Source organism: Pavona decussata, unplaced genomic scaffold, assembly GCF_977016875.1.
Source record: "Pavona decussata unplaced genomic scaffold, jaPavDecu1.1 SCAFFOLD_23, whole genome shotgun sequence".
Lineage (NCBI taxonomy): Eukaryota > Metazoa > Cnidaria > Anthozoa > Scleractinia > Agariciidae > Pavona > Pavona decussata.
In genome coordinates, this window is record NW_028145446.1 from 81,075 (window position 1) to 312,373 (window position 231,299).

Sequence of the window (231,299 nt, forward strand, 5' to 3'; positions counted from 1 at the left end):
TATTATTATTATTATTATTATTACTATTATTATTATTACAATCGTTTCCCTCGGTGATTGAATCCTGCTGTACTTTATGAAGAAAAAGAAGAAGATGATAATAGTTTATTAAAACAACCGTTGGCAGCTAATAGGCTGAATAACGATAATGTACAAATCTGGCAAAGTAAAAAGGGAATCGAAAAAAGGAGGCTTAAGATAAAATACTATAAATATAAAAATGTAATTAAACGGCTAAGCATTTTATTTCTCTTGCTCAGAAGATGAAGACGAGGAAGAACAGCAAGATTATCCTGAAGACGATGAAACCACTGAACAGGATGCCGACGCCACGGCTGAAGAAGACAACCCAGGTATTAGCATTTTCCTTTCAATGAAGCTCAAAGCTTCAGACATACACTGGCCTTGAGTTTTGTAAACGATAGGGAACAATATTAGTGTACTTCACACCTTTTGCCAAGAATATTTTTAAGAAAGACCTACAATACTTGCCACTGATCAAACTGTGCCAATATTTCATGTTTTTGTATGCTATTATTGATGATTATCGTGGAAAGAAAAATGTATAATACACTCAAGCAGAACATAGTGTAATGTCATGTGTTATGAACAGAACTGATTGGGCTTCATTTAACCTTGCGTAAAAATAGTTTTCGTTTATCTGGTCATAACAGGAAAGTCTACCCACCACTGTGAGCCACCTGAGTACGTTTTTCAATATTCTACAACAGATCAACAAAACTATGTATCAGAGTGGCACCGCCCACCATTTGAGATATGTGGAAACTGCCTTCATCAAACTGGATTCAGTAGTTTTTGGTTTATTGTGTTCCTTGCAACTCTTAAGATAAAACATACTGAAATGTTACAAGCCAGTAACTTAAATTCTCTTACCATTTTTTGTTCAGACTCAGACCAAAAAGGCGACGACAATTCACTAGAAAATAGCCCAGAAGAAGCTGTTCCATTGCGCTGTGGCTCAAGCAGATATAACCCATTGATACAAAGGTGCTGTTATGGACGTGTTGTCTCCAGGAAACGTCCATGTCCGCTACCCAGATGTGGAGTCAGGTTGTACAACCCACACATTCACAGGTGTTGTTATGGAAGAGTCATCTTGAAGACTGCAAAATGCTTGGCTAGATGTGGTATTAGAAGTTACAATCCATATTTTCAAAGGTGCTGTAATGGAAAAGTCATCCCGAGGAGTCGACCATGCCTGCGCAGATGTGGTCGTGTGAGTTACAACCCACGTCTACTAAGGTGCTGCCATGGAAGGGTCATCCCGAGGAGACGTATATGCCTGCCCAGATGTGGTCGTGTGAGTTACAACCCACGTCTTCTAAGGTGCTGCTATGGAAAGGTCATCCCGAGGAGTCGTATATGCCTGCCCAGATGTGGTCGTGTGAGTTACAACCCACGTGTTCTAAGGTGCTGCTATGGAAGGGTCATCCCGAGGAGTCGTACATGCCTGCCCAGGTGTGGTCGTGTGAGTTACAACCCACGTGTTCTAAGGTGCTGCTATGGAAGGGTCATCCCGAGGAGTCGACCATGCCTACCCAGATGTGGTCGTGTGAGTTATAACCCACGTCTTCTAAGGTGCTGCTATGGAAAGGTTATCCCGAGGAGTCGACCATGCCTGCCCAGATGTGGTCGTGTGAGTTACAACCCACGTCTTCTAAGGTGCTGCTATGGAAAGGTCATCCCGAGGAGTCGGATATGCCTGCCCAGATGTGGTCTTGTGCGTTACAACCCACGTATTCTAAGGTGCTGCAATGGAAAGGTCATTCCGAGGAGTCGTATATGCCTGCCCAGATGTGGTCTTGTGAGTTACAACCCACGTCTTCTAAGGTGCTGCTATGGAAAGGTCATCCCGAGGAGTCGTACATGCTTGCCCAGATGCGGTCGTACGAGCTACAACCCTCGCTTTCAGCGGTGCTGTTATGGACGTGTCATCTTGAAATATGCACCATGCCGCCTACGTGGTTAGAGAGCTAACTGGGAACAGCCAATTACCGCCACAAAAGAACTGAACGGCAGTAAAGTGTACGGAAGCAATTCAACAGGCTTACTTTAATTTCATCTTGACTGCTTTAAATAGTTAGCAAGTTTTAACTCGAAACTTAATTCTTAATACTTAAAGTATTTACAACATTTTAAGAAATAAAACTACCTTCTTAATCCGTCTTCTGTTTCTTTTAAAATGCTTAACAAAGCACAAGTTACGATATTTATACTCTGTAAGCTTTACCTAATGATGTTAATAAAGTTGAGAGCCCCATAAACATTGTTGTTGAGTTATTTGAAGGGACTCGAATAGCCAGTTAAGACCAGGGAAATGCCGAAAGATTCATTAAGAGCAGAAATGTTCCCGTTAACTTAAAAATGTAGTGTTGAAGATCCATTCATTTACCCTGGGTGCCAGCCAACGTCCGTATGTGTTTTGATATATAGCTGTGGTTTTATAGTTCATGGACTGGATCGAGTTTTTGTGAACACCATTACATTCAAAGCGGAAATAACATCGTGCAAACTTTGTACATGGTACTTAACCAGCTTTGTTCAGCTAAGTTCTGCTTTAATTATGTAACTGCTGTTACCACTAGGCATGGCAATAACTGATAAAATAAACTCATTTTTGAAAGCAAATTTTGCGAGCGATTATGTGGCAAATTTAATTTACTTTTATTTTAATACGTTACAATAATGATCAACAACTTACTGGAGTACAATAAGTTAAAACACAATATGGCGAAGAACTTGCAACTGCGCAAGCCAATTACTGCAGACAGGAAAGGAAAAGTTAAAACTATAAGCAGCAGGAGATGGGGCAAGCGATATCCGCGGCACTTGTTGCACTTGAAGGGTCCTTAGGGTATACAGCGGATCAACGTCCGTGGATGCTTTGATATATAGCTGTGGTTTTATCGTTTAATCAGTGGATCGTAGCTCCTTCGCGGACACAGTGAACAATTTTTTACATAACATTTTTTGAAATAGTACATAGTAGTAAACAATAACGTTTACTTCGCAGAAATCACCTTAAACAATGAATCTGTGAACTGATAAGACGCATTTAGGCACTGAAAATTAAACTTAAGCATTACGCTGGTCATCCCATTTATTTCAAGAGATAAAACATGACGATTCTCTTGCAGTCTACACATACCGGTTTGCTTTAGCAAGTGTTTCACGTGACAGTCAATGAAATCTGATGAGAGAAGATAACAACTAGTTTACTTATTAATAAATGGCAGGGGAAGACAGTAAACACCCGCATATAAGAACCTATTATTTCGGGTTTCAGGCATATCAAGTTCTTATTTACCGGGTGCTTAGTGAGAAATTAGCCTAAATTAGATCCACTTGTTCTTGTATGCGGGCGTTTACAGTATTCCTCGGTTTTACAGTCAATCCGAGTCACGCGTGACCCGTATTTCCGAGAATGAAATTCCTCTTTGTAATGTCCGGCATTTTAATGGATGATAATGGTATTATATACTGCATGTTCTATATACATATTCAAATGTGGCTTACATTACTCAAAGCAAGGGTGAGATCGGACATCAGCATGAATGAATCTTGAACATTTCTGATGAAATCTTTGCGAAAAAGACGCATTAACTGAAAAAAAAATCAAAATACTTGGGAAACAATTGTTATTCTTGAAATTCTGAATGCTGTTATGTTAAGAAAAAATCATAGCTTGATACTGTCAATAAACTTGGGAAATTTCTACGGGAACTCTGAAATCTCGTCGGCGATGTTCAAAATTGACATGTTAATTTCAAAACGCCGTTCATATTTCAAAAATACCGGTCACGCGGGCCCTTACTTTTTACATCATCTTTTACATGAAAATTTGAGTTAGATAAATGCTAAATTTTTCTATTGGTCAACTTAACATAAAACACTTTGAGGAAAAGAACCCCTAATTTGAAAACGTAAACGTAATTTGTTAACCCAGGGAGCACCAAAGAGGTCTTCACCGAGAAACTCGATTTGAAGATGTCCTTGCGTTCCGGGTCTAATTGAAATGTTTTAGTGAAAATTCATTCTGAAGGTGGTTCTGATTGTTGCCAAAGAAGGAAGAATCGTTTGCAAGCAAGAAAGGAATATCGATCATCATTGTTTGTGTTGAACAGTAAGCGCGCCAGAGAAGGGTTTCTACGGCTCGGAACTGGCAAAAAAACACCGCGCGTGACTCAATCAACATTTCCTTGAAACTTTATATCAACATAAAGGTAAAAGGTAAAAAAGGTAAAAATTTCAATCGATCGTGTCGCGTGAATATAAAGTCTCAAGTTGCAAACAGTCGTCACACCACACAAACAGAGGGTGGTCCGCCTGTGATTACGGGAATGCATTATGTATAAGCAATTAAACAATTAAATTACACACGCACTCTGATTCCTTGCGATATGACGCAAAGGTTGACACGGCGTTCTTTTGGTGGTTTTGGCTGGTTGCCAATCTACAAAAAAGCGTCCAGTTTTTCTTTCAAGAACCACTGCATTCTTTTCTGCGTTCAAGCGACGGCTCCCGTCGCGTTTCATAACATTGGAAGAAGCTCTCAATCTTGCTAAAGTTGCCATTTTGGCATTTTGGCATTTTGGCAAGTGAACGTAAATATAGAAATTCACCAAGTGTTTGCGATGATTGTCGCTATGCATTATGCATCAGTCAATTTCAACAGCGCCTATTCCCCCCCCTCCCCCAAGGGAATTAAGATTTTTTAAAAATAAACTGGCAAATGCCCCACCTCCGGGACAAAATAGTTGTTCAAATCCCCCGGGGTGGTAGCTCAAACATGTCAAAAAAGTTTTATTTCCTTCGTTTCTCGTCTTACTTTCGGTAAAATCTAAGCTAATTCAGGCCAAATTAAGTCCTAGCTGGGTCTTGTTTCCCACAATTAGCGCAAAAGTAAGTCATTCTACAGCTCTAGCGTCCCATTTTATGTCCTATCTAGACGTATTCAATAAGAAACTTACTGTATTTGCCGATGAATTTGTCATTTAGGAAGCGACACTGCTGTAGGGTGAAAAAAGTGAGATGGTCAAATGCCCTGGGGTAATTGGGTGGAAGGCCAATGCCCGACCCCCGGGATGGACAGTGTGGGAAAATGTGGAATGGACCCCGAATGAAATTTATTGTGGAGCTGAAGTTTTACTCTTAGCCTTTCACCCACGGAATTGCCTTGAATCTTTAAAGTTAATTGAATGTTTTTTTATTTTGTTTTTGCATGTCTCTATTTGTAAGTTCTTGTTAGTTTCTAAAGTGTTCCAGTATTCGTCTTGTCCACCTCGATTATTTTTTGTAACTATTTGCGGGACAAACCGTTCATTCTGTTCAGGAGTTTTATAAATAAATTGTTTTTGTTGTTGTTGTTGCATTTTCCGTATTGAAAACAACAACAGCAACAACAACAACAACAACCGTAAAATAGCGTTCTCTATTCCAGTATTTAAAAATGCATGTGGAGCGCTTTGGTTTATAAATCGTTCAAGAACTTGTGCAGTTCATCATTTCAAACTCCTCAAAATCCTTTTTTCCCGCTGTCGAGTGATCTTTGGACTATTTTATTTAATTTTGAACTTCAAAACCCTGTATTTTAACTGAAGGTGGAGAGAGAGAGAACCGTGCAAACTCGCCAAATTTGCCAAACGTTGACGACATACTGAGAGAGCGATCGATCGAGCGAGCGAGTGAATTCGCCTCACATCACGATAACTCGTTCATTTCACGACAAAGCACAGAAGCTACCACTGATCCGCCCGTGATCGCCATTGGAAGAACCTAAGCAAATCTAAACTTCAGCCAAGGAAAACGTTTTGGTGAATCCTCTGGAATATTATTCAATTAATAACATCCATTTTGAAATCACTGGTGATCCTTGGAATCTGATTGGTCCAAAATGGTGAAATTTATTCCCAAATTGCACCATTTTTTGCTCTAAATCGCATCCTTTCTTTAGCCCATCAAAATGGAAATGAAGTAACAAATAGAATATTAATATTGACGATTATACTCTGTGATTTCATAATGGATGTAATTAAGAGGTAATTGAACTGAGTGGAGTGCAATTTGGTCCGAAATCATACACGTGATTTCAAAATCAAACGAGCGCGTAGCGCGAGTTTGATTTGAAATCACAAGTATGATTTCAGACCAAAATTGCACGACACGAAGTTCAATATAAATCCAAAATTATTTATATTCAATATAAATCCAAAATCTAAACGAATTTGTTTACAAAACCGACAATCCTTGAACTTGTTCTGACCCCCTCCCCCCTTATGTTTTATATTTGTTTCATCCCCCCAAATGACACATCAACATAGTATAGCTGCATTTTACTTTATTACTACTAAAATAATAGACCAAATGATGCAAAAAGATCCTTATAACACTCTAAACTATCCCTTGCAACGTCACACCCTACAATAACATCAAGTGTTACTTAATTAAACCAAAGGGAAAGGTGGCTTAAAAAATCTTCAGAGCGTCCGTGGTAAAATATAATCCAGGATCAGAAAATACAAAGTCCGTTTATAGTTCACACTTCCTCCCACATCACGAAAACGTATCTTGTATGCAATCGACAAAAAATTAACGATGATCATTAAAATAAGGAAAAAATGTTAAGTCTAATCAGTTCTATTTAGTTCTGGCAGCTATCTTGTTTTGGCAGTTTCTCTCGTCTTTGCAGTTATCCGCGTGGACAGGAGGAACATTTGGAGACAACACTGGTAGGGTTTCCAGGACAGCACTTCTGAGAGTATATGTTGTAGACTCTGTTACCACAGCACCTCTGGGTCGGTGGAACGTAGCGATAAGGGCCACATAGTGGAAGGCACCGCGAAGAACTGCTAGTGAGACTTCCATAGCAACACTGGCGGCTCAACCTGCTGTACACCGTGTACCTTCGGGTTCGGCTATTGTAGCAGCACCCTTGAGTGACTGGGTTGTAAGGAGTTACACCACCACAACGTGGGAGGCACCGCGAAGAGCTGCTGATGAGACTTCCAGAGCAACACTGGTGGCTCGACCTGCTGTACACCGTGTAAGTACGCGTTCTGCTATTGTAGCAACACCCTTGAGTGACTGGGTTGTAGGTACGTGCACCACAACGTCCTATGAGGCACCGCGAGTAAGCGCTAATGAGACTTCCAGAGCAACACTGTCGACTTGAGGTGTAGTACACCACGTACCTACGGGTTACGCTATTGTAGCAACACCCTTGAGTGAGTGGGTTGTAAGGAGTTACACCACCACAACGGGCGCACCGCGAAGAAATGCTAATGATACTTCCATAGCAACACTGACGGCTCAACCTGCTGTACACCGAGTACCTACGGGTTTGGCTATTGTAGCAGCACCCTTGAGTAACTGGGTTGTAAGGAGTTACACCACCACAACGTGGAAGGCACCGCGAACAACTGCTGATGAGACTTCCAGAGCAACACTGGTGACTTGACCTGTCGTACACCTGGTACCTACGCGTTCTGCTATTGTAGCAACACCCTTGGTTGAGTACGTTGTAGGTTACTACACCACAACGTCCTGTGAGGCACCGCGAGTAAGCGCTAATGAGACTTCCAGAGCAACACTGTTGCCCTGACGTGTAGTACGCCGTGTACGTACGGGTTTTGCTATTGTAGCAACACCCTTGAGTGACTGGGTTGTAAGGAGTTACACCACCACAACGTGGGAGGCACTGTGAATAACTGCTAATGATACTTCCATGGCAACACTGGCGGCTCAACCTGCTGTACACCGTGTACCTACGGGTTTGCCTATTGTAGCAACACCCTTGGGTAACTGGGTTGTAAGGAGTTACACCACCACAACGTTGGGGGCACCGCGAAGAACTGCTAATGAGACTTCCAGAACAACACTGTTGCCTCGACCTGTAGTACACCGTGTAATTACGCGTTCTGCTATTGTAGCAACACCCTTGAGTGAGTGAGTTGTAAGCGGTTACACCACAATGTCTTAGAAGGCACCGCGAGGAACTGCTAATGAGAGTTCCAGAGCAACACTGTCTAGAAAACCTGGAGTACACTGTGAACTTACGGGTTTGCCTATTGTAGCAACACCCTTGAGTAACTGGGTTGTAAGGAGTTACACCACAACGAGGGAGGCACTGCGAAGAACTGCTAATGAGACTTCCATAGCAACACTGTTGTCTCGACCTGTAGTACACCGTGAAATTACGCGTGCTGCTATTGTAGCAACAGCCTTGAGTGAGTATGTTGTAGACTACGGTCCTACAACGTCTTAGGAGGCACTGCGAGTAAGCGCTGATGACATTTCCATCGCAACACTGTTGTGTTCTCCTGCTGTACACCCGGTACGTACGCGTTCTGCTATTGTAGCAACACCCTTGAGTGTATGGGTTGTATTTCTGCTGTGCACCACAACTTACTGGACTAGGCGTCACCGGGACACATCGGCCAACCGACCGCAAGAAGATGTCTTTGCCTGAAAGCAAAGAAAGGAAAATAAAAATAGATGCACGCCCTTCCTCACCAGCCTTTAACTGGTGGTATCTACTAATAGTATCAAATAGTTGTTAGCGTTTTTAGGTGATGGCATTATTAAATGCCATTAAAAAAGCCTTTGTAAAAAAAAAAAAAAAAAAACAAACAAAACAAAATGAACTTAACTGTCAAAACAAAATCTGGGACTGGTTAAGCTACATGTATGAAGGAAGCTATGCAACGAAATGTATAACATTAAAAGACAGCGGAGCTGATAACAAGAAAACACGAAAATAACATAATCTAACCTGTTCAAAAACTCATTAATAATTTATAAGCCCATTGACCTGTCAAATGGTTGATAAAACACTATGTGCAGTGGTTTTAAAACCCGATAAAACCTCCTCCTTTTTAGTATGCGGTGTTTAATGTTTTTTCTCGTATGCTAATTTCCAACGTTTACAAAAACATCACTGTTGTGAATTCTCTTGACACACGCTTTTCCAGGAATGTTTTTAACGCCGTTCAAAAAACTCGCAGCACGTGTTTTATCGGGTCTTAAACCACTCGGCTCTTCTCGTGGTTTTAGATCCTGATAAAACACTGCTGCTTGTGTTTTAAACATTATCTACAGCCTTGCTTAAACCAACCCCACTCTCTATCGACAAGAATTTAACCTTTTATCATAATTTTTTAAACCAGAGATTCTTTCAGTTCTTGGCTTCATTTATAACTTAGAGACGAGCTTTCTGGATTCTGAGTGCATTTAAGGAACACAATGTGTTTCTTGTAACAGTTTTCCAAGTGACCAGTTTAAGCTGAACTTGATTTGTTTCTACCTTTTGGATTAAAGATTTTGCAGTTCCATAGACGCTTTCATGAAACGTTTAAAAAATTATCTGCTTAACATGGCTCTAAAAAGCGATTTTTGTGTTAGAATGTTTTTTTTTTTTATAGATAATTCTAGTTTTTAACTTAATTTTCTAATCCTTCGTGTTATCATTATTCATTGTAAAGCGCCATGAGCAAGTATTGATTTGGCGCTGTATAAGTATATATTATTATTGTTATGGTGTAAGTGGATGGGGATCATATTTCCTTGGGTGATGATGTTGATGAAGATGACAGTTTGTTTACTTTAAGTACATTATATAAGGAAAATGAAATGCAACTACCTTGGGAGTTTTCGTCAACATCTTCAGTGTTTTCTCCCTCAACGAAGTCGTCTTCACTGGGAAAATCTTGTTAAAAAAGAACAAAAAAGTTTTTGTTAATGTTATTAAAAAAAAGAAATAAAGACTGATCAGTAAACAACAAAAAAATTATTTGGTTCAACTGCAATATGTGACAGCTGTTATTAAAAAAATGACCACGCGCTAACTGGAGACGGTGTTTGGAGAGATGAGTTTGCCTGGGGCTTTGTTGTTATACCAAGAGGTGAACATATAAACCTGACAATTTCTTCCACAGGTTAGGATAACACTGGTGGAGGCATGCAACTGCCTCGAAGGTACAAATTTCAGGTAATTATTTAGTTGAAAAGAAACATAAACAAACCAAGCAACATACTTGTCAAGTAGAAAAAAAACTCTTGATCTTATTTCCTTAAATGATCAGAATGATGCAGCAACTTAATAAGTAATTTATGAGGAAAATAAAATGCAACTTCAAATTTCAGGTAGTTATTTAGTTGAAAAAAATATGAACAAACCAAGTAACATACTTGTCAAGTAGAAGAAAAAAAAAACCTTGATCATATTTCCTTGAATGATCACGAAGATGCAGAAACTTAATAAGTACTTTATGTAAGGATGATGAAATGCAACTACCTTGAGAGTTTTCGTCAACATCTTTAGTGTTTTTTCCCTTTACAAAGTCGTCTTCACTGGGAAAATCTTGTTAAAAAAGAGCAAAAAAGGTTTTGTTAGTGGTTTTTACAAAAAAGAAGAGACTGATCAGTAAACAACAAAATAATGATTTGTTTAAACGAGCAATATTTGACAGTTGTCATAAAAAATGACTGTATGCTTACTGGAGACAGTGTTTGGAGAGACGAGTTTGCCTGGGGCTTTGTTGTTATAGGAAGAGGTGAACATATAAACCGTCAATTTCTTTTGCAGGTTAGGATAACACTCGTGGACGCATGCGACAGCCTCGACGGATAAAATTTCAGGTAATTATTTAGTTGAAAAGAAATATGAACAAATCAAGCAACATACTTGTCAAGTAGTAGATAAAACTCTTTATCATATTTTTGTGCATGATCAGGATGATGCAGTAACTTTATAAGACCTTCATGTAAGAAAAATGAAATGCAACTACCTTTGAAGTTTTCGTCAACATCTTTAGTGTTTTCACCATTGACGAAGTCATCCTCACTGGGAAAATCTTGTTAAAAAATGGGCAAAAAAGCTTTTGTTAGTGTTTTTTTTTTAAAAAAAAAAGGAAAGATTAATCAGTAAACAGTAAAATAATTATTTGGTTTAACGTGCAATATTTGACAGTTGTAATAAAAAATAATGACCGTACGCTAACTGGAGACACTGTTTGGAGAGATGAGTTTGCCTGGGGCTTTGTTGTTATACCAAGAGGTGAGCATATAAACCGACAATTTTTTCTCAGGTTAGGATAACACTCATGGCAGGATGCAACTGCCCCGACGGTACAAATTTCAGGTAATTATTTAGTTGAAAAGAAATATGAATAAACCAAGAAACAAGCTTGTCTAATAGAAGGAAAATGTTAATCATATTTCCTTGAATGATCTTGATGATGCAGTAACTTTATGTAAGGAAAATGAAATGCAACTACCTTGGGAGTTTTCGTCAACATCTTCAGTGTTTTCTCCCTCAACGAAGTCGTCATCGCTGGGAAAATCTTGTTAAAAAAGAACAAAAAAGTTTTTGTCAGTGTTACTGAAAAAAAAGGAAAGACTGATCAGTAAACAACAAAATAATGATTCGGTTCCGACTGCAAAATGTAACAGCTGTTATATTGAAAAAAAAAAAAAAAGAAACAACTATGACCGTGCGCTATTTGAACTGGAGACACTATTTGGAGAGACGAGTTTGCCTGAGCATTTGTTGTTATAGCAAGAGGTGAACATATAACCCAACAATTTCTTCTACAGGTTAGGATAACACTCGTGGAGGCATGCAACTCTAGTGCCTCGAAGGTACAAATTTCAGGTAATTATTAAGTTAAAAAGAAACATAAACAAACCAAGCAACATACTTGTCTAATAGTAAGAAGATGTTGGTCATATTTCCTTGAATGATCACGATGATGCAGAAACTTAATAAGTACTTTATGTAAGGAAAATAAAATTCAACTACCTTGGGAGTTTTCGTGAAAGTCTTCAGTATTTTCTCCCTTGACCAAGTCGTCTTCACTGTGAAAATCTTGTTAAAAAAGAACAAAAACGTTTTTCTCCGTGTTATTAAAAACTAAAGAAAGACTGTGACCGTTGTTATTAAAAATTGACCTCGCTTTTAAGTGAAATTTTCGTGGCGTCCACGTCTAAAGAAAATCTTGTTTTTAAAACTAAAATGCTTTTGATTTAATCAAGTGTCGCAGTACTTAAGTGCAGCGCTAACTGAAGACAGCCGTTTGCAGTGACTGAACGAAACGTTCGTGACTAAGTGAACGTAAGTGATTCTTAGAAACTGACCCAATCGTGAACTTAAGCGAACCAGCTTCTGGGAGCTAATTAACACAGCGTAACTGAAGGGTTGAACTCGCAACTACTGTATGTCTTTGTTAACCACCCATAAACAAAGTGGCAAAATACCAGAGACCTCAATATAAAAAGTAGCGCCACTACAAACCAGAAACCAGTCAACTTGCCCTCGACTTCATGTCTTTTCACCTCTTCGAAGTTCTGTGTCAAGAAAAGTCTTAACAGATCGATAGGACGTGAAATGAACCACGTATGCACGAATTCACGCGCCGACAAACTGGTCGGAGGCGCGCAACAAAATAATATGACTCCACGGGAACTCGAAGAGCCCGAGAGGTTGGAAATTGTATTCTTTGAGGTCCTCGAACAAAGATATGTACACGACATCGATGGGAAAATTTTGTCAAATGTTTTGAACTGCGCTCAGTTATCTTGGTTCCGGCATTCTTTAGACTTCTCGATTTCTCCTCAGAAATAACCAAAACTAACATGATGATGATAAAACGCGATGATGATACATGGTAATTCACAATCATTTACTCGAGTAGAGGTGGATATGTGTGAATCCCGTGAGTCAGATATCAAGAACCACTTAGTCACGTTTTCTGACAAACTATCGAAAATATTTACAGCTCATTAGTGGTGAAAAGCCAATACTATCAGTCATAGTTTGAGTATGATGTAAAATCGCGCAAAACATACTACTGATCCGACTGGTTTGGAATATGCCAATGAAAGTTAATCCTTATTTCTGCGAGAGTTTAAAACTAACGAGTGGAGCAGCCGAGTGAGGTTGAATTCGACGGGTAAATACATGAGTTTGCCTGGGGCTTTGTCTTTATAGCAAGAGATGAACATATAAACCGACAATTTCTTCTCAGGTTAGGATAACACTCGTGGCTGCATACAACTGTCTCGAAGATACAAATTTCAGGTAATTATTTAGTTGAGAAGAAATATAAACAAATTAAGCAACATACTTGTCTAATAGAAGGGAAAATGTTTGTCATATTTCCTTGAACGATCACGATGATGCAGTAACTTTATTAGTACCTTATGCAAGAAAAATGAAATGCAACTACCTTGGGAGTTTTCGTGAAAGTCTTCAGGGTTTCCTCTCTCAACGAAGGCGTCTTCACTGGAAAGATCTTTTTAAAAAAAAAAAAAAAAAAAACGTTTTTGTCAGTGTTATAAAAAACGAAAGATAGACTGATCAGTAAACAAAAAAATATTATGATTTGGTTTAACTGCAATATGTGACGGTTGTAAAAAAAAAAATGACCGCACGCTAACTGGAGACAGTGTTTGGAGAGACGAGTTTGCCTGGGGCTTTGTTGTTATAGCAAGAGGTGAACATATATACCGACAATTTCTTCTGCAGGTTAGGATAACACTCATGGAGGCATGCAACTGTCTCGAAAGTACAAATTTCAGGTAATTATTTAGTTGAAAAGAAATATGAACAAACCAAGAAACATGCTTGTCAAGTAGAAGAAAAAAATCTTGATCATTGATGATGCAGTAACTTACTAAATACTTTGTGTAAGGAAAACTAATCAAATGCAACTACAAATTTCAGATAATTATTTAGCTGAGAAGAAATGTAAATAAACTAAGCAACATACTTGTTTCGTAGAAGAAAAAATCTTAATAATATTTCCTTGAATGATCACAATGTTGCAGTAACTTTATAAGTATTTTATGTAAGGAAAATGAAATACAACTACCTTGGGAGTTTTCGTCAACATCTTCAGTGTTGTCACCGTCAAAGAAGTCGCCTTCACTGGGAAAATCTTGTTAAAAAATGAGCAAAAACGTTTTTGCTAGTGTTCAGTTAAAAACTAAAGAAAGACTGAGAGACTAAAAGAAAGACCAGGTAAACAAAAAATCAAAATAGTAAAAGCTACTTTTTTAACATTAAACCTATTATGCTACATGCTTAACGTTATTCTAAAAACATGACAGGGTAGGTTTCTAATCTCTACGGGGGGAAGAGGGAGGGGGGGGTGGGGAGGCACTATTTATGGATCCCAGCAAACCCCAGTTAGTACTTGATTTAATGACTCGAATAGTGTCCTGTTACACACCAATGACTAAAGTGAAAAAATACAATGCAGAGACTTCAAGATAACAAGAAGCGCCACTACGAACCAGAAACAAGTCAGCTCGCCCTCTACTTCGTGTTTTTTTCTCCTCTTCGAAGTTCTGTTTCAAGAAAAGTCTAAGTGGATCACTAGGACGTGAAATGAACCACGTGTGCACGAATTCACGCGCGGAGAAACTGGTCGGAGGCGCACAATAGAATAATGTAAATTAGAGTTACAATCTTTATTATACAGAATATTGAGACTGCACGGAAACTCGAAGGGCCCGAGAGATTGGAAATATTCACCCAAAGAAACGCGAAGCACGCGCGCTTCTCGATCGAACATTATAGAGCAAAACCAACTGCAGCTACTCGCATTCTGTCGTCAGCAGGACAGCGGTTGTTTAAGCTTTTGTTTACAGTTTCTTTCGTCTTGGTTTACCTACCAGCTGCACAGAATTCAGGGTAGTTATAAGAAATTAATTTAATTCGTCATTAGCAAAATTTGAAATAAAAAAAAATCTTAGACATGGCTACAAAAATAATAGCCTGTCACTAGTGGCTGTTACGCAGCCGCCTTGAAAGGCCGGCTAGATATCAACTTTTAAAGGGAGGGGTTCACGGTTCTGCGCATGTCCTTGAATCAAAATAGTTTTTCGCCTTTGCTCGCTATGAGCCAAGCCTGTTTAATTTAATTCGATGTTTTTGAACCATTCGGAAGGGAACAGGTAACTCGGGTGGTAATTTTTTATATGATTGCGTTATTTTGCATTCAATAACTGTAAACACATCAACCGTGGAATAAATCCTACGGGTCAACGCTTAATTCAATATCGACAATATGAGTACAATCCACTTGCATTTTCTGTGAATTTTGGTCATCAGATCAGTCATTTTGCTTGGACTAATTATAGAATGTGATTACTGAAGTACATGTAAGTGGGATTTTTAAGACCATAAAGTTGATAAGAAAGAGAAAAAAAACATTTAGATTCATACACATGCGCTGAAATGTGAACCCCTCCCTTTAATGGTATTTCACAAAAATTATTTTAACTGCCTACCTTTGCCAGTTTCAACGTCGCTGGGTGTATCCTTGGAAAAGTCTCCCTCACTTGCAGAATCGTGAGCTAATTCTTCTGGATAAGCTGTCTCGTCAAGTTTGCTCTGAGTCTCAGGGGATTCACCAGAATCCAGTGACTCTGCATTCAGCACGGCGGCAACAACAAGCAAGGCAGCGAGGCTGACAGCACGCATGATTCTTGTTCCTGGATCAATCTACCTGAGTTTGTAGTTTGTTCACGGCGTTTAATGTTTTTAGAAGTAAATATAGCCGTTTAAATACCTTCAAACAGGAAAAAAAACATACTATTTGCAATATAATGACGTCAATTCTAATGATTGTAACTAAGGGCTAATTGTTCAGTGTCAATGAGTTTTTTTTCGTTAAAGGAAACCCCGCGACCTTAGGGTTAAACACTTATACAGGAATGTAATTTTTGAAATGGAAGCGGAAAAAAAAGTGTGGAAAACAAAGTGACGACGCAAATTTTAATATGAAAAGCTGCAATTTTAACCAGAAATCTTGAGACACCCTAGTTAGAAATTGTTAAACCGACAATTTTTTTCACCAAAAACGAGCGTAATAACGCAACGCGCCGTCAAGGCAACATGTAGTCAAAGTAATGCACTAATCATAACCACAGGGACACCCGAAGCTTCATTTCGGTGGACTATTCGGAAGGCCTTTATCGCCTCAGAAATTCGAATTTAGGTTTAAAGAAAATCTTTAATTTTCTTCACAAAATGTCAGCTCAAAATTTGGTTACAATGGAAAACTATTTCCTTTGGTTTTCGGCCGGATGGGCAAAGTAAGGTGAGCTGATACTGCAACAGCTTGTAAATATTGGACTAAATGATTCCGTTTCCTAACACTTAATGCCACTAACATTTTCAGCTTAAGCACGCGAACAGTTCATACTGTATTGCTTACGCAGACTTGCCTTGGCAACAAACCGATCTGGGAACGCCGCCGCAGACAATATTTTAATGGTTTTGCTTTAATGTTCCGTTAGGTGCCCCTGATATTAAAGCGGAAGGGAAAACCGGAATTAATCACTCTGTCACCTTGCCTCTGTTTCAGTTAAAAAAACAAAATACGAGTTATTTGAAATGCTTCCAGCTCAGCTAGTTTTCTTTATGATTCTAGCCAGCAATAGGTTATTCTTTTAGAAGTGTATGCGAGAACGTTTACGTGAAGTGACAATTGCATCGACCGGTGTTTGCGTGCTGTAAACAGCGTAGGAGGTTAAAGTTCGGAATTCAAAACAAGCTTCAAAAATGTGGTAAAAAGATTTAACAGCGAGAAGTTCGATGTTCTTTTTCATAGAAAATCATTCAAAACAAAAAGCCAGAACTATTCAAGAGCAAATTATACGCAGGAAATAGGGAAAATATATATATTAAAACCTTTGTTTTCTTTATTCTAAATAGAACAATATTCGAAACCAAGGCGCAGATTGGTGACGGAAAATCTCTCATGCATGGCTTTGTAAAACGTGGCTTTGAATAATTTAAAAGTGTGTTATCGTTTGTCGCACGTTCTCGAAATAACTTTGAGTATTTAGTAAAGAAGGTTATAAATTGTATAATAGGGATATCCAGGGAGAAGATTTAATAAAAAAATACTGGAATCCTATTTCCTTTTTTTTTTTCGCGAGATCATTTTATGCCCTAGCATTTTTCACGTAAGCTGGCTGATCTCTTCGGATGCTTAAGTTTAAAATTTAAGACGCAGAATTTCTTAGGGAAGGGATTCTTATTCCCTGATTTTCCGAGCTGCTGTTGGCTTTCAGAAAAAGTTAGTAGGGCTCATTCTTCACTTTCAACATGGATATCGGTTACTCCTCCAAAAACTAAAGGGATTCGGTTCTGCAGTGTTACGGCTGCCGCAGTTTGAGGTGCCATTCCACTAAACTGAGCAAATTTACTCAGTTATTATTATTTTTTTTATTAAAATTGAATCCTAATTTTGAGGGTTGTTTAAGCCTTCTGAACAGAGGTTCACCGAAACACCCTTTGAGTGCCCCCGATAAGATGGCCGATGTTCCGGCTTCAGTTCGATCACCTTGGGACAGGCTTCAGCTGATGTTTGTAACTATGGTGCAAGGTCGTTAAGTTTATTGGCTTTGTAGCACGGTGACCTTTGTGACAGGGCCACAAAACTATTTTGTTTGAAGTTTTCCCTTGCCTTAAATCTGGATTGGAAGGCTGTTCTTGGCTGAATTTCTTTTTTGTCTTCGTCCCAACTAGAACCTACCGGCGACATTTTTTTTAGGTAAACTAAAAATTACACATACTGGCGTTTGCGTTCTATAAGCGACGGAAGTTTCAAGAAGTTTTCAAAACAAGCTACCAAAAAATGCGGTAAAAAGGAGTTAATAATTAGGGCCTGTGTATTCGAATAATTTATTGCATTCATAGGCAACCAGTTCAAAACAAAAATCCAGAACAAAAGGTCTAGGAGTACCTATTCATGAGGTAACAACGGAAATGTTGAGTTTACGTATGCCCGAGATGAATACGGAATTTTTAGACCTAGACATTCGATGCAGCGCAAAAGCAAGATGCCGACTGTCTGATAGCTGGAAATATGTTAAAAGGCTTTTTAACGATATAAAATGAATTTTGAGGATTTAGTGAGGAATGATACACTTAAAGTATGCGAGGAAAAGTGTGTTAGGTGTTCTTTAGTTACACCCGACCACAGAACTTCTTCGAGGTTTGTTGCTATGGCGCGCGGTTGATTGGTTACGCTCTGCTGGTAGCCCGTTGAGCTTTTTGGCAGAGCCATGAGAAACCGAAATTGAGCATGAAGAAATAACATATCATAGCTATTAACATGTACGCAGCCGACGCAGTTGCGAAACGAAAGCCTGAAAAAGATCCGGCTTGAACGGTGCAGTGCTCTAACAACTGGGCTATCAAGTTAATTGGCAGCTGGATTAGGGTCTATGGTCTAAGTTTTTCAGTTAAATCTGGGGTGACATTCTCTATCTTTGGCTTATTTTCATTTTTGTCCACAAACAGGAATTAAAGGTCATATGAATGGCCTTGTAAAGTATCTATCAGTCGGTAATCACAACCTATTTAACTTCGATCAGTGGAGCAACTGTTTACTTTTTTACCACGAAAAATTTAAAGTGTGATTATTCAAATAAAAGCTATTGAAATGCCCTTTCCTTTTGGTATTGTGTATTATACCACAAAGGCGGTTGCACGTGCGCGCATGACTACTTTACTGTGCCGCCATTATCATGTTGAGACCTTTAATTCATGTGGTGCTGTTAATCGGTAGAGTGTGGATGAAATCCTAAAGAAGTATTGAAAAGTATCTTTGTGACACTGTTTGTTGAAAATCACATCAATAAAAACAACTAATATACTATTAAAGGAAGAAATCAGGATTTTTTAAATTTATATTTTAATCGCTCATTGAAGTGAAGTCAGGTTGTTAAACACAAAAGATCAACACAACTACTGAATGATTCAGACGTGTATCACGGCACGGTCATCATCAGCGTGCTTCAGTGAAACGAGTTCATGTTGACACCATGCAAACTTATTATGGAAACCGCAAAATCAGTTTTCATCGCTCGTTTCAGTCACGTTTGTTTTCTGATTATAGCGATATTACCTCAGTTAAGTTCAACAATGCGCTCCACTCCTATTAAAGGACTTAAGTGTTCTCCAACTCGTCTATTTCCTTCCCTCCACATGATGAGTATCACTCAGCTTTATTTCCTTTAAAATACGAGACTACAGTTTGACTGCATTGTTTCGATATAACAGCTAATTTTTAGCAAATGTGGACTGAAAAGATACATTTTACATTGAAGCGGAACATTACACGCCATGAATTCTAATTTACTACGTTTTTAAAAAACAAAGAGGCATGGCTGATGACGATAGTGAAAGTGACGACTTGAAGCTTACAAGACCTAAAAAGGAAAAACTTCAGTAAAGTATGAAGCCTATCAAATTTAAGTAATAAGAAGTTTCGCAAATCTAAAGTGATCCAAAAACGGCAACGCTTACCTATTGTTACCATTAGCCGTAACTTGCCAAGCTAATTACCCTCCTTTTCACAAACGGCCCCCCCTAAAAACGACTGTGTGACATGAGACCGTTATACCATAAAAGCAAACTGAACTCCTCAGGGACAGTCTCAACGGTTCACTTTGGCGGATATCTGTTTGGTAGGTCTTCTGTAATGGCCTCGAAAATTTGGGTTTAGTTGCAGGGAAAATATATAGTTTTCTTCGAGTCTCAAACTCATTAATAATGAGAAAACAAAGAAAATCACTACTGTGACCGTGGTTTGGATATGTGTTCCTAATTACCATAAACTTTTGCCAACTTTCTAAGAATTATTGATCATTTGAGATGCCATCAGTCAAACACTCGAAAGTGTGTTTCATCAGATATCCAAACACCTCGAAGTCGTTTATAAAAACTCGGCTGCACATCGTTTTCCAAACACGCTATCTCGTTTTTGATATGAGTTACGTAAAAATAATTTCAACTCAAAATTTCGTAACAATGGACTCGAAACTAATTCCGTTGTTTTCAGAGGGGCAAATATCTAGTAATATAAAATGAAATGATGTCAACTAGTATTTTCGTAAAGCCAATAACAGCTCGTAACTTGGGAAATAAGATTCCATTTCTTAAAACTTTCGGAGACTTTTTTGAGCTAAGGCATCCGAAACAGATCATACTGTATAAGCTGACGCAAATATGGCTTTAAAAGGAAACTAAACGATCTAGGAACAGTCTGGAGACATTATTTTAAGTATTTTGCTTTAATAGAGTGTTTTCACATGACGTCACAACAGCCATGTTGGTGTCCCAAAACAAAGAAATGGCGGCCATGTTGGTGTCCCAAACTAAACCTTTGGGAATTGAACTGTATTTTTATGGAAATACTTTCTTTTGTTTTAGTAAACCAATATGGGCACTAGTCACGTGTACGTCAATGAAAACGCTCTATACTCTCGTTGGGTGCCCCTGAACTGAAGAAGTTCTGTTCGGCAACAACATGATTCTTAAACAGCGGCTAAATAACGAAAAACCCAACTTCTTAACAAATCTTGGGTATACTTCTGGCTGCATTCTAGAATTGTGTTGCTTTTTCAGAGAGGAAGTTATTTTGTTGATATTGTGTTTTTTTCCGGGCTCGTAGTCATGACGCAAACAATTAAAAGTCGTTAAGGCTATAAAAAAATCTTAACTCATGTCACAAATTTCCGAGAGCATTTTTTGCGAGAAACTAATATCAATCGTCTGCCAGATATGAAAAAAATGTTAGTCACGTATTGAGGTACAGTGGACGCTTTGCTTGGCCAGTTCATACACCAAAACATATTCTTTTGGACCAATTTCTGTGGTACTGTATTTATAATTTAATAATGCTACACAATGTAGATTTTAAACGTTTGATTATACACTCGTGAACGATGAGACCCAATGGCTTTATGAGTATAAGTGTAGTAAATTTATTTGCATGATATTCTAGTCTCGTGCGACGGTTGACTGGACCAAGATTAGTTGCACGTGGTGAATGATGGAAACTGTCCAAGCTTCCTTAAAGTGTCCAAGTTGGTCAACAAGGGCCAATTGGAGTGATATCGCGATTTGCCTAAGTTCAACTCAGTCAATGATCTTATGCAATATTTGGTAGAAAATTATTCGGAAGAATTAAGTCAGCACTGTATTCTTTCTTGCAAAGAATAAGAATGGAAAATTGTTGAATATGGAAATGAGGTTATTGTTTCAACACTACCCACAAATCCTTTGGGTCTCATCATTCCCGGTTTATGCTTTTTAGGTGTCAACGTTTTCGCAATCGAGTGTAGGTCAATCAAAATTCTGAAGTGTTGTTTGCGTGCTGTAAGCGTGGGATGTTAAAGGCCGGAATTCAAAACAAGCTTTAAAAGAAAATGCGGCAAAAAGAGTCAATATTAAGGGTGTCTTCGAATAATTTATTGCGTTCAAAGGCAGTCAGTCCAATATAATAAGCGGCAGAACAGAAGCTGGAAGAGAATCTATTCAGGAGCTTACGCCGAAAAACAAGGAAAGTGTATATTAAAACCTGATTGTTTTGTTTACTTCACAGTCAAAAAAGACATACAAATTACTTGCAAAGGAAGATGCCGAATATTTGAAAGTGGAAAATCTGTCAAGGCTTCAGTTAAACGTAACTTTGAGTATAATTTAAGTAAAAATGATGCTGGGTATATGTGAATAAAGTATTCAAGCGTGACCATTCAAACGTAAACTTCTGCACAGTACTTTTACGAGACACTGTACCGAGTCATTTCTGAATATTCCGTGTAAAATGTACTTTAACGGAACGCGAAGATTGAGTCCGGCGGTGAACGAAATTCTAAGGGGCGGCCATTCGAATGAAACTTTGTCACCAACTATTGCTTTCCAGTGGTATTAAATTAGTTAATTATGAGACGTATGAAACGTTGTAAAATTAATAAAAATAGGAATAACTCCACTTGTAGAATTCAAGGCACAAGTGTGTCAACCTGAATGTTCACTTGCAACCGGGTTTCGACATATGTTTTACTAAATCGGTGACATATCGCCGTGCTAGGATTGTTTTTCAGATGGAAAATTTGCTGATTGTAGTCCAGTTGAAGTCGTGGTCATCTTCCGCGGGAAAATAAAGATATGATGATGATAATCTTCGACTCCGAAGGACAAAATTTAATTTGAGGTCCTTTGCGGGAGACAGAACGGAAAACTCGGTCAGGTTTTAAACTCCGTGAGTGGCTTGTGATTTTGGATCCCTTTCAAACAGAAAAACTCGAGCTAATCGTGACCTCGATGTTAATATACGTCAATTATTTTACAGATCGGTAAGATGCCATTTTCATTTACGTTCAAGAAGTAACTTTGACAGAATTTGTCTTGGTAGCAACTCAGCAGGGCACGGCAACGAAGACGAGCGCTTTTATCTTTAAATTTTTCACATTCCTTGGCTCGTCAAGAAGTTGCTTGTTGTTACCAATAGATAAATCCATTTCTGGTCTGCAAGTTCCATAGCAAAAGAAATAAATAAAGTAATAAATAATAGTGATTCGCAGACATTTTTGCTGTGTCGTACGTTTTAATCCACTAATTCTCATTCAGGAACTGGCCGATCGTGTTTGAGAACTATTTGCGTAAGCCTGTAGGAATGGAAACGTCAAAACCATAATGAGTCAAAGGAATCCACTCATGGAAATTTTGAGCACCGCCAGGTCTTTGCAGTGGGAGTGTAAAGAACTCAATTTTAAATGCATTGGAATGACAACCATTCCTCATCTTTCCTCAGGGAACGAACGATCCACAAGCGGCTGACCCACTAGGAAAAATTGCGCGCGCGGAAACTCGTTGCACGGTGTTGATCGTCTGACAAACGCTTCTTTAAAGCACAACTGAAGAGTGAGAAAATGTTTCCAACAGATAAATTCTTTTCTGGGATGCGGAAAAATAAATTTATTGACAATCGCACTTCAGCAGAGAACGAATTTGTTTTTTTCAAACCGTTGTGGGATCTTTAAGGACGTTCTTAAAAAAGTGCCACCCGTTCTAATTTAAAAACGACCGCGGTGTTGGGACAGGTGAGACATTGTAGAACGGAAAACGGAAAAATATGATTTGTAATATCGTTTAAGTCTGGAAGCTTGTTTAATAAACCCGCGCCTTGATAACCGTGTTCGTGTTGAAATCATATTGTTCGACGCTCGAGTATTAGCGCCGTTGATTCCTAGTAAGAGAGCAAGTACTTCACCGATTTTTCTTAACCTAAACAACTAAACACTCAAATGGTTGTATTTCTAAAGCTATCTGCCTCTCCAAAAATCATTCGTGTTTTCAGTTTTCATCTTTCCTTAGCTGCCAGCTAATCCCTTACCCTCTCGGTTTGAAAACACATCCGGCTACGAATGCTATCATCTTGCAAAACAAACATTTTATATACGTTTTGTGAGCGGCAAGCGAAAGCAACGAGCGTGAATCATACTCGAGGCGTGTTCTGTCGCACTTTGTAATTAGAGGAAAAAAACCATAAATTTGGGGATGAGATATAGCGAACTGACTTTTAATCCTTGTTTTCATACCAATTTTTTCCACTATCTGGTTGATCCCTTATCGGACTATAAATCCAGGTTGCTGCTATAATAATTTTGAGGGCTGTCCCTTTCCCATTGCCCCCTTTTTACAACACTGACCGATGCATAAAAACTAAATTTACTTTGCCAGGGAATCCATTCCCTCTTAATATATAACAACGACAAACTTTTAATTTCCTTCCCCTTTATTGCTTTCCTTAGCTTGGGAATTTTGTTTGCACCACAGTAGCCTATTATGTGCCAGCCATCATCAAAATAGACATCAAATTTGATGGCATTTTTGTCTTCTATATTATTATATATTATATTATATTCCGCTTGGCCCAGCCACTTAGCTCGGTTAGCTTGCTATTTCTAAGTGGCTGTGCCCTCTTCCTTAGTAATTTTTCTTTCTTGAATTAATGTAACACAGTATAATTTCTGGGCACGAATAATAAAGATTGTTGTTGTTGTTGTTTGGTTCGAATTCCACCCGTACGGGAACTGCTTGAAATTGCCGCAGTTGCATTCTGCTTGAGCGAGGTCAACAGAATGACAAAATACATCGATCACACTGGCTTCCTGAATGGTCGAAGCCTGCACCACAGCCGCAGAACAATTTCGACGCAAAATTTCAAAATCCCAAATCAAAGCTCCAGTTGATTCTTGAGTTTTGTCCTCAGGATTGACACCTAAATAGCTTTGCGATCATCGCAACCAACTTACTGAATACTCAAAAATCATCTTTTTCAGTTTCTGATGGAAAGCGACAGGAAGTGTTTAAGCCACCGAATGGAACAAGTTTGTCTCAAAAGCGTAAGATGACTGACTGTGTGCGACAACTTGATTTTACAGAGTGTGACAGCTATTTTATCACAAAGTGCGACAAGTGTTATAACAAAGTGCGACAGGTATTATACAAATTATGTACAACAAATGCACAGTTGAACGACTTGAACCTCCTGCCTACAGACCCCATGAGGGCCACATATCAGTGTCTGTTTTATTTCAGGAGAAGCCAAGCGTCTGCTTCCTAGAGGCATCCCCTTGTGGAGGTTTGATTTAATAATGTAGTGTTTGTGTGGAACCTCGAGTGGCCGCTTAAAAGGGTCATACTCCTACAGAAGGCATGCATTAGAGGAGGTTTGACTGAATACCCTGTCTGAATACTGATGCAGTCAAATCTCCGCTAACAGACCCCCTCTTGGCAGCTGCCTCTTGTAAGTCACATGTAGGCACATAACCTCCCATAAGTAGACACCTCTCATAAGAGGCACTCAGCTGTGGTCGCAGTCACACATGAGGAATTCTAAAAAAATGTTTAGGAAGTATGGGACCGTTTATTTACTTTGATCAAGACTGAGACTCTAGACAATTTTTGAATGTTTATTTTTATTTTTAACATTGGATTCCCACATCAGCACTGTAGATTGCACTATGCTTGGCTGCAATAATCTTCAGGTTATAACAGCTGTCAGTACTATCTGGAGAAAATTACAGTCATGTATGAATATACCACATATGCCATTAAACATGTAACATTAGGAATATTTAAGTCCACAGGGTATAATGAATAATATACTACATAACTTTCTGACGTGCCATTACGCTTTCAATAATTTTCCTTATTTCAATACCATGAAAGGACAATAAATATTGTTTTAATTTAACAATTTCAGTGTTTGTTATTTTACTTGACATTTACATATTTTGATGTCCTAAACTGTGTTTTTCCTAGTCCCTTCTCAATCTAATTTTTTCTGAATTATTGGTTCTATGCACAAAGTGAGGAGCCAAATTATGGCCTGATTACATGAGCCGCACTATGTATTAGCAATGTCAGCTATGTCTGTGATGTCTGAGAGGCAGATCAGTTTCTTGATAAATTGTGGCAAATTAGAGACACCTCCTGCCAGACCCTGGAATATGGCACCTTTCAAATCTGATGGCACATTTAAACAAGGAATCTCATTTGGAGGTACTGCTGCAGGTGTCTGCTGGTCTGGAGTGCTCCTGTTAGCCTGCCTTGGTTGTGGCGCCAAGGTCAGCTCCTCCAGACAACCACTGAGTGTGAGGTTGTAGGCTTCCTCTGCTGCCTCCACGGTTTCAAACTTTCTTTTAAAATAGGTACATCAGGTACATACTCTGCCTCTGACCCTGGTGTATGAGAAAGAAACAACCAGAGTATATTTATCCATCTGCCATATCTTGACACAATACAAAAATGTTGTTACGGTTTGAAATTTGGCTTTAAATATAATTTGAGAAGTCAGTTTTGCTCGAGGGTGAATAGAAAAGAACACTAATTTTGGAGATTGAATAGCTAATCAGAGTGTGCATAATAATAATAATAATAATAATAATAATAATAATAATAATAATAATAATAAGATAAGAATAATGTTTATTTGTGCTTTTTTTCTTTTTACATGTTGATTATTACAATCTTTTAGTGGTGTTATATAAATTAAATTAATTATTAAATTAATGTGCAAAGCAAGGAAGCTAAATAAACCATTAGGTTGTCTTGTTAGCTCCCTGGCTAATTTAGGTTCTAGATAGCAGGCAAAATAGAAAGAAAGAAAAAAAATGAAAAAGCAAAAGGAAGGAAGAACTTATCAATTGTAAAAAGTTAACGTATGTTACGAGGTCAGCATAAAAGAAAATTAGTTCATTTGTTGTTCTGACAGTAAATAATGTATAATTTGTTTCGGAAAAGCAGACACACTTTGTATGAGTTTTTTTAAAGGAGTTGGAAGGTCTTTCCAAATATCGGTTGCCATGAAGGAGATTAATTGTTTACCTACATTAGTTCTTACGTTCGCCTTATAAAGATTATGCTTAGCTGAATATCTTGTGTTGTAGCCATGTATATTACTAGCATATTGAAACATGTTGTCGAACACTTCAGGCAGGAGGCCTTTATGCCATGAATGCAAGAATTCCAACACTTGTAGGCGATAAATATTATTAACTGTCAGAAGGCCTAGTAGATTTAGCAAAGGTTTGGCTTTCTCTGTTTCGCTGCCAAATGATTTGGCAAAAAATATTAATCTTACAATATGATTTTGTTTCACTTAAATTTTTCTTATATGTGTTTTGTATACACTTCCCCAAGCTAATATGCCATAAGAAATATATGGATAGATTAGATTATAGTATATTTGTCTTAGTTGTTTAATTGAGAGGCAATACCTTAATTTCGATATTATTCCAGTGTTTCGAAATATGCGACAACAGACAAAAGAAATGTGGTGTTTCCAGCTCAAAGACTCATCAATCATAAGGCACCATTTCAGGGTCTCCGAAAGCAAAAAAAATACTCAGCTAGATTGAGATTCCTTAAGTTGGTTCATTAGTTTAGTGGAGGGGGAAAATTAAAGTGTTAGAGTGAGGTGGTACCCAAAATTTATCATCAAAAATGGCAAGGTTAATTTTGATGAACGTATCAATCTTTACTCATCTTTATGCGTAAAGTGTAAGCCAATTGAAAAGGAACAATAATACTCATTTGGAAAATGATTGCAGCTGAAACTATCTTTATTACTAATACAATGGTAGTTTGTACAGCATTTACACAATGAATATTTTGAAATTTGAATAAGGAACATACTTGTGAGAAGAACATTCGCTGATGTACTTGTCTTGATATGGGAAGCCGCATCTGCCCAAAAATCACTAATGTCTCTAAAAGAAGGTCATTCTGTAACTATCTCTCCATACTTTGGGTCTGTTCTCCCAATTCCAATAAACTCCACAAGAGCCCTCTCTTCTTCATATGTCCACTTGTGTCTTTTCACCGGTGACTTCCGTAAGGGGCTCACAATGGAACATTTTGCCTTTGTAAGAATATGTTTGGCCACCTATGGAAAATATTCATTGCTTTAAATGAAACGGGACAGTGGTATAAACAACATAAATTTTAATTTGTCACTCACCTTTCGATTTAGGCTTTTGGATGATTGCTTATCTGATGTCACTGGTGATGCGCACTTGCTTGAAAATAATGTTTTACGTGTGGCCGGCGACGATGTATTACGAACTCGCTTTTTCTCAGGCTTTGATGGTGTCGTACCCGAGGGAACATGAGTGCGTTTGGCACTCAAATCTTTGTCTGGCGAATTTTCCATGATAAACCTAAAAAATAACACACAAAAGTTTCTTATTATGAGTTCTGTGAGACAAACTAAAACGATAACTTCACTCATAGTTCGCTAAAAAAGCGCAATTGAGAAACAAAAACACATTGAAAGTTCAATCTACATTAAACGCAGAATCGCCACGTTTGTTATCATGTGAGATCGGAAATCGGCGGTTTGGACCATTTTCGAAGGTTCAGAAATGCAAAAATCGTGGGTCACTAAGGGTCACTATGGGTCAAATAAGTCCAACTAACTTTGATGTTTTGAAATTTTAGCAGTATATATAAATCATTCAAGCATAAAGAGAATTGTGGATTAATTTATGGACCTCATTGAAGCGATCGTTACGGATGAATGTCAACATTGTTATGCAAATCAAAGCAAAAAACCTTTTCGGAACTATTAATTCCTATAGAAAACACTCTGATTGGTCTAAGACATCGTAAGGTTGTTGAAAAAGGTTTACTTACCTCAGAACAACGCTTTACCTCTGAAAACATCCACGTCCAAAACAGCCAAAATCTGCCACGTGTCGAAGGAAATCCGCCATTTTTATGAAACTGGACAATGCAAAGGATTGTGGGATACCTGTCGTTCTCCTGGTTCAGGAGGGACTTACAAAAGAGCACGTTGAAACCTCCCTAACTTACACAAGCATGAGCTGTTAGAAACGTTTGTTTTGCTTTACATAAATATTTTTTCTATCAACTCAATCGTATATAGTTACGAAATAACCTACGTGCAGTAACTATGGGAATGAATATAATATACTTCTTAAACGCGTTGTCAAGCAATATTTTAGAAGTTTAAAGGATCTTTTGACAGCCCATTAATGTGTGGTTATGATATTGCAAGCTGCGGGTGCAACACTTACCAAACTACATTAAAACTTCCCGTCGGCCGTAAGTCAACACTTAAGTACGCAGGAAACGACATCAACTGCACGCAGTTAAGATAAGAAAAAGTGAAAGCACGTATTCTATGGTCAGTCATCTCTAGCCACTGTTGGTTAAAAGAAAAGTTACTAAGAGTAATTGGTCCATTGTCCCTGTCATGGCAAAAGATTTTGACAAGCGTCTCAGTAAATAAATTTCGTCAACAAAAACTTGAAGTAAGTTTTGGCAGTAAGTTTGTATCAAATATTCAAAGGAAACACTTCACTGAAAAAAGCTGTTATCATTACGCGCACACAAGATACATACTCATAAACTATAGCTGCTTGTTGCATTTTGCAGCTTTTAGTGCATATTATATATCAATGTTGGAGATTAACGTCTTAAAAGATGAATATGTGACGAAATTTTTTTTTCAAAGTTCTGTCGGTTACCGGTCAACAATATTATGAATCAGAAGAAATTTGTTGCACTGTCACGTACAAATCGGGACGCTTCCGTCTGATCACTCATTATTGTCTTTGCGAAATTGAGCCAGCTAGGCCCGCTTTATCGGTATACGTGAAAATTAGCCTTAAAGAGGAGATCTCTACAAGACAATTTGGGGAAATTATTTCATAAGAATTTTTAATACTTAATAAATTATTATAGCATAGTTTAAGTATACCAGACAGCACCAAGTGGAGTGTAAGGGTCGGGTACGTTAATGTAAGTACTCAATTTATCCAAGCTCTAAGACATGTCTGCCATGTTCTTTTACCCATTGTGATTATTTTATTTGGGTCCAAATCTAGCCTTTCAGAAAGTCTGTTTTCGTGGGAGTAAGAGGACGACTCGACGCAAGTCTCAATAAGATCGTGCCGGACCGATAGCTTTAAAATATGTGAACAATGCCCAGTATCATACGGCCAGTTTACGTCACAGCAAAAAAGATGAAAATATAAGAATCGTAACTTGAGTGCCATTGAACTGAATGCGAGACTGTCGAGCGTAAAATTCAAGGAGCATTTTCTAACTCTTCACTTTCCATCACGAAACCTTGAAAGTTGAAATGAAAGAGTCAATGTAGATCATGTGAAAGTTGGTAATGCAGATATAGTCCCGCACTCACCAGTCAAAAATCTAGGAGTGTGGTTGGATTCGAATCTGTCTATGGTAGAGCACATTACTAAGGCTAGTTCCGCAGCGTTTTTTCATTTATGTAACATTCGTAGAATTAGAAAATATCTTTCCAAGGAAAACACGGAAACCCTGATTCATGCTTTTCTATCTAGCAGAATTGACTATTGTAACAGTCTACTGTATGGTGTGCCTAACTGCCACCTACATAAGTTGCAGCGGGTACAAAATGCAGCCGCGCGCCTTATTTTTAAAGAAAGCAAATATTGCCATGTAACGCCGCTTCTGAAATCATTGCACTGACTGCCCGTCAAATACAGAATCATCTTTAAAGTGCTTTTAATTACTTTTAAAGCTATTCACGGTCTGGCGCCCGTCTATATTAGCGAATTAATCTCAATCAAAGATGTATCATTAAGTAGATATTGCCTACGTTCAACGAAGTCTTTGACGTTAAACTGTCCTGCTTTGAAGTCTCGCAAGACTCTCGGAGACCGGTCCTTTTTCGTGGCCGCCCCCAAATCATGGAACAAGCTGCCTACTGAGATCAGGGACCTTAATTCAATGACAACTTCCATATCGGCAATCAAGACTTATCTTTTTAGACAAGCCTTTTTATAGCATTTATATATTTAAATTTGAATTTATATTTGTATTTTTATATATATATCTATATTTTTATTTTTGTTTCATGATCGTATTGTAATGCGCAATTGAAAATTTATATTGATACTTGCGCAATATAAATTAATAAAATTATTATTATTATTATTATTATTATTATTATGAAATTCAAGAACTGACAAAACTTTCAAGAACATATGCCTTTTGATTAAGCGATAATTACTTGTGTTCAGAAAGCTTTTAATAGATTTTAACCACGCGCGTTGTCATTTCCTAAATTAAGCTAGCAAATAAAAAATCGACTGGACAAACAAACTTATGTTAAAAGTAAAGTTGGAAATACTTTTTTACACAAGGGATTTGTTTTTTCAATGGTAAGTACAAACGAACTAGCAACTTTAGACAATAGACCTTTTTCAAAAATGGCGGCCGATTTATTATTCTTTTCAATATATGTTAATTAACCCTACTAACCTCATTTCAGAGTAAAAATTCTTTTGAATTTTGCACATGCTGACGAGGCTAGTAAGGCTAATTTTCATGAAAACAAAAGAATAATTTATCGGCCGCCATTTATGAAAAAGGTCTATAGTGTAACATTAGGGCCTTTCCCAAATGCGCCGTGCAACAACATTTCAATATAATCGTTCTGAAACGTTTTTTCTCACCCATTTTTATCAACGTACCCACACAAAATTACGAGTCAAATCAAAGAAACATTGAAACTGACTTCTAATCCAACACCTAGCAAAAACGCGCGCAAAACCCATAGGACACTATAAAAAAGGTGCGCGAATTTAGTGTTGTAAACATCTAGTTTGATGTATATTGTGTGATCAATTGCAATGTGGCAGAAAACCAAAATTTCCTTTTATTTCTGTGGATCGGGATTGAGGCCGTATATGAAACTCGTGATACGATTAATAAAGGTCTGTCTGAAAAGTTTCATCATTCCCGTTAATATTCTTTGGATATTGCCTTGAATGTTGAGACCCACGCTTTGATGAGGTCATTCAAAAGTACGAGGGTTTTTTTTTAAAGAGGTTTTACTGTAAAGTGTTTCAGCTAATTGAAACACTTAAAAGGTGTCTTTAATATACTCTTATTATATTAAATTTCAATTTTGTTGACATGCCATTGATTGGGAAGGGGGGGCAACAAGGAAGTAACAAGCAAGATTTCCTGAGCGAAAAAACTTCACATAAAACCTAAAGGCCAACCTACATCCTTATCTGACAAAGCAGCTTCTAAAAAGAGGACATTGTGTATATTTATCAAACATTTTGTCGACGAACATTCAAACCCCTGCCATGACTCTGAACATACCCGTCACCTGCGTTCACGAGAATCCGTCCTATTCTTTTAGTTGGCGAATATTTGAAGGCCTAATAATCCAACAATGGAGCCGCAATCTGAACAAACAACTGAAGTTCATTCTTACGTAGCGAAAATGGCCGTCAGTTTTATTCTACAGGATGCATTATCCGTCTGGACGAACTTGGGCAAACATTCGTTGTTTGTCTGGTTATTTGTCTCTAGTATAAAGACGGGCACAAGACGCATTATCCATCCGGACGAACTACCTTCCGTTGTGCGTCGTTCAAGACGGACAGAGGAAGAAAGTTCGTCCAGACGGATAATGCGTCCTCTAGTATAAAAAAAAGGCCATTGTGCCCATAGGGAATCAACTAAATCATATAAAAACTGCATATCGTGGCCGATATTTTACCCTGAAGATAACTTAATTAAGTGATCTAATTAAACATGCGGTTTCTTTTCCTTTTTTACTTTTTTAGCCTTGTAAATAGTATTTTAAGTCTTAAACGAATATTATGGACATTGTCGCAGTGATTAGCTGTAGCCGAGTGTTCAGTTCAATCTCCACTGTGAATGCAAAATCACATACTGCGAAAACTCCGAAGTAACATTACACAGCGTTTCAGCATGGTGAAACACGAAAAAATTAGTGGAACGAAGTTACCTCAATGGTGAATTAAAGAACTCTACATTAATACCTCAGTGATAATCTAAGTTTCCTTAAAGTGAGTTTCTAGTCGTATCATTCTCATCTCAGGAATAAATTTGGGGTTCTTTTAACTATCATCGGGAAGCAAAGCAAAGAATTCACAGCTGAATGATTAGTTACTGCATATCTTTTTTTCTAAAAATAAACTCCATTATAAAACTGTAAATTATGGTCATGGAAGAGAACGGTCATCGTTAAAGTAAATTTTAATACTGCCGGAGTTAGTCTTAAAAATTCTTCCATTACTCACTTGGCAATTGACCAAGAACTAATTTTTTAAAAAAGAGAAACATAGCACGCTTGTATTGCGTGCGCTAACTCCGGATGAATTGAAGTAACAGAACACGCAGGAAGTTCTTGAATAATTAGTCACCGTTCTGTTGAAAAAACTCTACGGACTCTAAACATTTTAGCAGCAAAAGGCACAATCAGCCACTTTTTGATTGAGTAACTCTTCTGCATGTGCGAAGCGATGCTGTCAAATTATTTCTCATGTAAAGGTAGCCAAACATTGTTGTTTCATCATAGGCTGTTATGAGACTTTATGAGGTATTCACCATCAGGACAAAAGTTGCCAGCAACCAAATTCTAGAGTTATATTGCTATATAGTCCTTTTCCGTCTGATATGCCACGAATCTCGTAATACAAAACCCCAACGGCTTTTGTTTTTGTCATTGTTGATGGTGACTATATTGGCAAGAAACGATGAAGAAAATGCGTGAAACACTAAACAAGTCTTTTCAAACATTGTCGTTTTTTCGATTTTTTTTCTTTTTGGGCGAAAAGAAATAAAATAAAAGTGTATTAGAGAAACGTTCTTGCTTCTTCCGCGTTCTTTCTTTACGTGTTGAATGTGCAAAGTGTGCCATTAATATTTTATACATTATTAATGTTTAAATATTCTTTGCTTGAATTTCTCTGGCCGGATATCTTCTTTTAACATCTCAAGTGGTTGTTAATTTTTGCCTTTCATCATTAAAACCAATGTCAATGCATTCTGTCAATTTTCCGTTTTACTGCATTATAAAAAGACGAATTCTTATCCCAGAGACAAACAGAATTCAGAGCAACCATGGCGCGTGTTCTTCGAGTTATCGTTGTCCTGTTCGCAGTTTTTACTGTTTTAAGTGCCAAGGCTTTGGAAGATAAACCTTCCTCTGATGAAAATGAGTTGAAAGGTCTCGATAAGGTAGCAAACCCAGAGGACTTAGCTAATAACCCTGCAAAAGAATACAACGACAACGCGGGCGCTTCTATTCAAGAGGAGGCTGAAGGTAGGAAGAACGCTGTGAAACATCTCTCCGTTAACTGAACTCCATGTTAGTTTCTCTGTTGCTTGTTTTTAGTTTCGTATTCTCAGTTTCTGTAGTCAAATCTTCATCCATTTAGCTTAAGGTAGCTAATAACGAATTATTCTTTTCATCTGTGAATTATTATATCTAGATTTAAAGATAGCGAACTATGAATTAAGTTTAAAATATCGCTAATTATCCCTAGTCCGGCTATGAGTTTCCGAGATACACTCACCGTTTAAACGCTTTAAAACACGTATCCCATCAATCAAAATCACATCGAAACCTTTAATAGACCCTATATATCTTACTAAAATCTGAGACCACACTAAAAATTCCATTTTCTTCGAGTAGTCGAAAACGAAAGCCAAGCAGATGGAGAAGACACCATACAAGAGGATACTGCTCAGGCCTCCGATGAGGATAATTTAGGTATGAAGTAGTATCGTCAAATAAATCGCTGACAGGCATATTTCTAAACACATAAAATGATCGATATTCCAGTCTGGTCTGCAAGGGGTTTTTTTTTTTTTCTTTGGTATTAAACAATCAGAACTACCTTAATATATTTCTTGAGCCACAAAACCTAACACTTCCAAATTCCAATTCGACCCTGAACTCATGGACACGTTTCAATAGAGTTTCTCAATGGGGAGCTCTTTGGTGTTTCGTGGGTCTAAAAAATTACTCCTTTGTTTCCACAAAGTGTGTTACGTTTAATTGTATGCCCAAATGACAACTTTCTTTGAAAATTAATTTGACGTAAAATCAGTTAAGCGAAATGTTAAACGCGTTTTGGCCAGTAAAGTATGTTTTCCGTATCTTAATTTTCCTTTTATATCTCTCTCAAGTAGAGGATGAAGAGAGAGACGAACAACAAGATGCTGCTGAAGATGGCGAGGCCGCTGAAGAAAATAACCCAGGTATAATGAACCTCCATTCTGAAGAACCATGCACACATACTACAATAACGTTAAATCGGGGCAATTAGTGTGAGTCATAATTTATCAACGTTAAATCAGAATTACTTCTCGCGATGTGAAAAGAGTTTTCTAAAAAGATAGACTACACTGTTCAAATGGTGCCAATATGCAAATATCCAAAGTTCTGTCATGTGAAAAAAATATGCACCAAACATTGGGGTTAAATTTCTAAAGAGCTTTTTCGAGATAAAAATCAAACCTGAATAATGATAATAATAATAATAATAATAATAATAATAATAATAATAATAATAATAATAATAATAATAATAATAATAATAATAAGAGGAAGAAGAAGAAGAAGAAGAAGAAGAAGATGAATTTATTTCTTATACTACTCAATTTTCTATGTAACAGATGATGCTGTGGGTAAGGGTCCTTGAGAGGGGAAGATTTAACTTATACAATATTAATGTAATCATTTAAAATTACGTTTTTTCCAGAACAAACCAGCAATGAAGACGAAGAGGACGAACAGCAACAAGATTCTCCTGAAGCCGTTGCCCGGGATGCTGATGCCGCTGCTGAAGGTGATTAATAGTTTTTAATGAATCTCCATTCAAAACAGTTAGAAGAGCATTGACATCTTTTCGGCTGCGTCTCAGAGCAGGTGACAACAAGCGTTCTCCATTCATGCCTATTCTTGTCCAAGCTCTCGATTTGCTCTGACCTCTATAGCTCGTCTCTGTCACCATACGTTGTTTTTTTGTGTGTGGGTGGTTGTGTTTGTGTGTATGACAGGTTGCAATACACAAGGCGTTTAAGGCGTTAGTCATGGTGGTGTTAGTTATTATTAAGCAAAACGAATCAAAAGTACTTCAGGCTTAGTTTTTATTTAAGGGTAATCTTAAACAAAGACAGATCAACCCGGTACTGGCTTTACTTTTCAAATTGTGCCAATATCCAAAGTTGCCCTATCATAGCTACCGGAAAATGCACCAGACTTATCCACTAAATAACAAATAGACTTCACCACCAGGCAAAAATCTGTCATCTGCTATCCACACCTCAGGGCTTCTGTTGGGTAATTATAAGGGGAGCAGGGAATAGTGATTTTGTAGAGTACTGTTGTAACCATAAAGAGTTGCATTTTGTTTTCTAGAAGACAACAAAGAAGACGAAGAGGAAGAAGAACAAGAAGACTATTCCGATCAAGATGACCCCAGTGACGAAGAGGAAACTTCTGACGATGAAAACGATTCAGGTATTAAAGCATTCATTTTTAAGAAGATGGTATCAATAATGCATATCCGATTGTTACCACGAGGCCGACAGTGCTTTAGATTGGGCATGCCAGAATCTCCCGTACAACTTCCCGTAGAGTTTCTCGGTTTTCGCCACATTCGTATACCAGAGAGCAACGAACAATGGTAAGTTTTCTTAGAAGGAGGCTAAAAAGCCCTGGAAAGAGCAGCTACGCTAAAGGCCTCCAAAAACGTTCCTTCAAAATTCTACTAGAAAACAAAACTATATAGTGTGATCAGCATTTTTATGCCGGGGAATTTGAGTTCGACATAATTTATATAACGTATGTTGCCTTGAATGTATAATACAAAGAAAAATACATTACAGTTCGAGTAAAAGTAAACGGCATTTAACACAGTGTACGGAGAATCACCTCTTGGATCCTGCAAGTCTGGGAATGGAACCTGGGTTCCAACTGGTGTGAAGCAATCGGAAAATACTCTTACCACTCACGGGCGCATCCTTCCTCCTCCAGAGAATATTTTTCCAATATAGACCTCAAACTGCAGGAAATGAAATCAAATGGCACTGACAGAGTCACTTTGATATTTGAGCAAATAATTTGCCTCTGCTTTCTGTATTTATATTCCCAAGTATAATATTCAAAAGTGTTCACAATTTGCAGTAGAGGTAACTTAGAACTTCCACTTCAGGATTAATTTCCTCACTGCTTTCACTTAGAATTCATCCACGAAAGAGATGATGATTCAGTGGAAGCAATCCCAGACGAAGCCGCTCCACTACGCTGTGGTTTTGCTCGTTGACCCAAAAGTGTTGCTATGGACGTGTTATGTCTAAGTACAGCGTATGTCTCCGACCCAGATGTGGCTTGGTGTATTACAACCCATTGACCCAAAAGTGCTGCTATGGACGTGTTATCTCTAAGTACAGCGTATGTCTCCGACCCAGATGTGGCTTGGTGTATTACAACCCATTGACCCAAAAGTGCTGCTATGGACGTGTTATCTCTAAGTACAGCGTATGTCGCCGATCCAGATGTGGCTTGGTGTATTACAACCCATTGACCCAAAAGTGCTGCTATGGACGTGTTATCTCTAAGTACAGCGTATGTCTCCGACCCAGATGTGGCTTGGTGTATTACAACCCATTGACCCAAAAGTGCTGCTATGAACGTGTTATCTCTAAGTACAGCGTATGTCGCCGACCCAGATGTGGCTTGGTGTATTACAACCCATTGACCCAAAAGTGCTGCTATGGACGTGTTATCTCTAAGTACAGCGTATGTCTCCGAGCCAGATGTGGCTTCGTGTACTACAACCCATTGACCCAAAAGTGCTGCTATAATCGTGTCATTTCCAAGTATGCTGTATGCCGCCTACAAGGCTAAAGCACCAACTAATGACACTCGAAAAAGGACACCGCCACAACTGATATTATAATAACTTCTAGGAAGATGAGCAAAAAAGGACACAAAATAGACTTAATTTAAAATCATTGACTTAGTTTGTTTTTAATTCAAATTGTTTATCAATAAAAGTTAATTGTTAGATTTCGCTTTTGCAATCGGTTTTAAGGTAGAGATTCGTGTTAACTAACATGGACAAACGTTAGCAGGTTAAATTGTTTATAAGCGACCGCGCCCCTTTCAATTAATTAATTTTACTGAACGTTGATGGAATACTTTAACAATGCTTAGCGACACCCATGCATGGTTTTGCGATATCTGTCAGTTTAAGAATTTTAATTTGAAGCATATCATGTCGACCTTGCTGAAAAAAGACCAATAAATTTTTAGGCAGTACTCAGTTGTGTGACTCCCCTTTTTCTGTATGTCTGGAAGACGCTCGGCTACTGTGTGGAAGTACAACTCATTCCTCACAGAAAACCATAGAGACAAGAATACGTTTCAGAAGGCACTGAATTCATATGGAGAATAATGACTTTATCTTGCTATTGTATGCCGTATACGCGGCGAAAACACCAACCAATATAATTAAACCTGAGAAGTTAAACTCGTAATAAAATAACTTGAGGCTATAAAACGAATCAAAACTAGAAAATATTTCAGCCATACAACTAGCGGTGGGAGAGCACGGAGCGATAGCAACAGAGAAAGTGAAGAATCAGCCTCCGTGCCGGAAAATTGATACGTTTTCTTGAACAGAAATTAGAAACGAAGGTCTTTGAGAAGGTCTATCTAGAGTATTAGTGCCTGAAAATGTAAACGGGGTGCCAGCAACAGTTTACATTTTGAGATTTTAAAGAACAGTTGGATGAGAATCGTACAGTTAACCAACAGCTCACTGAACGTATTGTAAAGTGTTAGGATAATATTTCGTTAAAAATTTGAAATTAAAGCAATAAACTAAAATGCAGCTATTCTTACAAGGCTTTATTCATCACCACCGGTTGTAAAACCAAGTGAGAGAGGAAGGAAAAAGGTGCAACTATATATTAACAAAATTTAGGCCATCCTGTTAAAGTTTTTCAGTTTCTATCGCCGGAAAGTGAGTCGGAAAAGCACTATCAATAGATTAACAAACCATATAATTTCGGATTCCGGATGCTTAGGAGCCTTGAATTTATCTTCCCTTTCGGGTGATTTGTCAACGAGCCTCTGTTACACGGCATGAAATCGCGAATTTACGTATCTTTAAAAACTTCGTAAAGATGCGTAAATTTGGGGTGTGTTCTTTACGCATAGATTCGCAATGCGTAACTGACGCGTAAAGAGAAGGATTGCATAAAGACTGCGTATATATCATTACAGATGCGTAAAGAACAAAAAAAAAATTCAATGATTATTGTTTGTGGAACAACGAGAAGAAGTAAATTTTAATGTCATATGAGATATTGTTGAATTCTTCGTCCTTCTTTAAAGAAAAAATATATTTTCTTTACGCATAGATTCGCAATGCGTAACTGACGCGTAAAGAGAAGGATCGCGTAAAGACTGCGTATATATCATTACAGATGCGTAAAGAACAAAAATGAAATTCACTGATTATCGGTGTGTGAAACTACGAAACAAAGTAGACTGTTAATGTCACATGTGAAATTATTAAATTCTTCGTCCTACTTGAAAGTAAAAAAATATATATTTTCTTTACGCACAGATTCCGCGATGCATAACTGTGCGTAAAGAAGTCAAGTCAAAGTACGCATAAAAACTGCGTACATCTCCTTACAGATGCGTAAAGCACAATGATCAAGATGGCTAAAACTAACTGTCTGTCATTTGCGGAACCAAGACAACTTTAGTATTAACGCCTAACTGACCCATCAGCAAATTCGGCGTGATGTTTTAAAAGGTTTTCCTAGTAAACGACTTTACGACTCTTTAACATTCTTTACGCGTCTTTACTTGCTGTTCTTTATAAAACTTTATCCTTGTTAACACGTAATCTTTACTCATTCTTGTTCTATTTTGGAATCTTTGCCGATTCAGATTATTCTTTCCGGACCCGTACAGATAGCTTTAAACGCAAATTTTTCGTCATTCGTCTCGTTCGGTAAGAGCCGACCATGTACGCAGGTATCCGAGTACGGTCGCTTCTATTACACCAGAAAGCTTAAGCAGCGTCTGCCTGTCACAATTTGCTGTTAATAGTTTGGAGTATAACTCCAACTCGTGTAGCATGATTTGTCTAAAGACTTTTCAAAGTACTGTAATGGCCTATCGAATGGTACGAACAGACATTTTATCACCTGATACATTTTTCTTTGCACTTTCCCCTAATTTCACGATCAGGTTTGTTTGTAAGTCGGAAACTCTTTTTTAACGATTAACCCCTTTCCTTCATTTCCCAGGAACCACTCATATGCTGTCGTCCACTTTATACATAGAGAACAGCGCGCTATTTTGTCACAGTGGAACGTTTTAAATTTAACAATAAATGAAAAACACTTTGTTGAGTACGAACACATGACATCTTTATTTGAAACCGAGGTACAACGTAAAATAGGCAAATGATGGCTGTAACGAGTTGAAGCTGTTCCACGTGACCAAATACAGGAACTGATGAATGCCTAAATTTGGGATTTCATGCAGTGTTACTCTTGTTTCAAATTTAAGACCTGGTTCAATCCACCGTGCATTTATTTTGGTACTTTTATCCACAATTCCTTAAGCGTACGAAAACCCTTTAAAACGCTGATTAAAGTGCTCAGTGCTAGTAAAGGTCTAAAACTTCAATCCTAGCATACACAATAGTGTTAGTACAGGGACGAATTTCGCAAAAACTTTGGCTTTCTTTGTGCCTATTGGCTGTGTTAGATCCGCAAGGTACTGTGTTAAAATGCACAGCCGCAATCTTTTTCCGTATGGTGGATTGGTTTCGTCAGAAGTTCGGGAAAAGACCGACTTTTGATTCACACGTCGAATTTAACAGAATTTTTTTTACACCAAGTAAAGATTGTCCTTTTTTACGGAAGTTGCTGACATCTCTTACATTTAGAGAGAGGAATTTACCCACTACAATGTGTAAGGATAAAGTACAAACAAAGGAAAAGTAAACCTATGACTACCAGGAGGGACGGATCGGGAATAAATTTTGTAGGCACGAAGTAAAGATATGTTAATGGTTGTAGGCTTACAATTAAAACTTTCGTTGTCAGACCAAACCAAAAGATTTAGTTTTCACAGAATTAATCTTAAGACTAAAGCGAATACTAAAAAACAGAGTAACAAAAATTTTCTAGAGCTTACAAAGTTTGCACCTGTGCCCTTTGGCACAGGCCGTCTGAACACAAGCGAATTTATCGCCAGGTATAAGCTGCAGAGAGTGCTGCCATTGTTGTGCTCCGAAGAGAGCAAATTTAATAACAGTTATTCAACAGGTACAGCCTTACCGTCTATGAAAAGCTTTCCTCTTGTAAATCTCACCTTCTTGCCGTTGTCGAAAGCCTTTTTCATGATTGGGAGTGCTTTTTCCGGATTTCAAAGTGATAAGGAGTGAATTCTTCCACACATCTAACTCCGTTCAGTGCTTCTTTGTTTTTCTGACTCTTTTTGGCACGAAAAAATTGCTCGCTTGAAAGGTCTGCTATAAAGTTAAACAATGATTTGTCTAGGTTTGTCATCGCGTTTTTGCCTAAACAGTGGACATTCTCTATTTCGCCAACGTCATCTTGAAGCCAGCAAGAGTAAAGTAATCCTGTATAATCGTTAAGCAGTTTTCACCATCCTATTCAAACACACCCAGGACCCGAAAATTAAACTCCCGTGAGTATCTTTCCAAGCGTTCCGCTCTTCTATTCAGCTCCCGGTTACATTCCTGAAAAAGCTTTTCTGTTTCACTTACGTTGTATTTACAGACTTCTTTAAGCCGCCAACATCTTCTTCGAGCTTCTCAACTTTCGGCTTCAACTGGTCAATTTCATCAATTTTTGAAATGAAGTTTTCAATTTTCGCAAGTCGGGCATCGGTGGTGTTTTTAAAAGTTGCTAGTTCGTCACTAATTTTTTGCATTTGTTTTTTTTAGGTCACTTCGAAGGGATTTGAGCTCTTGAAGAGTGGCGTCGTTCATGGCCGACTCTTCCTTTGTCACCTTTGGCTTTTCTTTTGTTTTCAGCTCTACAATTCCTGCTTTGCCTATTCTCTTTTCTGATCTAAGTCGTACACCAGACATACAGCGCGATTAATAACGAGTAAGACCCATTCTAAGTCGAAAACACGTTTGCTCGGCACGGAGCTCAACACGACACGTCTTTTGTTACATAGTGTCCAGCCCTGTCTGCAAATGTAAAGCTGCTTAAGAAGTAACTTCACTGTGCATCGTAACACTGTACAATACCTTCAGTGAGCTGTTGGTTGATTGGATACTCTTTTGATTATTGTTGTCCTTAAACCATGCATACACATAGAGGATAGACTGTTGTTCTTAGAAAAAAAGCGTTTTACGTACTTTATCATGGCTTGTTTGCAATTGAATGCTAGTGTGAATCAGAGAAGTCAACGCAGACTACGAGTAGACCCTTATCATTTTCCCTAGGGTCGCATCTCCTCGCGTGGGACAATTTTTGCGCGCGCTCGAGTATTTTACTCGCTTTGCTAAAAATTACTGGTACACCGTAATACTAACTTTTTCATTTTGGCGGTAATCTCATGAAGGCGACATGTGAAGGTCTTCCACCGCAGCATTTCTGGTGGGCTATGTTGTATACTCTGGTACCACGGCAACACTTTTCGGAGGCAACGGGAACGACTACTGATGATATATAAGGCCATAACAGCACTGCTGTGCTTGATAACCATAAGCCAACCTGTTGTCTGTTAGTCGGCAAAACCCTTACAAGAGCAGTGGATTGCCATTATAAAGTTTGTCACATATTGGAAGAAGGATGCTCCCGTAATTAGTGCACCTAGCCCCCCAATTTTTTTTTTCTTAAATTAATCTTTACATCTGTTCGAAACATATTGCACTATTTGACGACTTTTACAACCAAATCTTGACTTTTTATAGGCTGTAAAAGTTACAAAATCTAGCCATCATCTGTCCCATGACCGAGCAAAGTAAGGGGCATGGGTCTATTCCTTCCTTCACGTCACAAACTGATTTGCATTGTATTGTCTTTGTGAAAATGCATGCAAAGCAGTTTGTGACGTTATGTAAGGAATAGACCCATGCCCCTTACTAGCTCGGTCATGGGACAAATGATGGCTAGATTTTGTAACTTTTACAGCCTATAAAAAGTCAAGATTTGGTTGAAAAAAGGCGCAAAAAGGCTCAATGCGTTTCGAGCAGGTGCAAAGATTTATTTAAGCGGAAAAGAATTTGGGGGTTAGGTGCACTTTAAAAGTGCTTTGAGTTGTAGCGCCGGCCATTCCAGACATTACATCATTTGTAAATGTCACTTGATCTGCATGATTGGCGGGGCCATCGCTTTGAAATGTCTTCGCCTGGGAACTTTGCTCGAGGACAACAGCTTTTAAAGATGGCTGTCAGCGGTTTCTAGCATTTTTAAGATTAAAAAATTGGACGGATTAATACTACCAGTCTTTATCAGTTGATACAAATGCAACAATAATGCCATCATACAAATGCCTAATCATTGGTGAACAAGTTATAGTGGTCATCTCAACTTTATAAGCTACAATAAAAACAATATAACCTGTTAAAAACAGCCCTAAATTTACAACTCAAAAAACGAGCGCGATGCCTAAATTTAACATTAAGTGATTACTGACTCAAAAGTGAACTTGATGACCCGTCTTATCATTACTATCGAATTGACTTTGAAGGGAGGAGAGTTAAGAGGTACGAACACCGTTCGTTGTACCTTTTTAACAGTTCATAATAGTTGCTATGGTAACCTATTAGATCGAAAGAATGACCTGATGACTTGTTTACCAATGTTTAGACATTGTTTGGTACAATTATTGTAGTATCCATGGAAATTTTCTGGGAGCAATTTCACTTCGGGAATCTCGTTGACACACAACAAATTGCTTCCCTCTGGGCAAAAGCCGTTTACCCGAGGGAAAAAATGCTAGTGTAAAGGCAACTATTATTTAGAGATATGAGATGATACCAGGAATAGAATAAATACTTTATTAAAAACAATCAAGAAGTATTGCTAGATCTTTTTTATTTCGCTTTAATTGCAAGAACAACCAGAAGTCAATTTAGTGGTCTCTATTTAGCTCTAATCAGTGTAAAAAAAACTTGAATTGATATTTCAGTAAAACCAGTAACTGTGTTTGGAAGGACCACCGCGACAAAATAAAAGTACCGGATCCTGCAGTAAAGGATCTAATCAGCAACAAATTCTAGAACAAATAATCTAAAAAAGAGCAAGGCTTGACTTGACTTGACTAATGGTCTCAGAATATGTCGATAAAAATGCTAAAAAGCTAGCATTTTCGTAAAACGAACAACGGCTGGTAATTTCGGAGAATAAACCTGTTTCCTAGAATTTTCTCCAACTGAAATTTCCAGCTAAAGCATCCGAGCAGAACAATCTGTATTAAGCCCACGCAAATACGTCAGATTTGAGAATGATGTATTATTTAGTAATTGACACAGGGAAACTCAGAAAATGAAATTCCGAGTGCTTCTATCAGGAGTCTTGATAACTAGATCGGAAGCTCTGCCACTGAGCTACAGGAGACTTGTGAAAACTAAGGCCATTAAACTTTGTCATTAAAAGAGTATCTGGTGTGACACAGGTTCTTTTCATAAGCTTTAATATACAGCAGAACCTAATACAAAATTACAAAAATTAATCTTCAGAAAATACATGAAATTAAATACAAGGTTTGTACACAATGCTAGTGACTAAAACTAGAAACAGGAGACACGAAGGCTGCTCTGGATCCAATAATGTACTAAAGATAGACAAAATGTCATGGCACAAGAACCTTGTATAGTCATGAAGACAGAAACCGAATGCACAAAATGAAGCAATAAAGCAACAAAATAAGCTCACCCTGACGGTGGAACATCTTTGAGACAATAAAAGAAATGCGAACTATGTAAACTTATGGAAATTACAAATTAATTACATACGAAATCACAAAAGGAAACGATGACAAAAGGCGAAACTGAGGCGAAACGCTACAGTCACATGGCGCGAGTTCACGGCCACAGATGAACAAAACTGTATGAAATGGGACTAAAAATACTAAGAATGGCCACAAAAACCTATGCAAAAGAAAGTGTAATATCTAAACTAAATGATTATGGATGGATAACGAAATGATGGGTGAGACTTACCGATAAAAATACAAAAATACGACGAAAACAATGAAGACCCGTGAGTACATGCACACGACACATAACAACGGTGTGCGCATGCCCGCCCGTGTCGGCCAACAGTGTGCCCATGCATGCGCGAGTTACGCATTCTCACATTGGGAACACAGGAGACATGTTCTGGCTGGGAGCCCGAGTGGAACTCATTTTTTCCTGATCATTCAGTCTTTTATGATCACATTAAACATATTGATTGATTGATTGATTTTATTACTTTCGCTCGGGTTGTCGAAACGTCGTTTGCAATAAACGTCAGAAATGACCACGTGACCATGTTTATTCTTTATTTGCCGTTCGCTGTTTTCAGTTTCTCAGCAAAATTAAGTAGTTTTGTGTCAGCATGAAAGGCCAGAAATGTTTTGCACTATTCGCATCTGCTTACTATTTTTTTTTTCAAGAAAACGAAAACGCGAAATTATCGTTTCAGTGTTTGCTCTGTCGTTTTCTCTCTCTAATGTAACCTCAAACAGTCTTTCTTATGACTACACTCACCGAGATGGTTCAGTGTGCGTATGTAAATTATGATATGTGTCCTTCATCGGATAAAAAAAAAAATTCTGACTTTTCCTTACCCATAAGAAGTTTTCACTGAGAAACGAGCAACTTTGAGTAGAAAAAAAAAAATCCACCCGGGAGTCCTTTTAATATTGTACGCGAGCTGTCGTCATATGCCAGGCGGAATCATAACAAGAAACAAACACAACGTAAAGCAGTGTTATTTTACTCACACAGTCAGTCATTCCATGCGGTGGCTTAAAGGCTTTCTGTCGCTTTCCATCAGAAACTGAAAAAGATGACTTTTGAGTATTCAGTAAGTTGGTTGCGATGATCACAAAGCTATTTTTATATTTTTCCGGATTCTATTGGATGGTCTTAATAAAAGTTTGGGATATTAGTTCTTGTGTTTCGGTGTATTCGTTATGTTCAGGAACTTACAAAGAGCACATTGAAACCTCCCTAACTAACACAAACATTAGCTCTTGGAAACGTTTGTTTTGCTTTACATAATATTTTTTCTATAAACTCAATCGTATATACGAAATAACCTACCTGCAGTAACTATGGGAATGAATACCATATACTTCTTAAACGCGTTGTCAAGCAATATTTTAGAAGTTTAAAGGGTCTTTTGACAACCCATTAATGTGTTATTATGATATTGCAAGCTGCGGGTGCACCACTGACCAAACTACATTAAAACTTCCCGTCGGCCGTAAGTCAACACTTTAGTACGCAGGAAACGACATCAACTGCACGCGGTTAAGATAAGGAAAAGTGAAAGCACGTATTCTATGGTCAGTCATCTCTAGCGACTGTTGGTTAAAAGAAAAGTTACTAAGAGTATTTGGTCAATTGTCCCTGTCATGGCAAAAGATTTTGACAAGCGTCGTCTCAGTAAACAAATTTCGTCAACAAAAACTTGAAGTGAGTTTTGGCAGTTTTTGTATCAAATATTCAAAGGAAAAACTTTACTGAAAAAAGCGGTTATCATTACGCGCACACAAGATACATACTCATAAACTATAGCTGCTTCTTGCATTTTGCAGCTTTAGTGCATATAATGTAGCCTTTCAGAAAGTCCGTTTTCGTGGAAGTAAGAAGACGACTCGAGGCAAGTCTAAAAATGATCGTGCCGGACCGATAGCTATAAAATATGTGGACAATGCCCAGTATCATACGGCCAGTTTACGTCACAGCAAAAAAGGTCAAAATATAAGAATCATAACTTGAGTGCCATTGAAAAATGCGAGACTGTCGAGCGTAAAATTCTAAATATAAGCTCTCCCTCCCTTTCCCCAAATTTTGTTAGCACTTGCTGTTTAAGGCTGCTCAGCTAACTTTGCGCTCTGTTTTGAAGCCATTTTCATAATCCAACCCAACGAATTTTGAAACACAACTTGATTGGCCTCCAGTATAAAGCCTCTCCCACCCCTCCCCCACTAAAAATAAGCTTTCCTGGAAAAAAGCCTTGACCTCTAAAAGAATCCCTTGAACAAATATGCGCTCTCTTACTTATGAACATGTTTTATTTTAATGATTATATGAAGGAGACTTTAAAGAGCATTTTCTAGCTCTTCACTTTTCATCACGAAACCTTGAAAGTTGAAATGAAATTTAAGAACTGACAAAACTTTCAGAAAAACATATGCCTTTTGATTAAGGGATAATTACTTACGTTCAGAAAGCTTTTAATAGATTTTAACCGCGCGCGTTGTCATTACCTAAATTAAGCTAGTTTTGAATAGTTTTTATAAAGCAAATTTTGCCCATCAACAGCAAATAAAAAATCGACTGGACAAACAAACTTATGTTAAAAGTAAAGTTGAAAATACTTTTTTACACAAGGGATTTGTTTTTTCAATCGTAAGTACAAACGAGCTAGCAACTTTAGACAATAGTGTAACATTAGGGCCTTTCTCAAATGCGCCGTGCAACAATATGTCAATATAATCGTTCTCAAACGTTTTTTCTCACCCATTTTTATCAACGTACCCACACAAAATTACGAGTCAAATCAAAGAAACATTGAAACTGACTTCCAATCAAACACGTCGCAAAAACGCGCGCAAAACCCATAGCACACTGTAAAAAAGGTGCGCGAATTTAGTATTGTAAACATCTAGTTTGATGTATATTGTGTGATTAATTGCAATTTGGCAGAAAACCAAAATTTCCTTTTATTTCTGTGGATGGGGATTGTGGCCGTATATGAAACTTGTGAAACGATTAATAAAGGCCTGTCTGAAAAGTTTCAGCATTATCGTTAATATTCTTTGGATATTGCCTTGAATGTTGCGACCAACGCTTTGATGAGGTCATTCAAAAGTGCTAGGGTTTTTCTTAAAAAGGTTTCACTGTAAAGTGTTTCAGCTAATTGAAACACTTAATAGGTGTCTTCAACATACTCTTATTATATTAAATTTCAGTTTTGTTGACATGCCAACAGATAAAACTTTCCAGAATCTAACCATTGGGAAGGGGGGGGGGGAGGGATTTGGAAGTAAGATTTCATGAGCAAAAAATCTTCACATAAAACCAAAAGGCTAACCTACATACTTATCTGACAAAGCAGCTTCTAAAAAGAGGACATTGTGTATATTTATCCAACATTTTGTCGACGATCATTCAAACCCCTGCCATGACTATGAACATGCCCGTCACCTGCGTTCACGAGAATCCATCCTATTCTTTTAGTTGGCGCATATTTGAAGGCCTAATGATCCAACAGTGGAGCCGCAATCTGAACAAACAAGTTCATTCTTACGTAGTGAAATTGGCCGTTTTTTATACTACAGGACGCATTCGTTGTTCGTCTGGTTATTCGTCTCTAGTATAAAGACGGGCACAAGACGCATTATCCGTCAGGACGAACTATCTTCCGTTGTGCGTCGTTCAAGACGGACAACGGAAGACAGTAGGTCCAGACGGATAATGCGTCCTCCAGTATAAAAACGGCCACTGTTCCCATAGGAAATCACCTAAATCATATAAAAAATGTATATCGTGGCCGGTATTTTACCCTGAATTTAACTTAATTAAGTAATCTAATAAAAAACGCGGTTTATTTTTCCTTTTCACTTTTTTAGCTTTGTAAAATAGTATTTTAAGTCTTAAGCAAATATTATGGACATTGTCGTAGTGATTAGCTGTATTCAAGTGTTCAGTTCAATCTCCACTGTGAATGCAATATCGCATACTCCGAAATAACATTAAACAGCGTTTCAGCATGGTGAAACACGAAAAAATTAGTGGAACGAAGTTACGTCAATGGTGAACTAAAGACGTCTACATTAATACCTCAGTGATAATCTAAGTTTCCTTAAATTCAGTTTCTAGTCTTATTATTCTCATCTCAGGAATAAATTTGGGGTTCTTTTAACTATCATCGGGAAGCAAAGCAAAGAATTCACAGCTGAATGATTAGTTACTGCAAATCTTTTTTTTTTCTAAAAAAAAAATCCATTATAAAACTGTAAATTATGGTCATGGAAGAGAACGGTCATCGTTGAAGTAAATTTTAATACTGCCGGAGTTAGTCTTAAAAATTTTGCCGTTACTCACTTGACAATTGACCAAGAACTAATTCTTTAAAAAAGAGAAAGATAGCACGCTTGTATTGCGTGCGCTAACTCCGGATGAATTGAAGTAACAGAACACGCAGGAAGTTCTTGAATAATTAGTCACCGTTCTGTTGAAAAACCTCTACGGACTCTAAACATTTTAGCAGCAAAAGGCACAACCAGCCACTTTTTGATTGAGTAACTCTTCTGCATGTGCGAAACGATGCTGTCAAATTATTTCTCATGTAAAGGAAGCCAAACATTGTTGTTTCATCATAGGCTGTTATGAGACTTTATGAGGTATTCAGCAGAAGGACAAAAGTTGCCAGCAACCAAATTCTTGAGTTATATTGCTATATAGTCCTTTTACGTCTGATATGCCACGAATCTCGTAATACAAAACCCCAACGGCTTTTGTTTGTGTCATTGTTGATGGTGAACTTTACAACTATATTGGCAAGAAACGATAAAGAAAATGCGTGAAACACTAAACAAGTCTTTTCAAACATTGTCGTTTTTTCGTTTTTTTTTTTCTTTTTGGGCGAAAAGAAATAAAATAAAAGTGTATTAGAGAAACGTTCTTGCTTCTTTCGCGTTCTTTCTTTACGTGTTGAATGTGCAAAGTGTGCCATTAATATTTTATACATTATTAATTTTTTAATATTCTTTGCTTGAATTCAGTCTCTGGCCGGATATCTTCTTTTAACATCTCAAGTGGTTGTTAATTTTTGCCTTTCATCATTAAAACCAACGTCAATGCATTCTGTCAATTTTCCGTTTAACTGCATTATAAAAAGACGAATTCTTATTCCAGAGACAAACAGAATTCAGAGCAACCATGGCGCGTGTTCTTCGAGTTATCGTTGTCCTGTTCGCAGTTTTTACTGTTTTAAGTGCCAAGGCTTTGGAAGATAAACCTTCCTCTGATGAAAATGAGTTGAGAGGTCTCGACAAGGAAGCAAACCCAGAGGACTTAGCTAGTAACCCTGCAAAAGAATCCAACGACAACGAGGGCGCTTCTCTTCAAGAGGAGGCTGAAGGTAGGAAGAACGCTGTGAAACATCTCTCCGTTAACTGAACTCCATGTTAGTTTCTCTGTTGCTTGTTTTTTGTCAGTTCGTATTCTCAGTTTCTGTAGTCAAAAATTCATCCATTTAGCTTATTAGGTAGCTAATAACGAATTATTCTTTTCATCTGTGAATATCTAGATTTAAAGATAGCGAACTATGAATTAAGTTTAAAATATCGCTAATTATCCCTAGTCCAGCTCTGAGTTTCGGAGATACACTCACCGTTTAAACGCTTTAAAACACGTATCCCATCAATCAAAATCACATGGAAACCTTTAAAAGACCCTATATATCCTATTAAAATCTTAGACCACACTAAAAATTCTATTTTCTTCGAGTAGTCGAAAAAGAAATCAAAGCAGATGGAGAAGACACCATACACGAGGATACTGCTGACGCCTCCGATGAGGATAATTTAGATTTGAAGTAGTATCGTCAAATAAATCGCTGACAGGCGTATTTCTAAACACATAAAATGATCGATATTCCAGTCTGGTTTGCAAGGGTGTTTTTTTTTTTCTTTGGTATTAAACAATCAGAACCACCTTAATATATTTCTCAAGCCACCAACACTAACACTTCCAAATTCCAATTCGACCCTGAACTCATGGACACGTTTCAATAGAGTTTCTCAATGGCGAGCTCTTTGGTGTTTCGTGGGTCTAAAAAATTACTCTTTTGTTTCCACATAGTGTGTTACGTTTAATTGTATGCCCAAATGACAACTTTCTTTGAAAATTAATTTGACGTAAAATCAGTGAAGCGAAATTTTAAACGCGTTTTGCCCAGTAAAGTATGTTTTCCGTATCTTAATTTTCTTTTTTATATCTCTCTCAAGTAGAGGATGAAGAGAAAGACGAACAACAAGATGCTGCTGAAGATGGCGAAGCCGCTGAAGAAAATAACCCAGGTATAATGAACCTCCATTCTGAAGAACCATGCAGACATACTACAATAACGTTAAATCGGGGCTCGGACGGGGCAATTAGTGTCAGTCATAATTTATCAACGTTAAATCAGAACTACTTCTCGCGATGTAAAAAGAGTTTTCTAAAAAGATAGACTACACTGTTCAAATGGTGCCAATATGCAAATATCCAAAGTTCTGTCATGTGAAAAAATATGCACCAAACATTTGGGTTAAATTTCTAAAGAGCTTTGCGAGATAAAAATCAAACCTGAATAATAATAATAATAATAATAAGAAGAAGATGAATTTATTTCTTATACTTCTCAATTTTCTATGTAACAGATGATGCTGTGGGTAAGGATCCTTGAGAGGGGAAGATTTAACTTATACAATATTAATGTAATCATTTAAAATTACGTTTTTTCTAGAAGAAACCAGCGAAGAAGACGAAGAGGACGAAGAGCAACAAGATTCTCCTAAAGCCGTTGTCCGGGATGCTGATGCCGCTGCTGAAGGTGATTAATAGTTTTTAATGAATCTCCATCCAAAACAGCTAGAAGAGCATTGACATCGTTTCGGCTGCGTCTCAGAGCAGGTGACAACAAGCGTTCTCCATTCATGCCTATTCTTGTCCAAGCTCTCGATTTGCTCTGACCTCTATAGCCCGTCTCTGTCACCATACGTTTTTTTGTGTGTGGGTGGTTGTGTTTGTGTGTATGACAGGTTGCAATACACAAGGCGTTTAAGGCGTTAGTCATGGTGATGTTAGTTATTATTAAGTAAAACGAATCAAAAGTACTTCAGGCTTAGTTTTTTGTTGAGATTATTCTTAAACAAAGACAGATCAACCCGGTACTGGCTTTACTTTTCAAATTGTGCCAATATCCAAAGTTGCCCTGTCATAGCTACCGGAAAATGCACCAGACTTATCCACTAAATAACAAATAGACTTCACCACCAGGCAAAAATCTGTCATCTGCTTTCCACACCTCAGAGCTTCTGTTGGGTAATTATAAGGTGAGCAGGGAATAGTGATTTTATAGAGTACTGTTGTAACCATAAAGAGTTGCATTTTGTTTTCTAGAAGACAACAAAGAAGACGAAGAGGAAGAAGAACAAGAAGACTATTCCGATCAAGATGACCCCAGTGACGAAGAGGAAACTTCTGACGATGAAAACGATTCAGGTATTAAAGCATTCATTTTTAAGAAGATGGTATCAATAATGCATATCCGATTGTTACCACGAGACCGACAGTGCTTTAGATTGGGCATACCAGAATCTCCCGTACAATTCCCCGTAGAGTTTCTCGGTTTTCGCTACATTCGTATACCAGAGAGCAACGAACAATGGTAAGTTTTCTTAGAAGGAGGCTAAAAAGCCCTGGAAAAAGCAGCCACGCTGAAGGCCTCCCAAAAAATTCCTTCAAAATTCTACTAGGAAACAAAACTATATAGTGTGATCAGCATTTTTATGCCGGGGAATTTGAGTTCGCCATATATAAGGTATATTGCCTTGAATGTAAAATACAACGAAAATACATTACAGTTCGAGTAAAAGTAAACGGCATTTAACACAGTGTACGGAGAATCACCTCTTGGATCCTGCAAGTCTGGGAATGGAACCTGGATTCCAACTGGTGTGAAGCAACCGGAAAATACTCTGATCACTCACGGGCGCATCCTTCCTCCTCCAGACAATTTTTTACCTATATAGACCTAAAACTGCAGGAAATGAAATTACATGGGCACCGACAGGGTCACTTTGATATTGGAGCAAATAATTTGCCTCTGCTTTCTGTATTTATATTCCCAAGTAAAATATTTAAAAGTGTTCACAATTTGCAGTAGAGGTAACTTAGAACTTCCACTTCAGGATTAATTTCCTCACTGCTTTCACTTAGAATCCAACCACGAAGGAGATGATGATTCAGTGGAAGCAATCCCAGACGAAGCCGCTCCACTGCGATGTGGTTTTGCTCGTTACAACCCATTGACCCAAAAGTGCTGCTTCGGACGTGTCATCTCTAAGTACAGCGTATGCCGCCGACCCAGATGTGGCCGGGTGTATTACAACCCATTGAGCCAACAGTGCTGCTATGGACGTGTTATCTCTAAGTACAGCGTATGTCGCCGACCCAGATGTGGCCGGGTGTATTACAACCCATTGAGCCAAAAGTGCTGCTATGGACGTGTTATCTCTAAGTACAGCGCATGTCGCCAACCTAGATGTGGCCGGGTGTATTACAACCCACTGACCCAAAAGTGCTGCTATGGACGTGTCATCTCTAAGTACAGCGTATGTCGCCGACCCAGATGTGGCCGGGTGTATTACAACCCATTGACCCAAAAGTGTTGCTATGGACGTGTCATCTCTAAGTACAGCGTATGTCGCCGACCCAGATGTGGCCGGGTGTATTACAACCCACTGACCCAAAAGTGCTGCTATGGACGTGTCATCTCTAAGTACAGCGTATGTCTCCGACCCAGATGTGGCTTGGTGTACTACAACCCACTGACCCAAAAGTGTTGCTATGGACGTGTCATCTCTAAGTACAGCGTATGTCGCCGACCCAGATGTGGCCGGGTGTATTACAACCCACTGACCCAAAAGTGCTGCTACGGACGTGTCATCTCTAAGTACAGCGTATGTTTCCGACCCAGATGTGGCTTGGTGTACTACAACCCATTGACCCAAAAGTGCTGCTATAATCGTGTCATTTCCAAGTATGCTGTATGCCGCCTACGAGGCTAAACCACCAACTAATGACACTCGAAAAAGGACACCGCCACAACTGATATTATAATAACTTCCAGGAAGATGAGCAAAAAAGGACACAAAATAGGCTTAATTTAATATCATTGACTTAGTTTGTTTTTAATTCAAATTGTTTTTCAATGAAAGTTAATTGTTAGATTTCGCTTTTGCAATCGGTTTTAAGGTAGAGATTCGTGTTAACTAGCATGGACAAACGTTGACAGGTTAAATGATTTATAAGTGTGTTAGGAACTACAACCGCGCCCCTTTCACTTAATTAATTTTACTGAACATTGATGGAATACTTTAACAATGCTTAGCAACACCCACACATATTTTGGCGATATCTGTAAGTTTAAGAATTTTAATTTAAAGCATGTCATGTCCACGTTGCTGAAAAAAGACTAATAAATTTTTGGGCAGTACTCAGTTGTGTGACTCCCCTTTTTCTGTATGCCTGGAAAACGCTCGGCTACTATGTGGACTCGGTACAACGCATCCCTCACAGAAAACCATAGAGACAATAATTAGTTCAGATTCTCTACGTTTCAGAAAGCACTGAATTCATGTGGAGATTAATGACTTTATCTTGCTATTGTATGCCGTATACGCAGCTAAAACACCAACCAATAAAATTAAACCTAGGAAGTTAAACTCGTAATAAAATAACTTGAGGTAATAAAACGAGTCAAAAACTTGAAAATATTTCAGCCATACAACTAGCGCTTGGGAGAGCACGGAGCGATAGGAATAGAGAGAGTGAAGAATCAGCCTCCAGTCCCGGAAAATTGATAGCCGGTTTTCTTGAACAGAAATTAGAAACGAAGGTCTTTGAGAAGGTCTATCCAGATTATTAGTGCCTGAAAATGTAAACGGGGTGCCAGCAACAGTTTACATTTTGAGGTTTTAAAGAACAGTGGGATGAGAATCGTACAGTTAACCAACAGCTCACTGAAGGTATTGTAAAGTGTTACGATGCAAGATGAAGTTATCTCTTAAGCAGCTTTAAATTTATAATATTTTGTTAAACATTTGAAATTAAAGCAATAAACTAAAATGCAGCTATTCTTATAAAGCTGTATTCATCACCGCCAGTTGTAAGACAAAGTGAGAGAGGAAGGAAAAAGGTGCAACTATATATTAACAAAATTTAGGCTATCCTGTTAAAGGTTTTCAGTTTCTATCGCCGGAAAGTGAGTCGGAAAAGCACTATCAATAGATTAACAAATCATATAACTCCGGATCCGGATGCTTAGGAGACTCGAATTTATCTTCCCTTTGAGCTGATTTGTCAACGAGCCTCCGTCTTTTTTTGTTTCAAATTTTTTTAATTAACAGAATGTCTTTTACATCAAGTAAAGATTGTCCTACTTTTACGGAAGTTGCTAATGTCTCTTACATTTAGAGAGAGGAATTTACCCACTACAAATAAATGTGTAAGGATAAAGTACAAACAAAGGAAAAATAAACCTATGGACGGATCAAGAATACATTTTGTAGGCACGAAGTAAAGATATGTTAATGGCTGTAGGCTTACAATTAAAACTTTCGTTGTCAAACTAAACGAAAAGATTTAGTTTTCACAGAATTAATCTTAAAACTAAAGCGAATACTAAAAAAACAGAGTAACAAAAATTTTCTAGAGCTTACAGAGTTCGCGCCTGTGCCCTTTGGCACAGGCCGTCTGAACACAAGCGAATTCATGACAAAGAGCGCTGCCATTGTTGTGCTCCGAAGTGAGCAAATTTAATAACAGTTATTCAACAGGTACAGCCTTACCGTATATGAAAAGCTTTCCTCTTGTAAATCCCACCTTCTTGCCGTAGTCGAAAGCCTTTTTTATGATTGGCAGTGCTTTTTCCGGATTTCAAGGTGATAAGGAGTGAATTCTTGTCATCGCGTTTTTGCCAAAACAGTGGACATTCTCTATTTCGCTTACGTCATCTAGAAGTCAGCAAGAGTAAAGTAATCCTGTATAATCGTTAAGCAGTTTTCACCATCCTATTCAACCACACCCAGGACCCAAAATTATACTCTCGTGAGTATCTTTCCAAGCGTTCCACTCTTCTCTTCAACTCCACGTTACATTCCTGAAAAAGCTTTTCCGTTTCATTAACATTGTATTCACAGACTTCTTCAAGCCGCCAACATCTTCTTCGAGCTTCTCTACTTTCGGCCTATTCTAAGTCGAAAACACGTTTGCTCGGCACGGAGCTCAACACGACACGTCTTTATTACATAGTGTCCAGCCCTGTCCCCAAATGTAAAGCTGCTTAAGAAGTAACTTCACTGTGCATCGTAACACTGCACAATACCTTCAGTGAGCTGTTGATTGACCGGATACTCTGTTGATTATTGTTGCCCTTTAACCATGCATACACATAGAGGATAGACTGTTGTTCGGCTTGACAGAAAACCAATTTAAAATGCAAGTTAGAAAAAAAGCGTTTTACGTACTTCATCATCGCTTGTTTTCAATTGAATGCTAGTTTGAATCAGACAAGTCAACGCAGACTACGAGTAGACCCTTATCATTTTCCCTAGGGTCGCATCTCCTCGTGGGGGACAATTTTTGCGCGCGCTCGAGTATGTCGCTCGCTTTGCTATCTATTTTACTGGTGCACCGTAATACTATTTCCTTTTGGCGGTAATCTCATGAAGGCGACATGTGAAGGTCTTCCACCACAGCATTTCTGGTGGGGTATGTTGTATACTCTGGTACCACGGCAACACTTGTCAGAGGCAATGGGAACGACTACTGATGATCAGGCCATAACAGCACTGCTGTGCTTGATAACCATATACCAACCTGTTGTCTGTTAGTCGGCAAAACCCTTACACGGGGCAGTGGATTGTTATCATAAAATTTGTCACATATTGGAAGAAGGATGCTTCCATAACTAGTACACCTAACCCCCAAATTTTTTTTTCTCTTAAACAAATCTTTGCATCTGTTCGAAACATATTGCGCTATTTGGCGCCTTTTACAACCAAATCTTGACTTTTTATAGGCTGTAAAAGTTACAAAATCTAGCCATCATCTGTCCCATGACCGAGCTAGTAAGGGGCATGGGTCTATTCCTTACGTGACGTCACAAACTGATTTGCATTGTATTGTCTTTGTGAAAATGCATGCAAAGCAGTTTGTGACATCATGTAAGGAAGAGACCCATGCCCCTTACTAGCTCGGTCATGGGACAGATGATGGCTAGATCTCGTAACTTTTACAGCCTATAAAAAGTCAAGATTTGGTTGAAAAAAGGCGCAAAAAGGCTCAATGCGTTTCGAGCAGGTGCAAAGATTTATTTAAGCGGAAAAGAATTTGGGGGTTAGGTGCACTTTAAAAGTGCTTTGAGTTGTAGCGCCGGCCATTCCAGACGTTACATCATTTCCAAATGTCACTTGATCTGCATGATTGGCGGGGCCATCGCTTTGAAATGTCTTCGCCTGGGAACTTTGCTCGAGAGCAACAGCTTTTAAACATGGCTGTCAGCGGTTTCCAGCATCTTTAAGATTAAAAAATTGGACGGATTAATACTACCAGTCTTTATCAGTTGATACAAATGCAACAATAATGCCATCATACAAATGCCTAATCATTGGTGAACAAGTTATAGTGGTCATCTCAACTTTGTAGGCTACCATAAAAACAATATAATCTGTTAAAAACAGCCCTAAATTTACAACTCAAAAACGAGCGCGATGCCTAAATTTAGCATTAAGTGATTACTGACTCAAAAGTGAACTTGATGATCCGTCTTATCAAAGGGGAGGAGTCTTATTGAAGGGAGGAGTTTAGAGCTACGAACACCGTTCGTTGTACTTTTTTAACAGTTCATAATAGTTGCTATAGTAACCTATGAGATCGAAAGAATGACCTGTTGAATTGCTTACCAATGTCTAGACATTTGTTTAATACAATAGGACCCATGGAAATTTTCAGGGAGTAATTCCACTTCGGGAAGATCGTTGACACACAAAAAATTGCTTCCCTCTGGGCAAAAGCCGTTTACCCGAGGGAAAAATGCTAGTGTAATGGCAATTATGATATAGAGATATGAGATGATAGCAGGAATAGAATAATTATTTTATTCAAACAATCAAGAAATATTGCTAGATCTTTTTGATTATTTCGATTTAATTGCAGAACAACCAGAAGACAATTTAATGGTCTCTATCTAGCTATAAACAGTGTAAAATAAACTTGAATTGACTTCTCAGTAAAACCAGTAACTGTGTTTCACTTTGGAAGGACCACCGCGACAAAATAAAAGTACCGGATCCTGCAGTAAAAGATCTAATCAGCAACAAATTCAGGAAAAAAAAAAAGACCAAGACTTGACTTGACTTGACTGATGGTCTCAAAATATGTCGATAAAAAAGCCAAAAAAAATGTTAGCATTTTCATAAAACGAACAACGGCTGGTAATTTCGGAGATATTAAAACTGTTCCCTAGAATTTTCTCCAACAGAAATTTCCATCTAAAGCATTCTAGCAGATCAACCTGTGTTACGCCCACGCAAATACGTCAGATTTGAGAATGATGTGTTATTCAGTAGATGACACAGGCAAACTCAGAAAAAGAAATTCCGAGTGCTCCTATCAGGAGTCGAACCTAACACCTCCCGATTACTAGTTCGGATGCTCTACCACTGAGCTACAGGAGACTCGTGGGAGCTTAAAGGCCATTAAACTTTGTCATTAAAAGAGCATCTAGGAACACAGGAGACATGTTCTGGCTGGGAGCCCGAGTGGAATTCATTTTTTTCTGATCATTCAGTCTTTTATGACCACATTAAACATATTGATTGATTGATTGATTTTATTACTTTCGCTCGGGTTGTCGAAACGTCGTTTGCAATAAACGTCAGAAATGACCACGTGACCATGTTTATTCTTTATTTGCCGTTCGCTGTTTTCAGTTTCTCAGCAAAATTAAGTAGTTTTGTGTCAGCATGATTGGAAAAAAATGTTTTGTACTATTCTCATCTATGTACCCATCTTTTTTTTTTTTTTTTTTTTTCAAGAAAACGAAAACGCGAAATTGTAGTCTCAGTGTTTGCTCTGTCGTTTTCTCTCTCATTTGTCACCTCAAACAGTCCTTCTTATGACTACACTCACCGGGATGGTTCAGTGTACGTATGTAAATTATGATCAGGAGTGTCATTCATCGGATAAAAAAAAATTCTCTGACTTTTCCTTACACATAAATAATTTTTCACTGAGCAACAAGCAACTTTGAGTAGAAAAAAAAAAAATCCACCCAGGAGTCCTTTAATATTGTACGGGAGCTGTCGTCATATGCCAGGCTGAATCGTAACAAGAAACCGACCACAACGTAAAGCAGTGTCATTTTAGTCACACAGTCAGTCATTCCATGCGGTGGCTTAAAGACTTCCTGTCACTTTCCATCAGAAACTGAAAAAGACGATTTTCGACATGTGTCAATTATTCAGTAAGTTAGTAGCGATGATCGCAAAGCTATTTATATATTTTTTCCGGATTCTATTAGATGGTCTTAATTAATAAAAGTTTGGGGTATTTAATTTAGTTCTTGTGTTTCGGTGTATTCGTTATGTTCAGGAACTTACAAAGAGTACATTGAAACCTCCCTAACTTACACAAGCGTGAGCTGTTAGAAACGTTTGTTTTGCTTTACATAATATTTTTTCTGTCAACTCAATTGTATATACGAAATAACCTACGTGCAGTAACTATGGAAATGAATACCATATACTTCTTAAACGCGTTGTCAAGCAATATTTTAGAAGTTTAAAGGATCTTTTAACAGTCCATTAATGTGTGATTATGATATTGCAAGCTGCGGGTGCAACACTGACCAAACTACATTAAAACTTGCTGTCGGCCGTAAGTCAACACTTTAACTGCACGCGGTTAGGATAAGGAAAAGTGAAAGCACGTATTCCATGGTCAGTCATCTCTAGCGACCGATGGTTAAAAGAAAAGTTACTGCGAGTATTTGGTCCATTGTCCCTGTCATGGGAAAAGATTTTGACAAGCGTCTCAGTAAATAAATTTCCTCAACAAAAACTTGAAGTGAGTTTTGGCAGTAAGTTTGTATTAAATATTCAAAGGAAAAAGTTCACTGAAAAAAGCTGTTATCATTACGCGCACATAAGATACATACTCATAAACTATCGCTGCTTTTTGCATTTTGCAGTGCATATATTTTATTTGGGTCCAAATCTAGCCTTTCAGAAAGTCTGTTTTCGTGGAAGTAAGAAGACGACTCGAGGCAAGTCTAAAAATGATCGTGCCGGATCGATAGCTATAAAATATGTGGACAATGCACAGTATCATACGGCCAGTTTACGTCACAGCAGAAAAGGTCAAAATATAAGAATCGTAACTTGAGTGCCATTGAAAAATGCCAGACTGTCGAGCGTAAAATTCTAAATATAAGCTCTCCCTCCCTTTCCCCAAATTTCGTTAGCACTTGCTGTTGAAGGCTGCTCAGCTTACTTTGCGCTCTGTTTTGTAACTATTTTCATAATCAAACCCAGCGGATTTTGAAACATAACTTGAGTGGCCTCCAGTATTAAGCCTCTCCCACCCCTCCCCCACTAAAAATAAGCTTTCCTGGAAAAACGCCTTGACCTCTAAAAGAATGCCTTGAACGAATATGCGCCCTCTTACTTATGAACATGTCTTATTTTAATTATTATATGTGAGAGACTTTAAAGAGCATTTTCTAGCTCTTCACTTTCCATCACGAAACCTTGAAAGTTGAAATGAAATTCAAGAACTGACAAAACTTTCAAAAAAACATATGCCTTTTGATTAAGGGATAATTCCTTGCGTTCAGAAAGCTTTTAATAGATTTTAACCGCGCGCGTTGTCATAACCTAAATTAAGCTAGTTTTGAATAGTTTTTATAAAACAAATTTTGCCCATCAACAGCAAATAAAAAATCGGCTGGACAAACAAACTTATGTTAAAAGTAAAGTTGGAAATACTTTTTTACACAAGAGAGTTGTTTCTTTCAATCGTAAGTACAAACGAACTAGCAACTTTAGACAATAGGGCCTTTCTCAAATGCGCCGTACAACAATATTTCAATATAATCGTTCTGAAACGTTTTTTCTCACCCATTTCAAAGAAACATTGAAACTGACTTCCAATCCAACACTACGCAAAAACCCGCGCAAAACCCATAGGACACTGTAAAAAAAAGTGTGCGAATTTAGTATTGTAAACATCTAGTTTGATGTATATTGTGTGATTAATTGCAATTTGGCAGAAAACCAAAATTTCCCTTTATTTCTGTGGATGGGGATTGAGGCCGTATATGAAACTCGTGATGCGATTAATAAAGGCATGTCTGAAAAGTTTTATCATTCCCATTAATATTCTTTGGATATTGCCTTGAATGTTGAGACCCACGCTTTGATGAGGTCATTCAAAAGTACTACGGTTTTTTTTAAAGAGGTTTCATCGTAAAGGGTTTCAGCTAATTGAAACACTTAATAGGTGTATTCAACATACTCTTATTATGTTAAAGTTCAGTTTTGTTGACATGCCAACAGATAAAACTTTGCAGTATCTAACCATTGGGAGGGGAGGGGAGGGGGGACAATAAGGAAGTAACAAGCAAGATTTCATGAGCAAAAAATCTTCAGATAAAACCAAAAGGCTAACCTACATCCTTATTTGACACAGCAGCTTCTAAAAAGAGGACATTGTGTATATTTATCAAACATTTTGTCGACGAACATTCAAACCCCTGTCATGACTCTGAACATGCCCGTCACCTGCGTTCACGAGAATCCGTCCTATTCTTTTAGTTGGCGAATATTTGAGGGCCTAATGATCCAACAATGGAGCTGCAATCTGAACAAACAAGTTCATTCTTACGTAGCGAAATTGGCCATCAGTTTTATAATACAGGATGCATTATCCGTCTGGACGAGCTTGGGCAAACATTCGTTGTTCGTCTGGTTATTCGTCTCTAGTATAAAGACGGGCACAAGACGCATTATCCGTCGGACGAACTATCTTCCGTTGTGCGTCGTTCAAGACGGACAGTGGAAGACAGTTCGTCCAGACGGATAATGCCTCCTCTAGTATAAAAACGGCCATTGTTCCCATAGGGAATCACCTAAATCACATAAAAAATGCATATCGTGGCCGGTATTTTAATCTGAAGATAACTTAATTAGGTAATCTAATTAAACATGCGGTTTCTTTTTCTTTGAACTTTTTTAGCCTTGTAAAATAGTGTTTTAAGTCTTAAGCGAATATTATGGACATTGCCGCAGTGATTAGCTGTATTCAAGTGTTCAGTTCAATCTCCACTGTGAATGCAATATCACATACTCCGAAATAACATTACACAGCGTTTCAGCAAGATGAAACACGAAAAAATTAGTGGAACGAAGTTACCTCAATGGTGAATTAAAGAAGTCTACATTAATACCTCAGTGATAATCTAAGTTTCCTTAAAGTGAGTTTCTAGTCGTATCATTCTCATCTCAGGAATAAATTTGGGGTTCTTTTAACTATCATCGGGAAGCAAAGCAAAGAATTCACAGCTGAATGATTAGTTACTGCATATCTTTTGTTCTAAAAATAAACTCCATTATAAAACTGTAAATTATGGTCATGGACGAGAACGGTCATCGTTGAAGTAAATTTTAATACTGCCGGAGTTAGTCTTAAAAATTCTGCCGTTACTCACTTGACAATTGACCAAGAACTAATTCTTTAAAAAAGAGAAAGATAACACGCTTGTATTGCGTGCGCTAACTCCGGATGAATTGAAGTAACAGAACACGCAGGAAGTTCTTGAATAATTAGTCACCGTTCTGTTCAAAAACATCTATGGACTCTAAACATTTAAGCAGCAAAACACACAACCAGCCACTTTTTGATTGAGTAACTCTTCTGCATGTGCGAAGCGATGCTGTCAAATTACTTCTCGTGTAAAGAAAGCCAAACATTGTTGTTTCATTAGAGACTATTATGAGACTTTATGAGATATTCACCAGAAGGACAAAAGTTGCCAGCAACCAAATTCTTGAGTTATATTGCTATATAGTCCTTTTACGTCTGATATGCCACGAATCTCGTAGTACAAAACCCCAACGGGTTTTGTTTGTGTCATTGTTGATGGTGAACTTTACAACTATATTGGCAAGAAACGATAAAGAAAATGCGTGAAACACTAAACAAGTCTTTTCAAACATTGTCGTTTTTTCTTTTTTTTTTCTTTTTGGGCGAAAAGAAATAAAATAAAAGTGTATTAGAGAAACCTTCTTGCTTCTTCCGCGTTCTTTCTTTACGTGTTGAATGTGCAAAATGTTCCATTAATGATATTTCATACATTATTAATGTTGAAATATTCTTTGCTTGAATTCAGTCTCTGGCCGGATATTTTCTTTTAACATCTCAAGTGGTTGTTAATTTTTGCCTTTCATCATTAAACCAACGTCAATGCATTCTGTCAATTTTCCGTTTAACTGCATTATAAAAAGACGAATTCTTATCCCAGAGACACACAGAATTCAGAGCAACCATGGCGCTTGTTCTTCGAGTTATCGTTGTCCTGTTCGCAGTGTTTGCTGTTTTAAATGCCAAGGCTTTGGAAGATAAACCTTCCTCTGATGAAAATGAGTTGAATGGTCTCGACAAGGTAGCAAACCCAGAGGACTTAGCTAATAACCCTGCAAAAGAATCCAACGACAACGAGGGCGCTTCTCTTCAAGAGGAGGCTGAAGGTAGGAAGAACGCTGTGAAACATCTCTCCGTTAACTGAACTCCATGTTAGTTTCTCTGTTGCTTGTTTTTATTTTCGTATTCTCAGTTTCTGTAGTCAAAAATTCATCCATTTAGCTTAAGGTAGCAAATAACAAATTACTCTTTTCATCTGTGAATATCTAGACTTAAAGATAGCGAACTATGAATTAAGTTTAAAATATCGCTAATTATCCCTAGTCCGGCTCTGAGTTTCAAAGAAACACTCACCGTTTAAACGCTTTAAAACACGTATCCCATCAATCAAAATCACATCGAAACCTTTGATAGACCCTATCTATCCTATTAAAGTCTGAAGACACATTAAAAATTCCATTTTCTTCGAGTAGTCGAAAAAGAAAGCCAAGCAGATGAAGAAGACACCATACAAGAGGATACTGCTGACGACTCCTATGAGGATAATTTAGGTATGAAGTAGTATCGTCAAATAAATTGCTGACAGGCATATTTCGAAACACATAAAATGATCGATGTTCCAGTCTGGTTTGCAAGGGAGTTGTTTTTTCTTTGGTATTAAACAATCAGAACCTCCTTAATATATTTCTCGAGCCACAAACACTAACACTTCCAAATTCCAATTCGACCCTGAACTCATGGACACGTTTCAATAGAGTTTCTCAATGGCGAGCTCTTTGTTGTTCCGTGGGCCTAACAAGTTTCCACAAAGTGTGTTACGTTTAATTGTATGCCAAAATGACAATTTTCTTTGAAAATTAATTTGACGTAAAATCAGTGAAGCGAAATTTTAAACGCGTTTTGCCCAGTAAAGTATGTTTTCCGTATCTTAATTTTCTTTTTATATCTCTCTCAAGTAGAGGATGAAGAGAAAGACGAACAACAAGATGCTGCTGAAGATGGCGAGGCCGCTGAAGAAAATAACCCAGGTATAATGAACCTCCATTCTGAAGAACCATGCAGACATATACAATAACGGTAAATCGAGGCAATTAATGTCAGTCATTATTCATTAACGTTCAATCAGAACTACTCCTCGCGATGTGAAAAGAGTTTTCTAAAAAGATAGACTACACTGTTCAAATGGTGCCAATATGCAAATATCCAAAGTTCTGTCATGTGAGAAAAATATGTACCAAGCATTTGGGTTAAATTTCTAAAGAACTTTGCGAGATAAAAATCAAACCTGAATAATAATAACAATAATAATAAGAAGAAGAAGAAGAAGAAGAAGAAGAAGAAGAAGAAGAAGGAGAAGATGAATTTATTTCTTATACCAATTTTCTATGTAACAGATGATGCTGTGGGTAAGGGTCCTAGAGAGGAGAAGATTTAACTTATACAAAATGAATGTGATCATTAAAAATTACGTTTGTTTTCTAGAAGAAACCAGCGAAGAAGACGAAGAGGACGAAGAGCAACAAGATTTTCCTGAAGCCGTTGCCCAGGATGCTGATGCCGCTGCTGAAGGTGATTAATAGTTCTTAATGAACCTCCATTCAAAACAGCTAGACAAGCATTGGCATTCAAATTCAAATTGAATCTATTCGGCTGCGTCTCAGAGCAGATGACAACAAGCGTTCTCCATTCATACCTATTCTTGTCCAAGCTGTCGATTTGCTCTGACCTCTATAGCCCGTCTCTGTCCCCCTTTTTTTTGTGTGTGTGTGGGTGGTTGTGTGTGTGTGTACATGACAGGTTGCAATACACAAAGCGTTTAAGGCGTTAGTCATGGCGATGTTAGTTATTATTAAGCAAAACAGCAAAAGTACTTCATGCTTAGTTTTTTGTTAAGAGTATCCTTAAGACAGATCAACCATACTGGCTTTACTTTTCAAATTGTGCCAATATCCAAAATTGCCCTATAATAGCTAGCGTAAAATACACAAGACGTATCTACTAAATAACAAACAAACTTCACTACCAGCTTCACCACCAGGCGGGTAATTATAAGGGGAGCAGGGAACAGTGATTTTATAGACTACTGTTGTAACCATAAAGAATTGCATTTTTTTTTTCTAGAAGACAGCAAAGAAGACGAAGAAGAACAAGAACAAGAAGACTATTCTGATCAAGATGACCCCAGTGACGAAGAGGAAACTTCTGACGATGAAAACGATTCAGGTATTAAAGCATTCATTTTTAAGAAGATGGTATCAATAATGCATTTTCGATTGTTACCACGAGGCCGACAGTGCTTTAGATTGGGCATGCCAGAATCTCCCGTACAATTTCCCGTAGAAATTCTCGGTTTTCGCCACATTCCCGTATACCAGAGAGCACCGAACAATGGTAAGTTTTCTTAGCAGGACCCTCGAAATCCCTGGTGTGCTCAACATTTTTATGCCGGGGAATTTGAGTTCGCCATATATAACGTATATCGCCTTGAATGTATAATACAACGAAAGATACGTTTCAGTTCGAGTAAAAGTAAACTGCATTTAACACAGTGTACGGAGAATCACCTCTTGGATACTGCAAGTCTGGGAATAGAACCTGGGTTCCAACTGGTGTGAAGCAATCGGAAAATACTCTTACCACTCACGGGCGCATCCTTCCTCCTTCAGACAATATTTTTCCTATATAGACCTCAAACTGCAGGAAATGAAATCAAATGGGCACTGACAGAGTCACTTTGATATTTGAGCAAATAATTTGCCTCTGCTTTCTGTATTTATATTCCTAAGTATCATATTTAAAAGCTTTCAGAATTTACAGTAGAGGTAACTTAGAACGTCCACTTCAGGATTTAATTTCCTCACTGCTTTCACTTAGAATCCAACCACGAAAGAGATGATGATTCAGTGGAAGCAATCCCAGACGAAGCCGCTCCACTGCGCTGTGGTTTCGCTCGTTACAACCCATTGACCCAAAAGTGCTGCTATGGACGTGTTATCTCTAAGTACAGCGTATGTCGCCGACCCAGATGTGGGCGGGCGTACTACAACCCATTGACCCACAAGTGCTGCTATGGACGTGCCATCCCCAAGCGCTGGTCATGTCGCCTGCGACTCAAATGTGGCCGGGTGTACTACTATCCATTGACCCAGAAGTGCTGCTATGGACGTGTCATCCCCAAGCGCTGGTCATGTCGCCTGCGACTTAAATGTGGCCGGGTGTACTACAACCCATTGACCCAAAAGTGCTGCTCTGGACGTGTCATCTCTAAGTACAGCGTATGCCGCCCACTGAGATGTGGCCGGGTGTACTACAACCCATTGACCCAAAGGTGCTGCTATGGACGTGTTATCTCTAAGTACAGCGTATGCCGCCCACTGAGATGTGGCCGGGTCTACTACAACCCATTGACCCAAAAGTGCTGCTATGGACGTGTTATCTCTAAGTACAGCGTATGTCGCCGACCCAGATGTGGCTTGGTGTACTACAACCCATTGATCCAAAAGTGCTGCTATAATCGTGTCATTTCCAAGTATGCTGTATGCCGCCTACGAGGCTAAAGCACCAACTGATGATACTCTAAAAAGGACACCGCCACAACTGATATTATAATAACTTCCAGGAAGATGAGCAAAAAAGGACACAAAATAGATTAATTTAATATCATTGACTTAGTTTGTTTTTAGTTCAAATCGTTTTATAATGAAAGTTAATTGTTAGATTTCGCTTTTGCAAACGGTTTTAAGGTAGAGATTCGTGTTAACTAGCATGGACAAACGTTGGCAAGTTAAATGATTTATGAATGTGTTAGGAACTACAACCTCGCCCCATTCAATTAATTAATTTTACTGAACATTGACGGAATACTTTATTAGACAATGAACAGTGTAAATCTCGCGTTTTGATTGGTCTAGAGGAGTGTGTGATTAGAGTATAGACGCACGATTGACGTCATAGAGTGGTGTGACCAGCGCACGTGATCAGAGTCTAGAGTCCAGCCAGAGCGACTGGTCAACAAAGTTTTGCACACTGTTTTTGCGAGTAGCGGACAAACACAGGCAAATTTTCGCAGGGAAGGAAAACTACCCAATAAAAAATTGGACGAAGACCGGTAAGAGTGACATCAACCAGGATAGGAAAGCTTGAACTTTGTTGCGACGTGAAAAGGAAGCAAATATTTGTCGAAATATGTCGCTGATAGAAATCCGGTAAATCGGCGAGTAATCGAATGCAAATCGCAGTGAATCGACTTACATGCTGTGATATTTTGGGGTCAGGATTTCCTTCTGGAATAAAGGTTGGTTTTGAAAATATTGTCAGTGAAATTCTTTCGGATTATACTCTAATTTAGTAGATCACAATTGCATGTGTGTAGTAGTCTAAAACTGAGTTTGCTGGAACGTTTTTGACTCAGCTCAGGTAACGTGATGCTCGCTCACGAAACGTGTTGAAATGTTTGAAATGTCTTGGTTATTGTATAAAACAAATAGATTCCATTTTGCCGTGGGTCTGTACTCTGGTAACGCACAGCGGACGTCAAACCGTGGTGAGAACATCAGTCACGTTACTCGCCTGCGTCTCCGGCGTTAGGCGTACTTCTTTGTTCTCACCACGGTTTGACGTCATCTGTGCGTTATCAGAGTACAGACGCACGGCAAAATGGAATCTATTTGTTAAACAATGCTTAGCGACACCCATGCATGTTTTGGCGATGTCTGTAAGTTTTAGAATTTTAATTTGAAGCATATCATGTCTACCTTGCTGAAAAAAGACTAATAAATTATAGGCGGTACTCAGTTGTGTGACTCCCTTTTTTCTGTATGCCTGGAAGAAGCTCGGCTACTGTGTGGAAGTACAACCCATCCCTCACAGAAAACCACAGAGACAAGAATTAGTTCAGATTCTCTACTTTTCAGAAGGCACTGAATTCATATGCAGAATCATGACTTTCTCTTGCTATTGTATGCGGCTGCCTACGCGGCTAAAACACCAACCAATATAATAAAGCCTGAGAAGTTAAACTCGTAATAAAATAACTTGAGGCGATAAAACGAGTCAAAAACTGGAAAATATTTCAGCCATACAACTAGCGCTTGGGTGAGCACGGAGCGATAGCAACAGAGAGAGTGAAGAATCGGCCTCCGGTCCGGAAAACTGATACGTTTTCTTGGACATAAATTAGAAAGGAAGGTCTTTGAGAGGGTCTATCTAGATTATGAGTGCATGAAAATTTAAACAGGGTGCCAGCAACAGTTTGCATTTTGAGATGTTAAAGCCCTGAACAGTGGGATGAGAATCATACAGTATTCAACAGCTCGCTGAAGGCATTGTACCGAGTGTTACGATGCAAGATGAAGTTATTTCTTGAGCAGCTTTAAACTTATAATATTTCGTTAAACATTTGAAATTAAAGTAATAAATTAAAATGGAGATATTCATCAGTAAGTCTGTGTTTATCACAGCCCGTTGTAAAACAATAGTGAGAGAAGAAGGGAAAAGGTGCAACTATATATTAATTTTCCATCGCCGGAAAGTGGGTCGGTCAAAAACGAAACAAAGAAAAGCACTATCAATAGATTAACAAATCATATAATTCCGAATTTCGGATGCTTAGGAGCCTCGAATTTATCTTTCCTTTCTACTGATTTGGCAACGAGCAAGGCATTGTGTTGAAATATACAGCCGCCATCTTTTTCCGTAGGGTGGATTGGTTTCGTCAGAAGTTCGGCAAAAGACCGACTTTTGATTCAGACGTCGAATTTAACCGAATGAAGCTTTGGTCAGTTTCACAATGACTGACTTTAATTACAAAATTTTTCATTTGGACGAAAAATATTTTGAAGGAAAATTAACGATAAAAACGTCACACGACTTTTCGACAACTTGGTGTCATTATTATTAAGTGTGGAGAAATTAACAAAAGTAGCATATATATCCTTATTAGATGTAAAAATTGTCTGAAAACGTTTCCGTCTGAACAAAAACTAATCCAAACATTTTCGATTATGTATTCAATTCAGGTAAATGTGCAGATATCTGCAATTTTATTTTGAGAATTTTATAACCACAACCAGCAAGGCTAACTAACTGAATGCTGGACAGTCAGTAACTGAGGGGCACCCAACGACATCATTAAAGCAAATAGTTATTTTATTTGTTTATTTATTCTTTAGACGAAAATTCTAGGGAACGGTATCTTACTCCCCAAATTTACGAGCAGCTGTTGGCTTTCCGAAAACTATGATGCTTTAACGACGTTATTGCCCCTCCGAGAACAACAGGGATTTAGTTTTTTAGGACCAGTTTCAGTTGCGAATGTTTGAGGCGATCTTTCACTAAAGATGACATTAGTTTTGCTTCACAATTTAATCCGAATTTCTGGGGCGGAGGATGTCTTTCCGAACAGATATACCGCCGAAATGAACCGTTGGGTGACCCTAAGAATGTGACTCTATTCGCTAGAATGACATGTTTTAATTATCGTTATCCGTGACAATTGTTGGGGGCAACATCAAAAGTAAAATAGGGCACTCTTCACTATGGTCTGCTTTGTTCAAAGCACAATGCATACCCGGCAGATTTTTGTGTTCGATTTAAACTGTCTAAACAGAACAGTGTTCAATGAACTTAAAATTATTTACACGTTATATTCTCTAAGAGAGATAGGTCTGAAATTTTCAAAACAAGCTGATGTCCCAAAATACGGAGATTAAAACATCCACAAACTTTTGTTCTGAAGTTTATCGTTCAAAAACGTTAGTCCAAACGTCTTCGTAAGAAGGCGCCGTTTGTGACGTGCGACCCAACGCACACGTTGCTTTCGCTTGCCGCTCGCAAAACGGAAAAGATGTTAGTTTTGCACGTGGTAGGACAGTTTGTAGCTTGTGTATTCAAAACGAGAGGGATTAGCTGGGAACGCAGGAAAGACGAAAACTGAAAACGCGAATGATTTTTGGATGGATAGGTAGCTTTTGAAATATAAACATTTCACTGAGTGTTTACTTCAAGTTGTTTAGGATTAGAAAAATCAGTGAAATACAGTCTTGCGCTAATACTCGAACGTCGAACGATGATTTCAACACGAGAGTTATCAAGGGGCGAGTTTATTGAACAAGCTTCCAGACTTAAACGATATTACGAATTGTTTTTTTTTTTTTTTTGTCTTTCCGTTCTACATTATAATTCAAGACACTGCGGCCGTTTTTCACTAGAACGGATGGCTCTATGACCTCTATTGAAACACGTCCAAAATCTCACACCAATTTGACACAAAAAAATACCTCCGCTGATGAAGTGCGATTATTAATATACATTTCTTTTTCTTTTTCCGCATCCAGAATCGAAGAAAGGGAAGGATTTATTTGTTGGAAGCATTTTCTCATAAGAAGGGTTGCGTCAGACGGTAAACACGCTACGAGTTTCCACGCGCGCAATTTTTCCTCGGCCGCGGTTGTGCGTCAGCCGCTTGTCCGACCGTTCGTGCCAAGAGGAAAGATGAGGAATGGTTGCCAAGTTCAAATGCATTAAATGATTTACAATTCGTCTCTAAATTTTAATCTTTACACTTTCACACAGGGAGCAGAGGAGTTATGCTAGAAATGTCAATAAAAAAGTCTTACCTCTTAAAATTGCATTCTTGTATTTCTTTGCGTAGTTAAAACCTCATTTGCGAACCAAATATATGCATTCATTTACGATCGATCGTTTCGAACCGCCATTATTTTGAAAAGTGTCGACCGCTGTTTATTGGGACCGTGTATTCAGTTGGACGAAGTTCAACGAATGATTTTCGGAAAGCGAAGCTTTCCGAACGAGGCGGACATCTTTACCGCCCACAGTCAGTTGGCCCAATAAACAGCGGTCGGCACTTTTCAAAATAATGGCGGTTCGAAACGATCGCATTCGATCGCAAATGAATGCATTGAGGTTTTAACTACGCAAAGAAATACAAGAATGCAATTTTAAGAGGTAAGACGTTTTTTTTTTTTTTTTTATTCACATTTCTAGCATAACTCCTCTGCTCCCTGTGACTCCCACTGCTACGGACCTGGGTATTGGAGCGGTGCTCAAAATGTTCAAGGGCCGATTCCGTTACATGTAACACGTCATGGTTTTGACCGTTTGCATTCCTCCAGGCCGTACGCAAACAGCTCCTAAACACGATCGGTTCCTGAAGGAGAATTAATGGATTAATATCACACAGCAAAAATGTCTGCGAATTACTTTTGTTACTATCATGGAACTTGCAGACCAGAAATGGGTCATCTATTGGTAACAGCAAACAACTTCTTGCAATTGACGAACCAAGGAATGCGGAAAAGACTGAAACGCTCGGCTTCGTTGCCGTGGACTGCTATGTGTTTCTACCAAGACAAATTCTCTCAAAGTTACTTCTTGAACGTAAATCAAAATGGCATCTTACAATCTAGTTTCAAGGATCCAAAATCTCAAGCCACTCGCGGAGTTAAGAACCTGAGCGAGTTTTCTTCTGTCTCCCGCAAAGGACCTCGAATTAAATTGTAATGTTCGTCCTTCCGAGTCGAAGATGACCACAACTTCACAACTTAATTAGGACTGCAATCAGTGAATTTTCCATTTGAAAACCGATCTTAGCACGGCGATGTGTCACCGATTCAGTAAAACTTATGTCTAGGCCCGGTTACAAGTGAACATTTTTTGACAAACCTGTACCCTTAATTCTACAAGTGGAGTTATTCCTATTTTTATTAATTTTACAACTTTTCATACGTTTCATAATTATCTTATTTAATACCACTGGAAAGCAATAGTTGGTGACAAAGTTTCATTCGAACGGCCGCCCCTTAGATCTTCGCGTTGCGTAAAACTACAGTATAATACACGGAAAATTTAATATGTCAGCAACATGACTTGTACAGTGCCTCGTGAAAGTACTGTTCAGACGTTTTCGTTTGAATGGTCAATCTTGAGTACAGTTATATTCACATATACCCAGCACCGTTATTTTCGTGATACAAACGAAAACTTACTCAACTTATACTCAAAGTTACGTTTAACTGAAGCCTTGACATATTTTCCACTTTCACTGTTGGAATTGACTGATGCATAAATACAGCACCACTGAAATTTACTGCTTACCTGCCGGAACAGTTGCATTTCAGGAATTTATCCACAGCCTCAAAAGTTAGAGCCATCCTGTCCGGCAGGTTTCATTTGAATGGTCACACTGATATGATTCCATCCACAGAATTACAATGTAAAATTCTGAACCAATGTACACCATAATAAACAGCACCACAAGAAATCATCGCTAAGTCTTTCTCAGTATCTTGGCCAACGGCACTTTACGACTTGTCAGTAATTTATAAAGTATACTGAAAAATCTTATTTAGTTTAGTTTCGCAGCTAATTGAATTTACTTGTTACAAGTGGTTGATTTTGTAAATGTTATTTATTTACGTAATTTATCACTGCGGGCGGAAATGGACCTTATAAAAATGACAGTTGTTAATAATAATAAAGTGGAAAGTGTGTGTTTGTTTACAAGTTCGATGGAATCACTAAGTGTCTTAAGTCGCTTTGTCAGTAACGATCCGTAAATAGACATGTCTTTCCACTTTTAGCCTCTACAGAACAGATCAATCTAATTCATTAGTGAGAGAAAAAATCAGGATTGAACGGGATTTGAACCCATGGCCTCCTGCAGTGCGATACCAGGTGAAGTGTTCCGGCCGTGACTTAGCCTCCCACGCAGTCGTTTTTAGGGGACTCGAATTACGAGTCCCCTAAAAACGACTGCGTGGGAGGCTAGCCGTGACTGAGCTATTGATCACCTCACCTCACCTTCACTTAATTCACCTCAAATTCACAAAATAACCGGCCCCCAGTTGGTTTGGTAGTTCAATTGATAGTTTCTGAACAGCCTTCCTTGGAACTCAGTCAGGTGACCGCACTTCAAGAGGTTTGCGGATAACTGAATTCGTGTATTGAGTGTATGGCTTCTCATCATGTTATAAAACGAATGTCTAGTATTTGAACATGAGTTTAGCTTTAATTCTTACGTCCGCCTTGAGTTCAATATACTGATTAATGAACATTAAATTAGTTCAAACGAAACTGATCGAGGAACGTAATGTTCAATTTTTTTTTTTTAAATTTGGACTTGAAATTTCAAATAAGACTACAGAGTCAGTTTTGTCAACAAAAGCTCTCTATTTTTTTTTTCCGCATTGCGTTGGTCAAAACAATTGTTTGAAAGGGGCAGTTTTGAAATGCATTCCTAATGCTCCCAAAGGGTGTTTTGATGTATGAACCGGCAAAACAAAACGTCCACTATCATGGCCTCAAGAACTGACTAAAGCTAAACAGTAAAATTGTCTCGCAAAAAAAAAAGCTCTCGGAAATTTTTCGATTGGAATGATTTAAGGAATTTTTTGATAGCCTAAAGGTACTGACTTTTAATTGTTTGCGTCATTACAACAAGTCCGGAAATATTCACAATATCAACGTTATAACTTCCTCTCTGAAAAAACTCAGTACGAAAGTCTAAATGCGGACATAAGTATACCCGCAAGATTTGTTAAGAATGAGTTGGGTCTTTATCTAGCCGCTAGATCTTGAGTTGTTTTGCTGTTTGAGGATCATGTTGTTGCCGAACAAAACTACTTCAGTTCAGGGGCACAACTCAAGGAGAACATTAAAGCAAAATAATACTTAAAATGCAGTCTCGTGTGTTCCCAGATCGTTTATTTGCTTTTTAAAGCCATATTTCCGTCAGCCAATCCAGTATGATCTGTTTCGGATGCTTTAGCTGAAAATTTTGAGTCTCCGAAAGTTTTAGGAAACGAAATCTTATTTTCTCGAATCTACGAGCTGTTACTGGGTTTACAAAACTGCTAGTTGACTTATTTCGTATTTTAAACTAGATATTTGCCCCTCCGAAAACAAACAGAATTAGTTTCGAGACTGAGTGTTAAGAAATTTTTGAGGTGATCTTTTACCGAAGAAAACTACACATTTTCCCTGCAGTTAAATCCAAATTTTCGGGGCTATTTAGTCCTACCAAACAGATATCCACCGGAGTGAACCGTTGAGACTGTCCCTAAGGAGTTCAGTTTGTTTTTATGGTATAATGGTCTCATGTCACACAGTCGTTTTTAGAAGAGCCTTTTGTGGAAAGAAGGGTAATAAGTTTGGCAGGTTACAGCTTATGGTAACAATAGGTAAGCGTTGCCTTTTTTTGTATCACTCTTTAGATTTGCGAAACTTCTTATTACTGAAATTTGATGAGCTTCATACTTCACTGAAGTTTTTGCTTTATTTAAGCCTTGTAACTCCCTCAAGTCGTCATTTTCACAGTATCGTCATCAGCCATGCCTCTTTGTTTACTAAAAACGTAGTTAAATTAATATTCATGACGTGGAATGTTCCGCTTCAATGTAAAATGTATCTTTTCAGTCCAGATTTACTAAAAATTAGCTGTTATATCGAAACACAGTCAAACTGTAGTCTCGTATTTTAAAGGAAATAAAGCTGAGTGATACTTATCATGGGGAGGGAAGGAAATAGACGAGTTGAAGAACACATGAGTCCTTTAATAGGAGTGGAGCGCATTGTTTAACTTAACTGAGGTAATATCGCCATAATCAGAAAACCAACGTGACTGAAACGAGCAATGAAAACTGAAGAGAAATTAAGAGTGGCGAGAATCAGTATTCACCCCGGCTCTTCATTGAATCACTCAATAATTTAAGATTCTCACAGGATTTCACCCACACATACTTCAAGTAACAGCACCACATGCCACATAATTTTAAAAAGACCTTAGTTCTCAACTGAATGTTGACTAAGCTAAGTGCTCATCCACATACAACCGCTTTTATGGTATAATAAACAGTTCCAAAGGAAAGGGCTTCCCAGTAGCTTTTATTGGAATAATTCTGACTTTAGGTTTATCGTGGCACAAAAGAAAAAAAAAATTGCTCCACTGATGCCGATTACCGATGTTGGTAGACCCTACTTTACTAAGGCCATTCAGATCACCTTTAATTCCTGTTTGTGCCAAACGTGGACAAAAATGAAAAATGCCGAGGACAGAGACGGTCACTCCAGATTTAAGAAAAATCTTAGACCAGAGACCATAGTCCAGCTGCCATTTGGCTTGATATCTCAGTTCAGTAGAGCACTGCACCAGTGTAACAGAGATCATGGATTTGAGTCCCGTTCAATCCTGAATTTTTTCAGGCTTTCTTTTCGAAACTGCTTAATCGCATACATATTAACTACGATGGTATCTCATTTTTCGTGCTCAATTTTAGTTTCTCAATAACGATAAAATTAACTGATGCACGCTGTGGCTCTGCCAAAAGGCTCACCGGGGTGCAGACTGTAACCAATCGACCGCGCGCCATAGCTACAAGAAGTTCAGTGGTCGGGTCGAACTAAAGAACACCTAACAAACTTTTCCTCATATCATTTAAATGTATCATTCCTTACTAAATCCTCAAAATTGATTTCACGTCGTACGAAAAACGATAATATACTTATCTATTCAAACTTATGCTTTAAAAAGCCTTCACATATTTCCAGCCATCGAACAGTCGGCATCTTGCTTTTGCGCTGCATCGAATGTCTTGGTTGGAAATTCCGTCTTGTAATCTCATACGTTAACTCATCATTTCCGGCGTTAGCTCTTGAATAGGTACTCTTAGACCTTTTGTTCTGGCTTGTTGTTTTGAACTGGTTGCCTATGTATGCAATAATTATTAACGCCTTTTACCGCATTTTTGGTAGCTTGTTTGAAAACGTCTTAAAACTTCCTTCGCTTACAGCACGCAAACACCAGTATGTGTAATCTTTGGTTAAAATTTGCACACTTAAAGTGCTACTACGATCAAATTTTCGAATACCTTTTATTTGCGGTTGATTGGTAGTTTATGTCCTAAAGTACATGATCTCCAAGTTATATCCTCATAAGATGAAGGAAAGTGCGATTTTTTTGCGCTCAAACTCCACGAATTTTCATCCGCCATTGAACCGCCATGTTCCTGCGGCCTGGTTACCAAAGGCAGATGGTGTCCAATGACAACAGAGGCCGGGTCACCCGGGAAAAACAAGTGACGTCAGACTCTCAACTCGAAGCCCAGGCGAGCCCTACGAGGCTAACTTCTCATACGGTTTCGAACACGTTTTCGAAAAATGTTTCGTTCTTTCAATGGTGGGAAGTCGCTGTGTTGTTCAGTGGTATAACAACTGCTCTAATCGAGCGGCAGGAATTGCGCTGCATGCGAGTCCGGCCGACAGAACGAGAGATGTGTGGGTCCAGTTTGTTGTCTTGCACGTTTTGCTATTTTCTCGGTTTAGTTCGAGGGACACTTGGGCATTCCACCCAAGTCAGTGAACACAAATTAAACCTGATCTTTTGAAAAGGGTAAGCGATCAGGAGATCGTGAACCTGAAAAAAATTTCCGAAGGGGAAGGAGCGGCAAAAGGTAAGCTGATGTAAAGTGGGCGAAATGTGTGAATATTGTTTTTTATCTTTGGTGATTCCTCGATACCTTGTTCAGCACCCATACAAATAGCAGTCACAAATTTTTATACACATTTTATATTGCGTTTCTAAAGTACTAAACTTTGATTGAACGAGTAAATAATGTAAGTGCAACTAGCTCCCGGAACTAGCTTTTCCCTCCGAAGCATTTCCAAAACATCTCAGTGCGATAAGAGTAAGCTTGTGTTTACTTTGCTTGTGCAAAAGCTTGTGGCAAAAACTGTGCAAACAAACGCGAAGAAAACCACTTTAATTATCCATTTTCACTCAGCTTTCGATAAGGTGGTCTTTGGCGTTTACAAAAGGGTTCCTTCTTTCTTTTAAGTGGTTTTCTTGAAGAAATAGTTTGAATTTTTGATTTAAGAAAGGTTTTAAGAAAACCTCACATTCAGTTGTTTCTTATCAATTAGATTCAATTTTAAATTTTGATTTATTTTTCAGACGCTGAGTTGCAACAACGTCAAAACCCAGCTCTTACTATTAAATACAGGGCAAAACAAGCCTTGCAGAGCACAACACGTGAAAAATGTGGACAGCAAAGAAAAGGCCAGTGCTCCTCCTTAAACTAGCAGTTGAAGAGCACTGACCTTTCTCAAGGGCTTTTCTTGATGTTTTGTCATCAACCACCAGTTGACAAATAGAATCAATAAAAGAACTGTTTTTTCTTCATTCATCATGCCTTCTCTTTGTAACTCTTTCCATTACATAGGCTTCTGTTTTAGGGAATGGTCAGAAATTAGTGGGGACGTGGGGGGGGGGGGGGGGGAGTGAGGTGGAGATTTTAAATTGAGCAATGAAAATGATGTGACCCTCCATAGCGATGCAAATGAAATTTCATGACCCTCCCCCTGAACAGGTAATACAATGTAGCTCAAATACCAGAAAAAGAAAACAAGAATGGAGGCAAACTGTAAGTTACTTACTGGAACCATTTTGCCCCAACATAATTCAAATCATCTATAGAGCCCATTGGCATCATATAACTCCATTATGCTAAACATTTCCTTTACATTAATATTTTAATACTTAATACTTGTCTTGCTTTTGTTAAATAATGACTTAAATTAACAAATTTTATTTTGTCTTTTGTATATAACTTGCTCTCCCTGTCATACTATAAATTATGATTGCAAGAGCATAAATTTATGTGACCCTCTGTTTTCACTGCTTATTCTTTCATGACACTCCACCTCCCCCCCTCCCCACCCCCTGCTCCCTGCTAATAGGGAGCTGAAGCACAGACATTCCTGAGCCATGTATAGCAACCAGAACTCAAATGTTTTCTCTTTTGGTGTGGTTTTAAATAAATACTTAATTGAATATAAACAATATTAATATGGTAGCCATTTTGGAATAAGGTTTATGGTTCATTGTCTGCAGTACATTTTTTTATGTTCATTTGAAAAAGAGTGCCAGAATCTTGTTTCACCAATAAATTTGTTGTTGTACAAAATGAAATTGAATCTACATTTTCTAAGAATAAACACTGATCAAGAAGAACAACCTTGAGAAAAAAAATCAAAGGTGGCTCACAACAGTCTCAACTTTACTTCATTTTGGTAGCATGCATTTGCCCATCTCTCACTGCACCAAAAGTGAAAGTAACAAGAACTGTTACCACAGCAACAGTGTATCAAACTCATCAACACTTGCTTGGGGGTTTGCCCTTAGACATGTAGGACAAAGGATGTTTGTTGTTAGGTTGATTTGACCCTTCATTAGAATAAGCAAAAAAATTTCAATACCTGAATCACACACTTTAACTCCCAAGAATATTGTTTTCAATTTATATTTGCAAAATTCCTACTTTTCCTCCCCTCATTTGCCTAGGTGGATGCTTGTTACCAGAAAGCATGCCTTAATAAATTTTCATTTATAAAGCTAGTCATTTCTTCAGTGCGTTAATTAAATCATCCAGTGCAGTGGTGTTTAACCTGATGTGAGCCACCTTAAAAAAATATATATGTACACAGAAAAGACTGTTAATACTATTACATTGTTCATGATGGTGCAAGGGAAGAAAACAAATCATTGCAAATTGTTGTTGCCTTGCAAATTTATTTGTTTATTGATTACTGTACTTATTCAAATCTGGATACAATGATGTCCATGCAGCACCAGCACTCTCCAGGCTTGGTAAGTCGCTCAAGGGAGCAATTTGAACATTTGCACCTGAGAAAATATTGAACCAAGAGGAAACTTAGCATCAATTACAAGGGAACGATCAGCTTAAATTCAAGCCATTGCACAGAGCTTTTCACTACAATATATATTCTTTTTCCATGGTAAAAAAGTGCAAAAACAGTTAGCTTACTCGGAACCGAAACTTAACTGTGCACTCTAATTTAACACCAAGGCAAACTTTCGAAAGCAAAGCTAAAAACCTAAACTTGACTTCGATTTCAATTCAACTGAGTCTCCGGTAGCCTTCCTCCGGGGAATGAGCTGGCTAGTAGTCAAGAGAAATTGTTGAGGATTCTCAGGCACTACACTTTTAAAGCTTGCCTGTTTTGTTAATACAGCAAATAACACATCTAAATATCAATCTCTATCTCTAATATCTTACCCGAGAGATGAACGACTCAGCAAAGTCTGCTCTTCCTTCTCTTGTAGCAAAAGCGCTAGCTGCTGAACTTATTCGGCTGCCTCTTCTTCAGACGGAACTAGCTCTACAGAGTCAGGACTTCTTAATTTCCTTTGCCTATATCATGCAAAGACGATCCAGGAGAGCTTTCTGTGGCCAAAACAGCTCTGAAATTCGTCGCCAGAAGGAGGACTACAGTACTCGCTCGATCAGCGACTTGAGAGTATTACGTCACGACAAAAACACAATAGGTTTGAAAAAAAATACCGCAACTCCAGTCACTTTCATACCGCGGGCTCACTGGAACATAAATTCATAATGGCGGACTCGAAAACACCAGTTTTCAAGGCTCAATATTTTCAATTTACGGGGCCCAAACTTCATTTCAGTGACCAAGACAGGTACAGCCACATCGGATAAGCTGTAAAGAACGTATTTTTGTTTCATACGTGACATGAAGTTTTGATCGTAGTAGCACTTTAAATAAAAATCATTTCAGAATAAAATGAAACGATTGCTGAATGCAAGCATGGGGAAAATTCAGCTAAGGAAACAGCAAAATGAATGTTTTTTATTCCTATCGGATCTCATCCACAAACTCAAAAGTTAGAATCCCTTTTTGCAGTATAATACACAACACCTTACGAGATTACTTAGTGTTCAATTGAATGATCACACTTCATGCTGTCATCCACGAACTCAAAACATACAACCACATTATATACCGCATAATAAACATTACCGAAGGAAAGCACTACTCAATACTTGAATGATCACACTATATCTGTTTTTCGGTTGACAAATAAAAAAGCAGCTCCAGGTTTAATCTGACCGAAATTAAATGGTCAAGTAATTGCCGATGTCGCCGATAGGTTCTAACTAAGACGAAGACATTCCCTGTCAAGGCGGAAAAACTTTAAACAAACAAATTTTCAGTCCCTCGATAACGATAAATTAACTGATGTTCGATGTGGCCCTGCCACAAAGGCCACCGTGCTGACAGAACCTATGAGTTATCGACCGTGAGCCATAGCTACAAACATCACCGGTTCCAAGGTGATCGAAGTGAACCCGGAACACCTTAACATTTCCCCCTGTATCGGGGGCACTCAAAGGGTTGTTTCGGTAAACATCTGTTCAGAACGCATAACCGACCCTCAGAATTAAATTGTAAAAACTAATAAATTTTCTCAGGCTTCAAACTGCGGCAGCCGTAACACCGCAGAACTAATCCCGTTAGTTTTCGCGGGAGCAAATATATCGTTGAAAGTGAGAAATGAGTGAGAACTGAACCGAATACAGTCAACTTCCCTTATTGCAGACACCCTTGGGACCCCAACACCCTCGGGACCCCAAGTTAGTGTCCTGAATAGTGAGAGTCCGTCACTAGAGCGGGAATTTATTTCAGTCAAACGTCTTTAATTCATTTTTGCGGGGGATTTAGCTGCTGCTGTCGGTATTTTCGGGGTGTCCGCGAGGTGTCTGCAAGGCGAATTTGACTGTAGAGCACATTGAGTTAGCTTACATAAATAGGGCACAAAATGATCTCGCAAAAAAGGAAATAGGAATCCAGTATTTTTTATTAAATGTTCTCGCTGGATGCCCCCTTTACACAATTTATAACTTTCTTTACTAAATACTCAAAATTACTTCGAGAACGTGCGACAAACCAGAACACACTTTTAAATTATTCAAAGCCACGTCTTACAAAGCCATGCATCAGAAATTTTCCGTCAACTATCGGCGCCCTGTTTTCGAATAGTTTTATATTTAGAATAAAAGAAACAAAGGTTTTAATATATATATTTTTCCCATTTCCTGAGTGTCATTTGCTCTTGAATAGGTACTCTTAAGCTTTTTGTTCTGGCTTTTAGTTTTGAATGTTTTGCTATGATGAAAAAGAACATTGAACGTTCGCTGTTAGCTGTTTTTACCGCATTTTTGAAGCCTGTTTTGAATTGCGGACTTAACTTCCCGTGCTTACAGCACGCAATCACCCGGGTCAGTGCAATTGTCTCGTCACGTAAAAGTTCTCACACTTCTAATAGAATAACCTATTGCTGGCTACAATCATAGAGAAAACTAGCTGAGCCGAAAGCATTTCAAATAAGTCGTATTTTGTTGATTTAATTAACTGAATCCTAATTAAAACAGAGGCAAGGTCAGTGTGACTAATTCCCGTTTTCCCTTCCGCTTATCAGGGGCACCAAACGAGAACGTTAAAGTATTAAAACTGATGTTGTCTCCGGCGGCGTTCCCAGATCGTTTAATGCCAAGGCAAGTTTGCGTAAGCTTATACAGTATGATCTGTTCGGGTGTTTAAGCTGATAATATTAGTTGCAGAAAGTTTTAGGAATCATACAGTCCAGAATTAACAAGCTGTTTCAATATCAGCTGACCTTACTTTGCCCATCCGGCCAAAAACGAAAGGAAAAAGTTTTCCAGTCTTACCAAATTTTGAGCTGACAGTTTGCTGAAGAAAATTTAAGATTTCCTTTAAACCTAAATTCGAATTTCTGAGGCGATGAAGGCCTTCTGAATAGTCCACCGAAATGAAGCTTCGGGTGTCCCTGTGGTTATGATTAGTGCATCACTCTGACTAGATCTTGCCTTGAAGGCGCGTCGAGTTTATTACGCTCGTTTTTGGTGGAAAAAATTGTCGGTTTTACAATTTCTTTTTTTTTTTCTCCAAAATTGTAGCTTTTCATTTCAATATTGCAGTGTAACTTTGTTTTCCACACTTTTTTTTCCGCCGGCATTTCAAATAATTACATTCCTGTGTAATTGCTTAGCTCTAAGGTTGGGTTTCCTTTAAAAACAAACCTCTTACGTTCAAACTATTCATGTCCGGGTAATCAATGACACTGAACAATTAGCCTTTAGTTTCAATCATTTGAATTAACGTCATTGCGAATAGTATTTTTTTTCCTGTTTTAAGGTATTTAAACGGCTGTACTTACTTCTAAATACATAAAACGCCGTGAACAAACTACAAACTCAGGTAGATTGATCCAGAAACAAGAATCATGCGTGTTGTCAGTGTCGTTGCCCTGCTTGTTGTTGCAGCTGTGCTGAATGCAGAGTCCCTAGATTCTCGTGAATCCCCTGAGACTAAGAGCAAACTTGACAAAACAGCTTATCCAGAAGAGTTAGCTCACGATTCTGCAAGTGAGGAAGACTTTGTACAGGATACAGCCACCGATGTTGAAACTGGCAAAGGTAGGCGGTGAAAGCAATTTCTGTGAAAGACCATTAAAAGTTGATGTTTAGCTCGTTTCTAGCCGGCCACGTAAGAGCCACGAGTGACAGGCTATTCCGCAGTAAACTTTCTGTGGCAACCAATTATTCTTTTTATTTTTTTTTTAGCGATATTTAATAACGCTTTTTGCTTAGCTTTCAATTTTTTTGCTTATCTCTTCGACACTTGATTAAATCAAACGATTTAATTTTAAGAGCAAGATTCTTGTAAAGAACTGGACGCCAGCTATATTTTCACATAGTATGTTATAGATTGCTTTTACACTTTCACTAAAAAGCACGGTCAATTTTTTTAGATATATAACAACTGTCACATATTGCAGTTAAACCAAATTATTATTTTGTTGTTTACTGATCAGTCTTTCCTTCTTTTTTTAATAACACTGACAAAAACTTTTTTGTTCTTTTTTAACAAGATTTTCCCAGTGAAGACGACTTCGTTGAGGGAGAAAACACTGAAGACGATGACAAAAACTCCCAAGGTAGTTGCATTTCATTTTCCTTACCACATTAAGTACTTTTAAAGTACCTGCTTTATCATCATCGTCATCAAGGAAATATGAATTTTTTTTCTTCTACTTGACACCCCTATCATCTATTGTATGTATATATTTATATTTTCTGTTGTAATAATAATGAGGGGAAATAACGTATCGTTAATTGTTGTTGTTGTTGTTGTAGTATATTCACCTTAATGAAACAACCATTGACACAAATTAGTGGATATTTTTTGTAAATTAAATGGACAGCAAAAAGTGTTCACAACTTGCAGTAGAGGTAACTTAGAACTTCCACTTCAGGATTTAATTTCCTCACTGCTTTCACTTAGAGTCCAACCACGAAAGAGATGGTGACTCAGTGGAAGCAATCCCAGACGAAGCCCAACCGCGCCCCTTTCAATCAATTAATTTTACTTAACATTGATGGAATACTTTAACAATGCTTTGCGACAACTATCGTTAAGTTTAAGACTTTTAATTTGAAGCATGTCATGTCGACCTTGCTGGAAAAAGACTAATAAATTTCTAGGCGGTACTCAGTTGTGTGACTCCACTTTTTCTGGATGCCTGGTGCCAGATGTTCAAAGGGTGGATAACTTTATCCACTGGATAAGTCATTATCCAGCGGAGCACATGTACTCCAACTAACGCTTTTGGCAAGTTTTCCACGCAATCCGATACTTAAATTTGACATGTGCTTCTACTCTATCCACAAATTATAGGGCTATTGGGAAAATCTTGCAAACATTTCATCTGCCGGATAGCGACCTATCCAGTGGATAAAGTTATCCGCCCTTTGAACAACTGGGGCCTGGAAGACGCTCGACTACTGGGTGAAAGTACAACTCTTCCCTCACTGAAACTAACCGCAGAAACAAGGATTAGTTCATATTCTCTAAGTTTCAGTAGGCACTGAATTCATACGGAGAATACTGATTTTATCTTGCTATCTTAGGCCGCCTACGTGGCTAAAGCACCAACCAATATAATAAAGCCTGGGAAGTTAAACTCCTAATAAAAAATCACGGAGCGACAGCAACAGGGAGAATGAAGAATCAGTATCCGTGCCGGAAAATTGATACGTTTTCTTGAACAGAAATTAGAAACGAAGGTCTTTGAGAAGCTCTATCTAGATTATTATTACCTGAAAATGTAAACGGAGTGCCAGCAACAGTTTACATTTTGAGATTTTAAAGAACAGTGGTATGAGAATCGTACAGTTAACCAACAGCTCACTGAAGGTATATTGTACAGTGTTACGATGCAAGATGAAGTTATTTCTTTGAAAGCAGATTTAAATTCATAATATTTCATAAACATTTGAAACTAAAGCCAATAAATTAAAATGCAGCTATTCAGGATGTATTCATCACCGCCGGTTGTAAAACAAAGTGAGAGTAGCCGATGGAAAAGTTACAACTATATATTAACAAAATTTAGGCTGATCCTGTTAAAGTTTTTAATTTTCCATCGTCAGAAAGTGAGTTAGTCGAAAATGAAACCAAACCACTGTGTTAAGCGGCTCGCTAGTAAACTCACGACAAGGTAAAGTTTGCACGAATTATTGCTCGTACGGAACAATGGCGTGAAAAAGGCTAAATGGCTCAGTTTCAGGGGCTGTTTACATGGAGGGAGGAAATTCCTAGCAATGGGAAGACCCCAGAGGGCGGATCATCCTAGCGCCATATGTTTTCTGTATTCAGTTTACATGCAAAAAGTTGAACTTGGCCTTAGCGCTAGGATCTTCCGCTCAAGGCCGACAGTTATTCTTCTTTTCCTTCTCCACTTGGGAACCACTTCGGCTGAAATTTCTGCATGTAAAGAAAACGAAAAGCTTTTCCGCCTTCTCGGATCTTCCTAGTGCTAGGATCCCTCCATGTAAACAGCCCCTCAATTCCTATTACTACTACTACTACCACTAATTTATTACGGCTTTCTATGATAGCGGCGGTAGCTGGAATCCATTAGAGCTATTAACTTTTTTTTCACTGTTATATTCAACGTTCTATAATTGTAAGTTTAGAAAGCAAACCTTAGTTGTAAGTATTGTGTATGTGTTTGTGTTGGTAACAAAGAGCGACTGGTGAGGCGCGAATTTTGAAAAGCAATTCAAGGTAAAACGCATAATGGCTCAGTTTTTGTTTAGTTCATCGCAAAATAATTTTGGAGTCGTTCCAGTTTATTACGGCTTTCTACAGGTCCTAGCGCGGAAGGCATGATAGGACGTCAGCTCTTTTAGCGGCTTTTCTGTCCTGAGATGTTTACTTTTAAAATTTCTGAATTTGGGCCTAAAAGACTGTTGATTTTTAGAGATGACAATTTCACAAACACTCGGTTAGTTTGCATATTTAAAAATACCTGAACGAAAACTCTTGGAAGCCTTGACACATTTGCGCGACTGAAGCAACTCTTCACATCACAAATTCCCCAGCCCTCTCCTGTTAGATTACGTCTGCCTCGACAATTGGTTTCACACCCCACTACCCCAAAAAATGAGGCATTGTAACACTACAGTCGCTTACCAGGTTACCGCGTAGCATGAAAATTTTGCGGGTTCTAATTTTTGTGGATTTTTGCGGATTGACCTCGATCCGCAAAAATTAGCTCCCGCACAAAAAAAAAGACGCCGCAAAAATTAACTCCCTTCAGTCAAATTAAAAACTCCGCTTTTAATAGATTTGTGTCACTGGGGCAATATCACATTGGACTCAAATAAGAACATTAACATGATTTTCCGTTGGAGAAAGCAACCAGGGCTTAGATACATAACGGTAGTCTGTATCTAGTCTGTATTATTAAACCGTATTAATGAAACAGCGTTTTGTTGTGCATGGTAGTCCGGCACAGTTATCAAATTTGATAACCGGGACCAACACAAACTATTAGCCTATCAAACCGCAAGTTACAGTTCACGTGACATGTTATCATAGCAACCATCTTCTTTCAATATGGTGGCCATTTCAATATGAAAACATTTTGATGGGGCTCTAATTCAACATTCGATTTCGGTCGCACAGTGAATTGTACACAAGGAAAGGTTTAGAATAGGAATTCTGGCCTGACATCAGGAAAATGCGGTACAATCTTTGTCCATAATTAACTGACAAAGCTCATTTTAATATCTATCGAAAGCCTCATAGCGTCGTGGTGGACCGAGGAAACCTCGAGCGGCTTTGGCTGAAGCACAGAATTCCTGAGCGATAGCCGATCAAAAAGAAACACCAATCCCAAGAAAATAACTTCCATCAAAGATGCTTGTTTATTGCATAAACGTTAACATGATTTGAACTTCTTGTTGCCTTGCTCCTCTCCTTCTTGTCCTTCGTCAATCTGTATGAATGAAGAAATTTTGCGTTATAACTAACTTCAAAAATGGGACTTCAAATAAATTTTGTTTCTTTCTTGTACCAGGAATTTCGAAAGTGCAGGAGCCGATGATTCGATTGAGCAGCGACGTGTGTAGAGTCGCTTCGATCTGTCCTAGATAATTGAAGCGTACTGCAATAGAAGTGCAACGGACAAGTCCCGTTTAAATTGTTCTTGAAAGGGCGTATTGAGGTTGTTTGCTGTAGCTCAAAGCTCGAACTGTTATTATGAGGCTGGCATTACACGGGATTAAAACACCAAGCATAAATTTGTAAAGGATAATTACATTTTGGGAAAATCATAAAATCGCACTGTGAAGGCATACCTCAACATCCGGCATGTCACCTTCATCACTCTCTGTGGTTACTCGGTCGGCTGGCTGGCGGTGTATGACATTTGCAGACTGCAGACTGCAGACCGCAGACCGCAGACTGCAGACTGCAGACCGCAGACTGTAGACTGCAGACTGCAGACTGCAGACTGTTAATTGTAAAATAATACACATTGAAACATAAGAATAAAGGTGACGTCATCATCAATAAAGCAACGCGAAAAAAAATGGAAATCAGCCTTGGCCTGGGGCCCTGGGTACGAGGTTGATTTTTCCCGCGTAAAGTTACAACAGCCTCGTCCCCAAGTTGTCTTTGGCTGTAACGGTTATCGTTGTATGATAATTAACAATTATTCCACGAGCACGCGTTGGATATGAGATGATAGATAGCCAACGAGGCGCGTAGCGCCGAGTTGGCTATAATCATCTCATATCCAACAAGCGCAAGCGGAATAATTGTTTTATTAAAAACAATCAAGAAATATTGCTAGATCTTAATGATTTCGCTGTGCAAGAACAACCAGAAGACAATTTAATGGTCGCCATTTCTCGGCCATGGTATAATTGCTGATCCGCTCGATCCGCAATTAATAATATGAACACCGCCCGCAGAACCATTTCGTGTTAACACGCACCGAACCAATTTTTTTCGTGAAGGAAATAACATCATGTAAAGGCTTTAGTGGGTAGTTTTAGTATAATTCTTAAAGTGATGCTGGTTATTTAATGAGTAATGCGCGTATTTAGTGTGAGAACCAAAATCTTAGAGATTTATTAAGCTTATAATATCTCGCCCCTAAATAAATCATTGCGGTGGTCTGAGAATTTTCGAAAGTATACGGTGTTATGTATACACTTACCATAAAGAAATTACAACTGGTGAAAACAATTTACAGTTTGCAGTCTGCAGTCTGCAGTCTGCAGTCTGCAGTCTGCAGTCTGCAAATGTCATACACCGGCTGGTTGGTTATTTTCTAAAGACGAGAACAGAAATAAAAATATTACAGTCACGTAAATGTAAGCTTAAAGTGCCCATATCGGAAAATTTTTTATTTTCTTATCTGAATCTAAACATCACCCTAAGAACTTCAGTGAAAAAATTTTTCGATTTGCATAAAACGCGAATTTTTTATGAATTTTATAAGACGTTCAAATTTGCCGCCATTTTGGCCCAGGATTCGCATTAGTCTCCTCTCGGTTTAGCAAGAGCTGTGACGTAGATTCAGGAACACGTGACTTCAGCCTTTCTCTGGATCTCACTGAAAACAAGTCGCGGTATTTCTGCACGTTTCTCGAAAATGCCGGAAAGATGTGTTGCAGCGAGATGTGGAAACATCAAAGACGAAGCAAATGGAATAAGCACGCACAGGATTCCTTTCTTTGGCACTACATGCCCGCAAAGACTGAGGAGGCGAAAGAAATGGATCGATTTTATGCTGGAGCGGAGGAAGATGTGGACGCGCGCCTGGAAAGACCTCGTCCTTGTGCTCGATGCACTTCAATGACGAAGATTTCACAAGGCTGATGAATTCAGGTTTAAACTTAAAACGTGAACTGAAGTAGGATGACATCGCGTTTGTGTTTATCCTTTAAAACAGCTAAGCGAAAGGAAGACGAAGACCGAGAGACACCTTCGAAGAGGAGCAGGGAAAAGCGAATGGTAAGCTTTTGATGCTGAATATTCACACCCGCTTGTGACATCCTAAGCGTTGTAACCTTCTGAGGTTTATAGTTTGACCTCACTGTTAACTCAGTCGCAAGTTTTATAAAATATAGCGTAATTGTTTTGGTATATATTCTCATAGATCGTGAGATGCGCGAAGTTTCGTTGAGACCAAGCTCTCAAAAAATACTAGCACAAATGCTACCACTGATGTAAATAGATCGATGCGAGAACGGTCGCACTCGGCGGACACAGAAAACATTGTAAACCACGATGTAGATAAGGTAGATAAACTGCAGCAAGAATTCAACGAGCTCAAACAAATATTGTACACACATGTGTTGCAGAATTCTGCAAACAATAAAAATGTTGAAAAGTATAACAGCTTTATCTCTGAAAACCTAACCACCACAACGGGGGTTCAAAATAAAAAAGGGCACAAAACAAATAACAAGCGCAAAGAGCGCAGAAAAAAAATGGCAAAAAAATGGATTGAGATACTAAGAGAAAAACACGAGAAATTCATGAAGAATTTTTCAAACAAACAAGTTAGCGACAGCCTGTTAGCGTTATTTCTAAAGGGCTCAAATTTGTCCCGACACCGGTGACAGACACGAATTACATTAGACGCCAACGCTTGTTAGACTTCGAACATTTCGCAAGACGTATGCGCCTAAAAGATACAATGGATTTTGTAAACTGTGGGACAGTGACAAAAAGGAAATTAACCTGTTCATTGGACAAGCTAACAACTTCCATCCTACAATTAAATTTACGGCCGAAATTTCAGAGAACGAGACAAGCTATTATTATCACAGTTCAACACGTGTCCTTCCTGTAGTTCCGCGAGAACAATGTCGCTAGTCAGCGCTTCCCAATTGCCTTCGAGTTCCTTGCAGCAGTAGCACTCGCTGATATTTGCTAGCAGATCACGGCTACAGTTACCACAAGTACATCTACATGGAAAATAATTCGTTCGAATGTTTGTGAGTACTTGGCCATAGTTTTGACAGATGATAATGAAGAGCGCGTATGCAAAATGCAAGGTGAGAACTTTACCATCCACTAACACGCACTCTATTCTCCAAGCGTTTCGTTAAATCTTCCTCGAGTCGTCGCTTCTCCTCTTGTTCCTTGCGATATCTTTTTAGCCATTCTTCGTCTGCTATCGGCTCGTCCGCGTACGGTTCGAGTGTATCATCATCTTCACACGTATTACTTGTCTCGTGGACGCCATCTATCGCCTCGACTTCGACGCTTTCAAATTCGTCCTAGCTGCTTTCTTCAGCGGTTTGCTCACTTTCCGTGTCAGATAAGTTTTCTGCCATGGAATATACTTATTTGGAGCTAAGTTTTTCCTTCCTACCGGTGAATCTGACGATTTTCTTTCTGCCGCGAATGTACTTTACTGAAGGTCAAGTGAGTGCATAGACTCGAGAGTTCCCGAATGTACGTCACAGACCATGTCACGTGGCCCTATTGTGAGCCTGTCGGCATTCTCATCAGCGGGGCGGGTGGACTGCAATAAAATAGGATTTTAAAGATTTGTAAAATTCATAAAAAATTCGCGTTTTATGCAAATCGAAAAATTTTTTCACTGAAGTTCTTAGGGTGATGTTTAGATTCAGATAAGAAAATAAAAAATTTTCCGATATGGGCACTTTAAATGTACTACCTAGAAAAATACGAATTATTTCCGTTCGTATCCGGTCATATTAGTATTAAACGATACTGAACAAGACAAAGACATGTAATTGCGAAGGAGGCATTTCCGGAACAAAGCGTTCGATAGTTTTCGACTGAGTTGTTTATCAAAATCGTTCCTGGATAACTTATAAATTTTGAAATCCTACCCTTCATCACTAGACTTTCCCGTAGTCCACGAGCTCCTTTTTCTCTCTGTTAAGAAAGTATTATACTCGGCCTTTTTGCTTGCCAACAACATCTCTCAACGTACACGCTTTCTTGGCGCTCTTGGACATCAAGACAATGTTCGACAATTCCTCCCGTATTTCTTCCACCGAGGGCAACTCGCATTGTAAGTTGAAAAGGATCCCTCTGATCCCTGTTTCCAAAGGTTAAGTAGCTATTTTCTCTCGGTGGAAATCCATAATGCTGCCTTCATTTCTAGTCATCCTTGAAGCAAGAGTAATTAACGATGGCGGTCAGTAGAGGAATCAGACCGCAAATCAAAATACTTAAAAAGGCCATGTCCACACGTATCCGGAAATTTTTTTTTCCGCAAATATTTTTTTGCGGATGCAAAAATTTTCGCGTCCACACGCAGCGTATTCGAGTCGTTTTCAGCCGTCCACACGTATCCGATTGTATCCGGAAATTTTCTGATTTGCTCTAGTTCGCAGTTCTAAAATTCTCTCTCCATTCTTCTTCGAGCGTTGTGCCACTGATAAAATTGCCCCACTATGCGCTTTTCCTTCTTGGTCGAATCCAGAATAACAATCTCAAAACATCCTGTCGATCTCTGATGTATTGGTTGTGTAAATTTATCACAGCTGCATTTATCTGAACGCATGATATCAAACTAGAAATCAGAGCAACTAACAAAGAAGCTACAACCCGGCTTGCTGTACGCCATGTTTGTTTATAATGCTCGCCGTGAAGACTGGATCCAAGAGAATGACGAAAGCGTATTCAAAAATTTCCGGATACGACCGTCCACACGTATACGTATTCGTATCGGATAAAAAAATTTCCACTCTGGAGAGCGTTTTCAAAAATTTCCGGATACGGCCAGAAAATACGCTGGATACGTGTGGACGCAAGACGTATTCGTAAAAAAAAATTTGCGTTTTCACAAATTTCCGGATACGTGTGGACGACGCCTAAAAGTGCCCTCTTACAATTCTTCTTGCCCTCCGGCAAATAAGTGTTGAATCGAAAGATATATTAATGAAGATCGCGACATTTTTTCTTCGTGTACCACAAAAATCTACAACTACCTTAAAATTGATGGCAAAGACAATAAACATACCTGAAAGGGGGTGTCATTTCGTGCCACCTCCTCAAATCGCAAGGGAAGATCTCGCGTAATTTTTTCCCGATGGCCGCCATTTTTACAGGGCCTTGAAGTTTATTGTTCTATCGATCTTCACGACTGAAATTCTGGGTATGGAACGCGAACACAACCGAAAAATGATCGAAACAATTGAACGCTCTCCGAAAACTCACTGAACTCTGGGCTGGTGCCATGTTGTGACGTCACGCGCTTATCAAATTTGATAACTGTGCCGGACTGTGTTTTTGTTTTGTTTTGTTTTGTTGTTTTTCAGTCCCTTTGCATAGTAAGGTATTACAGTGATGTGTCTCTAATATGTAAGTAGAGTGAACTGTGACTCAACATACCGTACAATAAAAGTTGAAAATATTAAGGTTCCACTTAAATGTTCTGTTGCTTGAACAGAGAATCGCAAAAATTTGTTCCCAGCAGAAATTTCAGTCATCTCGAACCGCAAAAAATTTGTTCCCGCAAACCACACTGAAAAAATCGCCAATCCGCAAAATAAAACTCTCGCAAAAGTTTCGTGCAACACGGTATTTATCTGCATCAACGAAGACAGCTAGCTGAGATGGCTTCAAGAGCGTATCAGCTTGATGAGTAATTAACCTGAAAATCTGACGACGGAGCGGGTCACAACGTTCTGAATTCAGTTAAAAACTGAAGGAACCTTGACGGAATCGTAGGAACCATCAAAATTTATATCACTGGAGCTTTCTGTTTTTGACTCGTTTCTTCCGCTGAGTGTATCAGACACAGTGCGAACACCCGACGTTGGTGGCTAAAAGAAGCTGAGGGCTAAAATTTTTGTGGCCGCTTAACTGCATCACGTAGTTTTCGGGAAAACTGGCGTTAAGCAATCTACCGATGCTGGTTTTCCTCAATGAATGATTTAACAGTCATCTCTTGTCTGATTGAAAGCCAGCAGCAGAAACAGCGTCTGACAAAAACTTGCATCTTCCACCATCTTTGTTTTAAGTTGAAAGCGGGACACAACGCGGGATCATTCGGGACAATACCCGGTCCAATACTTGGAAAACATCAGACGGGCAATAGAGCGATCTGATTGGTTGATTTTAGTTATTGGCCCCGGGACTGCCTGAGTCGTGTAATAAAGTAAGTTACGGACCGAGTTTTTTCCCGTTGATTATGACCCAAGATAAATCGGCGGTTTCGTTGATATTAAACGTTCTTGAACGCTAAAGAAGCGAAATATTTGCTTGAGAAAACGGCATTCGACATTTACAAGATTGAAAGATCCGCCCGCTCTCGCAACCAAGCAGATTGCCGAATTCGTTGGATACTCTCTGCACGCACGATATGGCCATGGAAAAAAACAGTATTGATTTACGTTTTATCAGTTTATTAAAACTTCCGCGAAGTTTCCGAGATAATCGGAACCTGTGAAAAAAATGTCACATTTTCCCCGTTGGAACCGACATTCGAGTTCCAAATAGACAATTTGTGCTCCATTCACATCCTTAACACGATTGAATTCTAGGGCCATACCCTCATCTCTTTTGACTGGGCTAAAACCGAAACGTTCTTTCGTACATCAGCTTCAAAGTGGTCCGCTTTCAATTTAGTAAATTGCAATTTCCCGTAAAAAAAAATTCACAAATGTTTTCGCAATTAGGTTCGATTGCCTCCAACGAGGGGACTTCTTTGTTTCTGCCCAGCGTTGACAAAATTGAACATTAGCCTAAGGAAAAAGACTTTCCTCCAAATTTAATTTAAACGCTTACCTTTATTTAGTTTCCCTTTTTGTATTGACTATTAAAAGCTATCCCCCTCGCGCAAAGTTCCCAGGCAAGAGAACGTAACAAATTGCGAATGACCGCCACAGCCACAATATCTAAGCAGTGTTTTCTTCTCGGTATGTTGACATTGATAAAAAATAGGAACTGAAATTCGCGTCACTTGCAGATCAGAAAAATTAGATTTTAGGCGCCAGTTTTGAGGTGGCCAATTGGCGATTACGGTTGAACAAAACAAACTATACAAGATACAAGTTTGTAAAACTATAATAATTACCTCCTCTTAATTGGTGTCTTGGCTTAAAGAACATATAACAACATTTTCTTCTCAGGGTTAACTTTGCTCAAGTAATGTAGAAGTAAGCGGCGACGCATTGTTTTCAGGCCGATATTAAATTGATATTATCTTCTACCCAGGCTGAAGTCCAACAAGACACTGCTCAATCAGGTGGACCGACTGAAACTAACTTAAATATTTGAATTCGTGCCATATTCCAGGGCCTTTTTTCACTGTACCTGAATTACCTGGTAAGATGTTTGCCAACAGTCACACTCAGTCGCGCTTTGAACTGAAATGGTTTGTGATAACAAAAATTTTCATATTTTCCCTTTTTGCTATCCAGCTTCAGCGTGAAGACCGGTGTTAGACAAGGCTGTTGTATGTCTGCGATGCTCTTCAACTTAACAATCGACTGAGTGATGAGGCAGACAACAGCTAGCAGACCAAGCGCGAGGCATCAGATGGACCCTCTTGACACAACTTGAAGATTTGGACTTTGCTGACGATCTAGCACTCATGTCACATACCCACCAGCACATGCAGGAGAAGACGTCCCGTCTAAATACCTTTGCACAGCAAGTAGGCTTGAAGATCAGCCAGAAGAAGACGGAGGTAATGATGCTGAGCGTATCAAACCCATCACCTGTCACAGTAAATGGAGAAGATCTACCAACGACCGAAGAATTTACATACCTTGGGAGCACTGTCAGACATGACGGTGGGGCAAGCAGCGACATCAAGAACCGCCTCAGTAAGGCCAGAAATGCGTTTAGAATGATGAACAACGTTTGGAAGTCATCCCAGTACAGCACCAAGACCAAACTAAGACTGTACCAGAGCTGTGTAATCTCCACCCTATTGTGCGGCTCGGAATGTTGGAGGATGACAGAGAGCGACCTCAACAAGCTGTCCACCTTCCACACGAAAAACCTCAGAAGAATCCTACGTATATTCTGGCCTGAAACCATCTCCAACCAAGACTTCTTGCTCGCTGCAACCAGGACAGCATGGGAACCATCATTATGCGAAGACGATGGAAATGGATCGGACATGTCATGCGACGGGAGCAAGACAACATCACTCGCACAGCCCTTCACTGGACACCAGAGGGGAGACGCAGGCGAGGACGACCCAAGATCACCTGGCGTCGGACTGTGGAAGCAGAACTGAAGACCTTACATCATACCTGGGGAACCATTCAGAGGCTGGCCAGGGACAGACAGGAGTGGCTTAATTTTGTTGCTGCCCTACATGCCAAGCCGGCATATGGGCATGAGTGAGTGAGTGAGTGCTATCTTCTTCGATCTGTTGGTCAGTTAAAATTGCACGCATGTGAGGTACTTGGGATTTTATCATTAATTCTCGGCCACATTGAACAAGTGTCACCCCTCGACATCACTTAATTTGTTATGTGCCGAATCCTGCCACGCGGCTGATGAGGCCCTGACAAGGGTGTCCGCCCTTGCTAAAAACTCAGGCTCATTTAAAGTTTTTTTTCATGCGATGAAGGGGGAGCGCCACTCAGCAACATGGCCTTTAGTACCTATTCAGCAGTTAGAAGTTTCATACCAACGCACGGTTCAGAGCCACCCAAAACTGGTTCCTTTTCCTGGGATATCTGTTCGGAGAGGATTAACCGCCTCAGAAATTAGGATTAAATTGCGAAGAAAAGCAAGGCTTTTTCTTCAGCGAAAGGCCAACCTTTCGCAAAACTAAAAGCCTGATCCCTTAGTGCTTTCGGAGGGCCCAATACGTCGTTTTAACTTTAAAAAAAGGGCGAAAAATAAAAAGGACAATTAGCATTTTGTGAAAGCCAACAGCGACTCGTAAATTCGGTACATAAAATCTCGATTCCGTTCCTTAAAAATTTCGGCACTGATTTAAATTTTCAGCCAGTGAATCTGCACAGATCGCGCTGTGTGGTCATTAGCCTACATAAAGTCAGCAACATTATGTGGGAATGCAGGAAATAACGTCCATACTGCCTCGTCCCCAGGCGTCACTCCTTGATTGTGTGCTGTTCGTGTGGCGTTGTGGGATTGATTTAGCGCGGTGCGCGTGGCGTTGTGGGACTGATGCATTGACGAATTTCGCCTCCTTCCCATTAACCCCCGCGCTCACTTTTTTTTCTATTTTTGCTCGGCGCCTGGGGACGAGGCAGACGTCCACAATATTCGCTTGAGATTAACAATACTATTTACAACGCTAAAATGTTAAAAATATATTAAAAAACAAACGTTTACGACTGATCCGGCAAGTCATCCTCAGGGTAAAAGGGACTTAGGATGGCTTCAGATTAGACGAAAACGTTTGGTTTTTAATATAAAGTTGTTTAACTTTTTAGCCTGGTAAGTAGTACTGCAGGAAATAATGTTCTAACTGTTTCGCTTTGATATTCTCGTTGGGTGACACTGACGTTGGTGTGCTACTTGAGACTTTGTCATTGTAATCCACATCCAGAAGTGCTACACATGGTTGTGGTTATTTATTAGCTTTTGAGTAGGTGCCGGACTGGCCTTTTAAAGTGGTATATTGGTCGTAGCTCTCTAAGCCGCATAAGTTGCTTTTGAAGGGTCTTCGAACTTTTGTTTTTAACCTCTCGCTTACAGCACAAATCTCTGCAACTTGAATTTTCAGTTCACATAAAAAAATATTATACAGTACCATCTTAAGGGAAAATGAAAATAAGGATTGCTGAATTTCATGGTTAAAACTAGTTTAGACAAAAAATTTGGCTCATATTTTCCCAATTATTTGAATAAAAGGCAAACACACGGAAGACTTTTTTCTTCCGCCTTCCTCCAACCTCCGTCCCCCCTAAGGCTTGTCTTGAAAGACGCGATTCATGGTTAATAGGGAATTAGATTCAAATAACAGCTAAAAATAAAGCTTTATTAAAAGTGTCATGACCATTCTGTCCGAAATCGCATAAGGGAGCTGTTAATCTAAATATAATTGTATGGTCAAATTGTTTTGAATATCATCGATTTGTTTTCGTCCGTTAATTGCATTCTTGTTTAATTGCTTATCTTAAACGCCTCCTGTAAAAGAAAAGCACTTTAAACTATTTAGGTCGGCGGCTCTCAATGACATCAATTAGTTTTAAAGATGGCGCGTAATGTTCTCACTGTTCTGCTTGCAATTGCAGTTGTGGTTACAAATGCAGAGTCATTTGATGAAAAGCTTTCCTACGATAAAGACACCACTCAAGCCAAACTTGATCGAGAAGCTAATCCAGAAGAATCAATTGACGATTCTGCAACATATGAAGACTTAGTCAAGAACCGAGACGTCAATGCTGAAAGCGAGGGTAGGTAGCGGGCGTAATTTTTGTGAAAATGGAATGAAAATCTTTAAACTTGAAATTGGTGTTTGGTTCTCCTTTAGCTGTATTCTGTTTCGTTCTAGTTTTTTGTCCAACTAGTTTATATTAGTTTTTAGCGATACCAAGAGACCCTTGGCGATACTTAAAACAACTTTTTCCACTTTTGTTTGACACAACTGACTTTCGATTCAATCTTTAAATTTGTACTTCACAAGAAAATTGCTCCTGCATGACACATCTCTTACAAAGTACATGTGAACCGAGTTTCCTCGCGTGAATTTTATCCACTGTAGTTTGCTTTTCTACTATCGCGTGGAAAGTATTTCCCCGCCCTACCCTCCTTGTTTCCGCATTCGTTCAGTTTGTTATTCGATTCACATACAACAATCAACTTAAAAGTTTATTTTGTGTCTATTAAGTGCTAACACTTAAAACGTAGGGCTCTACCTTCAGAGACCGGCGCGTGAAAATTTAATTTAACGAGCCTGCTGTTTAATTCAGTTATAAATTAACTGTATTTGACGTTCTCTCCGACTCACGCTTCTCTCTGTAATCTCCTTTTCGCGTTTACACGAAAAGGATTTTTCCCAATCAGTTGAACGATATCAATGTCAATATTTTAATTTGTTAGAAGGCGAAGAGGAACAAGATTTCCATGAGGACGATGACTTCCCTGAAGGTGAAAGCAATGAACCCGCAGAAGAAAATTCTCAAGGTAGTTTTTTCTCTTTTAATAAATTATTTATTTGTTTATTTATTTATTTACTTACCTATTTATTCATTTAGACAAGTATTTTGATTTGTTAGAAAACGAAAAAGAACAAGATTTTCATGAGCACGATGACTTTCCTGAAGGTGAAAGCAATGAACCCGGGGAAGAAAATTCCCAAGGTAGTTTTAGTATTATTATTATTATTATTATTATTATTATTATTATTATTATTATTATTATTATTATTATTATTATTATTATTATTTATTTATTTATTTATTTATTTATTTATTTATTTAAACAAATATTTAAACAGGAAATGTCTAGATCAACAGCGCTGGTTTAAATGGAGTCCTGTATTTATGTTTTATTACAACTAATGCTTAAAATATAATTTACATTAATACTTCACTCATACTATTTAACATTTGCTTGCTGAAGAGGACTTTTTTGAGTTCTGAAGGGTTTACTAGTAATGTAACTGTCCGAGGGAGTATGTCCCTGATGTTTGCCTCATTATATTGAAAAGACCTATGAAACTTCTTAGCTCTCTCGAGAGGAAGTGGTCAACAGGTTCGTCATCATTATCCGTATTCATTTTAGTTTGTTAGTTATTTACACATGCCTTCATAAACACATGCACGTGCACAGCACATAGCTCGAGCACAGTTAATTAAAGGCAATGGTTATGAAACCTGACAAACTTCTTTGTTATATGTTTTTGTTTTGCCTTGTTGGCCTTGACCCTGCACAAACAACAATGGAATTTGGAATGTGTTGGAGCAACTGACCAATCGAAATGTATTTGTTAAGATATTCAACTGTCGATATACTAAGAAACCACACAACACTTTTTAAATTTAAAAACATGTTTCAACGGAAACTTCTGTCATCTTCAGTTTAAATTACTTTCTCTGTAATATTTTATATTGTCATGTTTCCTTTGTGCTTATAGTTAATTAGCATTTTGGTTTGCACTATATATTCAACTCTGTGCTTTGTAATTTAAACTGAAGATGACAGAAGTTTCTGTCGAAACATGTTTTTAAATTTAAAAAGTGTTGTGTGGTTTCTTAGGATATCGACATATCTGCTACTATCCAGACCATATTCAACTGTAGTGTGAACGTTAAAACAAAGGATTGTGCAGGGCGCTGTCCTTCCAACAAAAATTGCAGTACCATTGTTTTCATAGCAAGGTTTCCAGTCCTTCAAGTAACTATGGCTCGAGTTACAAACTTAAACGTTGACAAGTCGGTAAAGTAGTTATAACTCAATTGTTGCCGCAGTTGAATTGAAAAAATTCTTACTTTACTTTGAAAAGCTAGATGAAAATAAATAAATAACAAATAAAAGCTTTAAAAAAAATTAGGTACAAATTTTGCAGTAAAACTAAGTAGTAGGATTTCTTCTCCCAGCCTCATACATTCAAAACGAAATTGACCCGGGGATAAAACATCACATCAGTGTTTGTTTGTTTTGTTCTTAGACGAAGACACTTCAATGCGATTGCCCCGTCAATCATGCACACCAAGTGGCGTTTGGAGGTGCTGTAATGGCCGGCGCTATCTACAGGTGCTGTTACGGGCACGTCATGTATGTTCCACCATGTTACCTAAGATGTGTTCGGCCGATCATATGTGGTAACAAAGTTCTCAATCCACTGACCGGATATGCATGTTGCCGCTCTGGAAACCAGTATACGGTATATTACAGACCCTCACAACAGTGCTGTTATGGCCGGCTCATCAGCAGTCGTGAGCGGTGCCTCCCCAGATGTGGCAGACGTCCCTACTTCCCCCAACACAGCGTTGCTGTGGTACCAGAATATACTGGCCATCTGTCCAAAAGTGCTGTAATAGCAGATCTTCACAAATCGTCTACATATGTCGTTCGTGTCCACGTGGATAAGTCTAGGGATGAAAGATGGCGCACAAAAAATGACAGCTGCCAGTAAAATTTAAGACTCGAAGAACTTAATTAGTAATCCGATGGTAAACGTCTTCATGGATAGAAGTCCTTGATATTCTTCGTTGCCTTAGTCGATTAAAGTTACAATCCTGGCCACAGGCAGCCCAAGCTTAACAAAAAAGAACGCAACGCAAATTGTGTTGCAAGGATTTAAATTGCGTTAAAACGGTGACGGCGAAAATACGAGGATTTGTCAAGTTATATTTTCGACCTGACGCAACCATTATAACGCAATTCAAATCCTTGTAACACAATACCGCTCTCTTATATTGATTTTGGGATGCCGGTGTCCTGGCCAAAACTCTCAAAATGCTGCACGGAAGACCGTCTCCACCCCCTCCCCCACGCAATATTGATAGTATTGATTTCTTTCAGTGTTTAGAGTCTGAGCCAGATTCCAGCGACTATCAACATAATTGGCTGAGGAGGAGGAGGAGGGGGATTGACCAGTTCTGACAATGTAACTGGGTGACTACTTATATAGACCCAGTTAACAAATGTGTACTCCAAGTCTCCTTTTAAAAAGCGTTACTTTTTTAGGGAGCTTAAGCAACGACGACCGCGACTGCAACGCAATGCCTCTGCATGTGCATTATGAGTTTTGCTACATTTCTTTGCCGTCCTGCGCAAAACAACAACGTGACATGGCCATATTCAAGGTTTTAGGGAGAACGTGAGCAGACGAAGCTCTTTCTTAACTTGAACGCCGTTCCTACCAACTTGGTTCCTGGGTAGTTCTCCCATTTTGTGCAAGATGTACGAGTTGGAATAATCACGAAGGTAAACTAAAAAAAATGACTTTTTATTCTCAAGTATTAAACGTTTTTATTGGCACTGCCGTCGTCGTTGCTTAAGTTCCCTATTGATTTGGCCAGGATTGCAGTTTGACGTATTTGAAAAATTATCAAGTATGAAAAAAAAAACACACAAAAAACAAAAACTTTACCAACTTTCCGCTATGGTTTAAGTATAAAAGTAAACATTGGAGTAGTATCAAGTCAACTACCAGTGTTACAGTGAAAGGTGAAGTTACTTCAGAAGCAACCTTTCATACTATTTTCATTGAACATGTAAGAAGCAATAACATTAAAAAGCAGCTGTGTATCTATATTCAATGTTGTACTACATGGCAGGATTAGGGAATCGATATACATCTTTAAGCAAAACTTACAGGTCATCCTCATAAAAATTGGCTTTCAAAATCAATAAAGATTAAATTTCTAATAAAGAACATCGGGTACGCAAAATAGTTTTCGGTCCGATAAGTTAATAAGACTTACGAGAAGCGGGCCGCGGTCCTTTATATTGATTTTTTTTTTCCTTTTTGATATTGAGAATACATGACGATTTTGCCAATACCGAGGGCAGGTTCTACTGCAGCAAGTATATTGCTAATTCTTATATCATAATAGATATTTTGGTGTGCAGTATCGCTGTATATTTGTACGAGTTTTGCTGTATTTTGACATGACGAGCCTGCACGGTGAGTGAAAACAAACAAGAAGTAAAAGTACATGGTGATTCCACACAACATAATATCTAGTAAGAGATTTATTTTCTGACTGAAGCTAGCGCTTCTTTGACAAGCATAAAGGAATACGATAAGGAAAAATTGACACGAGATGAGCACTTGACCGCACGTTACAGGATTGGTTTCTAAAGAAACTGCGGTGAAATGATAAAAGAAATTACAAAGATGCATCCAGTCGCTCGACACATTAACTTACCTAACTATTCTTGCAAACACATGGCAGTCTGTGGCATTTCTTTTCATCAAGGAAGGAAGCCGCAAAAACATAGAACTACAGTCGACTCCCGATAACTCGAACCCTAGCTAACTCGAACCTCGATCGCGCTAACTTCAACCAATTTTTCTTTCCTTTTAGGTCATTTTCTACATAATTTTACCCTCGATAACTCGAACTCCCGATAACTCGAACCTTTTTCAATTTCCCTTGAAGGTTCGAGTTATCGGGAGTCGACTGTAAATCGGCACTCTTAATCCCCTCGGAATCAACCAACGCTTTTCATTCGACTAAATTTATTCTTCTTTCCATGTTACTATGCTCCCACTAATAACGTTTATCTCCACTGCTCAATATATAAACCACACTCAACGCTCGAAACGTCAGCACATGAATCTCTTTAGGGAGCCAAATTACCTTATCAACTCTGTTGATAAAACCAAACATTCATAACTACCAAATCGGGTTTTTACTGTACAAATGACTCGTCATACTGTTGGTACGAAAAAAGAACTTTAATTGATGATGCTTGGATGAAAAAGAAATCCTACCGCCGGACTTGCCTTAATGTTGTCAACTTGAATCCACAAGTTCCTCATTCGGCTCAATACCAAATTTAACAACACCTTCTACAATACTGGCCCAAGCCATACACTTAGTAGTAAAACATTTACCCACATGTCCATGCTTATTGATTGCAATTACTCCCCCCTGCCCACCTACTCTCTCAAACATATTCTGCAGTGCTTTGTCACATGCACGTTCAGGGGGGTGACCTCTCTCAATGTTGCACACCACCTCTCTGGCCAGCAGTACTTTCATGATTGATTCACCATGTCCCGTTGATGATACGGCACCCTCACTGTTTGCATAGCCACCGCAGCCAATCAGAGGACTGTCGCCAACACGTCCAGACATCTTCATTGATATTCCTCCTGAAGTTCAAAAATTCCATTCAGTTATTGTTTTAATTTCCTTTCATTTGCTGAAGATGTAATACCAATGCAATAAGCAAGCTTCAAGTGTGTTCTTTCCAGAAATATTTGCTGGTCAAAGCTAACCTGTGGATGTCGCACAAGCCAATCTCCCTGACGAATCCATGGCTACTGCTCCAACCGTGTCATGCCCCAGATCATCATCAGCTGTAACACATCTTCCTTCTGTGTTAAAATTACTAACAACCGCATTGTTAAAATTCTTGATACCTGTAAGCTGTAGTCGTGATTCCTCACTGATGAGTTCAAGAGGATCAGTCAAAACTGGAAAACCTATTTTCTTGGCAAATTTTACAGCACCATTTCCAACAAGCAGTGAGTGGGGAGTGTTTTGCATTACATGACGTGCTAAAGATACAGGATTAGCTATACCTGTTACTGACGCAACTGCACCTGGTGAAAGAAAAGAAAGTAATGGCTGCTTTTCATTAATAAATCACCGAATGTCTTGCCTCTAGGCTTTAGGTGACACCATGTATCCAAAATCACACACCTCTCCACCATATTGAGAGGGTGAGAAGGGGTGTTTCAGAAGAATCAGGTATTTAAGAATATATTGCTGTTCGTAAGAATTTCTTACTAACTTCAGTACTACTTCACTTCACTGGTGTGTTTATTGATTTACATGCCTCCTCAAAGCAACTCCGTTTGCAGCTTATGTCCATCAGGCATTTATTTGAGTTGATTAATTTGATAGATATAATTTATATATATTTGTTTCAGTAAATAGTAAATTATGTCAGTCAATCCATCAATCAACATTATTACTCCTGACTAAATATTGAATTATAAACATCTATCCATCACTGACAGTTGGTAGGCTAGAAAGGCACACTTTGCAAATCAATCAATCCAGCAATCAATCAATCAATCAACCAATCAGTTGCTACCACCTTTGTCTGTCAGCATCAATCCCTACAAAACTCATTTTAATTGCAAGCTACTACAAATACAATATATACGTATATATTATTACAATGCAATATAATAAATAAATATATATTGCCAATGCAATGAATCAGTTTATCGATCAATCAGTTGTCCCCATAACAAATAATAATTTGTATTGCACGTACATGATTGTATATGGCCTCTTCTGCTGTGATGAGTAACACGAAGAGATTTACAAGAATTCCACAATATTTTGTACCTGGATCCTCCATTTATGTTGCCAATTGTAAGGCTCATTTTGAGACAAATAATTCCATGGTCCCTGATTTAATCTCATAACTCCAACACTATATTTATCTCAGTCATAGTATATCCCAGGAGGTTACCATTGGTACCTGATTCTAAAGTGCACCCATCCATGATCATTGCATCAACTTCAACTGTCAACTCTTCTGTAAGAACTGAGCCATGACCTGCATCAAAAGTTGTGTCATCCTCTAAAACACGGACAGCAGCTTCAACTGCATCAACAGCAGTCCTGCCCTACCAGCACAAAATATCTTGATTATGAGAATGATAGTTGGTGCATTATTACAAAGAGACTCATTCATTTCAATTGCCAATTAGTTTGCTGGAACTAATTCCTTTGTACCAGTAGTATTTAAATTGCCAATTAGTTTGCTGGAACTAATTCCTTTGTACCAGCACTACTACTACTACTACTACCACTACCACTACCACTACCACTACCACTACCACTACCACTACCACTACCACTACTACTACTCATAATAATAATGACCATGTCATGGATCAGAAGCCAAATTTCATTCGCACTGTTAAGATCTGCACTCGTCTGTCTTAGAGGTTCTAGGACATTACTAAGAATTCAACGTGACATCAAGAACGCAGACATTGGCATTGAAACTGCAGAAGGAGCCATTTGAGAGATGCGTATTTTGTTTATTTTTTTTTTCTTTTAATCAAGTGGAGCTGATTTTAAAATGCCAAATTTCATTTTTTTTTAACTTAATGGCATTTGTTTTTTCTTTTTCTTTACAAAAACATTGTGCTTGAAAGTAGTCTCGTTTTTCTTTTCACAATCGAATATTCTAAAAAAAATTATTACTGAAACTGTGCTTGAAAATAGTCTCTTTTTTTAATTGAAATAAATTGTAAATAGGTTTTTAATAGCTCTTCTTTATATATACTTTTAACATGTAAATAGAAATTTACGTGGAATATTTTAATAAAGATATATTTCATTATATAATAATGACAATAATAATATTAATAATAATAATAATAATAATAATAATAATAATAATAATAATAATAATAATAATAATATTTGAAATTAAATAATTCATGCAAAACTGTATCATGTATCATGCTGCTTTGACATCTGGCAAATAAACTATTTTTCAATGATTGAGTCTTAGTCTGCCTAAGAAAGAAGTTAGATCATGTTCACTGTGCTGCAAACTATCTTTTTCTCCAGCAGACCACTTCAAATTGTATTGTGGAAGGGCAGACCTGCAGTTAGGCATTTGCCAGTTTATTTTCTCCTGAAATTGGCCAATGCATAAGTTGCTAGCCTCATTGTAGCTTACCAGTCATGTGGGCCTCTTAGCCCTGAATTAAGACTTGACCTTTGTTCCTTCAAGTGAGCTCTACTCGACTGTTTTAGTTTGAAAGAACACACTGAAGAACTTAACATCATCTATCCCCGTTGAACTCCGGTGGTTCCTTTCAATTCATATCTCTGTGTTACTGGTGAATCTTACGATAATTACTTAACATCCGCTATTATTTACCTCGATTAAGCAATCGTGACCTTTTTTCGCTGCTTTCTTGACACCATTCACTGATGACTCTTTAAGGATGTCCGGTATGGCCCAGGCGCCTCCATGAACAATGATACATGGCTGAAACTTCGTCTTCTTCGTTTGACTCTCCATAAACTAAGATTTAACCCCGGTCAAGTTTGAATACAAGTCACTTTTTCTGATATCTATACGACATAAAAAAGAGAAAAAAGCTGTTTTACCATTTACTAGACTAGAGGGTTTCTTCAGCTGAATTTTTCAAGGGTTCACCGGACACAAGAAATCGACCAGGCGTTTCATGCATATTTCCGTCCCAGGCTTCCTACCCATTGGCGCGCGAAAATTTTATTCAGGAATGTAGGTCCGTTCAGCCTGCAGAACGGGCATCGTTTTTGCGTTTTTCAAGCTCCGCGCTCCTCTCGTCGCACTCGCCTCCGCTCGCCTAAAAAACGCGAAAAACTAAGTTAATTACGCCTGTTCCGCAGGCTAAGGTCCGTTAGCCAAACAAAGTGGCTTGTGCAATCTGCAGAGAAGCCATCTTGAGTTCGCAGACACTCAAAAATAATGTTTGGGGATTGAAAGATTCTGTCGCGGAAAAATGCTTTATACTAGGAAACCTTGTTACATCTACCTATAAGTAACACTTTCTACTGGCGATACTTTGCGAAATACACCGATGTTGCAGTGACGTTCAAGTTCTGTTGGGAATAACGAAGATCTGACAAATGTCAAACGAAAATCACCCGAAAGTTCATTGAAAGAGCTAAAGGACGTGTGGGACATTTATACATCCTGAAAACGACTCTCATAACGTAAATGAAACTATATACAACCACCAGATGTCTTCCTTGGTGCGGTTATTATCTAAGGTCAAAACATAGTTAAACATCACTTCAGGAGTAGCCATATCCTCCAGTGTGATTTCGAAGGTGTTTGTTTTTCATCCAATCAGCGCCAACATCCAGAATCCGGAAGCGATGAATGCTTTTGTGTCAGACCCTCTTTGCAATTCTCCCCTCCCCATCCCCTCAGGAAGGTCTGATACTCAAGTGCTCGTATCAAATATATTATTGATAGAGGTATTTTCCCATTCAGTGCACTCGGAAAAAGAAAATGCGCGTTCTCCAAGCAGTCGTTTCCTTTCCAAGCGAGCGCGAGATGCGAACGATAGCTTCCGAGAAGAAGTAAAAAAGAGAGGGCCGGGAGGGGACTATTTCTCGCTTTATGATCTAGTACTAAGCTATTGAAGACTCATAGGAGCTAGACCAGGCTTAAAACAAGTAACATCACATTTCTCTCACATATATGCCACTCGGGTTCAGATTCAGGGGGTTTGTCACATGAACCTAATTCAATAGCCTAGCTACCATGAGTCTCCTGTAACTCAGTGGTAGAGCATCCAAACTAGTAATCAGAAGGTCTTATGTTCAACTCTTGTTGGGAGAACTCAGATTTTTCTTTCTTCCAAGTAGGCGTGTGTCACTGATTGAAAAAAAAATGCCTCTATCATTTTGGTATTTACCACGCTAAAACATAACATCACGTTTCTTTCACAAATTTATTATTGTTTGTCTACAGACGCCCTCATCAATCAAGGAACAGTACAATACCAAGAAGTAAGTTACAGGGTACAAACCCTAGAACACTTTTTATTAAGCAGCTGAATACATGTACAATAATATTCTATAAAATTCTTTCTATTATTTCTATAGAGAAAAAAAATAAATAGTTCGAAACAACAGTTGATTTTTATTCGGTCTTAAAAATTTTCTTTAAAATTGGCAATAATCTTTTTATAAATTATTTCACATACTGTAGCCTAAAAGATGTACTGTAAATTAATGCTGCAAATTATTATACAATTTCAGCAAATGAATTGAAACATTTTTTACTTTGGAAGTAAATTGTACTGAAATTATGCATTAAATGCTTGATCCTTTCAAAGGTCTTAAGTAAGAAGAAAATATCCAGAAAAATTTTCCCTAGCTGGCTAAATGCAATAGGTGCTGGTTGCAGTCTTCACGAAAACAAGCAAAAAACTGTAGAAGACATAAAACTGCAATGTTAATAAATTTGAATTCAATGCACTCTCTGAAAAGGAACTTGCTGCTCTTCATCTCGCTCCAATCCAAATTTAATGAAGCCACCACTAACAGATGCCCAAGCCATTTGCTTTGAGGAAAATGCTCGTCCAAACTCTCCCTTCTTGTTAAGGGCAATCACACCCCCAACACCCTGGATAGAGGAGACCATTCCATTGACAGACTTTGCACAGGCTTGCATGGGGTCCAAACCATCCTCTATGTTTCGAACAACGTCCCAAGCTAGGACTGTTTTCATGATTGACTCTCCATGGCCTGTTGTGGAGGTGGCTGCAGTTGTATTAGCATATCCCCCACAACCAACCAAGGGTGTATCACCAACTCTACCCAGCATCTTCTTGGGTAGTCCACCTGAAACAAATGTTCATTTGTTAAATTGCCATTTATGCTATTGTCTCTATTCTCACTAGATTCATCAATCACTGTTTGATTTCCACTCCTCACTAGAGTCCAGGTTTTCTCCCTGAGAGAAGTGGGGGGGGGGGGGGGGCTCCTTTGGACTAGTGAACAGTGGCTAATTATGTCTATCATTACAGTTTGGGCCAAATTATGCACTGTACTGAGTATCTCATCTGTAACAAGCATGTTACTTTGTGAACATCAAGATCTAATTTATGATACTCAGCTTACTGCTGGTTGCTGACTGTTCTGTTCCAATGAAGATCTCATTGAGAAAGCTTAATTGGATGCTTTGGGTATGAGCAGGCTCTTATCTTCAATTCACTGCTTATTCCTCTTTTGTTTTTTTTTTTTCATGCACCACTACATGTCTGCTGGGTACTACTCCCTCTTCTCCACACTAATAATGGCCTGCTCTGTACCCATTTGAGTTTAGGTCCTGCTCCTTTTTGCCTCCAGGTTTGTTTCATCCAAAATCAAATTTCACTTGGGGGATTTGGGATTGAGGGGAGTGGATGAGAATATACTTCCATTCCTTGAGTCCTCCTTCCTGGCGAGTTGATTACTCCTTCTTTCGTGGAGGCAGTTTGACCTTTCATAATTTTTCCCCTTTTCTCACTGTCTTGCGAAATACTTATGCAGCTTCCCTGGTGCTCCCACTCTTTCTCCATGTTGTTATCCCCATTCCTCCCAATTAAACCCTTTGCTTAAATAACATGAAATACCATGTAGATATTAATTGCCTGAGGCTTGCACAATTATACACTGTATATTGAGCAACAAATAGTTGTTTTGCTGAATCTGCAGTTTTGGAAGTGTTTGATTCTACAAAATTGCTTTGAATATGGCTTTGTTGCTGCTGCTGTACAAGAAGGGTCCGTGCAAACCACCAAACTTATAAATTTCTTTCAAACTCAACCTTACAATTTCATTGGATTCACACTTGGTCTAATAAATTGAAACTCAGCTTGCCATGTGAATTTTTGCAAGTTTTGCTGCTGCAAAAATTTACTATACCTGTAGATGTAGCACTTGCAAGTCCTCCAATTGAATCCAAAGCCACGGCTCCTACAGTATCAAAACCTTGTCCAGTCACAGTACCCTTGTCTTCCACAGCGCCCACACTTACATACTTTTCAGCAGTCCCAAGGTACTTATCTGCAACTCTAGAGCGCTCATGTGATTCTTCAGTAGCAAGCTCCACAGGGTTGTCAAGCACAGGAAACCCAATTTTCTTAGCAAACTTCAGGGCTCCATCTCCAGCTAACAGGCAATGAGGGGTGTCTTCCATGACATGCCGTGCTAGAGACACTGGATTGGCTATGCCTTCAACACAAGTAACTGCACCTATAAAGTATCATGTTACAACTTCAACATTTCTTTCACTTGGATAAAAAGCTAAAAAAATCTGAACACATCAAGCTCATCCTCGGAAACCCAGGGGCAGTCAGTCGGGGGCAGGTGAAATGGCGCAGCGAAAGTTTCAAGAATGTGCAAAGGAGTCCCCATCCTCTGAGGTCCAGGGGCAGTCAGTCGGGGGTGGGCAAAATGGCCTAACAAAAGTTTTCAAAACGCATGAAGGAGAACTTCGCTCCTTCGCGCGTTCTTAAAAACTTTTATCTTGCCATTTTGCCCGCCCCCGACTGACTGTCCCTGGGTCTACGAGGATGTATCAAGCTGTGTTGGCTCATTCATTAAAGGAAGTGAGATGAGGTTTCCTCACTGATGATGGTTGATGGGATGGAATAAAAAACAAGGGTGCAGAGGAGAAAGATTGGCCACACAAAACCAATTGAAGGATCATGTACATTTTTCTAACCAGTAGATAAGTTGTGTCCATCCATTATGAAAGCATCCAGCTCAGCAGTGTTTTCTTCTGTAAGTACACATCCATGTCCAGCATTAAAAATTGGGTCATCCTCCATGTACCTCACAGCTGTCTCAACTGCATCCAAAGCACTTCTGCCCTGTAACAGAATTTAGATATACAAAAACCATAGGAATGTAGTACTATACACTGAAAGGCCACCACTGCTTAACAACTGTCTTTTTAAAATGGCCATGTTTACTTGTCCTGATAACTGATTCAGCAGCTATTCAACAGAAATTAAGTGTTTTCTTGTTACACGCAAATTCTGGACTTTGACAAGAGCTAATGATTGCATTAGTTTTATTCCCACATAACATCAATCATAATTGTGGCTCCAACCAATGTAATGGACTGCAAAATACATAAACTGTCCTGGCAACATGTCCCCACTTCATGTCCCTGCGACATACATGTACATAGTCATATTGCCTGGTATGTCTTGACCTAAGTATATAATTCACCCATACGTTTGTTCCAAGTTGTACGAAAGGACTTAATTGACGCTTGACCTCATTGAGCTGGATTTTTAGTTTTCCAAGATGCCTATGCATTTACTACCTGTCTTCAATTTCTAGCTATATTGAGATGTTTGATTGTAATAACGTTGCAGGTCCGTTTATGGTTTTCAAGTATGTCCGAGGCATCCTGGGACCCCCCGCCCTGCGCCACACCGGTTAGACATACATGATTTTCACGGAATCACGCATTTTCATGGAATCACATAAGACATCTTGTTTTAACTTAATAAAGGTCTAAGGGGAATGAACGATTTAAATTATGGCCGCTTACACAGGCGCTTTGGACAGGTTTTTCTCTTCGTGTTGTCCAAAATAATCTTCTGGTAGCTTACATGTACACATGCTTCCTATCCCGGGGTAGTCAATCGATAATATCGATAATCGATAGCATTCGATAACAATCGATAAAAATCGATTAATTGTTTCGAAATTCGATAAAAATCGATAAAAGATTTCGTTGTGAGTAATCGATAATTATCGATTTTTGAATCAGGGCTATCGATTTTATCGATAAATATCGAATTTATCGAAACTGAATTATCGTTCCAATTTTCGAAACGGAAACACCGAAAGATATTAAAGAACTCGCAGAGACACTGATAACAACTTCCCTGATCGTTAAACGATAAAAAATTGCTTCATCTTTTCACAGACGTTTAGTATTACTCAGGGTGTATTGTATTTGAAATCCGATATAGATCCCTGGTTGATTATTCCACTGTTTTATTTATTTGCTAATGTAACACAATCGCACGCTCGTTGCTCTTTCACCCAGTCTTTAAAGGGACAGATTTTCGTGATTTTTTGAGTAAATAGTTTACGTTTCTAATCGAACCCGGTAAATCGAACAATAAAATCAGGAAGAAAATCATAATGCTATACCTGCCAACTTTTTCTGAGTCAAATGTGTGAGATTTTTGTCTCGTCATGACCGGGATTTCCGAAAACGTCCGAGCCACTTCCAAAGATTTCCAGCGATTTTCCGAAGACTTACGAATGTTGCCGAAAATGTCCGAAGATATTCCGACGACCTTCGAACACGTTAATACAGCCGTTAATACAATTCGAACGGATTGTAGACATTTGAAAGCTTTTGCGATTGTTATAAAGGGCAAAGAAATAATACATAACAAATGTGAAATGAAATGAAGTTTGTTTTAAGAACAGTTAGTCCGGATTTGTGAGTCACGCGTGAGAATTTGTCCTCGATGCGTGAGATCGATTTGTTTAGTCCGCAGGCGTGAGACTCACGCATAATGCGTGAGAGTTGGCAGGTATATAATGCAGTCTCTTTAGTCTCTTGTACAGTGCTTGACAACAAATCATTTCATTGCCGCTTTTGAAATCTACAGTTAAAGAGTCACAATCAAACGCTTCCTCAACGGAAACAGGATAATTTTTATCGATTCAATAAAGATCGATGAATCCGATAAAATCGATAACATTAACACTTCGTCGGCGTGTGAGTATCGAATTTTATCGATTGACCGATAAAATCGATATCGTTTAAGTTCAATTTATCGATAGATATCGATTTATCGAATGATTTTCCGGTATCAATTTTTATCGATTGACTACCCCGGGTTCCTATCAGTACCTCAAGAAGTAGTTCATATCCTTTCCTGGCTGCCATTTGAACACCTTGCCGGTAGGTTTCTTTTTTATCATCATCGAATATTGTCCTTGAGCCACCATGGATGATAATGCAGGGCTCCATCCTCGTTAAAGTATTAGCTAAATACAATTCATTCTCGTCGTTTTCGTCGATCGTCACGCGATCGTGTCACGCGTCAATGGAGCCCACAGTCATTACTTTTGGCGGCATTGTTTAAAGATAATTTTACTTCATGTAACCTTAATTGTAGTGTCGTACACAACGGTAGGCATAGTTCGGAGAAAAATGGCGCCCAACACTCAATTGAGTTGGGTAACTGTTTGGCTGCTTGTTTTCCATTGATATTGCAGGTTTAGAAATATTAAGTTTACACATAGCTTGTCTTTTGTTGGTATTAATTTGTTAACTTCAAAAAACGCGTAGTTTAAATTGCTGTCGAATTCGGTCGGAGCTGGAGCGTCACTCATGATTCGTGCAGGAAGCTGGGAAGTTTGGATGTTGTGTGTCTTCGCTTGATATTGGAGCGTCTTCTTACGTTTAGAGAAGGACTGCAGAAATCTGCGTACACACTTATAGGAGCTGAATTGAGATAAAGTGGATTTCATGGCTTCAGGTAACTATTATTTTTTTTTTTTACATAGGTTTTTGACGTAACTAAGTTACCTGAAAAGCCTATGTGATGATATGGATAGAGATCGAGCTTGACTTGAGTAAAACTATTCAAAAACCTGCAAGCATGTGCATATTTTACAGGGCGGTTTCCAGACTCACTCTATTATGCACTTTATCAACGGTGTGCAGGTTTTCCATTTTTGAATTTTTTATGATTTTTAGGTGGATTGCATTGCCGCCATGTTGGTGGACAAAAACAAAAGAAAATTTGCTCACATTAGTTTGCATGAAAATGGCAGTTAACTCCCAGAGGTGAAAAAATCCTATTGTCCCCATCCACCAACATGGCCAAAATGATTTACATGCAATCCAAATAGTTATAATAATTATAACGTATAAGCCATTCTAATTAATAATGCTTTGGAAATTATACAATACAATTGTATAACTCAGAATGTCAATTCACCTGGATTTGCCGTGGTCCTAGTCAATCAGGATGACTCTTTCTTCTTACTATTTTGAATTAATACTAATGTTGGTTCTTGTTGATCTCTACACTGTGAGCAGAGTCCCCCTTGACCTTCAGTCTTTGATTTTTCTGAGAAAATAAAATTTTAATAGGAACTCTGCTCGTATTAAAGGTATTATTATTCAAAAATGAAAGTGCATTAAGTACATACATGTACATGTCTAAAGCAGTTCTTTTTTTTTCCTTTGAATAAGCAACTCGGGCACTAATTTTATTTAACAAAATTAATGGCCTAAGTTGCTTTGAGGAAGTCTTAAGGCCGACTTGGGCAGTGCAACTTTTCTTTGCGGTTGTCGCATGCGATTTCTGTAGTGCGTGCAGCTTGCATTATGCAAAATGTTGTACACTCTCGTCATTCAACATTGCCTATACCAACAATTGTTGTAGGATTTTGAAACATGTTTTAAATTCCTACGACAATCGCAGGTGTAGACAATGGTGAATGATGAGTTGTGTGCAATTTTTTGCATGATGTGAGCAGTGAGTACCCTAGAAAACACATGCAACAGTGGTAAGCAAAAGTTGTACCATCTAAATCGGCCGTAGTTACATATCATGTACAGTAGGTGTATTCAATTAAAAAAAAAACATATTGCTCACTGAACATACACTGTAAGTCAGTCTCACTGGCTTTTATAGACTTGGGTTGTGTGAATAACTGATTGCACTCTTTAAACACCCCAGAGCTTGTGTTTGTTTCGTTTTTGAATATTCAATAAGTCCGTTTTATGCAAAGATACACACTTGTCTGCATACAAACAATTGCTGTAACTGGACAAAAATAAATAATTATCTTTTTTAATTTATAGTGGCAATGTTGTGCCAATTAAGTCCATTCACATGACTTGGAACAACAAACATATGGGTGAATTATAAACTTTGGTCAAGACACACTAGGGGACATGTACAGTCAGTATGTCGCAGAGACATGAAGTGAGGACATGTTACTGGGACAGTATTTCTCTTGTGACATCCCTGTTTGTATCAAAAAGTCCTTTTGCAGGGACAACATTTTGTCCCCGCAACTTGTTGCATGAAATTCAGATGGTTTGAATTTGTGCAATCATAGAGCGTGAACAATTTGACCCAAATTCTGAACATCGCATCGTGTGCACTGATGTTGCAAACTGTCCCTATCTTTTACCAGAGACCTTAAGTTCTCCCAGTTTAAAAGTCTTGTTTCAAATCACTTTATATGTCATTAAATTTCCATTACAAACAGCTGTTGTTTTTAATGTGCCATGCTTGCCCCAAAATGAATTTGTGATGAGGGCTTTATCATACCACATCATTTCTTGTTCAGTGCTGTTTTCTGTGGTCTACAGTGCATTAGGAACATTTGTACAGCAATGATACCAAAAAAAACCACTTCATCAGCTGCTCAACCACTTCATCAGCTGCTCAATTTTTAATGCTTTAACACAATTAATTAAATTGTGTTATTAAAGCCTTGCTGAACTGAGTTAAAGGTGAAATTTAAACAAGCATGGGCCTTATTCAATTATAAGTAAGGGGGCATTTAAACAGAAGGGGCGTCTTATTTTAGTAAATTACAACATTCAGTAAATTTTCACGATTTAATTTGTTCCTCCCAGAAAATACACCAGGCTCAGGTAAAAAGAAGAAGCATAGGAGAGCCAAGTCAAACTTAGAGTCACAGGTCTGTTGGTTAGTTTGTTGTTGAGAGCTGACAGCTGAGATGTCAAATTTTAGGCCATTTTCATTTCACTTAAACGTGCAGGGAATTTTTGCATAATTACGGCCTTCAGCCTTCAACTTAGTCAGAGAATGTCACTCTGTTGTTTTTTTGTTGTTTTTAACGTTGTTGTTTTTTTTTTACTCCAAATTTTTAAAGCATTAGTTTTCTGCCTTTTTCTTTGCTTTTCTTTCACTGACTCAATATTTTGGCCTTGCTTTTCTTGAAACTAAGCATAAACCAGCAGAAAAATACAGAGCAATGTTCTCTGACTAATGGGGAGGTGCCCCATGCGGGTACAGTGTTCTCCTGCCAACTTGGGTAACTTCTTTTCTTTTTTATTGACCTTGTTATCATATAACCTAGTAGAAGTCAGTCATATTTTTTAGTTAGCCCAATAAAGTTGTTGTTGAAGGCCACATGCAAAACTTCAGGCACTTTTGAGCGAAACAAAAAAAATTGATCTAAAATACAACATAAGACAGTTAAAATGCTCTCAGCCCTTCAATATTATACCCTTGATACTTACTCCTGTCGCCTCTAATATTAAAAATGTGGAAGGAATTAAACTGACTGCTTTTTAAATAATATATTTTAGTAATTGTAATTATTTTTTGTGTTTTTTAAGGCTGATGTGTCTGGCTCAACTGATCAGTGTAAGTGTATAATTAATTTTTTTAGTGACGTCATAATTTGCAATATAATTAAATGCATTATTTTCTGTACTACACGTCACCTACATACATTGTAAAGGTTGGCATTGTAAATTAATATGTACATAAATAATGAAATTAGTTTGTGAAAAAAGTCAGTTTAGGGCCTGACTGTACGTAGAGGCAGGCCAGTTTGGCTGATAAGTGGGAAGGCCTGCTTTTTATAAGCATACACTAGTGTTTTAACCACTTTCTTAAATTTTATCCCTCTTTTATCTCTCTTGATCATTTTATTTCATAATTATTTTAATTAATGGACTGTAATGGGGTTTTGTATTAATGTGTGTGTTTCCTTTCGTCTCCTAACTCGCAGTGTTATCTAATGAGAGTTCTAGAGTGTTGAAGGCCCGTCAACAGACTCAGGCTAGATTTGAGTCATTTCTTCAGGATGCAGTAGCTGATGACAGGTTAGTTTGTCAATAAGCTTTCCCCATTGATCCACAGTTTTATGTACCCTACCACCAGTTTATTCCAAGTGTGGCCACCTGCCTCAGTAATGTCGTTCTACCAGCATCTTAATGGTCTCCTTACACTTCTTTTTGCCTCCTGATGTCCCCATTCCGTACATCTCAGTGACCATCTATTGTCAGTTATATTGGGCTAATTGTGCACTACCCACTTCCATTTCATACATGTACATGTTTGATGCAATGTACACTGTAGATGGCAATTTGCTTCACTTTAGTACATGTATGCTCGTGGATCTCCTTGTGTAGTATTTGTCTCGTCATATAAAAAATTAATAATATTTGTATGACAGGTGTGTCATGAGGAAACAGACAATGTTTTGAATTGATTAAGGCATGACAACTACAACTAAACCTTGAGGCATCAGTTGCTAATATTCTTAATAATATTTAATATTTTGTCTTGTGAAGTACATGGAAAATGTTCACTTTGTTTTTAAAAGTTCATAGCCCAGCTGTACATTTAAATATTGGAGCTTTGCCTTTAATTTTTATATTGATAAAAAATTAATATTAGTTTACAGGATTCCAGAAAAAAGAAGAAAAAGAAAAGGACTCACACAAGTGATGCAGTGGTAAGATTTTTGAATGAAAACAACTTTACATTTTTGATTTATAATTACTTAATAATAAAGTAAATGTAACATATACTGTAAACTGTACCATTGTGTATAATAGAAGGATAACATTTTCAGAAACTTCTGTGTACTACATGCATACATAGACAATAGTAAAATCAAATGCATTTGAAGAAATATGACATAAATAATGAAATAAATGAATGAACAGAGGAGCGGACTGTTTAAAGTTCTTGTTTTCCTCTTCAGCTTGAGACCATCAAATCAGGGAGTCCTATTACCAAACCCACGTCACAATCGGAGGAAAATCTTCTTGAAGCTAATCTGTACAAAGAAGGTAGAGTCCTTACTCTTCTCCTAAAATACAGTAAATATGATTTGCTTTTGATTAGTATCAGAAAAGTGGATGTTTTGGTAGGTTCAGTGTTGGATGCATGATCATTAATACCCCATGGTCTCCATAGAGTAATGAAATTTGTATAGTTGAAGGGCAGAGTGCTCAACAGTCATGTCAAATTTTGGGTCAATAATTTTCATTTCACTCAAAAGTGCCTGGATTCTTGCATGTGGCCTATTTTAATCAAAGAACATTGCGTTGAGTTTTTGTTCCTGCTCAAAAGCATGTGTTTTTCAATTTTTTTCTTTACTTTTCTTTTGATGACTCAATAGCTCTGCCATGTTTTCTTGAAAACTGAGCATAAACCAGATTCAAAAATTCAGGCACTTTCACAATTTGACAATTACCTGTAAGATGGTTTAAATGCATTCATCCCATCAATAATTTTAGTGTATAATATTTTTAAGTGAGCAACTTATCAAATGTACATCAAAGAAAAACCTGCCTGGCCTGACATTGTTTTTACTAACCTTTGTTATTATTAGCTAATGTTCCTTAAGAACTTTGTCCTTAATACTTAACAGGAAGATATCAATATTAATTTGTTAATCATGTCATGAAATATTGATTTTACATTGTAACTTTTTAAATTTAGATGATCCTAGACTACAGGGAAAAGAAAACAAACAGAGCTACAAGGAGCTGTTGGAAGGTTCATCCACAGAGCCAGCTGGACTGGACACCGAGCAGGGAGATCAGCCAAAGACTCCTAAAAGACCAAAACACAAAAAGACAAGAACATTGACAAGGTGAAATGATATCAGAGTTGTTTTTTGTCAATTAAGAGTTTGGAAAAACTATTTTAAATGAAGGAATATTGTGGAACATGCTACAGTGTGAGGGTCTATTTTCTGTGCTTATTACTGTTACATGCATTAATGTCACATGCAGTGAGGAGGATGAAACTTAAGGTGGCCGAACACAGTTTTTTAGTGTACAGGTGTTAGAAGACGTTATTTGGAAACTATGTATTTCTGGACGCCCAAAATTGGTATGGTGTAAGACTAACTAAGAAAGAATGTATTTTCGTACGTCTTGTTGAGCTAAGTACCGTTTCCATGGCAACGCAGCGAGCTATTAAACGTCCATAAATAGTAGGTCTCCGTTATTTTTAGAAAATGTACTCATTAGATTTTTACCATTATTTGTATCCTGAAAAACTCACTAAACACTGACACAGTTGCACTATTTTCATGTAATTTTAACAGAGATCTCCTGTAGATATTGATTTTGCATTTTTATGTTTTGTGAAGATACCCTCGGTTAGATTTAGGTTTCTCTTTGTAGGCGAGTTACGCTTTTAGGGAACTATTTTCATGCCAAATTTCACGAAATTCTAATGAGCGGTTCCTTAGAAAACAGTTCATTTCCACGAAAACAACCAGTCGCAATTTTTTGCTCAATTGCGCATGCGTGGCTTTAATTGGGTTTCATGGCAAAGATGAAAAGCATGCAAAAGGTCTTATTGAATGACTTTTTTGCTCGAAAAGAAAAGAAAAAAAATCCAGAAACGAGAAACTTAGTTATTTAGGATCAAAACTTAACTTTATTATCCACTTCATGTGAAAATGAGGGATCACTTTATCGACCGTCGTATTTGCGTACCACAACCCTAGCGCGCGCTTAATAACATCACTAACAGAATCTGTAAAGCGCGCGCAAACTGTGTTCGGCCACCTTAAGCCATTATTTGGATGCTGCTGGCAAGATGGTTCGTTGAAGTTTGACCGATGTCTGAATATCTGATCCAGCCACCACCCCTAAAATAGTTTGGTTTCCCTGATTGAAATGAACTTTCTTTCATTATTTTAGTGAGCAAGACGCTCCTGATGGGTCACAGGAAAGACCAAGGAGAAGGAAGAAACCAAAAACTCCAGAGCCAAATGTTGATGGAGAAAGTGCAAAAGAAAATCTTGGATTTGAGAATGAAGCAGCTGTGGATGGAGATGATGTAAGCTTTTAGAAATTCTTTAATTCATGTTATCTCCCCTCTGCTCTCCCGTTCTTAAACCTGGCTCAGTCTATCCCTGTCATCTACCAGATTTTTACCTCATCTTCCTTTTCTGTCCCCTACATCTATCTCTACTCTCCTTTGCCCTGTTCTCTCTTCACGATTGCCAACCAAACATCTTGTTTTAGTTCCCCACCGTCGCAGCACCACATTTTCTCTACAAACTAACCCTCTTATCAACAGAAACCATACAGCAACTTAACAGAGAGTACTAAAACCACTGAAAGACAACAAGAATGAGACACTTTTTTAGTCTAATAAAGTTCTGGATGTGTTCCTTGTTGGGCCAGCTTCTTCAATGCATAATGACGGCCATGTTCACCCTCTTTTTTCCACATCCCAGTTTCCTGTCCTTCAATAGATAACCAAAACTATTGTTTTTTTAGAGGGTTAGTTTCTAAAGAAACTGCAGCGGGGAGTTGATATAAGGTAATTTGGCTACTGAATGAAATTCAAGGGGTGGCATTTTGAGTGTTAGCCTTTGATCAGACTGCCTTGACAAAGGGCTCTGATGAATGGCTTATGCTCAAAACATCAGCACTTAAATCTCATTAACTGTGGCCAAATTAAGTTATCAACTATGTTGATAAAACACTGTATAAAAGCGAATATTTTTTTTTTTCAGCCTGATCAACCCTCCTCTGTGAAACCTAAGAAAAAAGGAGGAAAAGTTAGAAGAAGACTTCATGGTAATCACACATTTTCTTTTCTTTGTTACGAAAGTTGCCATAGACTTGCCAATTAAGGATCAAGGAAATCTAGTATACAGCTGTAGAGAATAAATAATTGTAAGGAGAGTAGGCATTTTGATACTGGGGCTTAAAGGGTCATCTTATGAAAAGTAATGTTTAAACACGAGCAGCAGTGTTTTATCGGGATTTGCCAAGTGGTTTTAGACCTGATAAAACACGTGCTGCGAGTTTTTTGAACAACTTTAAAAACTTTCCTGGAAAAGCGTGTGTCAAGAGAGTTCATAACAATGATGCTTTTGTGAACGTTGGAAATTAGCACACGAGAAAAACATTGAACACTGCATACTCGGGTTTTAAAACCACTGCACGTGATGTTTTATCGACCATTTGATATTTCAATGGGCTTATGAATTATTAATGAGTTTTTGAAATATACTTCTCAAACTCATTAATAATTCATCTAAGAGAAAACAAAGAAAATCACAACCATCACCGTGGTTTTATAGATATGTGATCTTAATTACCATAAAATTTTGCCAACTTTAGCCTTGAATTTCTCCAAGAATTATCCAAACACCTCGAAGTCATTTAAAAAAAACTCGGCTGCGCCTCGTTTTTTCAACCTACTTCTCAGTGTTTGGATACCTGATGAAACACACCTTCCCATGTTTGATATATTACTTCAATGATTGTTCTTTGTTTGAACCTAGACCCTGATGAAGAGCCGCCAGTGGAAGTTGTCAAGAAAAGAGCTGATGATGGCTACATTCTCTCTGTTATTGTCCATCGTGCAGACAACCTGAAACCTAACCTTTGCATATCACATCCTATGGTGAGAGTACATGTGGTAGATATGGATACAGGGCAATACGTCAAGAAATCTGACAGGTAAATAACTGACATATTTGTTTGGTAAATTTTATACTGTTCCAGGTAAAACCAATTTAGTAAGTAGTGTGGTCCTAAATCGAGGAAAGTTGCCATTTTACTAAGGGCGTACAGGTACATTCAGATTACTGTAAAGACCCTGTTAACCTCCGAGGGAGCTTCAATCAGACCCCAGGAGGATTGGGGGGGGGGGCTTATTTCAAGTCATGAATTCCAATCAAAATTCAAACCAACTTTTCCGAAAGTCTATTACAACACTTGTTATGTAAAGTAACATAAAAATAATATGTGCAGTATCTGTATATTGAAGACAGAGTTTTCCACAGATGAGTGGAACATGGTTTAGATTGGCCTTATTTTTTTGTTTTTGCTTTTTTTTTTTTTTTTTTGGAACCATTTGATGAAACTAATGTTTCAGTTTTCACCATTGGTCTACCTGAATTTTGAAAATTCTTTCCTTTTTTCAACCATAGTTTTAATCCTCAGTATTTCCATAACTTGGGATGTGACATGCCTAAAGGGGCAGTGTCATCTATTTTTATCTAGTCACTTTTGAATGGTCCAAAAACATATTTCTATGGATGTAATTGTCAAAATAATGGTTCAGTTTTGTTAAAAACAACCCTACTAATGCACAGAAACTAGTACATGTACCTGTATCATTCATCTTTATCTGCGGATGGACGGAAATGAATAATTTTTGCAACTTGAAAAAACTGGCCAACTATTTCAAGCTCTGACCTATGTATCTTGGAAAAATAGCTAAAAAGTGATTACTAGTTTATTCTTTCTCGGAGAAATCATTTCATATCTTCTTCCTGGTGCTCCAAGAGCAATTTCATGTTTATAGAGAAGATTCAATTCAATTCAATTCAATTGAGCTGCCAGTTTTGACCAACATACAGCAAAATCTCTGTGATGGTGCTCCTTTAACTGTAGAACCCAACTGATACATTTAAAGAAGATTGACAAGTCAAGGCATATTACATATATTTACATAGAGTTAGAAACAAAAGATTTGAATTGAGGACTACCGTCAGTTGTAGCAATCCAACATGGGGTTCAAAGAGGACAACCTCTTACATGTACTTGGTACTTTAGGAAAACAAGTCCCTCTATAGACTCCTGTAAATGCAAGGATATACACTCGATTGCAAAAACGTTGACACCTAAAAAGCATAAACCGTGAATGATGAGACCCAATGGCTTTATGGGTATAAGTGTACTAAATTTATTTGCATAATATTCTATGCTCGTGCGACCGTTGATAACCAAAATTAGTTGCACGTGGTGAATGATGGAAACTGTCCCAGCTTTCCTTAAAGTGTCAAGTTGACCAACAAGGGCTAATTTTAAACACTACCCACAAATCCATTGGGTCTTATCGTTCATGGTTTATGCTTTTTAGGTGTCAACGTTTTTGCAATCGAGTATATCTCCTTCTAAAGCCTAATGTCTGCATCATTCAATAAAACATATACATGTGATACTACACATACTCAAACTTTGTAACATTTATGTTTAGGTAACATTTTTTTCTGTACATAAATATGTTCTTTCTTGACAGCCAGTGACTCAAACATGTTGTGTACAGTCAGTCTTCCTCACTCGTCATTTCTGAACCTTTGATTGTAGTATTGTATTGTTCTTGTTTCCAACAGTTCCCGCAGTGTGACATCTTACTATGAAAATGAGACTGAAGCTCCTGTTGATTACATTATGCCTATGATGACTCAACCATTTGATTTCAAGAAATACAAGTATGTCAGTGCCTCTAGTACTTAAGGAACGGGATATAATAAGTTTGTTCGATTAGAGGACCCACCTTTTCTGGGGTATGTAGGAGGGTTATCGAAGACACCACTTATCCCATGAAAAGTACTGACAAAGTTTTATTGACTTTGAAATTTAAGTTGACACAGAAATATTCAGCTAGCAAGAGTCAGCATTGCTAGATAAACAAGAAAAGTGAGGTTTGAATCTCATTGTCATTTTTTACTGATGGATTGAGGGGTGACTATCCAATTTAAAGACACCACCTTTTGCGGTTGAGGAAGGGGCGTCCAGGCAGAGGCCACCATCTATTTTATGTTTTGGTAGGTCCTGTTCAAGTATAGTAGTTTTGACCACTTCCCTTACTTTTTTATTACACCATGAAAGGAATTTGGGCTATGTTAAGGTACCTCTTTCCTCCTAGGGGCTTGAACCATGGAGTCATCTTTGTATTGGATTACAGAGGCCCACAACATTGCTTGTGCTATTTGCCACATAATGCCATAAATTGCTCATTATGTAAAAGTCACATTTCTATGAATTTTGCCTACAAATTGTCTCGTAGAGACCTGATTATTGAAAGTATAAAATTGCACCCCTCCCCTCTTCTTCTCACACTCCCCTCCCCTACAAGGAGAGGGTTTGAGGAACTTACGAGGCCCCAGCTAAATAATCAAACATTTTCATCCAACATATTAGAGAGATTTAGAAACGGCAGAAATGATCACCCAACCATGTTTATCTTACATTTGCCGCTCGCTGTTTTTTAGTTTCTCAGCAAAATTGAGCCAAGTTTTGCGCAAACATCAAACGCAAGAATTATTTTGCCGTTGTCTCATCTATGTACTCATTTCTTAAAGAAATGTTAACGCGAATCTCACGTTTGCCGTGATTTTAAATCTCGCTGTTGTCACACAAAATGTTTAGTGGCTAAATAGGCAAACAATGTTTGTCCAAACACTGGACAAAGTGAGCTGGCATAAGGCTATTTGCACATTTTGATGTGACATCGCATAAATTGTATTTTTAATAGGCTGCTTTTTTTCCTGCTCACACAAGCTTTGTTGGCACAGATGAATTAATGATCAATCATTTATTCACAACACAAAATGTTGGATGGAAATGTTTGATGTAGACCAAACCTGGAAATATCCGAAAACCATTTTAAATGCAAAGTTGAATGAGGCGGCCAGGTGGTGAAACATGTTCTTGCGACACAATGTTCCCAGAATGTTAAATGAAACTGTTTAGCCGAATCGTTTAGAGGGGTGAAGTTGTGGCTCCAACTGTTCCACGAGATCATTTAATACCCAAACAGTAATTCAATGAAATGTTTATTTTCTCTCTTTACCTACTATGACTGTTTTATGAGAGTGCTGTGATTTTTTAAGGTCTTTGATGCCATGCTGGGAAGAAGTTCTTCTGTTCAATGAAATATTCTCATACATCCTGAGTCGTCAGGAAACAGACCCAAAAGTCATCATGTTTTTTGAGGTAAGATACGGACTCTCAGAGCGCATTACCATTTTCCACCTTGCCAAAAAAGGTAAACAAAACCAAACAAAAAGTGATTTGGGGAAATTCTCTGCAAATATTCCCCGATACTTAGCTGACGAGGCCGTAGGCTGGGTTGGTTAAAACCAGCGGCTATTCCACAAGATTGAGCAGGATAATATTATTGTTTTGTTATTGAACACATTGATAACAAACCACAGTTTTATTGCAGAAAAGCTGGAGACGACCTTTATTTGCCATTTTCTCCCCGACACACGAAATTACATACATCGCAGGATGTTGGTTGACTACAGACGACGAATATTCAGTGCACCATAACCATATTTGGGCAGCGTTACAATGCAATGAATAATAATTTAGGTTATAACAATGTGTGGAAAAGTAATACTCCTCATCACTTGCAAGAATGCATGGGAGGTTTTCTTCAGCTTAATATAATGACAGACTGGTCACTTTCCTTGTGGAGCTGCAAGCTTCTTCAAAGCTCACTGACAGCCCCGAAAAACTTTTATGCTACAGGAATTAGAGATCAGTGCTGGCCTGATCAATGTCGGGGACGACATGTACATGCATGTGTGTTCAAAGATATGAAAGTAGACGAAAAATAGTTGGAGTAACTTTGCACTGTTTTGACAAGGGTACCATAAGAATTTAGAGTTGGAAACTGGAGCTGAGCATTCACGTTTTCTGCTGCTCCGTAAAATTTCCAATTTCTTTCTCAATAATTATTACGTTGTTAATGATGACTGGAAACGATAAAACTAAAGCCCTAAGGAGAGAAAATGACGTGCTACGAAATCAACTTATTTTTATCATCTTACTTTCCCTCTTTCTCACAAGGCTACATGGTAAATGAGTATTGAGTTTTTTGTTTTTGTTTTTTTCTGTTTGTCTGAAACATAACAATTTAACTACCCACCGGGGATAGGTTGAGAAGCATCCTACGAAGAACCCAATGCCTGCGAGCAGTTGCTTTAGTTTGTTTCACGCGAGTTTTTAGCTGGCCAGCTTAACGAACCGAGGGAACCTGGAGCGAGAAAAATGCGCGGTCTTTATCGCCGGCTCGTGGCTCGCGGCTTTGCTCATAACTTGCGGCTCGCAGGCTAAGAAAGAACCCAACTCATGATGCAGTCTGGGATTTGAAACTGGTACATTAGTCGGGAACAACAGCGCTCTCACATCTGTGATCACCATACTTTCCCTGTTACTTTGAACTACTGCTATTACTGAGTATAACAGTCAGTACCGACCATTGAAAAATTCATTATCATTCTCTTTCTAAGGTTGTTGACTTCTTGAGCATGACAGCTGCCAAACGAAGGAAAGGTACTCAGGCGGGCGATAAAGGCTGGTATCAGGTGGCATGGGCATTTCTTAAAGTAAGTTATTGCATAGCTCTGTGTGTATCATCTATTTGTCGATACAGTTGAGCCTTTCTACAACAGCTGTACTCAGAGAGAATGAACTGGCTATGTTGTAGAGAGGCGGTCATTAATGTAATGATATTTTAAAGAACTTAAAGACGTTCGCCACACATTGCATTAAGAGTGCATCAGCTTGTATACATGTACATAATTACAGTCAATCTACATCACGTGTGACCAGTAGTTTTGAAATTTGAACGGAGTTTTGAATTTTTACTCATCAGTTTTGAGCATCGCCACTGAGATTTTAGAGTTCCTGTATAAATTTCCCCAGTTTATTGACAAAGAAAGATATTAATTTTTCTTTACATTAAAGCAATAATTTTGTTTCCCATTGAAGTATTTTGATTTTTTTTTTCTTCAGTTAATGAGTCTTTTTCGGAAAGATTTCCAGAGAAAACTTCAAGATTCCATTCAAATGCCGGACATAACAAACAGGAATTCGAATGTTCATTTTAGTCTGGGAAATACTGGTTATGCGTGACGTAGGTTAACTGTGATGTATGGAACTGTGTGCAAACCTTCCTGGAGGCAAAATGTCCGCACTGCACCATTAATTATGTATATGTTTTGCTACTCAAACTCTATTCATGCTTGCTGTTTTTTCAGGCGGGTTAGTATGATAGTAGTACATGTGTAATTAATGAACGGGGTTGTTTGGAAATCTTTCCCTGACTGGCCCTGTATACAATTTTCACTACAGTACAGTGTATTATAACATAATTTTTAATATGGAACCTTCAAGACTTCTAATGACGGGTTTTAACCTGAAGGTTTTGTGATTTTTTTGCATCTCAGGTAGTTGGTGCGAATGGCACTCCTAACACAGATAAAAAGGTTCGTCTTCAGCTCTTCCAGCCTCCCAAGACCTCATTCAGATCAAACAATATGGTTGAGGTAGGTCTGCAGTGGAAAAAGAACAGATCCTTGTTACATACATACTATTCAATGGCTTTCATATGAATGTTCACGCCTTGGTATTTCATCCACAGACAAAAGAAGTTAGAACCACCTTGTAGAGCGTGATAAACAGCACCACAGGAAAGAACTGCTCATTAGCTTTCATTTGAATGGTCACACTTTAGGATTTCTGCCACAGTCTCAAAAGTTAGAACCACCTTGTAGAGCGTGATAAACATCACCAGAAGAAAGTACTGCTCAGCTGCTTTCATTTGAATGGTCAGGCTTTAGGTAGTTGAATTCCATGCACAAACCAAAGTATGGTACATATGGTAAGCAGAGTCTCTTTGAAGCAAAATAGTGACAAGCATGCAATTTCTCTTCACGATATCACAACCTGATCAAGCATTCAGCTTGAAATGAAATGATCACCAAAGGCAAAAGGTCTTAGTGATGTTTTAACAAATTCTCCTAACTTGTTTCATAAGAAATATAAAGAAAACAGTGAGGAGAATTTGTATGTTGATAGTGGGTAAATGTTAACAGGTGTATCAGTGGTGGAAGCAAGCCAGACGAGTACCGTATCCTTCTACTCTTTATGTGACATTAAAAGGAGTTCAGCCTCCAAGGACGATTGATCCCAGCTTAAGATCCATGTTTGCCATCCAACAGGTATGTATGTACCCTACATGCGTGTTTTTATATACTGTTCAGTTGAATTGGAAAGTAGCCTCCTACGCGGACTTTCTTTGGCTTGTCACGTCACGCGCTGTCACGTCACATGCGTGACGCGACAAGCCAAAGAACCTTTGCTTAGGAGGCTAATTGTAAAGCGAATTTCAAGAGTTATATGATAAGATTTTGTGCAGCTGTATAACTTCTGTAATAACCTTGCTTCTCGTGCATTGCAGGAAAAAGGGAAAGTAACCTTTGAGGAGTTTACTTTGGATGCTGAACGCCGTGCACATGGAATGAGGTTGTAACTTGTTTTTTTTTCTGTTAGAAACTTTCAACAATAATTTATTTTGCTTTTCTGAGGATTTGCACCGAAAACTACGCATGATGTTTGAAACTATATTGTAGCTCAAAAGTGGAGTTACAATTTTGTGAATGTCTAAAAATGTTTCCAACACTTTTTTGTAGAGATGGAAAAAGCAACAATGAGCCTACAAATTGGAGCAGGCTTCCTGGTCAGGTATTGTGAAAGACTGAATTTACTAACGACTTCTCATATAGATTTTATTTAGCCTTTTTAAGATCGAAATACAGCTTGGACGTTTTCTCTACAACTGCTGCATAGGAATTTTGTTGTTTACACTCATTGCGCTAAAATCATTGAGCAATTCCGATCAAAATTATTTCAATGTTCACAGCTGCAATAAATTGTCGGGATTTTTAAAGGCCTGTGTAAACGGTTTCCATGTTATTTTGCTTCAACATTCATGCAACATTTTGTTGGACCAAAAGTGAAGAATCACATCCATGAGCCGCGTGTGTCACGCTTCCTCGCGTGACGCGGTTTTCTGGCGTGTTTGGCTCACTCTTCTATTCCGACCAGAGATCACGAAAGAAATAAGATACTACTTGTAGTTTATCTGACTACGGAAACAAGATTAAGTTCAACCTTTTTAGTCAGCTTTACATGTTTATTCTGAAAGGTAAATTTGTTTTATTATATCTCCCAGTTAGTACGTGCGGTGTGATCGGCCGTATTCTGTAGAGCCCGCAAAAAATCCCTTGACTTCAACCAGTTTCCTTTCCCGCGTGCCCTATTAACCTCAGAGAATAAACATGATCTTACCAACCTCTTTTTCTCGGTCCGTACTGTAAGTTACAGATCCTCGTTTTTTCCCGTTGATTTATGGCCCGCGTGCTTCGCGCTTGAGCCAAAAAGGCCCGTTTAAACGGTTTCAACATTTGCTTCAACATGCGTTCAACACTTTGTTGGACCAAATGTCGGGGGCGTTTGAACAGGTCGTTCAACATTGTTGAAAGCGTAAGAAAAATGTTGAAAGTGTGTTGCATCAAATTTAAATTGGTTTAAACTTTCATTCAACATCGATTCAACATTTTCTTTGTTCTTGAAAATGTTGAATGGTGTTGAAACCGTTTGAACACTCCGTTCATCCAACATTCGTCCAACATCCGTTCAACGTTTGTTGAACGAATGTTGGACAAATGTTGATCCGTTTAAACGGACCTTAAGTCAACGGGAAAAACTCAGTCCGTAACTTACAGTACAGACCTCGAAGTCAGTTAGTAAGAGGTATGTATCTCTCTCCTGTGTCTGGCAGGTTAATCGTATTCCAAACAAGCAGACTGCATCTCTCTTGTCTGGCAAGCGGGGCTGCTTCATCGTGAAGTTTTCTCACAACGGCAGGTACAAGAAAAATCTTTCTTTTAAACCATTGTGTATCTCATTAAAAGAGAAATTGTGTGTGATGTATTTCTTTAAAATCCTTTGTTGACAACAGATACTGTCATGAGATCGAAAGTACATGTTCGAGCTAGTTTACCGTTTAAAGTCTGCATTTGACAAATTTCATATGTTTTCTTGTGTTCACGAAAAAGTTGTCAAGTTTTTCACTTGACAAGTCTCATTGTTCAAAAACTTGAATACCAGGTCTCGGTAAACTTTCTCGAGTTTAAACTGTCAAAAAATTATGTATAAGGCTGACTGCACACGATTAAGTTTTCCTTAGTCCTGTGGAATGTTTTCTTACTAAATAATAATAAAAAAAAAAGACTTTATTAAAGTGTCGAATTATTTAGCAAATCAGTGAAATAAATATACAAACTGAACATAGCATATGTTAAAAATCCCAACTGGTGGGAGGCAAACCAGTTGGCTATTTACAAAGCATGGCCTTGGATGTGAAAATGAGGCTACTGTGAAACAGATCCAAGTTGTCTGAGTGGGACATGAATCCCGGACCTTCGGATTACAAACCCGGTGCCCTTGAACCTCTTGGCCATGCCGTCTCCCTCCTTCGATTAAACGCCATAGTCAATATTTGCGGTAGCATTTCTCTGTATAAAAATTAAAACAAATGTGTAATTGTTTGCCTCTCAGGTACCTGGCATGCGGCTGTGCAGATTTGGACAGTTTTCCAATTCTTATTTATGAGGTGAGTCTTACAGTGTAACACCGACTTTTCGAACCTCCTAAGGAAACTGAATTTGGTTCGAACAATCGGGAGTTCCAAACATCGGGGTTAAAAATATGACTGAAGTAAATATAAGGGAAACAACTTTTGGCTCGAAGAATCGAGATTCCGCTGTACTCATAGACCAGGGTTCGTCAGCGTGCTGACTGCAGTAGCTTTTTCTGACTCCAGAAAAAGACTGGGATCTGGAAAAAGACCTGGCCGTGACCTTGTGGTTACTGACAACAATAAATAGTTAATGACTGTTCTCGAGGGAAACTGTTTATTTTGTTTCCTGAGAAACTCAAATGTTTCCTAGGACGAATTTGAGCACAACAAAGAGATTAAATCGATTAAACGTCATAGTCATAGTTTCGCAATGTCACACGTTCATGGGCTTTTGGCGGCAAACAGTTCTATTGTTAAATGCCATGTGACAACGAACTAGCCGATGAATGTGTGTGCTTTGGCGGGAAAAACTTCAGTCACAAAACGATACACTTTATTTGCATGGCCATTGATCATCACAGTATTGCAGAAGCGTAGGATATAGGTTAGTTGAGTTGTATTTTCGATCGGAAGGTCGCAGTTGTTCGAGACTGGCTGCAGCTGTCTTTTTGTTTCCTTAACTAGACGATTTATCCTTGCTCCACTTTTTGCCTCTGAAGGAAAAGACAATACATGGCTGCAGTATCCCATCCGGGGGTGTAGTAACACTTGTAAATTTTGTATTTTTTTCACACCACATAAACTCTAGCCATGTGGGTCGTCTGGCTGCTTTTACTCTCAAATCTACTCCATAAATAGGACACTTTAAAGTTACTTTGAACCTCATTATGTAAGCGAGGCTTCGTGCATTGTTTTTATTATGAAAATTAGTTTTCGTTCATATGTAAACAAAACTAATCTTGATATGAAAAGCTTTGCACTTAGCCTTGCTTTCATAATGAGGTTCAAAGCAACTCGAAAATGGCCAATTTATGATAGGCTAAGGCTACAAATTAGCTTTTCAATTTGAGTCCTGTACAACAGACAGCACGCCATTCTTATCAAGTCCTAAGTGTACCACGATACATGTGGGATAACTACAGAAAGTTTCTATTTTGTGCTTAAGTTTTTTGAAAAACAGACACTCATGCTTATTTGCTAGATCGTTTAACCTCCTTCACTATTCATACATTTAAGGTTCCATCATATGAGGTTCGTGCTCGTCTGCCGGGACATTTTAGCATAATCTATGATTTGTGCTGGTCGCCAGACGACGAAGAACTCTTGTCAGCATCCTCTGACGGTACAGTCAGGTATGAATCAAAGCCTTAACTATTAATACTTGATAGTGATAATGAAAGCACGTCTGCTCAGATCATTGGGAGGCCAATTGAATTGTGACTTGCTGATAGGCATTTTCCCACGCTTTACGAAGGGGACATGTATTTACTTCGAACTCTGACATTGTTCATGACAACATTGACACATGGTCGAAGGTTTGTGCTTTTGCGTTGCTTTGTTCTGTTGGGTTTTTGTTTGTTTGTTTTGTTTTGTTTTGTTTTGTTTTGTCTTGTTCACAGTTTGTATGACTCTAAAAAGAAAAGAAATACTGAACAAGCACGACGATGAAATTTAAGGCCACTGAAAACGTCCTGTCAAACTAATTGAGACAGCAACGTAGCCCAGTTCTGTACCCTGGAGCGTAGCTCATCTTCTTTCGCATTAATCCACAGATCCTGGGACACAAAGGTGATGATGACATCATCCATTAAGCTGTACCCCCACCCCTGCTTTGTTTATGCAGCACAGTATCACCCAGGCTCCCCTCATATCATAGTGACTGGGGGATATGATCACTACTTAAGGGTCTGGACCAAACTGAGTGATGGACTGAATGGCAAGGTAAGGCAACATTGTTTTTAATATACCTTGGTAGAAAATGACAATGCCAATTAATCAGTCCCCAAGTGGAAAATCACCTGCAACAAATTCGCCCACAGTAAAGTCAACTCGCCTACACTTGAGAATTCACTCACCTACGTAGAGAGAGAGGAGAAATTCTTAGTAAAGAAACAGTTAAATTAATGAGAAGTGAAAGATTAACTCTGCGGGCTGTATATAAAGCATGGGAGTTGATACAAATAGTAAATAAATGACTTAGTTGGGTTAAGTTGCAGGCGACGGTTGGGGATAGAGGGCATGCTATTTTTTTTTTTTTTTTTTTTTTTTTTTTTTTCGCAACAAACCTTTTTGAGTTTTTAGATTACCATGTTCAGTGTATTTTTCAAAATTTATTGTGAACAAAATTGTATATTTTTTCTCCGAAAAGGAGAAAAAAGCCCTTACCAAATTACCTTCTATGTTGCTGCAATTCTTCTTTGCTAAGCGTAATCCTGGGTGATCATTCACAGCTTCTCAGAGAAATGGAGGGACATGATGGTTTTATCAACAGCATCTGCTTCGATGAAAAAGGTAAGAACTACCTACAGCAGTTACCGATAACATGCGAGGAGGCTGATGAAATTGAATTTTGTCGGACGTCGATCTAAGAAAAGCCATTGAAATAATTTTGAATTCTGGCAGGATTTCAACGAAACAGCATGTCTTAGAGAACAAATTGATAGTTTTACCCTTGACAGATGATAAAACTTTGTCAAAGTTTATTTCCAAGCTAGTTTCAACTAAGGGGTTCCCTATTTGTTGAATTAACAGTTTAAAATTTCACTGCGGTGCACATGATAATGTTCCATATCAGCAACACGAGGGGGTTAGCAATTAATATTATTTTTACGTAGCATTCAAAAATATGGTACATCCTCTATTTGAACTAGCTCGAAAATTAATTTAATAGTTTTCCCTTCTCTTAGATGGTAGCATTGTCAATTTCTTTGCTCTTTTACCTTGAAATGTTTTCAGAATTCAAAATATTTTCAACGGCAACTTTATTCGACTCTTTTGAAGGCATAAGGTGACGTTTTATTGTTAACAGCTGGAACGCATCAATTGCTGATTCTGACAACCAAACCTTATAGTCCACATGCCTCCTATAAAGTCCAAATCGCACTTGCGACAATTTTGTCGATTCTTAACAGATTTTTGTGTCTACGGCTTCTAGAGAAGCGTAGACACTATGTCATCGGGTTGAGTGAAAGAGTGAAAGAGTGTAAGAGTGTAAATGCCACAGGAATCCCAAATGGAATCCTATCGAAAGCCGGCGCTAATCCTCGACTGACCGAGATCTAAGCGATTGTATTTCCGGATCAGGGCAATGGCGACTATACGGTAAATGATGTTTTCCGATGTTGATTTGCTTTTTACAAATAGTTTAAGTGATGATTTGAACCAGAATTCTGTAACTTCTGTAATTTTCATCGCAAACGTGCCCGAATTTACTGCGAGTGATCGCTTTGAACAAACACGGAGTGTCTTCAAATTTTACATGCGTGTTTGCACGCACGCAAAAAAAAAATGAAAGTTTTGGCCTGTAATAGCAAATGCATCGTTTATTTCAATAAAATGTTTTGTTGGAAAAGCTTTTTGTTGATTTTTGTGTCTTTGTCAATTCATATATGCGTTTGAGAAGCGACAAATGCGCGATATTTATTTATCTACTGCGCATTTTAAACCGCTGCAGGAAAAAGTTAATTCATGCGAAAACTATGGAAACACGACAGGAGTCAAAGGGTTAAAGAATGCTACTTGCCATTCATAAGTTCAGTATAGATTAATTAATAGTTTCTGTTGCATTTTATGCCTACGTTTCAGGTTAGAACTTTGCTTTCAGTACTTTATGTTTAGAACTTTGCTGCATTGCTTTCAGTACAAAGTTGTGGTTCGCGTTGTAACATTATATAATATATTGTTTATGTTAGAATAAAGTGACAGTTCTCTTCTTACAAAATGTTTGTGGTAAACGATACCAGCTTAATCTCAATCTCACCAGTATCCTGTGCAACATTTTTGCAACCATTATTTTATCTCTATCCTATTTCCACTCCTCCCTCTTCGTTTTCATTTCAGTCTTATTTCCCTTTTCTTCAATTCTTTTATATCACATTTCTATACCATAACTGTAGTAGACACATGCAGTCTGAGACTGCCTATTTTTAATTTTAAAATGAGGTCATACATTTGGCTAAGACAAGTGCAACTTTCGTTTTTCTGGAGAGCAAAACAAAAAGGATGCAAACAAAACTTCAAAAATACCAAAATTCTCTGATTGGCCAACCTTGCACGTCCCATTCTCTTTTCCGTATTTTGACACATTTCGTCTTTTTAATTGAAAATCATCGTGAAGAAAGATTCAATCGCCTTCTGGCAAGTCAAAAACAAGCTAAACTTTATAGGAGCCGTGGCCCTGACGACATGTTCGCCTAGTACATTCCAACGCATAGTAAACCGGAGAACATACTTTTCTGATTAACGGTCATTAACCGCCGTGCCTATCCTTGAGAATTGGGTCTAAGCTTCCTCCCGTGAGTTCACTAAGTGAAATAATTTCCCCGAGCAGTCGATTGTTTATGGTAAGTCTGTTTAACAGATGGGACGCAAGTCCATAAAAGAATACCATCCTTCGGTATTTGGTTCAATTTTCCCTACAGCTCATTGGTACCTATTCTTATATTTGGTGCATAGGCCGAGACCAAAATTCTCAGGAGTTGATTTTCAAACCACAAATTGTTTGTTTTCACAGCACTGCTTTCCTTAACATTTGCTTCGGCTTGCCCCTATGCAAAGTGATGCCTTTGACAGGAGGGAGTCGATTTCCAAACATATTAAAGTTTCCAGAGATATAGTATTTTGAACATTCCACTTGACGTTTCAGCTTTCTCATCGGTGTTATGTTTTCGTTCAAGGCGCCAAGATGTTTTCGGCGGACAGCAGTGGCATGGTTATCATTTGGAATTCATTTATTCATCCTCAGATGGACACCAAAAGAAAGAGAAGGGGCACTGGAGGTAACCAACATTTCATTTCATTGTGCATAACACGAAGGACCTGTTGAGGCTCCTGAAGGGTTCTTAATTAATGGGGTGAAAACGTGTAATACGCTCCCTTGGACAATGAGATTGACAAAAAATAAAACTTCTGAATTAAAAGAGCTCTAGCAAACTTATATTGATTTTTGTTCCATCTCTTTTAGCTTGCAATTTTGTACATATTTAAAATGTGTGTTATTTCAATGTAAATTAGGTCTTTACTATTCATATTAATATAAATACGAGACTAGCCCTGCTGAATTGGGCATCTGCTGTTGAAACATTTGTTAAAATATTGCATGAATAAATGGATGAATAAAAATGTCTGACTATGAAAGCCCAAAAGTTTTATTCACGTAGACTGTGGCCAGGCGCCCTATCTGGCTTTTGTTTTAAACAGAAACCAGGTCAATCGTTTTTTCTCGCAGGCAATATTTGCAGACACTTGAGGCTATTCGTAGTTAGATATCTATATTGTAATGAGGTGTGGGGAAACTGCAACAAAGGCCTTTCTGATAAGCTTCAAAAGCTTCAAAATCGCGCAGCCCTCATTTTGATGTCTGCTATTTATGATAATAATTTGAATGATTTGTTCCAGGCACTAGGGTGGCGAAAACTCTGTCAAGATTAGATGAGAAATCTATTATAGTGTATAAAACGTTACATGGGATGTTTTGCTTTTCGCGAAAATGTGAATTCTGATCATTTATGGAATACTGAAAACACACTAAATCTTCCATTACCCCGCACTGATTACTTAAAGAGAGGATTCGCACACAGTGGAGCTCAATTGTGGAACAGTTTACCCTTAGAATTACGGCAAGCGACTTCCTTGAACGATTTTAAGACTAAATTGAATCGCCCCAGTTTAATAGTAGAAGAATATTTGAAAATTAATATGTTGTATGCTCCCAACCACCTTAAGCGGGGGGCATCCAACGAGAGCATTTAAGCAAATTAGTTAAAATGTTGTCTCGGTCTTGTGAGCTGACATTTTGCCAAAGAAAGCTGGTTTTTTTTTTCTTTACAAGTAAATCCAATTTATTATCACAGCCTTCCCAAAATATCCACTGAATGAACCGTTGGGCGCCCTTAACTTTCACCTTTTCTCTCGATTGTTTTTTTTTTTATTATTATTATTCCTAGGGTACGTGTATGACTGGACGATGTTTAAGAAAATAGGCATCGATGAGCTTCAGGTTTGTTACTTCAGTGACATCTCCACCCCTGACAGTCATCAAACCCCAACCGGTCATTAGAATGAGTGAACTGAAATGTTGTTGTTGTTATTGTTGTTGTTGTTGTTGTTGTTGTTGTTGTTGTTGTTGTTGTTGTTGTTGTTGCTGTTGCTGTTGCTGTTGCTGTTGTTGTTGTTGTTTTCTTTTATAACACGGAATTTTGTGCCTAGATTTTCGTGTGCACTCTGAATTTAAAATTTTTGGTTGTATATGTTAATTCAAGAAATTAAACAAGTCGTCATTTTTTGATTCCGTTAAAATTCACCAATCACATGGTTTGATCGGCCGCCAATGGGAATTTGTGATAACATGCCGAACACCTTAGCTGTAGTATATAGGATCACTCCATGTTTACATATGTAGTTGACTCTGCAGAGTAATGTTATCAATTCTCTCAAGCTACATCCCAATGGACGAAAACTGCTGGTTCATGTACGTAACAGCGTGCTGTGCATGCTGGACCTGAGGAGCTATACCGTAATGCAACGCTACCTTGGAGCTTCCAACTTCAAGGAGCACATCCGCAGCACCCTCAGCGCATGCGGCAGCTTTGTTATCGCGGGCTCAGAGGATGGCTATGCCTATGTATGGAACACAGAAACAGGTCAGTCTTGTCCAACTGGTTTGAACTGGTACACTAAATACTATACACCATATTCACAAATGGCGGACACGCGCGGAAAAGACTGGCACTACGCATTAAAACGAGGCGTTTTAGGATAAACGAAAAAAAATTTCCAGCGAATGCAAGCTTCTAGAGGGTCGATAAGTGCTGAGTTTCTAAAAATTGAGTTTTTCTGATCACTTAGTCCGAACGAGTTCAAGTTCTAGTGTTTATTATTTATTGGTTGGCTTCTTGTAGCAATCTCAAATGCAAACTAGACACTCACGGGAAAAAACTGAGTTAGATTGTTTGTTTCAAACCTTCGAGTGTAATGTCTACAGAAAACATGAAAAGTTGTTAGAAAGATCTTCACTCTAGCAGGAGCCACAAAGGTTTTTTCAATGTATTTTTTGGAAAGGGAATTAAAACGGGTTTCGAAGGAAAGAAAATGAATTTACAAACGGACGCAGTTACAAAGAGAGTTGCGCGGTGATTACTACTCGGAAGTTCCGATCACAAAAGCTACAAAAACCGACTCCTACTATTGTGAACAGTTCTAATGCCTAAAAAGTGAAAACAAAAGGAGGTGGAGGGAAGCTACTGAAAGAAAAGTTTAACTAAGGAAGCAATATGTGAGCCAAGACTGAAATATTTCGGTACATTTTAGGCGCTTTTCCCCCGAATAAAAAAGATATCGTGCATCGCAAGATTGTCCAAGATTCATGCAAGTCGTTGAAAATGTGGCAGTTACCAAAGTCAAGAGGAACTACTGGAAGTAAGGTATCAATTTTAAGAAATCGATCCTGCAAGGAAATTCAGGAATGTCACTCTCAAATGCGTTATATTGTAACTGCATTACAAAGAATGGCAAGTTTAGGAATCCAGTGTAAAGCGAAATACGATAATCTAATGCTGACAAATTACCTAATTAAGTATGCAGATCTTTAATGATTTCAACCGAAATGCCGGCAATGCTGTGTTCTCTAGTCCCTGGCCTGTTTCACGGAATACAGTTTTCTCATTCAGGCAAGAAATGTTCCTTCTGAGCTCGTTCCATTATTAGACAGTTAGATTTTGATGACTTGATTGATTTAACAAATTATGAATTTTGAGGGGACTGCATTCTCTGCTTGTTGTTTACAGTGCGGCTACAATATAAATGAATCGAAACAGACAAGTCTTGGTTCACCTGTTGCTTCTTTTTAAATTATTCGTCCAGCCGTTTCGCTCCACATCCTTCACATCTTTTCGTTGTCGTCTTCGTCTTTTTTTCCTTGGTATTATAGCGGTTTAGACAAATGGTTCAGTGTAGTCTCTCTTGCGCTCGGCCGGAACGTCCGATACGAAGTTGATCATGCAACTCTCGTTAGAAATGCATCCTTTTGTATGTTCATTTTGTTTCTTTCAAGACCTATCTTACCTTCGGATTCCGAAAGACATACCAAACAAACTTCTGAAGAATCTCTATCCATCTGCGCTCGAAAGTTGAATCCTTCGGAAACAAAAACTCTAACCGATTTGTTTCCGTGATCGTCTATTTTGCATTTGGGATTGCTACAAGAAACGAACCAAGAAACGCTAGACCTCTCTCGTTCGAAATAAAACCAGCGATCTGAAAAACTTGCTGTTTAAAAGCTTATCAGCTAAATATTCTCTCTCTGAGCTTGTACTCGCAGGCAAATTATTTTTTGTTTATCCTAAAACGCCTCGTTTTGATGCCTAGTGCCAGTTTTTTCCCGCGCATCCACCATTTGTGAATACGGTGTATAAACAGTAAATACGGTTTTTTATTTGGTGTAATAGGATATTTTCATTTTCATTTCATATATATAATAGCCGGAGCCCATTATTTAAAAGCCTTGTGGTTGCTCGTGTGCTTCCTCGCCACTTTTATTTTATTATTATCACACTGTCTTGTAATTCTTTTTTATTATGGCAAAAAAATAACTTGGAACTTGAAGCCAGCACTCGAACCACCGATGTTTAGATGAAAAGCTTGAGTCTGTACTGAACTACTTGATATGACCGTGTTACGTCGATTCTTGTGTGAATTAGGGCATACTTGATGTCCTGTAAAATACCCACTGCTTCCTCCCTCCTCCAATCCATTAATTATGTGTTTGGGATATTCCTTGTTGCGTCTAATGTAATAAGCATATGTACCCTTAGTTTGAAGGAGGTCTTTAAGTAGCTTTTCCCCAAATTCTTATTTCTACAAATAGAAATAGAGAAACTGTGGTGCTGCGTCTGGGAGGGAGTGGAAACGATATTTGGTTTTGCCATGCCACCGTAAAGAGATACGAGAGCGCCAAATTACCTTATCAACTCATTTCATAAAACCAGATATTCGCCTTATTTTTACAGCGGTTGGTTTATTCTACTTTGTTCTCATTGTAGGTGACTTGGTATCAGTGTACACTTCTCTTGGTTATCATCACGCTGTGTCTGATGTACAGTTTCACCCGCTGGATCACATCATCGCCTTTTGCTCTTTCGGGGATGCGCACCCTGTCCTGGTTTACCACTACGATCCTAAAGGTTTGGCGCGTAATTACGTAGTCGATTAGCGATTGTGTCAAAAATAGTTACGGGTTGGCTTTCCTCAGTTTTGCTTTTGGTGTTTCGCTCAGCACTGAAAGACAACAAAATCGCTTGCAGCTGCTCATTCTAACCTATCAGATCGAATGATTGCTCGTTACCTGGCTTTATGTTAATTCCCCTAGTTCATTTGATTTCCAGCTGCTAAAGAGGAAGCCAAAAAGTTCATGACTCCCCCAGTGACGCCATCTAAAAACGCTACTACGTCACAACAGAGCACAGCTACTTCTGATGACGTCAGCAGACACCCGGCGATGGCTGACGTGGCCAGTGATGTGTTACGCATGCGCAAGGTCAAGCAAAAACTGGATTCCGTGTTGGTAAATGTGAAGTGTTGTCTTATCTCTTCTTCCTTTGCTTTTTTACTTTCCTTTTGTTAGAAATTTATTTTATTTGTCAGTACTCTCGCATTTGCAGGATACACCGAAATCACCAAACTATATGGACACGGCGATGTTGCGTACCCCAGGGGCGGATGGCCTAATGTTTCAAACCCCTGGGAGACCCGATAGTGCCGCTTATCCCGGATCCCTACATCCGGGAAAGAGACCTGGCAGCGTTACTTTCCAGTTCCCTGAGAGCACTGGCAGAACTTTCCGCCAGGGCATGGGCAAAGATGTGAGTCTTTCTACGTGGGGTTCAGACTTCTCTCCGACGGTGTACACAGCATACGGGACATCAGCACAGAGCCCAACACTGGCGCAGGTCAGTGATGGCCATTAATTTAACTCATTTTTTGCAGCACGTTTATATTTTCTACTTTTTGTTGACATTTCTCTACAGACCCCCTATGATCGGCCATTGTCACCGCACGCCCAACAGTACCTTGGAGCGTCAGGTCGTTTCGAGTCTATGAAGCTGTTTTCACAGAACAATCGGTACGGAAGCCCACAGCCAGATATGAATGGACCACAGGGATACCAACCACCCGGTAAGTATGACCTACACAGAGCGGTTTAAATTGAGTGTCGAACTAAAGTAATTTCACGTTTGCTTTGGTTTTGCGGGATTCAGTTGAATTCCAACCTCTCAGTAGTTTTGTGCGTTACTAACTCAGCTAATAAGGCGGACGGTGGGGATATTTCACACTGTCTCTTTCTGTTTTTAGCTGGAGTATCATGGATGAAGAGGCCCTCTCTGAGCTTAAATGTGAGCGAATCTCTCGGGCCCATGGTTAGTTTATCTTTGTATTTTCTTTCCTTGTTAGTTTGCTTGTAGACTGCGAGCAGTCTCTTTCTTCTCTCTCGTGTGTTTGCTTTCTTTGCTATACTACGGAAACCTAGAATGTGCCCTTTTCAGCAAACGGTCACATGGTATAAACAACACCTTGCTAGATAGAAAGCTACGCACTGGGACATCCAAAACAAAGAAAATTCAAATTTGACTGGATGAAGTCACTTTGTTTTAGATGTCCCAGTGCGTAGCTTGCTCTCCATCAAGGTGATTCTTGTGCCATGTGACCGTTAGCTGCAAAGGGTACATTAGTGCTTGGGTGGTGGAATTTGATATTAACTTCAATTAACTTTGCAAGGACCGCTTTAACAAACAGGAGCAATTTGTAGGTGGATCAGCAATGAAGTAAGTAAAAAACTTCTGAGATACAAGGCTGATCGAACTATTTGGTGAACTTGTTAAAATACTTGTTGTTTGATCAGCCTTGCGTCGTACAGGAATTTGTTAAAACTGTTAATAAAATTCGAGTTAATTTGTTTTTTTGTAGAGCATGTCGCAGCTTGGTGGTGCTAAACCAAAGTTCACCTTTACGGACTCCCCAGCATCGCACCTGCTACAAGAGACTCCACAGCCCAGGAAAAAGGTGCAGAACATTCATTTCAAGTTTCAAGTTTCTTTATTTCCACATATTAATTATAAAATCACCTCATAAATCTCTACAACTATTTATATTTTCAATAGGGAGCTTTAGTAACGCCGACGGCAACGGCAACCAGAACGCCAATAAAGCATTAGGCTTAATGACCAAAACAACAACTCTGCACGTGCATTACACTTTCGTACATTTCTTTGCCGTTACTGCACGACTAGGACTTGAAATGTCCTGATGGGACGTTTTATGGAGGACGTAAACACACGACGAGGAATTTTTGTTTCTCTTTCTGAACTTTGGAGCGGTCTCCAAGAATTCAACTCCAAGAAATTTCACCTACATTTGACATTAAAAGCGAGTTGGAATAATCGCGACGACGTTTGAAAAAACGCGAATTCATTTTAATAGTGACGTTTTCGCTTCCGTCGCCGTCGTCTTTGCCGAAGCTCCCTTAAGGGCGATTTACACGGTACGACTTTGTCGCATGCGACAAGCTTAAGACAGGCCCACGACACGAATTGTTTCGTGTAAATCAAACCTTCAACTCTCTTACGACTGTCGTGTACGTCACAAAAAATGTCATCCTACGACAATCGTAGGTATAGGCAGTGTTGAATAACGAGAGTTGTGTGCGATTTTTTGCATGACGCGAGCAGCGCTCGCTCTAGAAATCGCATGCGACAATAGTAAGCGAAAGATGAACCGTCTAAATTGGCCTTTAGAACTTAAGTGTCCGCGACTAAAACTTCTAACAGGTTATTACCATATTCTCTATCCTGTTTAACAGGTTATCTCCATGTATCCCTATGAAGCAAACAGAGCGGACGAGCTCACCATACAACCTGGTGACGTCATCAGCGTGCTTTACATCGACAATGAAAACTGGTGGATGGGCGAACTAGCTGACGGGAGGCAGGGTTATTTCCCATCGAATTATGTCATGGAACAAGGTAAAATTTGTTTTTTCATTACTTGTGCTACTGACAAGTCTCCTGTTGGATGTAAAAATCCTCGTAGTCTTTCTATTGTCTTTATCCTAATTTCCTTTCATTAACAGTCAATCCACGTCACCCGTGACCGGTATTTTTTAAATTTGAACGGAGTTTTGAAATTTACATGTCAGTTTTGAACATCGCCAACTAGATTTCAGAGTTCCCGTAGAAATTTCCCTAGTTAATTGACGGTATAAAGCCATCAATTCTTCTTACATTACTGCATTATTTCAAGAATAACAATTGTTTCCCAAGTATTTTGAATTTTTTTTTCAGATATTGCGTCTTTTCGGAATGATGTCCAGAGAAATTCAAATGCCGGACATTGCAAAGAAGAATTCGAATGTTCATTTCATTCTCGGAAATACAGGTCACGCGTGACGTAGATAGACTGTTGGTAGGCTTCGCCGGGTCTCCAGCATTTTGCAGCCCTTCAGTTTGACGGATCAGTACTTCCACTCTTAATCAGTCGATACAACAATAATAGAGTAAAACAATACCAAATCATTGGTGGACAAGTTATGGTCGTTTTATTGACATTACAGGTTACCATAGCAACAATATAACCTGGCAACTTCCAAAGTAAAATTTTCAGAAATTTCTGTAAATGAAGAGACAACCCCTGTTTGATGACATTAAAAGTAATAGTCATAACTTATGTTCGCGTGCATATTCTTTACAGAGGATCTTGAATCTGAAGCTGACTTACGAGAAACGACCAGACCAAGTACTACAAACGCGACCAAGCACGCACCAAAGGCCAACACGCAGGTCAGACCGAAATACAATCTACAACTTCAATATCTGCTGATGGATCAAAATGAATCGTTTATGTCACGACTGTGTAGCATAGGTGTTGATCGCGGTGTTTCGACAGCTATGCAGTTTGCCCCGGTTGTTCAAAGGGCGGATAACGTTATCCAGCGGATGAAATGTAATAATTGGAGTACATTTTATCCGTTGGGTAGCGATTTATCCACTGGATAACGTTATCCGCTCTTTGAACAATCGAGCCGTGGTCTTCATGAGGTGATGGTGTCGACTGGTTGTGCATTAATGTAAGTTGTACTGTGGTTGGTGGTGATTAGCGCATTTCGATCTTCGCTTTGGGTGTTAGTGATTGGAGGATTTCAATCCTCGTTGTTGAGATCGCGTAAGATCGTCTCACTCATCCTACTCTCGATTTATCTGTGCTTATTTCCCAGATGACGGCAGTTATTAGCAAGTCAGGTGATCTGAAGATTGTGTCCGGACCTGAGGACAGTAGTGATGCAGAAAGTAAACTCAGCACAACGTAAGAAGTTAAGATGCTCTTAACACCTACTGCTGCAGCATCGAAAATAAAAGCTGAAGAACATTTCATTTTTTTTTTGTTAAGTACGGAGACCTGAGACCATTTGAAAGTAATGCTCAGTCAGTAGCTTTCGTAAAGGATTTTATCCGTAATATAAAATAAAGTGCTGCGTTGGGATGCCAATCACAGACCCAGAACGTTGATTTGAATCACCTTGTACAATATATTAAAGAAGAGAACAACATATATGAATCATTTCATATACTTAACATCAACAAAGGTACCGTTTTGTAGCTGTCATATGCATGATCACACATAAAGATTTCATCGACAGACAGACGTAAAAATTCGATTCGAATTGTTAAAGCAATCAAAAGCGTGAGGAAATCCATCTAGTTTCAGACTCAAGGTCTGATTGCCCTTTATTTCTTTTCATATCAATTATGGGAATTTGGTGACACTTACAAGACAATTCCTCCGAGTCAATGAACTTTAAAATCTTCTCATTTCTTGTACAGCTGATAGTGTATGCATATTTTAACGAGAAATTAGACTTCAATCATAGTTCTTCTGTTGCAGAGCGCGCCACCGAAGAAGACATCGGGAAAAAGAAAAGCAACAAAAAGCAGAAGAAACCCCGGAGAAGAAGGCTTCACCCAGGAGAGCGAAGGAAAGATGACACGCCCTTTACCTTGTTTATTTCAGTTTCGCTTTGATGGAAACATTGAAAAAATATCAAATCATATTCCCCTCTTCACCCCTCCCCCTTCAGAAAAGAGCGTTACAGTGAAATACTGCACAGTATTTTCTTTCATTGTTTTGAATGGTCAGATTTCTTTTGTCCAAAGGCGGAAACTCTGTAGCTTCGTTCAATGACTATGACCCAAGAGGAGAAAGAGGCACTTTTTATCTAATTACATTGAGCCCAGAATGTTCAATGAAATGAATTTGCTATCATTATTTTAACGTTTAAATGCGATTTTACAATGTTGTCTGTAAAAAAAAGATTTTGTTGCGCTACATAAGTTTTTAGGCGAGATCGTTTAAATCCAAGTAAACGAAGAGAATAAATTTTAAGTCCATTAACTGTCAAGTTTTTATTTTTTAATAAATGTATAGGCAAATATGGTATTGGGTATCATAAAGCGGTCCATCGGAACAAATAACCAGGATGTGTTTTCGCAGCTCTACAAGTCACTGGTCAGGCCTATCCATGAGTATGCGGATAATAATAATAATTAAACCAAGGACTATCTTATAACGGCTCCTGTTTGGAGCCCGTACTTGATTAAGGATATTGTGGTGCTAGAAAAGGTTCAAAGAAGAGCGTCGCGACTTTCGTTAAGGCAGAAACGTAGCGAAATGAGTTATGAACATCGTTGTAGGTTACTGAAATGGCAAACACTAGAGAAGCGAAGAGAATTTCTATCTCTGGTTCAATGTTATAGGATAGTCTTTGGTATTGATCACCTCTCTTTCCCAGAGTTTCTTTGAGTTTGCCAAAAGTACTCGTACAAGAGCTAACCACGACTATAAACTTTACTTGAGAAGAGCGATTTGTAATTACTACAAATATTCTTTCTTTATTCGCATTTTAAGGAAATGGAATGACTTGCCAGGATATATTGTACATGCCAAATCATTATCTGTTTTTAAGAGTAGACTTAAAATTTACTTGAATATTTATTGAATCAGTAGCCATCGAATTTTATCTAGTTCTAGAATTTTAAAATATTTTTGTAAGTTTTTAGTTAGGGAAATTGTTTTTATACAGGGCTAACCTCAAGATTTCCCTCTTCAGGATGTTTTTGTATTTGTGTCGAGGCCTCCTGAATAAAATGTTATGTTATGTTGTGTTATGTTATGAAGTTTTCTGAAGCTGACCTGACTTCGTTATCCTGAAACGCTAAAATTTCGTAATTTTGGTATGTGCCAAGTCATCAGGAGCCAAATGGCTCATAACGGCCGGAACTTAGCCATGGAAAACATACATAACGATCGAGAAATAAAAACTTCCCGGAGTTTATAACGAACGCAAACTCCATGTCTCATCTCGGGCTCTCGTCCGGTCCTTAATTTAGTTTAATGCATTCGCCACAACAATTACAATCATAATGAGAGATAATAACAAAATTCAACATGTTAACTAATAGCAAATAAATCAAAAATAAGTTTAGGGAGGGGGTGTGGCAAGAGATTGGAACAGAACTTTCGTCCCAATTGCCACCTAACTCCCTCAAGGTAAGATAATCTAAAATTAGACAGTAGAAGGGTATTCGAACATATGTCACAATAGACTATTAAAAACAATTACAATTTTCGAAACGGAGGACTGTGAGTTTCTCGCTTAGACAGATAAAATTGGAGAAGACTTCTTTATTACTAGCATTCTACTGCGCGATGCTGATTTCCCAGTACTAGTTGGTCTACGCTGCTTACAGTATCGATGGTCGTAAATTCTCTTTTTAATGGCGAAAATCAAGTTTGTCTTATAATCGTCTTAATCGTGATCTTTGGAAAACCCTTGGAAGGCTGTCTCCGACTGTAGAATTTTTTTCTCCTCCTTATGAAATGACAATTCTACAGGCATTAGCGGCTCTGTGGCCCGTTCCTCGAAAGTCCGGTAACTTACCGGGCCCGGTAAGTGTCTTTGGTGTTAAATGTTTCTTAACAGAAGTCAATTTTTGTTAGCTTTGAATACTAAATTTTAAAATCTTAAAATTCTATGAACACATTGGCCAAAACCATGTCTATAATCACTGTGTAATCGGCGAAAAAACATTTCAAAATATACTTATCGGGCCCGATAAGTTACCGGGACTTTCAAGAAACGGGCCCCAGTTTACAGTACCAATGGTCATGAATTTTCTCCTAAAAGGGTCAAGTCAAGTTTGTCTCACAATTCGGGACCACCCAACGAGAGCATAAACATACTTTGTGATCTGTTCTGATGCTTTAGCTGAAAATTTAAGTCGCAGAAAGTTTTAGGAAACGGAATCTGTTATCTCCCGAATTTTCGAGCTGTTGTTGGCTCGACGAACATGCAAGCTGACAACTTCGCATTCGGTATCCCCTCCAGAAATGAAAGAAATTAGTTTCCCAGTGTAACGAAATTTTGAGCGACATTTGCCGAAGAAACTTTAGATTTCATTAAAACTAAACCCGAATTTTAGAGGCAATTAAGGGCTTCCGAACAGATATCCACCGAAGTGAACCGTTGATTGCCCCTGAATACTGGCTTATGAGCACCTTGGGAAGGCGTTGTCTCCTGTAGAGTTTGTTTTTTGTTTTGTGTTTATTTTTTTCACCTCCTTTATATACTACTATGTTTCTGTAGGGCATAGCTGCTCAGTTTACAGTTCCAGGCGTTTTCTAAGGGCGTGCGAGTGCCAGAATCTCGGTTAATCGTAGCCGCCATGTTGGATTTGTAAAATCTTAGGGAGCTGGGGAAAGGGGGCGAGGCCGGGAGGGTTCTCTCCTTCGCACTTTTTACTCTTCCCAATCTTCTTCTCCTTTTAAAATCCAAGATGACGGCTATAATGCTCGCCTAAAAAATACGCCATTACAGGCTAGGTGAAGTCAAGTTTGTCTCAGAAATAACTTGTTGTTATATTAGGAAAACCACGGTGAGGCAGCGTCTACTGTACAGTTGTTTTCACTTCATTTACTTCTGACATTCCGATTGGTTAAGGCCGTCCAACTTCAGATCCAAGGGTCCGGAATTCTCCTTTAAGACGCAAGAATTATGTTTGTCTCATAGTTCTCTTAGCGTGCGCTTAGGAAGCCTGTATCTCTCTGAGGCTCTTGCCGGCATAGCTGCCTTTACAGTTCCGATGATCGAGAATTCACCTCTGAAAAGCAAGACGCAAGTTTGTATCATTGTTCTCTTGGCGCGCGCTTCGGAAGCCTGTGTGTTTCATAAGGTTCTTGTCCCCTCCTTTTCTACTGACACTCTTTCTATAGGACATGGCTGTTTTCCCAGTAGTTCTGCAACAGTAATAGTTCCGTTGGGTGTACAATCTCTGTGAGTCCATAAACATCTATCGCTTCCATAGTTGGAGGTTACCTCTTTGCGGGGCGTGGCACCATTTCTAGGGCACATCGGCACTGTCATCCGTCTTGGCGCCCTCAGTGCTTCTTCCTTTTCTGCAAACGTTGCTGGTCCCCACGAGTTTGACCTCACTAGAGTGCGTCTACGTTGCTTAACGTTACAAGCATTTTCATGTGGGTCATTGTGTTTCACGTGCGGTTCATCAAGCTTAACGCGCCGTTTATCTGAGTTTTGCACATTCCCTTTAGGCGAAATCTGAATTTCCGAGGGCTTCTGGATCTTCAACATCTGCAGCACAGCGTTCCTAAAACGTTGATTTCTATAGAAGTAAAGGATAGGGCTTAACAAAGAATTCAACTGGTTCAAGGTCACAGACCACAGAGTGGCATCTCTGTTGAAAAAGTCGGACACGTAGTGAAGAAAAATGAAAATAAAGGTTGGCAGGAACGATAGCAATAAAGCCACTGTCAACAAGAAAGCGGTCTTTGCGACTTCCTTTTCAAAATTAATCCTTGCGAGTTGTGCGGCATTCATGGAGTTTCTGATTTTCCTAGTTCGGAGGTAAATGGTGACGTAGAAATAAACTGTAGCAGCAATACAGATTAGCGGTAACAAATAGACTCCTACCATGACTATAGCCCAGGCGGTTTGGCTGATTTGGCCGGCTGTATAAATAGTTGAGGGAACAACGGAGAGAGCTGTTAAAACCCAGCTGACGATAATGCAGATCCTCGCGCGGCTTCTTGTGACAATCAACTTGTAATTGGCGCTGTTTTTTACTGCCACGTATCGTTCCCATGCTATCGCAGTCAGATGAAAGATGGAAGCGCTTTGAACGAACATCGCAAAAAAGCCCGCCATTACAAACAAACACATGGTTTCCTGATCGTTCCTCAGGCGAAAGGTCCCGATGATGAGAAACAGGGGCTGAGTGACTCCAGCAATGAGAAGGTCTGCAACGGCCATACTTGCCAGTATGATGTTGTAGATGCTTCGCATCTGCTTTTTCTTCGCTACTGCTATAATCACAAGAAGGTTTAACAGAATGGCTATTGGACTGGAGAAGCCGGAGATTACTGTCGTAGCAATGGTGGAGAACCTGCTTGGATTCCACTGCATGAAAGGGCAGCTTCCAAACGGTTGTTTGTCACCATGGGAAGATTGGTCCATTTCTAAAATGGAGCTTCAGTCGTGACTTCAGTCGCAAAACCTTCTAGGCTTCGTTGAATGGTAGTGTAGCATTCAACAGACAGCCTGTCATCCCGGGCAGCGTGGTTTCATTTTCAAAGGCGCGCTGCGGTTTGGCTCTATAAAAGAGAACGAAATAACGTGATTCAATATTGCGCGCACTTACACTGCCCCGCAGCATCGCTCACATTTGCAGGGTCTGTCTGAGAGGGCTCATTTCGGAATTACCGGAAATTAAAATATACTGGCGTAAAAAACTGCAACTTCGCGATTACCTCGGCGCCCAAATTTTGTTCAGAGAGGTTTTAACAAAGAGAAACCCGTAAGATATAATGGGGTAGTTTTTCCGCACATCTCAGACTCAAAATCTGTTTGCAGTTGTTTCTCAACAAACCCCGCACGAGGAAGCTCTTAAAAACCTGATGATACTGAAAACATATATATAAGACGCGACAGCGTCTTTTCCTTAAAAATAAATAAAACTGAATAAATAACTTTTATTTACCCTCGGCAGTGTTTATAGCACAAGTGCTAGTGGAGCCGAGCATTAAACTTCATAAAGAAATAATACAAATTGAAAATAACATGGTTAAAAATCCCGACTGGCAGGAGGCAGACCAGCTGGCTATTTACAAGCGTGGCCGAGGAGTTGAACTTGGGGCTTCCGAGAAACAACTCCAGCTAGTGGTCAGAGCGGGACTTGAACCCGGGACCTCCGGATTTCAAAACCACTCGAACACGCTGCCTCCACTGCCTTCCATGTGGGACACATTTTCTTAGATGTGCACGAGGCGCAGCCTCGTTTTGGTGCGAAGATTGTTTTCGTCCTATAACGTCATAAAATTACTGTTTTCATTCACAACTCTGGTAGAAGTCTTGAACTCGTGAATTTCTTGACATCTTTTAGGTTGATGTCGATTTCATCAAGGATTTTCTTGAAAATGTTCGTCTTAAGGGGGAGTTACACCTGAATGCCATTTTTCCGCCACTTGACATGGCTTTCATAGAAATCGGAGGTCTCGTTCGCGTTTCAAGCAATTCAAAACCCCTATCATCATATCGTGAAACTGTGTTGTTACTTGAAGCTCAACTCGGAATACACGTATCTTGAAGTCAATAGAAATCAGAAGTCCAGCTCAGTTTTCAAGCGTTTGCGCATTTTAGGCCGTACATCGACACGTAAAAAAACGTTGAAAACAGTTACTGTAAACGCATACTTGTTAAAACGCCTTCCATGGTGGATTGTATTTATTATTATTATTATTATTATTTGGTTTCTTTTTCTTTTTCTTTACAAAAACATTAATGCTTGAAATGACTATCTTTTTATAATCAAAATGAAATGTGAATAGGTTTTTAATAGCTCTTTTTTATATACTTTTAACTTGTAAATAGCAATTTGTGTGGAATATTTTAATAAAGGATCATTTTTATTTTATTATTATTATTATTATTATTATTATTATTATTATTATTATTATTATTATTAGATATCTTTTTTATTTTGAAAACGTCGGTTACGTGTAGACAGGGGAACGTATGTTTTCGTAAATCTGACGTCACAACATCGGACAGAAAACATCAAATATGGCGAATGGTTTACACATGCTCAGGGGAAGTTTTTAGCGTTTTGGTGTGGATAACTGAAAGCAGTTTTTTTAAAACGATTGTCGGATCCGTGTTAGCCTGCGAACACAGACGGATTTACCGTCTGTGTTCTCAGGCTAGATCCGTGTGGGCGGATAAGATGAGAATATTTATGAGACAATAGTGAGCTTACGCAACAGGACGGCTGAGGGAAGGGGACGGTGAAATATCGTTGTGTGACCAACATGACATCTTACTGCCTTCACATTTTTAGGAGATTTTCGACTAGAACTGGTGTTCTTTCATCTGTGACAACCTGAAAACCACGAGCGGTAGGAATGTTACAATCTAGAGTCATGAAAACTTGGTCACACAAACACAATTTGCCGTCCTACCACATCAGCCGTCTTGTTGGGTAAAGTTGCTATTGTATTGCAGACGTATACGCTTGGACGGAGCCTTTAAGTATGAAATTAAGGCATTGAAATATCGTGAAAAAAAATGGCCGACTAATAGGCCATTTTCGTTACAGCATGGTTTAGAGGAATTTTCCAGGAATGTTAATTTGACAAATTATCTTTGCTGACCCATCTACAGAAGCAAAGTCCAGGTTTTACTAATTTTCAATAATAAATAAGTTTTCAGCAAAGAAATTTGTCATACAGAAAATTGGCGAGTTTTGTCTCTTACACGGTCGAGCCAAAAATATTTGGCAAAGAAAATTGCTCAAAGAAAATTTTCTCGCACTGCAAGTAGATCGGAATGTCAATGGAGCAAAATATAACTCTGAGCAACAAAACAGTTCAAAAAAAGGAAAGTTTGAGTTATCAACTGTTATCAGGTGTTGAATTATTGCATTTGTTATATAACTAGTCTACAACTAAGCAAAGAAAACTGTAAGACGTTCGAGGTATAGGGTTTACATATCCAGTCCATCAGAAAAGCGAAAGTACATTTATCAAAATAGTTCGCTTCGTTTTCTCCGTTTCTGAGGACTCTAACTAAGCTTGTGGTTGTGTCGCTACATAAAAAGTGGGAACTTTGATAATGGTGTTGGTAGAAGTAGCAGTTTGCGTCGGGCGCTGAGAGTGTTGTGAAAAGTGCGTTTCGGGAGTACTGTTCCTTCATCAGTAAAATGAGCCTTTATAACTGCATGGCATCAAAAATACGTACCATGAGTGTATATTAAACTAAAAATAAAAACGAAAAACTAGAAACCGCAGCCCAGATAAAGTTTAGCTAAATTTCAAGTAAAATTTCTTCTACATAGCAAACATATATGTATTCTTAATTCTATTAGCACGAAGCCGTGGCACATTAAAATGGTGCTGTTTGCTAAGGTTATAACGTGAATCATCATGCAATGGTAGAAGGATTGCCCTAAGCTTGTGGCATGGGTCGTCTAGTATGGTGTTGAAAAGCTTCTGGCACAAAAGCTCATAACAATCTAACATAGGTCTTATGCCCAACTGCTGCGGAACTTCGCGCACCCCTGAAGTTACTCAGCTTTATCGGCGTTGGATCCGATTGCCTACACGATGAATTTGTTCGATATCAAGTTCACTTCCACGCGTGTGCTTTAGAACTTGCTCGAGAAAAATCTCAAATTCCATTTTATTAATGGCCCTATCTCCCACGAGTCTCCTGTAGCTCAGTGGTAGAGCATCCGAACAAGTAATCGGAAGGTCTTAGGTTCGACTCCTGATAGGAGCACTCGGATTTTTTTTCCGAGTATGCCTTTGTCATTTACTGATTAACATACATCATTCTCTTCTATTTTGTTGTTGAGAATTTTCTGAAAGGCAGTAATATAAATCAAACTCCCTTACCTTAACTATGGAAGGCTCCTTCGTGGGCGAAACGAGTCAGACTGAAAAAACTTTGAGTGGATTAACTGCACACACCGCCTTTTTGTTAGCTAAAACCATCTGTCTTTTTTTCCTTTTCAACTTGATCTTTTGTATGAAACAAAGCAAACTTGGGTATTCTCAAAAACTACTCATTTTCCATCGTTAGAAAAAAGGCTCTATTTCAAGGGCCAGTGAGATTTCCATATAAAAATAAAGGTCTAAATTGAGAAACTTGTTGGCTGTGCGAGCGATAATATTTGACAGTCGTTAAGTCAAGTTTATTGAGGGTCGGTTAAGGATCATCAAGTTTGTGAATTCATTGTTTAGAAGTTAAATTGTCAGTTTCCTCAGTCTATGAGGTTCAGCTTTCATGACTGTTTAAACCGTGCAGTCTGACTCACACCAATGAAACAACACATGAGACATCCCACATCCGACAAAACAAAATCGTTTCTATTTTTTGCATTTGTTTTGTTTTAATAATGTGAATTTATTCAGTAACACGCAATGGTTCTGTGGAATATCTGTTCCTCAGAACTAAATTCGGATTAAATTGTGAAGCAAAACCAGTGTTTTCTTTTGGGAAAGGTCGCCTGAAACTTCCGCAACGTAGAAAAACTAATCCCTTTTGCTTTCGGAGGGGCAAATATGTCGTTAAAACTGCGAAAAAAGGCCAGCTAGGACTTTTGGAAAGCCAAACAGGAGCTAGCCTGCAAACACAGACGTATTTAATATTTGCTTTTTAAAAGATCAGGAAATAATGTAGGAATCCAGGAAACAACACTTAACTCTATTTTGCTATGATGTTCTTGTTAAGGCCTGGCTAAACTAGGAAACATTGTTGCGAAAAACATTGTTTCTTGTTATGTTTTCGAGGTGGCTAAATTAGGGGGAAGCAAACAAAATGTTTTGCTTCCCCGGTGGCTAAACGAGGAAACATTGTTTCGGAAAACAGAGGGTCACGCATGCGCATAATAATAAACTGACTTTGTTGGTAGGAAACATTGTAAATGAGCAGCACTGGAAACTAGCCAACATTGCTTTTATGGTGGCTAAACTGGGAAACATATGTTTCAGAAGCAAAATTTGCGTCTGAGTAGCAAAAATGTTTTTGACCTGAGGCAAAAACATTTTCTTGTTTCCGAGCAGCAAAATTTGTTTCCGCAACATCTGTTTTCCGCGCGGCTAAATTGGGAAACATTTGCCTCCGCAACAGTGTTTCGGCAACAATGTTTCCTAGTTTAGCCAGGCCTTTAGGTGCTTCTGATTAAGAAACTATTCTTTGACATTGTAGTCTTATTCTGCCCATGCAAGTGTGCAGATGCTGCGTCTCACTAATAATGAAGAAAAACAAAATATGGAAACCCAAGTTCTTTAAAAAATGAGATATTTTTGTTTAATTAAATGAAATTCATATATTTGAATTGCGGGATGGAAGAATTAATGAATGAATTATTCAATATAGACTTAATGTCTGGTCCCGTGGGAAATATTTAATTTTGTCTTCCCGAGTCTCGATCAGTTTCCAGAGACGAAGTCGAGGAAAATATCGACACTCGAGGGAATACAAAACTAACTATTTCCCTCGGGATGAGAAATTAAGTGCTTTGTTCAGTACAGCCACAGAAAAAGAAATATCCAAACGACAACTTTGAGCAACTTTATTTCTTTTAACGCTCTAAATCAGATGATCCACTCACATGAAACATCCACATGCTATTGTTTCCAAGGCGTCAACAATTGCTGAATTGTATCCCGCCCGGGATACAGTTAAGCCACGTGATCGCTAACCAGCCAATGACAGTCGGAGTTAAACCTGAGGAAACCGCAGCTGTTTAACAAAGAGCAGATAACTTTATCCCCTGGATACATTAATTTCTTCAGTTCAAATAAATGAAAAATACAATGTTTCACTTCTATCTCTTCTGATGACCGCCAAGTTCCAAATACGAAATTTGAAATTAGCAACCACTGGGTTACTTAATTCCCAACAGGCTTATCACATTCTGTTTGTGCAAGGGATTGTGCTTTACCCAGGTGATCCTTTCTAAATGAACCATTTTCCTATTGTCGATATTGAACTGGAACTGAAGTACCATCACCCTGCCCTTTCAATGTTGGGTTGTTGCTGATTGTTGATTGTTGATTTGCCGGCGGAATTGGGACCCGGGAATTGGGAGAAACAACCTTGGGATGGGAGGGGAGGGGGCACGAGAAGGGCAGTATTAGCTATAGCTTGGTTGTACTACTGTACGTAGCTTGCACACGAGATTTAAGAGAAGAAACATTTACACATGAGATTTTTTTCAGAATATATCCACTTCAAGAGCCTCCATTGCAAGCTAGATCCACTTCAATACCAAAAATACGAAGATGATCTATTGAGGCGATGTTCGGGACTTCTCAAGTCGATAAAATGAAAAATAAACGCTTAAAAAATGAAAACATTATCACGATACTGTGGTGTGTTTATCCGTTTGTTTGTTTGTTTGTTTGTTTTTTACTATATTTACCATCATCTATTTAATTTTAAGCGGCTTTAAAATAGAGTGCACTTGACGTCAATTTTCATAGATTTTCTCCGAGTTCCAAATAGTTTTGTGTGTTGTTCACGTTAATCACACTGAAGGCTGATGAAATCACGCAGGAAAATCCGATGAAAGTTTAGATGTATTCCTAACAGCTCTATTTATTTTAGCCTGGAGGTGGACACAAAATGCCGGCGCTGGTTTTGACCATTTACTTGAACTTTTTAATGTTAAAGTAAATTAACATCACAAACGCTGTGACTTTTCTTACAATTTATCTGATAGAAATGTCGTATGACATTTAATTGTTCACGTGACACGATGTTTCCATGACAGCACGATTTTGACAGCCATGTTTTTTCAGTGGAAATAACCTGCTATACCGCCTTACTATAGCTGTTTTAAAAAGTGTTTTGAGACAATAATTCACCGGAAGAGTAATTTTCACTTAACCTGTAAGGTATATGGAAAGCATTTCAAAACTTGGAAAAGCTTAGAAAAAGGAACAAGCTATTAATCATTTGTATATATACATATATTTTTTTCCGTTTAAATGTTGGAGGAGTAAATGTCGATCTACCGATGGAAACCAAAACCTTTTTACTCTAGTTCCCACCGCTTATTGAGCCATATAATGCTGTTCTGATATTTTTTCCCGCTTTCTAACAACCTAGAAATGCTATTCCCCCACCCCCTCCCACAGCGGACCACCGATCTCTTTCACGCTCTCAACATACTTTGGAGTTCCCTAAACTGAGGGTGGCCTTCTTTCAAGCGAATCCTTTTTTTTTTTTACACATCTGATGTTATCAAAGCATTAAAACATAACGTGAAGCCACTTTTTATTTAATATCAGTTACAGAAAATTCTGGTGATTCTGGTGTACATATTATTTTAACAACAACGCAAATTCTCCTTTTGTTGTCAGCTTCCTTGAGACCAAGCCACTTTCATTTCCAGTATTTTCTCAAGGATTCCTAAAGGAAAAAATGTTAAAAGAAAGTAATTCAGAACCCGAGTTAACGTAAGATAAACATTTCGGGTTTTAATGTAATGCAAAAAAGCCTCGAGGAGTCACGTGACTACGGAAAGTCACGTGACAGAAGCTTGTTTGTTGGACACCACTTGAAGAATAAGCCCGGTCATGACTTCTCTAAGTGTTTCCGACAGACATGTTTCTGCCACGTAACTCCCAGTATCAAAATAAAATGAAAACGAAAAACAGCCGCAAAACAACTTTCCTTTTAATGAACGTAGTTTCGGTTCTCATCCGCAGATGTAAAGCTTAGGCCATACAGGAGCCCACGACTAAGCCTTGGAGTTGGAGTCAACCCTTTTCCAAGTAGATTTAGTTTTAGAACGAGGTCTGAGGGGACCTTTGGAACGCCCACAGTTCAAAATACTACTCAATCAAAGAAGAGAAATGTCATTACGTCATACCTTTTCGCGGAAAAAGGTTGATGCAAGGAATTATTGCAGATAAAGGCTCCTATACATGGGCTTCTGGACCAAACAAATCATGTAAGCGGAAGTTTGACTTGGGAAAACAAAGGGCTAAGTATAATTACAGTCAACTCCCTTTATTGCGAACACCCTCGACACCGCGAGTTAGTGTCCTTAATAGCGAGAGTCCGTAATAGCGGGAATTTATTTTAGACAAACGTCTATACTCTATTTTTTCCGAGGATTTAGCTGTTGTCCGTATTATCGGGGTGTCCATAATAGCGAGGTGTCCGCGAGGCGAGAGTTGGCTGTATTATGAAGTTAAAGGTAATTTTATCAACCGTCTGCTGTCCCGGGGTTAAGAAGCAAAACGAGTTTACCGTCTATTACAAAGAGACGTCGAACAGCACTTCAAGGCTCCATCATATCCACCACAGCTCACTTGTGCCACCTTAGATCCCCAGGGCGTTTCACATTCGGCTCTTGTGCACATTTGTTCAGTGAAACATGTCCTGGCGAACTCGTGGACATCGGTTCCATCCTTCATCTTTGATACGCGATGCACTGCCATGCAGGTGTCCGCAAAGGAGGGACAACTAAACACTCTACCATTGTTTCGATCACAGTCGGCCCAAGATTTCTTTGAGTAGCACGTAAAACACTTAAGAGGCTTAAGACGGGGGCCTGATAAACCTGAAAAAGGAAGGTTTTGATCGAATATTGTTTAATTTATGAGGAAAATATACATGGCGTTCGTCCAATGCCCTCCCAGCTTGCCCGCTTTAGATTTCTTTCGTCTTAACATTTTCACGGGCGTTTTTACAACTCCGTTTACCTCAAACACCAGCTACACACTAGTCAGTTATTTTTACTCTTCGCACAACAAACGCGATTTCTCCAATTAATCACCTCGATGGCATGCATGCAGGGCCGGACAGTAACACGAGCCACTGAGTCGGGGTGACCCCGCTAAATTCGAAAAAAAATCAACTATCTGGGCATTGCTGCCGGCTTTACAGTGGCTTATTTGACGTCGTTCAATTTGTAAAGGAAGCTGGTGTTCAATCGTGCCAAAAATTAGCAAGCAATTCCTGTCACGTGACCATCATTGAGCAACTGGATCAAATGCCGGAGAGAATAAATCGAATAAAAACAATTAAACAGCGAATCTGTTTAGGTATCTCTGCTACGACGCCGGCATGATAGTTTACTGAATTTAATGATCTCTTTCTATGCAGTTTCTTTACTGACGGAAATAATTCATTCTTCCATGCAGTCTTAGCTTCAGCACCAGCAGAGAGTCTGGTAACGCTTTGGATTTATTTGGCACTTTTGTTATGTCGTTGTTTCAGTTTCACACGATTAGTTAGAGTTTATGTAACTTTCGTTTCCTTTATAACTAATTTAAGTGAACTTCCCGTACTGCTGTTGCTGAAATGCCTTTGATTTGTTAAAATTCGAGTTAACGAAGATTATCCTTTTCGGGTCCATGTAAACTGCCCTTAATTTGTTTTTTATCGACTGAGTGGTATAAGGTAATCCATAAAAAGATTGCAAAGCTGACGTTTTGAGCGCTGGCTCTTCTTCGGAGTGACTCGAGTAAGAGTCAGGGTTAGAATTCGCTGTGATGAAGGGCTAGCCCTCTAAACGTCAGCCCTCGAATAGGAAAACAAATATTCGTTTTCACTCCTCCACCCGGACGCAGTGCTTACCAGTTTCTTCAGAAACCGTAACCCTTTTAATATGGTTTGCTGGCTTGTTTCCCGACGAACATCAAGAGAAAGGCACGGAGCTAGAGAGGTCGTATAAGCTACCTCAAAACAATTTCTCTCACAAATCACAACAAACGCAAGCGATATATGTACAATGCACTTATCCGCAGAACTCGCAGCAAGTAGTATGAAGGTTGCGTGATATAATTGTTACCAGTTCAGATGAAACAGTAAAAAAATTGACCTTCAATAATTAAATGGTTTTAATTTCGGCTAGCACAGACTGTTCTGACGGTAACTGGTTGTATACGAGCACGAGCACCGTTTACGGAAAAAGATTGCCTCATTTAACAGATACATAAGTTTGTTTTATACGCCTAACAATTTTTAAAGTGTAAACCTCCTTGCTCGAGCTACATGCAACCCACAAACGGCATTTACTCACTGTGAAATATACAGGATTTAAGAGTTATAGGGCTGAATATTAACTGAAAAATTCTAAATCTAGATCATGCAAGAATAAAGCTTGATTAATTAACGTACAGGAGTGAAGCATGATTAGTTACCTGTGGTAATGAGACTGAGAACCAGCAAACTGCAGATGAGACGAGCATCCATGACTACTATGTTCCCAAAGCAAAGCTCTCGTGCAAATCGGTATCATAAGGGAAGGAAGCTTTATACCTGTTATGTGCTGAAACAAACAACGTCTACGTGCAGTTACGTGCCAACTAGAACACATGGTTTCACTTTCAGCTGCTCATGCTACGAACGGGGGAAGTGCTCCTTTGAAGATGGGTGTGGTGGTGAGCCCGTGAGTTTTTATCCTACCTCAGAACTACATGTAATTCAAATACTAGGAAATAAATAAACATTAAAGTCGACTCTGTATGGCTCTTGGATTTTGTGTCGTTTAAAAAATGCTGGTTTTTGAAAAAGGAGAAAAAGCACCGGATTATCTTAAGAAAAACCTCTCGGAGCAAAGAAGAGAAGCCAGGCTTCGTTCCTAGGCCACATTGGTGGGGACAAATACATGGTTTTATCAACGGAGTTTATATGGTAAATTGGCCACCAGACGAGATAAAGAAGCTCACGTTTTCAGCATTGAACCTTAGTCAGAGTGTATCGACGGGAACTAGCTGTTGGTTGTCTGTTCAGGGTTAGTTATATCTTACGCAGTGCATGGAGCTAAGCTATTGGTTGGAGGCGAGTGCTCTCAGCACTGCGCTATCCACCCTCCACTTTCAAGCCAATGAATCCCGGCCAAATCGTTGCAACAAATCCATGTCATATTTTAAACGACAATGGGAAAAATTTATACTTTACCTTCGACCAAGACTAGCAAAAAATGATCCATATCTGTTTTAGACGAGTAAGCTCAAAGCATATTTGAAAGTAATACCGCAGAAATCTTAACCATACTCACGCAAGATAGTGAAAACATTTTGCAAAAGATCCAAAGGAATCAATCATTTATAATTAAAATGAAACTTTCCTCTAAGCGTAAAGTTTGATTTTATTTGGTGGAAAGTTTGTAATATGAAATCACAGCTGAAACTGCATTCAAGAGATAAAGTTGTTCATATTAAGGAGAAGGTGTGTAGATTAATATTAATGAGATTGATTTGGCAGTTTTTTGGTAGAAAGCCCAAGAAATTATCTTGGATATTTAACCTTTCCTAGCTTTTTTGCGGTTGTTTATTTGCTTAGACAAGTCCAATGCCAAGTATTTTTTCAGCCAAGTTTTCAAGCCGACAATTCCCCTAGGGGCACCCCTCAGCGGTTCATTTTGGTGGATATCTGTTCGGAATGAACATCTCAGAAATTTGGATTCAGTTGTAAAGAAAATCCAACTTTTCTTCGGCAAAATGACAACTCAAAATTTCATAACACTGGAAAACTAATTCCTTTCTTGTTTGAAGGGGAAAATATTGTTGTTAAAAATGCAAAAAAAAAAGGTCAACTAGCATTTTCGTAAAGCCCACAGCAGCTGGTAAATTCGGAGATTGAATAAGTTTCCGTTCCCTCAGACTTTGTTCAACTTAAATTTTCAACTAAAACATCCGAACAGATTAAACTGTATTAGCTTACACAAATTTGTCTTAAAAAGGGCAAGAAACGTTCTGGGAACACAGGAGACAGCATTTGAAGTATTTTGCTTAAATGTTCTCGTTGTTGCCCTGTGCCGGCATGAGTGCGGTTCCATGACTTGTAAGAGCTCTTCCAGATTAATTCTCTTAACTTCTGTGCCCTATTTCAGATATCCTAAAATCTTCTCCCTGTCGATAAGGTGTGTTTTTTTTATCTTTTCAACAAGTATTTTAGCACTTACAGCAATACGTGAGTACTTCTAATTTATTCCAAGACTAAAAGCTTTTTTATGAACTTTAACCGATAAATCGGGCAAGGAAAAGAACGAAAAATCTGTGGCAGAGATATCTATTTTTTTCTTTGTTTTAATTTGTAGATTGAGAAAAAACTACATAATGCTTTAATTTAAAAACTTACAAATGATTTAAAAATTGCAAATATTTTAAAAATAGAAAATACAAAGACAGCAACAAGAAATAACTTAACTTTGCGCATTCTGTTATTACCGGAAATATGAGTTTAAGAGCTTTCGTTGTATGGTAGAAAGCATGTGTATTCTGAAACTAACACAACCTCTCCTTGTAGGCGCGCTGATGAACTGAACGGAAGTGAATTTTTAGTACATTGTAATTTGAATTTCATGTAAGTGCGATCTCGGCTACTAGTCCGATTGGCACAGAGCATCACTGCAAACTAAATAACCATGTTGTATTACTGCAGGGAAAACTGAGTAAAATTGTCTCCTCAAAAAGCAATGTATCGCGGAAGGAGTTCCTTTTAGTTTTTGATATCGCGCCAAACTTCATCCTAACTTGCTGTTACGACAGTTTCTAATGTGTGCTTTGGGATAGAAAACTGGTACGACTTCGTAATTTCCTTGTTCGCGTTCGAAATTTATCATAACCTGCGAACTACGAAGAGGCCAAATATTAGAAGTGCGTTTACGGCAAACGGCAAACTTGAGATTCGTATTTATGTTTGCCTGAAAAAAACAAATGAGCACAGACACAATAGTGCAAAATAATTCTGGCCTTCCATGCTAACGCAAGACTACTCAATTTTATTGAGAAACTGAAAACAGGGAGCAAATGTGAAATAAACATGGTCACGTGGTCATTTCTGCCGTCTGATTGGTGCCGCTAGGTTCAAGCGCCCTCTTGAAATATCCTTAGACTACGAAAATATCTCCTTACCAAAATCGTCACTTTGATTCCCTGTCCATATTCAAAGTGCATCTTTTAAAAGGTCACTCATTTCTAACAAAAATGTGTCCCAATGAAGTATTTCTTCACCCTCAGTCGAACAGCAACATCCAGGAGTGAACATATAACCTTACCAAAATCGTCACTTTGCTTCCCCGTACATGTAGGGGTGAATGCGGTTCGTTGCCTTCGCCAGAGTCAAATAAAGGAATTGGCAATGGAATTAGCATGCACCACTAAAAGTCTTGACTTTGTGCAATCAACGATCTCGATCTCCAACACGTAATCAGCCATTCAATTCAGCTTACATCGACCGAAGCATTCCGCGTAAACGGTCTTTGAAGTTCCCGTTGCTGTAGTGGTCGTATGAAACGTGACCTTTGCTAAATTTTACCGACAACTAATCTGCAATTTTCTCAGGAAACTGTTATCGCGTGACGTAAACAGTGACTCGTGATGGTCTGCTGATGACACCACGTAATCACTAATTTTACAAACATTGCAGGCACTTTGATTAAAATGCATTGTCTCTAGGCCAGGCAAGGTAAACAAAGAACATTTGTCTTACGGGTGAATATATACCAGACAAAACGACAACCCAAGAACGAATTTCGAAATATCAAAATTCAACTTGATATCAAGGTCCAGAGGTCACAGACGGCAGAAATGAATAAACAAGATTATTTAATTTCCTTTGTTTGTTTCCTCTTGGCCTCACTGCTAAGCTGAATTTTAATATTTCGAAAGGAGCCTATTACAATGCAAACTTTAATGACACTCCATGAAGAGGGCTTTTCAGTAACAATAATAATAATTAATTTACAACATTGTACGTCAAAACGATAGTAAATCCAAAAGTTACAATATGCAATGGGAGTAAAAATTAAGCTAATGGTTGCTAAAAATAAAGAGATAAAGCTTTATGTAAAAGCTAAGACAGACTGGAAACGAAAGCGGCGAATAAGTAAACTATAAGCTTAGATTTTTTTTTCTGGATTTAGGAGAAGACGGTTTTCGAAGCACCACTGAGTTTCGAATTCTTAGAAGGTCATCATTCATATCAGAAACAGCCTAACCCAGCCGTGGGCTGGGAAGGAAATGTAAAGTTTGGTGTCATCCTATGTGGTAAATCGTTTTCGTAAATACTGAATAAAATGGGCCCGAGAATGCTTCCTTGTGGCACGCCAGATACAACAGGTAGAGGATCAGACAACTCAGAATTTATGTGTACAACTTGTCGTCTGTCGGATTATTGATATGAGAAGCTCCTCGTCGATCATCATCGCGTGATATCGTGACATAATGTTTCGTGATAAGTAGCGGGAATCAGCCTATCGCTACGGTGCAACTTTCCTATCAAATCGCGATAAAAGATGCTGTTACCCGAGAAAAAATTTGGTTATTGATAATGATTCCAACACAGAACTGAGAAGCCAGCTACAAGAAACATTCACATTATAAACGATAAGTTAGAGAAAGTCACTGCTACGTGATATTGTGACGTGTAGTTAGGTTACCATTTCCGATAAGTATATATAGTTCCTGAGGTAATCCCATTGCGTAAGGAACGGCATAAATATAGATTGTCTCCAATTCGCAGTTAGCAATTTCCCAAGCAGAACATGGCTTGCCCTTCTACAAACGTGCCCGTGTTTGTCGCTGCCTCTGATTCCAGTGATGAAGATGAAGTTGTTGACACTGTAAAATACACAATTTGTGGCATTCTTGCTTCTCCTCACTTCGACAGGAAGGCTATTCTACAAAGATCACTCAAGGTACAGTGTAACTTTGAGCAGCAACTCTTTTCTTCCTTAAATCTGTTATATCGTTCAGTACTTGAGAAGCAAAAGCAGTTGCCAGTACGAAAATGAGAGGACATGTAGCGTGGAAATTTACCCATTCTATCCTTCGCACGTATTTCCCTTCTCAGGCAAAGGTCGAAAGGGAAAGGGGAATCATATCAATAGATTTTTCTTTGTGCCTCATTCGGAGATAACTTTGAGCGAACTGTCCATAAATCCGCAGATTTTAAGATGCAAAGTTTCAGGGTATGTTCAGAAAATTCCCGTTTACAGGAGGGAAATGAACACCTAAAAAATTAATTAATCGGATAATCGCAAGGTTTTTGAGTTCTAATTGACACCACTTGTCCACTTATAAAATAATTTTCGGTTTTGCCCGACTAGAATCGTCGGAAATGGCGATATGAGCGGGCATAAGACAAGCGAAGTGGTTAATATTAATGTACTTGAGTGATACATAAGTTATGATTCTTTACAATGTTCTTTGGCCACCAGTTGAGGACACAAAGCTTATGTGGAGACTCGTTTTGATTAAGAGACAGTCCGCGTTAGATTCGACCGGTCAATTTGGGCCAGTCGTTCGATTTCCTTCAAATTTTCAGCAACAGACAAAGTTGATATAACATTAATGAAAACACTTTTCTTTTGATTCTAAACTTAACAAGACCCGAAATTTTGAGGCGAATGTTCAACCCTCCCGAATCCCCGAAAATCGACCTTTCACCGAGTCGAAATTAACCCGTTTTCGGATGTTTGCCGCCGAAAAAATATTTATCCGAAAAACCTTACATTTATACCACGAACACATACACTATACTTCTTTACAAATATGGTATATAGAACTCATATTATTGAGAACTTTTAAAAGGAGGGCATCTCAAACATACCAATGTTAACGATTCGTGCACGGAGCGTGTCAAGTGCTGCAACAAAAACCAACATTTCTCAAAATTCTGACTTACTCTGGAAGTCTCGTGTATTTTTTCAAAGAGTACTAGGATAGTGTCCTTAAACTACGGAATAATATTTAGTGGATCTCTATACTGCGAAAAGATACGGCCGCAACAATTTTGGGCAAATCTCTATTTTCCGACACGTGTTGTGTGACAGCGATGGCATCCCAAGGCAACAAACTTCGACTTTTTCTGTCTTGACCGCAACTTAAAGTAGACAAACGTTTTAAAAGGGTAAACAATTAAAAACGTACCTTAAAAGTTCCACTGTTTTGCTTCCAAGACTTCATGTTTCACCGATTAACTGTTAGCAAATTTGATAGCCGTGTCACGGGATCCGTGTTCTTTATTTGTTGGCTTGCAGGCGACGATCATGCTAGCTAAAAACCTGAAACATCTCTATAGAGTTCCGTGAAATTAGTTCTGTTATTCAACCGGGCACTCTGCCGACCAAACAGTCATAAGTTGCAGAATTTATATCGAGGAGAGACTTTTGAAAGTTGTCGTCCATCTTTGTTTTGAAATAACAACCGCGGACAGTAACAACACTTCCGGTCTGATCGAACCGGAAACAGAACATCGTCTACAGTAAGAAGTCGTGCACTAAGTTCAATTTCTACTGTTAATTACTTGATTATTTCTAGCTTATTTTCTACTTCAAATGCATACATGTTTATGCAGGGCAACTCATTATTTAACCCTTTTACGTTATCTATGATGTATTTTACTAAAATAATAACAAAAACTGTAAAAAAAAAAGATCGAAAAACTGCGAAATATATAGAAATGAGACTTCAGAAAGGTCTCAACAGCAACTGCAAATTTACGAAACTTGCACTAAATGAGACGTCAGAATGGTCTCATTGAGAACTGCGAATTCTAATGTAAAGAGAAGAAAATGCAGGACAAAAAACAGAAACTGAAGAAATACTGGAATAGAAAGAAGAAAGCAACAGACAAGAAGTGGTGAACAGCATTGTTGACGAGATCGGCCTTCTACATCCCATTTACTACGACGTTTATGACCTTTGCCAGTACCGGAAAACCAACAAACTTTCACAGTTTAATGTTTCAATGCCAAAGAAAATTCTAAAGAACTATGAAGTCCCATTTACAGCAAAGGACAGAAAGAAGGATTTGGTTCAGCACTTGGCTATCTTTGTTGAAAAATGTTCGTGTTTTTTGTAAAATTATTTAGCTAAGAGACAGAATAATATTTAGGACATTTAGGTACACTCAGTTTTAATGATTGCCTTCCATATAGGTACCTGTCGCTCTCGGAGATAGCAAACAGGAGAGCCGCTGAAAAGTCTAGCCTAAATAAAACCCCTGGAAAACAAACAAGATAAAGAAAAACTCTGCTAGCCTTAGCCTCTTGTAGCGGTATGCCGGTCAAGGACGAAATTGTCGCTACAAAGTTTACGATTTTCAACTGAAAATTGCAAATTTTCGCAGTTTCCTGCATTTTCTTCTCTTTACATTAGAATTCGCAGTTCTCGGTGAGACCATGCTGACGTCTCATTTATTGCAAGTTTCGTAAATTAGCAGTTGCTGTTGAGACCTTTCTGAAGTCTCATTTCTATATATTTCGCAGTTTTTCGATATTTTTTTTTTTTTTTACAGTTTTTGTTATTATTTTAGTAAAATTGCTGGTTTTCACGTGACGTCATAAAAAAACTGAAATTCATATCTAAACACAATTTTGGGTTTTTATCTTCATCACATAAAAGAAAATATAAAATACCATAGGCTTGCTTGTTTTCAGAAGGAAAGCATTTTTTTTTAAATAGAGCAGTTTGAATTTTAGATTTTTGCGCAGTGCGTGACAGAAGGATTGCTGCTCTAAACATGTCACGAAAACATGAAAACATCGATTTGCCTCGTGTTTAATTAGGTCTCATCAGCTAACATGTAATAGAAACGTCTATGTTAATGTGTGAAAGTTCAGCGGAGAGAAGAAGGGCTTTGAAATAGCCAAGGTAAATTTCAGATGTTTTTGCTGGTTTCCGGCCACCATGTTGGTGTCCCTCAGACGGAACACCAACATGGCGTCCCATACTAAACTCTGTAATTTTCCGTGGTACATTTTCTTGAGTAACTCGGTTATGAGATATCGCACGGCCCTGTGGCTTTTACACGTTGTTTATGTATCACTCTCCTACAACATATCTCTTTCTTGACTCTATCTATTGAATTGTTTAGGATTTTATTTTTTTTACTTGCGTGACGATGTGTGAGGTGAAAACCACCAATACATCTTAGATAACGTAAAAGGGTTAAATAATGACTTGCCCGGCATAAACATGTATGCATTTGAAGTAGAAAATAAGCTAGAAATAATCAAGTAATTAACAGTACGTTAATAACAATAAAACTCTAGAAATTGAACTTAGTGCACGACTTCTTACTGTAGACGATGTTCTGTTTCCGGTTCGATCAGACCGGAAGTGTTGTTACTGTCCGCGGTTGTTATTTCAAAACAAAGATGGACGACAACTTTCAAAAGTCTTTCCTCGATATAAATTCTGCAACTGATGACTATTTGGTCGGCAGAGTGCCCGGTTGAATAACAGAACTAATTTCACGGAACTCTGTAGAGTTGTTCAGCTTTTTAGCTAGCATGATCGTCGCCTGCAAGCCAACAAATAAAGAACACGGATACCGTGACACGGCCATCAAATTTGCTAACAGTTAATCGGTGAAACATGAAGTCTTGGAAGCAAAACAGTGGAACTTTTAAGGTACGTTTTTAATTGTTTACCCTTTTAAAACGTTTGTCTACTTTAAGTTGCGGTCAAGACAGAAAAAGTCGAAGTTTGTTGCCTTGGGATGCCATCGCTGTCACACAACACGTGTCGGAAAATAGAGATTTGCCCAAAATTGTTGCGGCCGTATCTTTTCGCAGTATAGAGATCCACTAAATATTATTCCGTAGTTTAAGGACACTATCCTAGTACTCTTTGAAAAAATACACGAGACTTCCAGAGTAAGTCAGAATTTTGAGAAATGTTGGTTTTTGTTGCAGCACTTGACACGCTCCGTGCACGAATCGTTAACATTGGTATGTTTGAGATGCCCTCCTTTTAAAAGTTCTCAATAATATGAGTTCTATATACCATATTTGTAAAGAAGTATAGTGTATGTGTTCGTGGTATAAATGTAAGGTTTTTCGGATAAATATTTTTTCGGCGGCAAACATCCGAAAACGGGTTAATTTCGACTCGGTGAAAGGTCGATTTTCGGGGATTCGGGAGGGTTGAACATTCGCCTCAAAATTTCGGGTCTTGTTAAGTTTAGAATCAAAAGAAAAGTGTTTTCATTAATGTTATATCAACTTTGTCTGTTGCTGAAAATTTGAAGGAAATCGAACGACTGACCCAAATTGACCGGTCGAATCTAACGCGGACTGTCTCTTAAGAGGCTTAATTTTAGCACCAACCCAGTGCTACCAATTCCGCTTAGTTTACGAGGAAGTCTCCTAATCAAAATGAATCTCCACGTTGAGAAAGAATCTTGGATGAGTTCAAAAGCTTCTGGTAGAAAAAGAATCGTACCTTAACTATGATTTTTCAGCAGAGCAATCATCATATATCCTCGATAGAGCTTGACCCGACTAGTCCCTGAATTCGTCACGTAAACGGTCCCTATGCATCGAGGACGGTGCGACACAAGCTCTTAGGGTTTGAGGTGGGGAGTGGTTAGTAACATCATGATTTGGCTGTGAGAACACAAAATTTCAACCTACTCAGGCTACATTTATTGTTTGTTTTGTTTTACTACCACCAAATACATATCTAGAAACTACTGATACACAAATCTGTAGTCGGTTACTCTGACCTTCGTCTTGTAACTTGTTTTGTTGTTAGCTGACTTGCTTATACAGCGACCTTACATATTCCGCCAGTAACTGTTTGCGGTGCGCATTTTTCCATGTAAATTCAGGATGTAGATTAAGACTCTTAAAACCAAGAGAAAAATAAATGGTTTGTTCACATACTCAGTGTAACTGTGTCATCCAGACAATCAGTCAGTCAGTCAGTCAGTCAGTGTCAAGCCCCTTTCATTGCAACAGTCACAGTTTATTTGTCTGGTTCACACTTACGCTATAAGCACGAGAAAAATCGCGTGCGAATCGAAGCTGAGATCAGCACGGAAGACGCAACATTTCCTTTTACTTATGTAAGTAAGTAAAAAGTTTATTCTTGTGTCAAAGTAAAATAAACCTGAGCCGAAGGAAACAATCCCGCTTTGCTTGTCGCGAGATAAGCACAAAAACTCAGCTACATTGCGCATGCGTGTGTCGCCTTGGGCTTATCGCAAAGCTGGTGAACCAATCTCGTCCCCAGAGCCCGCTTTTCTTTTGGTCAGCACCAAGAACGCGAACCTCTGGGCTAATCCAAATGAGGCCACCTTTGATTGGCTGGTAAAAGCATGTCTATTTCACGGACCGGAAGCTATTTTTCGGCGCGAAATTGAAATATGAGAGTTTACGCCTCCCGACACGACTTCCACGAAAGTTGCGAAAAAAAAAAAAAAATTGCTATCGTTGTTGTAATGCGGTTGACAACCACCACATTTATATATACGGAGTAAAAGCAAAATCAGACGGAATTTTATAGCGCTTAAGAGAAAATGTCAGTAGAAATCGTGGCCACGGTTAAAAAAATCGATTTCGCGCATACTCTGTTAGTTTGAAGGCCTTAGCTAGGTAAGTATGTGAAGGATATAAGGTTAGGTTTTTGAAATATTCTATATAACTGCAAGAAAAAAAAAAAAAAAAAAACACGAGAAACGGTCACTCTACCCGAAGCTTGCATTTCATCATGCGAAAACCCGAAATTTTACACTTTCCAGCTTCTCGCTGCACAGACATTTACTTAACCGTGAATCTTTCTTTAGTATAATTTAATACATTGATTCTTCCTCAGTCAAAAACATTGATTCTTCCTCAGTCAAAACATAGTAATTATTTTCGTCTCTGCTCGTTTGTGAGCGAACTGAGACGCAACTGAGCTCGGATTAAGTAGACACACTTTTCTCTATCACGCAAAAGTCCAAAATAATCCAAATTCAGCGAGAAAAAAAGCTGACAAAAGACAGTACAGTCATTGAATTTTAGGTGTCTGGTTTTTAATCTTTAGGATCTAGAAGAACGTTTGCACGAACGCCGATCAAAGTTTGAGAAAATTACAATTCAGCGTCATTGAAATGTACAACTCTACATAACATGGCATAATAGAATAAATTAACTTCTCGGCCAAAGTTTGTATAAAAAAGGCTTTAAACTCTTTTCAACGCTTAAAACGTTTTAAAAAATATATTGATGTTAATTATTGTCTACACGGGTACAACAAACCAACAAACACCACAACAAACAAAAGATAAAATTAAATCTCACTCGCTCCCTAATCTGTGTCACGCACGAGCGACTTGGCTACAATAACAAATTCATATTTTAATATATGTTACTTAACGATGTGCCAGATTTCCCGGTTAACTTGCTGAAGAAATAGAAAATAACTTGATAGCAATACAACCTGGAACATAAAAATTAATTCTATTAAGGATGAGAAGCTTTATAGTCCTTCGATAGCCAATCAGAAGTAACTGTTCCCACGAGAAGAAAATATTGCATCGTTCTCTAAATAAAGAAATCTACTTATCCATATCTCTAAAACATTAAATCTAAAACCAGAGTTGATTGTTGGGCAAGTTCACAGACATACAGAACAACGATGTCTTTTGACCATTGTTGGTGGGATTTGCGCGGGGATTTGCGGCGGAGACGAATGCACTAGCTTCTCAACTTCCGTCCAACCATTCAAGCAGTGTAACAAGCGTACAAAGCATCACAATAAGTCCTTGAAATTTTCCGGAGTTGAAACAGAAGTAGAATTAATTTTGGCAAGAATGCGTTTTTTTAAAATCCAACGAATTTATCGGAGATGGCTGCCTGCCCTGTTCATCTTGCCAGGTTCAGCATAAAAGTAATTTTTGCACCACCCGGCGGTTGTTTCGGGTCACTCTGAAGCAGCTGTGGAAAGAGGCCGCACGGGAAAATAAATATATTTATGCCAATCGATGAAGTTATTAGAACTTTCAAAACAGCACGTCCCAGTTGGCTCAGGTAAATAACCAGTTATAAGATGTACTACCAGGCAGGAACTGTATCCAATGAATTTTGTATTCTCTTCATTCTGGTGATACGGAAATATATGACCATATATGAAAGAAATCATTTATTCGAACGACGGAGAGAAATAATTAATGTTGGTTATCGTGGGTGTCATTTTGTTACTTATCTCTTCATTCTGTTGTCCAATCCAATTATCGTAACAACCTTGATTTCATGACTCTCATGTGTTATGGATTGCGCTTATATTATAAAAGCCAACATTTCGGTCGTTGTTTAAAATAGTTACGATGATCCTTGAGAATCCGAACATTTAAGTGTTTTGATCTTGCATCAACGCATTCAGGGGCAATCCCAAGATAATCGATGAAGAATCTTCTTCACTTGACAGAAAATAGTCAAATACATGCGGTAGAAGCTGATATATGAGTGATTTCCCATATCCTGTAGGAGGTATACAAATGGTATCCTTTCCTTCAAACACGACACTTTTTAAAGCTTCATACTGCGCTTCTTTCAGAGAAAGCTCACCTTTGCCCAAATTCTCTAAAGCAAACTCTAAAGCACAATGAAAGTGATCAGTAGCAGCCGCCATTCTCTTTTTCCATCAAACCTCACGCAGGCGCAATCAAACCGGAACCAGGATTTGGTGGTTCCGGTTTTGGATTCTGCCAGAGCGTCCGTTTCCCGTTCCGCTGGACAAGGGTAACGAAGGCTCTGGGTACGAGATTGCTGGTGAACCGATCTCTACTTCTATAACTCTAACCCTTATTGGCGATACCATAATTCAATCCCACGCCAAACAAAGCTGTGTTTACTTCACAGCTATCAGAAGCGTACTGTTTGTTATGGCAGAACAGCACAACAGGGAACGTTGATGGCCGGCAGGGATCAAAAGCAAAAATAGGCGGAGCTGTGTGTGCGGTGCTGCTGGATCTGATAGCCATGGGAAAAATTGAGATCGAGTTTGAAAAGAAGACGTTTTTATTCGTGAACTACACCGACATTTGGGTAAAGGTAAGCCATTTGGTTATTTTCTTCGACTTTCTGTTTATTGTTGGTCAGAACGATAGCGTTGTCAACAGATTAAAGGTAAATTTAAGTTAAGTGAATTTCTTTGCTCTCATTGGTCAGTGATACCTTTAAAACGTTTAGGCATCTCTTGAGATATCTGTTGCATTAAGCCCTGCCAAGGTGATCCTTCATTAAGGTAGACACGCTCGGGACAAGCTTCACCTATCTGAGAGAGGTAACCACCTTTAAAAGTGTTTAGTGATACTGTTAAGACAAATAAATGAAATTAGACCTGGACCAGCCACTCACGCATGAGGGAGCCTGCCTTAAAGACCTAGGTGTCGATCCACTGGCAGGAGTGTTCCCTTTGAGGGAGTCCGATGACTGTAAACCTTTTTCGAGAAGCTAGCACGGAGTCCGTCGTCCTCTTATCCCATCTCCCGTGACTACAGCAGGCGTGACAGAACACTCGGCTCATCCAGGTGGGCTATTGGTAAGAGGCGGCGGTGTATTTTCATACCATTAAAAATTGTTTTCATTTTGCAGGTAAATGACACAACACCCACCGGAACGTTCTTAGATAGAGCATTGTTTACTAAGATCGCAGCAGAAAGGAAAAAAGGCTGCAGACGAAAACTGGTGGCATGGACTCGGGATTGCATCACGACCTGGAATTATGACAACAATGTACCGTCCGTGTGTCTGGACAGCTTGGTACAGCAAGGGATTCTGGGAAAGGAAAGAAAACTGGCTGGAATGTGCACGAATTATCCGACAAAAAATCCAGGTATATAAGGTTTAATTTATTATATTACACTGTATGCCTCTGTAAACCAACACAGTTCATTTATAATATTTAAACGGGCTGGTTACTGGAGCTGATGGCAAGGTCGGATTTTACCAATTGACGTTTTCAAAGCCAAGTTAAGAGCAACTTATAGATGGACTTTTTATTGTTGAGAAAAACAGAGCTCCTTTAAAATACTTGGGTCAAATGGGATTTTCAAGCTGCTCCGTCTTTCATTCCTCTTATTTCCAAACACCTATCAGACTGTTATTAAGCTGACACCCGTATTTAGCCTTACTGCAGTCCTTAGTTGTAAGATCTCGTCTTTGGTGATGTTTTTAGTATGGTAATACATATTGATTATTTGCCCCTTCAGGCCCCAGTTGTTCAAAGGGCGGATAACTTTATCCATGGGATAAATCGCTCTCCAGTGGATAAAATGTACTCCAACTAATATGTTTTATATGCCGGATAGTGTTGTGACAAAGACTCCTGGTGCCTCTCTGCTAAGCCAAGCGAGTGTTCTACAGTATTTTATTTATTTTATTTTATTTATTTATTTATTTATTTATTTATTTATTTATTTATTTATTTATTTATTTATTTATTTATTTATTTATTTATTTATTTATTTATTTATTTATTTATACAATCATAGAAAGTTACAGTGAATAATAGACTAAGATCTTACATAAGTTTAGAGTGAATAATAACAGTAAAAAAGAAGAAGTAAGAAGTGGCGAGGAGACCTCAAGAAACCCCCGGGCTTATACTGAGAGGTCTCCTCGGAGATATGTTAGGACTGTAAGACTAGTAAAAACATTGTATTTAGTTTTTTTTAACATTCGGTGGTAAGACTATAAAGACATAACAGAGTCGGACGTTTCATACAATTAACTGAGGAAATCAAGAAGCTTTCTTTTGAAGGTGGATAGACTAGGGGAAGACGTAATTGATAATGGTAAACACCAGAGTTCGTGTGAATTTGACTCCAAAGTGAATGCTTTATTTTTCAGAGCCAAAGAAAGAACTATCTCGTGAGATAAGAAAGATTGCCCTTGACGGAGTCAAGCCAGATCCTTACATGAGGACACTGATGACTGTTCTTCGAAGTGTGGACAACTTTTATTCCTTTGAAGATCCCTTTCTGGCGAGACACTTCTCCAGCAAAGAATATAAAGCTGCAAAGGCTGCCATTAAACAAATCGTCATGTACAATGCTTAAGTGAAAACGGAAACATTTGCAAGTCAGGAATATATTTGCACAGCCGAGATATTGACCCTATTTTTCTTTTCTTTTCTTTTTTTTTTTTTTTGCCTTTTCGGACCACCACCCCAAGCCCCCCAGCTTCCAGCTATGACAGTGAGGCTTAGCAGATACATAGTACGTCCAAAGATGTTTCCTTTGAGGTCCACAACTGTAGGTGATAACGTTATATGAAGTGGTTATTAAGTCATGATCATACCAAATGGCGGCCACCTTGGATCTGCAATCTAGGATTTCTGGATTTTCCCAAAGCTTCAGGAAAGCGCCAAAATAAAGCAAAAAGTAATCAAAACCAATAAAAAACCACTTATATGAGCTAAAAACACAAAAATTACAGTAAAAGAGTAATTTTTTTTCGTTTTAAAAAGGAACTTTCCATTTTCTTGCCGTCAAAAATCGGTTGCTATTGTAACATCTAAGTCAATGAACACTATAACCGACCACATCAAAGTTTTACTGGATATATTTCCCAAAAGTCCTGATGTTTCATGGCGTTTGCGCAAATATCAACATCTCCCTGGTCTAGATAGGGTTTAACGAGGTAAAAAATATTAACGGCAGACTGCTCTCAACGGCGGAAGTGACGAGCTTGATAGAACAAACAACAAAAGCTAGAATAACTGAAATATATTTGTTTTAAAAAAACAAATTTTTGCCCGATATTTCGGTTTGCAATACAAACCTTCCTCGGGGGCTGAACGAAAAAGAAAAGTGAGAAACATAAAAGGATCGTTACAAAGAAGATTTAAAATATAAAATGCATGACAATGATTGGGTGTTTAGGACTTAGTTACAAGTGTGAGACATGTCATTGGCGTGTTTCGTCACGTCTATTTATACCAAGAGGGTGCAATGTTTTAGCTTTGTTGATTAAATGAGCTTCACGAGCCTTTCTAACTGAGTCCTAAACAACCAATCATTGTCATGCATTTTATATTTTAAATCTTCATTTGTAACTATCCTTTTATGTTTCTCACTTTTCTTTAGTCTTAGAGTCTCCGACTCTAATTAATTAAAAATTCATCAAGAGAAAACAAGGAATCAACAATGAAAATCACTTTGGAAATGTGATGTTGATTATAATAAAAGTTGGTGAACTTTTGGTTTGAATTTCTCCAATAATTATAAACGGTTTGGGACGCTCAGTATCACTGAAAAACTCGAAACGATGTTCCATCCGAGAGAGAAAACCCAGCTGCTCCTCGTTTTTTCAACCCACTTCTCAGTGTTTAGAAAGCGGATGAAACCCTCCTCCTCGTGTTTGATGTATTACTTCAAATCCCAGGGCCGTAGCCAGACTTCAGAACAAGACGAGGCAAGTTTCGAGCTCCGAAGGCCGGAGCAGCTAGGGGGGTGTGGGGGCATGCCCCCACCCCCTCCAGAAAATTTTGAAATCTAGGGGCTCATAAATGCTCTTGTAAGTATTTTCCGTGGCATTTTTTTTTTTTTTTTTTTTTTTTTTTTTTCAGAAAAGTCAATCTTGGGCAAGTGTAGAAGTTCACTTTTTTATTGCTTAGCGATAATGGTGCCAAGTTAATGACCATTTGCATTTTAAAGCATTCAAATGTTATAACACGTATCATAACAATAAAATGAATCCATGAGAGTAGCCAACGTTTATGGATTTTATACTGTAGATAATTAGGAGAAGTCTTATCAATTATCTGTTTCGATACACTCTTGCTTATGTTCTTCAACTTTGAGACACTCCATGTCATAATATCTTATACTTATACTTGTAGGACTAAGAAGTCACTAACTTTCACGATTAAGAGTAGTAAACTTCTCCCTTAAGAGTTAGGAAAGTGAAAAACTGAATGCAAAACTAAACCCGTATGCGAAATCTTGACTTGCTTCCCGCTTTAAAATTTCACTATACCACCAAGATGCAAGTCGTGGAAGAGATAAACCGTATCCGTGACGATCGCCTCGATTTCCTGGAAACCTTTGAAGAACATCGAAAGGCATTGCTGCATGTCTTGAAAAACACCTCTGCGATAACCGCTGCTGTATTGGGAGAGGATTATTTACGACGGATAGTAGAAACCTATTTTGGTCTGAGAGACAACATCACCTCATTAGTAGACAGTATGGATGTTCTAGAGGCAAACCAGTGCGAGCTCTGTCAAAAGTTTTGAAGTGTCTCTCTTACGCCAACCAAATGCAAACGGCTCTTTTAAGAGCCATTACAAACGAGAAAGGCTTGATCAACAAATCTTTTAAAATCTATTCTTTTACATTTTCTTTTCGCTGAAACGTTCAATATTATAGTGTTTGCAATAAATCGATTGCCAGCACTGCAAACGACCTTTTGTTTTTTTACGACAGTTATATAAGTAAAGAAAGCTCCCACACCGGCTCTCAGCCATTGCAGATAGGACACGGGAATAATGGTGACCTTTAATGTCACGCGGCCTGTAACGGTTATATCATGACACGTCTCCTTAATGGCCCCTCTGAAACCTTAAAAATCATTCGAAAAACCGCTACTTGCAGTTCACATGAAACGAATCAACGTCATTAAAATGCATTTCCCCTCAATTCATCCACGTTATATTAGCTGGTTTTATCTTAACCAATCCAATTTTTTTCTAGGGACTATTTTCTCAATTAAACATTTCTTCCAAAAAAAAGGCCAAAATCAAGACGAGGCAACTGCCTCGTCTTGCCTCATGCTAGCTACGGCCCTGAATCCTACTCGGACCATTACTGAGCTGGAGTAATCAGTTCATGATAGAACCAATTCCCACATCCTGGACCACGCGACGCGCTTGTTTGCAAATCAAGCGACTCAGCAATGATTCAGCAGTTTTTCTATAAACTTAGTCGATCAATCAAGGAGGTAGCTAACTTTGCTTCCTGGTCAAACAACACCCGATGTTAAGCTAAACAAAAAGGTGTAGTTTTCATGTTAATGTGTTCTATTGTTCATTTTTGTATTTATAGCCGCAATCTTGCATTTTTAATTTCACTTGATAATGATGTAATGTACATCGAAACGTCGTGTTTTTTAACCTTTTTATAATGTTTTTACGAAATGTTTTATCGCAATTTTTTATAGTCAAATGTGTTCCACAACTGTTTAATTAATAGGCTGGCAAAAGACGGAAAGGCAAAATTGGTCGAGGCCGCCGTGCAAAACTTTTCAAGAGAATCAAACTGGGTTATTCTTTTCCAGCCCTGTCAACGTTACAATTTTGGGATCAGCGAAAAGAAAGTTTCCTTCGCATACCGAGTACGTTTCATGTAACACTGAGCAAATCACAAACTAATCCGACTATATCCAGAGTGTAAGATGAGGTGTTTAACAATAAGTGTATTATCGTGTGTCTCACGATGTAGTCACTTTGAGATGTAAATCGCGACGTTTCGACTGCTTACTGTTACAGTAAAAACCCGCGTGTAAGAACCTAGTGGTTTAAGAACCTGCTGGCAGAAATTTGCCATTTTAATACCCAAAAATATATAAGAACCTGTTTAGCCAAGCAAGATCAAGCAGGTTCTTATACGTGGGTAACCGTTAAATTATGATAAACATTTTAACCAAGGAGTTGACTTTGAGATTGCAAATTTATATAAACTGAAATTACAATTTCTACAACAAAAACGGGTTTATATAAAGTACAGTTGTGAATAAATACTGCCGTATATTTTAGGACCAAACCCAAGTTTATTTATTTTTCTGGTAATCAACAATTCACTATGTCTCCTTCATAGAAAATAAGAACCTACTTACCCTAAATTGCCATAAACTACCCCAAAATACAAGAGCCTATTTTGCCAGACTTCAAATAATTCTTACACGCGGGTTTTTACTGTAGTCTTCATCAGGCGATGAGGTCGACTAGTTGCGCGGCACCATTTAAATCAAAATGGTCGGCTGTCATTGGTGCATTTTGACCAATCCTCGCTGTTCCGGCGAGAAGTTGCTCCCTCAGCGGTCCGTTCATGTACCACTCTCCTGATGTGTTTCTTGATCGTAGGCATCTAACATCTGTTGATGTTATTAGGGTGAAGCCTTATGTGGATAGCTTCCTTGACTCTACGGGTGTACCAGTGCGAGTCTCGATCAATAAACTTTACCTCGTTTCAAAGCGGATACCGTATTTACTCGAATAAGCGCCGCCCCCGAATAAGCGCCGCCCTCGGTTAAGCGCCGCACATGGAGCGGAATGGTTAATAAGCGCCGCCCTCGAATAAGCGCCGCAGCTCCGGTGCGGCGCTTATTTGAGTATTTCCATAAAATGATAAAAATACACTGCAATCGCTGCAATGCGGTTCTAAGCCAGCAATGGGAATTTATTTTCATCAATAGTGATGTTTTTCAGTTCGAAGTGAGTATATCTTGATGCTCTTTTATTCAGTTCTCTCTTCAAAATGTTCACGTTCTTCAGTTCTTGCGTGAAGGCTGTAAACTTCGCCGGTACGACAAGCCCAACCTCCCTCTTTCTCTTCCCTGTAACTGTTGCAGCAAGGAAATGTTTTGGCTTTGTGGTATGAGCCTTTTAATAAGCGCCGCCCTCGAATAAGCGCCGCACAGGAGCCACGAACAATTAAATAAGCTCCGCGGCGCTTATTCGAGTAAATACGGTAATGGCCGGTCTCGTGGGCGTGTTCAAAAAACGGCGGGGGTCTGGGTACGAGCGAGTCGTATATCCCTGTCGTGCTCTTTGATTCTTTCATGTATAGATCTCCCTGTTTCCCCGATGTAGATTTTACCGCATTCACAGGGAATCCTGTAAACCACACCATCTTGTTTAGCCGGATCGATGGCGTCCTTAGGTCGCACCAAATGTGACCTAAGTATCGTTTCGGATTTGAAGACGGTGCGAATGTCTTGTTGTTCTAGGCAGCGGCGAAGAGGCTCCGATACTCCCTGTATACGTAGGGTAAAACGGCGGTGGATTTGAACTCTGCCACGGGCTCTTTCCTGGGGGCCGTACTTGCCTTGGCGATCTTCTTGGTACTCCGAGAAATAAAATACTAAGTGATTTCCACTGGGAAGAACAAACAGGAATCAGTTTTCCAAATCGCTGGCAGAATTTGAAAAAATTGGCCAATGATTTCAAGTTTCAATCCACTTCTGACCTTGGCCATCCGCGCCCAAAGATAACTAACTGTAACACTAGTTTCTGTGTAGTAGTGCGGTTACTGTTAACAAAACTGAACCATTATTTTAACGATTCAGTCGATGCAAATGTGTTTTTGGCCATTTAAAGTAACATCACAAATAGTCACTCCCCCTTTCATTAGCATCATTTGTCACCTCCATTCTGATGGTTTAGCCACAGGTACCCCAAGCTTTATGAGAGGTATAGACCGTGACCTTTGCGTGAGTGTAATAATTTTAGCGTCACAGCGACCATTGTGTAACGGCGAAATTATAAGGATTTGTATGGGAAGAAACGATTCCTAAATCAATTTAAAAATGCCAACGAGTTTTCAATAAAAAAAAATCCGTACCTGAACTCACTTGTCTGTTGTTCTTTCTCCTATGTGGTTTTTGGAGCGATTTAGCGCGATTCCAGTGAGTTTTAGTTCCATTGCTTTTCTCTCTATATATCCTTAGAGAGAAAAGCAACGGAACTAAAACTCACCGGAATCGCGCTAAATAGCCTACATCTCTCATAGAGCTTGCGGTACCTGTGGTTTAGCTTTTGCCCAGGCTTTCGTCGTTTTCAATTCGCTCGGTAACCTGGCAACTAAGCCTGCTGCTACAAGGTAGTCAGCGGTCAAGCTATTGCGTCAGTTTTTGCACATGGTGGTTTATAAAATATTTCTGTCTTTGTAAGTGAATTTCGACGCCAAAATGCCGTTTAGCTGTAGATATTATAAACACAAGTACCCAGAAATCGACGACGTTGTCATGGTCAACGTACGAAGCATTGCTGAGATGGGAGCTTACGTAAATTTGTTGGAATACAACAACATCGAAGGGATGATTCTTCTCAGCGAATTATCGAGGAGGCGAATTCGTTCAATCAACAAACTGATCAGGGTTGGGAGAAACGAGTGTGTGGTGGTTATTCGTGTGGACAAAGACAAAGGTTTGTGTTTCGAATGATTATTATCATTTCCAACTTTGTTCGTTCCAGCTGATGTGTTTGTCGCCATTTTGGTTTTCCTGCTTTCGGTGCATGCGTACTGAAACATTACACTTAGATGGTCGTTTTGAGGCCACTTATCATGTACTCATAGCTTTGCTGCCAGAACTCACCGTCAGATTTCTGCAGCATTTTTTCCGTGTTGTATATATCACAGATTTGACTAGTGTGGACATTTTTTTAATCAAAAGTTGTAAATTTTTTAATGAAAATGTAAATAGGATAAAAGCTTATTTATTATATTTAAATTTATTTTTAGTTAGTTAGTCTAAGTATTTCTTATATATTGTATAATAATCATTTTTTTTAATGAGGTGATTTGTTTTGATATGGGGTCTTTAGAACTCTTTTACAAATCGTCTGTATGGATATTTTTCTCTAGTTTAGTTGATTAATTAATTGATTGATAGGCATTACACAATTGCACAACACTGTAATTTCCTGGATAACTGTAGACATCCAGTTTTGGCAAGATTTCCACACAGCCGCAAACATTACTACCATCGGTTCCCTCTAAACGTGGATGCAAGACAAAAAAGCATGTTCTTATAGGTTGCCAGACATGACGTGTTTGAATGTCACCAAACATTCGAAGTTTGACAGCCCTTGAGCAAACTGCCATGCCATATCAGCAGGTTCCACTCATACATGTAAGCCTATTTCATTTTTCTCAACTTGCAGGAATATTTGTTGCTCAGAAACAGCACACTTGCCTCCAGAAAGTATTCTTAACGTCTAAAAATGCTTGCAAAGAATTATATTTTGTTGAGCAAAAACAAATCAAGTCAACAACAGAGGCCTAGTCCAAACTTCGAATGTTTGGCGCTAAAACATGTCATGTTTGCACCCAACTAGAACGTGTTTTTCCCTCCCATGTACACGCTTAGATGCAACCGAGGGTACATGTATTATTGTAAGCTTATATGTACCATTGTCATACTAACCCTCTTCCAAAAATGGCATGTGTGAATGTATACATCATTAATATAAGGGGCTGTGTAAAAATCGTACCTCCAATTTCTGCCATGTTGAAGATTCAGTTCAACTAATTCAAGTTCCTTAGAAGTTTGATGTGTCTGGGTCCTTCAGTTGTAGAATTGTAGTTCTTATTCAAACATTAAAGTTTTGGCAGAAAATTGTTGGGAAATCAAATGTACACATTATGTTAATTTGTGCTTCTCAAAAATACAACTGTAACTACATTCCTTCCCCCACCATTGGTCATTTGAAATTCTGAGAATGGATGCCAAAAGCAAAAGTTTTTGAAGGGAATCCTGAAGATAAATATTGTAATTTCCAGAGGAGTGGAGCATCCAAATAAAAAAAACTTTGAACTGAAGATGTGTAGGCATTTTCTAGATATTTTCAGTGTATATTTAAATTTGTCTTGTACGAGTCAAATCCAAAAGCAATCATTCCTCCTCCCCTCAGGCACACCCCAGGGATTTGAATCAAGGTCTGTTCAGTATTGGCAGGCATTTGACAAGGCAATGATGCCCACCAGAGAGGGCATTTGAATTTTGGGGTCAGCATAGCCTCCCACGCAGTATTACCTCCTCCCCACAAACGCCTGCTCAGCTAAGCACCACATTCCTTTCCTATTGTTTTTACACCATCAAGACATTGCCACTTCCGTTTCCTGTGAGCTTTGTACAGTCTTGAGAGATGCAGGAGTTAAGTTGGAATAAATAAATTCTCAGTTTCACTTCTGTAATGGCTGGTCATGGCTGAAACGCCAAAACAAATATCGAATGTGAATACAAGCGCTTCTTTTGCGATGTTTTGACACCATTATCTGCTGAGAGAGTCAAAATCTTTGGGAAAGTGTAAACAATCTTCCTTGCCTGATTGGGTTGACAGTCGGTGAAGATTTCCCTACGGTTGCCTGTATCCCTACATGTACATATACTATGTGCAAAATGTATCAACTTGGTGAAACAGGCGCTTAATTTTTGTTGTGGCTTACACATATCTGCTGGTGTTTACATAATTTATATCTTACATCTGACTAAAACTATTAATAGAAGCTGCACATATGGTAGTCAGAAGACTTGGTTAGACAGTGGTGTACATGTAGCAAACTCAAGGGCTTCAAGTACTGTAGGCAATGATTGTTTCAAGTTTATGAAATACAGTTGTCAATAATAGAAATAATTGAAAGTGCTGCACTGTATCATAGCCGGGTCAAATAAGCACATTTGTAATGTTTCCATGATGCTTCGGCAGGATACATTGATTTGTCCAAAAGAAGAGTTTCACCAGAAGAAATAAAGAGATGTGAAGAAAAGTTTACAAAAGCAAAAACTGTAAGTTCTTAGTCATTCATTTGATTTATTTTACACATACAGCTGTACCTCCTCACCAGTAAACTCCGATATCTTAGATGGTTCCCTCCTGTACATCTCAATGCTGCTTAGGTATGAGGGTACAGTGACAGAGGATCCAGAAAAGTCAGTTGCTGCTTTTGCCCGAGGCTCTGAATTAATTTGGTATACATGTATTATTAAGAAAAATTAAGAGTTATGTTATTCGAAGTTTCGATGTATCCTTGGGACATCATTATCAAGAATGGAAAAACGTTAATGTCAAAGTTGTTGAAAGACTTGAGTTTTGAATAATTGAATCTCATTAGGTGGCATTCCTGTGTTTTTTTTTTTATAATATGCAAATGTGCTAACAGAATATCTTTGCACAAATCGAGTCAGATGGCATGTTTAATGATGGTTTAAGCTCTTGTTTAAGGTCTTTTAGTTCTTTAAAAGTAACCTTTTTTCTTCCTTCCTTCCTTTCTTCCTTCTTTTTGTCTTTTTCTCCCTTTTTTGTAGGTTTACAGTATCTTAAGACACTGTGCAGAGATCCTGGAATACGAGTCAGACAAACAGCTGGAAGAACTGTATGAGAAGACAGCCTGGTATTTTGATGAAAAGTACAAGTCACCAGGAAGTTCATTTGATGTTTTTAAATTGGCAGTGGGGTAAGAAACAAGGCAACCTCAAAAATAGCGATCAAGTCTTAAACTCACCATAAAACTTTCAAGGCTCCCTTCAGACATTTTGTAGGAAGCTCCCTCTCTGTCATAGCCCCTGAAATCCTCGTTTACAGTAGAAATTAGAATGAAATTATAAAATTTATAATACCAGTTTGAACTGTTACAAAACGCAAGTTTCAATCAGTTTGTTGGAAAAATTTGTCTAAAAGTGAAAAAGCCCTAAGTGACCTCTGAAATTCTGGAATTCTTGATAAGGTATGAAAGAAGTATGATTAGACTCATACACAAGTGTAAAGAGAAAAGGGGAAAATGGTCTGGAAAAAATATGGAAAAGGCCTTGAATTTTGCATACAAAAATATAATGTTACATGTACAGTGTAGTAACATGTAGTTTTAAAAGCTTCATGAGGTGTCAAAGAGCTTTTATGATATTGTCATTTATCCAAATCTGTTTTTTTTTGTCCCTGGAAGTGTTGTCCATGATAGAATTTCAGAAATGCTAATTTGAATTTTCTCAGATTCTGATGAAGACCTTGTATCTACACAACTGTAATAAAACACTTTTTTGAAGCCTGTAATTAAGCCTCTGAAGCGTCTTTTACAATATTCTCCCAATGTTTCAGGGATCCATCAGTACTTGATGAGTTGGATGTTGATGAGAAAACCAAGTCCACTCTGTTGAACAACATTATGAGGAGACTCACCCCCCAAGCTGTTAAAATCCGTGCCGATATTGAGGTGTCTTGCTATGCTTACGATGGCATTGATGCTGTAAAGAACTCCTTGTTGGAAGGGCTGAAATGTTCATCAGAAGATGTTCCAATTAAGGTTTGTAAAATGCAAATTAAATGAGTTTCCCTGTCAATTTTCACTCCTGGGGACATAACAGGCCTATACTGTTTACTGACTAGTTTAAAACTGGTTGTTGAAAAAGTGGGCCAAAGTGTGGCAATTTTTGTTTTTCAGATAAATTTGATAGCGGCTCCATTGTATGTGATAACCACAACAACTTTGGATCGAGATGACGGACTCAAAGGTTTGACGTCTGCTGTGGAAGCCATCAAAACTAGTATCAAGAAATTTGGCGGAGAATTTAACGAGAAGGCTGCGGTAAGCAGAAACATTCCTTTGTGATGGATGTCGGTAATTTGAGAGGGGTACTACTGTGGTAGCAAAGTGATGGATACAGGTGTAGGTGGGAATTACTGCACCAAAATTGCCAATTTCAAACCCATAAAACAACCTTTCCACTTTCGTCACTTCATAAACAGAGTTCCTATCCTAGGCTCTAGGAAATTGTAAGTAATTGCAGAAAAATTAACTAATCATCAACAAAACCAATAGTGAAAGCACATGATCCCAGCATGTAGAAACAAACAAAAAAAAGCCAAACTCTACATGAGTGACCGTATATACATAGGGAGGTTGTGGTTTTCAACAGTACCATTGTCTTGAAAGACCTTGAATTTGTAGAGAAAAGGAACAAAAGAAAGCAGCGAAATTTTAGGAGGAAATGAAATTTATGAGGTGACAAGAAATGGGGGAAATAACAAAAAACCTGCTGTGTTCCATAACAAAGCGTAAAGAGGCAGGAGCTGCATAGGATGAGGTGGAAATTGGGCAGTAGCCTGCAGAACAGGCCTTTTTTATTAATTTTATTTTATTTTTTTATTTTTTTTGCGTATTCAGGCGATCGGAAGGAAGCACGAGGCGAGCAAGGAGCACGAGTAACGCGCGAAGGGAGGGGCGCGAAAAAATATCTTTCTCATTTTTTTTCCCGCGTGACTCGCGCGCAGTGCTCGCTTCGTGCTAGCCTCCGCTCGTCTGAGAAAAACGCAAAAAAATAGCGCCTGTTCTGCAGGCTAATTGGGCAGAAAAGGTACATGTATTCTGAACTATGGGGAGAAAGGTAGTATCGGGGAGGGACATATTTAAAATTATGGTTGAGAGGAGGACCACCTATTCAAGGATTTACATTTACAGTTGTTAAAACTCTTGCTGTCGGGAAAACTGGGATAAATAGAATGCTGTGCACGTCTATAGTTTCTTTTTTTATGTTTTGTTTTATTTTAGCCCAAGGTGGTGACGGAGAGTGATGAAGCCGAGCTTGCCAAACAGATGGAAAGATTAGAAAGAGAAAATGCTGAGGTGGATGGTGACGACGACAACCCCGACGAGGAGGAAATATCAGAGGAAATATCTTAATTTATCAGTCAAATTTATTTTGCAGATGTCTTTGGCTCAAAGGTCGCGTTCGATTGATCATAATAATTATTCCGGAACGAGAATAAATAGATTAGTCGCTAGCCTGCTGCCTGCGTAACAGTAAATAGCCCGTAGGATTCTTATAATTTTTAGGTAAATTTAGGAACACCTACATTGTACCAGCAAAGGTTTCTTTGCACACAACTGTTGTTCTGGTAACTCCAAAACACCTATAGTTATTATTGTATACATCCTTATTCTGGAATTTAGGCCTTTTTCATAAATGGCAGCCGATTTATTTTTCTTTTCAATATATGTTATTAGCCCTACTCGCCTCATTTTCGAGTAGTAAAAATTCTAACGAGTCTAGTAAGGCTAATTACCATGAAACTAAAATCGAACGCATCCAACACATACATATAGTTGACACTATAGACCCTGTGCCTGTTTCCCAAACAATAAACGTTTTAAGTCCTATTATCAACATGCGTGTTCTCCTTACCGCTTGTCATATATTTATTATCCTACCGGTTGAGAAAATTTGTCTGAAAATTAAGAAATTAATTTTTATCGTTTGTGATCATTGACTTTATTCTCATGAGATCAAGGAGAGATATTTTAAAGTGAAATTAGATCCTGATCACTGTTTGTGCTTATCCAGGATGATCAAAAGTTTGGGTTGTCAACAGAGTTGATAACTTAAGGTAAATTGGCCACCGTAAAGAGATTCAAGTGCTGACGTTTCGAGTGTTAGCCCTTCGTCAGAGCCGATTCGCTCTGACGAAGGGCTAACGCTCGAAGCGTCAGCACTCGAATCTCTTTACGGTGGCCAATTTATCAACTCTGTTGATAAACCAAACATTCGTTTCTACTCCCAACCGACGGAGCACCACAGTTTCTTTAGACCCTCTGATTCAGGAACTTGCTACATGTAAGAATAACAAGAGTCATCCATGGCAGCGCTACCTAACAGAAGCCTAGACTGCAAGCAGTCGATCCGCCTGCGCGCGAGCATCGACCTTCTTACTACACTCACACTGAATGTACCTCGATTTAGCCTGCATAGCATAGCTGGCGGTTTTGTTTGGGTTTGGTGGCCAACAGCGGAGCCGGTTTCTGCCTCCCTCGTCCCGATTCTTCTCGCAGCTTGTTTTTCTCATGGCCCAGCCGCGGCGAACCAAACCCCAACGAAATCGCAAGCTACACAGGCTAGCCTCGATTGGGCAAAGGAACAGACTGATCACAGTTTATTATAAGCAGCAGCAGAGGCCACCCAAGGAACATCGGCAAGTCTTTAGGCAGAAGTACCGAACGACCCTTTTTGTAGAAAATTAATCGTATGTTGCACTAAACACTAGCTGAGTGCCCCTACGTCAATCTTGGTTACTATTTAACGTTCCTGGGAAAAACATACCCGCGCTTCACTGCCAGCCAGCAAGACTTTTAAGAAAATCCTAGCCAGCTGTAAGTGTGATGTCTGTCAACAAGCCAGTCAGCTTGTAGGTACGCGGCATCTTCCTGAGACTTACTTTGTTTATATACTTTTGCGTCATCGGCAAACATGGCAACATGGCTCGTCAGGACCAAGTAGGGCAAGTTATTTACATAGATGAGAAATACCATCGGGCCCGGAGCTGACAGGCAAAGTATCAGAGGGTTCTCCTAGCACTGTTGCACGTTGGTAGCGACCCTTAAGGTAAGAGCTTAACCACTGCCTCACCTCATTTTCGCATGCTGTGGAACAGCCGTGATGAGTTTCTTGGTTCCGTCGAGTCTCACCTCAACACAAACCCGAAGCGTTTTTTGTTGATATTGAAGCTGAATTGCAGATCGCATACAATTCCTGATGGAGTCTCGACGCCAATATCAGCCAGTACATCCACTGGCCCAGGTTATCGTACGCCGTTAAGATCTGCAGCTGAAAATCCTCGGGAAATAACCAATCTGTTTAACTCCTATTTCGCATCAATTTTCGCCCATGACACCCCCTCCCCCTTCATCTGAAAGCGCTGCCAATGCACCAGCTTCTTCTGATATGTTGGAATTAACGCTCACGGTCAGCGAAGTCCAATCCGTACTCGAAGCCCTTCAGTGTCACGAAAGCCACCCGAGTTCACAGAGAATTACACGCACATCTCCTTACCGTCACTGGTATCCAAAGTTCTTGAGCGATGTGTATTTAACACTTCAAAGATAGACTTACGAGTTGGTAAGAGATTGTCAACGTGGATTCTTTAGAGGGAAATCATGCACCTTCAACCTTTTGGAAGTTTTGGACCACGCTACACGTGGGCTCGCTACTAGACGACGGAAAACAGGTGGATATGATCTCATATGGATATGTCTAAGGCCTTCGATAAGGTGAACCATGGCTGCCTGCTGCAAAAGTTGCACGAGTTCGACTTAATTGTTTTGCGCAAGTTTTTTAACTTCTCCCTTAGGTGGTTCGAGGGAGATAGTTTCAGCTTTTGTCTTATAGATTCCTTTTTCTTAATCAAATCAAGTATGGCACCAGACACCCAAGGTATGGGATTCCGTCCCTTAAGCCTCTTCCCTTGGTCTGTATATAGTCAGAGACCTCTACAAGAGACGTGCCTTCCATTGATGCCAGTCACGTTACTCTTTATTTTTCTTGCTAAATGCTTTAATAAGCAACTGACCATCCGGTCTCAGAATTGACTGTCATTTTTACTGGCCTGCCTTGTGTTTAATTTCAGACCACATTGCACTCCCCTCAGTTCAATTACCATTATAAATATTGTCAACGCCTTGTGCCTCGTTAAATCCAGGCGTGGTCGATTAATAGAAATCGATATGGGAAATCAATCGATACAATCGTGATTACCGTAGGATATGCAGAGAGCCTAAGGAGTGTATAAACTGAAAAAAAGGATGATCTTTTACGTTCTCACAGCTAACTGTTATTTCATTACTTTTAGGCTTCACTGCATGTATTTTACCCTGCCCTGTACAAGTTAGCCAGCTCTCCGACAGGCAACGAGACGGAGACAGCCAGCTTTCCAATCCGCAGAGAGATACAAACACCCAGCCTTGCATTCCGCAATGAATCAAGCCACGTCTGTCTTCGGAATGAATTCTCCAACGTTGTACTAGTGATCGTGTTCAACTTTCCGCATTACTCCAATATTCCAGACCTCACTGCGCTGTACAAGAATGCATTTCCCACCATAATGTTTTGTGGATCGGAAAAAGCATCACTGGTACCCCCCCCCCCCCCCCCCCTGGTAACGCAGAACTTTTCAGGGTAAAAAAATTAGAACGGTTGCTGAGGAGTCAAATTGCTGATTGTGTTAACCTTGGTACTCTTGTTATGACTGTGTTGAAATGTTAGTCTTTCAAGGTGATTAAGAGCTCGTCAAGGGCAAGCTGTATTTAATTTCTTAATGGGCTCCTGATTTCGTTTATTCATTTATTAGCCCTTTCCGTTTATTTTTATTCAACGATATTTATCAGGTAACGGAAGGGACTTTGTATGTTTCTCCTTCATTCAAGGTATAATGCAAAAAAAAAATACTCGAAAGTGTACTTGAATACTTTTCCCGACATAATAGGCCATTTCCGAGTTGCCGTGAACCTCCTTATGAAAGCGAGACTGCATGCATGAAGTATTTATTATGAAAATAGTTTTCATTCATATATAAACAAAACTAATTTTCACATGAAAAGCTTTGTACTCAATCGGTACTCACAGGTTTTGTTATTCTCTTCTGTCACTTACTTTACGCTCGCTCATTCCTTGTCACACCCTAGACTTAACAGAGCTCACTTTTGATTGGCTTAAAAACTTTCACTGGCGATGCAATCAATTTGGTTCCTCATCTAGATGTTAAAATCTTTTTCTATTCATCTGTCAGTCAAAGCATATTGAACTGTCAAAATTGACTGTTCAGCCGTAAATATTTAATGAAATTTCGCGATAACAATCGATAGCGCCATTAGCTAAATGGAAGCCGCTAAGGGAAAACTCTTTCGGTTCTCGTGGAGTGAGAAGGAAGGACCTTTGAAAGGAGGCGACGCCTGGTGTTGCTTTTCAAGTAAGCAATCGAACTTTCGTGGTCGTGGTCGCGTGTTGCTGGTCTTTATGATTATGCAGGCAAGGTACGAGAAACAGCCTCTGTGTTGGTGTTGTGCAGGTAGCATATTGTAGAGAGAAGCAGTTTTCCGCATATCATATTACTGGGATCCAACCAACTTCAGCGACATCAAGCATTTATTGTTCCACTTTTCTCTTTGTGCTTCTGATATTCTATTGGGGAGACAACAGCGCTTTCTAATTTTGCCAAACCTTTCATTTGAACCGGTCCAAATGTAAATCGAACGCCCGGCTATATCGCAAATTTAGCGGAACGAGCGGAACACCTTCCACTTTTTGCTTTCCAAACGGCGCTTGAAACAGACATTACCGTTCCATTTTCAAAAACTTCATTTCCATGCACCATCACGTAAGCTTTGAGCTACAACCAATGAGATTGCAAGTTTGGAAATGAAAACGAGGCCTTTGGCCGTGCGCCTCAGAAGAAAACTTTTCTAGAATGACAAGTGGCGGCTCGTGAAAGAACGAGCGATGTCTTGCAATATTTTTCAAGCCAGTACCCGAACTTTGGTGGTCACCTTTACTGCCTTGCTGGTGTTTGTGATTATACAAGGTAGGAGAAATAGCCTCTGTGTTGGTGTTGGGCAAGAAACATGTTCTAAAGAGAATCTATTTTCCATATATTATATCAGTTGCTGGCATACCGACTACAGAGATATCGAACATTTTTTTGTTTCTCTTTTCGAAATTCTTTTACTAAATTTCTTTCGCGTACCGTCGAAATCCAGCAAAAGAACGAATAGCCTTCACCTGGGTATTCTACGGAGCTGTTTTGTTGAGATTTGGGCATCGTGAATGTGGATTGGAATCGAGCGTCGGTGTGAGTGTTCCTTAAGCTGACTGTTTTCGCCAGTCGGCCCGATAAAGTTCAATAAAAAGCTGCTATTAGCTAGTGAACATATGCTCTTCAATGCTCTCGCGGGATTTATGCGACTATGCTGTATTTAATGAGCTCAATAAAATGGTTAAATTGTTTTGACACAACATTAGTTTAGGTTTCAGAGGATTACCGCATGGCAAATCACTTCCAAGGTTTCCTTTCAGTATGAAACATTCTCTTAGAACATGACCATGTGGTTTGACGCCATCTGAGGACGAAAATGTGCGAAGAACCGAGGAGGTCGGGACAGACTAAGTAAATCAGTTCGTAAACGAAAGAGAGAGGAACGGAATTATTATTTGGCAACGAAATCAACCGAATCTATTAATTCTTAATTACGCCCCGTAGGGACAGTAAATGTCGCTGTTCAATATGTTCCTTGACCTTTCATGACAAGCTTTGAAGACCGGCAACGAAAAGACCGGTGGCACTGATAGGATGTTAATTCGCGCGCTTTTTAGCTGCCACGGAAACGCGGAACCAAGTGTCTTTTGTTCGGTGTGGTCAGGCCGACGCGTGCGTTTCTAAAAAATTCCAAAGAGTTTGCAGTCCCGAGAAATATCATCATCATCATTATCATCATCATCATTTATTTGCCTTACTAAAAAAAGTATCGTTCAATTTACAAGTCAAGGTAATGGCGAAGAGACCTCAGGAAACCACCAGGCTTATAAGAGAGGCCACCTTGGCTGTCATTAATAGATAGAAAATATGATTGTGCGTAAGTGCGGCTTGGTATATATAGATTGGTGGTAGTTTGATACACGCAAACGGGTACGATTCGTCAACGCAGCGTTACGATCCGTACCATTCGTGTAATAATATTTTATCTGGGTGACTTGGAATATTTTCACGTTTCAGTGTGTGCGACTGAGGAGTCAAACAGTTTGATCATTCGTACGTACGGATGGTACAAATCGTGAGCCTTCTTTGAGAGATCACTACTGCTTTGTGCGGATGGTGAACGTACTTTGACCAATCGTAACGTCAGGAGTTCATTACCCGGAGTGTGCAACTGTAATATGTTCGTGTCACAGCGTTTTCACCGACTTATTTATTGAAGCTCCCACAAATTCAGTCTTAAATGAATGTAAATATGTGGATCATATATTTGAACTGCGGATGAAAGATCAAATAGAAGAAAGATCCTTGTAGTTATCAGGCAGTTGCGAAAAGAAAGCCTGAAAAAAAAGCAGGGTTGTACGGGATTCGAACCCATGACCTCTGCGATGCCGGTGCAGTGCTCTACCAACTGAGCTATCAAGCCAACTGGGAGCTGGTCGTATGTGGGTCTTATCGGTAATTTATTGGATTACATGGCAATATTTAAAAGTTGAAAATAGGCTGAGACTGTAAATTGCTGCCAGTTTTACAAATTATCGTTAAGACTTTCCATTAGTGGAATGCGCAGGCATGTCCGATAGGTTAACTAGTGATTGAGCCGAACCGATCATGCAAAACTCATCGCTTTTTAGTTATCAAATTCTTGGATAACCAGAAAGAAGGGACAATGAAAAGAAGAACAGTTGACTTTTGGAAGAGATTGTGATTGCTGTTAAGAAACTAGAGTATACGATTCTAGATTAAATGTGAAAAATTCGACTTGTTGGGAATTAGTTGGAGAAAACTGTTCTTGGGAGGTGAACATTCTCTAAGGTCTCACACGGGAGCCTTTTTAACCAGTCTCAAGCTTAGTTAAAAACGTTAGAATTAATCATTAAAAATCAACATGTGTATAATGAGCACTAGCCGAGGATTTTGAGACTTTTCTGTGGCAGATCGACAAGTTTAGCTTTAAAAAGAATGAAACATTTTTGTTTTTCCATTTTTCCTTTTCTTTCTGTGTTTTTGTTTTCTTTCACTTTTTTGTCCCCTAATCTCAGTAATTCGTAGTAGTGTTTAAAAAAAATGTCTACACAGGAGTCCTGTCACTTTTAGCTTGAAATGGAATTTTTGAGATTTTGTAAATTGGTTCCATATACTGTGATTAATACTAAGTCAACTGTTAAGTTGGGGAAACCTTTTTTCCCGTATTTTTCTCAAATTGTTCCCAGGCCCCTCTCTCCTCTCCGTTTAGGGGAGAGGGCTTGGGAAAGAGGGCAGAGTATTCGGTCTTATAGCTAAGGTGGCCAACATTTTTGTTGTACGGAAGACACAAACGTGGCATGAAGAGAGTAACTCGCCGATTGTCATAGGTTAGAGATTCAAACCTCCGATAAAGAAGGTTCCAGGAAACCTTTCGACCCTAACCTCGTTCCCAGGGCTTTTTCTTTTAAAGGGAAAAAGTCCTGGGAACGAGTTTGCTTTCGACCCGACTCGCAAACTTTTCGTTGTTACGATTTTGCTCGTCCTGCGTTCGTACTTAAGATCCCTAAAAGCTAACATAAAGCGAACTAACTGAGTGTTACTGTGCCCCTTCACTTCCCCTTTCGCCTTTACGTACTTTCAATTATACCATTTTTAAGTGTTGAGCACAAAGCGGCAGGCAAAGCGAAAAAAAGGAGCTAACTATTATCATTACCGATTATGATCCTATTAGGCTTCACTATATTTTCCCCTATCCTGTACAAGAAAGCCAGTTCTCCAACAGGCAACGAAACGCAGACAGCCAGCCCTCCAATCCGCAGAGAGATACAAACACCCAGCCTTGCATTCCGCTACGAACCGAGCCACGTCTGCCTTCGGAATGAATTCTCCAACGTTGTACTAGTGATAGTGTTCAACTTTCCGCATTACTCCAATATTCCAGACCTCACTGCGCTGTACAAGAATGCATTTCCCACCATAATGTTTTGTGGATCGGAAAATGCGACTGGAAACCACACAGTAGAGGCTCTTGACATTTATCAAGGATACTTTGGCTATTTGTGTATGTCACGTGCTATGCAGAAACATCCGGGATATTCAGGGTATTTGCTAATTGGTGACGACCTGGTATTAAAGTATTGGAATTTAGTTGGCTTGAATCGAGATCAAATATGGGAAGGGCCTAAGGTTCCTAAGGGAGTTAACATGCAAAATTCATGGCATTGGTGGGATACCCAGTGGGGACGAGTAGCATGCCAAAAAGCTTTAAATGAAACGAAGACCTCGAATGAGTCAAATCCTTATAAATGGTTATCGGACAAAAATTATAATCACACCGACGAAGAAAGATATCAAAGGACCATGGTATGGAACATGACACAGGCGATAGACTTTTTGAAAAAAAATGGAAATGGGAAAATGCACTGCCATAGAGGGCGCTCGGATGTGTTTTATATTCCTCGAAGATTTTCCGATGCATTTACAAAACTCTCTGATATTTTCTACAAGCACCGGACGTTCCTGGAAATTGCCGTACCGACGATTCTTCGGATGATTGACTTTCTGGAGAATTTTGAGTATATCCCCGGGATTTATATTAAAGGGAGGCTTATGGAGACTGCAGAAGGGAAGACAAAACACTTTTGGGAAGAATATAAGAAGTTAGCGTTTGTTCATCCTTTTAAACTTAATGCTAAATCTGATGGTACTTTGAATTCGATACTGCTCAGGAGCTGGATCATTGAGTATAGTGACACCTTGAACAACTGTGAAAGAAAATTAAAGGTCGGAACGCGCTAGCAGACATGTAGCAGGGATATAAAACCGTTCTATGTTGCAGGGAAAGTTTGAATCCTGCGTATAACGTTCCAGTTTTTTTTTTTTTTTTTTTTTTTTTCGTGAAAAAGTTCGGTCACCATGAATTCAGCTGGTTTGAATTTGTGCGTCATGAAGCGGTGACAGAGTGACCCAAATTTTCAACGTCGCATCGTGTACACTGCTCTCTTTTTGATGGTTAACGGTTAAATTTTAGGCTGTTTGGTTTGACGGCTGACGAGTAACCCCATTGAGACCTTCTTCAAAGGTTGAAACAATTGCTAACCAAAGAGAGCTGCTGTATAATTTTCCTCAAAAATTTGTAAGATAACAGAAAACTGAAAGACTGATAGCAAACAATTCGTCTAGGTTAAAGAGAGATTCATTTCAAAACATGTACAGATGAAACGATGGGACACTAAGGAAATTAAATAAACGAAGCTCTCTGTACACCAAACGCCCCCCTGTCCCCCCAAACTCCAGAGTTTACGAGGCAGGTAATACGGAGCTAGCACATTTCGCAACTTGTAACTTATGTTATTTTTTTTTCCTTAATTTTCATCAAAGTTTCGGCACAATCTTCACAGGGAAAAAACCTGGCGAGCCTCACGTATTATCCGAGAATAAACTTTCAATAACCTCAAACAAACAGCATTATAAAATTCATGCGTTAAACAGATTATCAGTTGTACATAAATCTTTCAACCGTAGCCTCATTTGAAATCTTGAATCTTGATTGGATCAACTCACACCGCTCACGGAGTATTCACGCACGAAGTTCCGTTGGCGCTATTTTGGTTCTTCAACTTTTCCCTTTGTCTGGATTTTCCTATGTGTAAGTTCATGATATTCCACGGAATATTTCACTTGTTTGTAAACCTTGATTCTATAAATTTACAATCTTTTCTCTTACAGAGATAGAAAGCGCTTTGCCTGGTTCGTAAACACCTGTCCCCTGAGAACATTTCTGGCAGCCTTACTAGACTGTCGAACGCTTCCACTTCCATATTAGGTTCTATTGTCATGTAATCCAATCACCATTCGAGACTTCAAATGAGGTCAAGGTTGAAAGATAAGAATAAACAATTCAACGTTGCAAGTTTGAAACGAATGCGGTTCATTCGCGATTGAGATTATTGATAATTATTCTCGGAGTAATAACCCCTTTAACATTTTCCGCTGGCGAACGATAATTTTACTCGCTTGGTTCAAGAAGAGAACAGATAGATAGATAGTAAAAGATAGATAGTTTTTATTTTAATTATTTACAAATATTAAAAATTAAACCTAATTACAGAAATAATAGGAAAAATAGAAAAATGTAAATATCTCATCAAAGATGTGTATATTAAACTAAAACTAAAAACTAGAAACCATAGCCCAGCTAAAGTTTAGCTAAATTTCAAGTTAAATTTCCTCCACATAGCAAATATAAATGTATTCTTAGTTCTATCAGTACGAAGCTATGGCATATTAAAATGGTGCTGTTTCCTAAGGTTTTAACGTGAATCATCATTCAATGGGGATTGCCCTAAGCTTGTGGCATGGGTCGTCTTGTATGATGTTGAAAAACTTCTAGTGCAAAAGCTCATAATGATCTAACATAGGCCTTATGCCCAACTGCTGTGGAACTCCCCCCCCCCCCCCCCCCTGAAGTTATTAGAGACAAGGCCCTTTTCTAGAGGAGTAGCAGCTCGTTCTTTATAAGTGTTGTGGAAGGGCGTTGTAGAAAGCAGGAACAGCATGGTCTATTTCAGACCTTACCCATGAAACATAAAAACGTGCTAGATCATGCGGTGAAACCCTAGCTCTCTTTAGTTGAATTAAGAAATACAACCTCTTGTTGGCCTTTTTGACTACTTCTGAAAACAAACAACGCCAGATACAACGTTTGATACAAGCGGTTTCTGGCAGCACTTTGTTAAAAGAAGTAGCTTTAACGTTCTTTAGCAATTTCTAGTAAATCTTGCACTCTCAAGGTAGGGAAAGCAGAAAAAAATAGGTTAAAAATGTGACATGTTCACATCCGCCTGTGAAACAAATCATTTATTGCATGCAACCCAAATTTTCCCGATAACAGTGAAATATCGTGCAATAAATTTAGAGGACAATAAAAGGCTCCCAGCTTAAATTCTCAAGTTACATCCTGGCAAAATAATGCATTTTCTCCGAGTTTAAGGATCAAAAAAGTAGAATAGTTAACCTTATAACTCCACGGGGGGCATCTATCGATAAAAAAAAAAAAACAGAAATAAATAGAACGGTCTTTCACAGTTTTAAAAATATAAATGTCTGGTTGTGATTTGTTTCTATCGTTGTTAATGTTACAAAATCATCCCAGAACAAGGGGGACTCAAAAACATGCAAATAAAAAGAAAGTTTGTTTCGGTTAAGACTCGCTCGTAGAGTCCGCGTTCCCCCAGGCCAGCGGTCGGGCCGGAACCGTTCTGCTGGACAAAGGTAACGAGTACTCTGGGAACCAATCTCGTACCCAGAGTCCGCTGGCTTTTTGGTTAGCGGGTGGTCGCCAGTAGAGACTCTGGGGAACTGAAATTTTACTTAAATTTTTTGATTGGCTGTCCCGTAACGGCTCGTAACGGCTTCCATTGTTTTACCGCAGAAAACCTGCGGTAATAAAATTCCAATACCCCAGAGTCTCTACTGGCGATCACTCGCTGATCAAAAAGCCAGAGGACTCTGGGTGCGAGATTGTCTGGGAACGAGATCGAGTTAGGGGTCAGTTAGGTAATTTACAATACACAGGCCCTGCATACTGCCTGGACCAGAAAGGTAAAAAGCGTCATGTTTGAAGATAAACAAACAAAGACGGTAAATTTTAAGTAACGTCAGTTTAATCATCAAGCCGAATCAGAAGAGCTCTCCCTTTCCGACCTTTCGTTGCTTCCTAGCTATGTTATTCCAGAGATAAACCAAAAATTCATCATAACGTCAATCCCCGAAGAACACATTAATGGCACGGCGGGCAATTTCCAGGGACCGCCTTTGCTTGGAGAAAACATAAGATAGTGTTGAAAGCAAATGGATGAGGGGGTTAGTTTCTTAAGAAACTGCGGTGCTATGTCGGTGGGGAGTAGAAACGAATGTTTGGCCATGGTCTATCAACAAGTTGATAACTAAAAGGTAAATTGGCCACTGTAAAGAGATTCGAGTGCTGACATTTTGAGCGTTAGCCCTTCGTCAGAGTGAATAACGACGGGCTAATGTTCGAAACGTCAGCACTTGAATCTCTCTACAGTGGCCAATTTACCTTTAGTTATCGACTCTGTTGATAAACCAAACATTAGTTTCGAAAGAAGTTCGTACGGTACCAGATAAGGATTCTATACATACATACGGCTTTTTTAACAATTGCTTAAGCTATCACTATACTCAATTATACGCCTTCTCAGCAGTCTTGAATTCAAAGCACCGTTAGCTTTAGCATTAAGTTTGAGAGGATGAAGAAATGCGAGCTTCTTATTATATACTTCCCAGAAGTCCTCTGCGGTCCCTTCCTCGGGATGCGTAGCTAAGTATATCCCGGGTATATACTCAAAACTCTCCTGCAAGTTAGTCATCCGAAAAATCGTTGGCACAGCAATTTCCAAGAACGTCCTGTGCTTGTAGAAAAGATCAGAGAGTTTTGTAAATGCATCTGCAAATCGTCCAGGGATATAGAACACGTCCGAGCGCCCTTTATGGCAATACACTTGCCCATTTCCGTTCCTTTTCAAAATGGTTATGGCCTTTATCACGTTAAATACCCTGGTCAGTTGATGTCTATGTTCATCCTTGTGACTATCAATCTTTTCTGATAACCGTTCACTTAAAGTCTTGATTTCATTCAAAGTTTTTTGACACGCTCGTCGTCCCCACTGGGTGTCCCACCAATACCATGATTGATGTTGGTTTTGGCCGCCTGTCTGAAATTGTAACATGCCCTTAGGAGCCTTAGGTCCTTCCCATATGTGGTCTCGGTTCAAGCCAACTAAATTCCAGTAGTTCAGAATTACATCATCACCAATTAGTAAATACCCTGAATATCCCGGATGTTTCTGCATAGCACGGGACATACACAAATAGCCAAAGTAACCTTTATGGATGTCAACAGCCTCTACTGTGTGTTCCCCCGTCGCTTTTTTCGGTCCGCAAAACATTATGGTGGGAAATGCATTCTTGTACAGCGCAGTGATGTCTGGAATATTGGAGTAATGCGGAAAGTTGAACACTATCACTAGTACAACGTTGGAGAATTCATTCCGAAGGCAGACGTGACTTGTCTCGTTGTGGATTACAGAGCTCGCTGTCAGTGTGTCTTTGCGGATTACAGGGCTGGTAGTCGGTGTCTCTTTAGAGATTACAGAACTGACTGTTCCCGTCCTTTTGAGGATTGCAGAGCTCGTTGTTCGTGTCTCTTTACGGAATGGAGAGCTCGTTGTGCTTGTCTCTTTACGGAATGGATAGTTCGTTGTCCGTCTCTCTTTACGGAATGGAGAGCTCGTTGTCCGTCTCTCTTTACGGAATGGATAGTTCGTTGTCCGTCTCTCTTTACGGAATGGAGAGCTCGTCCGTGTCTCTTTAAGGGTTGCAGAGCTGGCTGTCCGCGTCTCTTTACGGATTGCAAAGATGGCTGTCCGTGTTTCTTCGTGGACTGCAGTTTTGGCTGTCAGTTTTTCGGAGGTTGCTATCTTGTACACGGCAGGGTAATATATAACGAGGCCTAATAGGATCACAATCGGTATAGACAACCGTTAGCTGTAAGAAGGTAAATATCATCGTATAATTTCACTTTACGTACTGCCATAGCGCTTAATAATAGGCCATTTCCGAGTTGCTTTAAACCTTATTACAAAAGCGAGGATAAGGATTGAAAAGCAATTTTCATAATAAAAACTATGCATGAAGCCTCGGTTTCATGGTGAGGTTCAAAGGAACTCGGAAATGTTCTCGGCCCTACTCAACACCGAGGGCTCAGTTTTTTCCTATACGGAACGACCTAGACTGGTGAATAAAATGTTTATTTTTGTTTTTTTGTTTGTTTTTTGTTTTTGTTTTTGTTTTGTTTTGTTTTGTTTTTTGGTTTTTTTTTTTAGATGAACCGAGGCGAATTGATTTGCGAACAGTCTAGGCCCGCTAAGTCGCATTTGTCACTTTCTAGTTAAACTGATCAAGAAAGCCGTGCGTAAACCTCAGAGAAAAGGGCTAGAGTAGACTAACGATAAAACAGAGTTAAATATATCCTGGAGTAATAAATGGAAAAAACAAACTGTGATATTTCATAGCAAGCTGTGTAGACTAATAAACCAAACAACGATCTTTGAAAAATTCGCACAAACAGGTGAATAAATGATCTGCGTAAGCTTTGTATTGATGAAAATGAAATCACACTAAATAATTTTAAACACAGTTTAAAATTGTTTCCTTCACAAAAGCTGCTTTCGGATTTTTGTCGACTACAGATTTAGCACAAATGAAAGCATAAGTTAAAGTTTACTTGAATCCTATGTCAAAGCCAATGGTTCAGCTTTCTGTTACCAATTTTCATTTTGTTAAACCTGGTTTAATAAAACATGTTTTGTTGGTGTGAATAGGGCTTAAGAAAAGTACGCAAGAAAAACTTGTCAGTAGTGTAACAAGAGGTTTCGGCTGACTAAACGGTTTTTATGCGCGGGCGATGCGCGGAGGTAAACGATAGAACTCGGGCGTTGTCGGACGGATAAACGGCGGGGAAAAGCTTCGGAGAGCACTAGACTTTGCAGCGTGGCACTTGTTACGGATGCCGAAGTACAGGGTCGTTGTTACTCGTCCGCGGAGGCGAAGTAGAAATGAATCTTCAACAGAACTGGAACTCACAACTTGTTTATTCGTAGACGTTCACAGGTGACACTTCAGCGTCTTATGGTAACTCAAAACTGTACAATGTACAAGCTTCCTTTTATATGTTCTGAGAATATTAGTTAAGTTCGGTAAGCCTTTCAACTAAACTGATTAGTTTTACAGTAGAGCAAATAGCTAAACACGTCGTTATTAAAAATCTAGCCTTAGAAAGGATATTGAAACTGGAAATGAGACAGCTGATAACGCTAAAATTGACTATAGGATATTGCGCTGGGACGATGCAATTATTACTATTTCCTGGATGTTTACCGAAAGGTTGCTAGAACGGGAAAATCTAAGAACTTCATAACGCAATAACGATCGGAAGTTTTGCTCTACGCTAACGAGTTGTGCTCGATCTAATATTCCAAAACACCTTAGGAGCACGGCTGAATAAACATTCATTTCGACGAGTAATTCACTGTAAGATTACCAATTTCCTAAAACACTAAACTGAAAATACTTTTCGATTTCTTCGAGATTGAATTCCTTTTAAACACTACGGAGAAATAGTCCTTGTGACAGTAGTTTATGCCAACGGCGATACAGCGCTTGTTTCACTTGATTTTAGCTAAAGAATCACCGAGAGAAATAACGAACATGAACCGAAAATCTGAGCTCAAAAGACTGCTCTACAATTGGCAGTATTACGTTAAACGGCGTCTCAACATATCAAGAAAAACAACATCTCGCAAAACAGCAAACCAGCGACGTTTTGTCAACGAAATCACGTGAATACTCGCCTCTTTGGAGAATAATCAGGCCTTTTATTCCATTGCTGATTTTTTTTTTTTTTTTTTTTTCGTTCGTTTTGCTTAGTCTGGAGTAAAAAGTTTCATTCCAAGAGGAAATATCCAACGTTTCGTCTCGCTGGGTCGGAATAAAATGATTTCACTTCAAGATTTCTCGCGGATTCCGGTTATCGTGCCCGTGGTCAAGAGATAGGAAATTCTGCCTGCTCCCGGAGCCAATCAGACCAGGACCGTAGCTAGTATGAGGCAAACCGAGGCACTTGCCTCAGTCATTGTTGACAAATCCACAAACAGTTAAATAAGTAAAAAAAAAGTTAATGCAACATGATATTATGTTGAATGATAACCATATGTGATCTTGTAGTGTCTAAGAGACTGGATATTTTGGCTCTAAATGAAACATGGATGCAAGAACATGGTGCTAACTCTGATCCCGCTCTGGCTTCTGTTATAAATACACTACAAGACTTTGATTTTATACAGACACCAAGATCTAATGGCAGAGGTGGGGGTGTTGGCATTTTTCTCAGGAAAGGATTCAATGTCAAACGAAATACGACCCTTGCGTTACGATCAATTGAATATATGGACTTATCTATCAGTTCATCTCACTCGTCGATGCGATTTATTGTTATCTATAGGCCTCCGCCAACCAAGGCCAATAAGTTAACCACTCGCATGTTCTTCGATGAGTTTCATCAGCTTCTAGAAGTTCTTGGCGCTGTCACTGGAAATCTAGTAGTAACTGGGGACTTGAACTTCCATGTTGATGATGCCAATGACCGGGATGCTGCTAAATTCCTTGACCTATTGGATTCAGCTGGTCTTGTGCAAAGAGTAGGTGGTGCCACACATAAACATGGACATACACTAGACTTGGTTATCACACGCGAGGGTGATCAACTAATTAGTGATATCCCTGAAATCATTAGATGTGATAATGTCATCTCTGATCATAGTGCAATTGTTTGCACAGCAGCCATGGCGCGTCCAAAAGCTACCAAGAAGACCATCATGCACCGGGACCTGCGTCGTTTGGATACCTCTTTATTGTGTGATGACATCAAAGACTCCATTCTTTGTAGCCCAGAACTGGGCTTTTGTTCTGATGTTAACACGCTTGTAGAGCAGTACAATGACGTTCTTGGTCAACTGATTGATAAACATGCCCCTGTCAGGTCACGCACGGTTACCTTGCGTCCGCACATGCCATGGTTCAGTGAAAATCTGAGATTTCTTAAAAGACAGAGACGGCAAGCTGAAAGAAGATATGTAGCTTCTGGTCTTGAAGTGCACAGGCAGATGTATGCTGACCAATGTCGTTTATATACTGATGCATTGAATACGGCCAAGCAAAACTACTACAGAGATATGATTACTGACTCTGACCAAACTCAATTGTTTCGTGTTATCGATGGTCTGTTCAAAGTCAAGTTTACTCCACCTTTGCCTTCTCACGATTGCCCGCAATTATTAGCTGAAGAATTTGCTGATTTCTTCACCAGAAAGATTCAGGTTTTGAAAGATCAAATGAGTACTTCGAATCTTGCATCAATGGAACTGTCAGTTGGGTTGCCGCCCTCTGTGTGCAAGGGTACTTTCTCTGAGTTCTCGGATGTACCAGAACGCTATATCCGTGAGGTTATCCAGAAGTCCAAATCAAGGTACTGCATATTGGACCCTGTACCCACTAAGGTTCTCAAGAACTCCATTGATACTCTAGCTCCAGTACTAACATCTATTGTTAACTTGTCTTTGAAATCGGGAGTCTTTCCGACGAGTCTAAAGAAGGGTGTAATACTCCCCTCTATCAAGAAACAGTCGTCTAACCGTGAGGAATTTCCCAGCTATCGTCCTATTACTAATGTACCCTTTCTATCAAAAACTCTTGAAAAAGTTGCTGCCACTCAAACACTGGACCACCTCGTCTCGAATAACCTCCTAGCTAAATTTCAGTCAGCTTACAGACAATTTTACAGTACAGAAACTGCTCTGATTCGAGTTCTAAATGACATCATGGTTACCATTGACATGCGAGGCGAAGTTGTTTTGGTTCTGTTAGATTTGTCCTGAGCCTTCGATACCATCAACCACTCTGGCCTTTTGGAGCGACTGCAGTCTCGTTACGGTATTAATGGGACCGCCTTAAAGTGGTTCGAGTCATATCTAACAAACAGGAAACAACAAGTACTTGTGAAGAATTGTTTGTCATCTGATCGGAGTTTAGTATATGGTGTACCCCAAGCATCAGTCCTTGGTCCTCTGCTGTTTTCCTTGTTCTTTGCGCCTTTGGAAGATGTCATAGCAAGTCATGGGTTAGACTCAATGATGTATGCTGATGAGACGCAACTATATATCACTATTGACTCATCTATGGATCGTCCAGCACTCCTGACCAAGCTTGAACTATGTGTAAAGGACATCTTAGTTTGGTGTAACGCGAACGGTCTTGCGTGCAATCCAGACAAAACTGAAGTCCTTCATCTGTCTTCTTGGTTTGCAACTCCCAATCCTATACCTGGACTTAACATCAATGGTTTTACCATCCAGCCTACCCCTGGTGCCGGTGACCTAGGAGTTATCATTGACTCGCACCTGCAGATGACTAAGCATGTCAATAACATATGCAAGAACGCTTTTTTGTCCACTCGAAATATTGGCCGACTTCGAAAGTACCTTGACCAGTCTACCACGGAAAAACTTGTCCATGCTTTTATTACATCTAAATTGGACTCGTGTAACAGCTTACTTGCTGGTCTTCCTGATTCCGAATTGTCCAAATTACAGTCTGTTCAGAACACTGCTGCTAGATTAGTTAATAGGTCTAAGAAATGTGAACATATAACTCCGGTTCTTCAAAGACTGCACTGGCTTCCAGTCAAGGCCAGAATTGATTTCAAAATCCTAGTTCTTACATACAAAGCGCTTAATAATCTGGCTCCAGATTACATATCTGAACTCTTTTGCCCATATCTACCATCACGCCCATTAAGATCTGCTGACCAAAGGTTCTTAGCTACTCCTCGCTATAACACCAAGACATATGGAGCGAGAGCCTTCTCTGTCTATGCTGCCAATGCTTGGAACTCCTTGCCGCTTCAAATAAAGAAGTCCGAGACATTGAACTCTTTTAAATCTTCAGTTAAGACATATTTATTTCGTAAATTTTATCAATTAGACTAGGTTTTTTTAATGTGACTATGAAGTTTCTTTTATATATATATGTATTTTTCTCACATTTGTAATTGGCATTTTTATAGAGTTGTAAAGCATTGAGACTTAATGTAATGCTTAATTATATATTATTATTATTATTATTATTATTATTATTATTATTATTATTATTATTATTATTATTATTATTATTATTATTATTATTATAACGCGAATCAGGCAGTGCCCTGAATTACAGATGAGACAAATTAATTAATCAAAAATTCATGCTAACCAGGCAGCGGCTTCCCAATGAAAACTGTCTTGTTTTCATGTGTTTTTCCGCCATTTCTCGAGTCTTCTGTCTTCTCTGATGTGAGTGAGAAAAATCTATCAAAATGCAGCGTTCTATCAACAGCTTTTTTCAAAGAAAGCGGAAAGTAGTTGCTCTCATAACAAGCCTTTCAGTTCTTCTCAATAATCGAACCAAAATTTAACCTTGTTTTGGCATTACTAGTATTCAGCGAAGCAATTTTGTCTTTCATTCCATCTAGTAGAGATGGTGGTGTCAATGAAGAAGCCACCGGAGATGGTCGGGAAGAAGTTGTATAGGCAAAAACCGGACAGGCGGCAGCGCCACTAAGTACAGGAAGCTGTTCGTGCGAGCCCAGCTTAAGCGCTCTCCGCAGGTTGAAGACCAGGTGCCATTCATCGATAGGCTCTAACAGGCCGGCTGAATGGCCTTGCATTAGCCTATGTCCACAGCGAAATTCCTGTGGACCCGCTCGAGCCTCTACAGCGGTGGGATGCTAGTGGGCAGAGGCAAATCGCGCTGGCATTTAACAGCTAACTTCGTTGCCATTCAGAAACGAAAATCCTGAAATAAGAAAGGCCGAGACCAGGTTTTATGAGCCTGCGAGACTGAGCACCCCCCCCCCCCCCCCCACTCTAATAAACCCTTCTTTTCACGAAACCTCTGGTCAGGCAAACCTGGTTTAGGTCATTGTTATCTAAGGCCTTCCTATAGAAACAAACCGCCAACAAACACATTAAACAGCCGCATACAAGAACACAGAGCCCCTAAAGTAGCATTTAAATAGCTCTCCCCCCCCCCCCCTCCCTAAAAGTCACCTCGATCTCTAGATCTAGATGGCCTTAAGGGCTCTGGGCGGAATTTTCGTCAAATAAGGTTTGATCCCAATGTTTTGTTTAAACGTAATCATCATAAAGACCCTAAATTGCTAGGCGGGGAATTCAACCATGGATATTGCCTCAGTCCTCATTTTTTTCTGGCTACGGCCCTGCAGACTGTAGGATTTTTAGGATATCGCCCGCTCACGAACAGAGAAATAAGTCAATGACAAAATACATGCTTTATGAATATGTTACCTGCACAATACCAACACAGCAGTTGTTTCTCTTGCGTTGAATGATCATAAATAAAATCATAATCAACAACACCTAGACAGTAAAGGCGATCACGAACGTTCAATTGCTCGCTTGAAAAATTAACACAAGGTCATATCGCCTCCCTTCATGAGCCCTTTCTTGTTGCTCTAGGTGGATAGCCAAGAGAGGTTTTCTGGTCTCCTCATCGAATTTCGAATGTCGGAGTAGGAGTGCGCACTGAACCATGGGGAGGATTGGACAAATTCTGCCGGCAGAATTTCGAGCTGAATTCAACACCAAAAGTAACCCATTTTTGAGGAACACCAGCTGGGCATACTACATAAAAGTCAGTAACGTTAACAGCAGTTTCTTGCTGAACCTTCTATTAGCTACATAAAATGGACTTAATGTTTGTGGGGTGATTCATGGAAATCTAAGGAAATCTACGGAATTTCCTCCAGACCTTTTTGACGGTAAGCCATAGCCCGATTTTCTGTGAAATGTTGAGAAAAAAAGGTGCGGCTTACCTGCCGGATATTTTACGGTGTTTTGTTTTTCAACCTGCAACCTGCAAATCACCTTTACTGCAGATTCTAGTGTGTTTCGTTTGGAAAATCCACTGAAATCCGGATTTTTTAATCAAACAATGGATTTTACGTTTCTTTACAAAAATCCAAAAGCATATTATGAATCCAAATGATCCACGCAGGAGGAAGATTCTTTGTATCCTATCTAAAACCGGACAACTAGGATTCATGACGAGTCGTTTTCTTTATTTCGGATCCAAAAAGAATGAATATAGCCAGCGGAAACTCGAAACGTCTATATTCTTACACAATGTATTGGACCGCGGCGTCGTATTGGAGTGCATTGATCGCTCTTGTCGCCATTTTGGGACTCAAGGCGACGGTGAGAAAATTTAACAGCCGTCATAAGGTTATGAACTAATGCACTAGCTCTGTAAATATCGAATCAATCTGCAACTGAACGGAGGCACTCAGGGTTTCCAAGGATCCAAAGTCTCCTGAGCTCCCAATCTTCCCTTAGATGTGGTAGGCCTCTAGGCAAGACAAGAGATTTTCTAGAACAGACACAGTATGCCGTGACATTCGGAAATGACTCTGCGCGGAACTCATCTGCACTGTACCAAGGGAGGACATTTTCGAAGTACAGTTCATTTCGCACTCTCTTCTTTCTCACCTTTCCTCCGGCCAGAACAGCCAAAAATAGCTCACCTTCACTCGGCGCGTTTAACGCTATATCAGGTAATCTCCCAGACTGATGCAATCTAACCAAAGAACATCATTATGGTTAAGACTTGTTTCCATACCTCAAACTGCCATCATTATCGGCGGCCATGTTTAATTTTCCCCGGAATACCGCTGATTAGGTGGGTTCGTTTTATAGACATGATCCATTTTTGGATACATCGTTTCTTTTGTTGAAAAATCCTAATTATCCCGATTCTTTATCTGATCTTGGATTTCCAAAAGAAACTGACGCGCATAAAACGGTAGATCTTTGATCAATCTTTACACACATATCGCGACAGCATCTTTGCGTCTTGAAGGGCGCCTGCGTCTGTGACATGAAGGCGAATAGCGAAACTAAGAATTTATTTGAAAGAATCTCGGTAGATATTTCACAGACATGCATAGCGAAAGGTCACGCATGCCAGGGCAAAATAAATTTACTAGTATACAGTCAACAGGAATAACAGACGCAGATAACGTTGCCAAATAATGGCGACAAGCGTTTTTCTTTCCCTTTACTTGACTGGTTTTAGTATGTCACGATCTCCTGGATGAAGTTCTTGGTACACGTTCGTTCTGAAACGGCCTCAAACCGCATAGTGTAGTTGTTTACTGAGGATAATATGTCACACGAGACGATTTGTGATGCGGTATTCGATGCAAACCTGAATAAATCTTATATCAAAACAAAGGATTTTTATTTAGCTTTTCAAAACGCAACAGGAACGTGTGTTCACAAGCTAATTGTAGTTTCTTAACGACCTTTTGTTTGCTATAGCGCCGTCAGACTCGAGGAAATGATCCCCCACACCGACGTTTGCAATGTCTAGATGTCGACAAAATGGCTCCGAAGAGTAGCCAATTGTTGATTATTCGGTATGTCGCTTATTTTCGACGGTACGTGAAACAAATCAATAATTTACTATCGAAAAGAGAAACAAAAGTCTGCGTGTTTTTACGGGTTTGAATTCCAGTGATTTTAACTACATCCTAGCTGTCTATAACCAAAACAGAGCCGGTTTCTCCTACCTTCTATGATCACTAACACCAGCAGCACAGTAAAGGTGATCACCAAAGTTCGAGTACTCGCTTCAATAATAACACAAGACATCGCCTCCTTCACGAGCCCTACCTTGTCATGTTACACCAGGAGCCGCACATCACAATTTCAGATGTCGCCGTGCACAGAAACCAACGAAAACCATTTTCTGACCGCTAATACAGTCGAAACACTCACTGTGCGGCCACCCCATATGATGTAAATAACACCCCTGTTAAAACGTGATCTCCCCTCTGAAGCGGCCGCAGGTACCTTTTAGCAGATCCGTTCACGGTTCTATTGTTTTTACGCGAACACCAAGCTTTTAAAACGGGTTGTTTGGCCAGAGTCCAACAAACGTCGTCTTGAATTTTTAAAGTCTTGATTTTATGGCAAAAATAACCCTGTAAACCATAATGAACAATTTAATGAAACATCACGGGCGGCCCAAGCTCACGCTGAGAGCGAGGATCAAGGATCATCTTGCGCAACAGCGGTCACGGCGAAAAAATCAGTTTGTATGAGAATATTTACGATCGCGCTTAGAAGGTAAAAATTCTGAAAATTTCTCAATAAAAATGACATACCTTGTTTCTACGGTGTACTGTTTGTTATTTCTTTGTCTCCTTTTGCTGATTTGAGGCCATTTTAGCGAGTTATCACTTCCTACAGGTTTCCAACGCCCCTTCCGAGAAGCGACAAATCCCAGCTCAAAATGATCGAGCAGCCACAAATTCAACGCAGAATCCCAACACAAGTGTCCCGGTTTCAATTCAGTTAAAAAGCAACGCAATCTGGGCCCTGCAGCCGACGCCAAGTGGCAGTTTAGTTTCAATAATCCCAGATCTCAACATTGTAAAGACCCGTGTACACATTCACCACGACACGTACACACGACCGTTGAAAACTCAATTTTTGTTTTGAACCCCGGGTGCCCTCGAGTCAAATCGACAGGAGGCCATTGTCTCGGATTGGTAGGCCATTTGTAGCAATATTCAAGAACACTGATTCAAGAACATAATATTTTCATTCAAGGATTTATATTTATATTCAGCAACTAATATTCATTCAACTTCAACGCCATATAATTTCATTCAACAACTAATATTCATTCAACTTCAACGCCATATAATTTCATTCAACACAAATATTCATTCAACTTCAACGAAAAAATTTCCATTCAACTTTTTGTAAGTTACCGGACATTCGATATTTACATTCAACAAAACTACCCGTCCCCTCCCCGATTCGGTGAACGTTCGACACACCCGCCCAGTCTCTTGGGATGCGTACAAGAAGAGTTCAGTCAAAATGGCGTCGGACGAAGACAGGCTGATCTCTCTCCTCCGCAGAGGCTCCATCGGTGGTGAAACGGAGGAAAAACGGGGAAAATAAAACATCAGGGGCGCGCGGGGGACGACTTTCTCCCTGCGCTTTCCTTTTCCTTCTCCCCAGCCTCCGCGCGCTTTCCTTTTTTCTTCCCCAGGCCCCATACAGCCCAAAAGAACGAAAAGAGATTGAAATTGTTCGTGAATGCGTGCGGAATGAAATGGCGCTGCAACGATTGGGATCGGGATCGGAATCGGGAAATAATGCTTCCCTTTTGTCGAGGACACGAAATCTTATTTCAAATGCGGCCAGAATGAATATTTGTGCTGAATGAAATTATATGGCGTTGACTGAGTTGAATTAACAATGCACTTTATTAAATATAACGCGATTTTACAAAATTCGCGTTAATTTAATGTATCTAAATTAATGTCGATGTAAATTTAATGCACGCTATTTTACAACATTGTTATTTTAAAGCACCTTTATTTCATTACAAAACCTTATTAGTTCATGACTCCTCTTTTGGCTCTTCAGAGCCACTATCTTTTGAATTGATAGGGTCTAGTTAGGCTTCAAAACCAAATTTTCGGCTTTAAAAAAAACTTAGAAACATCCGTGCACTTGTCTTGGAAGGTTTTATTGACGGAAGCCAAAACGCAGTTTGGCATTCAGAAATGTAAAGTGCGAGTTTGCAGAACTATGAAAATCGCAGTAAATAAAGCAAGATGCTTATCGAAAAATTCGCCTTAATTTAGTGTAACGTAAATTTTCTTCGCGTTGTCAGCGTGCATTGTTAATTTCCTATAATAAGTTAGTCGTTGAATGAAATTATATGGCGTTAAAGTTAAATGAATAATTTGTGTTGAATGAAATTATATGGCGTTGAAGTTGAATGAATATCGGTTGTTGAATGAAATTATATGGCGTTGAAGTTGAATGAATATTAGTTGTTGAATATAAATATAAATCCTTGAATGAAAATATTATGTTCTTGAATATTGCTACAAATGGCCAACCATAATTGGTAACCTTGCTTCTTTACAAACTAAGCCTCACGAGGGAAGCACACCGTCAGCTGGCATCATCAGTTTTCGAGGGTATTGTCTCGATCGCTCATTCATATCGTTACGATCGGCAAATTCATTTTCTACGTCGGCAAGGCAAAGTTTGTCTGTTCTGTCTTTGTGGGTGTTTAGCACTGTCAGATTACTGAACCTTTTTGAGCCATTGTTGAGCGGAGCCATTTTTTTAAAAAAGGCCCATGTTCACCCAAGAGGCATTGCGCACTCAGTTGAATTTCGCAGAGTCGAAAATTCAGGAAATTACCAGCGAGCACCAAATAGCGAAAGTAATCCACATTCATCGAGCTCATTTCCTGGAATATCACTATTTTTCGTGTCATTAAGCTTTGTATAATATCCTCTCGCTTCAGTTCTGTGGATATTTTCAAGAACAGTCTTCGTGAGGAAAGGAAAATCGGAAAATCGTAGGTCGCTTCTTAGTAACATCTCGCCGTTGACAACGCAGTTGTACTGTTGTTATTCCAAAGGAATATATTCGTCTCAGAGATTCTTCGCATAGCTTTTATTCTGAAACAAAGAAGCAGGAGGATTTGTTGTCTCCTTGCATACATCTGTTGTAGCGATGTTCCTGATTTCCACGGATGCCTGACCTATAACACGTAAGTTTTATTAGAACGTAAAATTAAATGCCAGGGTGATCGGACAGCTAAAATAATTTTATTGCTCACTTGTACAAACAGCAGCAAAGTGTAGCCGGATCTTTGTGTAGATCAGGATCAGCAATGTTGAATAAAACGTAAAATTAAATGCAAGGCTGATCGGACAGCTAGTGGTCCCTGCACTATTCAAGTTTTATTGGCCCATTCGATTTTATTCTCCCGATTCATGTAAACAGCGTTGCGAAGAGATATATTAACTGTATGGTTTTCTAGGTGGCGTTCCTTCGTTTTTTCCTATTGGCACAGGCCGATAAATTAAAATACTCATTTGCTTAGTAAGCTGCAGATTCATTCATGGCATCATTGCTATATCATCAAAGGTAGAATTATTTACATGATACTGACAGTGGAACCTCGATTTTACGATATGGCTAGGGGATAGCAAAATCATATCGTTAAATCGGGAAATCGTTGTAAATGAACTCCCGATTTATAAATAACTGTTGCCGGGACACAGAATGTCTGAAAAGGACCTTCATCCTGCTGTGCTGGTTGTGGTAGCCTGCGAACGCAGTTTTAGCGGCAAACGACAGCCGGAAATACGTCTGCGTTCGCAGGCTATAGTTGCGGGAGTACCAGCAGAAGCTTGAAGATCGTGACAACTTCATTTATCATGCTTTTCTGAGTTTCCTGTAACTCCGTCATTTTGTCTAGAATTTCATCGAAACATGTAATATCACAACCATTCATCGAAACTTTAAAATTTCCAGTTGGGCTTTCAACGCACCAGAGACTACATTATCAGTATAATTCGTATCAAGAAATTATAGCTCCGTGGAGTAGTCTTCAGATTTAAGAAACAGAAAGTGCGGGGGACCTGCCCCCCCGGCCCCTCCCCCTGCGTGGGCCCTATTTTCTAAACCCCGCATAATACCCGTCGACAATTTGACAAGGACATAACAAGGGACATGAATGAAACGCTTCTTTCCCTACGATGTCTTCGGGCGACTTGCCAGCCTCAATATGAAAATTGCTGAAAAAGAGAGAAAAAAACAGCCGATAGCGGTACCTCTGGACACTTTGCCGGAGCGTTGTACCATGACGATGCACCGCGAGATTTCGGCCAGCGGTTCGCTTGTGCCAGCTGGAGATGGTTCCGCGCTGCTTTCCGATACCTTGTCCCCGACAAGACAGTGAGGGAGGGAAAAGTCGGCCCCTAGACCATATGAGACAGATCCCTTTCGTAAGCACCTCAGTTCCACCTTACTGACTGAAACTGAGATTCAGCCATGTATGTGGGGTGATAAAAATAACAACACGCTTATGGGTCAGCTGCAAGTTCTTCAAAACAAGGCAGCCAAGGTCCTGCTTAATTTACCACCAAGAAGTTCATCAACCGAGGCACTAGATCGTCTGGACCTGAAGCCCCTCTTAAAGAGACGACACTTCCATCGCTGTATTATGATGCAAAAATATCTGTTGGGGGAAATTGATTTTAAATTTGACGTCAGACGCAATAGTAGTTTTCATTCTTATCTAACTCGTAGAAGTAATGATTTACATCTTCCTCGCGTGCGTACCAATTGGGGCAAGCAAACCTTTATTTATCAAGCCTCTAAGGACTGGAACAGCTTAGACAATGACTTTAAAATCATCAAATCATTGTCCCTTTTTAAGGCAAAGCTTAAAAGTTTGTGAATGATGATTTTTTAGATATTTTTAAATTCGTTTGATCTTGTGAAATAATTGTTAGGTAATTTTATTTTTTATTTCATTTTTAATTTGTAGGGCCCCACTGAAAACCGCCAAGGCGAGTGGGCTTCCTGGATAAATATTATTATTATTATTATTATTATTATTATTATTATTATTATTATTATTATTATTATTATATATCACAATGTAGACATTTTGTCTTCCATGTGGTACGTTGTTAGAGGTTTGAGCATGCGCACGGTCTAAAACGATACAAAGACAGAAGGACGGGTCGTGGTCAAACGACCTGTAGTCTTGGAAGTACCGTTAGTCTTGGACTCCTCTTACCTTATTTCATTCTCACAATTTTTATTGCCGTTTTCCCGAAAACGATTGCTCCTTCGATGGATTGTTTGATATTGTTAAGGGAATCAGGTCGTCACTCGAAGAGCTCTGTGAAAGCCGCTGCTGTTTTTCTGTTTTTTGCTATTAAGTCAACACATTACTTATTTCATCAAGAAAAAAAAATCTATAAGACAAAAGCTTAAACTACCTTCCTTAAGCCACCTAAGGGAGAAGTTAAAAAACTTGCGCAAACCAGTTAAGCACATGCTGCGGAACAGCCGTGATGAGTTCCTTGGTTCCATGGGGTCCGACCTCAACACAAACCCAAAGCGTTTTTGGTCTATATTGAAGCTGAGTTTCAAATCGCACACAATTCCTTTCGAGTCTAGACGCCAATATCAGCCAGTGCGTCAGCTGACCCAAGTAATCGTACGCCGTAAATCTCTTCAGATGAAAATCCTCCGGAAATATCAGATTTTGCCCATGACAGCCCCTCTCACCCCCCCCCCCCCCTTCATCTGCAAGCATTGCTAGCCTCTCCTGGTGTGTCGGAATTAACGCTTACGGTTACTAGTAGCGAAGTCCAATCCGTGCTCGAAGCCCTTAATGTCACGAAAGCCACAGGGCCTGATAAAATCCCAGCGAAAAATCTTAAGGAAAAAGCCTCTGTAATTGCACCATCTCTTTGTAAGCTGTTTAAAAAGTCATTAAGCACTGGTTCTTTCCCGTAGAGGTAGAAAGAAGCTAACGTTGTTCCTGTTTTTAAAAAGGGTGAGGCCAAGTTCACAGAGAATTACACGCCCATCTCCTTACCGTCACTGGTAACCAAAGTCTTGGAGCGATGTGTATTTAACACTTCAAAAATAGACTGTACCAGGTGGTAAGAGATTGTCGGCATGGATTTATTAGAGGGAAATCATGCACCTCCAATCTTTTGGAAGTTTTGGGCCACGTGGGCTCCCTACTAGACGATGGAAAACAGGTGGACATGATCTATATGGATATGTCTAAGGCCTTCGATAAGGTGAGCCATGGCTGCCTGCTGCAAAAGTTGCACGAGTTCGGATTGGGAGGCAGCCTCTTGTAGTGGTTTAGCTCTTACCTGATGGGTCGCTACCAACGTGTAACAGTGCTGGGTGAAACCTCTGATCCTCTGCCTGTCAGCTCCGGAATACCTCAGGGCTCCATTTTAGGCCTGATGTTTTTTTTCACTGGCTAGGTAAATGTTGCCATGTTTGCCGATGACACAAAAATATATAAACAAGTGAAGTCTCAGGAGGATGCTGCGTATCTACAAGCTGATTTGCTTGCTGGCTAGTTCAGTGGCGGACATCACACTAACAGCTGGCTGGGATTTTCATTTCTTAAAAGTCTTACTCGCTGGCAGTGAAGAACGGACATTTTTCCCCAGGAATGTTAAATAGTAAACAAAATTGATGTAGGGACACTCAGCTAGTGTTTAGTGCAACATACGATTAATTTTCTCCAAAAGGGTCGTTGAGTACTACTGAATGAAGTTTGATCAGCAGAAATACAACCTCCCTCCTTTCCACCCCCTGCAACTTCGCAGTTCACCACCTTTGAATTTGCTCGAACAAAACCACCAGCTTCCTACCTGTTTTCAAGTCTTCTTCTGTTTTAAAAGATGTAAGTTCGGGAAATGAACATAAACCTCCACAAACGAAGTTAAAATTGCCGAAAGATGCAGAGATAAATTTAAAACGGTGAGAAACTTTCCGCATATTAATTAAGTTATAATTTTTGCGAACAAACGTGCTATGTAATCTTGCGTAATGTAGTCATTGTATCGGCAAAATTCGTCAATAATATGGATGTATAATTTCAAAAAAAAATCACTGAGTCAAAGTAATAATATAAACTAAATTCGATTTTGAGACGACATTACGACTTTATAATGACGGCTAGTTGGGAGAAAATATATTCCAAAATAACGTCGCCTCAGCGCAATAAGAAGATCCCAGCAGAATCGCGATAACAGCAGTTACCTAAAGAAAGTCACCTGTACGTGTAAGAAGCCATATTTCGCTATCTTCCTATTTTCCAAAAGGTAAACCATGTCATTTGACACAATCTTTCGGTTGCTCACCCAAATGATTACTTATTTTTTTAACCCAAATCTTGGAAGAAATCAAAGCAGTTCTTCCAGTTTATATTTAATTGTTGAAGTTTGTCTTACTCTGTGAACGTCACTTTCACTTATGTTTGCATTCCGTTCCAAAAATTAGTTGGGGGTCATCTCGGGGTCAAGATCAGTTCGGGATCGGGGATCATTTCGTGGCGCATTTACGTACCCGTTCAGTTCGCCGGATGCTATCAGGAAAGTCGAAGGAAACAATGCTTTCTCTTTCTTGTCAAGCGAGCAGTCGATGTCTGGTGGTCTCCTTTACTACGCTACTAGTTTTTGTGCTTGTACAAGGTGAGAGAAGTGACTTTTGTGTTTATATAAGAAGCCATTTCGCAGTAATTTAGAGAGCTCCGTTTCGTTTTGTCAAAAGTGACCGTCTTCGACCCCAAACCAGTCAGTTGGTGGGAAATTTGGCAGTTTTGACTGACTTGATAGAAATGAGTTTTTTTTTTTTTTAATAAACACAATCTGCCAATTTAAACGACTGGTAGCTACTGGTGAAGCCGTCCTTTCAAAGGCCTTTGCCAATCGAGTAGAAAATTAATTAGGCAAATAAGAAAAGTGGACGAGCGGCTTCATCGCTCACTAAATCCATCCCTCGCTACAGAAATTTAATTTTGGAGAAGAAAGATAACGCTAGCAGCTAAAAGTTGAGCTTGCCATATACATAAGTTGCCATTTGAAAACAAACCCGGAGAACATTTACGTTATTGATATCACGTACGTCCAGTGTGGGTCGGGTTTTTTTTTTTTCTTTTTTTCTTCTTCTTCTTCTTCTTCTTTTTTGTTTTTTTTTTTCTGTTTCGTCTCAGCCTGCGAACAGCAGACGATCGTCGCGAGAGAAGCGACGATCGGAAATACGTCTGCTGTTCGCAGGCTAGTTTCGTCTAGAATAAGAGGGATTGTGTTACTCTTCACCCTGAAGTCTGAGAATGACTCATGGCTGATTTATTTTTATTATTATTATTATTTTTTTTTTTTTTTTTGGTGGGGAGGGTGGGTCATTACCAACAACAGTGCGCGAATTGCGCAGAAACGCGGCCTAGAATGAACACTGCTCCTCGCAAAGTCGGTTGGATTGAATCACGCTCAAAGTTACCACATGCAGGGCGTCATCTAACTTGTTACCGAAATATGTCGCTGGGAAAAGACGTGAACGAACAGGGACATTCGGTAATAACTGCATCGGCTTCCGGCAGATACTGCATAACAGATGGCGAACAATTCATCAACCGTGATTGGTGGTTTGGAACTTTTTCTCGGTTTTTCGGCTTCTATAAATTTGTTTCTCGCCTGTTACTTGTGGTGGATTTTTTTGCTGAGGTAAAGTCATCTGCAGATCTTTATTCTTTTAAGCTATAACCTGTTCCAGGTGGTCATAAAGCAGGAACAAAGGAATGTCAATGAACTGAGAATTGTAAGCGCTGTAGATTGCTCAGTCAGCCTTCTTCCGGTTCTCGCCCGAGAAAATAAAGTTCCACTCGCAGTTAAATTTGACTTTACCGTGCGTTATCCTATCAATCAGGAACTCTAGAAGGGGTGTTTTTTTCGCTTAGCGAAAGTTCAACCTGCCTCCATTCCGCTCTCTTCGTAGCTCATTGACGACTTCGCAGTTCACCAGCTTTGAATTTGCCCGAACAAACCCACCAGCTTCCTACCTGTTTTCAATTATGTTGTCTGTTACAAGGCCGGACTGTTTCTTCAACTCAAAGTATTACAAAGCGAAAAGCATTTTCAGTTTAGTGCGAGTTCAGGAAATTGATTATCTTCAGTTGACATCTGAATTACCCCGTCGAAACGAATGTTTATTCAGCCGTGCTCGTTTGGTGTTTTGGAATACATGGAGGAATTGGACTTAAGTTGGAGGATTATGGTAAGCCAAATGTAGCAATATTCAATATCACCATATTCATTTAATTTAACCCTTATATGTATTTAACATTTTTTTTATTTATTCAATTTAACCCTCCAAATTTCATTCAAATTCATTTTACCAAAATAATTCATTCATCTCAATCCAATCATATCCATTCTTCAATTCAATCAGTGCATACCCATTCAATTCAATCCGTTCATATTCATTCAATTCAATCCGTGCATACCATTCAATGTTCGCACTCGTTTGTTCAATCTTGGGGTCAGGGACGAGAAATTAAATCCGTGCAAAACATTTTGCCGTTTGTTAGGGAGTACTGCCCTTCTGTGCCTAACCTAATAAACGTTCTGATGAGTAAGAGAGAAAAGACCCTCCCCTGCTTTCCTGCAGAAAAGGGAGATTTTTGAAAGACATACTCGTAAGAGCAAAGCTTTGAAGGTCACAATTTTCCTATCTCGACCAATAAGAGTCGTGTTTGGCCTGTTGACATTATTTACCAGAATTTGCCCTCAGTAGAGCAAGTTCAAATGGCTTCTTTTTTAGAGTTTTAGACTTCTTGTCTTTCTTATTCTTCGTCGTAGTGGACGCAGTTACAGCTCGTAATCGCTCGTTTCTATTCAGCATCCAGATCCTGTACAGTCCACTGTTCGAACTTGTTTTCATCATGGATCTTGCACGAACTAGGGTTTCGGCGATGGATCCTTTATGTGTACTTCTACCCGAAGCGCTTGAACAAATGTCTGATGCCTCTTTAAGGAGTCCACTTTAATTTTTCCTCGTATATAACTTTAACAAGAAACAGTGCACTATGGCTCCACTATGACCATCTTTTCCAAGATGGCGGCTTCCAATACGCGAGAACTTACGGTACCTCGCGGATTTCATTTCTCGTCCCAGACCCCAAGATTGAATAAATGAATGCGAACATTGACTGTAAATGCACGGATTGAATTGAATGAAAATGAACGAATTGAATTGAATTAAATTGAATGGATATGCACGAAATGAATTGAAGAATGAATATGAACGGATTGAATTGAATGAATACTGTTGATAAAATGAATTAAATGAAATTTGGAGGAATTAAATTGAATAAAAAAAATATTAAATAGATATATAATGGTAATTGAACTGAGTGGAGTGCCATTTGGTCTGAAATCATACGCGTGATTTCAAAATCGAACGAGAGCGCAGCGCGAGAGTAGTATACCTTCATTGGAATTAGCCGGGTTAGTGGATCCCCTTGGATCCCCTTGGATCCCCTTGGATCCCCTTGGATCCCCTTCATTAATATTCCTAAGCATCGAGGCAATGACGTCATCTATTGTTATAACCTAGGGAAAAAATGCCTTCCTGCATACTAATAAGTGTCTTCCTGCATACTAATAAATGTCGAGGTTTACTAATGAGCGTCACTCTAATACAAAGGGAACAATAGACATGCCCAGGCTTGCCCGCTCTATACCCACCCTGATTGGATCTTAAGATTTGTATGGTCAGTTTGAATAAAAGCGCGCTTTCTCTTGGTAGCGTCACTCTTGCAATTGCTTTGCTGGGAAAACTTTTTTTCGATTTTCAAAACGTTAGTACCGTTGAAAATGGCTTTTTTCATCAACGTTGTTGATCTTCAAGCTGCCTTGAGCGCTTGTTTAACTGTCCGCGACTGGGAGGTGTTGTTTGAAGCCCCGTTTGCTGGGAAAATTTATCTCCGATATTTCAGGTTATTCGTGACGATTATCGATCATTACCGTTAAAAAACAAAACACACACACATATATACACAAAGTGGCGCTGAAAACTCTATATTTCAAGTTTGTTTGACTATTACAAGACCGTTTTCTCCTATCTATCTCGAGGAAATGAAAAACTATTAAAGTCACGCACCGTTAATCAGTTAATTATGCGGATCCACGAGCCTTAAGTTGCATACAAATTAGTTCAGTTCTGCTGGAAAAACCCAAGGGAGTATCTTGACGCATTAGTATATAATCAATTTTATATAACTTAACAAGGATCAATTAAAACACGCGACTTATAATTGCTAGCAATAGAACCAGACAAGAGATACCGTTTAAAAAACTTTATTAAAAAACAATGAAAAAAAAAAGAGTCAAATACACAGCGATTTTAAGCGGATGAAATTAATTAATCTTCATCTTCTTCACCCATGGAGTACTTGTAAGGATTAAATTTCTTTTGCCGACGTTTCCTCAGCCGTTTGCCATGAGCTTCATGATCATCCAAATAATTTACAAATTGAATCCGACGCCTTTTTCGCTTCGGGGCTTGTTGTGATGGGGTTTCTACTGTGGGAGGAGGGGTCAGGAAAGCAGGGTTTGAGGGTGGTACAGGCGTGAGGCTTTCTTTGTATGGTTTTTGAGAGATAACCGCTTGTGTTAATTCAGGTGTTACGTTAAAAGGGTTGAGGGGAGTGGGGAATGCTGCCGTTGCTGTCGAAGAATCTAGTGCCCTTGATGTTAAGTCTGGAACAGCGCTGATTATTTCTTCCGGTCGTGTTCTTGAATTTAATTGTTCTTTAAAAGCCAGGTATCTGTTTTGCAACTGAAAGTATCGTTTAGCTTTTTCATCTTCCCGGAGATCGTTTCGAGAAAGCATGCCATCCATACTGCCCTTTATTTCTTCCATAGCTGGAAGTACCGGGGGTGTCGCTATGTTTTGCTGCTTCAGATATTTTAAAAGCTCTTGAGGAATGTTTTCTTGAAATATTGCTTGGTTAAAGCCTTCTTCGCTGAGGAGGACGTTTGTTCGCAATCTACAGTTGTCTTGGGTAGTCAGGGTTTTCAGATCAATCAACAGATAACCAAAAGGTCTTTTCACAGCCTCTTCGTACTGATTTAAAAAGAAATCCGTTTGGCCGGGATACATTTGCTTCGCCAGAGTCAAGATTTGTAATTTGTCTCGTGGATTCTTAAATAACACCAAATAATGACTGTTAAGGCTTATGCTGCGGCTACCTTTTCCCTGATGGAATAGATTCTGCACGATATAAATCACACTGAGATTACGATGATGAGAACCACGAGTAAAGAGGTTCACAATTCGCTTGTCTTTACTGGCGTCAATCATCTGATCATCAAACACGATCAAATTCCGTGTGTTTACATTAAAATAGGAATCCTGCTCCAAAGCCTTAGGAATGCCCTTGACGAATTCAATATGTGGCATGGCGACTAGCATTTCTGTGTACGCAGGCTGCCATTGTGAATAACACCAAACGATCCTCTCCGGGGGAGGGTGAATTGTCTCTGAAGCTTGCTTTTTTAAAAAACAAATATATTTCAGTTATTCTAGCTTTTGTTGTTTGCTCTCTCAAGCTTGTCACCTCCGCCGTTGGGATCAGTCTGCCGTTAATATTTTCTATTTGAGATAATTTGCTGATCCAGGTCTACAAGTGATCCGGCACCACTCATTGGTTTGTCGCTGTGGAATTGCAGATTTTATTGTATTCGTTTTTCCAGACCCCGTCATCCCGGCAATCATGGAAGTAAAAGGATGCTGGAAGCGAAACCGCTGACATTTTTCTGGAGAAAACGGCATAGCTCTGAATGGTGTGAAACTCGGCGACTCATTGTGCTTATTAAACATATGTCTTTGCATGTTATCTTTTCTACTAAAGGATTTTTCGCAGAAAGAACAGAACCAACTCATGTCAACTCAGTGAAGACTTAACGTGAACTGAAAAAAACATCGAATGTGTCACATTTATATAGAATTAACCCCTATTTTTTTCCCTCCTCCTCCCCCTCCTCAATTCTATTGTTTTCCTCCTCCTCTCCCTCCTCCTCCTCAATTCTGTTGTTTTCCCTCCCCCTCCTCCTCCTCCTCCTCCTCCTCCTCTTCCTCCTCCTCCTCTTCCTCCTCCTCCTCCTCCTCCTCCTCCTCTTCCTCCTTCTCCTTCTCCTCAATTCTATTGTTTTTCCTCCTCCTTATTTCTAGTGTTTTCCTTCTCCTCAAGTCTATTGCTTCCCCCACACCCTACACAATAAAAGGGGGGAACTTACTTTCTTAAACTCATTCCATGATCATGTCTCGCGTTGTAAAGAACAACCGAGGTTTCCTTCAGCTCCTTTCTGATTGCCCTTCCAAGCAGCGTCAGTTTCTCTTGAGAACAGCTACTCCACAACAGTTGCATGCGTTATTGCAAGTTATTTATAATGTACTTACAGAAAACATACCAGTGTCTGAAGAAGTTAGGGCCATATTGCGTTCGCATAAGGATGCTCTTCTAAATCTTGCTCAGCGAAATGTTCCTTACAAGACAAAGAAGCGCGTCCTTGTGCAAGAAGGCAGTGGGTTTATACAAGAATTACTGACCCCTGCAATTAGTAGCTTGTGGTATCTTATGTTGTAAAAGAGACCGTGGATTCTGAAATTTGGTCATTTGTGTCTCTCTTTTAACGAGTGCTGATCAATATGAAGAGAAAGATAGATTTGGTTGAAGAAGAACACGAGAGTGAACATGAAGAAAGCGAAAGTTCTGATGATGAAAGCGAGAGTGAAGAACCAAGAATAAAAGATGTCTTGAACAACCTTTCCAACGCCGTTTCCAGAAAGCACGCTTCTGAACTATTGCATAGTATGGCTGCTTCTAAAAATATCTTGTTCTGGACACCTAGTGGACTGTTACTCCGAAACCAGCGCGCAATACCAGTAACAAACATCTCAGAGCTGGTCGAGTATGTGTTACTCCCTCATAACGAAGATGTCGCCAAACCCCGTGCGCTCAATACTTTCCTAGATGGACTGGCAGAGCTCGGAGTGAATAAGCGACTGGTCAAAAATAAAAAACTTCTAAGCGATTTGTTAGAAAAAGAAAGAGGATACCAGGATAAAGAGGACGAATCAGGTAATGAGGCTAATGATGAAAACTTGTCAGACAGCAGTGAAGAGGAGGAAACCAGTTCTGAAAATAGCCAACCTGAAGAGTCTCATAACAGCGGCCTGGAAAATGATTGGGAAGAAGAAGAGGCTGAGAATAGTAGCGACTCAGTTGAAAATTCAACAATAGCTCAGGCAAAAGTTCATGATCCGTGCCGACACTGCAACAGTTCACATGGATATGATACCGTAGTCATGAAATGTCCTAAGTGCTTTTGGGAAGATAACTGTAAAGTTTGCCCTATATGTGATCACAAGATTCCTCTTGAACGAAACTCTCCGTCGATGTTATGATTGTGGAGCGATCACACACAAGGATGAAAGGACATCAAAAATGACATTCTATCCCCCTAGCGATGACGAGGATAAAGATGATTAACGCTGTCATAAGAACTTTGCTTTGTACTTGAATTGTTAAACGATTTAAATAAAGAATTTTCAGTAAATTCTGAGCGTGTTTTATTTTTTCAGTGCGCGCCAAACATAACATGCAAATTAATTTAAGCAGGCAGGAATCTCTTGTCTGGTTCTATTGCTAACAATTATAAGTCACGTGTTTCCATTGATCCTTGTTAAGTTATATAAAATTGATTATATACTAATGCGTCAAGATACTCCCTTGGGTTTTTCCAGCAGAACTGAACTAATTTGTATGCAACTTAAGGCTCGTGGATCCGCATAATTAACTGACTAACGGTGCGTGACTTTAATAGTTTTTTATTTCCTCGAGATAGGTAGGAGAAAACGGTCTTGTAATAGTCAAACAAACTTGAAATATAGAGTTTTCAGCGTCACTTTGTGTATATATGTGTGTGTGTTTTGTTTTTTAACGGTAATGATCGATAATCGTCACGAATAACCTGAAATATCGGAGATAAATTTTCCCAGCAAAGCGATTGCAAGAGTGACGCTACCAAGAAAAAGCGCGCTTTTATTCAAACTGACCATACAAATCTTAAGATCCAATCAGGGTGGGTATAGAGTGGGCAAGCCTGGGCATGTCTATTGTTTCCTTTGTATTAGAGTGACGCTTATTAGTAAACCTCGACACTTCATTAGTATGCAGGAAGGCATTTTTTCCCTAGGTTATAACAATAGATGACGTCATTGCCTCGACGCTTAGGAATATTAATGAACGGGATCCAAGGGGATCCAAGGGGATCCAAGGGGATCCACTAACCCGGCTAATTCCAATGAAGGTATACTACTCGCGAGTTTGATTTGAAATCACAAGTATGATTTCAGACCAAAATTGCACGACACAAAGTTCAATTACCACTTTATTACACCTATTTTGAAATCACAGAGTTTTACTGTCAATATTAATATTCTATTTTTGTTACTTCATTTCCATTTTCATGGGCTAAAGAAAGGATGCGATTTAGAGCAAAAAATGGTGCAATTTGGGAATAAATCGCACTGTTCAGAGCCAATCAGATTGCAAGGATCACCAGTGATTTCAAAATGGGTGTAATAAAAGGTTTAAATTAAATGAATATGGTGATATTGAATATCCAGCTACATTTGGCTAATTGAAAAGTCAAATTACCGAAAATACTAAGAACTCAGTTCCTATGAAGAAAAAATGTAATACAAGAAAGCGGAAAAACATATTTGAGCTTCAGTGAGAAGTGACTATAATAGAGTAAAATGAAGCTAAATATTATCGTACCTTTAAAAAATGAACATTGGAGTTTTAGCATTTCTAGGAATAAGCCAAAATATATGTTTACAGCTGTATTGATTTAAACTCCGCGCATCGCCAGTACATTGTGATGTCTCTCAGTTGACAACATACGCCCCAAAAAACTTTCGTTACATGTCAGATTGTCAGCTTTGAGGTACAGTTGCCTTTTGCATGATTATTTTGCTTTCATATTCTCTGCAGGGAATTTCATGTTTTTTGTTTTCTGTTTTCCAACCCTTTCCATCAGGTCCATCAGTATTGTCTAATGGTCCGCCCCTACCTATCAAAGCAAATTCACAGTTAGGGGTGCTGGAGTATTATAACCGGAGTAAATTTTCCTCCAAAGCCTGGTGCCTCCGGGTAGCCTGTGTGGCCGGCGTAATCGGGGAAGGGGAGAGGGAGCGAGGGAGGGAGGGAAGCGGAAAAAAAATGAGAGAAAATAGTTTCGTTTAAATTAAGTTTACTTACTGTTAGTTTTACTTTGACTGTTTATAAATATGATCCCATCTGGGACTCGGATTTTTTCCGAGTCTTCGTTTCTCCCTAATTCACATTTAATATTCTGTTGTTGTTGTTTCTCCGTTAGTATAAATATGATCAACGTATATTTATTCTTATCATGGATTCGGTGTGAAACAAGCGTTTTATTACCGCGCCAAATCGCCGACTTTTCAATAAAGTATGTTTAAATTAGTTTCCGTAACTAATAATGGCTTGTTTACATTTAGTTTATGCAATATTTTTACTAAAGTTCATTCCTCTACGGGAATTACCTGGAAATAACCTTTTTTCTCGTGTTGTCGATCATTTTCGGTTTGAACCGATTCATGATAGTTAGTAGTTTCTATAAAATTCGACATTGTGCTCATGTTTAATCATTACGGTAGTAACACCTTTAAATTGAGGTGGCTGTAAGAGTAAATAAGTGTTGTTGTGCATATCACGTATTGACTTTGTAAGTACGGCCATCGCTCTGGCAGCACGTACTTCAGTAATTTATGGAAAAGTGCAGTACTTTAAGCCTGCCGCACACTTTAGGAAATACCTGAGCAAACTGCCTCGCGAGGCGATCAGCTCAGCAGTTTCATCACGTTTACCGTTGAGTTTTCGTGCCTTTTTTCCCCTCGCAAGGCTGTGAGGAAAATATCTGTCGTGTTTGAGATTTGAGATTTCGCCTCGTGAGTCGAAATTCTCACGAAGACTCAACCGCACACTTGAGAAAACAGCTCAGCTGATTGCCTTGCGATGGATCTGCGATGTCTCGATGTCTCAGCTCTTTCCTCGAGTGTGCGGCAGGCTTTAAGTTATCTTCGATAAGATTGTAAATTAACTCATAATAGCCCTTGTGGAGAGTTAATAAAGCTACTGTGCTGTTGTTCTCTTTTCCAAATGTAATGTTCACCTTGTTGTTATGTAACACAGAAGTATTTTTGTGCGGTTTATCGACTATGCGCGGGGAAAGCAGTCTTAGGAGGTAGCAAGGGCTATTGGAATCCAAAAAGAAAATTGCTGATAACCAGGCATTTTTTAGAGATAATAAACCAACAATAATTTTGAAAAGCGCCAAAATACAAAACAATGCATGGCTTTCTTTTCCCAAATTGCTTTTAAAATTATCTCCGACCGACATGTCGGTCGGTCGTGTAAGTTGACACGCCGACCGACCGAGCTTATTGTACACATGACCTCTTGTGACACTTGTGATCCTTGCGACCTTGTGCCAATCCCATCGTGGCGCGTTTACCCGTTCAGTTCGCCGGATGCTTCCTGGAAAGTCGAAGAAAACGATGCTTCCTCTTGCTCGTCAAGCAGGCAGTCGATGTCTGATGGTCTCCTTTACTACGCTACTAGTTTTTGTGCTTTTACAAGGTGAGAGAAGCAACATTTGTGTGTGTTTAATTAAGAAGCCGGTACGCGGTAATTTTAAGGCGCCTGCTCCGTTTCTTTTTGTCAAAACTGGACTCTCTTTGAATTATCAAGGATCAGAAAGCGGCGAACCTTGAACCTTGAACCTGGCAAAAAAAGACCTCACTCAATGACCTACAGTTTTCCTTTGTTGGTGTTTCGTTTCACGAGACAGAAGTCAGTGAGTGAGAGGTGACCGGATGTTAAAATATTTGCCAATTCTGGTTGCTAAGGGGTAACCTCACAAGTCTGCTTAGGAGCCATCTTCGTATTTGATTTCGGTAGATTCTCAGGGATTACTCTCTCTTAAGTTATCCCAGCAAATTTCATGTCAAGTTAAGGCTCGGCCTGCAAACAGGCTTTATTTATTTATTTATTTATTTATTTATTTTTTTTTTTTTTTATTTTTTTTTTTTTTTTGGCGTTTTTGAGGTGAGCGGAGGCTAGCGCGAGGCGCGATGGGAGGGGTGCGAAAAAAATACCGTCTGTCCTGCAGGCTAAATTATTAAGGCTAGTATTTACCAGCGGTTGATTCTGTCTGCGCCGCAGGCTAGTAATCCGTAAGTGGCAAATTTTCGCCGATAAAAATGGCTGGCTTTTAGATCGGAGGTCGTACAAACAAAAAGTTTACGCCGTTCGTCGTCCCGTTTTTCAAGGTAACGATTACGATTACAACTAAAGACCGGCAAAGATCATCAAGCAGTGTACGCAGCCAATTCCATATCACAGTAGTATCTTGCTTCCGGTTCGGATGTACAAATGTACGGATTGCCGGACGGTAATGCTCTGGACAGAAGAATTGTCCAGATATCCGCATTTTAAAAAATAAACTTCAAGCGTTCTTCGAAGAATATATAGGAAAATGTTATGAATTGAGACCAAGCACCATAATCCAATACGGAATATTACGTTTACTTTTCCCAAACTATAGGACATGGTTTTACCGAATTTTGAAAAGGTTTGGCACTGTCTATCCGTTCGATTATGGTTCACATTACTGTAAGGTTATGTTTTAGATGTATGGAAAACCTAGGCAATCACGGTATCACGCGACATTTTTCAGTAAAAGCAGATCTCACTCAGTTTAGGAAATATCGCAGCATTTGTAACCGTCAAGTAAATCACATAGGTGTTTAACACCTACTTTCTTTCGAATAAGAAATGAGCTTCAGTTTGTAAAGGTGCGAAAAGTTAAAATGAAGAACTAAAACTAGGACTTTGTCACAAAGAAAAAGGAACAAAGGACCGTTTTCGATAAAACGTACGATCAAGCCAGCATATTCAGACAGTTTCGCTATTCTTCCCCCTACAAAGGATATAGGATTACCTCCGTCAACTTATCTAATCCTTGAGAAGCAAAGCGGAACAAGAGTAAACAGATTGGACATTTCAAATGAAAGGTTTTATAACACACAAACAGCATCCTTGAAGTTCGTTCAGTTGGTTTTTGAAATTGTTGGTCAGCTGTGTTGTCGCATTCTAACGATTTTAACGCGTCGCGATTTTTATGACATTTTCAGAGTTTATAGCCACGAGTGCTGTCGTTTTCTTATGTTTGTTGAGGGCCAACAGGAGCCCACAGAATTCAGCTTTCGCCACATCAGAATTATCATACTTTCCGATCGTTTACACTGTAAGTTTCAAATGAAATTAAGGTTTGTATATTTGTTAAGAAAACTGATTGGGTAATGTTACGCTGTTTCCCGAACATTAAACTGATTTCAGGTTCATCGCGCTCATTACCTAATCGCTTGATTGATACAGCTGAGGACAGCTGAAACTAAGAAGGGAGAAATGTTACGGGACATTTTTCAGTCAAAAGTAGATTTCACTCAGTTTAGGAAATATCACAGCCTTTGTAACCGTCAAGTAAATCACATAGGTATTTAACACCTTCTGTTCTTTCGAATAAGAAATGAGCTTCAGTTTGAACAGGCACGGAGAGTATAAATCTCTTTAGAATTTCCTCCATTTGTTAAGGTTACGTAACAATCTCGGAACAAGGTTGCTTACGCAAGTAAAATTGAGTTGTCAAAATGCTATTGGCTACGGGTCTTATATGACAAATATTCTTCAGTAAAAGCTCTTGAGTTCTCGCTGTAACAGAATGAGTCAAGATCTGCTAGTTCAAGTTCAAGTTTATTCAAAAATGTTAACAAAATTCAAAGACAACACTAACCCGCAAGTAGCTAGAGCTAATCTAGGCGGGAAGTGAGAAGACTAATTTACAAGAATTAATTACAGTTTACAGAAATCTATATACAATTTGTCAGTGAGCCATACAAACATTGAAAAAAAGAAAGAAAAGAAAATAAGTGAACATATGAAGAAAAGAAATAGAAATTGCTATACTCTAAATACTCTCTGCAATAAACTGTACGTTCCTTGAAGAAGATCTGGTCCACTTGATGTAAAAGAGATCTTGGAAGGTACAGGACACCTCTCGCTCAGCCACGGAGCCAAATTCCCCAAAAGCCCCTGTTACACCTAGTATCGCATCATAGTTACGCGGGATGCCTGGGGGAGATCGCGTTGAGGTTTCGGTTCGGTTTCCTGTTCCGTTTACGTATTCTTCGTCCTAATCACAAATTGACATTAATTTAATCATAAACTTCTCCCCTAGAAGAGATATTTTCGTCATGTTGATTGATGTTTTGAGAGGCCATCGCAAATCTAAAGAAATGCTGAATATCCATATTGGCTGACTTGAATTGAGGTCCTGGCATCGCTTTATGCTTGAGTGCTTTTGGGATATATAACATGAACAACATAATTTTTTTTAGGTGCACGTAATTAACTCAGGTTTTCTTTCTGGTTCATCTAGGGTAAAGTCCTAGCATTGCTGTATGCTTGAGTGCTTCTGGAACATTTAGCAAAAGTGCTGAGAGCAGAACCGACCTAAATGCATTTTAGATCGCTTTTTTGTTGTTGTTATTGTTGTTTTAGCTCAGATTCACCAGAGTTTTGCATGTGGCCTTGAATTCCCTCAGGAGCCGGTCTCCAATGTTTTATCCAATGCTTTCAGTGCGCTTCATTTGCAGTAAAAACCTATGACTTTGGGCAAGATTTCCGTTTTATTACAAAACGAAGCACGAGCAGTGGATGAAACATTGGAGCAATGTTTCCTGAAGGAATTCAAGGCCACATGCAAAACCTCCTGTGAAGGCTGAGCCAAAACAACAAAAAGCGATCTTAAAACTCTTTTGGGTCGGTTATGCTTTCAGCCATTGAATTCTTTTTAGGTGCACGTTATTAATCTTATTATCCTGGTTCATCCAGAAAGAAGTCCTAGCGTTACTCTATGCTTGAGTGCTTCTGGGATGTATAACATAAACAAAATATCTTTTTAGGTGCACATAATTAACCTACGCGGATGTTGTATATCCTTTCTGGTTCATCCAGGTTGCTGTATGTTTGAGTGCTTCTGGGACATATAACATAAACAAATATTTTTTTTAGGTGCACATAATTAACCTAGGCGGATGTTGTATATCCTTTCTGGCTTATCCAGGTTGAAGTCCTAGCATCCCTGTATGCTTGAGTGCTCTGGGATATATAACACAAACAATATATTTTTTTTAGGCGCTCATTATAAACCTAGGCGGATGTTGTATATCCTTTCTGGTTCATCCAGGATTGCTGTATGCTTGAGTGCTTCTGGGATAAATAACATAAACAATATAATTCCTTAAATTTACATCTCACGTGAAAGGAAAGCTCTGGTTGGCAAACAAGTGTTTGTACATTATAAGATCACTTAGCAAAGAGGGTTGTATGCAAGCAAAGATAGATCACCTCTTTAAAACTATTGTACTTACAAAGATAAACGGACGCCTACCTACTTACGCTTGAAGTTTGCGTATACATGGCTAAGTATATGGAGCTAGCCAGGAAGATTTAAACGCCATACAATGTTTAAACTTTAAGCTTAATCATCCGACAGGTCAATCTGTTTAAGCTTACACTATGTCTTTAACTTCGTTAAAAGAACACATATTTTTTAAATGTTCTTGTTGGGTATCCCTTCACGTAGGTTTACTCAAGGTTCAGCAAATGGATCATGACTCATGAAGCCCCCTCCCTCCAGTTTCCTTTTCCCAGGTTTCGTCGACTGCACCCTAGCCGTGTTACGTTCGGCATGTTTCCCTCGACCCTCGAACCATTAAACATACACCCCCAATGTACATCGTGTCGTCCATTAGTATTTTTCAACCCCATACACATCGGTTCATAGCCAACCTTTATAGTTGCAAATTTTAGAATGCCTAAAATGTTAAAAAATTAATAATAGACCATGTCAGTTCTGTACGCAAATGATCCAGCTGCAAAAAAAAAAAGCCTGAAAAAATTCAAGCTTGAACAGAATCCGAAACCTTGACCTCTGCGATATTGGTCCACCAGCTGAACTATCAAACCAGCTGGAAGCTGGTCATTTTGTGGATTTCTAATATACCCATGGAAGTGAAGAGAAGGAAGATGCATACGGTAAAGGAATTTCATGTATTTGTTTCCAGACTCCTACCCTCTCTTAACAATCCGTAGTCGCTTGTTTAATTCTTGAAGAACAGTGGCCATTTTACTGTCAGTTTTACGGCTGTAGAAACGTAAAGTTGCCAATTTCAATCTAGCAATATCAAGATCGCTGTACGATTTGCAGGGTGTATTTCACATATATATTATCCACTAACTGTTGAGAGTTATAGGAACACGTAGACTGAAAAATAGCATGTTCTTTTATGTTCTTACAGCTAACTGTTATTTTATTACTTTTAGGCTTCATTGTATTTTACCCTGCCCTGTACAAGATAGCCAGCTCTCCAACAGGCAACGAGACGGAGACAGCCAGCTTTCCAATCCGCAGAGAGATACAAACACCCAACCTTGCATTCCGTAACGAATCGAGCCACGCCTGTCTTCGGAATGAATTCTCCAACGTTGTACTAGTGATAGTGTTCAACTTTCCGCACTACTCCAATATTCCACTCCTCACTGAGCTGTACAAGAATGCATTTCCCACCATAATGTTTTGTGGATCGGAAAAAGCGACTGGAGAACACACAGTAGAGGCTGCTGACATTCAGGATGGAATCTTTGGCTATATATGCGTTTCACGTGCTATCCACAAACATCCGGGATACTCAGGGTATTTGCTAATCAGTGATGACGTAATTTTGAACTACTGGACTTTAGTTGGCTTGAACCGAGATCAGCTATGGGAGGGGCCCCAGGGAGAGTTACAGTTTCAGGAGCTCACTGAAGCCAAAAAGCAGGGAGTATGGTGGTGGTGGGGCTCCCAATGGGGACGAAAAGCGTGCGAAAATTCCTTAAATGAAATCAAGACTTTTACCGAATCGAATTCAGATGAACGGTTGCCAGAAGTGTTTAATAATCACACCGATAATCAAACACATCCACGAAGCATGGTATGGAACATGAAGAAGGCGATAGATATTTTGAGAAAGAACCAAAACGGTACACTGTACTGTATCAACTGGCACGCGGATGCGTTCTACATTCCTGGAAGATTTGCGGATGCATATATAAAACTCTCTGCTATTTTTTACAAGCATAGGACGTTCCTCGAAATTGCTGTACCAATGATTTTTCGGCTGATTGACTTTCAGGAGAATTTTGAGTACTTCGATGGGATATACTTAGCTAGGCGTCCCGAGGAGGGCTCAGAAACAAGGGCAGTGCACTTCTGGGAAGTATATAATAAGACGCTAGCGTTTGTCCATCCTTTCAAACTTAACGCTAAAGCTGATGGTACTATGAATTCGATACTGCTCAGAAAATGGATCATTGAGCACAGCGACAGCCTTAGCAAATGTGAAAAAAAATGAATGTCGTGTTAAAACATTTCTTATCGGTACTACACACTTCTTGTGTAACACCTGCGTATTCGTAGTACCGCTCTGCTGTTAGAATCTCTGAGACTACTATTTGACTTAGCCGCTTCATTTTTGGGTAAGTGAGCGAGCGTTTATTTTTCATATCTAAGTTTCTGTTTTCACCACTGGAAATTATTTCATTGAGCATCGCAGCATGCATCACCCCCTCCCACACCACTTTTAAACCCAGTTTTGGTGTTCCCCTCAGCCCCACCCCCTTAGACACACACCCTGGCCTATAAAATGCTGATTGTGTTAACTTGAGTATCAAGCTTGTCGGGACTTCAGAAGACCTGGTACTATGGTTGCGATTGTGTTCATAAGTCTTTTAATTAAGGTGATTGACTGCACGTCACGTGCTAATTAACAAATCGACGGCAGTTTTCTATGGTCTATACTCTTAAAGACCATAAAATGACGTCCAAAATGTTCAAAACTCAAGTGGAACCACGCTGCAGGCGAGTGGTTTCACTGCCAAGTTTTGGATATTTTATGGCGTCATTTTATGGTCTATGAGAGTATAGACCATAGAAAACTGCCGTCAATTTGTTTTTTACAATAACATGGAAAACGTACGAGCAGAATTAGCGATTTTTTTCCGTTGAGAAAGCGCGCGCGTTACATCTGACGTCATTTTTATTGTCTGCACTCTTATAGACAATAGCTGCGAGCCAATCAGCGCGCGGGAATTTGGACAGTTATTGTAAAACAATATTTAATCTAGACTGCGAGCAGTCCTACTTTTTTCCTCAGATCACGCGCACATTTGCGTAGCATAGCGTATTTGCTTCGAATTCCGATTGGCTCATCGCGCTGTTTACGTATGTTGTAATTGATCAGTGTACTACTTTGGTCTACTTTGGTATGGTATTGGGACGCACAAATGAAAACCGCACTATTGTGAAAAGGATAACTCGCGCATCCCCAGTTTGGGGCGGTCTGCCGAAATACCTTGCAGATGAGTTGGACTCCACACAAAACAGGTGTTTGGATATCATTGGGATAAGTGGTACTGTTGGTTGGGAGCCGCAAAACAGTTCTCCCACGGCAATGCGTATGGGGATGGGATCACTTACAGACCTGTGTGCTCAAAATAAATTGTAACCAACACTTATCAGCACTGAGACACACGTACCATCCCCGTGGTATGGCCAATACCGTACGCATGCACTTGCCTACGGTGGAGCTGGCGCTTAAAGGAGTGCTATGCACTCGCCTCGGCAGTAAAGGGTCTCGATGCGCGGGTTTACTCCCGCTTCTTGACCCGACGGCTATGCCATGCTGATGAGCCCCAACAAGGGCGAAACAGCTGTCCATGGCTGCCACTGCCCGGGTGATATGGTTGTGCGCATGCGTACGGTACTGGCCATACCACGGGGATGGTACGTGTGTACGTGTCTCAGTGCTGATAAGTGTTGTCTTCAATACGGACACCGGTTAATACGAACAACGGACACTTTTCTGTGTCCCGAGTAACTGAGCTCTCATACATCGTCAATTCCGCTTTATGGTTTTCTGCGGATAATTATGTGCTAATTGTAGACATTGTACCCTGTTGAGATAATGACATTTTCCTACGAGTTCACACCATTTTAAAATTAAAAGAAACAGTAGCAAAATAGTGTGACATGTTTGATCAGTCTGTCTTTCTTCTGGTGTTCGGCCTTTGTATTGTAGTCCTCGCCTACTAAGCCTACACAAAAGTTTCACTTCCTTGGCCTTTTGCTGCAGTCATTTTTTGTAGACTTCTTCCTCTTTGAAGTCCTTTGCATGCCGCTATCAGCATCAACCTCCGCTCGGAGGCTGATGCTGATAGGACTTTTCGGTCCGAGACTATGATAAATGAGCGAACGATTACAGTTAAGAAATGAAACAACATTTTGTTGCCGTAAAAATGTCTGCTTTAGTCTTTGTATCGAAAAAAAATTTGTCGGCCTGTCCGTGACGTTTTTCTGTGAGAGCCCGCTTAATAGGGACGCTTTGGCGTGTTCCGTTGGCGTCCGTATTAACAGGGTTCCACTATATATATTTACAAGTTTCAAATTAAAAATACATTTCGCGGTCATAGAACAGAAAGTATTTACATTTACAGACACCTTTAAATGAAAAGCTTTATGAGCATATATTATTGTTTAAACAAGTACGGTTAAGAATAACTTTAAGTTAAAATATCGGCTGGTATAAATTCGGTATGTAACATAGCGGAACTTTACTAACAACGATAAATGAAAATAAGGAGAATAGACATTTCCAGGAAGTGCCAGCGAAAGGTTAACTTGAGTGTCACAAAATGAATTAAACGTTTGTGTATTAAAACTTGTACTTATTTATTCGCATTCATACAAAGTAGTGAAATAAGGCATGCTTTAACGTAAACAATCCATTGTTATCCCAGAAAAACCAATATCAAGAATGCATGACCGAAAGATCAGTTGCCCGAGAAACAGACCAAAACAGCTGCCAAATTTATACCGGGAGAAATCAATGTTTGATCAGCTCTAGATCAGTACTACACCAAAACATAAATAGAAAGGTAAACCATTGAACTTTTAAATATTTTTAATCTCATTACATAGAATATGCAATGAGATTACATCCCTCTTACACCAAGAACAAACAAGCATGAATAGAGTTTGAGTCGGAAAATGTATACATAAAAGAATTTTAAGTGTAATTGCCCAGATGTCAATTAATGATTGACTGGCGTGGTTACCCGTTCAAGGAAAGTCAAAGAAAATATGCGTTGTTTTCAGTCTTTTGCCTTCAGTCAAGGGAGAACTCGACGTCTGGTGGTCTGCTTTACTATCCTACTAGTTTTTGTTCTTGTACAAGGTGAGAGAAGCAACATTTTTGTTTGTTAT

At 39.0% G+C, this 231,299-nt stretch overlaps 15 protein-coding genes, 2 long non-coding RNA genes and 1 pseudogene across 66 annotated transcripts in view; 9 read left to right on the plus strand and 9 right to left on the minus strand.

Annotated features, from left to right (window-relative positions):
* The window catches only part of LOC146485917 (uncharacterized), a 4,213-nt gene extending 1,813 nt beyond the window's left edge, over positions 1-2,400 (plus strand). Inside the window, exons 6-8 of the mRNA XM_085102022.1 lie at positions 261-353; positions 909-1,479; positions 1,648-2,400. Coding sequence (XP_084958148.1) covers positions 261-353; positions 909-1,479; positions 1,648-1,990 — 1,007 coding nt within the window. The 3' untranslated portion in view covers positions 1,991-2,400. The remainder of the gene's footprint in view (positions 1-260; positions 354-908; positions 1,480-1,647) is intronic.
* A 3,940-nt stretch (positions 2,401-6,340) lies between these two features.
* LOC146485918 (uncharacterized) lies at positions 6,341-15,585 on the minus strand. Of its 24 annotated transcripts, XM_085102157.1 has the most exons (9): positions 15,313-15,585; positions 13,890-13,955; positions 13,245-13,310; positions 11,819-11,884; positions 11,295-11,360; positions 10,806-10,871; positions 10,313-10,378; positions 9,659-9,724; positions 6,341-8,484 (listed from the first exon to the last, which is right to left on the minus strand). In XM_085102157.1, the coding sequence occupies exons 1-9, from the start codon at positions 15,503-15,505 to the stop codon at positions 6,710-6,712; spliced, it is 2,430 nt and encodes an 809-aa protein (XP_084958283.1). In that variant the 5' UTR covers positions 15,506-15,585; the 3' UTR covers positions 6,341-6,709. The 24 variants fall into 24 exon arrangements, with proteins under 24 accessions (XP_084958283.1, XP_084958300.1, XP_084958293.1 ...); XM_085102174.1 differs by lacking the exon at positions 13,245-13,310; XM_085102167.1 differs by lacking the exon at positions 11,819-11,884.
* Positions 15,586-24,349: 8,764 nt separating this feature from the next.
* LOC146485919 (uncharacterized) lies at positions 24,350-28,183 on the minus strand. 4 transcript variants are annotated; one of them, XR_014860774.1, is made up of 3 exons: positions 27,354-27,868; positions 27,029-27,278; positions 24,350-25,572 (listed from the first exon to the last, which is right to left on the minus strand). XR_014860774.1 is itself a non-coding variant. In XM_085102027.1 (3 exons), the coding sequence occupies exons 2-3, from the start codon at positions 27,543-27,545 to the stop codon at positions 27,114-27,116; spliced, it is 357 nt and encodes a 118-aa protein (XP_084958153.1). In that variant the 5' UTR covers positions 27,546-27,552; positions 28,028-28,183; the 3' UTR covers positions 25,920-27,113. The 4 variants fall into 4 exon arrangements, 2 of the variants coding, with proteins under 2 accessions (XP_084958153.1, XP_084958150.1); XR_014860771.1 differs by having other exon boundaries at positions 24,350-25,566; positions 27,025-27,278; XM_085102027.1 differs by lacking the exon at positions 24,350-25,572 and adding an exon at positions 28,028-28,183 and having other exon boundaries at positions 25,920-27,278; positions 27,354-27,552.
* A 4,935-nt stretch (positions 28,184-33,118) lies between these two features.
* LOC146485920 (uncharacterized) lies at positions 33,119-53,680 on the plus strand. 11 transcript variants are annotated; one of them, XM_085102379.1, is made up of 6 exons: positions 33,119-33,494; positions 33,864-33,944; positions 34,367-34,435; positions 34,939-35,025; positions 35,598-35,699; positions 36,422-36,618. In XM_085102379.1, the coding sequence occupies exons 1-6, from the start codon at positions 33,293-33,295 to the stop codon at positions 36,502-36,504; spliced, it is 624 nt and encodes a 207-aa protein (XP_084958505.1). In that variant the 5' UTR covers positions 33,119-33,292; the 3' UTR covers positions 36,505-36,618. The 11 variants fall into 11 exon arrangements, with proteins under 11 accessions (XP_084958505.1, XP_084958512.1, XP_084958509.1 ...); XM_085102386.1 differs by having other exon boundaries at positions 35,601-35,699; XM_085102383.1 differs by having other exon boundaries at positions 33,867-33,944.
* An 8,943-nt stretch (positions 53,681-62,623) lies between these two features.
* LOC146485921 (uncharacterized) lies at positions 62,624-67,681 on the plus strand. Of its 14 annotated transcripts, none has more exons than XM_085102412.1 (6): positions 62,624-62,993; positions 63,357-63,437; positions 63,843-63,914; positions 64,369-64,455; positions 65,011-65,109; positions 65,761-67,681. In XM_085102412.1, the coding sequence occupies exons 1-6, from the start codon at positions 62,792-62,794 to the stop codon at positions 66,441-66,443; spliced, it is 1,224 nt and encodes a 407-aa protein (XP_084958538.1). In that variant the 5' UTR covers positions 62,624-62,791; the 3' UTR covers positions 66,444-67,681. The 14 variants fall into 14 exon arrangements, with proteins under 14 accessions (XP_084958538.1, XP_084958541.1, XP_084958513.1 ...); XM_085102415.1 differs by having other exon boundaries at positions 62,626-62,993; positions 64,372-64,455; XM_085102387.1 differs by having other exon boundaries at positions 62,635-62,993; positions 65,008-65,109.
* A 10,768-nt stretch (positions 67,682-78,449) lies between these two features.
* On the minus strand, positions 78,450-79,200 carry LOC146485922 (uncharacterized). Its single transcript, XR_014860788.1, has 2 exons — positions 78,978-79,200; positions 78,450-78,583 (listed from the first exon to the last, which is right to left on the minus strand). It is a non-coding gene; the product is annotated as an uncharacterized LOC146485922 (long non-coding RNA).
* A 2,721-nt stretch (positions 79,201-81,921) lies between these two features.
* On the plus strand, positions 81,922-83,288 carry LOC146485923 (uncharacterized). The gene is made up of 3 exons (XM_085102428.1): positions 81,922-82,214; positions 82,670-82,735; positions 83,083-83,288. The coding sequence occupies exons 1-3, from the start codon at positions 82,022-82,024 to the stop codon at positions 83,169-83,171; spliced, it is 348 nt and encodes a 115-aa protein (XP_084958554.1). The 5' UTR covers positions 81,922-82,021; the 3' UTR covers positions 83,172-83,288.
* A 6,678-nt stretch (positions 83,289-89,966) lies between these two features.
* Positions 89,967-91,196, minus strand: LOC146485924 (uncharacterized). Its single transcript, XR_014860789.1, has 2 exons — positions 91,106-91,196; positions 89,967-90,249 (listed from the first exon to the last, which is right to left on the minus strand). It is a non-coding gene; the product is annotated as an uncharacterized LOC146485924 (long non-coding RNA).
* Positions 91,197-101,142: 9,946 nt separating this feature from the next.
* Positions 101,143-104,939, minus strand: LOC146485925 (isoaspartyl peptidase/L-asparaginase-like). The gene is made up of 4 exons (XM_085102435.1): positions 104,623-104,939; positions 103,201-103,348; positions 101,981-102,307; positions 101,143-101,854 (listed from the first exon to the last, which is right to left on the minus strand). The coding sequence occupies exons 1-4, from the start codon at positions 104,764-104,766 to the stop codon at positions 101,493-101,495; spliced, it is 981 nt and encodes a 326-aa protein (XP_084958561.1). The 5' UTR covers positions 104,767-104,939; the 3' UTR covers positions 101,143-101,492.
* Positions 104,940-106,173: 1,234 nt separating this feature from the next.
* LOC146485926 (isoaspartyl peptidase/L-asparaginase-like) lies at positions 106,174-111,324 on the minus strand. The gene is made up of 4 exons (XM_085102451.1): positions 111,121-111,324; positions 108,955-109,102; positions 108,153-108,482; positions 106,174-107,087 (listed from the first exon to the last, which is right to left on the minus strand). Exons 1-4 carry the CDS (start codon positions 111,238-111,240, stop codon positions 106,714-106,716), a joined length of 972 nt encoding a protein of 323 aa, XP_084958577.1. The 5' UTR covers positions 111,241-111,324; the 3' UTR covers positions 106,174-106,713.
* Positions 111,325-111,389: 65 nt separating this feature from the next.
* LOC146485927 (jouberin-like) lies at positions 111,390-143,851 on the plus strand. The gene is made up of 35 exons (XM_085102445.1): positions 111,390-111,751; positions 113,875-113,939; positions 114,604-114,631; positions 115,002-115,095; positions 115,673-115,730; positions 115,983-116,070; positions 116,726-116,879; positions 117,943-118,081; positions 118,767-118,830; positions 119,544-119,721; positions 121,383-121,481; positions 122,886-122,988; positions 124,293-124,388; positions 125,232-125,330; positions 125,880-126,005; positions 126,245-126,309; positions 126,477-126,528; positions 127,628-127,713; positions 128,407-128,461; positions 129,665-129,780; positions 130,201-130,369; positions 130,879-130,939; positions 133,324-133,425; positions 134,593-134,645; positions 135,060-135,288; positions 137,686-137,826; positions 138,028-138,206; positions 138,304-138,591; positions 138,670-138,817; positions 138,995-139,059; positions 139,607-139,702; positions 140,499-140,661; positions 141,386-141,474; positions 141,909-141,997; positions 142,577-143,851. The coding sequence occupies exons 1-35, from the start codon at positions 111,742-111,744 to the stop codon at positions 142,674-142,676; spliced, it is 3,747 nt and encodes a 1,248-aa protein (XP_084958571.1). The 5' UTR covers positions 111,390-111,741; the 3' UTR covers positions 142,677-143,851.
* Positions 143,852-154,026: 10,175 nt separating this feature from the next.
* LOC146485928 (uncharacterized) lies at positions 154,027-158,523 on the minus strand. The gene is made up of 3 exons (XM_085102474.1): positions 156,923-158,523; positions 155,025-155,337; positions 154,027-154,178 (listed from the first exon to the last, which is right to left on the minus strand). The coding sequence occupies exons 1-3, from the start codon at positions 156,972-156,974 to the stop codon at positions 154,169-154,171; spliced, it is 375 nt and encodes a 124-aa protein (XP_084958600.1). The 5' UTR covers positions 156,975-158,523; the 3' UTR covers positions 154,027-154,168.
* Positions 158,524-161,019: 2,496 nt separating this feature from the next.
* Positions 161,020-172,126, plus strand: LOC146485929 (uncharacterized). The gene is made up of 4 exons (XM_085102460.1): positions 161,020-161,424; positions 169,363-169,554; positions 170,098-170,338; positions 171,355-172,126. Exons 1-4 carry the CDS (start codon positions 161,272-161,274, stop codon positions 171,561-171,563), a joined length of 795 nt encoding a protein of 264 aa, XP_084958586.1. The 5' UTR covers positions 161,020-161,271; the 3' UTR covers positions 171,564-172,126.
* Positions 172,127-175,592: 3,466 nt separating this feature from the next.
* Positions 175,593-176,877, minus strand: LOC146485930 (uncharacterized; annotated as a pseudogene).
* A 454-nt stretch (positions 176,878-177,331) lies between these two features.
* LOC146485931 (eukaryotic translation initiation factor 2 subunit 1-like) lies at positions 177,332-183,380 on the plus strand. Its single transcript, XM_085102488.1, has 6 exons — positions 177,332-177,652; positions 179,936-180,015; positions 180,535-180,683; positions 181,322-181,526; positions 181,665-181,808; positions 182,772-183,380. The coding sequence occupies exons 1-6, from the start codon at positions 177,415-177,417 to the stop codon at positions 182,901-182,903; spliced, it is 948 nt and encodes a 315-aa protein (XP_084958614.1). The 5' UTR covers positions 177,332-177,414; the 3' UTR covers positions 182,904-183,380.
* Positions 183,381-186,680: 3,300 nt separating this feature from the next.
* Positions 186,681-192,640, plus strand: LOC146485932 (uncharacterized). Its single transcript, XM_085102039.1, has 2 exons — positions 186,681-187,570; positions 190,437-192,640. The coding sequence occupies exons 1-2, from the start codon at positions 187,489-187,491 to the stop codon at positions 191,501-191,503; spliced, it is 1,149 nt and encodes a 382-aa protein (XP_084958165.1). The 5' UTR covers positions 186,681-187,488; the 3' UTR covers positions 191,504-192,640.
* A 115-nt stretch (positions 192,641-192,755) lies between these two features.
* On the minus strand, positions 192,756-205,397 carry LOC146485933 (uncharacterized). The gene is made up of 2 exons (XM_085102499.1): positions 204,972-205,397; positions 192,756-196,238 (listed from the first exon to the last, which is right to left on the minus strand). The coding sequence occupies exons 1-2, from the start codon at positions 205,051-205,053 to the stop codon at positions 194,881-194,883; spliced, it is 1,440 nt and encodes a 479-aa protein (XP_084958625.1). The 5' UTR covers positions 205,054-205,397; the 3' UTR covers positions 192,756-194,880.
* A 6,873-nt stretch (positions 205,398-212,270) lies between these two features.
* Positions 212,271-228,816, plus strand: LOC146485934 (uncharacterized). Its single transcript, XM_085102040.1, has 2 exons — positions 212,271-212,471; positions 227,321-228,816. The coding sequence occupies exons 1-2, from the start codon at positions 212,363-212,365 to the stop codon at positions 228,388-228,390; spliced, it is 1,179 nt and encodes a 392-aa protein (XP_084958166.1). The 5' UTR covers positions 212,271-212,362; the 3' UTR covers positions 228,391-228,816.
* Positions 228,817-231,299: the final 2,483 nt, after the last annotated feature.

Bases quoted from the DNA above. Each gene is read 5' to 3' on its own strand.
- LOC146485918 (XM_085102157.1), bottom strand. From the start codon at position 15,505: ATGCGTGCTGTCAGCCTCGCTGCCTTGCTTGTTGTTGCCGCCGTGCTG. The intron at 11,361-11,818 runs GTAGTTGAATTT...TTTTTTAACAAG, and splicing joins CTTTCACGAAAACTCCCAAG to ATTTTCCCAGCGATGACGAC. The intron at 9,725-10,312 runs GTAGTTGCATTT...TTTTTTAACAAG, and splicing joins TGTTGACGAAAACTCTCAAG to ATTTTCCCAGTGAAGACGAC.
- LOC146485919 (XM_085102024.1), bottom strand. From the start codon at position 27,623: ATGAGTGAAGTTATCGTTTTAGTTTGTCTCACAGAACTCATAATAAGA. The intron at 27,279-27,353 runs GTGAGTGACAAA...TATTTTCCATAG, and splicing joins CCAAAAGCCTAAATCGAAAG to GTGGCCAAACATATTCTTAC.
- LOC146485920 (XM_085102334.1), top strand. From the start codon at position 33,293: ATGGCGCGTGTTCTTCGAGTTATCGTTGTCCTGTTCGCAGTTTTTACT. The intron at 33,495-33,866 runs GTAGGAAGAACG...TTCTTCGAGTAG, and splicing joins TATTCAAGAGGAGGCTGAAG to TCGAAAACGAAAGCCAAGCA. The intron at 50,499-50,926 runs GTATAATGAACC...CGTTTTTTCTAG, and splicing joins CGCTGAAGAAAATAACCCAG to AAGAAACCAGCGAAGAAGAC.
- LOC146485921 (XM_085102387.1), top strand. From the start codon at position 62,792: ATGGCGCTTGTTCTTCGAGTTATCGTTGTCCTGTTCGCAGTGTTTGCT. The intron at 63,915-64,368 runs GTATAATGAACC...TTTGTTTTCTAG, and splicing joins CGCTGAAGAAAATAACCCAG to AAGAAACCAGCGAAGAAGAC. The intron at 64,456-65,007 runs GTGATTAATAGT...TTTTTTTTCTAG, and splicing joins TGCTGATGCCGCTGCTGAAG to AAGACAGCAAAGAAGACGAA.
- LOC146485923 (XM_085102428.1), top strand. From the start codon at position 82,022: ATGCGTGTTGTCAGTGTCGTTGCCCTGCTTGTTGTTGCAGCTGTGCTG. The intron at 82,215-82,669 runs GTAGGCGGTGAA...TTTTTTAACAAG, and splicing joins CGATGTTGAAACTGGCAAAG to ATTTTCCCAGTGAAGACGAC. The intron at 82,736-83,082 runs GTAGTTGCATTT...GCTTTCACTTAG, and splicing joins CGATGACAAAAACTCCCAAG to AGTCCAACCACGAAAGAGAT.
- LOC146485925 (XM_085102435.1), bottom strand. From the start codon at position 104,766: ATGGAGAGTCAAACGAAGAAGACGAAGTTTCAGCCATGTATCATTGTT. The intron at 103,349-104,622 runs GTAAATAATAGC...TTGTGCTGGTAG, and splicing joins GTCACGATTGCTTAATCGAG to GGCAGGACTGCTGTTGATGC. The intron at 101,855-101,980 runs GTTAGCTTTGAC...TTTGAACTTCAG, and splicing joins GGCTTGTGCGACATCCACAG to GAGGAATATCAATGAAGATG.
- LOC146485926 (XM_085102451.1), bottom strand. From the start codon at position 111,240: ATGGAGCCCTGCATTATCATCCATGGTGGCTCAAGGACAATATTCGAT. The intron at 109,103-111,120 runs GTACTGATAGGA...ATTCTGTTACAG, and splicing joins GATATGAACTACTTCTTGAG to GGCAGAAGTGCTTTGGATGC. The intron at 107,088-108,152 runs GTATAGTAAATT...CATTTGTTTCAG, and splicing joins TGCAAGTGCTACATCTACAG to GTGGACTACCCAAGAAGATG.
- LOC146485927 (XM_085102445.1), top strand. The intron at 114,632-115,001 runs GTAAGTGTATAA...CCTAACTCGCAG, and splicing joins GTCTGGCTCAACTGATCAGT to TGTTATCTAATGAGAGTTCT. The intron at 115,096-115,672 runs GTTAGTTTGTCA...AATTAATATTAG, and splicing joins GATGCAGTAGCTGATGACAG to TTTACAGGATTCCAGAAAAA.
- LOC146485928 (XM_085102474.1), bottom strand. From the start codon at position 156,974: ATGGATGCTCGTCTCATCTGCAGTTTGCTGGTTCTCAGTCTCATTACC. The intron at 155,338-156,922 runs GTAACTAATCAT...TTCCTTTTTCAG, and splicing joins TCTCAGTCTCATTACCACAG to GTTTATCAGGCCCCCGTCTT.
- LOC146485929 (XM_085102460.1), top strand. From the start codon at position 161,272: ATGGCTTGCCCTTCTACAAACGTGCCCGTGTTTGTCGCTGCCTCTGAT. The intron at 169,555-170,097 runs GTAAGCCATTTG...TTCATTTTGCAG, and splicing joins ACACCGACATTTGGGTAAAG to GTAAATGACACAACACCCAC. The intron at 170,339-171,354 runs GTATATAAGGTT...TTTATTTTTCAG, and splicing joins TTATCCGACAAAAAATCCAG to AGCCAAAGAAAGAACTATCT.
- LOC146485931 (XM_085102488.1), top strand. From the start codon at position 177,415: ATGCCGTTTAGCTGTAGATATTATAAACACAAGTACCCAGAAATCGAC. The intron at 180,684-181,321 runs GTAAGAAACAAG...CCAATGTTTCAG, and splicing joins GTTTTTAAATTGGCAGTGGG to GGATCCATCAGTACTTGATG. The intron at 181,527-181,664 runs GTTTGTAAAATG...TTTGTTTTTCAG, and splicing joins CAGAAGATGTTCCAATTAAG to ATAAATTTGATAGCGGCTCC.
- LOC146485932 (XM_085102039.1), top strand. From the start codon at position 187,489: ATGTCTTGCAATATTTTTCAAGCCAGTACCCGAACTTTGGTGGTCACC. The intron at 187,571-190,436 runs GTAGGAGAAATA...TGATCCTATTAG, and splicing joins GGTGTTTGTGATTATACAAG to GCTTCACTATATTTTCCCCT.
- LOC146485933 (XM_085102499.1), bottom strand. From the start codon at position 205,053: ATGTCTTGTGTTATTATTGAAGCGAGTACTCGAACTTTGGTGATCACC. The intron at 196,239-204,971 runs GTAGGAGAAACC...TGATCCTATTAG, and splicing joins GGTGTTAGTGATCATAGAAG to GCCTCGTTATATATTACCCT.
- LOC146485934 (XM_085102040.1), top strand. From the start codon at position 212,363: ATGCTATCAGGAAAGTCGAAGGAAACAATGCTTTCTCTTTCTTGTCAA. The intron at 212,472-227,320 runs GTGAGAGAAGTG...TATTACTTTTAG, and splicing joins AGTTTTTGTGCTTGTACAAG to GCTTCATTGTATTTTACCCT.